The sequence below is a fragment of the Chiloscyllium punctatum genome, chromosome 37 (assembly GCF_047496795.1).
Source record: "Chiloscyllium punctatum isolate Juve2018m chromosome 37, sChiPun1.3, whole genome shotgun sequence".
Lineage (NCBI taxonomy): Eukaryota > Metazoa > Chordata > Chondrichthyes > Orectolobiformes > Hemiscylliidae > Chiloscyllium > Chiloscyllium punctatum.
Window position 1 is genome coordinate 54,598,639 of NC_092775.1, and position 288,358 is coordinate 54,886,996.

At 42.3% G+C, this 288,358-nt stretch overlaps 4 protein-coding genes across 6 annotated transcripts; 2 read left to right on the plus strand and 2 right to left on the minus strand.

The window, feature by feature from the left end:
- Positions 1-28,079: 28,079 nt before the first annotated feature.
- rab22a (RAB22A, member RAS oncogene family) lies at positions 28,080-95,187 on the minus strand. Its single transcript, XM_072556849.1, has 7 exons — positions 94,920-95,187; positions 66,492-66,571; positions 66,318-66,399; positions 48,087-48,158; positions 46,554-46,660; positions 36,936-37,045; positions 28,080-36,213 (listed from the first exon to the last, which is right to left on the minus strand). The coding sequence occupies exons 1-7, from the start codon at positions 94,953-94,955 to the stop codon at positions 36,116-36,118; spliced, it is 585 nt and encodes a 194-aa protein (XP_072412950.1). The 5' UTR covers positions 94,956-95,187; the 3' UTR covers positions 28,080-36,115.
- A 47-nt stretch (positions 95,188-95,234) lies between these two features.
- On the plus strand, positions 95,235-218,697 carry LOC140463118 (serine/threonine-protein phosphatase 4 regulatory subunit 1-like). Of its 3 annotated transcripts, XR_011954613.1 has the most exons (21): positions 95,413-95,597; positions 95,698-95,742; positions 109,902-110,034; positions 128,927-129,033; positions 135,309-135,451; positions 154,836-154,982; positions 156,892-156,999; positions 157,345-157,410; positions 157,911-158,069; positions 158,644-158,777; positions 165,137-165,711; positions 172,987-173,249; positions 183,892-183,984; positions 185,166-185,351; positions 194,097-194,258; positions 196,394-196,494; positions 200,058-200,178; positions 204,128-204,262; positions 204,619-204,760; positions 205,936-206,112; positions 216,743-216,823. XR_011954613.1 is itself a non-coding variant. In XM_072556848.1 (20 exons), exons 3-20 carry the CDS (start codon positions 109,979-109,981, stop codon positions 216,889-216,891), a joined length of 2,847 nt encoding a protein of 948 aa, XP_072412949.1. In that variant the 5' UTR covers positions 95,235-95,347; positions 95,698-95,742; positions 109,902-109,978; the 3' UTR covers positions 216,892-218,697. The 3 variants fall into 3 exon arrangements, 2 of the variants coding, with proteins under 2 accessions (XP_072412949.1, XP_072412948.1); XM_072556848.1 differs by lacking the exons at positions 95,413-95,597; positions 205,936-206,112 and adding an exon at positions 95,235-95,347 and having other exon boundaries at positions 216,743-218,697; XM_072556847.1 differs by lacking the exon at positions 205,936-206,112 and having other exon boundaries at positions 95,415-95,597; positions 216,743-218,697.
- Positions 218,698-221,940: 3,243 nt separating this feature from the next.
- On the plus strand, positions 221,941-240,947 carry LOC140463230 (uncharacterized). Its single transcript, XM_072557015.1, has 4 exons — positions 221,941-222,299; positions 233,303-233,433; positions 236,381-236,546; positions 240,160-240,947. The coding sequence occupies exons 1-4, from the start codon at positions 222,131-222,133 to the stop codon at positions 240,819-240,821; spliced, it is 1,128 nt and encodes a 375-aa protein (XP_072413116.1). The 5' UTR covers positions 221,941-222,130; the 3' UTR covers positions 240,822-240,947.
- A 7,990-nt stretch (positions 240,948-248,937) lies between these two features.
- Positions 248,938-272,400, minus strand: LOC140463120 (ciliary microtubule inner protein 1-like). The gene is made up of 4 exons (XM_072556850.1): positions 272,283-272,400; positions 264,813-264,894; positions 258,653-258,751; positions 248,938-249,630 (listed from the first exon to the last, which is right to left on the minus strand). Exons 1-4 carry the CDS (start codon positions 272,330-272,332, stop codon positions 249,475-249,477), a joined length of 387 nt encoding a protein of 128 aa, XP_072412951.1. The 5' UTR covers positions 272,333-272,400; the 3' UTR covers positions 248,938-249,474.
- Positions 272,401-288,358: the final 15,958 nt, after the last annotated feature.

The window sequence follows — 288,358 nt, forward strand, 5'->3', positions numbered from 1 at the left end:
ACAGTATGGCCGAGATATCTGTGTCGATGTAGTTCAAAAAAGGCTGCCATGTTTTACAGAATAATTCTGTTGTTTGGTGCACCATATTTATGAGGAAGACAAGGGGGATTTATTCCATGACTAACCTATGCCAGTTCAAAAGTCCTGGTGGGCCTTCAGCTACCCAATTCACTAAGATATTTTTCCTTGCACAGAAAGAAAGAATGGTAAATAATTTCCTCCTGTACACATCCAGGGAGGGAAAATCTGAAGAACCCAAAAGCGGGGACATTGGATCCAGACTAATCTCCGTGCCCAAGATCTCTGTCAAGGCATTCGCTACGCTGTTCCAATACCTATGGATCTTTTGGCATGCCCATAGACAATGCGTGAGAGTGCCAGCTTCTATTTTACATTTAGGACACATTGGGGGGTGCTCCTGTCTTGAATTTTGCGAATTGTTCAGAGATCCTTCTGGCATTTTCCCAGATGTCCTCCCACATTTCTAATGAGACTTCCAACTCTAATTCTTGATTCCAGGTTTTAAATAATCATTCCATGTTCTTAGATACTTTATTATATAATGAGTGATAAAGAGTACTGACCGAGGGGGCCCCACCAGCCATAACACTCTCCTTTCCCTATCCAATTTGTAGGGATTAATTATCAGTGTAGTCTTCTTTTGTATATAATCTCGTATTTTGAAATACTGAAAAAAGGTCCCTGTTAGGCAGTCCAAACTTCTGGTGCAACTGCTCAAACAACATCATGATAAAGGGTCATTTATGATTCCAAATAAAGGAGCCGAGCCCGCCTTAAAGCGTACATAATGCCCATCTCAGCAGCATTCTCATAGGATAAAGAAGACAAGGTAGGATATTCATCTTAACTAGGGTTACTCTGCCTCACCAGGATATTGGGAGATCTTCCTCGCGTTGAAGGTCCTCTCTCATTTTCTCTAATAAGTGCACGAAATTAGCTTTATACAGCTGACTAAATACTGGGGTGATAAAAATACCTAAGTACAGAAAACCTTTTAGTGACCACCGAAAGGGGAAGCAAGATCCATCCGGTAAATTGGACACACTAGCAAGACCTCCCAACAGCATGGCCTCAGATTTCACAAAATTAATTTTATAGCCTGAGTCCATACCAAATAAATTGATCACTTGGATTAGGCGGGGCACAGATATCAACGGGTCACTGAAGAAGAGGAGGACATCATCCGCTTATAGAGTGATTGGCCGATCTAACCCTCGGAGCCGTTATGTTCAGGTCAGTTCATATAACTTCCGCATTTGGTTTCCAATTATACACACTTGTTAGAGAAAATAAGACAGAACCTCCAATGCTGGAAAGATCTCCCAATATCCTGGCTAGGGAGAATAGCTTTGGGTAAGACGAATATTCTACTTCGTCTTTTGTACCCTATGAGAATGCATCATGGCCTGGGGATCCTTCCCCAGGACTCTTGAGGTCTCCAGGAGCATTTGTTTTTCTTTGTAGCATTGGAGCCGAATTAGAATCGGATGGGGGTGCTGGTCCGACCCTGGGCCTGCGTATAGCAACCCGGTGGGCCCACTTCACCCGCACCTAGCCCGGTCCTGACTCCAACTTCAATAATTGTGGGAGCCATCGCTCCAGAGAGTCAACAAGCTGGCCTTCCTCTTCCTTTTCGGGAAGGCCCAGCAACCGAATATTTTTCTGAAGGCCCCGATTATAGAGGTCTTCGATGTGCTCCTCCAGGGTCCGGATTCGCTGCTCGAGAGCCCGGACCTGACCCACGGACGACTCGGCAGCTGTCTCCGAGGCCGAGGCCAGTTGCTCCGCCCCTCCGACGCGCTGCTCAAGTTTTTCAATTTCTCGGTCGTGCTGCAGAAGCATGACCGAGATTGACTCCCACCTGGACCTGGACTCCTCAATAAAGGCGTTGATCTTCTCCTGAAGTTTGGTGATCCTGGAGGTCAGGCTCGCCTCTGCAGGTAAGTCCCCCGGGGCGGCCGCGGATGTCTCAGCTGATGTGGGAGGGGGTGGGGGAGGGATCCCTGCCTGTGCAAGCTGCAGGAGTTTTTTGCTGAAAATGTGTTGCTGGAAAAGCACAGCAGGTCAGGCAGCATCCAAGGAGCAGGAGAATCGATGTTTCGGGCATGAGCCCTTCTTCAGGAATGGAGCAGGAGTTTTTTGCCCTTAGTCATTTTAAAAACAACACCAAACTATCCAAGTTTGATGTAAAATGACGAACTACGCTGGGCAAAAGCTATTTTAAATGATTTAAAGGGTGAGGTGAAGGCAGGTGCCCCACTTTGCCCGAGTCTTAGGCAGAGCACTACAGACTCAGACTTGCTGGGTCGCCGCCATCTTGAATCTCCATGTCATTGGCTTTTAAGATTGTCAATATACAAAGGAACCCAATTATCCGAATATCAATTTCCAAATATCGGATTATCCAAAGAAGATCTCGAGCTCCCGATAAAAGCATTACATCAAAGAGGTGTTTCTAACACTGATCGTGTCTTTTGTTTACAGTGATTAAAAGTGAAATCAGCTTACTGAAATGCTGCCAAGAACAGTCCTGGACATCGATGGGAGCCCAGGCACCGTCTCCAAATGTCTGACCTCCCGGTGTGTGTGTGTGTGTGTGTAGGGAGGGCTGTGTGTGTGTGGGGGGTTGTGTGTGTGTGGGGGGTTGTGTGTGTGTGTGGGGCTGTGTGTATGTGTGGGGGGGCTGTGTATGTGTGTGTGGGGCTGTGTGTGTGTGGCTGTGTGTGTGTATGGGGCTGTGTGGGTGTGGGGGGCTTTGTGTGGGTGTGGGTGTGTGTGGCTGTGTGTGGGGGGGGGCTGTGTGTGTGTAGGGGGGGCTGTGTGTGTGTGGAGGGGGGCTGTGTTTGTGTGTGTGGGGAGCTGTGTGTGTGTGGGGCTGTGTGTGTGTGGGGCGGGGCTGTGCGTGTGTGGGGCTGTGTGTGGGGGGGGCTGTGTGTGTGTAGGGGGGGCTGTGTGTGTGTGGAGGGGGCTGTGTGTGGGGGGGGCTGTGTGTGTGTGGGGTTGTGTGTGTGTGTGGGGGGGCTGTGCGTGTGTGGGGCTGTGTGTGTGTGTGGGGCTGTGTGTATGAGGGGGGCTGTGTGTGTGTATGGGGCTGTGGCTGTGTGAGTGTGGGGCTGTGTGTGTGTGTGGGGGCTCTGTGTGTGTGTGGGGGGGCTGTGTGTGGGTGTGGGGGGCTGTGTGTGGGAGGCTTTGGGATTCTCCTTAACCCTATTTGCTAAAGATATTTCACAAACTCTTCAAGCCCTCTTAATTCCTGGTTTCAGATTGGTCCTACTTTCCCGATATTCTTCCAAAGCTTTGTCTGTTTTCAATCGCCTAGACCTTATATATGCTTCCTTTTTCCTCTTAGCTAGTCTCACAATTTCACTTGTCATCCATGGTTCCCTAATCTTGCCATTTCTATCCCTCATTTTCACAGGGACGTGTCTGTCCTGCACTCTAATCAACCTCTCAGTAAAAGCCTCCCACATATCAATTGTGGATTTACCCTCAAACATCTACTCCCAATGCACGTTCCCCAGCTCCTGCCAAATTTTGGTATAGTAGGCTTTCCCCCAGTTTAGCGCTCTTCCTTTGGGACCACTGTCGTCCTTGTCCACGAGTATTATAAAATTTACAGAATTGTGATCACTATTCCCAAAGTAATCCCCTACAGAAACTTCGACCACCTGGCTGGGCTCATTCCCCAACACCAGATCCAGTAAGGCCCTTTTCCGAGTTGGACTATTTACATAATATTCTATAAAACCTTCCTGGATGCTCCTTACAAATTCTGCTCCATCTCAACTTCTAACACAAAGTGAATCCCAGTGTTGGGAAAATTAAAATCTCCCCTCACCATCACCCTGTTGCTCTTACATCTTTCCACAATCTGTTGACATATTCATACCTCTATCTCATGCTCACTGTTGGGAGGCCTGCAGTACAGCCGCAACATTGTTACCGCACCCTTCCTATTCCTGAGCTCTGCCCATAGTGCTCTCCTTCAGCACAGCTGTGGTATCCTCTTTGACCAGAATGCAACTCCTCCACCCCTTTTACCTCTCTCCCTATCCCGCCTGAAGCATCGATATCCTGGGATATTTAATTGAAAAATGTGTTGCTAGAAAAGCGCAGCAGGTGAGACAGCATCCAAGGAGCAGGAGAATTGACGTTTTGGGCATAAGCCCTTCTTCAGGAATGAGGAAGGTGTGCCAAGCGGGCCGAGATAAAAGGTAGGGAGGAGGGACTTGGGGGAGGGGCGTTGGGAATGCGAAAGGTGGAAGGAAGTTAAGGTGAGGGTAATAGGCCGGAGAGGGGGTGGGGGCGGAGAGGTCGGGAAGAAGATTTCAGGTCAAGAAGGCGGTGCTGAATCCGAGGGTTGGGACTGAGATAAGGTGGGGGGAGGGGAAATGAGGAAGCTGGAGAAATCTACATTCATCCCTTGTGGTTGGAGGGTTCCTAGGCAGAAGATGAGGCGCTCTTCCTCTAGGTCACCTGGAGGAAGAGCGCCATGGTCTAGCGATGGAAGAGGTCAAGGACCTGCATGTCCTTGGCGGAGTGGGAGGGGGAGCTAAAGTGTTCAGCCACGGGGCGGTTGGGTTGGTTGGTCCGGGTGTCCCAGAGGTGTTCTCTGAAACGTTCCGCAAGTAGGCAGCCTGTCTCCCCAATGTAGAGGAGGCCACATCGGGTGCAGCGGATGCAGTAAATGATGTGTGTGGAGGTGCAGGTTACCTCCTTACTGTCCACGAACCTCCTCATTTGGTTTTCATCTCTCTGCCACATTAGTTTAAACCCTCCCCAAAAGTGTAAGGAAAAGCACCCCCAAGGATATTGGCTCAAGCCCTACCCAGGCGTAGACTGTCCAATTTGTAATAGCTCGACCTCCCCCAGAACCAGTCCCAATGTCGCAAAGATCTGAACCCATCCATCCTGCACCATCTCTCAAGCCACTCATTCATCCTGCCTACTTTTTCATTTCTGCTCTCCCCCAGCAGTATCCAAAATGGTATACCTGCTTTGGAGGGGAGATGACCGCAGGAGACACCTGCACTGTCTTCCTGCTCTTTCTCTGCTTTTTAGTCACCCATTCCCTTTCTCCCTCAGCAATCCTAATCTGCGGTGTGACTAATTCACTAAACATGCTATCCACGACCCCTTCAGTATCGCAGATGCTCCAAAGTGAATCCATCCACAGCCCCCGAGCTGTCATGCAGTCTAACAAGAGCTGCAGCTGGACATGTTTCCTGCACGTGAAGGAGTCAGGGACACCACCCATATCCCTGAGCTCCCACATTGAGCGAGCAGAGCATAACATTGTGATCTCCTGCCATTTTTACTTTTAAGCTTAACTTAGTCCAACTATAATATCAAATATTAGATAAATGAAATAAAAACATTTTTACCAATCAGACTACTTACCAAGCACACAATGAAAAAGAGAAGGAAAGACCTTACCTTAGCAACACAGAGGATTCTGGGTAATCCAAGATGGAGGAAGGGAACATTTCTGGCTATAACAGCTGCTCCATTTTTGAGGTATTTTAGGTGTTGTGAGGTGATTTCCTCAAATTCCAGGAGCAGCAATTACTGTTTTATATGCTGTTATGTTGTTTTGGAACTTTGGAGAAAAAAAAGTCAAAACAACAGTAAGTTTTAAAAGGAAGAGGAACAGACAAAAACAGCACATGGTGAGGTCTGTGCAGGAGACAGAGTGAGAAAAAAAACTGACAAAACAGTGAACCTGCACAGTTATACTGCCTTTGCTGTTGAATTCATGTATCGCTGGATATCAGAGTGTGTCTGGGAAAAGTAACAAACAGTGAAATTCACAACTAATCTTGGAGGAACCTGTTTGGGAGAGGTCACGGCACAGAAACAGAAGTAAGTATTTAAGTGTGTCCTTACAGTAAGTCTGCAGTAGTTAGTAGGGTGGGTTCTTTCTTGATTATATGTTTTATTGAGATTGGTTTCTTGAATAAATTTAAAATATAAGCCATAACTATTAATTTAACCTGGAGCAGTGCTTTGTAGAGGAATAAGATGGTGCTATTTTCTGGGTCTGTAGGCTGTGAAGGAGCAAAAATGGCCTTTAGTAGAGTGATATGCTCTTCTTGTCGGATGTGGGAGTTTAGGGAGAGTGTACGGGTTACTGAGGATTATATATCTGCAATAATTGCCATTGTAGGGGGTGATGGGTTCTCAGGGGGACATAGCACGAACAGCCAAGTTTCTGGTATTGAGACTGGCTCTAATGCAATGTGGGGTACGTCTGTTCCCAAGAGATCAATTATGTTAGGGGATTCTCTAGTCCGAGGTACAGACAGACGTTTTTGTGGCCAGCAGCGAAAAATCAGAATGGTGTGTTGATTCCCTGGTGCCAGGATCAAGGATGTCTCAGAGAGGGTGCAGAATGTTCTCACGGGGGAGAGGGGCCAGCAGGTGGTCATTGTACACATTGGAACCAACGATATAGGAAGAGAAAAGGATGCAATTCTGAAGGGAGATTACAGAGAGTTAGGCAGAAATTTAAAAAAGAGTTCCTCAAGAGTAGTAATATCTGGATTACTCCCAGTGCTATGAGCTAGTGAGGGCAGGAATATGATGATAGAGCAGATGAATGCATGGCTGAGGAGCTGGTGTATGGGAGAAGGATTCACATTTTTGGATCATTGGAAGCTGTTTTGGGGTAGAAGTGACCTGTACAAGAAGGACGGATTGCACTTAAATTGGAAGGGGACTAATATACTGGCAGGGAGCTCTGCTAGAGCTGCTCGGGAGGATTTAAACTAGTAAGGTAGGGGGATAGGACCCAGGGAGATAGTGAGGAAAGAGATTAATCTGAGACTGGTACAGTTGAGAATAGAAGCAAGTCAAACAGTCAGGGCAGGTAGGGACAAAGCAGACAACAAGGTAGGACTGATAAACTGCATTTATTTCAATGCAAGAGGCCTAAGAGGGAAGGCAGATGAACACAGGGCACGGTTAGGAACATAGGGCTGGGATATCAGCAATTACAGAAATGTGACTCAGGGATGGATAGGACTGGCAGCTTAATGTTCCAGGATACAAATGCTACAGGAAGGATAGAGAGGGAGGCAAGAGAGGAGGGGGAGTGGCATTTTTGATAAGGGATAGCATTACAGCTGTGCTGAGGGAGGATATTCCCGGAAATACATTCAGGGAAGTTATTTCGGTGGAACTGAGAAGTAAGAAAGGAATGATCACCTTATTGGGACTGTATTATAGACCCCCTCTAATAGTCAGAGGGAAATTGAAAAACAAATTTGTAAGGAGATCTTTGCTATCTGTTAGAATAATAGGGTGATTATGGTAGGGGATTTTAACTTTCCAAACATCGACTGAGACTGCCATAGTGTTAAAGGTTTAGATGGAGATGAATTTGTTAAGCGTGTACAAGAAAGGTTTAAGTGTTGGAGGTGATTTCCTTGAATTCCAGAAGCAGCAATCACTGTTTTAACAAGAGAAGGTGCAAACCTTGACCTACTCTTGGGAAATAAGGCAGGGCAGGTGACTGAGGTGTCAGTGGGGGAGCACTTTAGGGCCAGCGACCATAATTCTATTAGTTTTAAAATAGTGATGGAAAAGGATAGACCAGATCTAAAAGTTGAAGTTCTAAATTGGAGAAAGGCCAATTTTGATGGTATTAGGCAAGAACTTTCAAAAGTTGATTGGGTCAAATGTTTGCATGTAAAGGGGCATAGCTGGAAAATGGGAAGCCTTCAGAAATGAGATAACGAGAGTTCAGAGAAAGCATATTCCTGTTAGGGTGAAAGAGAAGGCTGGTAAATATAGGGAATGAATGATGACTAAAGAAATTGAGGGTTTGGTTAAGAAAAAGAAGGAAGCATATTTCAGGTAGAGACAGGATAGACCGAGTGAATCCCTGTAAGAGTATAAAGGCAGTAGGAGTATACTTAAGAGGGAAATCAGGAGGGCAAAAAGGGGACATGAGATAGTTTTGGCAAATAGAGTTAAGGAGAATCCAAAGGGTTTTTTTAAAATACATTAAGGACAAAAGGGTAACTAGAGAGAGAATAGGGCCCCTCAAAGATCAGCAAGGCAGTCTTTGTGTGGAGCTGCAGAAAATGGGGGAGATACTAAATGAATATTTTGCATCAGTATTTACTATGGAAAAGGATATGGAAGATATAGACTGTAGGGAAATAGATGGTGACATCTGCAAAATGTCCAGATTACAGAGGAGGAAGTGTTGGATGTCTTGAAATGGTTAAAAGTGGATAAATCTCCAGGACCTGATCAGGTGTAGCCTAGAACTCTGTGTGAAGCTAGAGAAGTGATTGCTGGGCCTCCTGCCAAGATATTTGTATCATCGATAGTCACAGGTGAGGTGCCGGAAGACTGGAGGTTGGCAAACGTGGTGCCACTGTTTAAGAAAGGTCGTAAGGTCAAGCCAGGGAACTATAGACCAGTGAGCCTGAGGTCGGTGGTGGGCACGTTGTTGGAGGGAATCCTGAGGGACAGAATGTACATGTATTTGGAAAGGCAAGGTCTGATTAGGGATAGTCAGCATGGCTTTGTGCATGGGAAATCATGTCTCACAAACTTGATTGAGATTTTGAAGAAGTAACAAATAGGATTGATGAGGGCAGAGCGGTAGATGTGATCTATATGGACTTCAGTAAGGCATTCAACAAGGTTCCCCATGGGAGACTGGTTAGCAAGGTTAGATCTCATGGCATACAGGGAGAACTAGCCATTTCAATACAGAACTGGCTCAAAGGTAGAAGACAGAGGGTGGTGGTGAAGGGTTGTTTTTCAGACTGGAGGCCTGTGACCAGTGGAGTGCCACAAGGATCAGTGCTGGGTCCTCTATTTTTTGTCATTTACACAAATGATTTGGATGCGAGCATAATAGGTATAGTTAGTAAGTTTGCAGATGACACCAAAATTGGAGGTGTAGTGGACAGCGAAGAGGGTTACCTCAGATTACAGCAGGATCTGGACCTGATGGGCCAATGGGCTGAGAAGTGGCAGATGGAGTTTAATTCAGATAAATGCGAGGTGCTGCATTTTGGGAAAGCAAATCTTAGCAGGACTTTTTCACTTAATGGTGAGGTCCTAGGGAGTGTTGCTGAACAAAGAGACCTTGGAGTGCAGGTTCATAGCTCCTTAAAAGTGGAGACGCAGATAGGTAGAATAGTGAAGAAGGCATTTGGTATGCTTTCCTTTATTGGTCAGAGTATTGAGTACAGGAGTTGGGAGGTCATGTTGTGGCTGTACAGGACATTGGTTAGGCCACTGTTGGAATATTGCGTGCAGTTCTGGTCTCCTTCCTATCGGAAAGATGTTGTGAAACTTGAAAGGGTTCAGAAAATATTTACAAGGATATTGCCAGGGTTGGAGGATTTGAGCTAAAGGGAGAGGCTGAACAGGCTGGGACTTTTTTCCCTGGAGCATCGGAGTCTGAGGGGTGACCTTATAGAAGTTTACAAAATCATGAGGGACATGGATAGGATAAATAGACAAAGTCTTTTCCCTGGTGCGGGGGAGTCCAGAACTAGAGAGCATAGGTTTAGGGTGAGAGGGGAAAGATATAAAAGAGACCTAAGGGGCAATATTTTCACGCAGAGGGTGGTATGTGTGGAATGAGCTGCCAGAGGAAGTGGTGGAGGCTGGTACAATTGCAACATTTAAAAGGAATTTGGATGGGTATATGAATAGGAAGGGTTCGGAAGGATATGGGCAGGGTGCTGGCAGGTGGGACCAGATTGGGTTGGGATATCTGGTCGGCATGGACGGGTTGGACCGAAGGGTCTGTTTCTGTGCTGTACATCTCTATGACTCTATGACACCAGAGTCTTTCTTTTTGCTTAGAGGAGGAGGGTGGGTGGGAGACACTATATGTGTAGTGTTAGGGAAAGCCACTGCCCAAATATATCAATTCAGTCATCTTCCCAGAGTGCAATTTGACCGCTCTCACTCAGCTCCTCGCTCTCACCACTCCCATTAGAGTCCGCTGATTCCATAAGGTAAGTATTCAAATGGGAAATTTACCCTCTGGCAGCCCCTGGTCCTCATTCTCACTGCTCTAGCTGCTGCTGCCACTAACAAAAGTGGGTTCCAAAGTCAAATAATAACCAGGAGGGTCTAGTTAATGGAGGAACGAGAGAAGATCACATCGGGAGCACCTGATGCAGTAAACTGGGTTGGAGGAGGGCCAGGTGAACCTCTGTCTCACCTAGAAGGACTGTTTGGGGTCCTGGAGGTGAGGGAGGTGGTGTACTGGCAGGCTTTACATCCTTCCTGGTTGCAGGGGAAGGTACCTGGGGGTTCAGGGGGGTTGGTGGGGAGAATGGCGCAAACCAAGGACTGTTGATGCATTGGTTGCGGAGTTTAAGGATGATGTCACCCAGACAGCCCTCCACTGCAACACCTCCATTCCCCATTCCACTGCTCAAGCCCCCCACCAAACAATAAAAACAGAGTCCTCCTTGTCCTCACCTACCATCCTATCAGTCTCCACATCCAATGCATCATCCTTAAACACTTTCACCAACTCCAACTAGACCCCACCACCAAGAACATCTTCCCCTCCTCACCTGCTCCTGCCTTCTGCAAGGACCGTTCCCTTCAACACTCCTTGGTTTGCGTCACGCTCCCCACTACCATCCTGAACCCCCAAGTACCTTCCCCTGCAACGAGAAAGAAAATGCAAAACCTGCCGGTACAGCATCCCCTCACCTCCATCCAGGGCCCCAAACAGTCCTTCCAAGTGAAACCTGCCTCTCCCCCAAACTGGTTTACTGTATCAGGTGCTCCCGATGTGGTCTTCTCTACATCAGGGAGACTGAAGGTAAACTTAAGGAATGGTTCACCGAGCATCTCAGCTGGGCCCACAGGGGCTGACCAGACCTCCCAGTCACCGCCCGTTTTAACTCCCCTTCCCACTCCCTTTCTGACATGACCATCCTTGGCCTCCTCCATTACCACAACGAACCAAAGCGCAAATTGGAGGAACAACACCTCAGAGGGAGAGCTAACTAATTGGATTCAAAATTGGTTTGACGGTAGGAAGCAGAGGCTGATGGTTGAAGGTTATTTTCCTGTGATGAGTGGTGTGTCACAGGGGTGCATGCTGGGACCTTTTTTGTTATTCAGATAAATGAGCTGGATGTGAATGCACAAGCCATGATTAATAAGTTTGTGAATGATACAAAATTAGGAGGTATCGTTGATGGCAAGGAAAGTTATCAAAAATTACAGAGGGATCTTGATCAGATGGGGAAGTGGGCTGAGGATTGGCAAATACAATTCAATATGGATAAGTGTGAGGTGTTGCACTTTGGAAAGTCAAACCAAGTTAGGACTTATACAGTAAATAGTAAGGTCCTGAGGAGTGTTGTGGAACAAAGGGACCGAGGAGTACAAGTATGTAGTTCTTTGAAAGTGATGTCTCAGGTTGACAGGGTGGTAAAGAAGGCATTTAGCATGCTGGCCTACATCGATCAAGGCATTGAGTGTAGGAGTTGGGACACTCTATTACAGTTGTATAAGTCGTTGGCGAGGCCACACTTGGAGTATTGTGTAGTTTTGGTCACCCTATTGTAGGAAAGACATAGTTAAACTGGAAAGAATGCAAAGACGATTTTCGAGGATGTTGCCCGGAATAGTAGGCCTGAGTTATAGAGAGAGGTTGGAGTCTAGAGTGTGGTGCTGGAAAAGCACAGCAGGTCAGGCAGCATCTGAAAAGCAGGAGAGTCGATGTTTCGGGCATAAGCCCTTCATCAGGAATAAGGCTTATGAACCAAAGGGGCTGAGAGATAAATGGGAGGGGGTGGACAGAGGGGAAGGTAGCTAAGAGTGTGATAGGTGGATGAAGGTGGGGGTAATGGTGATATGTTGGAGAGGAGGGTGGAGCGGATAGATGGGAAGAAAGATGGACAGATAGGATAGGTCATGAGGGTGGTGCCAAGTTGGAAGTTTGGATCTGGGATTAGGTGGGGGAGGGCAAATGAGGAAACTGTTGACATTGATCCTGTGCAGTTGGAGGGTCCTGAGGTGGAAGATAAGGTGTTCCTCCTCCAGGCATTGGGTGGTTGGGGTTTGGCCTGCATGCCCTTGGCGGAGTGGGAGGGAGAGTTGAAACATTCGGCCACGGGGCAGTGGGGTTGGTTGGTGCAGGGTGTCCCGGTGCTGTTCTCTGAAGCATTCTGCAAGTAGGCATCCTGTCTGGATGTAGGTTTGCTGGCTGAGCTGGAAGGTTCATTTCCAAATGTTTCGTCACCCTACTAGGTAACATCTTCAGTGGGCCTCTGGGCAAAGCACTGTTCATGATTCCTGCTTTCTATTTATATATTTGGGTTTCTTTGGGTTGGTGGTGTCATCCCCTGTTCTTTTTCTCAGGGGGTGGTAGATGGGGTATAACTCGCTGTGTTTGTTGATAGAGTTCAGATTGGAATGCCACGCTGCTAGGAATTCTTGTGCGTCTCTGTTTGGCTTGTCCTAGGATGGATGTTTTGTCCCAGTTGAAGTGGTGCCCTTCCTCATCTGGATGTAAAGATACTAGTGAGAGAGGGTCATGTCGTTTTGTGGTTAGTTGATGTTCATGTATCCTGGTGGCTAGTTTTCTGCCTGTTTGTCCAATGTAGTGTTTGTTACAGTTCTTGCACTGTATTTTGTAAATGACATTAGTTTTGCTTGTTGTCTGTATAGGGTCTTTCAAGTTCATTAGCTGCTGTTTTCGTGTGTTGGTGGGTTTGTGGGCTATCGTGATATAAATAGAAAGCAGGAATCATGAACAGTGCTTTGCCCAGAGGCCCACTGAAGATGTTACTTAGTAGGGTGACGAAACGTCTGGAAATAAACCTTCCAGCTCAGCGAGCAAACCTATTTTCCCCGGGTACAACAGAGTGTTACAAGGGGACATAAATTTAAGGTGAAGGGTGGAAGGTATAGGGGAGATGTCAGGGGTGGGTTCTTTACCCAGAGAGTGGTGGGGGCATGGAATGCGCTGCCCGAGGGAGTGGTAGAGTCAGATTCATTGGCGACCTTTAAGCGGCATTTGGATAGGTACATGGATGGGTGCTTAATCTAGGATAGAAGTGCGGCACAACATCGTGGGCCGAAGGGCCTGTTCTGTGCTGTATTGTTCTATGTTCTATGTTCTATGTTCTATGTTCTATATCAAGAACCTCGACCTGAGCTACAAATTTTCTCAAAACTCACTAAGGCATCCTGTGTCCCCAATGTAGAGGAGACCACATCGGGAGCAACGGATGCAGTAAATGACGTGTGGAAGTGCAGGTGAAATTTTGATGGATGTGGAAGGCTCCTTTGGGGCCTCGGATGGGGGTGAGGGGGAGGTGTGGGCGCAGGTGTTGCAATTCCTGCAGTGGCAGGGGAAGGTGCCAGGAGAGGAGGGTGGATTGTTGGGGTGGGGTGGGGGGGGGGGGGGGAACTGACAAGAGAGTTGCAGAGGGAATGGTCTTTACGGAATGCAGATAAGAGTGTGGAGGGAAATATATCTCTGGTGGCGAGGTCCGTTTGTAGGTGGCGGAAATGACGGACGATGATACAATATATCCAGAGGTTGGTGGGGTGGAAGGTGAAGACCATGGGGTGGTTTTGTCTTTGTTGTGGTTGGAGAGGAGGGGTTCAAGGGCAGAGGTTTGGGAAGTGGATGAGATGTGCTGGAGGGCATCATCGACTACATGGGAGGGAAAATTCCTTTAAAGAAGGAGGCCATCTGGTGTGTTCTGTGGTGGAACCGGTCCTCCTGGGAGCAGATGCGGCAGAGGCAGAGGAATTGGGATTAAGGGTTAGCATTTTTACAGGAGGGAGAGTGGGAGGAGGTGTAATCCAGGTAGCTGTGGGAGTCAGTGTGTTTGTAGAAGATATTCATGTTGTGTCAGTCACCGTTGATGGAGATGGAGAGGTCCAGGAAGGGGAGGGAGGTGTCTGAAATTGTCCAGGTGAACGTGAGGTCAGGGTGGAAGGTGTTGGTGAAATTTATGGGGTGGATCTGTAAGTTAGACAATAGACAATAGACAATAGATGCAGGAGTAGGCCATTCAGCCCTTCTAGACTGCACCGCCATTCAATATGATCATGGCTGATCATTCCTAATCAGTATCCTCTTCCTGCCTTATCTCCATAACCCTTGATTCCACTATCTTTGAGAGGTCTATCCAACTCTTTCTTAAATGAATCCAGAGACTGGGCCTCCACTGTCCTCTGGGGCAGAGCATTCCACACAGCCACCACTCTTTGGGTGAAGAAGTTTCTCCTCATCTCTGTCCTAAATGGTCTACCCCGTATTTCTAAGCTGTGTCCTCTGGTTCGGCACTCACCCATCAGCGGAAACATGTTTCCTGCTGCCAGAGTGTCCAATCCTCTAATAATCTTAGATGCCTCAATCAGATCCCCTCTCAGTCTTCTAAACTCAAGGGTATACAAGCCCAGTCACTTCAGTCTTTCAGTGTCAGGTAATCCCGCCATTCCAGGAATTGACCTCGTGAACCTACGCTGCACTCCCTCAAAAGCCAGAATGTCTTTCCTCAAATTTGGAGACCAGAACTGCACACAGTACTCCAGGTGTGGTCTCACCAGGGCCCTGTACAGCTGCAGAAGCACCTTTTTGCTTCTATACTCAATTCTTCTTGTTCTGAAGGCCAGCATGCTATTAGCCTTCTTCACGACCTGCTGTACCTGCATGCTTACCTTCATTGACTGGTGGACAAGAACACCCAGATCTCTCTGAACAGCCCCTTTACCTAAATTGATTCTATTGAGGTAGTAATCTGCCTTCCTGTTCTTGCCACCAAAGTAGATAACCATACATTTATCCACATTAAACTGCATCTGCCATGCATCTGACCACTCACCTAACTTGTCCAGGTCACCCTGTAATCTTCTAACATCCTCATCACATTTCACCCTGCCACCCAGCTTTGTATCATCAGCAAATTTGCTAATGTTATTACTAATACCATCTTCTATATCATTAACATATATTGTAAAAAGCTGCGGTCCCAGCACGGATCCCTGCGGTACCCCACTGGTCACTGCCTGCCATTCCGAAATGGAGCCATTTATCACTACCCTTTGTTTCCTATCAACCAACCAATTTTCAATCCAATCTAGCACTTTGTCCCCAATACCATGCGCCCTAATTTTACTCACTAACCTCCTGTGTGGGACTTTATCAAAAGCTTTCTGAAAGTCCAGGTACACTACATCTACTGGATCTCCCTCGTCCATCGTCAGAGTTACATCCTCAAAAAATTCAAGAAGATTAGTCAAGCATGATTTCCCCTTCATAAATCCATGCTGATTCTGTCCTATCCTGTTACTACTATCCAGATGTGCCTTAATTTCGTCCTTTATAATAAAGTTGCAGAATTACATTTTATTTTGTTCAAAAACTGCAAAAATTCATGTAGGATTCTGAAAGTCCCACTTTAGAAATAAAACTGACTCAACATTGGGACAGACTTTTAATTCATACCTTTAATACATTGTCTGAGCTAAGGTAACACCTATTGTTAGATAAATAGAAGCCACCTTGAGAATGTAACTTAAAGAAGTTTTCAAATTTACATATTAAAGAACCTAAACCAGCATATCCCATCCTAAAAAATGCAAGACTTAATCTAAGCGTTTAATATATCATTACAGCTCCATGACACTGTAACCCGTTTGCTATAAATTCTGTCTCTTCTGGTCCTGCTCCACAACCAACTGATAAAGAGACAGTGCCTTGAAAGCCAGTGCTTCCAAATAAACCTGTTGGACTATAACCTGGTGTTGTGGGATTTTTAACTCTGATAATAGGCGCCATGGTCATTTACTGAGAGTAGCCTTATGTTGCTGATTCATTCATTTAAATTTAAATCCCTTCAGCTGCTGCCCTGGGATTTAAAAGTGTGACCCTCCCATTTTCCCTCCGGGGCCAACTCAAATTTTCAACTTGATGGACTTTGTGAGGACGGGGATCAAGGGATCCGGATCTAAATAAAACAAAGGACTGTGGATGCTGGAGACCTGAAACAAAGAAATACAGAAATTTCTGGAGAAAGTCGGCAGCATCTGCAAATTAACATTTTCGAATCCGGTTTCTGAAGAAGGGTCAGTGGACATGAAATGTTAACTTTGTTTTCTCTCCACAGATATTGCCAGATTTGGATGAGGAAGGTAAATGGAATTACAGAACGGATCATGCTTGTTCATAAATCTATTGGATTAAGCCCAACTTGCACATTAATTCCAGTTCTCTAGTTATGCTCAGCACAAGCCAGACATATGCAAATTTTTAGTTAATTTAGCCCTTTATGTTCTGACATTGATCACCAAAGATGTTAAGTACAAAGAGAATCAGACTGTAATACTAGCTTATGGTTTGCTATTACTCTTTTTACAAAGATAGTCATATGTTTATTGTTCTCGAAAATTACCCTGAGTACAGTCGTAGAGATGTAATGCATAGAACCAGACCTTTCGTACCAACTCATCCACGCCGACCAGTTATCCCCAACCTAATCGAGTCCTATTTGTCAGAACTTGGCCCATATCTCTCTAAATCCTTCTTATTTAAATACCCATCCAGATGCCTTTTAAATGCTGTAATTGTACCAGCCTCCAACACTTCCTCTGGCAGCTCAACCCATACATCCACCATCTTCTGCATTAAAAGTTGCCCCTTCGGTCCCTTTTACATCTTTTTCCTCTCACCCTGAACTGATGATCTCTCATTCTGGACTCCCCCACTCCAGGGAAAAAGACCTTATCTATTTACCCTATCCATGCCCCTCATGATTTTATAAACCTCTATGAGGTCACCCTTAAGCCTCCGATGCTCCAGGGAAAGCAGCCCCAGCCTATTCAACCTACAAATGCATTGTCTTTACTACTTAAGGTACTCTGCTTCTCCTCCTCTGTGGAAAAATTAAAATACCCCATTCTAACCAAAATGTTTCTGCTGTCTGTTGCCTGGATCACTGCACTTCAACCCCTCTCCACTACTTCACTACTGGCAAGCCTGTGGGCAACTCCTCCCAGGAATTTACATCCTCGGGTCTAGGCAGTCCAAGGGAATCATACAGGTGATCCTCTGAGGTTCTGCTCCCAGGTTCTGTTCCATTTTGGATACAGGTGAATGGTTGATTCTCAGGAGCCTCAGCCTTAAGGTGATTGGTAGAAGGACTAGAGGGATGTATGAGTAAAACCCTTTTCATCCAGATGGTAGTGGGTGCTTGGTTGTCCGCCCAGTTTGGTGGTTCAGGTAAAAACCTTCATCTCATTGAAATTGAACCTGGATCTGCACCCGAAAGGCTGTAGAGCACAGACAGCAAGTTGAGTTTAGAATGAATGGCTAGTATTTTTCTCAGTCGGTGCAGACACGATGGGCTGAATGGTTTATTTCTGTGCCATAACCTTGCTATGCTTCTACCTTCACTATCTACAACTCCATGTGCATGTTGCCATAGAAACTTGGACTCCCTGAGTAAAGTTGAATACTGCACCTCAGAGAGTTGTGGAAGCTCAGTCAGTGACAATACTCAGGGTAGAGATAAATAGATTTTGAGATATGAAAAATATGTGGGTAATGAAAGAAAATGGCATTGAGGTAGATCAGTATGATCTGGTTCAATGATGTGGAGGTGTTGGTGTTGGAGGAGGGGTGGACAAGGTCAAAAGTCACGTGACACCAAGTGACAGTCCAACAGCTTTATTTATTTTTTTTGTGATCTCCTGGTTTTTTAAAAATCTTTTTTTTTCTTTTACCCCCCCACACTACCGCCTAACTGCGGTAGTGCTTATTTTCTCCCCAGCACCCATGGTGTGTGTGTGCAGGTGTGAAACACAGTGAAAGACACAAAGTGCACGAATCTTTATTCAATTTCCACCACCAAGAAGATATGAAAAACACCCGAGTGGCCAGTGACAAGCACTGTCCTTCACATCAAAGGGCAATACTGTGTGATCAAAACAGTGAAGGGGAGGGTAGGGACTAAATCAAAATAGAGTTGGAGGGAGAAATAATGCACTCCACTCCCTGCGGCGCCCACCTCTCCCTGAACGACTCCAGGGTGTTGGTGGACACCACGTGCTCCTTCTCCAAGGACACCCGGGCTCTAACGTAGTCCAACAGCTTAACTTTTTATTTTGTTGGTGGACACCTCGTGCTCCTTCTCCAGAGACACCCGGGCAAACCCCCTGTTTATTTTATTTTTTTTTTACCCCCACACGACCACCTAAGTGCGGTAGTGCTTATTTTTATCCCCAGCACCCATGGTGTGTGTGTGCAGGTGTGAGACACAGTGAAAAGACACAAAGTGCACGAATCTCTATTCAATTTCCACCACCAGGAAGATAGGAAAGACACCCGAGTGGCCAGTGACAAGCACTGCCCTTCAAACCACAGGGCAATGCTGTGTGATCAAAACAGTGAAGGGGAGGGTAGGGACGAAATCAAAATAGAGTTGGAGGGAGAAATGATGCACTCCACTCCCTGCGGCGCCCACCTCTCCCTGAACGACTCCAGGGTGTCGGTGGACACCGCGTGCTCCTTCTCCAAGGACACCCGGGCTCTAACGTAGTCCAACAGCTTTATTTGGAGTGCTGCCCCTTTATCAAATGAAGTGAATAATAAACCTGTTGAACTATAACCTGGTGTCCTGTGACCATTGACCTGGTTCAATGGCAGAGTATGGAAGAGAATATCATTCTCTTCCTTTTCCAATTTCCCTGCCCTTCCATAGATTTGGGGAGCTGGAAATACTGAGCTCCAAGTCATGCTAGCCCATTCTTTATGATGGTAATCCTTAAAGTGAATTTATCCTAACTTATTTCCTTTATTTAATGTGCCAACTGCATTTATACACAGACCCTATATTTGGGTCACACTCTACAGATTGTCTTTGTGGTCTGTTTCTTTCACAATGAGTGTGGGGATTTCCTCTCCCATGCTCGAGCCAGTCAAAATGAACCCACATTGGCAGGTATCAGGTGAAAATGAAAGGGCTGGTGAGATATGAGAAAAAGCTTTTGAATAAAATAGGTTGAGATGCATCAAGTCACAGATAGATGTTGTGTTTACACAGATCTAATCTAGAGATCAGGAGATAATCCTACCCTCACAAAGCAACCAACCTCTCGACAATTTTCTGATTCATCCAGTGAGTAAGGCTTCTAGCAGATATTCATTCAAAAATGAATTATAACCTTACCATGTGGTCAATGTAATCATGTGCACGAGGAAGGTGGGGTATGGTTGGAGGCAAGTTACACATTGATGGACTCCAGTTTATTTTTTTTTCCTTTTTTTAATTCAGTCTCTCTTGGGAGGAGGATTGAACAGAGGCCATACTGTGCTGAAGTTACAATTTAAATTGCGTTTTATTAAGCAACAGGCCTTTTCCTATCCTTCATTTTCAGTAAGTTATGTCATGTCATTGGATCTAGGTTACTCAGTTCCCTACTCCACTGAGAGATATGTGACACATGATATCCGTAATCTGCACTGTCTCATTTCGGTTCTCTCTGCGTACTTTTGAAAGTGCATTTTGACTACAGTTTCGACCTGAGCGAGCTTCCTCCTCCTCTCATTTTACTTTTCTCATTACTTCTTCCAGATCCTTCTCTCCTTTCATTACTGTTTTGTGTATTCTCCTGGAATCCCTGAATTGTTATGGTGCAGGAGACTATTCAGCCCATCATGTCTGTCTCGCAAATCCCTAAGCTCTTGAGCACCTGTACATTCCCCTGCCATTACCCAAGGCCGGACTCACACTTAGATAGTCCAATAGATTCTCTTTGCTGCTTTTTGCATCCTCTAAAAGGTCTATCAAGACACAATTCTCCAATCACCGTCTCTCATTGAGCTTCCTCCCTAACACACTGACTGGGGTATAACTTTTTTGTCTAAAGCCTAACAATCTCATTTCTTTCAATACTGGTCCTGTGAACTACACCAGCCGACCAGCTCTCACTGTCCCTTTACCCGTCTCCCTTCACGTGTGAGCAAGGCCTTGACATCCAAAAACATAAAGAATGACTGCACCTTGGAATCACAGAAACTCCCAGGATAAAAGGAAGCTACATGGCCCAAATGTGGGCCTCTGCAAAGTGTCTGAAAGAACAGGCACGCTTAACCATTTTCTCTTGCTTTCTTTTTTCAGAACCTGCATTTATGGAATCAGCTTCTGCACTTTCAGGTGGAGCAGCCCTGTTCCCCATGACTCACTGAATGAAATCATTTCTCCCTCTTCCCACTCAAAATGTTTTACCAATGTGCACTTTAATTCGTTAACCACTGACCAGAGGAATGATTTCTATTTACTCAACCAAAATCTCCCATCGTCTTATAACTCTCCTGTAAGCCACCTTTTAACCTCCACTCCTTCGAGAAGAATTGTCCTAACTTTTCCAACCTATCCTCATAACTGCAATCCCTCATCCTTGGTGAAATCCTGGTAAATCTCCTCGACTCCATTGGTGCACCAGACTTTAAGAAGGATGTGACATTGTTGGAAAGGGTGCAGAATGGAGGTGCCAGAAACAAAGGACATCAATTTGTGGACAGATTAGCGAGTAGATAAACTGGCAGATGAGGTAAACTGTTCCCATTGACAAATGAATCAAGAATCTGAGAATACTGATTTGAAGTCAATGACCAAAAAAATACAAAAAGTGACACGTGGAAAAGCATTTCTAACACAGTGGTTAGGAATGGGATTGCACTGTCTGAGACAGTGTTGGAAACTGATTCAATTTAAGGAATTGGATAATTACCTCCAGGTAATAACGATGAACAGCTGCAGCGAAAGGGCAGGAGGGTGGGACAAACTAAGTTTGTTGTGACAGAGATCCAGCACAGACCCCCTGGGATACAGCCTCATACTTTCCACTCTATCCAAACCATTCACAATCTTACAAACTACGTTATTGCTCAACCTGCTGTGCTCCAATGAAAACAAACACAATCTATCCAAGCTAAAATCCCCTCTACCAGACAGGTAAACCTTTTCTGTACCCTTTCCAAAGCAACCACACCCTTCTGGTCGTATGGTGACCAGAACTATGGGCAATACTCAAAGTGTGGCCAAAGAAAAGTTCTGTAAAGCTGCAATATAACTGGTCTATTCTACACTCAATGCCCCTTCGAAAGAAGGCACGTATGCTTTAGGTCTTTTTTGCTAGCTTACCTACCTGCACTGCCACCTTCAGTGATCTGTGGACCTGCACACCCAGATCTTTCTGCATATCAATACACCTAAAGGTTTGCCATTCACTTTCCAGGCAGCATCAGAGGAGCAGGAAAATCGACGTTTCGGGCAAAAGCCCTTCATCGGGAATAGAGGCAGGGAGCCTCCAGGGGTTGGAGAGATAAATGGGGGGGGGGGCGGGGCGGAGAAGGTAACAAAGAATACAATAAGTGAATGGGGGTGAGGATGGAGGTGATAGGTCAGGTAGCACCTATTGTACACTTTGCTATCTTCTCCCCAGCCTCACCCCTCCCCACCCCCAAACACTTATCTCTCCACCCTGGAGGCTCCCTGCCTCCATTCCTGATGAAGGGCTTTTGCCCGAAATGTGAATTTTCCTGCTCCTCAAATGCTGCCTGATCTGCTGTGCTTTTCCAGCACCACTCTAATCTAGACTCTGGTTTCCTGCCTCACTTCTGCCTAATGGGACAACATTGGCTATTGCCCAGTGCTCACCTATGGCCAAAGATGGCTATCATTGCTCCCGCAATTTGTTCTCTTCAATATTCTGGGATAAATCCCATCAGGACGCGGGGTCTTATCTATATTAATACTTTTTAGGACACACAACCCCTCTTTCTTTTTAATAGCAATTTGGCTTAGAAACTGGACAGTCCCTTCCCTGATATCATCCTCCACCAAATCCTTCTCTTTGGTGAATAATTACATTGAGAGTGAACAAGTAAGCTGTGCAGCACATTAAGCTTTCAAATAGAATATTTTGGAATTGTTTTGTGGCCTAGGGAAAAGACCCATAGTTTGGAACAAAAGTTTTTTTTTAAAGTTCCAGTTTGAGTAGTTCTGCAGATTCTCAGTTGATAATGGAGTAAAGCAGTTGGGCCTCAGAAAAGGAGAAGATACTCTAGAATTGCTTAGAAAAAAACTTACATCAGTGTAAGGAATTTAGTAAATGAGTATGTCAGAAAGGTTTATATAGCCTAGACTTTGGAAGCACTGGTGTTGGACTGGGGTGTACAAAATTCTTTTAAAAATCGCACAATACCAGTTTATAGTCCAATGGATTTATTTGGAAGCTCTTGCAGAATTACATTTTATTTTGCTCAAAAACTTCATGAATCCATGGAAGGTTCTGTAACTCCAGACTGAACATTGTGAGGCTGTCTGTGCCCCACAGGGCACCTCGCACCTTCAATGCATTATCTGGGCCAACATGGCACCTATTGTTAAAGTTCACTTGAGAATGTAACTTTTGAAGAAAAGTTCTGGGATTTACACGTGAAAGAACTGAAACCAACGTGGTCATGTTAAAAGACGAGAGACTTAAACAATCCAGGTCTTTTTCAATATATAATTTCAGTTGCATCACACTGTAAACTTTTGCTATAAATTGTCTTACAATCTTATACTCCACAATCACCTGAAGGAGCATCGCTCCGAAAGCTAGTGCTTCCAAATAAATCTGTTGGACTCTAACCTGGTGTTGTGTGATTTTTAAACTTCATAGATTCAAAGAACTCCTTCTGGCCTAAGAAAATTTAAACTGAATTTAATGAAGGGTCCAGGAAGAGGTTATCAGACATTCAAGAGTGAGAGGTGAAACCAGTCAAGATAAGCCCTTTGGAGGTGGTAGACAAGGAAATTCCCTCTGGTGTGAATACAATAAGGAGGCCTTTGGGATTATAACTTTACTGTGTGTTTTGAAATCTTTACGGGTGATAGAATAAACCAAATAGTTTATGCCTATTAGAGAATCATAGAGCCCCTACAGCATGGGAAAAGGCCATTCGGTCCAACTGGACCACACCAACTGTCCAAACAGCATCCCACCCAGACCCATCCCTCCCACCCTAACCCTGTAACTATGCATCTCCCATTGCTAACCCACCAAGCCTGCACATCCCTGAAATTCTCTTTGGTGTGAATATAATGGGCGGCACGGTGGCACAGTGGTTAGCACTGCTGCCTCACAGCGCCAGAGACCTGGGTTCAATTCCCGCCTCAGGCGACTGACTGTGTGGAGTTTGCACATTCTCCCCGTGTCTGCGTGGGTTTCCTCCGGGTGCTCCGGTTTCCTCCCACAGTCCAAAGATGTGCAGGTCAGGTGAATTGGCCATGCTAAATTGCCCATAGTGTTAGGTAAGGGGTAGATGTAGGGGTATGGGTGGGTTGCGCTTCGGCGGGGCGGTGTGGACTTGTTGGGCCGAAGGGCCTGTTTCCACACTGTAAGTAATCTAATCTAATCTAATAATGAGGAGACCTTTGGGATTATTTTGGCAATTTAGTATGGCCAATCCACTGAAATTGCACACCTTCGGATTGTAGGAGGAAATTAGAGCATTCAGCGGAAGCAGATATGGGAAGAACATGCAAACGCCACGGTCACCCAAGGATGGAATTAAACCTGGCTCTCTGGTGCTGTGAGGCAGCAGTGCCAACCAATGAGCTACAGTGCCAACCCATTATCTTCATCTATTTTGCATAATAAACTTGTTTTATTGTTAAAACAAAATCTAAAACATTGCATACTTCATCTCAGTGAAAAACCAGCTCATGAAAACCAAACAAATCAAAAGTGGGCGGCACAGTGGTTAGCACTGCTGCCTCACAGCGCCAGAGACCCGGGTTCAATTCCTGCCTCAGGCAACTGACTGTGTAGAGTTTGCGCATCCTCCCAGTGTCTGCGTGGGTTTCCTCCAGGTGCTCTGGTTTCCTCCCACAATCCAAAAAATGTGCAGGTTAGGTGAATTGGCTATGTTAAATTACCCATAGTGTTAGGTGAAGGGGTAAAATGTAGGAGAATAGGTCTGGGTGGGTTACGCTCGGTGGGTCGGTGTTGACTTGTTGGGCCGAAGGGCCTGTTTCCACACTAAGTAATCTAATCTAATCTAAAATATGATCTGTCAAGTTAGGTTTCGGTCTGGGATCTGACTTGTCCAGTAATAACACATGATGTCTTTGCTTTGACATTCCATGCCTGTATCCGTGAACTACACCAAGGGCATGATGCAATCTGTTTAGCAGCTGGGATACCTTTCCTCTGAAAGAAGGCACTTGTTCCACCTCAACCTACCAACGGCCCGACAAGTGGTGTGGATTGTACCATCATTTCACACCTTGGTCTGTCTCTTTACTCCTCTACTGCCTTCTCTTCTTTGGAAAATCTCACCTTGATTGACCCTTCCTGGATCATTATGTCTGGTGTGTATATGGATCTCTCAGTGGCCTTCCCCTAGTTCACACCCACATTTATTACTATGGCGAGGTTATCCAATCAGATTCCCAATTGAGCACTGATGACATCCAGCTCAATGTCAGCACCACTTCTCTTGGTCCCTTCATTGTCTCTTTAGTGACAGATTGTTTCGCCCAACAGTGAAGTCTGGAGGAGCAGAAATTTCCTGAGGTTCTGTTCCTTGGCCACAGAGTCCTTCCCTCTGCCTAGCAACTCCCTGAGCCTGAACTAGACTGCTCATACCCCGATATTGTATTTATTCCCAGGGAGTATCTGACCACACACTGGCACCAACAAGACGAGCATGTCTACCAGCCACACTGCTCACTCGAACTCACCTCATCTGCTGTTACAACCCCTCATCAGGGTCTTTTTTACCTCCTAAACTCAATTTGGTGTATGTAGGGATATTCAATGATTTCAAATGAAATTGAACAGGCACTTAAGGGATACAAACTTTCAGAGCTCATTCCATACACACACACAGGAATGTAACTAATTGGATTACTCCACAATTGGCATGGATTTAATGGGTCAAATAGCCTCCTACTGTGCCATTCATTAACATTCTACGGACGTGCTTCCCATTTTCTATCAATTGGAGTTTATCTAGAATTCTGGTGCTTATCCTCACCTCCACTCCCTCCTATTCACCTATCATCTGGCAATACCTCAATTTTAAAAGCCCTCCCTGTCCCTGTTATTGCTTCCAGCCCCACAAGCCTCCATCATATTTGTGCTCCTCTAGTTCAGATATCCTGTACGTGCCTGTTTTAATTGCTGCATTTTGGTGGCTGTGCCTCCAGTTATCAAGATCAAAAACTCTGGAAAACACCCAGAAATCACACTCTTTCTCCTCCTTAATACCTATCTCTTTCCACTAGGTTCTGTATCACATTTTATTTCACGATAATCTAGTGAAGCACCTTGGGACATTTTCCTCTGTCAAATAAGAGCAAATTGCTGTTGTTGGAAGAATTTCTGTGTTCATGGGTTTGTTTAATGGGGTGGGAGGGAAGGTGGCACATGGGTGCCCATGTTGGTGTACACCCAAGAGCAGTCATATGCATTTATCAGAATAAGGGAGGAGAAATAAGAGTGAGAGATTGGAACATAGATGGCAGAGAAGCAACTGAATGACACTGAACAAAGACTAGGATTGAAGTATGTGAGAAAAAGATAAAAATGGGACAAATATAGGGACATACTGGAACAGGAGGACAGAGTGGGGAATGAAACAGGACAAATCGCACAGAGAGGGGACAGAAATAAGAACGTTTAAGATAAAAACAGTAGAAGCAAGCAGAGATATGATCAGATGTGCAGGTCTGCTAGAGGGGTGTTTGGAACAACACGACTGGGTAATGAAGAGTTGGCAGACAGTTTGCACGATTGAATTTTCAATGCTTCATTTGCACAGTGCAGGTGAAGCCCAGGCTCCCTCTAGTGGTTCATTCTAGTAAATTTAATTCTTCTGCAGTCCAACAGACTTGTTAGAAGTAAATATCTGTAGTCAGTCATAGTCATACAGTACAGAAACAGATACTTTGGTCCAACTCATCCATGGTGACTTGATGTCCCAATCTGACTTTGTCCCGTTTGCCAGGATTTGGCCCATATCCCTCTAAACCCATTTTATTCGTGTATCCACTCAGATGCCTTTTAAATGTTTGAATTGTAGCCATTTCCATCACTTCCTCTGGCAGCTCATTCCATACACACACCAGCCTCTGTGCGAAAAAGCTATCCCTAAGGTCTGACACACAGCACATCTGCATGTCAGACAGATGGCTATCCTTATATCTGGTTGGTTGTGGCCTGTAAGGGTTTGCAGCAATTAGGAGACAGTGAAGGCTGGAGAGTCAGTGTCAGTAATATGTGGCACTGCAGAAAGCACAGCAGGTCAGGCAGCCTCCGAGAAGCAGGAGTGTCAATGTTTCAGACAGGATCCTACATGAGGTCCTGCCTGAAACATAGACTCTCCTGCTCCTCAGGTGCTGCCTGATCTGCTCGCCCGTAATGGTTTCTACTTCACCAAATGATCCTATTATGTTTATGGGTACAATATTGAAAATAGTCCTGGTCTTTACGTACATCCCTCACGACTATTCCACCCTTCAGTGTCTCATGCTTATTGCGGATATCATTTTTATATAACTGACTTACAAAACACTGCTCTATTCTACATCCTTCTTCAGCACTTCATGGCTCTCAACACCAAATCCTCTTTTCTATCAATTCTCATACAGTAGCAGTCTTTCAAAGCCATCATCAGGAGTACTTTCAACCAGTTAGGTTCCAAACTTCAGAATTCTGTCCTCTCCTTCTACTTTTCCTTTGAGATTCAGCTCAGCTCAAACATAGTGCAGTTCCTCCCAACCTTGCCTCGTTTAAAATGGCATGTATTTTGAACTTACATTTTTGTATTATAACATCAAAAAAAAAACTTGTTAGACAGTCCCTCAAGATATTTACTTGCTTCAACTCCAGTCTGTGATGGGTTGAGATAGATGATATATTCAATGTCTGATCTGGAACCTCTGCCACATAAAGTGGTGCTTAAAGGGTAAGTAGACAAGTTGCTTTAAAGTGTGTATGGTTAGAAAACATGTTGCAACTGCGGCTGAAACAATTATTTGAAAAGTTATTTTCATACTACATACTTGTGTTCATAAAACCTGGGATTATAAAAGCTAGGATTCCATATTCTGTGGAGGGTCACACTTCAGCAGCGTGACTTGCAAAACAAAGGAAGGCTGGAAGGTGAAGGTGATGAGCAGAGATAAGACAGGAACACAGGATAAACCACTCACAGAAGAAGGCAGTGTTTTTAGTTGGCAGAAACAAAGACAGAAGTGAAGGCCCAATGCAAGTTAACTACAAGCATCTAAAACTGGAAGATGGACGAATATCTCAACGATACTAAAAGAAAGGTGAGTTTTGCTCTCCGGAAGTGGCCAAACCACAAACCAAGGTCTTATTGTCAAACAGTAACTCTGGAAAGTTACACCATCAGGAGGATTGTGACCCTGGGGAGAAAGAGGGCTCGTATTCTGCAACAGCATAGCTATATAGTGCTACAATTGTATTGGGAGTAGATAAATCTTTGATCTTCACCTTTTCATTTCAAGCAGCATATGCCTTTCATTTCAGCGTAATATAATTCAACGATTCATGTTAAAGTAAAAACAATAAAAAGTTGAATTTACTGGTCATTTTTTGGGGGGGGGGGGAAGCAGAGAGAGAGAGAGAGAGAGAGAGAGAGAGAGAAAGAGAGAGAGAGAGAGAGAGAGAGAAAAAGAGAGAGAGAGAGAGAGAGAGAGAGAGGGAGGGGGAAAGAGAAACACACACACACACACACACACACACACACACACACACAAAGACAATAGAAATGGTCAATTGGTTCACAGTTTCCCCCAATGTAACAGTATGATAGCATATTTGCAAAATCACAAATTCAAATCTTTGTTTAAGAGTTCAAATTCTCAAACTGGCAGTTTAAACCATGTTGTCCATTTAAAAAAATCTTTGTAGCCATTTGATCCAACTGGCCATTTAGAGGGCAGTTTAGAATTTCAGCTGGGATCAACAACACTGGTGGGTTACTGGTGCTTTTCAGAGCAAAACAGGCCATATGTCAATTAACAAAGATGTATTAACTTTATTAATAATCTGCATACATTGTTCTCTTGCATATTAGAAATACATTATGAATGGTGTAGTGATTTCAGCAATTATTAGCTATACAAACAAATACATACTTAGCAAATCTGGGTTTAAATTATTCTGAATTGATGTGTTACTAGTTGCAAACTAAAATACAGGTGATACACTTTACTACAAGAAATCTTACACAGGTTATACACCTGCCTTAGCGTAACATAAGTAAGTACACTGATTAACAAGTCATTTTTGTCTGGGCCCAGCCCAAGTTTTAAATGGTCTAGTTCTACCTTCTTGATAAGTTTAACAAAAAAGTCATCTTCACGACTAGTAATTAGGCAACATTTCAAGCACGAAAGCCAAATGAGTTGCAGACTTCAATTTGTACCAGTGTTGTCGCGAGGATTCAATTCAGAGTCAACAATAGGTTTGTATCAATTATCTACAGTAACCGATTTAATGGAAAAAGCAGTCAGCAGTACAATTTTGGACTCTTGTCAAACAATAGCGGTATAGTCAGAACAATTTTAGCTGTGTAGCAGTAGAGGTGTGGCCATTTCAAGAAATTAACTGCAAATCCATTTGCAGCTTAGCAGCACTGTTGCTGAACCCTTCCTTCTGCTGTATACAACCAGTGGTACAAACAGGCCGATGCTACAAAAAAACTAATGACATGGTAGGTCTAATGAAAATATACGACTGCTATTTGGCCATTGGGATTGCACAAAGAGTCAACTCCATGGTTTAAATGGAAACACACTTCACGAGATCAAATCCACACAACAACTATAACAGCACATCGTCAGTCCTGAAATTAAATGCAGAATCATGTGAACAAAATTCTGGCATATCAGCAGATTATTAATTCTATTGACTCTATTCACTTTTCCCTGTTGATTACAGACTGAAATAGTGATGACACTCTGGGCCAAATCAGGTTGGTGAGCCAGAATATGTCATCTACAGCAAAGCATTCTGATGTCATTATTCGTGCTCTCTGGGTTTAAACTCATATTCCCCCCTGCCCAGCAGGAAGGGTAATCAGGATGGAACAAACTTGTGCTTTTGAATACTTTACAATAAATGGAGGCAGTGAGTACAGTGAGAAAATGGCAGCACGTCTTTGGATGACTTTACTTTGTACAGTTGAAGGCAAATATATGCAAGTAGAGTGCAATAATAATAAGTGAACATTTCTTCAAACTAATTGCTGATTTATAAGGATTTTAAAGGCATCCAAAACCACCAGGTTTGGGCTGATCAAAAGTATGGATGGATATATTTCAAAGCAGATTTTGTTCAGTTTTCAATATTTACACTTTACAGCTTACCAGTAATTTCTTACTTCATGCAGGCAGTTAAAACTATAGGTTTCTGGTGAAAAGGGGCTAGAACAGGCATTATGATTTAAAAATGGGGTTGAATTATTTTTATAGTACCATTATAAACTCTGATCTGCAACAAAGACAGATTATGAAAATTATTTAGTTGTGGCAATATTGTTGCATGAACTCCAGAGGAAAACTGGGAGGTTTAATTTGCTATGGTAAGTTTATTTAGACAACTTTAGTACAGATATGGACACAAATGTAAGAAGAAACAAGGTTACAGGATGTATGTACAGCTATTCAATTTTCAAAACATTACGTAAGGACTTCAGATTGCTTCCCAAATACAAATCTGTATAAGTTCAGCATAATTCATGTATCCTTTTGCTAATATGCTTAGTTCAGCACAATTTTGTAAATGAGTAGAAACAACCAAAACAGTGAACAACTTCAGACAGACAGTCTTTCCAACCATTTGGAAAATATGAGATGAGCACAGTCAAAAATATGCTTTATGCACCATAACTCAACTTTCCAAAATAGTAATCTGAACAGCTGTGTGACTCAAAGGGCACACTTTCATTCCACAAAAAGCTGCATTTTAAAGGTTATGATATGGCCAGTGGGAACTTTGATTGTTTTTCTGTTTTTGGCAAATCCTATGACAACTGAAACTGTTAGATAAAAATGTAGCTGGTGGAGAGAAGAGTGATGTTGGTTTAGACACTGATTAACTCTCTTAGAATTCCTCTTCACTAAAATCAGATCAAGCAACTTTACCATACCATGGAAATCTTCTGCTAGTGGTAGCTAGTATGCTCCTGACCTCTTGTCACAGGAAAAAAAGTTGTTGGACTGAAATGCTGCATTCGTATTTTAAAAGGAGGATCATGAAGTTTTTATAGGAATTTGAGCTTTGCTGTCAACTCTTCAGCATTGCATAATATTGCTCAGAGACATCATTACAGCAGGGCACCATGCTGTAGATGAAGACATGGTTGCATGATTAGTTGATTTGTTTTATCTGGGTCCTCTTCTTGGCCAGTTGAGCTTTCTGCTACAACATTCCTCCATGCAGTCAGCCTCAAGAGGTCCTAGCAATTGGCAATGATTACCCATGAATCTGTCAATGTCTGTCACCTTGCAGCTGTCCTTATAAATTTTGTTTTTTTTATTCAACCAATAATTTTCAGAATAAACCAAACGATGTCACAGAGGCATCCCAGGCCAGGTTACTAACTCCAGTTAGGCCTGATCGTCAATAGATGTGATTTTCTCACTAACACTTTCTATACATGCAGCTACCAGTGTTGTGACTGACCATTACCTAGGACTAAATTTTGGACAGGACCTTGACTCTTTGCTGCCATTATGTCCTGTACTATCTTCTGTTGCTGTCACTAGTACTTTCCTCCAAAGAGATCTCATATTAACACATCCCAAGGGAACCTGAAGGGAGCTCTGAAAGCATGACTGAAATCTCTTGCCCTCAGATATATTTGCTTCTTGCCTTTGGGTGGTCTCCATAATTGCTACTGTGCGTCCATAGCTACACTGCCTAGTTTCCAAGTTAAGAATGATTAAATTGCATCCATCTCAGAATAAACAAGAGACTGGAGAGAAAACAGAAATACAATGTTCTTTTTTTAAAAAAATTCAGAAACAGTCTAAGTATCAAAAGTTAAAAATCACAACAGCAGGTTATAGTCCAACAGGTTTAAATGGGAGCACTAGCTTTCGGAGCGACGCTCCTTCATCAGGTGTCATCAGCAGCGCTCCGAAAGCTAGTGTGGTTCCAAATAAACCTGTTGGACTATAACCTGGTGCTTTGTGATTTTTAACTTTGTACACCCCAGTCCAACACTGGCATCTCCGAATCATAATTATCAAAACAAATTCATAGCATCAAATGTTGTACCTGGTATAAGGTGAAAGCGATAGCCAGGAAATGACAGGTTAGTTAGAAAGTGAAAGGTTCATTTAGGAGAACAGTCAGATCTGTAGAGGGTAAGTCATGCCAGAACTATTTAAGTTTCTTTTAATTCTTTCACAGGAGGTGGATGCCACTGGCTTGGCCAGCATTTGTTGTCTACTTCTATTTGTTTGAGATTCTGATTTAATATGTACTACAGCTGTTTACAAAGGCAAACAATTCAACAATTTATTTATAATGTGCAAGTCAGATAAAGGTACCGCAATAAATGTTTTGCTTATGAATTTTCATGCTTTAGCTACAAAATGCTACACTAGTTTAAAAATTAAGTATTAAAAAGAATATAAAATGAATGGAAAGATGGTCATGATGCAGAAAGCAAGTAGTAGGAATACATGCACTTTTTGGATCAGTGGCGTGTGGGTAATAGTATGTTCCAGAGCTTTCAGATGGGTGCTTATTGTTTTGTCATTTACACTAATATTCTGGACACAGCAGTTTAGATTTCTCTGAAGGTTGAATGTCTTTGGAATTTCTTCCTCAAAAAGCAATGGAAGCAGAATCTTGAAATACCTTTAAGAAAGAGGTAGGTTCTTGATTAGGACTGTAGAGTTAAATGATCTTACTGAATGTTAGAGCAAGATTGAGTACTAGCAAACATACAGTGAACAATTAAGGAGTCACAGCAAACTGTTGGGAAGAATGCAAGTAATTGAAAACATATTTGTGGAAAGAATAGCTAGCTGGTTTAAAGCAGAGAAAAAGCAAAGCACTATATTTTGGGAAAGAACTGGGCCTAATGACCGAAAAAGTGAGGAAATGTTGACTATGTACAGTTGCCACAGAATACATCTCTGGCGCTCATTTACAGAAAGGTTATTAGAGTAATGGAAAAAATAAAGATTCACTTGACTGGCATACATAAGAGGTTATATTTATGGAAGAAACTTAGTGGTTTCAGCAGAAGAGAGACAACTAAAGAGGATCCTAACTTTATAATGAAGTTGTAAGGGTGGAAAAGTAGAAGCTCCCAGTGGTTAGTGAATTGGCAAGAGGGTTGTGGTCACAGAATATTCCAAAAGAACACGTTGGCAGGTGAACTAAGTTTTTTTTTTAAAATTAGCCCAGAGTTGTCAAACAGGAATTCTTTCCTGTAAGTGGTATAGAGACAAAATCTATAGCAGTGAAATAGTTAAATCAAGCTGTCATACAAGTACAATTGAGTGAATAATATTTATCTTTGTGGATTTTTGTTTTAAATTTCTAACCCAAAAAGGAATTTATCCTTACATTGTGTGTCACACATGCATTCTGCATAAACTGCAGGAGTATAACTCAGCATTACTGAGAATTGTGTTCATAAATATATATTTAAATACAATGGGAGATCAACAATGCTGGACTAAGAATCACTTACTTACTTTCTATCAAACCCTCTGATTTGCTGCCAATTAGCAGGGTTAAACCAGAAACGGAGTGTAAAACATCTCCAAAATCTATTTCCCTGTAGGTCTCATGGGTAGGATTTTGTGACTTGAAGCAGTCACACAAAAGACAACCAGAAAAGACAGGCAATCCAACTTATGTTCCTGTCTGCAAAGAGTACACCTGAAGGTTTAGGTAGAAAGCAGTGTACAAACCATTGGATCAATTATCAGGGCTTTTCAGGCATTGCTCCATGTGAGAGTTTCATCAGCAGCTGACGACAGACTGACTGCTCAATATGAATCAACTGATGTACAAAGTACATGCTTAAATGCTTGTCATTCAATTCCTTTGTGATAGCCCCAATCCATCCTATTACAATTAGCAACTGTATGGGAGGCTGTTACAGAGACACAACATTCCACTTTTAACCACAAATGAGGGGTTCTCAACTGAGGTGAGGCAAGAATTACAAAGATAGAGAGAGATGCCAGAAATCACTGGTTGACTTAGTTCAGTTGAGTAAACCACAAAAAGACAGGCGCTAATCTAAATCCAATTTACCTAACATCATACTCCGTAAACATCCTTAATGTTGTTGCCAACAGTCTTTGCGTGCTCCTCAAACGCTTTGGTCAATTCTAATCCCACTTTTACATATGCAGTCCTGGGAGAGACTTGCAACTAATTGAGGAAGCTACTCAAAATTTTTCCTGACTCTTCAAAGCAATTCAAGTGACCCCAAACCATTTAATTATCAAAATGATTTATCGCTCTCAGAATGTTAGCACCTCTTCTCCAGAAGTCCATTAATTGCATTCTTGAAGGACCAATAAGCATTGAGGAGCACATTTTCAAGTCCAGGCTCATAAATTGATCAATATCCAGAAATTATAAACAATCCAAGCATCCAATCTCACTTGCTTTGTTTTTAATATGGCTGACACACCTGTCCTTACCATCATAAGCATACCAGCTACTTTCATAGTGTCTTTGCCTTCAACAGGAAGTATCTTACATTAAATTCTCCTCCAGAATTAATGATGTTGTTATAAAGATTGATTATCAGTCTGTACTTAAGAACATACTAGCAAAGGATTGTTTTTAAAACTAAGAGAATTCAATAATTCATGTCTTGAACTCACTTCTGTAAGTGCTGAGTTTACCGCTTCACAAAATGGAATCTGACATTAACACCATAAACATTCAAAAAAATGCAAAGTTAATTTGCTTATGAAACCCAGCAATACATTACACTTGAAAAAATAATTCTTAACAGAGAGGAAAGGGACAGGGGCACAGAAAGCAATAGGACCTGCCTAATCTAAGAGCATTTGTTCATCCTACTTTTCTGGAAAAAAAAAGTACATTTTGTTTACTGTGGCTAGGTGGTAGCAGTCACACACTGGATTTGGAGGTTATGGGTTTAAGTGCCACCCGAGGATGGGTACAAAAATACAGGCTGACCTTCCAGTGCAGTATTGTCAGATGTGTAGATTTTCAGATGTTAAGCAAATTGCTCATCTGTCCTCTCAATTGGTCATGAAAAATCTCATAACATTATTTCAAACAAGAGCAGACAAGTGTACTCCAATGACTTTGTCAATGTTTATCTCTCAACCAACATTACTAAATCAGATTATCTGGTCTTCAACATTCTGTATTTGAAGGAACAGGGGAAACTGATTGCTGTAACAATAACTAGACTTCACTAATTGAACAATGCTGAGACATCTTGATGTCATGAAAGGTGCAAAACCTAAAAGATAAAGGTACAATTTGATAACCTAAACCAGAGCAGTTAGTTAACTATCATCAATTGAAGATTTTCTGACAATACAGTACTCTTCAAAAGAAAACTGGGTGGTCTTTGATCAAGTCTGGCCACCAAAATGCTCAAAATTGCATTAAGTTAGAATGATCAAGGATGCTAGCGTTAATCTGGGTGTTCCTTTTAAAAAAACTTAAAGCAAAAAACTCTTCTGATTTACATTTCTTAAAACTCTCAGCATTCACTAAATGAGCAAGGTTGTCAGATATGCATTCACAGACAGATAGGATTTCAGAAAACATTGACTTCGTTCCCATAGTTTGGGATCCAATCTAAAGACTTGGAAGTTAGTTTGAAGAATGTGCAAACTTCTGCCCCACATTTAGAAATACAGCCTCATTTCACCAATCAGAATTTAGCGGATTAAACACAACAGTCAAGAATACTTCCCTACATGCAAAACATTATTCTTTACTGTATACATATTTAGGTTGTCTCCCTTTTGAATGCAAAAACTCTTGACTGAGAGTAGATGGCTCACCTCCAGGCAAGAGATTCTGCAGTGAGCTTTGGCCAAGTGCTTCATCTGAAGCAGATCAAAGCAGAGCTCCAGACTGTCCTTACCGGATGTTCACATGTTCAAACTTCCAGCAGTATGGTCATCAGCAGCAGGAGTACTTAACTCTTCTTCTTCTTAGTCAAATGGTAGAACTTCCTAGCCAGCACACATCAGGCCTGGGACCACACAATATGTGGTGTATTTATTCTATTAGCCTCCATGTTAAGTATAACTAAACATTTCTTCAAGACTAGTTCTAATTTTTCTCCAGTCCACAGTACATGAGCCATCATGTGACTTGCTTAAAAGAGACAGTACCTCATCTCACTTGGATATTCTTAATCGCCAAAGGAAACAGCTGAAGTGGATAACAGACAGATTTTGAGGTGTTTTTGATCCTTTCAATCGCACAAGCAAGAGTTCAGTTAGTTGTGTTCTGAAGACTGAACCGTGTCTTCCTTAAACAAGAGGAAAAGGCTCTTGTTGGACAGTTACATGGAGTAGTTATATACTTAGCTCTGCATTTTTGAAAACTGGGTTCAACAGGTTTTAACATAGGAATCACTTCAGATTGTTGCCCCTCAGAGTGCACTTTAAAAAGGGAATCCAATTACAAAACACAAACTAAACAAAGTGCTTCAGTTTTTATAATTTCCCTTTTTTATGCAATAACGAGGTTTACCTACACGCAAAGTAAAAACCTATAAAGTTTTGTTATGCACCTCTGCACTAGACTCCTGCTGAACATCATTTAAACCATCCCCTAGTTCATTGGTTTTTATACTCCTGGACGCAAAGTGTAAAACACAAGCAAAGTGTTGCTCAGAGCACTTTTATCGAAAAAAAAAAGGGAATTGTAATTTTGATACTAGCTATTACTCTTCCCTCAAGGAGAGCACAGCAGAAAAGCTGAATGCAAGAGGGATGGTTTTACAGGGATCCATCCATCTTTTTACACGTTGCTCCGAAAAGATTCATTCATGGAAAAAAGGTCAGCAACAGTTACGTTTCGGGTCAGAAGGTTGTCTCCTGAGCTTGAATCCTTTATTGTTCATTGCTGGATTGACAGCTGTTGAAGGAATCCGACGACCTAAACAGACAGGGGAAAATAAATTAAAATGACTTTGACCTACAACGGAGCAAAGAGTTTTAGAGAGCAGGCAGAAAAGTGAAATGAATGACAGAAACAGATCAGTCATAATCTTGCTGATTGGTGGAGCAGTGTCAAGGGGCAGAATGGTCTACTCCTACTCAGATTTCTCTTCTTTTAAGGCTTGGCCTCAGTCATAGCCTCCTCTGCCAAAATCCAGTACATCACTATTTGGCAAATGCTACAGAGAACACAGTCATTTCCTACAAAAATTACAATCCCAATGTAGTTTAAGCACATACAATTGATAACATATTGAACTTGCTCTTAGAAGATAAATGCCCATGATCACAAACTCCAGACTTGAAGATAAGACACAGAAGGGCAAGAAAGATTATTTGGTTTGACTGTAAGCCTTGAAACTCAGGAGTTATTCAGTAGCTTCTTTATTATTTTACATCAGAAAGGTTTGTCCCACTGTAGCAAAATTTGACAGATGTGGAGTTGAGATGCATAGTTAAGATCCCAAACTGCAGAATGCCATCTGAACAGCTAGGTTCAGTTGGGCATTAATAACCTCTCAATAGTTCAGTGGCAACCAACAACATATTCAAGATTCGCTCTCCATTTTTCCTTGGAAAGAAAGACAATGAAACACTCAAAGTTAATTGTTTGAGATGCTGCATACTTGACGTACGTTGTATAGTTAAGGCCATACTCACTGATTTCTGCAAACAGCTCATTAATGTTAATGGCATTTTTGGCACTAGTTTCCACAAAGATTGCATGAATGGAATCTGCATAATCCTTGGCATCCTTTTCAAGTACTTCCCTGTAATAAAAGGACAAACAGATTATCTTAGGCTTGCTTTGTATAATTCAGGAAAGATTTTCAGTAAAGGATTAATATAATTGTGCAATAGCAAGTTAGGTTACATCTGCTTCAAACCTCTAATTTATTGAAAAAGATTAAATCAGATGTTTGGTCAGCAGTTTTTGGGGCCTGTTTGGAGGGAATAGTTAGGCCTGCAATGGCCATCGTTCCAAATATAATTTAAAGCCTTATGTTAGATTAGCAAACTTTCTATTAGACACAACAAAGAGCATCAGATAAAATTCATATTATAATGAGAAGAGTTTGATGTGTTACAAACGCCTTATTATAATGGACAGAACAATTACAAGGTTGGGAAAAATGTGGTGATGGTGGGTTTACCATAAAGATTCAAGTTTTCATTTGCAGGCAGAATAGCCAGCTATCTAATGACAAGAAAGCTAAGCGATGCCTAACACATCTCGTCTCGAATGGTACATAGGTTCTCAGATAATGCACATCTAACTTCTGGTTTATTGTTGCTGGTGCACACTTTAAGCAGGCAGATGGTGATACTGTCAGACAAATCCAGAAACTCTTAACATGGTGGCTCAGCAGCCTCAACACAGGGACCCAGACTCAATTCCAGCCCTGGGTGATAGGATGGAGTTTGCATATTCTCAGCCTGTTTGCGTGAGTTTCCATGGTGTGCTGGTTTCCTCCCACAGTCCAAAGACACGTAGGTTAGATGGATTGACCATGGTAAATGTGGGGTTACATTGATAGGGTAGGATGCCCCTCAGATGCTCATTTGCCCCAAAGCTGATGGGCCAAATGGCCTCTTTTTGCAATGTAGGGATTCATGTTTTTTAAAAACCTATCAGTTCCTTAAGTCAGTAATACTATTGCTACCTGAAGCTGTCTTCTGCCCAGAAACAAATCCAACTCCATTCCAAATATGGCTAAGGGAATGTTTAGGAAACAAGGCTAAACTGTTTCTCACTATTATAATAAGTGTAGAGAAGAGCATTTTCTCTTAGTTGAAGTAAAATCAGGTCTATGAAGAGTTCAAATAATCTGTTTTAGAAATAAAATTAACACTAAGTTTTGATAGGGCCATCAGATCTCAAGTTGGTTGTTATGAAGGACTGCAGAATGGCATGATGCTTCACTGCTAACCTGGCATCTCTCTCCAAGACCAGTACTTTAAACTGACATCAAGGCAGTTGGAGCTGCTTGTAAATTTCAGCTCCAGACTGATCAATTTTTTTTCTCTCTCCCCAGAACAAAGTTGATGGAAGTACATTATATACTACAGTTAAAAGTCTTAAAACATCAATCCTTTCTGCACTAACAAACATTCTGTTGGAATCTATCTACTGAAACTAGACAAAACTTGTGTACTCTGAAGGAGCTGGATCCATCTATTCAATAGCTAATCATGTTGAAGTCCAAAAGATTGGTACGCAAAGTCATGTGGGGTTTAATATCACATCTCACTGTGCAGAAACCAGCACATGGGAGTGTTGAACAAAGACAAATGGAAATTGATAGATTAAGTGAACGGCCCAAAATTTGGCTTTTGAAGTTTAACATGGATAAGAATGAGGTTATCCATTTTGGTCAGAAGAACAGGAAAGCAAATTATGTAAATGGAGACAAACTTCAGAACGCTTCATAGCAGAGGATTGTACAAAGCAAACATTGCAGGCATTGCTGGTAGTAAGGATGACAAATGAAGTTCTGGCATTTCTTGTTAAAAGGAGAGTATAAAAAGAAGGAAGTGCTGCTACAACTGTGTAAGGCCTTAAAGGGACCACACTGAGTACTGCATACTACTTTGGTCCTCTTGAGGAAGGACTTGGTTGTATTAGAGGTCGTTCAGAGGAGGTTCACTGGATTGATTCCAGAGATGAGGGGTTTCTCTTATGAACAGATATTATAGCCCTAAACTATTCGCTCTCTGGAGCTTAGAAAAATGGAGAGGAGAGGTAATTGAGGTGTTTAAGATGGGGACTGACAAAGTAGACAGGGGACAGTATGTTTCCTGAAGTGAGGCAATCTGGACTGAGGAGTCATAGTTTTAGAATAAGAGGTAGCAAATTTAAACAGAAGAGAAATTACTTATCTCAAAAGGGTCATGAAACTATGGATTTCACTATCCCAGAATGCAGTGGCTGCAGGGACATGGAGTACATTTAAGACTAAGAAATAGGAGCAGGAGCAAGCTGTTCAATCTTTTGACCCTGCTCTGCCATTCAAATGGGATCATGGCTGATCTGACACTCGTGTCCACTTTCCTGCCCATTCCCCATAAAGCTTGATTTCCTTCCTATGGAGATTCTGTCTTAGCCTTAAATATATACAAGGATTCTACCCCTGTAGCTCTGTGTGGAAAAGTGTTCCAAAGACTCTCAATCCTCAAAGAAATCCCTCCTCGTCTCAGTCTTCAATTGGCGCCCCTTTATTAGGAGGATATGTCTCCAGTCCCAGACTCTCCCATCAGGTAAAACATCTCAGTATTTCTCCTTAAGAATCCAAATTGTCTCAATGGGATCACCCCTCATTCTTCCAAACTCCAGTTAGTAGAGCTCCAACCCGTTTAGCCTTTGCTCATAACAATCCCTTCAAACCAGGGATCAGAGCAAACCTTTAATGAACTGTCTCCAATGAAATTACATCTTTTCTTAAATAAGCTTTCTGCAGTCTTTCTCCATTTAAATAATACCCTGTTCTTTTGTTCTCCCTTCCAAAACAAATAGCTTCACATTTTCCCTCCTTATACTCCATTTATCAACTTTTTGCCCCTTTACTTAACCTATCAACAAATCTCTCTAAACTGTTTGCATCCCTCTTACAACCTGCCTTTCCACCTATTTTTGTGTTGCTTGCAAACCTGGCTACAGGACATTCGCTTCCTTCCTCAAAGTCATTAATAATATTGTAAACCGCTGTAGTCTCAGCACAATCCCTGTGGAACCCTATCAGTTACATATCGCCAACCTGAAGAACCCCACCCCCCTCATCAGGAGGAGATTGATTTTTCAAAAAATTAGTCCTGGGTTGAAGGGTTATGGAGACTGGGCAGAAAGTGGAGCCAAGATGTGATCAGTCATCAAATAGCTGAACAGGCTCAAGTGACTGAATTGCCAATTCTTGCTCCTAGTTTTTTTTTTGGTTGTATTACAATTATAAGTTACCACAATAGTGCTGCCATTTTAAATTCACACAATTCAGTTTCCAAAAGACAATAAAATGGAGAAAGCAGCATCTCAGGAGGATGTTTTGCCAACATTTATATCAAAGTAACCAACTGTGTTAAATATTACAAGCAATCTAATCATTTGAGACTGATTGGACTGCAGTGTTATTTTAATACCATAGACACCAAGTTAAAAAAACCCTGCAAATTAAAAGTAGGTGATGCTTCTTTTTTCTTTTACTGTTCTCTCATTATATTTCCTACACATCAGTAGAAAGAAAACCTCTGGTATAAAGATCTGGGAGAGTGCAGCATATAGTCAGGAAAGGATCAATGGCTAGCACAGATGGAGGTAAGTATACATGACTTTAATCCTTTCTCTACAGTGCTTAAAGAGTGACCAAGACTGAGACCTGAATGTCAAAGGGTATTTGATATACAAGAGAAACAGAAAGCCAAAAAAGATTTTGGTGCGGTAATTAATGGTATTTTCTAAGTGCTGAGCAATAACCTTAATTGAAAAGGTACAGTTTGTGTTGAGATAACAAATATGTAAAGCAAGAGGCAACTTGTGAGAGTAGTTTATAGGCCCCCTAACAGTGGTCACTCTGTATAACAGAGCACACTGGAAGAATAGGGCACCCAAAAAGTGCACCACAATAATGAGTAACTTTAATCTACATGCGGATTGGGAAATTCAGAATGGCAAAGATAGCCTGGAAAATGAGTTCCTGAAGTATATACTGGAAACAATTTAACAGTACATTCTACAGCTATCCAGGGAACAGGCTACTGTAGGCCTAGTGATGTGCAATGAGACAGGGCAAATCAATCACCTCAGATAAAGAGTATCTGGATGATGCTGATCATATTGCAATTGAATTTCATGCTCTATTTGAAAAGAAACAGAGTGGGTGATGATTAGTGTTTTAAATGAATATTCAATCAAGAAAGCTAGCCAGGAATATAAAACCAGATAGGAAGAGGATACCTGAACTGAAGAGAAAGTAAAGTCAAGATCTTTCTCCTGCCAGAATGTCTCTCTTTTTCAGGGGAATTGATAATGGGAAACAAATTAATGGCAGGGATTTTGACAAATATCTTGTATCTGTCTACATACTATAAGGCTGAAACTTGCCATAGACAATTAAAAATCAAGGGGAGACAGGGAATAAACTTAAAGCAAACAACCATTAAGGAAAAAGTGCTAAGAAATGCTGGATCTTAAGGTTTTCAAGTTGCCAGGATCAGATGGCCTGTATCCTAGGAAATGCAAACTGGTGGTGGCACAGATGATTGTTACATGGGCTCTAATATTCCAAAATTCCTTAGATTCTGTAGGGTCCCAGGAAACTGGAAAATAGTAAATCTTGCACTCTAAGAAAAGGAAGGTGGCAGCAAAGAGGAAATGACAGGTCAATTAGCCTAATATCCGTCATAAGGAAAGCACTGAAATGTATTATCAAGGTGAAATTCCCCATGGTAGGCTTATGCGGAAAGTCAGGAGGCATGGGATAGAGGGAAATTTGGCCAATTGGATAGAAAACTGGCTAACCGGTCGAAGGCAGAGAGTGGTGGTAGATGGTAAATATTCAGCCTGGAGCCCAGTTACAAGTGGAGTTCCGCAGGGATCAGTTCTGGGTCCTCTGCTGTTTGTAATTTTTAGTAATGACTTGGACGAGGGAGTCGAAGGGTGGGTCAGTAAATTTGCAGATGATACGAAGATAGGTGGAGTTGTGGACAGTGAGGAGGGCTGTTGTCGGCTGCAGAGGGACTTAGATATGATGCAGAGCTGGGCTGAGGAGTGGCAGATGGAGTTCAACCCTGCCAAGTGTGAGGTTGTCCATTTTGGAAGAACAAATAAGAATGCGGAATACAGGGTTAATGGTAGGGTTCTTAGTCAGGTGGAGGAACAGAGGGATCTTGGGGTCGATGTACATAGATCTTTGAAAGTTGCCACTCAGGTGGATAGAGTTTGTAAGAAGGCCTATGGAGTATTATCATTCATTAGCAGAGGGATTGAATTCAAGAGTCGTGAAGTGATGTTGCAGCTGTACAGGACTTTGGTTAGGCCACAGTTGGAGTACTGTGTGCAGTTCTGGTCGCCTCACTTTAGGAAAGATGTGGAAGCTTTGGAGAGGGTGCAGAGGAGATTTACCAGGATGTTGCCTGGAATGGAGAATAGGTCGTACGAGAATAGGTTGAGAGTTCTCGGCCTTTTCTCGTTGGAACGGCAAAGGATGAGGGGTGACTTGATAGAGGTTTATAAAATGATCAGAGGAATAGATAGAGTAGACAGTCAGAAACTTTTTCCCCGGGTACAACAGAGTGTTACAAGGGGACATAAATTTAAGGTGAAGGGTGGAAGGTATAGGGGAGATGTCAGGGGTGGGTTCTTTACCCAGAGAGTGGTGGGGGCATGGAATGCGCTGCCCATGGGAGTGGTAGAGTCAGAATCATTGGCGACCTTTAAGCGGCATTTGGATGGGTACATGGATGGGTGCTTAATCTAGGTTAGAAGTTCGGCACAACATCGTGGGCCGAAGGGCCTGTTCTGTGCTGTATTGTTCTATGTTCTAACTGAAGAAATTACAATGTGATCAGGCAGAATGGACATAGCTAATTTGCTTAACTATCTATTAAACATTTTTTTGACAAAGTAAGCTTCACAGTGAATAGCAAAGAACCAGTAAATGTAGTTGGTAGGGATTTTCCAAAAGTGTTTGATGGTGTCACAAAAGTTGCTGCACATGGTCTAGAGGTAGTACATTAGTATGGATAAAGAATGGGAAAGCTAACAGGAAGCAGAGATGAGCAGGCCTTTTCAAGTTGGCAAGCAGAATGCCGGAGGGATCAGTGCTGGACCTCAAATGCTTAGAACCTATAATCGACAATTTGGATGAGGAGACAATGTATGGTAACTAAATTTGCTGTGGACACTAAAATAGGTAGGAAAGTAAGTTGTCAAAAGGTGGTAAAGAATCAGTAAAGTAACAGACATGAGTGAACTGAAGTTTGATAATGGAGTTCAATGTTGGTAAAATGAGCTTGACTATTTTGGCAGAAAGAATAGACAAATAGTTTATGACTTAAGTGGAGAAAGATTGCAGGACTTGGAGGTACAGTGGGATCTGGGTGTCCTGGTTCGTGAATCACAAGGAAAAGAATAGGAAGACAATTAGAATGTTGTCATTTACTGAAAGGGAAATAGAACATTAGTAGGGAAGTTTTACTAAGAGTACATCTGGAGTGTAGTTTAACCTCCTTATTTGAAAAGGCTCACTTGATTCATTCCTTGGTTGAGGGCTTATATTATGAAGAAAGGTTAAAAAAAAGTTAGTTGATATCCATTAGAAGATTGAAAGGTGATTTTATTTATAAAATAAGATTTAGTGGGGACAATCTAAAATAAACAATGAGAATATTCCCTTACAGGACACTGTAAAACTTACAGGACACTGGTCTTAAACTTCTCGGTCTTATTCTTAAACTGAAAAAAGAGAAAGCTTTTGCTTTCAGAAGACGTTACAGGGTTAAATTCTCTTCCCTGAAGATAGTGGAGGCCGGATCTTTAAAGTTATTCAAGGCTGAGTTCGATTTTTGATAGACAAGAGTCAAAGATTATGGGATGTAGACAGGAGAGTGGAGCGGAGATCACAACTAGGCCACATTGAATGGTGGAGCAGGCCTGAAGGACTAAATAGAATTAAGAGTAGGCTAATGTTCAGAAGCTTATAGGCTAACCTTACTTCAGCAAAAATAAACTAACACAACTGAAAATGAAGGGAAAAGACTACTATCTACCTTATTTACTTAACCCCCCCAACATAGGGATTCAGTCTTATCATTATTAAGGCAACCTAGATTGTAAATATTTCTGGGTCTCATATTAAAATGGTTGCTCACAACGTGTTGCTGGATATGTCATCTGTCTAACATCAGGACTTTTAATTAAGGTGGTCATCCTGAGCAACAGCCTTATTGCAAAGCATCTGTATGAATGCTAACATATTCAATGCTTACTCGGTGACACATCCTCAAAAAGAAGGAAGTATGAATAAATGATCAACTGGAGGATATTACTAACGGAGATTGTTCATTTGTCATCCAGACATGCAGCAAGTTAGTAACAATCGATTAACAAACTGTTTTTCACCATAGTTCAGCAGTTTTGCTATTACTTTATTAATACCTGCCAATAAAAGCTGCAAGATGGATATTCTCAGTACATGAATTACAGCACTTATCCAATCTTAATCCTGCTTATAGGTTGTTTAAAAGACTACTTATTTTTTGATTGGATAAAAAATAAAATGGGAAAGATACAGCTTTAAATTAAGGGACTGTGAAAGATATTGCAACTTAAAAAGAACTCATTTTATGTTGTATCCACGATATTTGCATTATTCAAGCAATGCTGGAGGACACTAGACACCTCAGATCAGCAGCAGTTTTGTCCAGTGTCAGACTGTTGATTATTTTCCCCAACTGGTACCAGTCGTGTGTTCAGAAGTACTCAGCATTGTAACAACCTTTTGATTGGTTCACGGGCAAGTGCCTACAGCCTGTTCTGGGCAGTACAGGAGAATATCCAGCCTTTGAGGGGGAAAATCTCTCTATAATCCCTCAGTTGGTGAATTGAGAGGAGATTCTCAGCAGCTAGCTACTCTCTTGCTACTCTCCAAATTCCATTCTTGAAGGATTTAAAAATGGAAACAAAATCACTTTCAGGGACACCAAAAAGGCAAATCGTTAATGAAAGAAACATTGAGAATTGTTATCAGAGAATCCCTACAGTGTGGAAACAGGCCATTTAGCCCTAAAGGTCCACACCAACCCTCCAAAGAGTGACCCATTCTCCTATCTTATTACTCTATATTTAGTCTGGATGAAACTGGAGCACTTGGAGGAAACCCTCAGACACGGAGAGAATGTACAAACTCCATACAGACAGTCACCCGAGGCTGGAATCGAACCCGGGTCCCTGGCACTGAGAGGCAACAGTGTTAATCATTAAGCCACCGCGCTTGCCTAAAATATGTTTCTAATCTCATGTCCTCAAAGAGTTGGATAGACTTGGACAGAAACTAAAGGTAAACATCTCATTGACTCTTGTAAATTTGGGCTAATGCCAGGGCTGTACTTAAATTTTTTTCATTTCTTCCCCGCCCAGAATGCAAATTTTGTCTCTTTCTCAGTATTTGTATGGATACTTTTTAAAAAAAAAGTAGAATCTAGATTATAGAGAGCATGTTAAGTTTGCAATTCACACTTTCAAATAATGGCAGAAAAGAAACAATCCATTTATCAAAATTGGCCATTTAGAATTCAGGGAAGTGTTTTCTTTTGATGTGGGTTGATCAGTTTTGTAAATTGAAACATTGAAGGGCTTGATTAAATCTTTTCACATTTGTGATAAGTCTAGGAATAACGGGACTTGATTTCTAGTGTTCTACCCGATCAGTCATGACTAATTTATAAGTAATTATGGGTGGCACGGCTGCCTCACAATGCCAGAAACCTGGGTTCAATTCCCGCCTCAGGCGACTAACTGTGTGGAGTTTGCACATTCTCCCCTTGTCTGCGTTGGTTTCCTCCAGGTGCTCCGGTCTCCTCCCACAGTCCAAAGATGTGCAGGTTAGGTGAATTGGCCATGCTAAATTGCCCATAGTGTTAGGTGAAGGGGTAAATGTCGGGGAATGGGTCTGGGTGGGTTACGCTTCGGCGGGTCGGTGTGGACTTGTTGGGCCAAAGGGCCTGTTTCCACACTAAGTAATCTAATCTATTCTAATCTAGACATCTTCAGTTTGCAAACACCCTAAACTGTGGGGAATAGTCCATCTTCCAAGTGGAGGAGGATCCTGCAGCAACTCCCAACACAGTTCACATAATTATTGTACCTTCTGAAAGACCAGGATGCAAGAAAAAAAACTTTTCTAGATTTACACATGAGATGGCACACAGGAACAATTTATTTAAAAATTCAAATCACATTCTAGGCTCAGTAGCAGTTCCACACAAAGACAGACAGAAATAGTTTAACACTTAGTTTTTTCTGCCTATCTGCCAAAAATTATTCAACAAATCATAAATGAATGTCTTGTTCCTGTCAGTGGGTAGGAGAGTACAGGCCTGAAATGAATGCCATTCTTTGTCCTTTACTTCCACGCTCTAGTTCATTTGCTTTTGAGACTGGCGAACTGGAGGCAAATACTTGCCTTGTGAAGAACATTTTATCAAAGCACAATGCTTAACATTCTTAAAAAGCAACAAGTTATTAAATATATCAAAGGTTCACACCAACTCTGGCAGAGTGCGATATACCTGGCATCAGTCAGATCACATTTGTTTCCTGCAATTGCTACAACTATATTTGGAGGTCCATGTTGTCGCAGTTCCTTCACCCAGTTCTTCAACGTTTGTAATGTCTCCTGTGCAACGGTACGAACAGAGTAATTAGTGCAAAAAATCACATTGATACAACATGTCTCATGTGAGTTCCAATAAAAAAAGCAACTGATTTTCAACTTTTTTTTGACATGTCCTATACACCCCTGAGACAACATCTCAAGAAGAATTAACGGCAAATGATCAATTAGCTAATTGTAATCATTTCTACTTTGCCTTCTTTTGGACAGTTAGAATAATCGTCCACAAGAGATTGCTCACCAGCACCTGCTGACAAGATACAAGCAAGCAACATCAGGATCACTTGCTTGCACTTCAAGTAACAAGCACTGATAAACTTGCTTTAGCTTCCATGACTTACCTTTGTTCAGAAGAATGCAATGCCCTGGAAGCCCAAGCTTGCCCATTATCTATACTGAATGAAAGTTAAACTGCATCACTGGAACCAGTCACATGCACTGCAAATATCCTTTCTTCAGTTGTATATCTTTTTCTTTAAAAAAACAACTATTTTGTTCTCGAAATTCCTTTGAACAGGATGGACAAGCTTCATTATACAGATCGAAACTATGTACCTGGTGAAGGAGAAAAGCTTCAGACGGCAAAAGGGGAGTTGAAAAAGTAGGAGTTAAGATATGATCATACCCTCTAACGATACTATCCTGAACGGAGTGGATATTGTAGGAGGCCACAACATTAAACTAAGAGAGCAGCTCTTTCATTTATCGTTTCCCTGGTTTATAAACAATGAATTTATCCAAAGAAAGTGTACTAAAAATAAACTAAATGACCCCTTTGCTGAATTAAAAAAAAATGAATTCCTCAACAAATTGTCATTACGTGCCTCTTCTATCAAACAGCAACAGAGTGATCAATCTGGAGGAACGGCACAGCAAGGAACAAGTTTAAACTTAAGAACAAAAAGTTTGTATTTACAAATATTCACTTGGTGAGAAAGGAGGATGTCAGAATGTAACATTCCAGGTGTTTTGAATGCTTTTGCATTCTCATAGTGGTCATATCACCATTAATCCCAGCCTCATGTCCGAGGAGTATAGGTTTAACTTACATTATGGCAGATAATGATATTTGAATTCAATATAAATTTTGAATTACAAGCTGGCCTAGTTGTGACACTATTGTTCAGAAGAAGACATCCTGATCATCAATGCCTTTTTCGCTAAGAAATGGGTCAGCCTTACCTGCTTATGTCCATATGGTGCCAGACCTACAGCAACGTAGTTGACTCCTAAATGTCCTCTAACCAGTTCGGATTTCTCTTCACAGATGCTGCCAGACCAGCTAAGTTTTTCCAGTAACTTTGATTTTTGTCCTCTAAGCAATCCTCTTGGGGATGGGCAGTAAATACTGGTCTCACCAGAGATGCCTGCATCGCTTGAAAATGAATAGAAAAAAAAAATTCCACCCTGAAAATAACTGTTTTCTTACCTCTTTTGTGATATCATACACAATGATTGCAGCAGCTGATCCACGATAGTACATTGGCGCTAAAGCACGGAACTGTTTGGGGAAGAAATGGAAAAACTGTTAAACCAATAGGAGAATTGAGGAAATGCAACATGGTAATGGAAGAGAAAACTTGCATTTATATTTAATTGCTCAGATCCTTGCTAAGCATAGTCAACTACTTGTGTTTGAATTGTAATCACTGTTGGAATGTAGGAAACACTGCAACTTGCAGTTAGGTTCCATGAACAGCAATGAGATAAATGACGAGATCATAATGTTGTTCACAGACAAGTGTTGAGCAGAGGAGAATACCACTTCTTTTCAAACCATGTACACTACCTGCATGTCCAAAGAGGGCTACATCGAGACACTGTATGAATACAAGTTATTATTGCTGCTAATTATTTCACCAACAAGGTGACTTTAGTTGATTGAATTTGGTCCACCCTCAGTAATGAGAAACAGCAAGTTAATGTCACCATCATGAAGATTGATTCCTCACTAAAATTCATATGATGAGTTTAAATGTAATTAAGTTTGACCACTTTTGCAAAAGATAAGCAGGCTCCAAACTGAACAGCAAAAAAGCTATTTTGAAGCAAACATGACTGCCGCTGTTCAGTGAAGATTCAGCCAAACTCAGGTATGTCACGCAAAGGAGCAAAATTAGCCTTTGGATTCATCTCTTCCTCCTGGACAGAAATCTGTAATTTGTGCAGAGGTTTTGTTAACTTCTGAAGAAAAGAGCCTCTGTGGACACTACAGAAAAGGGATATGCACAGCAAATGAGGCATCACACAAACATACATTCATCGACAATCAGCACTTTCCATTCCTGGTCATGATAGCACTTAACAAGTGACAACTGACTGAGGGAGGTTCCAATAAATCCTTGGAAGAGGCAGTAATGGTGGGAATCAGAAAGGGTATGACAGATACCATGGTCATAGGCAGAGAAGGGAACTCTTGTCGAGAGGTATGTGGCCTCTGCACTGCATGTGTATAAATGTTCCTGATCAGAGATCATTCCCATCTATCTACATTCACAAGCTCCATATTGTCTCACCAAATGCTTTCTCCTATCATGAGCAAATGCCCTGCACTGTAAACCCTCCAGCTTTCCTGTTCAGGCTCCTAGGAGCAGGATCCACCTCATCCATGTGGTAGATCAAGGAGAAAGGTAGGACTCCTGTCACTAGCAACTACCTTGGACACCAGCTCAAAGAGCAGCATCACGTAACAAAAAGATTAGGTTACAACTTGAAACCTAACAGTGACACGGACCGGATGAGGGATAGCAGCAACCATGCCAGGCGCAAGGGGCACCATGTATGCTACATTTACAAGGTGCATTATCACATACTAGTTTTGCTGAGGAGGAATCAGACAAGGAGTTTGAAAAGCCAACATTCAGAAGTCGGCTGATGGCTTTGACAAACCAAACTCTGATTTCAATTAACAATATGCTGAAAATAAACTATTGGTTGTGGCTAGAGGCAGCAGATGATAACTGCTTTTTAGGCCAATTAAGAAACTTGAGTTGCTCTAGATTTCCCTTTGCATTTCCCTATAATTTCAATTTAATCCTAACAAAAATATTACTTCTGAACTATGCTGTACTATAATGATTCTTCTCTGTGCGAGATAAATTAGACTGATCACTATTAGTAATGTCAGCAAAGAAAGAGTTAAGGAGCATAAGTTAATATCTAAGTTGGAATATGATATTGAATATCGACTAACATGTCTTTACAGCAAACCATTCCACAATTTCTACATTACTGGAATTTGTAGACTCTGTCCATCAATCACTGATAAAGGCCTCCTCATTGTGACAGTGTTTCCAGATAACAGAAGTTTGATGAGTGAACCTTTTTGTGCTCTATGGCTGGCTGAGTTGCTGTCACATCAAAGTGATTCTCTTCGTGACTAACCACATGGACTCAAGATATTCACACTCAAAGGCATTAAGTCCAATGTGAAAGATACTAAGATTACAGTATCAATTCTTTGTGCACTTCTGTTTGATAAATATAGCAATAAACTCTTCGTATACAGTAGTAACAGGAATGTTTTTGGTCTATTGCGCCTATCCCTCCAAACAACAGTGCTTTCCTTATCATTCTGAAATTAATAGTGATGAGTCTCATTATCTAATTAAGGTTTATTTTGTCCTTTCTAATAATCTTGCACAGTTTTCTGAACTATCATTGCTGCTAACAATCCGTTTCATGATACTATCACCATCTTCCTAGAATAAGGTTGTCTAAAACTTTTCCTTTTTGACATTCTGAACTTTAAGTTGAGTGTAATAACACTATTGTCAATGCAACATATAATTCCAAATTACCCCACACTTCCTTTTACAGCCAACATCATCAAAAGCAGATTAACATTCTCAATTTGTTCTTGTTATTGTTTATGAAACCCTATCAACTTGGAAAAAAATAAGTACTGCTTTGGCCACATAATAAGATTGACTGCTTTGAGATATCGAGAGACTGGATGTGGTATAAGTGCACATCTTATCATTTTGATTCATATCTCTGGGTGAAAAACAGGTGACAGCAGATCAGCATCTTATTTTACAACTTAAACAATTTGTCTTCTCAACTACCTTTTTGAAACATAAAGTAGGTCAAGGTATAAAATGCACATCCAGTTAACTATCACCTGATTATTATCTGCAGATAGAGATTAAATATATTTGATGATGTTCCTTAAGGTCCGCTGCTAAGCCAGGTAGTCCCACCTGCTCCAGTGCTGTGTAATAACATCCACAAACCAGTTGATGAGAAAATATGTTTTAAAAATCTTACCCTCACATCCTCCCTGAATCTCTTGCCTGAAACCCTAACTATATTCCTTGCACCACCAGCTAATGGGATTAACTTTGTCTTGACTACCTTACGTAAGCTGTTAAAATTGTGTACGCCTCAGGAAAAAAAGAATACGCTTATGGTGCATTGGCAGTGCCATATCTCTCAGCCAGGAAGTCCAGCTTCTAATCTCACCTGCTCCACAGCCAATGATAACATCTCTGAATAGGTTGATTAGAAAATCTCTCAAAATGCTTGATGTGCTGCTGTGTCTAAATTACATTGCTGTATTGCCATTGGGAATAGTTTTAGCCTTGACAAAATAGCAGCAAATAAATGAGGTTTTGCATTGTTTTACACCAAAAAGGGTGATGTATACCTAACTATCTATATACCTACACCAATGGCAGGATAAGTGCTGAACTATTGGAGGTGGAGTAGGCGATGTTTTCCTCCATGGTTAGCTGCGCACTTACATAGTCACTTTGCTCACACTGGTCCATACAGATCCACCCTGTACAATAAGGAAAGTAGGAACTCCAACATGAAAAATACAAAAAAATGCATTTAAAATGAAGACACACATGGAATCTCAGCAGGCACTGTTGCCTAAATATTGATGCAAAGATGTACAAACTGCTGTACAATAAAAAGGGTGCAGATTCTAACACACACATAAACACAGTAACATGACATTATAACTTCATTCCCTGTATCTGCTCTACAGTATAAATGTAACATTAAATACCTGGTTCCATTTCTCAACCTAAAATTAGTCAATTTACTTAAATACTTAGGCAATACTCTGTGCCCATTTTGAACTTAACTGTTTGACCAAACTGCAACCTTGTCAATTAGATTTAAAGAATTCAAATTCTCCAAAATTTCAAGAAACAGCAGTTATAATAGGATTGTCAGGAAATGTATCGAAGGATAATTTTTTATATATAGGTTATAATATCATTGTAATGCCAGGACTATTTTAAGATTGGAAAGAAGGGTACATCATGTGAAAATGTGGTTTCAGCCCAAATTGCTTAAAATTTTGCTAAAGAATGGATTTCGGAGTCTCTTACCTCAGTTGACTAGATGGCATATGATTCAAGATAACAGCAACAGCTAAGGAGAAGCTGGAAACTGCCTCATCATGCTAGTCGGAATTTTAGAACACTAACACTGGCAAATCACCATTGCCAAAAATTGCCAAGAATGCAACTCAGGATACAGCTATAATTCCTCAGCAGAACCTCTTTCCTAGCCCTGCCTTTGGCATTAGTAACTATGTGGACCTGTCCGCCTCACTCCAGATTACTCTCCATCCCAGAAGAGATTACCTTGGCACCAGGTAGACTACACATCTTTAAGGCCTGTCTATTTTTGCAAAGAATAGTAACTATTCTTCTAACTATGCTTTGTCCTATTACTGCAAGATTTCTCTTCCATGGTTTTGTGGTCAGTGCAATCATTTGTCCTTACAGTTTGTACCCTTAACCACACCGGGAGCAAGAACTCACTATCCTCTTTGCACAGTCCATGTGAGTCCAAAATAAGAGATGAGGATTGATTGGACTATAAAATGTCTCAGACTAGTTGGGCCTGTTACAATGTCAATACACATTATCTTAAACTTTCCTGCGTAATGTAAATACAGAAATTTCCAAGCAAATAAATGTAATTCATTGTAAAGATTCGGTTACATTAATTTGAGCAGCACACGTTGGCTGGGCACTATTACATGGAAAAGACGCTGGCAAGAAATTTACGCCTCGGCTCTTCCTTATAGAGGTTTATAAAATCACGAGGGGCATGGATAGGGTAAATAGACAAAGTCTTTTCCCTGGGGTGGGGGAGTCCAGAACTTGAGAGCAAAGGTTTAGGATGAGGGGGGAAAGATACAAAAGAAACCTAAGGGGCAACTTTTGCATGCAGAGGGTGGAATGGAGCTGCCAGAGGAAGTGGCGAAGGCTAGTAAAATTGCAACTTTTAAAAGGCATTTGGATGAGTATATGAATAGGAAGGGTTTGGAGGGATATGGGCCAGGTGATGGCAGATGGGACTAGATTGGGTTGGGATATCTGGTCGGCATGGACGGGTTGGACTGAAGGGTCTGTTTCCATGCTGTTCATCTCTGACTCTATAACAGCTGACAATGCAAAGCACGTCATGTGTGCTCTGACCAAAGGCATGTTAAAGAATAGCCTGCCCAAATGTATCTTGCAAATTTCCTTGAATGCATGCAGTATGAACAAGCCCATCTACATTATGCCAATTGTGTTGAATTTTGGAATTACATTTTTTCACACAACTGTCCTCTGTCTTTTTCTCATCAGTTTGCAGTTTATGATGCACAGTATTCATGGTGCATGATTATTTCTTTTAAATTAAGTCTTGTTGGGTTTCCCTTTTGAAATTGTTAAGAAATCAGCTGTGGGATATTGTATAATTGGCCTCAGTGCATTGTACCTGATATTGACAGAAAGCCATTTAAACAAGCTGGACAGCAGGAGACTGGAAGAACATAGCAAGCCAGGCAGCATCAGGAGATGCAGAAGTCAACGTTTCTGGTATAACCCTTCTTCAGGTCTTGAAGAAGGGTTACACCCAAAATTTTGACTTCTCCAACTCTTGATGTCACCTGGCTTGCTGTGTTAGATTAGATTAGATTAGATTAGATTAGATTACTTACAGTGTGGAAACAGGCCCTTCGGCACAACAAGTCCACACCGACCCTCTGAAGAGCAACCCACCCAGACCCATTCCCCTACATTTACCCCTTCACCTAAAACTACAGGCAATTTAGCATGGCCAATTCACCTATCCTGCACATCTTTAGACTGTGGGAGGAAACCCATGCAGACACAAGGAGAATGTGCAAACTGCACACAGAGGCAGGATTTGAACCCAGGTCTCTGGTGCTATGAGGCAGCAGTGCTAGCCACTGTGCCACCATGCTGCCTGGATCTTCCAGCATCCTGCTTGTCTACCTCAGATTCCAACATCTGCAGTTCTTTTTGTCTCTAACTAACCAAGCTGAGCATAACACCAGTAATAATTTCTTAAAAACAGGAAAATTGTTTAGTTTAACTATATTGACACAAACTGTATGAATAGTTCAGTAAGCACAGATCTTTACATTAGATCATTCTACTACAGGTAATCTATTTTAAAACTGTGGGCCTATGATATCCCTTTGCACATAACTCTTTTCTTCAACTGATTTTAATTTTTATATTGCCCTTTGATACTATTTCATAACTTATGCTTTTTTTGTCTTGTGGGCTGACAGCATTCTGTTTCATTTAACAGAGTTTTCTAATCAATTTGAAAATGATGAGAATTCTTAATTAATGAATGTAACATACAAATTGTTAAAACATTTATGCAAATCCAAATCTTGAAAATTCACCAAATGCCTACCAGAGTAAGCCTCTTTGCATTAACTAACTTAATTGACCCCTTCCCTTTCCTTATCAATTCTAAAGAGAGGTGCAAGGTTTGTGAAGGTTTGTAGCTCAGGTTGAGGTTTAGGGTGTAGGTTTGCTTGCTGAGCTGTGGGTTTGATATCCAGACGTTTCATTACTTGGCTAGGTAACATCATCAGTGGCGACCTCCAAGTGAAGCGAAACTGTTGTCTCCTGCTTTCTATTTATATCTTTCTCCTGGATGGAGTTCCTGGGGTTTGTGCTGATGTAATTTCCTGTTCATTTTCTCTCCCTCGTAGCCCTACACACGGATGAAAAAAACCACCATTTCGACTGGGACAACATATCTATCCTGGGACAGGCTAAGCAAAGACATACCAGAAAATTCCTAGAGGCCTGGCACTCCAACCATAACGTTATAAACAAACAAATAGACCTAGACACCATCTATCAACCCCTCAAAAAACCAACAGGAAATTCCACCTTCTCCACTTCTGATAGTTCGGCTAGGAGTCTTGACCTACACTATTAACCAACCTTATCATTCTTCAAATGTTGCCGAATACTTGGTATTTAGATTACACAATACAATGTAAATGAGAGGCTTCAAAGTATAGGTTAAAAGAAAAAAAAAAGCTAGCTGGCATCAAGAAAGACAAAGAAACAGACAAAATATTAAACAAGTTAGACAAAGAGATACCATACAAGCATATCTTAAGGTCAAATGATATAGGAGAAAAATTAAGACAGTCTGCACTCTGAGTCTGCTCCAAATTTTGATTATTGCGGATATATTTCTCAAACCCATTCTCCTGCCTTCTCCCTGTAACCTTTTATCCACTTACTAATCAAGAACTTATCTATCTCTGTCTTAAATACATTAAATGACTTGGCCTCAACAACCCTCTGCGGTAATGAGTTCCAGAGATTCACTGGCTGAAGAAATTCCCATCTCAGTTCAGAAGTCTCATGCCTTCAGATCCTAGTCTCTCTTAGTAGTGGAAACATCTTCTCCATGTCCACTCTGTCCAGACCGCCCTGTGTCCTGAAGTTTCAATGACATTCTCCCACCATCCTTCTAAACTCCACTGAGTCCTCAACTGCTTCTCATATGACAAGCCCTTCATCTTGAAAGAATGTATAGATGCTGTAAATCATAAAATAGCCCTTTAAAGACTACCATTACCTAAATGATGCTTTCTACTGTATTTGCCCAAATAAACCTCAATTAATTTGCACCTCATGCCTTCAAATTTTTCTTATTTAATTTTAACATTCTTGCTTCAGATTGAACAATCTCCCCTTCAAACAAAAAACACAATTCTAACATTGCGGTCGTTCATCCCTAAAGGCTCTTTTAACAATCTTGTTGTAAACAGTCCTGTCTCATAATTGATTTACCTAATCTATATGCTGATTCAAGTCACCCATGATAACTGCATCGATGCTATAAGTTTCTCTCAGCACCTGATTAATACCACATACCTCACTAACGTCAGTTGGAATCACAGTATTTATAAGCCAACAAGTAGTAATGCCTCTTGCAGGTTCTTAGCTTCACTCTAACAGATTCCATACATTGTTCTTCCAATAAGATCCTCCATTACTAAAGAACTGATCACATCCTTTATTATGTACAATTCCTCTTTTTCTTCATCTGCCCATCTTAAACATTGAATATCTTTAAATATTCAGCTAATTTACACTCACCTCAGCATCACCAGCAGGTCTCCCTGAAAAGTTATCAGCCCCAGTAACATTACAGTGTAACCAGTCCAGCTTGTACAGATCCCACCTGCCCCAGTAGTAGTCCCAGTTCCTCAGAACTGAAAAAAGGCCATCAACCCGAAACACTGTTGTTCCGAAGCTGCTGCCTGACCCAAGTACTTCCAGAACTTCGACAGCGTAACACAGCTGCTTATTTAAAACTGCATGCGCTTCGGCTCATTGAGTCTGGTCTGCCATTCAATAAGATCATGGCTGATCAATCGTGATCTCTACTTTGTCTGTCCTCTTACAACTTTCGACTATCTTTGTCAGTCAGGAATATATCTAACTCAGCACCACTGCTATCTGAAAAAGTGAATTTAAAAGGGGAAAAAAAAAAGGCCCAAGAGAAAATAAATTCTCCATCTTAACTTGTTCTTAAACCGCATCCCTAGTTCTGGTCTCCTCAGACAAGGACTCACTCCACCCTGTCAAATTCCGAATGGATCTTCTGTGCTTTGATAAGATTGTCTCATTCTTCTGAACTCAAGTAGCTACAGTCCCACCTTGTTCAAACTTTTTTCATAAAATAACCTGATCCTGCATCGAATAGTTGACTTGGCCTCAGCGGAGCTCTGTACAAGTACAGCAGAACATCCTTACTTTTACATTCATCCCCTTGCAATAAACAATATTCTATTTCCCTTCCTAATCACTTACACTACCTGCATTCAAAATGGGGGCGGGAGGCGGAAATCAGCATCCATTCTAGTTAGCTAGCCATAGGATATTTTGGTGAAGCAAGCAACTGACTCATGCCAATAATATTATTAGGCATTCTGAAGCACAAGGTATTCGGAAATGCTATATTTGGATACATACAGAAATTTAGCACTAAGCCATTATTATGGTATTATTTTATTCCTGTACATATCCAAGACTGGTACACATCAGCATTAGCAGCTACACAGCAGTACAAAACTTCAAAAAGGTGCTTCCTGCAATTATCAACTTCTGAAGTAAAATTCACAACATATTGAGACATTGATCATGTGTATATAATGAGCCAATTTTTGGCAGCAAAAACCATTCTTTTGCATTTTTTATCATTAATGCACAAGATGTGGGCACGGCCCATTCCTAATTATCCAGAGGCAGTTAAGAGTCAACCACATTGCTGTGGTCTGGAGTCATATGTAGGCCAGAGCAGATTAAGGATAGCAGACTTCCTTCCCTGAAGGATTTTGGTGAACCAGTGAATTTCTCCAACAGACAACCATGATTTCATGATCATCATTAGACCTTTATTTCCAGATTGTTAGTATTTCAAATTCCACCACCTGCCATGGGAGGATGCGAACCCAGAAACATTACCTGGCTCTCCGGATTAACAGCCTAGCAATAATGCCATTGCCTCCCATACACTTGGCTAAATTGACCAGGAGAAAGTGAGGACTGCAGATGCTGGAGATCAGAGTTGAGTGTGTATGCTGGAAAAGCACAGCAGGTAAGGCAGCATCAACGTTTTGGGCATTCCTGATGAAGCGCTTATGCCCAAAACATTGATTCTTTGGCTCCTCAGATGCTGCCTGACCTGCTGTGCTTTTCCAGCAACACACTCTCATTTCTAATAGAAAACATAGAACAATAGAACAATACAGGACAGAACAGGTCCTTCGGCCCACGATGTTGTGCCGAACATTTGTCCTAGCTTAAACACCCATCCATGTACCTATCCAATTGCCGCTTAAAGGTCACCAATGATTCTGACTCTGCCACTCCCACAGGCAGCGTATTCCATGCCCCCACCACTCTCTGGGTAAAGAACCCACCCCTGACATCCCCCCTATACATTCCACCCTTCACCTTAAATTTATGTCCCCTTGTAACACTCTGTTGTACCCAGGGAAAAGTCTCTGACTGTCTACTCTATCTATTCCCCTGATCATCTTATAAACCTCTATCAAGTCACCCCTCATCCTTCGCCGTTCCAATGAGAAAAGGCCTAGTACTCTCAACCTATCCTCGTACGACCTATTCTCCATTCCAGGCAACATCCTGGTAAATCTTCTCTGCACCCTCTCCAAAGCTTCCACATTTTTCGTAAAGTGAGGTGACCAGAACTACACACAGTACTCCATATGTGGCCTAACCAAGGTCCTGTACAGCTGCAACATCACCTCACGACTCTTGAATTCAATCCCTCTGCTAATGAACGCTAATACACCATAGGCCTTCTTACAAGCTCTATCCACCTGAGTGGCAACTTTCAAAGAGCTATGAACATAGACCCCAAGATCCCTCTGTTCCACCACCTTACTAAGAACCCTACCACTAACCCTGTATTCTGCATTCTTATTTATCCTTCCAAAATGGACAACCTCACACTTGACAGGGTTGAACTCCATCTGCCACTCCTCAGCCCAGCTCTGCATCAGATCTAAGTCCCTTTGCAGCCGACAACAGCCCTCCTCCCTATCCACAACTCCACCTATCTTTGTATCATCTGCAAATTTACTGACCCACCCTTTGACTCCCTCATCTAAGTCATTAATAAAAATTACAAACAGCAGAGGACCAGAACTGATCCCTGCGGAACTCCACTTGTAACTGGGCTCCAGGCTAAAGTTTTAGCCAGTTTTCTATCAACTGGCCAAATTTCCCTCTATCCCATGCCTCCTGACTTTCCGCATAAGCCTACCATGGGGAACCTAATCAAATGCCTTACTAAAATCCATGTACACTACATCCACTGCTCTACCCTCATCCACATGCTTGGTCACCTCCTCAAAGAATTCAATAAGACTTGTAAGGCAAGACCTACCCCTCACAAATCCGTGCTGACTGTCCCTAATCAAGCAGTGTCTTTCCAGATACTCATAAATCCTATCCCTCAGTACCCTTTCCATTACTTTGCCTACCACCGAAGAAAGACTAACTGGCCTGTAATTCCCGGGGTTATCCCTATTCCCTTTTTTGAACAGGGGCACAACATTCGCCACTCTCCAGTCCCCTGTTACCACCCCCTTTGACAGTGAAGATGAAAAGATCATTGCCAACGGCTCTGCAATTTCCTCTCTTGCTTCCCACATAATCCTAGGATATATCCCGTCAGGCCCGGGGGACTTGTCTATCCTCAAGTTGTTCAAAATGCTCAACACATCTTCCTTCCTAACAAGTATCTCTTCTAGCTTACCAGTCCGTTTCACACTCTCCTCTTCAACAATACGGTCCCTCTCGTTTGTAAATACTGAAGAAAAGTACTCGTTCAAGACCTCTCCTATCTCTTCCAACTCAATACAGAGTCTCCCACTATCGTCCTTGATCGGACCTACCCTCGTTCTCCTCATTCACATGTTTCTCACATACGCATAAAATGCCTTGGGGTTATCCTTGACCCTACCCGCCAAAGATTTTTCATGCCCTCTCTTAGCTCTCCTAATCCCTTTCTTCAGCTCCCGTCTGGCTATCCTGTATCCCTCCAACGCTCTGTCTGAACCTTGTTTCCTCAATCTTATGTAAGCCTCCTTCTTCCTCTTTACAAGACATTCAACCTCCCTCGTCAACCAAGGTTCCCTCACACAACCATCTCTTTCCTGCCTGACAGGTACATACATATCAAGGACACGTCGTATCGGTTCCTTGAAAAAGTTCCACATTTCCACGACATCCTTCCCTGACAGACTATGCTCCCACTTTATGCTCCTCAGATCCTGTCTCACAGCATCGTATTTACCCTTCCCCCAATTGTAAAACCTACCCTGTTGCACGCACCTCTCTCTCTCCATAACCAAGGTGAAAGTCACAGAATTGTGGTCACCATCACCAAAATGTTCATCCACTAACAAGCCCATCACTTGTCCCGGTTCGTTACAGAGTACCAAATCCAATATGGCCTCCCCTCTGGTCGGACAATCTACATACCGAGTTAGAAAAGCTTCCTGGACACACTGCACAAAACACTGCTCCATCCAATCTACTTGATCTAAAGAGCTTCCAATCAATATTTGGGAAGTTGAAATCGCCCATGACTACTACTCTGTGGCTTCTGCACCTTTCCAAAATCTGTTTCCCAATCTGTTTCTCCACATCTCTGCTGCTATTGGGGGGCCTATAGTAAACACCCAACAAGGTGACTGCTCCTTTCCTATTTCTGACTTCAGCCCATACTACCTCCAAAGGCAGATCCCCCTCGAACTGCCTTTCTGCAGCCGTTATATCATTTCTAACTAACAACGCCACCACCCCCCCCCCCCTCCTTTTTTACCACCCTCCCTAATCTTACTGAAACATCTGTAACCAGGAACCTCCAACAACCATTCCTGTCCTCTTCCATCCACGTTTCCGTGATGGCCACAACATCGTAGTCCCAGGTTCTAAGTTGACCAACCAACAATTCTGCAGAAAAAGGTCGTTTTTCTGCTTGGCAGATAACAATACAGATTAAAAATGTTGAAAACCCCTGGAAAGCTAAGAAAATACTAAAGAACTGGACCTGAAGAGCGGGCATGAGGGAGGCATGTGTTGATGATGAAATTTGTACTGAAGAAACAAAAAGGCAAAAAGCTGTTAAACAAAAGCAAATTGCTGGACAACCTCAGCCAGTCTAGCAGCATCTGTCAAGAGGAGGCAGAGTCAACATTGTATGAAAAAATCCAAATCACACTCAAGTACAAAAGTACAGATCACAGTAAAGGTGTATAAATGTCACCATACAGGTACAGAATCTTAAGAACAAGGCAGAAACAAAAAATGTTAAACATTGCAGTAATTCTAGTGTAGCATAAAACATACAAAACAAGGTTAAAAGTTAGACATTGCAGACGTTCTTAGGTTTAAGTAGAAACAAAATAAAACTGAAAGTTCAAGCATTACAGTCTTCAGTGCTCAGTCATGGTAGGACCATAGGAGACTGGCCTGCACTGAGTTTGGAGGCCGAGAGAAGGAAAAAAAAGGAGAAATAAAAACAAAAGGAAACAGGAGTTCAGTGACCCTTCTTCAAAGGCAAAAGGTGTCGTTAAACTGAAATCCTAACTTACCTTTGGGGATAAAGGACTGCATGCTGTTGATCAGTGTAGCTACATCGTGCCGTATTCGTCCAGGTATCTTTTTGTTGTATTGACCAATAGAAGTGAAATGCATTTAAAAAAAAAATTGAAGCATCTTTCTTGACTATTCATTCATGTATAATTTGCATTGGTTCTGACTTATACTAATTTACAGAAATAAAAAATTCAGTTTACAATGTCCTTGTTTGGAGATCATTCAATAAGTTTGGTTCTTTTGGATTATAGGTTTTCCCTCTGGATACTTACAGAGCAAAGTGCATGTGGCATGGAGAATGATGGACAAACATAGGTTCACCAACAAATCAAAATGAAGCAGAAAGCTGCTATTAAGCTAAAGTTCATGGAAGTGTCAAATAACTGCTTGCAGTCAAGGAAGTTAGTGTTCAGGAAAACCAGGTTCAGGGTGCTTGGGGAATATTTGTACATGACAACGACCTGGGAATTAATGGAAGATGTTGGATTATTTAGAAATTCTCCTGACTGAGAAGTGTTTTACCATGGGATTTCTTAGAAACTGAAGTCAACAGTTTAACAATAAAATGCTCAAGGAGAAAGAAAGGACTGCAGATGCTGGAGATCTCGGTCAAAAAGTGTGGTGCCGGAAAAGCAGAGCCGGTCAGGCAGTATCTGAGGAGCAGGAGAGTCAACGTTTTAGGCATAAGCCCTTTCTCAATGAAGGGCTGATGCCCGAAACGTCTACTCTCCTGCTCCTCAGAAGCTGCCTGGCCTGTTGGACTTGAATAAAATGCTCAAGAGACACAGCAAGTTTGGCAACATGTATGAACAGAAAAAGAGTGTTATGTTCAATCCAAAGACACTGTTGGAACTTATTTTTATTAATTTGTGTTGTCAGCTGCCTCGTTTTTACAGGGAAAAAGAATGACTTGAGAAATTGCAAATCAAAGATTTTAAAAGGACATAAGAGATTGGGTTTACTGTCTTAATTAATGAAAAGTCTGGCTTTGAGAAAATTCAGTGGGGGGGGTTTGCTGATGCTAATGGTGATCCAGCTACCCATGCCATACAGAGTTCAGTTCTAAAGATCCAGAAGTCAGTCTTTAAAGGCACCCAATGAGGTGCATGACTACCTCTCTCCCCCAGTGTTTCTGGGAACTTTACAGAGTTTCCAAATACTAGTATTTCTGTCTTCCTACCAGAACTTGAAGTAGGGAACTGAAATCAATTTTTTAGATTCAAATTTAAGTTGGTTGGGATCAGAACTTATCGAGCTTATTTTTCCTCAGACAGTGTCTTTCTGCAGTTGTTTCTCAATTCAGCAAAATTTATTAGAATTAGGTTTTATCATATGTACTCCAGTACAGAAATACAGGAGTACAGTGAAAAGTTTATAATGTTGCCTGTCATGCCACCATCTTAGGTTAAAAAGTACCTTGGTACACATCTTGGGAGAGAAATGTAATACAAGTTTTTTTCTTCCTTACAGTTAAAGGAAGAAATAAGACATCATTAAAAGGATAAACATTACAGCCAGATAAACAGATTATAGACCATTACATTGCAGTAGATCAACACAGGGGCTTCCAAACGGTCTGACCAGCTTTGCATGCCACTGACAACCTGCACCAGACTCCAGTCCAACAATTGTCCAGGCTCCGCTCCATGCCTCCAGCCCGCTTCACTCTGGCTCTCAGATGCACCATTCCATGCCTCCAGCCATGACTTTTAAAGCAGCTCAAATTCAAGTTCATTAGTATCAGACCTGGACATCTTCCATCAATCTGCAGCTGTTTAGTGTCGTTGACAAGAAATTCAGCAAATTTCAACCATTGTTTCCAGACCCTGGCCCATAGGATCTGTTTTTCTTTTTTCTTTGAAAATGAACACCCTTACAAGAATTTGTCTTTTTTGCGTTGCAAGAGTGCATCCTTTTGTAGGATTAAGTGAATATAATTTTAGCATCTAGCAATGATCTGGAATTAACTGGAGTTTGTTACTTGCTTTAAAAATAAAATTTTATTCACAATAAAGGAATTAATTTTACATCATTAAGAATCCACCTGTTGGAGAAGTCTTTTTTGTTGGTAACTCAATCAACATATTTACATCAGTGGTGTAATTGGCATTAGTAGTAGGGTTGGTCCTTCATTGTATTGCTCCCATCACAGTTGTAACAAGGGGGAGGAGAAATTTGCCTTGAAGATGCCCAATACCAAACAGACCATTTGAATGGGTTCTTCCATATATGTGACATGTGGTATCCGAACTCTCAGAAATAGAATTCAACAATAATTTTCAAACTTTCTTTAAATTTATAATGACAACACACAAGGAAAGCATTAATTTCCTAAACATCAGTGTACACATATGCACCAAGTATTTGCCCCAAATAACTAACAACTCTACACATTACAAAGCTATCACACAAAAGACACTTTCCAACTCAAGGTTGCAACTAATGCATTTCCAAAGCACATGCCCAAAAGGTGGAAGATTTTAACCACAGTTATAGGTAAAGTCAGTGCACCTCAGGTCACAAATCTCAGATTTAAGTTTAGCAATTAACAGCATTCATTACAACAGAATTCACGAAATTTTCTGCACATACAGCAGTTCCTGAATACAGGCAGCTTAAAGGTGCAGATTTCATGTTCATTTACAATGAATTTATTATGGCAGTGATTAACCAGTTTTCTTGGCTATTCCTGCAATGGTCAGGTTAAAACTACTGATCATCTTCTTTGCAACATCCTCTCTCTCTCTTTCCCATCACTCACCTTGCAGTCTCCCTCACTTATCTTACATCAGCAAACCAACAAGGCAACCAATGTCAAGCCAGTCTAAGTCAAGTGCTCTTGTTACTGCCTCTGCCCATACACATTGCATTGTGGTCACACAATAAACTTTGGTCTCTGTGAGGCAGTTCTCAACTAATCATAGTCAGGAAAATAAAATCTTCCAATTAGCAATTACAGGAGCCTTTTCTTATGCATTGTTACTTCTGCACCCAATAAAAATCATCAATTTTTCATCTATTACTGTCCTTCAGCGATATCAGATATTATAGCAACTTTTCTCTACATGCAGACACCCAGATCTGGTCTCCTCACTTTCCCCCAATCTATGTGACATCTAGTAGTGGATTTAAAACAAAACTCTTTCACAGGACATTTGTTTTGGTGGCTGGGCCACCATTTGTTGGACATAGAGATATTAGGAGAAAGTGAGGACTGCAGATGGTAGATATCAGAGTCGAGTGTGGTGCTGGTAAAGCACAGCAAGTCAGGCATAAGCGCTTCATCAGGAATGAGGCTTGTAGGTCGAGGCTGAGAGATAAATGGTAGGGGGGTGGTGGGGCAAGTGTCTGGGAAAACGATAGTTGGATGAAGGTCAGGGAGAAGTTGATAGGTCAGGGAGGGGCAGTGATGGATGGGGTGTGTGTGGTGTGGTGCGTGCGTGTGTAAAAGGAGGAGCTGTGAAATCCACATTTAACCCGTGTGGTTGCAGGGTCCCCAGGCGGATTATGAGGCGTTCCTCCTCCAGGTGTCGGGTGCTAACGATTGGGTGGTGGAGGCGGTCCAGGACCTGCATGTCCTTGACAGAGTGGGAGGGGGAGTTGAAGTGTTCAGCTACGGGACAGTGGGGTTGGTGAGTGTGGGTGTCCCAGAGATGTTCTCAGACGATCCGCAAAAAGGCATATTGTCTCCCCGATATAGAGGAACGCCTCGGGGAGAGAAGACTCCTTATTGCGGATCATTTCAGAGAAGATCTCTGGGACATCTGCACCCACCAACTGCACTGCCCCATGGCTGAACACTTCAACTCCCCCTCCCACTCTGTCAAGGACATACAGGTCCTGAGCCTCCTCCACCGTCAAACCGTTACCACCAGACGCCTGGAGGAGGAATGTCTCATTCCGCCACGGGACCCTACAACCCCACGGGATAAACGTGGATTTCGACAGCTTCCTCATTTCCCCTTCCACCACCCCCCCCCCAACCCCCACCACATTCTCCCAGTCACAAGCCTCCAACTTGGCACCGCCCTCCAGACCCATCCATCACTGCCCCCTCTGACCCATCACCTTCATCCACCTATCACTTTCCCAACTACCTCCCCCCCAACCCCACACCCCTCCCATTTATCTCTCAGCCCTGATCCACAAGCCTCATTCCTGATGAAGGGCTTATGCCCAAAACATGGATTCTCCTGCTCTTCGAATGCTATCTGACCTGCTGTGCTTTTCTAGAACATTCAATTCTAGAACACTCTCAACATTGAAAGATATTAAAGAGTTCAAATTCTCTGTTGCCCTGCAAGAAACTGGATATCCCAAGTCTAGGGTGGGATGTCTAAGTTCTACAGATAGAATGTAAGTGAATTCTCACTGTCATCCCCTGCCATTCAGGGCCATTTGCATTATCACCACCTATTTAGACGTCAGTTGGAACACTGCAGTTGAAATTCTGACTGTACCCTACAGTTACAAAAAAAAAATGAATCACACCAGACCTGGCCATTAAGGGACGATTTGCATTACATTGTTTCTGGAGATGATGTGGTCACTGCATTGCATCTTGAGTGGCATGTGATTGTGTGGGACGTCTGGGGCTTGTCTTGTGGGCATTACTGACTGATGTAAAGATTTTGTATAAAGGAAGGTGTTCCTGTGTTCAGAGAACTTCCCTGGACATGCTTCACAAGCATGGTGAAGAGTGTTCAGGGTTTCTCAAAGATTGCATTGTAATGCGCTTAATAAATTTTGCTTGTTAACAGAAGCTGGTGTTGCAGTTGCATTAAGTGTGTAAGAATCTCAGACAAAAAGAACCTAACAATTGCCAAGCATCGAGTGTGTGGGAGTAGGGAGCATTAAATGCTTACATTTAATTTGTGCTTACTATTTCATATGCTTTCTTGAGTTTAAAATGAAAGATAGCCAGATTTGCAGCTACATCCTACCTTTCATCAACTCATGACATCGCAAAGCTTTTTATAGCCAATTAACTACTTTTGAAGTGCAGTCACTGAAATGTACGAAACTTAAAGCCGTTTTCAAAATCCCTAATCCTGTTGTAAATTACGCAAACAAATCGAGGGATAAATGAATACTCATTCATTGGAATCAAAACTTTGCCCCAATGTTCCCAGTTAAGGAAAATAGTTACAATTGATTCCCTCAAAATGTGTCTCTCGCACACATACTTCCAGGAATCAAGCTGCGTTTTATCCACTTACCCTCTCCTGACCAGCTGTGTCCCAGATCAGAAACTTGTGCAACTCACTTTGATACTGTACTGTCTTTGTCATAAAGGATGCCCTGAATACAGATCAGAAAACAAATTAAACACTCAAGTAGGACAGTAAACATTTTCAAATGTATACCTTAAATAAAATCTTCGTTCTACTCACCCTATTGTAGGATTGATGTTTGGGTCAAAACTGTCTTCCACAAACCTCCAAACAATGCTGGATTTACCGACCCCAGTGTCCTAGATTTTCATGAAAAGGGAAAAAAGGTCAGTTTACATCCTTTCAGTGGTCCTTGTTCAGGTGAGTAAAAAGGGATGCAAAACCAAGAAGATGATGATTTCAAATCAAATCATTACGATTCAGTTCAATCCATCTTTTGGAAATAAGTACAAAATTTAAATTTTACAAGTAATTTTCAGGGCCAGGAGGATGGCAGCAATGGGCTCACATAAAATTTATGGTGCAATAGAGTTGCTTGTTATGCCACTGCAGAAGCCAGTGAATGGTGAACTATATTGGGGTTGCATAGATTTATATCCAACCTAGATCAGACTTGCCTGAAGGAAATTAGCAAACCAGCTGACAATCTGACTTCCTAGACTGCAAGCTAAATTAAAGTATTCAAAAAACTTACATGGTGGGACCTCTACTTGAACGAGACCCTGGGATCAGCCAAGAAGCTTGCACAAAAGCAACTGAATTACAGTGGTTCAAGGAGGCAGCTGATTATTACCTTCTGGGGCAACTGGGAAGCAGAACAAAAACTTCTCCAGCCTGTGATACCAATGAAGCAAAGTTATAAAATACTGGAATCAAACATTTACAAACTATTTAGGCAACAGAACTAGTCACTGGCTCACCAGTAAAATTGCACTGTATTTGGCTGGGTCTCTTTCACACCTACCAGGAAAATTAAATTTAAACTTACTGTGCAATCTACCAATTTTAATCACTCCCAAAGAAGAAACAAATACTGAGGTGATGCTACACAACCAGTGAGTTCGCCAGTAGCTTATCTAAACAATCAATTTGCAATGTTAAGTCATGATTTAATCACAAAGGATGCAACAGCTGAATTTCTCACCTTGTCAGTATCTAATTCTGGGGCTGTCAGTCTGTACCTTTTGTAATATGAACTTCTTCCAACCTTCACCTACTACTGCAATGTACCATGTCCAATATTTTCATAAGCTAAACATGTTTGAATAAAATGAAACAAGCAACTCTTTTAAAGCCTCGTTCTTCTGGATGGTTTACAGCAGTTTCCAAAAGATTTATTTCAATTCCCCAGGACAATTTTGAATAAACAGATTTGCTAAAACTACAATGTTTAAAGCACATTCTGAACTAATAGGATTTTGCTTTCGTTCATCAACAGAAAGCCCTTTGTGCTGCCTGTTAAGATGAGTAATCAGACCATATCTAATGGTGCTTCCATCCACAAATACCCAAGTCATTACACAGTAATCCAACAGTTCACATTCTAACATTGGTAATTTTTAAAAATATGGTCTTAGATTCATACAACTCATGTCTAAAGGAACAATTATCACAGATAAAAAAAGATCAGTTTCTACAAGACACCCACACATGCTGAACAACTACATTTCAATTAATCTGCAGATATCACGTAAAACCCTACTACATCTAGAAAAAAAACATACAGATTTACAACACCGGAAAGGTAGAATGATATCTAAACCATCAGGTTCCAAGAAGTAGCAACATCACATGCTTGAAGGTTGTCAAGAGATTGCACACAAACCTCTGAAGCATATACTTAACCATTAAAGCCAAAAGGAGCCAAAGCACCATGCAAGTAAACAGGATGTATCAGGATGCAGCAGCCAACAAAATGAAACTTATTTATGCGTGTGACAAAGGTACCTTATTGCCCATCCCTTATTACCAGAGGACAGTTAAGAATCACATTGCTGAGACATGCCACAACCACATGCAGGCAAGACCAGATGAGGTTGGCAGTTTCCTTCCCGAAAAGGGCATTAGTGAACCAGATGGGTTTTTCTGATAAATCGACAATGGCTTCATGCTCTTCATTAGACTCTCAAATTCAGATTTTTATAGAATTGAAGCATTTGAACCCAGGTTCCCAGATTAACAGTCCACTGTTAATGCTTTACCTCTTTAGAAAACTATGTTTGTTCACAAAACACAATTCAAGATAACATATTGTACTGCTAATAAGTAAAAACACTGACAATTGTACCAAGAGACATACAGGAAGGTTTCCTAGTCTCTTGCTTTACAATGCAAGATGTTTGCCGTACAAAACATTGCCTTAGTCACTCACCTCAACTCGAGTTCAGTCATTTAATCCATGTTTGAATAGGAGCCAAGTGAGCATCGTTGAGCAGGTTATGGCTCTTAAGCAGCACTTTTACAGCACTGTCAAACTGCTACACCACTGAAATCATGATGGACAGGCTGATGGGACAGTGATCCAAATTTGTTCTGCTTCTCGTGGTCATGCCATTTTGGGTTCATTTCATATTGTTGGGTACATGCCAGTTTTGCAACTGTGCTGCAACAATTTGGGTAGGAGTATGCCTAATTTTAGAGCTGAAATCTTCAATGTTATTGCCAAATTCTTCTCAGGGCCTTTGCAGCATTTAGTACCTCAGTACAGCTGAATACACTATGCTTTAGATAAGACAACGGCAGAAATATCAATCAATCAACTTCAGCGCCTTGGACCTTCAGGAGCAAATTCTGATATTTCTCAGAGTATTGACAATACTACCTCATTTTTAGCAGGGAGGACTACACAACATATCCATCCAGCAACTGGATTTAAATTTGCCCTGAAGAATCAAAGACTTGTCACAGTTCCTGGTCACTAACTTCTAAAATAAATTTACTAAAGCACTACTGGCACAACACCAACCCAGAAGTTTTTTTTTTATATGATTACTTTCTAGCCACTAAAATAGGTACAGTTAACTAATCCATAAACACAGATACTACTGTACTGGGATTTCAATTTACCATGTACCATTTTTTAAAAACATGCAAAGTTTCCTTGCCAAGTATTCAATTTTTCATCTGTACTCTAGTTATCCTCAATCAGCAGATCCTCTTATTTTAGAATATTTAGTCCTCTTGAACTCTAGTACCATAATTAAATTGTGCAGAATATTTTGAATGATAGTCTGACGACTCATCACTATTGCCTAGCTGCTCCCCTCATACCCACTTAGTCATACAGAGGGTGGATGATTTTCTCAACAGTTCTGTCTAACTTGACATTTGTTGATCGTTTCTTTAAAGTGTTGTGTTAGCAAAGATGTTCTTTGATGTTTCATGAGTAAAAAAAATCATACAAAATTGAAATTATTAGGGGTCACAAAAAGCTCGGTTAGAGGTATAATTTAAAAGAAGGCCTTGTTGTGAGAACGTAAGAGATGCCAGGGAAGTAAAGCGTAAAGGCTTCGCCATTGAAGGCATAGCCACTACCATTGGTATGATGAAAAGAACCCAGATTTGGTAGCAAACAATTGTGAGATGATTGTCAGACAAGTACAGGTTACAAGAATATGGAGGGGCATGATCATGAAGGGATCTGCAAACACAGTTTGCAAAATAAGTTGTAAGTGTTGGTGGACTGGAAGTCAAATTCATAGCAAACAAAAAGGATGCTGAGTGAGTGGGATATAAATTAATTTCACACAGGAAGGTGGAAGACCAGCTAAGAACCAGAACCATATAAAATCAGAGTCTCTGCTTCCTCAAATTGTAATTATAAATACCAGTGCTTCTTGCAACATTTGGAAAAATAAATCAAATTCCCTTCTCCATCACGTGCACCAATACCTGGAACTAACTTGTGAATGTTGCTTTCTAAATTTTCTGAACAACCTCCAAAACACTTACACCCTTTCTTAAATACGGTAACCAATACATGTTCAACAGTGCTCTATATAAATGAAGCACAAGCTTGCTATTTTTGTATTTAACTCCAGTTGGGATAAGTGCTAAGATTCCTAATTTTGTGTTCTTACCTTGCCTGTTTTAACTGCATACTAATTTTAAGACTCATGCACTAGGACACAGATTCCTCTGCATCTCAGAGCTTTGGCATGGTCTTCACTTTGTGTAATACACTTTACTGTTCCTCCCGCCAAAACAGATAACCTACTTATATTCCACATTACATGGTTTGCCACATTTGCGTCCACTTAAATTGATCTATATATATTTTCTAGCTCCCTCACGTCCGATAATTTACTTTCCTACCTGTCATGTCCTCAGCAAATTTGGTAATAATACCTTCCATCCTCTCATTCCTGATGATTTTATTCAAATTATGATTTCACAGTTTGTTTAGCTTTTGTGTAAAACACAATTACATGTAACTGTCTTCAATAGTTAAAAATCACACAACACCAGGTTATAGTCCAACAGGTTTATTTGGAAGTACAGTACTAACTTTTGGAGTGCTGCTTCTTGGTCTGGTAGGCTAGTGGAAGTGATGGAGGCTGGAAAAATTACAACATTTAAAAGGTATCTGGATGGGTATATGAATAGGAAGGGTTAAGGGGTATGAGCCACGTGCGAGCAAATGAGGGGAGATTAATTTAGGATATCTGGTTGGCATGGATGTATTGGACTGAAGGGTCTGTTTCTGTACTGTACATCTGACTATAACTTTGTGCGAGATTATGAATTTCAATCTGCAGAATAACGTTTTAGAAACCTTTTAATTATCCAAATAAGAATTTCTTAGAATTGATATATAATACTACTGAACTAAAATAATTGCTTCATGCCCTCAACACAAGTATATAAAGCTGAGTGCATTAAAAATTGTAAGCAAGCAATTTTACTTGCTTTAATCATAGATCGACAGACACAAAGGCATTCTACATAGTCAATCAACTGCTCAGTGTTTTGATGCCAAAGAAAAACCATGCTCAGAAGATAGCAAGATCTTAAAAAACCTCATCTTTTTTGCTATTTTAATGAGTTAGCCCTCAGTTACAAACTTTAATTTCCTGTATTTACTTCTCATTTCATTTCCCCAGTTCAAAAACTAGACACAAGTTTGTGACCTTAAGTGCTTTTTATTAATAAAACAAAATTCAATGAATAGCTCCCCCACATTTTGTTTTTGAAAAAAGTGTCAGAACTATTTGAATCTGGCACACTTGAAACATTCAATTCCTGCAGTTGAGTTACTCAACTTAACACAGATTGCATTATAAATTTTTAAGATTAAAATGGGGTCCCCACATATATATAAAAAAAGATGAAACCCTCTGCTTGGCCAACACAGTATCGTTATGCTTTCCATCACATTGAGAAACTCCATTTCCCTTATCCTGCCTTATAATATATTGTTTGCATCTTCCTGCCTAAGCTGTGAAGTGCACGGTAATGTGCAAAACATAAAATGGACAAAGCAGCAATACACTCCAGGTTCCGGCCTTGGCTGTATTCAGATAAACGAGCATTAACAGTGCATCAGGCAAGAAAAATGAGTGAAGGTTCATGCTCCATCTTTACCCAGTAGCTCTTGCCGCAAGCATGAGGGTGATTGCCAGAGCAGAAGTCTGGCTGGTATTCACCACCTACCTTGGCAATCAAATAGAAAACCTTTGGGTAAGTAACCATTATGGAACAGGGGCAAGACAGCCAAAGGAGGGGAACAGATATGTTTCAAATATAATAAAATGCAGCTTCCAGTAAAATTTATTGCTCCAAAAAAATCTTCAGAATCCAAAATAAAACATGTGGACTCAGGCAAGATAGGACAGCAATGTATTATTACGCTGTTTAAAAAAAGGTTAAAATAAACACTGAGGATTAGAATTCTTCTCCACTGTGGATATTCATAATAATCAATGACTATAAGGAATACATTACCCCAGTCAGTTGTCAAATTAGAATTAAATGAATTTTACATCTATTAATTAAAGAATAAAACAGCACAGGTACAAGCCCTCCAGCTCTCCAAACCTACAAGGATACATTTTACCGTTCCATACTACAACTTATTCACTTGCAGGATCCGTATCCCTGCATTCTCTTCCAAGTCACGTATTTGTCCAGGTGCTCCTTGAATTCTGCTATTCTGTCTGCTTCCACCACCTCCTCTTGCACTCACCACCCTTTGTGTCAAAAACTTCTCACACCTCTTCTAAACTCCCCCACTGCACCTTGAACCCGTGCCTCCTAGTAATTTACCCCTCCACCCTGGGAAAAAGCCTTGTACTTTGCACTCTATGCATACCATTCACAAATCTCAAACTTCGAGGTCATCCCTTAACCTCCTGTGTTTCAGGGAAAAGAACCCCAGTCTGGCCAACCTTTCTTCATAGCTAAAATTCCCCCATACCAGGCAACATCCTGGTAAACCTTTTCTGTACCCTCTCCAAAGCAACATAACGGTACACAAGTTAAGTTTTTGCTTTACACAATGTTGAAGGTTTCCTGAAAGTAAATGGCCATTTCCTCAGAGTAATTTACTTGGTAATCCCTCTTTACCAGGTTTCCTGCCAATATCATGAAAACTGTGTGCACTTAAACAAGCATGAAATAGTCCAAACTAACAAACGGATTAACCAGCTTTTCAAAGTGACTAGTAGCATCAACAGTATTCCCTAGATGTACTCTGCATATACAAGGCCGACTCAGAAAACAACATAGAAAGAGGCCTTTCAGCCCAGCATATTTTCACCAGCAATCTGCAATTGTGCTAGTCCCACTCCCTGCCCTTTCCACTTAATCCCACCAATCATTTTTGGAAGTTACAATTTTCCCCTAACAGTCTCAGGAAGTGCATTCCACATGTCCTGAACATTGCAAAAAAGGAGGTTTGGAGGTCTTGTCATCCCATTCCCTGTCCTCAGCCAAAGCAAAACACTCAGGAACACCGTATAGTTTTACCTCCATCTTTATTCCAGGCTTTGGAGGGAGACAGAATGATCGCCCACGTGCACAGGGACATGAGTTCACGGTCTTCTCTGGAATACCGGTTTCTTAATTAATTATAGTCATTTTACATAGAGGAACATCCAGAGAAGGCAACATACAAATTAATTGGGTGGCTGTTAAAAATCAACGAGTATCAAAAGCAGAGACCAAGCCCTTTACTATTATACAATGAATGTTCTTCACCTTATTAACTGGGTTTATACAATGGATATTTTTCACCTTGTTAACTGATGTTACATACTGACTACTACCTCATCCTGTTAAATGGCTGTACATAATGACTGCCTTTCCACCTTGTTAACCCATTACCCTTACCTCCAGCAACCTATTGTTAACTGCAAGTTCTTAGCTGATCTGAGTCATGCTCAGCTGAACCTCTTGTTTCACAAATCTCAGAACCTAACTCTTTCCGTGCCTGCTTGTACCCTATGTACAGTCTTAAAATGCATCAAAGTAGATAAATCCCCACATCTTGATCAAGAGTATCCCAACACATTGTGGGAAACAAGGGAAAACATTGCCACATCCCTAGCAGAGAGTAGTATCAACAGCCATGGGTGAAATGCTGGAAGACTGGAGGGTGGTCAATGCTGTGACATTATTTAAGAAAGAATACAAAGAAAAGCCAGGAACTACAAATGAGCCTAATGTCAGTGGTGGGCAAGTTGTTGGAGGGAATTCTGAGAGATAGAATATAGATGTATTTGGAAAGGTTAGGACTTAAAGATAGCCTGCATGGCATTGTGCAAGGGAAATCATGTTTCACAAACTTGAGATTTTTGAAGAGGTGACCAAGAAGGTAAATGAGGGCAGTGCAGTACACACTGTCAAAGGCCTTGCTAAAGTCCATGTACACAAGGTACTGCATGGTAGATCGATTAGTACGGTTAGATCACATGGGACCCAGGGAGAGCGAGCCAACTGGATACAAAGTTCGCTTGAAGGGAGGAGACAGAGGGTATTGGTAGAGGGCTTTTGTTCAGTCTGAGGCTGTGACCAGCAGTGTGCCACAGGATCGGTGTTGGGTCCATTGCTGTTTATCATTGATGTAAATGATTTGGATGAGAATATAGGAGGTATGGTTAGAGAATTTGCAGATTATACCAAAACTGGCGGTATAGTATCTAAGAGTACAATGGGATCTTGATCAACTGGCTAGTGGGTCGAGGAATAGCAGATGGAATTTAATGTAGATAAATTTGAGATGTTGCATTGTGTTAAGACAAACCAGGGCAGGATTACACAGATAATGGCAGGGCCCTGGGGAATGTTGTTAAACAGAAGGACCTAGGGAGGAAGGTACATAATTCCTTGAAAGTGATGTCACAGGTAGACAGGGTGGTGAAGGTGGCCTTCGGTATTCTTTCCTTCATTGTTTAGAGCAGGAATTGGGATGCCATGCTACAGCTATACAAGCTGCACAAACTAGAAGAGGTGCAAAAAAGATTTACAAGGATGTTATTGAGACTGGAGGTTTGAGTTGTAAGGAGAGGCTGGATAGGCTGGGATGTTTTCCCTAGAATGTTTCAGGTTGAGGACTGATCTTATTGAAGTTCATAAAATCATGAGGGGCAGAAATAAGTTGAACAGTCAAGGTATTTTCCCCTGGGTAGGGGAGTCCAAAACTAGCGGGCATAGGTTTAAGCTGAGTGGGAAAAGATTTTAAAAAGGGACTGGAGGGGCAACTATTCACACAAAGGGAGATGTGTCTCGGAATGAGCTGACAAAGGAAGTGGTAGACACAGGTACAATTACAACATTTAAAAGACATTTGGACCAGTACATGGATAGGAAAAGGTTCAAAGGGCTATCAGCCTAACACAGTTAAATGGGACTAGTTCAATTTATGAAACCTGGTCAGCATGGGTGAGTTGGACCAAAGGGTTTTGGTTTGGTGCTATAGGTTGTAGATTAGATTGACAAAGCACAGAAAGGCCCTTTGGCCCATTGAGTCTAAACCAACATAACTACCACTAAAAGAGTGCTGATCCTAATTTCCTTCACTTGTCCCAGATCCTTTAATGCTATGATATTTCAAGTACTCATTGAAATATTCCTAAGTATTCCTCCACTACCTGCATTCCAGATTCCTATCACCTGCTGAGCAGAAAAGCTTTTCTCCCCAAATTTAATCCAAATCTCTTGCCCACAATCCCAAAACTCTACCCTCATGATTGACCTGTCGACCAAGGGGAACTACTCTCTACTCACCTTGTCCATACCTCTCAATCCATACGCCTCAAATCATGTCTCCCCAACAATCTTCTCTGCTTTAAAAGAAAACAAACCAAGTCTATCTAGTCTCGCATCCCAGGCAACATCCTGGTTAACCCTCCATGTCGTCCCATTTCCACCCTCAGTCAAAGCGAAACGCTCAGGGACACAGTTATTTGACCTCCTCCATCTTTATTCCGCACCCTAGAGGGAGAGAGAATGATCGCCTATGTGCACAGAGTCATGGGTTCAGAGTCTTCTCTGGAACCTCAGTTTCTCAAATGAACTATATAGTCATTTTACAGGGAGGAGCATCCAGCTAAGGCAACATCCATATTGATTGTAACGGTCACCCAATTAATGAGTATCAACAGCAGAGACCAAGCCCTTTACTGTTGTAAAAGAGAGGTTCTTCATTTTGTTAACTGGGTTCATATAATGGATATTTTTCACTTTGTTAACTGATGTTACATACTGAATACTACCTCATCTTGTTAAATGGCTCTACATTATGATCACTTTGCCACCTTGTTAACCCATTATCTTTGCCTTCAGCATCCCATTGTTAACTAAGTTCCTAGCTGATCTGAGGCATGCTCAGCTGAACTTCGTTTCACAACACTCAGCACTTAACGCTTTCCCTGCCTGCTTGTACCCTATTTATATTCTCATTCTCTCCTTTTATCATTTCACGATCACCGCTGAGATGGCACTACCAGCTTTCCTAAAACTCCGACAGCCAGTATTTAAGCAAGCTATCGACACACAGCATACAATGATTATAACGACAAAAGTTACTGGACCATTACAGGAATTAGAGTTTGAAGAATCTTCCCATGTGGAAAAAAACATGCACCAGTAATGTTTTAAATCCACAGTCCTTAGTGACCACTCTATCCCATTCAAGCGGAGTGGAAACAAGCCAGTTCTCCAAAATCTCCTTTAGTGAAGTCCAACCTGAAAACAAATCCAGTCTGCTCTTGCATCACTCTTCAGAGAAATCTGATTGCTTGGATAAGGGCAGTTGAATGCTTCACAAAACTGACGAAACCTCCATCCTTGCAGAGATGCTTCAGCTGGAGGATACCACTACATCTGAGCGTGCAGTGCTGTAGCTGCAATTGCAGGCTAGGTGAACGCTGCATTCGTAGCCTCTGTATCCCCTCTAGTGCAATCACATCCTTCCTGTAAAGAGGTGACCAGAATTGTACACAGTACTCTGGCTGTGGCCTGACCAACAACCTGTAGAGCTCTAACATCATTTCCTTGTTCTTAAAATCTATTTCACAATCTCTGAAAGCAAGTTTCCCAAATGCCTATTTAACCTTTTCACGTGCTCTGCCAACTTCAAGGATCTATGAATAATTACCCAAAGATCCTCCTTGCTTCTTCTGCGAAGTGCACCATCTCACAATTGACTCACAACTATCTGCCACCAGTATGCCCAATCCATCTTATGATGGTGCTGCTCCTTTAACAAGGTTACGTTGTCCTTGTTTTTGTTTTCAGAGCGGTCGTAAAGACACAGGTTGCGAGAGGTCTGGCTTGGAAGGGTTGTAGCATCAATCGGTTTATAGCTAACAGAGCTGTCTCAGACAAAGACTTTCAAGTTAAAAAAAACTTGTACAATGAAAGGGGAGCGGCCAGTTCTCCCAGCTCAGCTGTTCTCTGGTTTGATTTGATTTGATGATTTTAGCAAGCAGAGTTGTGAAGCTGCTGAACACAAAGAAGCAGGTCCGTGCTGATAGAGGAGAGATGTGAGAGAGAAGGACTAAGAACCAGCGGGGGATTTTACCTTTTTTTACAAAGCAATGTTTACGGGGATTGTTGCAAGTATTTGGAACAGCATCATTAAGTTGGGATAATCTGATGGGTTTTTGGATTGCTTAAGTTATTTGGTATTCTGTTCTCTCTGGTTTTATTCAGTATCAGAAGATCAATAGAGATGTATAGCATGAAAACAGACCTTTCGGTCCAACTCATCCATGCCAACCAGATATATCCTAATATAATCTATTCCCATTTGCCAGCACTTCGCCCATATCCCTATAAACTCTTCCTATTCATATACCCATTCAGATGACTTTTAAATGTTATAATTGTACCAGCCTCCAACACTTCCTCTGGCAATTCATTCCATACATGCACCACCCTCTGCATGAAAACGCTGCTCCTTAGGTCCCTTTTATATCTGTCTCCTCTCACCCTAAATATATGCCCTCTAGTTCTGGACTCCCCCACCTGAGAGAAAAGACCTTGTCAGTTTATCCTATCCACGCCCCTCATGATTGTATAAACTTCTATAAAGTTCATCCCTCAGCATCTGACACGCCAGGGAAAACAGCCCTAGCCTATTCACCCTCTCCCAAAAGCACAAGTCCTCCAACCCTGGCAACATCCTTGTAAATAGTTTCTGAAACCTTTCAAGTTTCACAATATCCTTCCGATAGGAAGGAGACCACAACTGCACATAATATTCCAAAACTGGCCTAATCAATGTCCTGTACAGCTGCAACATGACATCCCAATTCCTATACTCGATGCTCTAACTAATAAAGCAAAGCAGACAAAATGCCTTTTTCATTATTCTATCTATCTGCGATTCTACTTTCACGGAACTATGAACCTGCACTCCAAGGTCTCTTTGGTCAGTAACATTCACCAGGACCTTACCATTAAGCGTGTAAGTCCTGCGCTGGTTTGCTTTTCCAAAGTACAGCACCTCACATTCATCTAAGTTAAACTCCATCTGCCACTTCTCAGCCTATCAGCCCATCTGATCAAGACCCCATTGTAATCAGAGGTAACCTTCTTTGCTGTTCATGACACCTCCAAATTTTGATGTAATCTGCAAACTTACTAACTATACCTCCAATATTCACATTCAAATCATTTACATAAATGATGAAAAGTAGTAATAATTAAAAAGGACAGGAGTGGGAAGTTGTGCTTGGAGTCAGAGGAGATCGGGAAGCGCTAAATGAATATTTTTCACCAGTATTCATATTGGAAAAAGACAATGTTGTTGAGGCTTGAAAAACAGGCTTGAGACTTGACGGGATGGAGGCTCACAAGATGGTGGTGTTGGAAATTCTGCAAAGTGTGAAAATAGATAAATCCCGTGGGTTCGATGAGATCTTTCTGAAGATTCTCTGGGAAGCTAGGAAGGAGACTGCAGAGCCTTTGGCTTTGATCTTTATGTCATCATTGTCTAGATAATGAGTGCCAGAAGGCTTAGGATAGCAAATGTTGCTCCCTTGTTCAAAAAGGGGAGTAGAGACAATCCTGGTAGTTATTGACCAGTGAGCCTTACTTCTGTTGTAGGCTAAGTGTTGAAAAAGGTTATAAGAGATAATTATAAATCATATATCTATAGAAATAAATTGATTAGTGATAGTCAACATGGTTTTGTGAAGAGTAGGTCGTGCCTCAAACATTGAGTTCTTTGAGAAGGTGACCAAACAGGTGGATGAGGGTAAAGCAATTGATGTGGTGTATATGGATTTCAGTAAAGCATTTGATAAGGTTCCCCACAGTAGGCTACTGCACAAAATATAGAGGCATGGGATCGCGGGTGATTTAGCGGTTTGGATCAGAAATTAGCTAGCTAAAAGACAGTGGGTGGTGGCTGATGGGAAATGTCCATCCTGGAGTTCAGTTACTTGTGGTGTACCGCAACGATCTGTTTTGGGTCCACTGCTGCTTGTCATTTTTATAAATGACCTGGATGAGGGTGTAGAAGGATGGGTTAGACAAGCTGCAGAGCTCGGCCGAGGGATGGCAAATGGAGTTTAATGCAGAAAAGTGTGAGATGATTCTTTGTAAGGAGCAACAGGAATATAGAATACTCTGCTAACAGTAAGCTTCTTGGTAATGTAGATGAGCAGAGGGACCTCTGTGTTCATTTACATAGATCCCTGAAAGTTGCCACCCAGGTTGATAGGGCTGCTAAGGTGGCATACTGTGTATTCACTTTTATTAGTAGAGGAACTATGGTTCGGACCCATGAGATCATGCTGCAGCTGTACAAAACTCTGGTGCAGCTGCACTTGGAGTGTTGCATGCAGTTCTGGTCACCACATGAAAGGAAAGATGTGGAAGCTTTGGAAAGGGTTCAAAAGGAGATTTACTGGGATGTTGCCTGGTATAGAGGACAAGTCTTATGAGGAAAGGTTGAGGGACTGGAGGCTGTTTTTGTTAAAGAGAAGAAGGTGGAGAGGTGACTTAATTGAGACATACAAGATAATCAGAGGGTTAGATCAGGTGGACAGCGAGAACCTTTTTCCTAGGACGGTGATGGCTAGTATGAGGGGACATAGCTTCAAACCGGGGGGTGATAGATATAGGACAGATGTCAGAGGTAGTTTCTTTAGTCAGAGTAGTAGGTGCATGGAACACACTGCCTGCAACAGTTTAACTTCGCCAACGTTACAGGCAGTTAAGTGGTCATTGGATAGGCATATGGATGAGAATGGGATAGTGTAGGCTAGATGGGCTTTGGGTTGATTTCACAGGGTGGCGCAACATTGAGGGCCAAAGGGCCTGTACTGCACTGTAATGTTCTATATTCTATTGGACCCAGCATAGATCCTTGTGGCACTCCACTGGTCACAGGCTTCCAGTCTGAAATGCAACCCTCCACCACGATTCAAATGACTAGTTCTCCCGGTATTCCATGAAGTCTAACCTTGCTAATCAGTGTCCCGTGAGACTTGTCGAACACCTTACTGAAGACCACACAGGTCACATCCACCATTCTACCCTCATTCCTCTTTGTTACTTCAAATAAAAAACTCAAATCAAGTTTGTGAGACATGATTTCCCACACACAAAGCCACACTGCCTAACCTAATCAGTCCTTGCCTTTCCAAATACAGTACATCCTGTCCCTCAGGATTCCCTCCAACAACTTGCCCACCACTGATGTCATGCTCACTTGTCTATAGTTCCCTGACTTTTTCTTACAACCTTTCCTAACTGTGGCACCATGTTAACTAAGCTCCAGTCTTCCTGCACCTCACCTGTGACTATCAATGATACAAATATTTCAGCACGGGGCCCAGCAATCACTTCCCTAGCTTCCCACAGAGTTCTAGGCTACACCTGATCAGGTCCTGGAGATTTATCCATTTTTATGCATTTCAAGACATCCAGCACTTCCTCCTCTAACGTGGACATTTTTTCAAGATGTCACCATCTTTTTCCCCACATTCCATATCTTCCATGTCCTTCTCCATAGTAAACACTGATGCAAAATACTCGTTTAGTATCTCAGTCTCCTGCGGCACCAGACATGGGCTGCTGTGCTGATCTTTGAGGAGCCCTATTCTCTCCCTTTTGTCCTTAATTTATTTATAAAAGTCCTTTGGATTCTCCTTAACCCTATTTGCCAAAAGACCTCTCATGTCACCTTTTTGCCCTCCTGATTTCCCTTAAGTGTACTCCTACTGCCTTTATACTCTAAGGATTGATTTGATCTCTCCTATGTATACCTGACATATACTTGGTTATTTTTCTTGACCAAAACCTCAAATTTCTCTAGTCATTCAGCATTCCCTTTCACCCTAACAGGAGTATATTGTCACTGGACTCTCGTTATCTCATTTCTGAATGCTTCCCATTTTCCAGCTGGTACTTTACTTGCGAACATCTGCCCCCAATCTGCATTTGAAAGTTTTGCCTCATAGGTTAATTTTGATGCTATCTTCTTCCATCACTATTTCAAAACTAATAGAATTATGGTCGCTGGCCCCAAAGTACTCCCCCACTGACATCTCGGTCACCTGCCCTGCCTTATTTCACAAGAGTAGGTCAAGTTTTGCACCTTCTCTAGTAGGTACATCCACATAACGAATCAGAAAATCTTCTTGTACACATTTCATCTCTCCATCTAAACCCTTAAGTCTATGGCAGTCCCGGTCTATGTTTGGAAAGTTGAAATCCCCTACCATAACCACATTACTCTTACAGATAACTAAGATCTCCTTAGAAATTTGTTTCTCAATATCCCTCTGACTATTAGGGGGTCTATAATACAATCCCAATAAGGTGATCTTCCCTTTCTTATTTCTCAGTTCCACCCCAGTTGTATTCCTAAGAATATCCGACAACAGCAGTAATGTTATCCCTCATCAAAAATGCCACTCCCCATCCTCTCTTGCCTCCCTTTCTGTCCTTCCTATTGCATTTGTATCCTAGAACATTAAGCTGCCAGTCCTGTCCCCTGAGCCAAGTTTCTGTAATTGCTATGATATCCCAGTCCCAGGTTCCTAACCATACCCAGAGTTCATCTGCCTTCCCTGTTAGACTTCTTGCATTGAAGTAAATGCAGTTTAATTTGCTAGTCCTACCTCGTTCTCTGCTTTGTTCCTGCCTGCCCTGTCTGTTTGACTTGCTCCTTTTCCCAACTGTACCAGTCTCAGATTGATCTCTTTTCTCACTATTTCCCTGGGTCCCACCCCCCACCTTACTCATTTAAATCCACCCAAGCAGCTCTAGCTAATCTCCCTGCCAGTAAATAAACAAGTTTTGTATAAAACCTAAGTGGTTGGGCCAGCTGCATCCCTCCTGGAATATCCACATTACACTTACTTAAAATAACTAGCTAAGTTAGGGTCTGGGCTACTTTCTTGAAATGTTTTGAGGGGGTCTGGCCTGGTCCATAACAATCTATATTTTCCTGTAATCTACAACCATCATCTTCACCATTAATCACTCTTCCAATCTTTGTGTTGTCTGCAAACTTGTTTAACATTCCCCCCATATTTTCAAATACTGTATATAATTTGTGTATATAACAAACAATAAAAATTCCCAATGTTGATCCTTGTGGTACAATGCTGGAAACCAGCCTCCAGTCATTTAAATAGCCTTCTACCACTACCCTGAGCATCCTATTACTCAGCCAATTTCTGATCAATCTCACCAAGTTTAAAGTTTTTCAGCCTTCCATGTGGGATCTTGTCAAAAGCTTTGCTAAAATCCATGTAAACTACATTAACTGAATTGCCCTCATGCACACGAACATTTTCAAAAAATTCTAAGAAATTTGTTAGGCATAACCTCCCTCTGACAAAGTCATGCTGACTATCTCTTATTAGCCCATACCTTTTCAAAAGGTAGGTATTAATCTGTTCCTTCAGAATTTTCTCCAATAGTTTCCTTACTACTGACATGAGAGTCACTGATCTGTAATTTCCTGGTTCATCTCCACAACCCTTCTTGAAAAGTGGAACCATGTTAGCCATTCTCTAGCACTTCCCATGGCCAGAATGGAATTAAACGTTAGTCTCTCAGCCTCTGAAATCTCCTGCCTTGTCTTTAAGCCCCACAGACCCTCCTATACCTCACCATTTCCTATGCCAAGCTGTGCAAGTTCCTCACAGTCACTTTTCCTAAATTCTGTACCTATATTCTCCTTTTCCAGAGTGAAGATTGAAGAGGAGTTTATTCAACACCCAACAGACAGGCAGGTAGTACTGAGGAAGTGGGGAGGCTACAGAAGGATCTAGACAGATTGGGAGAGTGGTCCAGGAAATGGCTGATGGAATTTAACGTGAGCAAGTGCGAGGTCTTGCACTTTGGCAAAAAGAATAAAAGCATGGACTACTTTCTAAATGGTGAGAAACTTTATAAAGCCAAAGCACAAAGGGATCTGGGAGTGCTAGTCGAGGATTCTCTAAAGGTCAACATGCAGGTTGAGTCTGTGATTAAGAAAGCGAATGCAATGTTGTCTCTTATCTCAAGAGGGTTGGAATATAAAAGCAGAGATGTACTACTAAGACTTTATAAAGCTCTGGTTAGGCCCCATTCTGTGTCCAGTTTTGGTCCCCACACCTCAGGAAGGACATACTGGCACTGGAACGTGTCCAGCGGAGATTCACACGGATGATCCCTGGATTGACAGGTCTAGCATATGAGGAACGGCTGAGGATACTGGGATTGTATTCGTTGGAGTTTAGAAGATTAAGGGGAGATCTAATAGAGACGTACAAAATAATACATGGCTTTGAAAAGGTGGATGCTAGAAAATTGTTTCTGTTAGGCGAGGAGACTAGGACCCGTGGACACAGCCTTAGAATTAGAGGGGGTCATTTCAGAACGGAAATGCGGAGACATTTCTTCAGCCAGAGAGTGGTGGGCCTGTGGAATTCATTGCCACGGAGTGCAGTGGAAGCCGGGACGCTAAATGTCTTCAAGGCCGAGATTGATAGGTTCTTGTTGTCTAGAGGAATTAAGGGCTACGGGGAGAACGCTGGCAAGTGGAGCTGAAATGCGCATCAGCCATGATTGAATGGCGGAGTGGACTCGATGGGCCGAATGGCCTTACTTCCACTCCTATGTCTTATGGTCTTATGGTCTTACAGTATCCTGAGGCTTCACATATAGGCTGCACCGTTGGTCCATTAAGTGCCCTATTTCCCTGGTTAACCTCTTCCCTTTACATGTATTTATGGAATACCTAAGGATTCTCCCTAATCCTGTTTGCTTGTCCTTTCTCGTGTTTTGTGTTCCTTCCTGTATTCCTCTCCAGTTGAATTGCTCCCTTTGGGCTTGCTAAAAGCTCTACTCCTCATCTTTACCCAGTCCTGCGTTGTCCTAGACATCCCCAGATTCTTCCTGAATGTCCCCTATCATTTCTCCACTGTCCCCAATCTACTGGGCCAGATGCTGCTTTATTTTAATAAAACCTGCCTTCCTCCAATCCAAAGCAACCTTTTGCAGGCTTTCCCCCCCCCCCACTTTGTCCAGAACAAACCTGAACCACACTGTGTGGTGGCTGCTATCGCCTAAATGTTTCCCTATTGCCACAAACACTGGTCCAGCTTCTTTCCCCAGAACCAGATTCAGCACTCTGCCATCCCTTATTGGACCTTCTACACATGGGAATTTTTTTTTGTATCAATTTGTTCATTTCAAGAAATCTATCCTCTCTAAATCCTTAACACCCTAACTATCTAAACTTACATTGAGAAAGTTGAAATCCCCTCGTTTGATTAACTGATTAACACTCTTACACACCTCTTAACTGTCTACATATTAGCTCCTCCATTTCCCACTGACTCTTGAATTCCTCCACCACCACTCTCAAACCTACCTTAAGCACGTTTGTCTCAACATGGTTCAGGTGCAGACTGTCTCATTTGTACATTTCCCACCTTCCCCAAAAAATAGTCCGTGATCCAGGAAGTTAAAATCCTCCTCCTGCACCAACTCTCGAGCCAGGCATTAATCTGTCCTATTTCTAAACTCGCCACCATATGGCACAACTATTGATGTCTTGCTTTTTAATCTATTGCCTTGATCCCAGAATTGGTGATGCAAGCCTTCATTTTTCACTTTTCCCATGTCATTGTTACCAGCATGTACCATGACTTCTAACTCATTACCTTCCCACCATTCAGTGACATCCCTGACCCTAGCACTAGAGAGGCAACACCATCCTGGAGTCACAGTTAGCCACAGAAATGCTGGTAGACTAGCCTTTATCCGAAGTTCCAAAATTCGAAAAGCTCCAAAATCTGAAGTTTTTTCATGGAGTGTGGAGCATCAGTCATGTCTGCATAACAAAACAAGGTTTCTTTGGCGGATGAAGGCCACACCCACTCGACCCATGTAGCAGCGTGGCCCAGCACTGGCAGGCGTCAATTGTGTATTTTTATTTAAACACTGTTTAATTGTTTAATTTCACTGTGAAAATTCCACAAAGAGCTGCAGTTACACCTATGCCTAATAATAATAAAAAGAAAAGGAAGCATCTGACGTTACCAGTAATGCACAAAGTAGAGATATTGCAGAAGTTTCATCGGGGTGTGTCTGTGCGGCATCTTACTGAAGAATATGGTGTTGGAACTACTACTGTTTATGATTTGAAGAAACAGAAAGACAAGTTTCTGAAGTTTTATGGTAATAGTGATGACCAGAGACTAATGAAAAATAGGAAAACACTGCATAGGGCAAAAAATGAATATCTTAACCATATGTCGATGGAGTGAATTCAACAACGAAGTGAACGTATGCCACTGACTGGTTTGATGGTCATGAAACAAGCCAGAAAATATTATAATGAACTGAACATTAAAGGCCAATGTCGATATTCAGAGGTGGGCGGCACGGTGACACAGTGGCTAGCACTGCTGCCTCACAGCGCCAGAGACCAGAGTTCAATTCCCACCTCAGGCGACTGACTGTGTGGAGTTTGCACATTCTCCTAGTGTCTGCGTGGGTTTCCTCCTGGTGCTCCAGTTTCCTCCCATAGTCCAAAGATGTGCAGGTCAGGTGAATTGGCCATGCTAAATTGCCCGTAGTGTTAGGTAAGGGATAAATGTAGGGGTATGGGTGGGTTGCGCTTCGGCGGGTCGATGTGGACTTGTTGGGCCGAAGGGCCTGTTTCCACACTAAGTAATCTAATCTAAATTTAAGCAGCATAATGGTGTAAAATATCTGAAAATCTGTGCGAAAAGGCTTCTGCTGACCATGAAGCAGCTGAAAATTATATTTCCATGGGCAAAAATAAGAGCCCATGGAATTCAAGGAAATTTGGTAAATTGGATCTACAGTTGGCTAGGTGGCAGAAAGCAGAGGGAAATGGTTGAGAAGTTTTTTTTCTGAATGGACATCTGCATCCAATGGGGTCACAGCTTGTGCTTCATAGAAATTATTTAGACTTTAAAATGTAGGGGAGTTGATCAGCAGATAAGACAAAAATTTGTGGGGTGATAAGTAGTGAAAATGTACAGCTTTAGATTATGGAAGGACAGACTGTTCTATGGAAAATGGAACTCAACCTGGGTAAACATGAGGTGATGATCTCGAGTAGGACAAACACAAGGCAAGGAAACACATGATGAATGGTAGCATCATGAAAAGCACAGAGCATCACAAGGACCTTGGTGTGCAAGTACAGTGGTCCCTTAGGATAAAGTAGTTAAGGCAGCGTATGTGGTGTTTGCCTTCACTGGCCAAGACACAATTTAAGAGCAGGGAGGTTATGATGGAACTGTATGAAACATTGGTTAGGCCATAGTTCCAGCATCATAGATCATAATCCTTGCATTACTCCCTGCACTACACTATGCCAAATATAGAAGAAATAAGAAAGTAGTGATACATTGTGTCTAAGGAGATGGTGCAGGAAGAAAAGCTTCAGTGCAGTTGTGGAATCCACATTATGAGTGAACATAGGCACAAGTAAGGACTGCAAATGCTGGAAATCAGGGTCTAGATTATAGTGGTGCTGGAAAAACACAACAGGTCAGGCAGCAGCCAAGGAGCAGCAAAAAAAAAAAATCAACGTTTCGGGCAAAAGCCCTTCATCATCCTGATTTTTCCTGCTTCTCGGATGCTGCCTGATATACTGTGCTTTTCAAGCACAACTCGAATGGAGACATATGAGTCGATATGACAACACTGGAGAGAGAGTGTGCAGAAAAGATTAAGCAGGATGTTGCTTGGAATGGAGAGTTCTAGTTATGAAAAGAGTTTGGACAGAATGGGGTTGTTTTCCTTGGAGCACAAGTAACTGAGGGTCATGATGGAGATGTATAAGATTACAATGGGCATAGATAGAGAGGAAGAAGCCTTTCCCCTTGGAGGAAGGATTACTGACCACAGGGCATAGATTCAAGATAATAGGCAGAAGATTTAGAGGGAATAAGAGAAAAATCTGGAACTCTCTGCCTATAACAATGAAGAGCAGAAATCCTCACTGTTTGAGGAGAGATTTGTGATGCTAGGGCATACAAAGATATAGGCCAAGTGCTGGAAAATGTGATTATGATAGCTAGATGCAGGCTTTGACCAGTGTCGAATCACTGGATCAAGGGGCCTTATTCTGTGCTGTCCATCTCCATGATTCTATTGATTTATTTTTAAAATCAAAAAAACAGCAGCCATATTTAGCTTTTCTTTCTGCATCATCTCCTCATACACAATTCACCACCATTATCTTATTTCTGTATTCAATAAAATATAGTGCAGGAAGTAATCCAGAGAATGTGGTCTTTGAAGTTCTGCTTTATAATCTCTTTCGTAGCTCCCCAAAATGTACCACCAAAGCTTTACCCCTTTTTCTACTGGCTGTTCACCTCCAAACACATCTCGATCAAAATCAGATTTATACTATGATTTTAAATAAGCAAAGGTGCCTCCTGGCCAGATGAAGGCAGAGGAGGAATAATGGATCACTTAACAGAATGGCTCATCACCATTACCTTCAAGGACAATTAATGTTGGTCTAGTCAGCAACATCTACATTCCACTGAACCAAAGTCCCAAACTGTCAGGTGAAAACATAATTTCTAGCCATCAGGAAAAGGATTAACAGAAAATAATTTATTTGGCAAAAGGCAACCAAAGAAAGACTGAGTAGAGACAAAGTCAAAATGAGTTAGGTTCCTCAGCTACTTCAATGGTCTTCTTCCATCAAAGTTAGAAATGGGGGCATTGCTGACAATTGAAATGTTCTGCATCATTAGTGACTCTTCAGATACTGAAGCAGTCCACATCCAAATGGAGCAAGAACTGCCCAATAAACAGTTTGGGCTAACAAGTAGCAAGTCGCATTCATGTCACACAAATGTCAGACAATAACCACCCCAAACAAACGGCCACCTCTGACATTCACTGGAGTTAGCATTGCTGAATACCCCACGGTCAATACAGGAGGTTACCACCGACCAATAATTGAATTGGACTGACCATATAAATACAGGGCTACAATAGCAGGTCAGAGGCTAAAATGATGCAGCAATAAGTCACCTCCTGACTCCCACGGGCCGACTCACCATCTACAAGGCACAAGTTAGGAATGTGATAGAATACTCCTCACTCAGCTCCAGCAACACTCGAAACTTGACATCATCCAGGACAAAGCAGTCAGCTTGATTGGCATCACATCCACAAACATTCATTCCCTCCATTACCGACATGGCGGCATGTACCGCCTGTAAGTAGCGCTGCAAAAATTCCCCAATGTTCCTTCGACAGCACCTTCTAATTGATGTAGAAAGACATGGCTCCAGGTACAGGGGAACACAACCGCCCATTAATCCCCTTTTAACTATCTACCATCCAGATTTGGAACTATATTGCAATTCCTTCAGTCTTGCTGGGTCAATATCCTGGAACACCTGAACTGCATTTTGGATGTACTAACAGTAAATTGAATGCACCATACCAGTTTCTCAACGGCAACTTCAGAATAAAAAAAAAATTGTAGATGACATGAAATCTTAGTTCTGTCAAAGTCATTGGTCACCAGTGCAACATTTCCACAGGATGATGCTTGGGATAAACCAGAAATCGGAGTTGATAATTCTCTAGATCAGTAAAATTTATGTAATCTTGTCATATGACTGGGCTAGCCACTCAAAACAGATTCAGTGGTAAGAGCATGTGGTCATGGAACAAAAGGCAAGCCACTTTTTTAAAATCATGATCTTCCTGCAAAGGATATACTGATATGAAGTTGAAAGCATGCCCTGTACCTTTAAGAGAGAGGGCAACTGCCATCAAGACAGAAACGCGAGGAAATATAACATCTTGCTCTCTTAGAAATTAGGAAACACTTTCTAACAAATGTACCTTTTCATATGAAACATATTTGCAGTAAAAAGACAGACATCTACAGGGAGATCCTCAGCCAGAAGAAGAAAGACACAGAAGACGACAGCGACTGTGAGAGATTTTGAAATTAAGTTGATGTAATTCTAATAAGTGTCTTATTGGAACTGCATATTGTTAGAGAGCTGGAGGCAGATTATAAGCAGTTAAGAAAAACGGAGGCTTAGAATTGTGAATAGCTGTTTTATGTTCACGGAGTTAAAAAATAAATGGATGTCATTTTCTTTAAATAGTGGAATTTGGGAGTTCTGTCACTCGTTTTAACAGATTATGAGGCAAGGCGAGCTTTTCTGGGTGTTTGGTCTAATTAACAGAGGTGTTCACCACTGTGTTGTAACATAAATAAAGACCATGAATAAGGTTAAACCTGCAAAAAAATTATAAGCACCAAAGGGCAGGTGACGTTAATACAGTCAGTGGAAAACTGCAGCAAAAAACTACAAGTGGACATGACCAAGTCGCAGGATGTTCTAACACAAAAATAGGTCAACGACTCTGAAATACAAGCTGTTCACCAGACTATATTGGAATAATTCAATGTGCAGATTTTTCTCCTGCAAGGGAGGGGGAGGAGGAAAATGGTTGCCTGTCCCAAGACTGATATGCATCAAGGCACCTCCAAAGAACACTGCCATCTCCAATCCAATTGTACCTGGGGTAACGTATGACAGAGTAATGGAGGGCGGTCTTGAGTGAACATGTGACTATGGGGGAGTGGCCAGAGTATTTGTAAGCATGGCAAATGACCTGTATAAAGGGGTATGTTTTCTTTGTTCAGTTCCTCACTTTCACTCAACCTCGCACGCCTGCGAAAAAAAAGGGGTTGATCAAGGGGGTCACCTAGCTTGTACAAGCTTTAGTAAACTTTAGTTTGCAGAAGTTGGTGTGCACAAATTGTATTCGTGTGCAAATTCTCGGGAAAAGAACTTAAGGTACTGCAGGTTAGCCTGTTATCAAATGTCTTCTCAAAATCCAAATATATTACTTCAACTACTACTACTTTATGTATCCTGCTTGTTACTTCCTCAAAAGAATTCTAGTAAATTTGTCAGGCATGATTTTTCCCTCTGTGAAGTTATATTGTGTCTGCTTTATTATTATGTTATGTATTGCTAAATACTGTGTTGAGACAATCACTGATTTTCTTTATTTTTCTCATTTTGTATTGGAATTGTGAGCTTAAGCATCAAACTCTGAAAAGTTTATTTTAAAAGTAAAACAAAAACTGATATTTGCATTTGGAACTGACCTGGCAAGATAACTGCAGATTAATTATTGTTCTAAGCACACTGCAGACATTTCAGCACTAGGACATGTTCTGCTGGAGGACTATCAGCTGGACGTTGCATGGTCCATCAGCTAGATATTGCATCGGTCAATCAAGACGAGGCTGGTGCTGGCTGGTACACCATAGAGAATGTTGAAAAATGAGTTGGTTTCAACTGTTTTTTTATCCGGGAGCAGAAAGCTGTGTACTCGAGAGGCTGCTGGATTGAGAAGCTGTGTTTCAGTTTTTATTCACTAATTGTATATTCAGTTAAAGAATTAATGAATTTGTGAAAAGAATCCCAATTTAGAATAAATAAACTTTGGAGTTGACATTGACCGGTGACTTCGGAATTCAAATAAGATACAATCGCTTTTGCCTGTATTACAATGTATTGCTCGAAGATTCTATAACAAGTTAGTATTGATCTTTGAAATAGTTATCAAATAAACAATAAAAGAATTGTAATTTATCAAACGTTTTAATTTAGCCAGTTTCCCTAGCTCTTTTTCTCGAGTGATAATTATTATATTTATTTCCTCTCCTACTTTCGGCCCTTGATTATATAGTAATTTTGGAAAGCTGTCAATGTCTCCCATGGAGACCGATGCAAAGTATTTATTGAACCTCTGCCATTTCCTGGTTTTCCATTAGTCCCCCAGACTTGCTCTCTAAAGGGCCCATGTTAACTTTGGCCTCTTTCATTTTACACAAAAGTTCTTGCTGTGCATTTTGATATAACTTGCAAGTATTAACTCAAAGCTTATCTTCTCCCACTTAATTTTTTGTGCTATCTTTTGATGGTCTTAAATACCAAAAAGCACTAACCTTTATAGTACTCCACTACCTGCCAGTTTGAAAATGCCACATTCCTCTCTATTCTTTGCTTCCATTCACCCTATAATCCATCTTAATATGTTACCTCCTATTTCATTATGCCTTTTCTTGCAGATTAACCTTTACGTGACTCTATTTCAAATGCCCCTAGTTGCCTTAAACCTACATCATCTAGCTTTGAACTCCCCTAACCTAGGGAAAGATCTTTTCTATTCATCTATCCAGGCCCTTCATGATTTTATAAACCACTATAAAAGGTCACCACTCAACCTCCGAAGCTCTAAGGAAGATAGCCCCAGCCAATTCAGCCTTTCCCATTAGCTCAAATCCTCCAACCATAGCAACATCCATTTAAATCTTCTGTACCCTTTCAAGTTTAACATCTTTCCGATAGGAAGGAGACCAGAATGGAATGCCAAACGTGGCCTAACCAATGTATTGTACAGCCGCAACATTACCTCCCAACTCCTGTACCATTCAAGGCAAGAGTAGAGTATCAAACGTCGTCTTCCCTACCCTGTCTACCTCCGTGAACACTTTAGGTTAGGTACATCATCACTAGATGCAAACATCAGACACACTCCAGTCTGCAAGATCACATGCTTCACCTGCAATCTCACCACATTGACTGCACTGGAATGACACTTATCCTCGTTCTCATACCTCACATCTTGCGACCTGAAAGAAAGCTCCAACTGAAGCTGAATAGGAACTACTTCATATTGCTTACCCACATTGACTAGAAATTGGCACTAGATTGCATAAACTCATTTTGCACTTCAAATCTAACCCACAGTGACAGGATGGCACTGTGCTCCCTAAAGTGACAATTGTATTAAAAGGAAACAAGTACACAATTAGTGAACACAAGATGGATGCATTAGCAAAAACAGGCAGACAGATATATTTAGCAATGGGCAGTTTTTCAAGAAACAAACAGATAATGCTGGAGCTACTAAGGAGGTCTGGCAACGTCTCTGGAGAGACAAACAGAATTAATATTTCAAGTCTGATACAAACTTCTCCAGAACTTTTCTTTTGTGCTTGCTCAAATTTTCAATGCTCACAGGATTTTGCTTTCATGCTTGAGTTTCAACAAAATTGGTTCAAGTACATTTCAACGTGGACAAGAAATGATAATAAGTAGTGACATGGGAAAGGCTTTACTATTCTTACAAAATCAACAGGTAGCTAGGATTTTAAAGATTAACAGGGATTAGTAAACAGCATGGAAGTAGAACAATTTGGATTACCCTTTGAGACAGCCAGTGCCAAATTGATGGGTCAGATGTGTTGTATTCTGCAAGTCTGTATTACTCCTTCACTTAAACCAATAGAGATTAATTTTGTCACCAATTTCTTAAAACCTTACAATGAGAATAAATTACTCAATTATACAGCATCCAGTAAAGAACTTATGCACTAGGTAATTTGTTTTCAAATTGGATCACTCATTTAGAATACAGAGGAATCAGGCTAATCATAGAAATAAATCTGTCTTCCCTGTGTAATGACAAGCATCTACAGCAAAGCACATTCCTTTGCAAATGTCTTCTAATGCCGTCATGATTCAGATTTTTTTTCAATATACAGATGCAGTTATTTTTAAAATGTACTGTACTTAAAATGTGGTTCTAAATATTTAGGAAAACAAGTGTCTACGAATATTTAATTTCAGGAGTGTCTGAGTATAGCCTACAGGTGGCAAATATAATTTTAGCACAAGATGTTGTTAAATTTGTGAGGGTGCACAAAATATTTACAAGGATGCTGCCAGGGTTGAGTTTAAGCTGTAAGGGGCTGAATAGGCTGGGGCTATTTTCCCTGGACCATGAAAGGGTCCTTGTAAGATGACCTTGTAAGATTTATAAAATCATGAGGGGCACGGATAGAGTGAATAGTCAAGATCTTTTTCTCAGGGTAGGGAGTCCAGAATGAGACGACATAGGTTTAAGGCAAAAGAAAAAGATTCAAAAAGGAACCAAGGAGTAACGTGTTCATACAAGTGGTGCGTGCAAGGAATAAACTGCCAGAGGAAGTAGTGGAGACTGGTACATTCACAACATTTATAAAACATCTGCATGGGTCTATGAATAGCAAGGGTTTAGGGAAATATGGCCAAAATGCTGACAAATAGGACTAGATGAATTTAGAATATCCTTGTCAGCATGGGTGAGTTGGGACAAAGAGTCTGTTTCTGTGATTACAACTCTATTACTCTATTCAAATCAATCCACCTGCAAAAGCATTATAGTTTTAAACTCAGAACCGTTCATGACAAATTTGGCTAGAGAGTTGGCTGATGGTTTGACAGTGAGTGGTGACGACAAAATAGTTCAAAGACAAAGACAAAGACAAAATAAATTCAAAAAATTACAAATTCTATCCTTTCAGTTTTGGCTACTCGTACTACTCAATCCTTCCAAAAGATTGGATGAAATTCACCAGTATAATTAGTTGACAACAGGGCCCGATAAACACACTCCACCAATTCTTACACAACATGCCTAGAGACAGTTGACAAAAGCATATTTAAGCACATGATTCAGTTCAAAACATAGAAATTAGCACAGATACCACTGACAACATTGTGATTTTTGTTTAAGATTTGTAACTCAGGTTGTGGTTCAGCCTTTCAGTTTGCTCACTGAGCTGGAAGATTTGTTCTGATGTTTTGTCACCGTGCTAGGTAACATCAGTGAGCCTTCGGTGAAGCACTAGTATTTTACCGTTGTCCTCTAGGAATTCTCTTGCATGCTTTTGTTCTGTCTGTCTCAGGTTGGTCGTATTGTCCCAGATGAACTGGTGTCCCTCATCGTTCCATGGGTGTCCCATTGATTCGTTTTAGGTCTTGTCATTGACAACGTTTTTACAATGTTTGAAAATAACTTGTATTTGTTCAACATTTTTTGAAACTTCAATGTACAGAAGTGCTTCACAGCCAATTAAAGGGATAAAGTCACCATAGTCATACCACACCATTGGGCTGCACTCATAAGAGGGAGACAACTGATCGTGTTTTAACTTCATCATCATCAGCTCAGTCAGTGTCGGAACTGAACTTATGCTGTTTACATTACTTTAAAATTTTAAACTGGCTGCCCAGCCAACTAAGCTGATCAAACCTCTTCACAACTAAGTAAATACAATCATTACTACATTTCAACGTATGTAGAAAAATACAACAGCTGCTCTGTGTACACTTTTAATGAGCAGGTACCCCTTTATTAATGTTTTAAAAGGGTCATTAAGTAGCATGAGCTGACTAAGCATTTGTTCAATAATACCATCAGCAACTATGACACACATAACTGCTGCAATTTAGGGAGAACAGCTTCTTACTATTTAGTCCACAATTATTTCTTTCAATAATCACCAGTTGATATGCAAATCTCATAAAGCAAAAACATGAAACCGATTTTTTTTTACTCTGGCTAAACACTTTACAAACATAACTACTTCCCAAACTATTACTTCGCCTCTGGTGTTCTCTAGGGTGCTAGCAACATTTTGAGTTATTGTTTCAGATTTTCTACACGCGCAGTTTCTTCTTTCCTTTACCTGTTTGTTTATCATTTGAAATCCACTACAGAAATTTATCACAGTAAAAGGCAACAGTACAAAACGTCAAACGCTAAACTGCTGCTGAGCTAACTACTATCAAGTCGGCTGTAACCGGGACAACCACTTACCCCAAGCAGACAAACTTTCAGCTCCCTCAAAGCCATGGTAAAAAAAGCTGGAGGCTTTCAGAAATCCACACACATCTCCAGTAGGACATTTAAAGGAGAGGGGGGGGGGGGAAGACGAAGGGAGGTAAAGTGGAAAAAGGTAACACTGAAATCACCTTTCGAACGTAATTTTTTTTAAAGAAAATGGGGAATGTGTTTGGAAAGCAGGCCGGTAGTCAGCCGCTATGAACCACAACAAAGCTCGGCATCCACAGGGCCACCGCCACCATCTTGCCTCGACACCGTCACGTGACCAACGCGAGCCCTCCACCAAAGAGCCTGCAACGCGATCATATTTTTGAGAAGTCACTCCTCGAGCCATGTTGCTTCCTGTTCAGATCTTAAAAGATAAAATACACACTCTGTGTTTTTTTTAAAAATAATATGAGGTAACGTGAAGCCCGAGGGGAGGGTCCGGAACGTTGAGCACGTGATCGTCGGTCTGGATTTGAAAACAATTCTACTCAGCCTTAATTTTGATTCGAAATAGCTGTTTGACAGATGGCTGCCAGAAAGCGTTTTGCTGCGCTTGGCGCATTCATTTACTTTGTTCTTTAACCACGGAAGTGGGTGTCCTGCCCTCCCCTTCCCCCCCCCTCACCCCCACCCCCCTCCCCCCAGATCCATCCAAGATGGCGGGTATGTCAGTCCTTAGCCCGTTAGCGGCTATTTTGACACTCTTTATCGGCGCCCTTTAACACCCTTTCTGTTTTTCTTCATCTCCTCCTCTCTCTCCCAGGCCTCTCCCTGTATTACGAGGACTCACAGGACGAGCTGGAAGAATGTGAGTATGGCGTCGATGTGTTGTTTGGGGTCATGGGGCTAAGAGACTCTTGGGGCCCCGGCCTCTGTTGCAGAGGTAGTGGCTCGGGGGTGAGGGGTGAAGAGGAAGGGGATCAATGCCCTGTCAGCCCGGCCTTAACCTCTTCTTTCAATCTCCCGTGTTGGTTCTTTGGACGTTCCCTACCAGATGTCGAGTTTATTCTCTTGTTTAACCCGCCCGAGCCCTCAATCTCACGCTGCCCGCTGCAGCTCCCTTGCTTTTCCCTCCGGGTAGAAGAGGTGCCTGTCAGTGACTGATCATATTCGGTCTCGGTGTTGGCCTTCTCCTTTGGGTTCGATGTTACTATCGCCATCGCAATAACTTAAGACCTTGCTTCTCCGGGAGTGGGTTTGGGGAGGTTGCCGTTGTCTCTGAGCTGAACTGTGTACTTGACCGCTGCAGTACGTGACTCAATGACTAGACATCTGTCCAGATGATGTACTAGTTGTTGCTTTTTGTTTTGGAAATCCCTCTTTAGTTTTAAATACTACTCCAATTTCCTGTGGATGCCCTGGTTCGCACAACGAACCTTGTTGAGTTTACTGATAAGTTGGAGGATTTAGGCATTATTTTGCTAAATTTCACGAGGCTACTAGAACAGATGACTGAGGGGAGGCAAAATAAAATACATCACAAAATGTTTGTTTCTTCGTGGATTTAAAAAAAGTCAATAAACGTTTGGAATATTAACAAGTGTTAGCTATATTATCTCCAATGACCAAATCTTAAAAAGCACTGTATTGGCGAACCTATGGGCTACCATTGCGTATACTAGTTGCATACTATATTTAAGTCTTGTGCCACAGAAAAACCATTTATGCATAGATAAACCTAATTGTCATAAATTGATCCATTACTTTAAAGGGCTTGCCTCATATGGAGCTTAATAAGGTAACGAAAATCCTGGATCGAAAAGTGTGGCACTGGAAAAGCTCAGCTGGTCAGGCAGCATCCGAGGAGCAGGAGATTCGACATTTTGGGCATAAGCCCTTCATCAGGAGCTAAAATCCTGGTGAAGAAAAGTATAAAATTAAAGTTACACCTAACAAAAGTAAGCAAACAAAAACAGAAATAGCTGAGGAAACTCAGCAGGTCTGTTTTGAGGAGGGTCACTGGACCAGAGTTGACTCTGCTTTCTCTACAGATGCAGCCAGACCCGCTGAGTTTCTGCAGCTATTTCTATTTTTGTTTAAGGTTACACCTGTTTGCTCCACCAACTGAATTGATTAATTTTGATGTTAGAATTGGCAATATTGGAAATGTACTACGTGAAATTGTACCAGTAGTGCATTGTTTTGTGGTGGAGGCATAGACAAGGATTATTTAAAATTAAACAAAGTAATGATAGACTCAAATTACTTTCCTTGAGGCGTAGTATCATTAGCATTTTGTGTGTTTGCAGATTTAGGGCATTGGAATTATGGGGGTAGCCTATTTGGTAGACTTAGGTATTTAAGGATGAGTGTTTCTGAGATGTGTTTTTGACAGTGTCCACATTTTATCCCTGGCAGTTTTTCCCCTCCTTTTGTCAAAATTTCTACAAGTGTACACGTTTCTGTGTTGGGCTCTAGTGGCCCACCAAAAGATTTGCAAATGTCTTGGACCATTTATCTTCAGGCGATCCTAAGGGAATTCTTGCCAAATGATCACATTTTGACTCTTGCCTCAGGCAAGCAATACAACCATTCCCAAAAATTTTTAACAAGTTGATTGAATTTTGTGGTGTTGTTAGAGTTAGCCAAGATCTCCACATCAAACAGATCATTCTTTTAAACGTATTAAACGCTGCTTTCAAGCCTAGCTTCCTTCCTAAGACATGGTGCCCCCCAGATCTGCTCACAGTACTCCCAAGTGAAGTCTAACCTGGGTTTTCTATAGCTGCAACAAAATTTCTGTGTCCACGTGCTCCATTGCCAATTCAGGACTTGGCTGTAAATGAGTTTCTTCACGGAACAATTAATCAATATTTGGAATTAAGGGAGTTGGGGAAGCTGGATCACTGAGTGTCTTTAAAGAGCAGGTGTTTAGACTTTTGAATGGAGATGTACAAGGTCATGATGAGCTGGCATGAAGGAATTGTTGAAACATGGGACAGATTGATTGAAGCATAGTTACATTTAAATAAATTACTTAGACGAAGGAACTGAAAGTACCATTGCAATATTTGTTAAAGACAAGACAATATGGGATGCAAGTTAGGTGCATTATTCAGGGGAACTGTAGAGTAATAGGGTAGGGGAACGGGTCTGGGTGGGGTACTCTTCGGAGGTTCAATGTGGACTTGTTGGGCCAAAACGGCCTGTTTCCACACTGTAGGGTTCTACTCTATTCTATTCTAATATTACTAGTGGATTAATTTTACTATGACTTGAACAGACAAATGTTGCCTTGGTTTAATTTTTTTTTGCCAAAGCACTACTGTGATAGCAAGTGAATAATGACAGGCTATTTACCAAATGGGGCGTCACAACAAAGCTAGATTATCTTCTTACTCATTGTTCACACATGTATTTCCAACAGGGCTCAGTAAATGGACCAGCATCCATGCCCACATGCAGGAACAATGGGCCAGCTATAGGAACTATGCTGCAATCCCTGCTGAAATCAGCTTGTCACATCTAGGATTGTCATGGTCTGCTGGAGACTGTGCCACAATTGTCACTGATTTACATGTTGAATATTGATCCTGCTATTTGGAACAAAACAACTTGAATGAGGATTGACAAAAAAGGTCTTTTTATGTACTTTACGAAAATCGGATCCAAAGGTTTTTTTATGTTAACTTTAAAAATATCTTAGCAATTACTGGGAGTTTAAATTTCGTGCTTATACAGCTTCCAACCTATATGTAAATAATTGTAAAATTGTACAGACATCTAATGATCTGTGGTTGTTTGAATTTGCACACCACTATTGTTATCTCAACTCAAGATTGCTGTTATAAAAATGTCCTTGGTTAAAAGACTGATAATTGTCACAAGCAGACTGCACAGTTGGAAAATTTAAGCTGTCTGCAACAAACATAGGTTACTTTTATAGCTGCTTTGTCACTGCAGCATTTCTGATTAAACAAAGTAAAGGCTTGATGTCACTGAGTTAATTATCGAACATCTACACTGTTGAACTGCAGCTCTTACTCCCCAGAATCTCTTTACACCCAACTCCTGATTGCGTCTGCAATTAGGTTTCAGCCTCTGCAACAGTACTGAAACAGCCCTTAAATACACAAATGACATTCTGTCTTGTGCTGATTGTGGTAAACAATCTCACTTCATTCTTTTTCACCCATCAACAGCCAATCACACCATTGATCATGCCATCCTCCTCTAATGACCCTCCTTTGTTCCAAAGTTTGTACCTGACTGTACCCCATTGTTCCCTTCTTTTCGATCCAGCTGTAGCCAGAGAATCACCTATAATGACTTTCTTTCCCACTCCTGTATTGTTGTCTCCAGAGCACCTTCCCCTCTCTGCTTCCACAAAAGCTTTGTCCTTTGCCTGTTTTCTCGTGTAAACACCATCCCTTGCAGTGAAATTTATAAGGTACCACATGCCTGCTGACAGCATCTAATTCAACCACACTGCCACCTCATTCAAGTTGTTGACTGTCCATGATATATTCCTCTTTTCTGCTCATCTATGCAGGTTGTCATTAACTACTGGCAAGAACATCACTGCTGCCTTTGCACTGCAAACTGTTCCTGTTTCTGGATACAGTCTGAGGCTGAAATGATTTTTGTAACTTTACTGCTCTATTTGAACAAGAGTAGAATTTTCAATAGCATAATATCACTTGGACATGTTCACTTTCAGCTTTGACATCAGGCATCTCTAGACCTTGCACATTCCATAAACTTGAGCTCATCTGAAAGTCTGGTGTCTCTTTCCAACCCTGTACAAGTTCCATTCACTCATCACCCTCATTCTCTGAGCTGGAAAGCTTCCCTCTCCATTTATTTGTTTTGAAAACTATCTTGCTTTTTTTTGGCAATAAGTGCTGGCCTGGCCAGTGATGTCCTCATCCAACGAATGGATAGAAATAAATCCTCGTTGGCATTCTTGAACATAGAACATAGAACAGTACAGCACAGAACAGGCCCTTCAACCCACGATGTTGCGCTGACCATTGATCCTCATGTACGGTAAACCTAATATACGAACCCTCAAATTACTGTGACCATATGCATGTCCAGCAGTCTCTTAAATATCCCCAATGACCTCGCTTCCACAACTGCTGCTGGCAACGCATTCCATGCTCTCTCAACTCTCTGCATAAAGAACCCGCCTCTGACATCCCCTCTATACTTTCCACCAAACAGCTTAAAACTATGATCCTTTGTGTTAACAATTTCAGCTCTGGGAAAAAGTCTCTGGCTATCAACTCTATCTATGCCTTTCATTATCTTGTACACCTCAATTAGGTTATCTCTCCTCATTTTTTCCAATGAAAAATGTCCGAGCTCAGTCAACCTCTCCTCGTAAGACAAGCCCTCCAGTCCAGGCAGCATCCTGGTAAACCTCCTCTGAACCCTCTCCAAAGCATTCACATCTTTCCTATAATAGGGCGACCAGAACTGGACGCAGTATTCTAAGTGCGTCCTAACCAAAGTTTTATAGAGCTGCAACAAGATCTCACAGTTCTTAAACTCAATCCCCCTGTTAATGAAAGCCAAAACACCATTTGCTTTCTTAACAACCCTGTCCACTTGGGTGGCCATTTTAAGGGATCTATGTACCTGCACACCAAGATCTCACTGTTCCTCCACACTGCCAAGAATCCTGTCTTTAATCCTGTACTCAACTTTCAAGTTCGACTTTCCAAAATGCATCACTTCGCATTTATCCATGTTGAACTCCATCTGCCACCTCTCAGCCCATCTCTGCATCCTGTCAATGTCACGCTGCAGCCTACAAGAGCCCTCTATACTGTCAACGACACCTCTAACTTTTGTGTCATCTGCAAACTTGCTAACCCATCCTTCAATCCCCTCATCCAAGTCATTAATAAAAATTACAAACAGTAGAGGCCTAAGAACAGAGCCTTGTGGAACACCACTCACCACTGACTTCCAGGCAGAGTACTTTCCTTCCACTACCACTCGCTGTCTTCTGTTGACCAGCCAATTCTGTATCCAGACAGCTAGATTTCCCTGTATCCCATTCCTCCTGACCTTCTGAACAAGCCTACCATGGGGAACCTTATCAAATGCCTTGCCGAAGTAAGGCATTTTCTTTTCCCTCTCTTGCTCGTTCTTTCTCTCTGTCTCTGTCTGTCTGTCTCTTTTATAATCTTCAATAACTAATATCCCATCACTAATTACCCTTTATTTGTTAATTCAGGGCATCAATATCCCTGACATTCACTCTTTTTACATTGGCCAGGGCTCAGTGGTTGGAACAGATTGACAACCCTAATCAGGAAGCTTCTATTCTGAGGTTCAACTTGCTGACCTCGTAACAGTCACTACATCTCTCCACCTCTGAGTTCATGGACGCAGGACTGTCTGATTTCTTTGAGTGGAGTGTTTTAACACCACCAACTCAGAATCCGACAGGGAAGGCGTGTAATGAGCAGGAACTTGCCTCTTGAGTCTGGAGTGCCTTGGTAGATTTTTGCTCTCCTCTTCTGGAGACAGAAATGTCAAGGTGGTTAGTTCCATCAGGTTCATCTCCGATTTAGAGGACTCAATGTTTGATGGAGAGGGGCAGTCATCAGAATTTGTGAAGACTCTGAGGGAAGAGCTTTACTCCTGCATAGTCTGCAAATTTTCAGCTTTCAAATGGTCCATATGCTTATTCAGGACTGTCGCACCAAACTTTATAAGTCACTGTTCCTGATCTCATGTTGATAATGGATCTTAACCATGTGACACCATTTCCATGATTCTTGCACCAAACTTTTTCCCCGTATCAAACTGTCTCTTTCCTTTGGTGGAGTCTTGGGTTTGGCATTAGAGTTCCTGATGCCATTTCAATCTCCCTCACAGGTCCGGGAACATCAGACTTAGCCTGGTGGACAGTCTTTTATTCATTAGCAACTCTGCCAGGCTCTCTTAGTGGTCTGAAATCAAAAAAGGACCTTGATAACTTGGTAACTAATGAGGCAATGGACTGTTTGTTTTAGTCAGGCCTGCCTTCAAAGTTTGGACTACTGTTTCTGCCACATTGTTGGATGATGGGTGGAATGGAACTATCTTTGTACATTGAATCCTATTTGAATTTAAGAAATAATTATCATCCCTGATGATAAAAGATGGTCTCTTATCTGTTACCAAAACCTCCAGGACTCTGTGTCGCATAAGATATCTGCAATTTTTCTACTGTCACTCCAGTGTTTGATGAATGTATGTTTGTCCAACCTCTTTGAGTGGGTGTGTACAATGTCTAAAAACATTGAACCAATGAACGGACTTCCATAGTCAACATGCAACTGAGTCCAAGGCTTACCTGGCCATTCCCACAAATGTGGGGAAGCTGCTGGCAGTCATTTTTGTCCTTGTTGACATTCTGGGTACTGTCCCACTAAAGTGCTTCATTTGAGTTCAAGCCTGGCCACCAGACATAACTCTTTATCATCATCTTTTTGTGAACTGGATGGCCCTGGTGGAGTTCAGCCAGTATTTGATGGTGAACTTTGCTTGAGACCATCATTCTTGCTCCCAAAACAACATGCTGTCCTCTACTGTGAGTTGGTCTGTTGAGTCCATAAAGGTGTTAATTGTAGCTGCAGTGGCCCTTTGGTTTTCCCCATTAATGCCAATCCTTTCATTGGGAAAGGACTGAATCTTTCTGTGTCCAAAGTCTGATGATGTCAGCTGTGACTGGGAGCATATCCAGAAAACTCAACACTCTGTTCCATGAGGGGTACCACTGGTAATATATCCACTAATGGAAGGTGGCTCAATGCATCTGCATTGACTACTTGGCCTCCTGGGTGATTGTAATCTGTAATTATAAACACTTAATATTAGAACCCACCACTGAATGCAGCCTGAAGCTATGGACGATGCCACTTTAATCTCTTTAAGTGGACCAAGTAGAGAGTGTGGTCCATGATTATCATGAATTTCACCTTAAAATGTATTAATGAAATTTCCTGACTCCAAATATGATCATGAATCCTTCCTTTTCTATTTGGTTGTATTGGATGCTGTTGGATATTCCTCTTCAATGGGCCAGCTCTGAGCTAATACAACTCCGATATCATACAGGGAGGCATCACTTGTCATTACAAAATTGTTTTCAGGATCACAGAGTAACAATGCAGAGATCAGTCATTTTTTTGCTTCTTTAACAGCTAAGGCCTATCTATGAGACCATTTCCAAGGTTGACCCTTTTATAGGAGTTGATGCAATGGTGCCACGATGGGTGCCACGTTGTGTACGAACTTTGCATAATAATTTACCAGACCCAGAAAGGACTTAAAGTCTTGGACAAACATAAGGGCTGGGACACTTTTGATTGCTCTCACTGTCTTCCAATGCGGTAAAGCCAGGAACGCACATTTTTCCCTTCTGAGGCACTTGGCTCAAAAAATGCCTTGGGATGATGTCCAGGTTCTCTAAGTATTCCTTATTAATTTTTCCTGTTCTTGTTCCCTGTTATTAACATTATTAAGTGAATTGTGAGCTGAGGTAGACTTTGCAAAATGTTTTCCATCATCTGCTGAAAAATTGAAGTCTGATGATATATTGGTATAAGCCCTCCTGAGTATTAGTTATAATACTTTTCCAAGAATTCTGATCTAAATACAATCGCAAGTAAGCGGGGCTCATGTCATGAAGGACAATGCTCCTGCCAGCTTTGCGTACAAATCCTCTATCCAAAGGAATGAGTATTCATCCAATTGCAAAAAAGTTTACTGTTTGGTTTGAATCCCCCTAAAGGCAAACAGACCCATTAGATTTCAAAATTGTTGTGAACAGTGCTGCCCATTCTGCAAATTAGATTGGTTTAATGACAACTCCACTTTCCAGTTTTCTGAATTCTTCTGCTTTTGCGAGTAAGGCAACTGGCACTAAACAGGCTTTCCAGAGTCATGGAATTATTTCCTGGTCAACATACATAGTTACTTTGGCTCCACTGATAATTCCTCGACCTTCCTGGAAAACCTCAGGGTATTTAATTACAACTTCACTCAGACAGCCATTTTCTAATTGAAAAATGTTGAGTCAATCTAGGTGAATCTCTCGCAACTAATTTTGCCCCATCAAGACTGGGCCTGACCCTTTACTGCTTCTCAAAGAGACTGGAGCCAAAGTTGTACCCTTGATCTGTGAAGATTCCCCGGGATAGGGTCTCTGCTTAGCTGAAGCCTTTTACAAATTTAAGGGCTGGAGTGAATTTTATTAGAAACTGGTTCTGTGATCACTTATACAGCTATACTGGTATCATTTGAACCAGATAGCCATTTAACCAGACAATTATTTGATTGGTTCTGATTTAGATGTTGCTAAGTGATATAACTGTTCCAAACCAGATGCAGCTGGACGTTGCAGGGTATGAACTCTCCTGGACAACTTCATGGATGCTGGTCCATGAGTTACCTTCCTCCACTTCAATACTAGTAAGACTCTGCTATCCTGAATCTGTATATCAACATCAATTCCAATATATTAATGGAAAGATCCTGAAGAGATTTGTCACTGTTTGTCCAAGACTTGGTTTGTTTTGGGATTTTACTGTAGGCTGACTTAGAGTTACTCTAATCAGAGTATGTTCTGAATGAGGCTATGCAGTTGCCTGCACTCACGTGGTATTCCTCAAGCTTGGGTGAACTGGTGGGGGTATCCACATCCATCAGAATACATTGCAACTCGTGCTCCACTTGCTGCATTTTCCGATGATAAAGCTAGTTGTTAGCACCTGTGTGATGTCCTCTGACCCTCACCCAGTAGGTGTTTTTGCATAGTCACATTATTAATCTGGCATACTAGACTATCTCTAAGCATCTCATTAAGGGTTAAACCAAATTCACTTGCATCTGCCAATCCTCTTAACCTAGTCAAAAATGCTGATAACAGATTCCCGAGTAAAAGCGATAGCATCTTAGAATTAAAGGAGGCTTGAGGTTGTAATATTCCTAAACTGTGTCAGTCAATTTCCGAAAGTTAAAAATCATACAACACCAGGTTATAGTCTAGTAGGTTTATTCGGAAGCAGTAGCTTTCGGAGCGCCGTTCCTTTATCAGGTGGTTGTGGAAGTGAAGATCATGCTCACAGAATTTATAGCCAAAGGAGTCCAGTGTCATGGAGATGTGATACAGTAAACAATCTAGAGAACAGAAACCAGCATATTCCATTATAAAAGATGGAAGTTTTAATCTAACACTGGCACCTCCAATTCCTGAAAGTGTTTAGTTTCCTGTGCCTCAGCAAAATTTAACATGTTAAAACCAGAAAAAGTTGCAGCTCCAGAGGCTATCAGGAAGTTAATCTTTGTTTCTCATCTGACACAATGTTGTTTGTCTGGACTCCTTGATGGCTGGCTCAAAAGAGTCAAGCTTCCCAAAGGCACAATATAAGAAAAAGCTTACCTCACCAACTTCATCAGGGCTGTTGCGAATGAGTTTCTTCAGGATCATGCTTTACTCTATCATGTTATTTCAATCGCCATTGAAATAACACGATGGAAGATGTCATCCCATCATCAACCACTCTTGGTTTACAAACGCGTAGCTTTTGACAACAGCACTGCCTCTCAGTCAGGCAATCAGGGCATTAGTATCCCTGAAATTCACTCTTTTATGTCAGCCAGGGCACTGTGTTTGGAAGAGATGAAGAGCCCCAATCAGGGACCTCATATTCTATGATGTTTAGTTAATTGACCTCCATACAATCAATCCACTCCACTTTTTCTGTATCTCGCACTCCTCTTCCTCACTTTGTCTTGTCCACGTTCCCATAGCTTTCTCTCTCACGCACTTTGGTACCATTCTCTCTCACCTCTCACACTTTCCCGCATGCACGCTTCCCTCGTGTTTTCTCCCTCTCGCTCGCCCACGTACCCTGGGAGAACACAAGGGTTCTAGCGCGCCCATGTACCCTCACGCTGTCCCTGATGGCAGGCTCCCCTCCTGTTGCTCATCACAGAAGTTCACATGTTCAAGACAGCGCAAGTGAGACAGCACGAGTGTGTGCGCACAAGAGTATGGGCACAGGGGACAGTGTAAGGGTACGTTTGCATGCGGAAGGTTCAGCACAAAGGGATGCACAGCACTCCCCTTGCTCATCTTGCGTGTGTGCGCGTGTGCACTCTTTTGCATTTTCTCTCGCATGCATACTTGCTCACAATTACCTTCATGCAGATGCTCTTCTCATGATTAACTTCACGTGCGCATACTCCTCCCACGATTACCCTTAGGCGCGTGCTCATCTTGCGCTCGTGAGTGCTGTCCCTCATTTGTGCATTGTTTGTCCTCGCTCTCTCCTTCGTGCACCGCTGTCCCTCACGTGCACTCTGTCCTCGCGCTCTCCCTCATGCACGCTCTCTCCTCTCACACTCCAGCATGCATGCTCTCCTCACACTCCCTCAGCGTGCTGTTTTTCCTTGCGTTCTCTCCCATGCAATCTCTCCTCACATACATTCTCCCTCGTGCTCGCACGCACTGTCCTCGGGCAGTCCCTCATGGGCACTTTCCTTGGTCTCTCTCCTTCGGCTCTCCATCATGTGCCCACTCTCTCTCCTTGCACATGCGCCCACTCTTCGGGCTGTCCCTTCTGCGCGCGCATTCTCTCTGGCTCATTCCTCACGCTGTTCCTTGTGCGCGTATGTTCTGTCGGGCAGTTCCTTATGTGCACTCTCCTCGGTCTTTCTCCTGGAGCTGTCCCTCGTGTGCGTGTGCTCTCTCCACATACGCATGAGTACTCCTCATACTGACCCTCGTGTGCGTGTGCTCTCCTTGCGCTCTCCCTTGAGTGCACAGCCTCTCCCTCATGGGCTCGTGTGCACTCCCCTTGTGCTCTCGTGCGCCCTGTCCTCACGCTCTCCCTTGTACGCGCACACTCTCTCCTCACGCTCTCCCTCGTGCATGCGCGCGTTCTCTTCTTGCACTCTCCCTTCATGCTCTCCCACGCCTGCATGTGCTCTCTCTCCATGCTCTACCTCGCATGCACTGCTCTCTCCTCGCGCTCTCCCGCACACGCACACTCGTGCGTCTGCTCTCTCCTGGTGCTCTCCCACACTCCCCGCCCTCTCCTTCGTGGTCTTCTTGTGGTCTCTCCTTCCGCGCACATTCTCCTCGTGCTGTTCCTTGCACGTGCATGCCTCCCCTTGAACTTTCCCTCGCACATCCTGTCAAGCTTCCCCTCCCGTTTCTCCTCTCACTTTGCCTCATGCCTTTCTGTTGTGCGCATGTCTCCCCTTGCACTTTCCCTCGTGTGTTCCCGTGACGCGCTTCCCTCACATGTGCCCTGTCCTTGTCCTTTTCCTCATGCACATACTGCTGTCTCCTTCGCCCGCACGTGCTTTCCATCACACTTCCTATTGCCCTTCCCTTGGCGCTTTCCTTCGCCGTTCCCAATGCCTGCTCCCTTTCTCCTCTCGTTTTCCCACATGCCATCCCATCATGCGCATGCGCCCCTCCACTTGAGCTTTTCTTCTCTTGTTGCACTTCCCGTCGCACTTGGACGATTTGGACAAAGAAGTCTGCATCCTGTATGTCTCTATGACTCTGTATCTGATGGCAAGTTTCAGCAAACTCATTTGATAAATTGGAATATATAGAGGAGTAGATAATATATGCTAACTGTGGAAAAAGTGGGGAAACTTAAAAATCTGAATTTCTGAACAATATAGGTTTAAAATAATCTCAACTCAAGTCCCCAATTAGCTCAAAAGACCTGAGACAAATCGGCTTAAAATTAAAGCCACTGCATTTTAAAATTCAGTACCATGCTCTGCCCTTTCAGTTACTTAGGATGTGCCGAACTTGGTTAATGACTCCAGCTCTCTACGAGGGTGTGAATGAAAGGATGGTACAAAGACTTAAAGGAAAGGTTTTTAAAATAAAAAAACAAAACTACTCCACATATTTGCTTGAATGTGTAAGCAGCTCATAAACTCCATAAAATTATGAGGAATTGGTTGGTTGTTGGAAAAAGAAATGTCCAAGAACAAATTCTGACTGTGGACAGGCTAATTAAATTACTCAGAAAGGAAAATACTGACAGAGAATTGGTGTGTTGAATGAGAGCTTTGCCTCTTCTATGACTAGGTTTTGTTGCAAATGTTTGAAATGAGAATGCAAAGTCCATATCTTATTAGTGTAGCATTTCAATGCAAGGGGATAAAGATGCTAGAAAACTGAGTTTCAGTGCTTAATTTAGTGTACTTGTAGATAGCCATCTGATTGTGACATTAATGTATTGTTCAGTACATAGACCTCCAAAATACAATCGGTTCTGATATAATGCAGTAGTTCTACTCCTGTGAGATAAGATCTTGCAAGAGCTGCACCGTTTAAACTAATGGGGCTGGAATCACATTATAGCCAATTAGGATAAGGAAGTTTGTATTCTACAAGTAACGGTCTAAATTCTTCAATCACATTAAAGCCAATTTGCATTGAAGAAACACTTGTTCTAGCAGAACTGACTGCATCAGTCTTGCAATTTCTAAAGTAATGTCTTCCATCTTCTTATACTGCATACAGATCACACAAAAATGAGTGAGATATTGCATTTGATTTAATGCTGAAAAATTTGTTCTTGATGTTAAACCAAGAAGCTTAGAAAATAGATTCAAGGGTAGGCCATTCAAACTTTCCAGTAGTTCAGGCAGCATCCGAGGAGCAGTAAAATTGACATTTCGGGCAAAAGCCCTTCATCAGGAAGCCTTTATTCCTGATGAAGGGCTTTTGCCCGAAACATCGATTTTGCTGCTTCTCGGATGCTGCCTGAACTGTGCTCTTCCAGCATCACTAATCCAGAATCTGGTTTCCAGCATCTGCAGTCATTGTTTTTGCCCATTCAACCTTTCTAGCCTGCTTCATCATTCAATGTGATCATGGCTGATCATACAGTATCCAGTATCCCACTATTACTTTCTGTCTATCTCCATCTAATGAACCGGCCCCAATAGCTTTCTGTGGTAAGGAAATCCACAGGTTCACAACTCTGAGTGAAAAAAGTTCTCCTCATCTCGGTCCTGAATGGCTTAGCCTTTATTCTTGGACCTTTTGAGGCTGACTGGAGAAGCTTGTGATGATTTAGCACCAAGGCCACTCTGACTTGAGCACATAACCTTTCCATGAGGAAAACCGTATTCTTCTTTTAACTATGATGCTGTTACTGGGAATTGGCTGATTTTTCCAAAGTTCAGACAAAAAGCTAATTATCGCTTGTTGTTTGTAGGTTATTGATCTATGGCAGTTGGCTCGTGCATTTTTAAATGTAACTATACTTCAATCAGTAATGAATCCACTGATGTTTTGGGACATTGTAAGGAAAGCTGCCAAACAAGTGCTTGGATTTTCTTGAGTCTTTTGAAATCTGGTGACTGTAATAGCTAGTTCATGTAATAGGTGTTAACTGATTAAATGTTGCAACTTCAGTTGCTGTGAAACCAATTCAGGCTGCTAGCTCCAGTACTAATGACAATGGGAACTTAGTGTCAGAGATGTACAGATAATCGCTTGGACACTACACATGTACACACATCTTCAGAGTTGTGGCGATTTATTTGACAGGTACTACTAGCCAGGAAGTGCTGTGAAAGGTGGCTTAGCATTTGGGTCAAGCTTTAAAAGCTGTTTGCATCCCATTTCCTAATGTTAGGCAAAGCCTTGCTGTCCAATCCTATCCCAGCCCAGGGCTTTCACAGGCATCCTCCCCTTTTCCAAGCTGCTATTATTTCATGTCTGATAGATAGGCAAAGTACTTCCAATACACTCTAACCAGTTTATTTAGCACTTTTCTGCATGATGTTAGTTACCCTCCATTGCGCAAAGAATCTTTCTGCTTTGTATCTTGCTGCTGTGAAACTGCATTGGTGCATTGCAATACACAAACCTGCATGACATTTTTCTTATAAGGCACTGCAACTGTTTTGCCTAAGCTTTGTTAGGACTGAGTGACCTGTGTCAATGCAGTGACCTGACACTTTGTTCTTGGCTTACAGTTGGGTTTGATGAGTACAGCTCTGACTGTGATGGAGTACGGATAACCTCGTTCTTGGATTTGACAAATCAAGATGAAATGACACCTCTTTCCAGACTGGAGAAGTATGCTGCCAGTGACAATGTATTCAACAGGTAAGACAAGAAGCAATAGAGACTTGTGTATGCAGGGCTGATCAAAATGTGGCAGTCCAGCCATGTAAGTCAATGTGTCTCAATAGGTATCTATTTCTTATTCACTGTTTCGCCTTGTTGGCATATCCTGAGTCTGGAGGTTTGGCTGTTTTTGACACTCTTTCATAGGATCGTAGGAACAGCAGGAAGCCAAGTAGCCCTTCAAGCAATTCCACCATTCAGTGAGATCATGACTGATCTGTGGTCTCATTCCCTTTGGCCAGAATCCTTTAATTCCCTCAGATTTAAAATTAACAATTGAACTTGCATTAACTGTCATTAGTGGAAGAAAGCTCCAAATCACTGTCACCCTTTGTGTGTAGAAGTACTTTGGAACATCTGTCCTGAACCACCTGCCCCTAATTGTCAGACTATGCCCTAATTCTAAAATCTTCAACCGGTGGAAATAGTTTATGTCTATCTACCCTATACTTTTCTATTAATATCTTAAAAAACTTTGATCAGATCACCCCTTAACTTTCTAAATTCTAAAGGAAGCAGGCCTAATTTATGTAATAAATCCTGAAACTTAATCCTTGAAGTCTCCACAGATCATTCTTTTAAACGTATTAAACGCTGCTTTCAAGCCTAGCTTCCTTCCTAAGACATGGTGCCCCCCAGATCTGCTCACAGTACTCCCAAGTGAAGTCTAACCTGGGTTTTCTATAGCTGCAACAAAATTTCTGTGTCCACGTGCTCCATTGCCAATTCAGGACTTGGCTGTAAATGAGTTTCTTCACGGAACAATTAATCAATATTTGGAGTTAAGGGAGTTGGGGAAGCTGGATCACTGAGTGTCTTTAAAGAGCAGGTGTTTAGACTTTTGAATGGAGATGTACAAGGTCATGATGAGCTGGCATAAAGGAATTGTTGAAACATGGGACAGATTGATTGAAGCATAGTTACATTTAAATAAATTACTTAGACGAAGGAACTGAAAGTACCATTGCAATATTTGTTAAAGACAAGACAATATGGGATGCAAGTTAGGTGCATTATTCAGGGGAACTGTAGAGTAATAGGGTAGGGGAACGGGTCTGGGTGGGGTACTCTTCGGAGGTTCAATGTGGACTTGTTGGGCCAAAACGGCCTGTTTCCACACTGTAGGGTTCTACTCTATTCTATTCTAATATGTGGAAAATAAGTTTTGAAAAAAAATCAAAAGGCTATAAAGGGATATGGATATTATGATTGGCCAAAGATCTGGCACATATGTTACAATGTGAGAAAATTTAAAATTGTCCTTTGCAAAGAATTTTAAAAAATATTTAACCTACTTAGATCGCAGAGCTGAGAAATGCAAAGGAATCTGGGTATCCCAATGCACAAATCACAAAACATTAGGATGCCGTATTAAAGTGGGCGGCATAGTGGCTCGGTAGCTCAGTGGGTGGGTAGGGCGATGGCTCAGTGGTTAGCACTGCTGCCTCACAGCGCCAGGGACCGGGATTCAATTCCAGCCTCAGGTGACTGTCCGTGTTGAGTCTGCACATTCTTCCAGTGTCTCCGTGGGTTTCCTCTGGGTGCTCCAGTTTCCTCCCACAATCCAAAGATGTGCAGATCAGGTGAATTGGCCATGTTAAATTGGCCGAAATGTTAGATGTGTTAGTCAGGAGTAAATATAGGGTAGAGGAATAGATCTGGGTGGGTTACTCTTTGGAGGGTCGGTGTGGACTTGTTGGGCTGAAGGGCCTGTTTCCATACTTTTGGGAATCTAATCTAATCTAATCTAATCCAAAGAAACCTGATAAGAAAAAAAACTTAGATAATAGGAGAAGGAGGAGGCCATGCTGCCACTCAATCCCGCCCTCCATTCAACAAGATCATGGCTGATCTGTCCCATGGAGGAGAAAGTGAGGACTGCAGTTGCTGGAGATCAGAGCTGAAAATGTGTTGCTGGAAAAGCGCAGCAGGTCAGGCAGCATCCAAGGAACAGGAGAATCGACATTTCGGGCATCAGCTCTTCTTCAGGAATCATGACTTTCACAAAACCATGTTGACTCTGCCAAATTATCATGTTTTGTTTCCAAATGCCTAAGATAATGTTCTTAATAATAAGTTCTAGCACCTTCCCCACATGTTAAGCAAATTAGCCTGCAATTCGCTGTTTTATATTCTGTCAATCCGAGATGAGTTTAGGTCATCCCTCTTTTTGTGCTGATAACATTTCTAAATAACAGAGCTCCTTCTGCTCATAGCTTCCTGTTTTTCATCAATGGCATGTAGTTTTCAATGTTTTGATCCCACTCTGTCATAGTGCAGCCACATCTTTTGGAATGGATATAAGTTTGTTTTATTTATTTCTGTTCTTGCTATGGGTTCAAATATTACATGCATTCAGATACAGAGTCTTCAGTTTTGTTTTTATAACATTAAAGCCTTTTCAAATTTGATTTTAATTTTAGATTTGTACTCTATCCCTTCCTGTCACAGTCTGTTTGTCATTTCTATATTAACAACTTTCTCTGTTGCTTATCGTTACTTATTGATTTACCATTACTTCCTTAGTTTGATTCCTCACTCCCACTATTTAGTTTAAAACCTATTTCCCTTATTATGCAGCTCACTCAAACACTGGAGCCAACATAGTACAGGTAAAGACTTTCTCACTTGTTTGTCCACAGATCCCTAAAGGCAGCAGGGCAGGCTAATAAGGTGGTTAAGAATAAATACAGGACACTTGCATTGATCAGTCGAGACACAGATCACAAGAGCAGGGAGGTTGTGTTCGAGTTGTACGTGACATTTGTTGAATCCCAGCTGGGGTATTGTATGCAGTTCTGGTCACCAAATTAAAGGAAGGATGTGATTACACTGGTGGGAGTATAGAGGAAATTCACCAGGCTGTTGTCTGGGATTGAACATATCAGCTATGAAGAATGGCTGATTAAACCCAGGTTGTATTCTTTTGGAGCAGTGAAAGTTGAGAGGGAAGCTGATAGAGGCAGATCAGATTATGAGGGGCATGAACATTGTGGATAGACAGCAGCTGTTCCCCTTAGTTGAAGAGCCAATAACAGGATAACCTCACACCCTTGAAAAATTACTTGGATGAGCACTCGAAGTATCAGAACGTTCAAGGCTGTGGGCCTCAGGCTGGTAAGTGGGACAAGTGTAAGTAGTAGTATATTTTTAGTGGTACAAACCTAATTGGCTGAAGGACTTCTTCTGTATGTATGATTCTTCAATCCTGATGCCAATCACCCAAAAACAGGAACAACTTATAATACACAAATTTATTACTGTGATAGTGTACTAACTGTTGTGATTATACAGTGCATTCATGCAAGCCTATGGTGAACAAATTTTGTCACTGAAAACTTTGGACATCCACCTACCCTGAGAGTTCTGACCTTGCAGGGATGATTCTCGGATATTTTATACAAACTTTTTTTCCAAGCTAGATCACATGATACCCAGAATTTGAAATTAAGTGAGTTTCTTATGGTTAAACCTCCAGACTTGACTTAGTGGCTGCTTTGATAGTTTGACACAATTAACGGTAGAGCTCTGAGGTGTGTTGTCGAACAGAGAGACTAGTTCCTTTCTCTGTTTTCAAGGTAAATAATTCCTTGAAAGTAGTGGGGAAGGTGGTGTCTGGCACACTTGCTTTCTTTAGTCAGAGAATTGTGTATAAGAAGTGAGATGTTATATTGTGGATATACAGGACATTAGTGAAGTCATTTTTGGAGTATTGCATATGTTTCTTGTTGCTCTGCTTTTGGAAGGATATTACTAAATTGGAAAGGGTGCAGAAAAGATTTACACAGATGTAATTTTGAGTAGTGGGTTTGAGTTATAAGGACAGGCTGGATATCCTGGGACTTTTTTCCCTGGAGCGTAGGAGGTAGGGGGGTGACCTTACAGAGGTTTATAAAATCGTGAGAGGGTGCACAAGAGGTTCACTGGGATTCTGCCTGGATTAGAGGATATGAACTGTAAGGAGAGGCTAGAAGAACTAGGCTGAAAACAACAAATGCTGGAGATCACCGTGGGTCACACAGCATCCATGGAGAGAGAGCAAGCTCATGTTTTGAATCTAGATGTCTCTTCTTCAGAACTGAAGTGGAGGGGGAAGCATTGATGTTGTAGTTGGAGGGGAGTGGTGTGGCGGTGGAGGATGTAGAATGCTGGTGAAGAAAAGATGTTAATTCAGATTAAGTGATCGGAATGTGAGAATGGCACACCAATGGTATGTCTCACTGCCAGACTTGAAAGAGAAGACAGTCCCACTGGAATAGGGGTGGGGAGAGAGGATATGGTGACAGAGAAAGTAACAAGCAAATCTCAAGGAAAAGGAAGAAATGCTCAGTTATGCCTGTATCTTTATGGGATATGTGGAACAATCCTTGCTTCAGTCCTGCACTGGCCCCATCCCACAACTCTTTCACTGGTACATTAACAATTGCTTCTGTACCGCTTCACGCTTCCACCAGGGCCTTGAAACATTTCTACATTTTGTCTCCAGTTTCCAGCCCTCTATAACTTTCACATCGTCCATTTCCGACACTTGCCTTCCTTTGCTTGACCTCTCTGTCTCCATTTTGGGGAATAAACTCTCCACTGCCATCCAGTACAAAGCCACTGACTCCCTCCACTACAGCTCTTCACATCCCATGTTCTGCAAGGACTACATCACATTCTCCTAGTTCCTTCACCTATATCACATATGTGGAAAGGGAGGGCTAGACACAGGATGAGTTGGGGTTGGGGAGATTTGGAAGCTGGTGAATTCTGTGTTGATGCCATATGGTTTAGGTTAGATTAGATTTTTTGGAGTGTGGAAACAGGCCCTTAGGCCCAACCAATCCACACCCACCCTCCGAAGAGTAACCCTCCCAGACCAATTTCCCTCTGACTATTGGCAATTTAGCATAGCCAGTTCACCTGACCTGAACATCTTTGGACTGTGGAAGGAAACTGGAGCACTTGGAAGAAACCCACGCAGACACTGGGAGAATGTGCAAACTCCACACACACAGTCACCTGATGCTGGAATTTAACCTGGGACCCTGGTGCTGTGAGGCAGTAGTGATAACCACTGAGCCACCGTTGTAAGCTTCCAAGGCAGAAGATGAGGTGTTCTTCCTCCAGTTTGCATGTGGACTTGTGTGGATGGTGGAGGAGGTCCAGGATGAGACATGTCATTGGGGAGCAGGAGGGGGAATTGAAACAGATGGCAACTGGAAGATGGGGTTGATTTGTTTCCTAAACCGGTTCCCGAGTTTGCGCTCAGCCTCATGTAGAGGAGACCGTATCGGTCGCAATGGATGCAATAAATCAGGTTAGAGGAAATGCACATGAAATCTCTTGGACTTGGAAAGATTCTTTGAGACCTTGGATGGAGATGAGGGGGGAGGTGTGGGGTAGGTTTTGCGTCTGCTGCAGCCGCAGGGGAAGGTTTGAGATATGGGAAAGGAGTTGGTGGGGTGTGTGGACTCCAGTCCAACCCCAACTTCACTATCAAACCAACCGACAGGGGATGTGCGGTGGTAGTTTGGCACACCGACCTCTCTCTCGTTAAAGCCACGCAACAACTTGCTGACACCACCTCCTACTGTCCTTTTGATCATGACCCCACCTCTCATCACCAAACCACCATTCCCAAGATGATTCACAATCTCATCACCTCAGGAGATCTCCCATCCACAGCCTCCAACCTCATCGTTTCCCTATGAGAAGATTTTATCTTCTCCCTAAAATTCATAAACCTGACTGTCCAAGTCAGCTGATCATCTCTGCCTGCTCCACTGAACTCCTCTTATCTCAATTCCATCTTGTCCTGTTTGGTCCAGAAACTCCCCACCTACATTCAGGACACCACTCACACCAGCCACGACCTTCAGTTCCTTGGCCCCCAACACCTCATCTTCACCATGGAGATCCTGTCTCTCTACACTTGTATCCCTCATGAGGTGGGCCTCAAGGCCCTTTGTCTCTTCCTCTCCCACAGACCCAACCAATCCCCCTCCACTGACACTCTCATCCGCCTGGCGGAAGTGGTCCTCAGCCTCTACACCTTTTGTTTCAATGCTCCCACTTCCTGCAAACCAGAGACTTGGCCATGGGTACCCTGCATGGATCCAAGTTATGCCTGCCTCTTCGTAGGGTACGTGGAACAGTCTTCTGCAGCTACACTGGCACCACCCCTCACCTTTTCCTCCACTACATCGATGACTCTATCAATGCTGCCTCATGCTCCCACAAGGAACTTGAACAGTTCATCCACTTCACCCACAGCTTCCACCCTGACCTCAAATTCACCTGAGCCATTTCTGACACCTCCCTCCCCTTCCTGGACCTCGCCACCTCCATCTCTAGCAAGCAAACTCGGCACCAACATCTATTACAAACCTACCGACTCCCGCAGCTACTCTGATTACACCTCCTACCAAACCTCTTCCTGCAAAAAAGCAATCCCGTATTCCCAATTCTTCCACCATATTTGCTCGTAGGTTTAGCGATTCCACTTCAGGACATCCCAGATGTTCTCCTACTTCAAGGAATGCAATTTCCACTCACCCATGATCAAAAATGCCCTCGACTGCATCTCTTCCATTTCCCGCACTGCTGCCCTCATACAAAAGCTCCCCAACCGCAACAAGGTTAGAGTCCCCGGGTCCCTCACATTCTACCCCACTAATCTCCAAGTCCAACACCTCATCCACTGACCCTTCTGCCACCTGAAGTCTGACCCTATGACCAAAATTATATTTCCCTCCCCACCCCTATTCACTTTTCACAGGGACTGTTCCCTCTGCAATTTCCTTGTTCGGTCCAAACTCTCCACCAACCCACACCTGGAACCTTCCCCTGCAGTCGCAGCAGGTGTAAAACACCCAACACCCCCACCTCCACCCAAGGCCTCAAAGAATCATTCCAGGTCCGGCGGAGATTCATGTGCATTTCCTCTAACCTGATTTATGACATCTGTTGCTACTGATGTGGTCTCCTCTGCATCGGAGAGACCAAGCGCAAACGCGGGAACCAGTTCAAGGAACATTAATGATCCATGCACTCCAACCAACCCCATCTTCTGGTTGCCATCCATTCCTACTTGCCCGATGATATGTCCATCCTGGGCCTCCTCCACCATCAATTGGCCACACGCAAACTGGAGGAAGAACACCTTATCTTCCACCTCGGGAGCTTACAACCATATGGCCTCAACATAGAATTCACCAGCTTCCAAATCTCCCCAACTCCACCTCAGTCCAGGCCGAACCCTCCCTCTCCGCCCTACCCTCTTAACCTGACCCTATCTGTCCATTTTCCTTCCGACCTATCCGTTCCACCCTTCCCACTGACCAATCACAGTCATCTCCTGGCTGCATACACCTATTGCCGTCCCACTCGTCTTTCCCCCAGCCCCGCGCCCTCCCTCTGTTTATTTTGCAGACACCCCTTCCCCCTCCCCCAGTCCTGATGAAAGGTTCTGACCTGAAATGTCGATTCCCCTTCTCCACTGGTGCTGCTTGACCTGCTGTGCTTTTTCCATCTCCACTCTTTATCCACACCCATTGTAGTTGATAGGGCCCTCAACCACAACTGACATATCACCCTTGCTTCCACCCTTGCCCCTTCCCATCACTCACAAGAACATGATCAGGTCCTCCTTGTTCTCACTTTTCGTCCTCTCAGTCTCTGCATTCAAAGGATCATTCTCTGCCATTTCAGACAATTCCAGCAGAACGTCACCACCAAAGACATCTTCAACTCACTTCCCCATTTGTATTTTGCTGGGATCATTCCATCCACGTCCCTCTGTTCAATGCAATCCCCTCTTCTCCTGGCATCTGCTGTATAAGAACAGAAGGTGCAGCACCTGCCCCATTACCACCTTCTTGCTCACCATCCAAGGTCCTAAACAGGCTTTCCACATGAAGCAGCATTTCATCTGTCTCTCATCCAATCTTATTTGCTGCATCCTACTCTTGTATGGCGTACTCTATACTGGAGAAACCAAAAGCAGACTGGATGACTGCTTTGCAGAACATCTCTGGTTTGTGCGCAGATATGACCCTGAGCTTCCTGTCGTCGGTCAGTCCAACACAGTATCCTTGTATGCTCCCTTACTGGTCCTCAGCATGCTGTCGTGCTCCAGTGAACCACAGCACAAATTGGAGGAACAACATCTCATCTTAAGAATAGCTACTTTACAGCCTTCTGGACTTAATATTAAGTTCAACGCCTTAAGTGAATCAACTTCCATATCTTCCCTTTATTCTGCTTTACATGTTACATTCACTGTCACCATGTCGTCTCTCCCTTCCCCCACCCCTGTGTCTTCTCTATCAAATCTGGTAGTGAGACACAGCATTGTTCTGCCATTCTCACATGCCTATTCCGTAATCTGAACTATCAACGTCTTTTCTTCACCAGCACTGTACATCCTCCACTAGCACCCTCCGCCAACTATAGTATAAATGCTGCCCCCTTCTACACTTCACTTCAGCTCTGATGAAGAGTTGCTGCTTTTTGTTGCAGCTTGTGGTGGAGCCCACAAGGGAACAGGCAATACAGGATTTAGTGTTGTGAAATGTGGCAGATTTGATAAGGGAGCTTAAGGTGAATGAACCCTTCAGAGGCAGTGACAACAATATGATTGTGTTTACTCTGCAATTTGAGAGGAAGAAGATAGAATCACAGGTAATGGTATTACAGCTGACTAAAGGCAACTACAGGGGTATGTGGGAGGAGTTTGACTGGGAGAGGACCCTAACAGGAAAGACATTGGAACAGCAATGAAAGGAATTCCTGGAGTAATTCAAGAGAGACAGCAAAGATCCATCCCGATGAAAAAGCAACATGGTACAGGGAGGGTGAGGTAACCAAGGCTGGCTAGGGAAGTCGGGGATAGCGTAAAAGCAAAAGAGAAAGCATATAATGTGACGAAGGGATGTGGGAAACCAGAGGATTGGAAAGCTTACAAAGATGAACAGAAGGCAAAGAAATAAAGAAGGAGAAGATTAAATTGAGGGTAAGCTAGCCAGTAATGTAAAAGAAGGCTGTAAGTAAAAGCAAATTACTGCAGATTCTGGAATCTGAAACCAAAAGAGAAAATGCTGGAAAATCTCAGCAGGTCTGGCAGCACCTGTAAGGAGAGAAAAGAGCTGACGTTTCGAGTCTAACTGACCCTTTGTCAAAGGCTGTAAGTGTTACTTTAGATATATAAAGGGCAAAAGTGGACATTGGGCCACTGGAAAATGATGCTGGAGAGATAGCAGTGGACAACAAAGAAATGGCTGAGGAACTGAATAATTATTTCGTGTAAGTCTTCACAGTTGAAGACTCAAATAATATCCCAAAAATTCAACAGAGTGAGAGGGCAGAGCTGGGTATGGTGGCCATTACCAAGGAGAAGGTGCTAGAAAAACTAAATTGCCTGCAGGTAGATAAATCACCTAGACCAGATGGGCTATACCACAGAGTTCTAAGGGAGATAGCTGAAGAGATAATTGAGGCGATAGTGGTGATCTTTCAGGGAGGGTCCCAGAGGACTGGAAAATGGCTAACGTGGCACCCTGTTTTAAAAAGGGAGTAAGGCAAAAGATGGAAAATTACAGACCGATTAGCCTGATCTCCGTCGTGGGGAAGATCCTGGAATCCATTGTGAAGGATGAGATTTCTGAATACTTCGAAGTATAAGGTAAAATAGGGCAAAGTCAGCATGGTTTCATCAAGGGGAGGTCATGCCTGACAAATTTTCTTGAATTTGTTGAGGAATTGAAGAGCAGATTAGACCAAGGAGAGCCAATGAATGTAATCTACCTGGACTTTAAGAAGGTCTCTGACAAGGTGCCGCATGGGAGGCTACTGAGTAAGATAAAGGCTCATGGTGTCAGAGGCAAGATTATAGCTTGGATAGAAGATTGGCTGACTGGCAGAAAGCATAGAATAGGCATGAAAGGGTCCTTCTCAGGATGGCAAACTGAGAAGGACCGTGGTCCTGCAAGCTCAGTGTTGGGACTACAACTTTTCATTTTATATATTAATGATCTAGATGAAGGAACTGAGGATGTTCTGGCTAAGTTTGCAGACATTACAAAGAGAGACAGGTAGCATTGAGGAGGCAGGGAGGCTGCAGAAGGATTTGGACAGGTTAGGAGAGTAGGCAAAGAAGTGGCAGCTGGAATACAACGTGAGAAAGTGTGAGATCCTGCACTTTGGTAAGAAGAACAGAGGCATGGGCTATTTTCTAAATGGGGAGAAAATTCAGAAGTCTGAATTGCAAAGAGACTTGCGAGTTCTAGTCCAGGATTCTGTCAAGGTGAACTTGCAGATTGAGTCAGTACTTAAGAAGGCAAATGCTGTGATGAGAGTTATTTTGAGAGGACTTGCATATGAAAGCAGGGATGTACTTTTGAGGCTCGAGAAGGCTCTGGTCAGACCACATTTGGAGTATTGTGCGCAGTTTTAGGCCCCATATCTCTGGAGGGATATACTGACCCTGGAGCGTATTCAAAGGAGATTCATGAGAATGGTCCCAGAATGAAAAGCTTAACAAATGAGGGACATGTGAGAACTATGGGTTTATTATTCAATGGAGTTTAAAATGATGAGGGGGGAATCTAATTGAAACATACAGAATACTGAATGGCCTGGACAGAATATATTTTGGGAAGATGTTTCCATTGATCAGAAGAGACAAGAACCCAAGGGCATAGCCTTAGAGTGAAGGGAAGACATTTTAGAATAGAGATAAAGAGAAACTACTTCAACCAGAGAGTATGACCAAGTACTCAAGTTTTGAGTTTTCTCATTCTCTCACCTGAGATGTAAACTTATGTTTTTAATAAAAGTTCCTTTAACATTTCTCTCAGTTTTCTCACAAGGTATTTTCAACGTACATTGGTCTTGAAGGTTGGCAGTACCTGTCAACATACAAAAATCAACATCCCTCCCTATCCAATTAAATGCTGCCTGACCCAAGTAATTCTAACATTTTCTACATTTTGTTTCATATTTTCAACACCTGCAGCATTTTTAATTTTCAAAACAAAGTACTTCAAGTTCTTTGCCAATACTTGACTTTCATGTTGGAGTTTTTTGATTTTTAATGATTTTTAATGATTCTATTGAAATTATTTTTCGAAAGTCCTCAAAAAAAAGGATTCCACCTCAAACACTGATTCAACATATCTGTCCCCAAATGTGGACAGATGTTTTGTATGTTAACAATATTTTTTGAAGTTTTACTTTTGAAAGTAAATTCTGCTTGGGCAACTGTGCTCTCTGAAGAGTGTGATCGATGGAGAGAGAGTGAATGGTGGACGAGAAAGCAGGAGTATTTCCTTGGATTCAGGTTGTCATGCACTTGTCAAAAGATGGCCTGAAACAGCTGCCATACTTTGTCTTTACATCTTGATTAGGCTGTTTCGGTCAATTTGTCCAATCTGAAGACCAAATCACAATGTACTTGTCGAGTTAGAAATAGGTAGGACACCTTGACTTCTAACAGGAAGCAATTCAGTAATTTGAATAAAACACTTAAGATTGTCAAGCGAGGATATGTTTTCAAAATTGACAAGTAGCATAGGCTACTTTTATACAACCAACAAAGATCTGTACTCACAAGTTTTAAGTCTTGGATTTCTTTCCAGTATTACTTCTTTTGTATCATTGTCTCAGCTATGTATAAATTATAATTTGATAGTCCAGTACTTAGCATTGCCAAAAAAAGACATTTTTGTCGAAGCTTGTATGTTCTTGGATTGTCCTGATGTGTGCAAGACAAAAATATTTAACAAAATGTGGCTAGTCTTCAGCAATATTGGATTAACACGTGCAATTAATGCCATGCCTGATGCCATGCTGACCATATTGCTATTCCAACCAAATTCTGTCTGCCTGAACCTGGTGTACATCCCTCTATTCCGTTCCTGTTCATGTGTCTATCTAAATGCCTCTTTAATGTTGCTATTATATTATTTACACTTTTGTTTCTTAACTTGCTGGTTTATCATCTTTGGCCTTGTTTGGGGGGGTGGGGGCGTGGTCAGAGACTTTCAAGGTCCTATTAGATATTGAATTGAGATTACAAAATCAAATTTTGCAAATTATGAGATTAGATTCCCTACAGTGTGGAAACAGGCCCTTCGGCCCAACCAGTTCACACTGACCCTCTGAAGAGTAACCCACCCAAACCCATTTCCCTCTGACTAATGCACCTAACACTATGGGCAATTTAGCATGGCCAATTCACCTGATCCGCACATTTTTGGACTGTGGGAGGTAACTGGAGCACCCGAGGAAACCCACGCAGACATGGGGAGAATATGCAAACACCACACAGACAGTCGCACGAGGCTGGAATCGAACCTGGGACCCTGGTGCGCTGAGGCAGCAGTGCTAACCACTGAGCCACCATGCGGCTCTTTCCCTGGTTATATGCTTGCACTTGATGTATATATAAAGCATCTTTTCTTTTATCTTTGATTTTACTTAAAGTTTTTCAAGTTTGCTCCTGCATTTCTTTTTGTAGTTGTCTAGGCTTTCTACGTAATTACACTTTTAGTCTTTGGTATGAGATTCTCTTTGTCGCCTTATTCTACTTTGACTTTGAAGAGAAAGTATGTATGGGAGTCCCAGCGTTTTCACTGTGAAATATATGTTTGAATCTTTTGTTTTTGCCTTTTCTGATCTGACACCTTCAAGTTTACCTTCAAGTGGCTGAATCCAGTGCAATTTTGCTAACTCGTCTTGCAACTTTGCAAAATTAGCTTTTCCTAAGTTAAGAATTTTAATTCCTGGTCTTTCTTTATCCTTTTCTATAACTACACTAAATGTAACTGAATAATGATTAGTTGTACACTCTTCCAATGATGTGACTTCCACCTGTCAAGCTTCATTCCATAAATCCAAGTCTAGAATTTTTCTTGGGGTTGCTACATTATTATTTTTTAAAAAATAGTTTCCACCCTGGGGAAAAAGACTTTGACCAACCACCCTATCTGTGCCTCTCATAATTTTATATGCTTCTAACAGATCACCTCTCAGGCATCGATGCTCCAGCAAAAGCAATCCACGTTTTTCCAACCTCACCTTATACCAAATACATTTTAATCCAGGTAAATCTCCTTTGCACCCTCTCGAAAGTCTCCACATCTTTCTTGTAGTGTGGGGACCAGAACTGCACACCATACTCTAAATGTGGCTTAACTAACATTAATACTGCTCACTGTTAGGGAGCTATTAACGTGTGCAATTACAATTATTGCGCCCCAAGATCCCTCTGTATATCAACGCTCCTAAGGTCCTGCTATTTACTGTATACTTTCCACTTGCATTTGGCCTCCCAAAATGCATCACTTCACACTTGTCCAGATTAAACTCTACCTGCCATTTCTCCGCCCAACTTTCTAACTGATCTATATCCTGCCTCATCCTTTGACAACCTTCCTCACTATCCACAACTCCTCCAGTCTTTACATTGTCTGCAAACTTACATTACAAGCAACAGAGGTCCTGGCACTTATTCTTGCAGAGAATGGTTACTGGTTACAGGCCTCCAGTCAGAAAAACACTCCTCCCTAACCATTGTCTGTCTTCTATGACCAAGACAATTTGTATGCAACTTGTCCAACTCAACATGGATCCCGTGTTCTATCTTCCTTTCCAGCCTTGAGGGGCTTTATCAAATGTTGTAGTAAAATCTATGTAGACTACATGCACTTCCCTACCCTCATTAAACCTCTTCGTCATTTCCTCGAAAGACTCAATAAAATTTGTGAGACATAACCTTCCCTGCACAAAGCCAGCATTACTATCCTACTAAGCCCATTATTTTTTAAATGTAAGTAAATCCCCCAAAGAATCTTCTCCAATAATTTCCCCTACCTCTAATGTAAGGTTCAGTGGCCTATAATTTCCTGGATTATCCCTGTTAGCCTCCTTAAAACAATGAGCAATAATGGCTTGTGGGAGCTCACCTGTGGCTAAAGATGGACACAAAGACGTCTGTCAAGGCAACAGCAATCTCTGCCTTTGCGTCCCTCAGTATTCTGGGATAGATCCCATCAAGCCCTGGGGACTTACTGCCTTAATATTTTTCAAGAAACCCAACTCCACTTCCTCTTTAATTATCAACATGCTCCAGAATATCAACATGTCTGCTTCCTAATTTTACCATCATCCATGTCCTTCTCCTTGATGAATACCAGTGCAAAATGCTTATTAAGGACCGTGCCTGCTTCGTCTGGCTCCATGCATAAATTGCCTCCTTTGTCCTTGAGTGGACTTAGTCCATTGTGGCGGCTTGTCCGGGAGAGGCGGTCTGTGTTTGGTGTGGTATTCTCCAGGTTTGGAGGTCTTTTCTGGGCGTGGAGACCTTACTGATGGAGAGATCTTCTTTGGCAGTGGTTTCTGGGTATTCCAGCTTTCATCATCTCAATCAATTTTGTCTGAAGTAAAATTGACTAAGATGAACTCTGTCTTAATTTTTACTTTTTTCTTCTTACCTGTGACTTCTGTCTATTCACTGATCAATGCCCCTCATGATTTTATAAATCTCTACAAGGTCACCCTTCAATCTCCTATGCTCCAGGAAAAGAAGTCCCAGCTTATCCTAACTTCAAGAAGGGAAATATGGATTATCCAGCAAACTATAGACCGTTGAGTCTCACATTGAGTAGAGCAGTAGTTGTTGTTTACATGAATTTTAGAAAGGCTTTCGACAAAGTCCATCCTGGTAGGCTCCTCTAGAAGGTTAAGATGGATGGGATCCGTGGTGACTTGGCTGTATGCATTCAGAATTGGCTTGCCCATTGTGGTGGAAGGGTGTTTTTCAGGCTGGAGGTCCTAGTGACTCAGGGACCTGTACTGGGACCTCTGCTGTTTGTTTTCATCCAAATCATTTATATTTATCACATAGATTGGGTGGGTTAGTAAGTTTGCAGTGGAGGTGTGGATAGTTTAGGAGTTTGTCAAAAGATGCAGCAGGGTATAGGTCAGTTGCAGAAGTGGGTGGAGAAATGGCAGATGGAGTTTAATCTGTCTAAGTTTGAGGTGCTGCACTTTGAGAGATGAAATGTTAATGAAAACGATGTAGTTAGTGGCAAGATCCTGAACAGCATTGATGTACAGAGGGATCTTGGGTTTAAGAGTATAGTTCCCTGAAAGTGACCACACAAGTAGATAGGGTGTTAAAGAAGGTGAATGGCATGCTTGCACTTCTTGGTTGGGGAGTTGAGTACAAGAATCAGGACGTCATGTTGCAACTTTATAAGACTTTGGTTCGGCCACACTTAAGAATATTATGTTTAGTTCTGGTTACCAAGTTACAGGAAAGATGTGGAAGCTTTGGAGAGTGCGCAAAAGACGCTTACCAGGATGCTGCTTGGATTAGAGGGTATGAGCTATAAGGTGAAGATAGAAAAACACTGGTTATTTTCTCTGGAGTGGCGGATGCTGAGGGGAGACTTGATAGAAGTCTGTAAAATTATGAGGTGCATAATGACAGTCAGAATCTTTTTCCAAGAGGTAAAATATCTAATACTAGGGGTCACTCATTTAAGGTGAGAGGGGGAAAGTTCAAAGGAAATGTGAAGGGCAGGATTGTGGATTGCGCTGCTGGGGTGTGGTGGTGGTGGAAGTAGATACGATAGGTGCATTTAAGGGTCTGTTAGATGAGCATGTGAATTTGCTAGGAATGGAGGGAATTGGACCAAGGGCAGGCAGAAGGGAATACTGTAGTTTAATTTTGCGACATGTTCGGCACAACACTGTGGGCCGAAGCACCCATTCCTGTGCTGTATAGTTCAATGTTCTATACAGCCCCTCCTTATAACTCAACATCCAGTCTGGTAATAATCTTGTAAATCTTTTCTGTACCTTTTTCAATTTAATAATGTCCTTTCTATAGTAAGGCGAACAGAACTGTACAGGCCTGTAATACAATCTCTGTATTGTAACATCCACTTCTTGTTCTTATGTTCACCCCATGCTTCTGAAAAAATTGTGGAGGCATTGGTGGTGATCTTTTGGAAATCGCGGGAGTCAGGAAGGTTCTCAGAAAATCTCATGTTTAAGGGAGGGAGGCAGAAGATTGGAAATTGTGGCTGGTTGGCTGACCTTGGTCATTGGTAAGGTGTTAAGAGTCCATTATTAAGGGTGAGATTGCCAAGTATTGCAAGTGTGTGGTAAAATAGTGCTGTGTCAGCATGACTTCGTCAAGGGTAAGTCATGCTGACAAATCTATTAGAATTCTTTTAGAATGTAAAGAACACATTAAAGAAAGGAGACATAGTGGACATGAGCGATTTGGATTTCCAGAAGGCATTTGACAAGGTGCTGCACAGGAGGCTGCTGAATAAAATAGATTAGATTAGATTACTTATAGTGTGGAAACAGGCCCTTCAGACCAACAAGTCTGCACTGAAGAGCAACCCACCCAGACCCATTCCCCTAACATTACGGGCAATTTAGCATGGCCAATTCACCTAATCTGCACATTTTTGGACTGTGGGAGGAAACCAGAGGAAACCCACGCAGAACCCGGGTCTCTGGCGCTGTGAGGCAGCAGCAGCGCTAACCACTGTGCCGCCCAAGGTTATAGCGACAAGGTACAGGCATAGCTAGAGGACTGCCTGATTGGCAGAAGGTAGAGTGTGCAAAATCTTTTTCAAGATGGCAGCAGTGACCAGTAGTGTTCCACAGGGGTCAGTATTGGGACTACACCTACCCACATTATACGTACTGATTTGGCCAAAGGAACTGACAGCATTGTTGCTAAGTTTGTAAATAGGTGGAGGAGTGGTTTGTGTTGAAGTAGCAGGGAAACTGCAGAAGGACTTGGACAGCCTGAGAAAGTGGACAAAGAAGTGACAAATGGAATAGAATGTGACAAAGTGTGAGTTTATGCATTTTGGTAGGAAGAATACAGGTATAGAGTATTTTCTAAATGGGGAAAAACTTCAGAAATTTGAAGCACAAAGGAACTTGGAAGTCCTTGTTCATGATTCTCTTAAGATTAACATGCAGGTTTGGACCCCATATCTATGAAAGAATGTGCTGGCCTTCAAGGGGGTGGAGAATTTACAACAATGATACTGGGGATGAAGGGCTTTTCAGATGAGGAGTGGTTGACAACTCTATATCTGTATACGATAGAGATTAGACGGATGAGGGAGGTTCTGATTCAAACTTGCAGAATGCTGAGAAGTCTGGATGGAATGGGTGTGGAGATGTTTTGACTAGTAGGACAGACGCAGACTTGAGAGCGTAACCTCAGAGTGAAGGGATGAGGAATTTCTTCAGTCTGAGGGTGGTGAATCTGTGGAACTCATTACCACAGAAGGCTGTGGAGGCCAAATTGTTGAGTGTATATCAGCTAAGTTCCTGATCAGTAAGGGAAGCAAAAGTTACAAGGAGAAAGCAGGAGAATGGAATTGAGAAACAAATGAGCCATGATTGAATGGCAGAGCAGACTTGATGGGCTAAATGACCTAATTCCGCTCCAGTATCTTGTTGTCTAAAGGGCCTCCATTTCACAATCCTTCTTGCATACAATCCATCCTTACAGCTATAATTGTTTCTTTAATCAATATCTATCGCCACTCTTTTCATCTCTTTCCTATCATTCCAAGTTAAAGTGCTATGACTAGGAATATTGAACTGTTCTTCCTGCCTTCATTATACCCACATTTTAGTAAAAACTGTGATATTATTCTTTCAAGTGTTGAGTTGTGCCCTCAACACATTTGCCTTATTTATTAAAGTACAGTTAAACTTCTTATTTTCCAACCCCGGTTTCCTTTGTCTTCCACTTCCATTCATTAATGTTTTTCTGTCTTTTCCAGTTTTACTTTTCTCCCTTCTGAAATATATGCTCAACTTCCCATATCCCTGCTGGGCAAGTTTAAATCTGCCATAAAAGAATTAACTTGTTTGAGCCTCAGCAGGGCTGTGGGCCCAATATCCCCCAACTTTCTGGTTTATGTAGGTCCTAACATCAAATAATAACACTATTACACCATGGAAATAGGCTGATTGAAATTACTGCTCCTTATTCATCTTTTATGCCTGTAGCAGAGTTGAGGAAAGATATCTTGTTCAATTGTGATTTCAGTGATACTTTCTTATAAATCCAGTTTCTTTAGTATTACAAGAAAAACTGGCTTTGTTCGGATCAAGCTAATTTTGATAGTCTTATAAGCATCTTCTACTACAGACTGCTCAGCGAAAAATAAACTTTAAAGCATACTTCGTGATTGCTCCATTTATAAATGGTTGATCATTTATAAACTTCTAAAAGAACATAGTGCAAATAAAGACAAAAGAAAATGCATTTCAAACATAAGGTTTTTCCGAAACATTATATCCTTAAAACATGACCAGAGGAAACTTTAGATATCTGGGAAACTGCCAACTAATTTGATTATATTCCTTAAAGAAGGAGCAACATGTATATTTTAAACTAGTTCTGTTTTCTGTCAACTTACTTAATCAAGCAATGGGACAAGTTATGTCCAAATCATAACGAGGAGTTTCTTATGTACTTTCGTTTTTCATAGTCTCGACAACTTTAAATAGGTCAGTTGCTTTTGAAGATTGTGCATGGAAATGGTTTGGAAAAAATAATGTTTAGTGAGTAAATCCACAGCAGCAGCATTCATTGTTCATTACCAAAATCTCTCTAGATAAGGGTAGCCACTTGACATCTGACATGTAGCAGCAGTTAGGGGTCACCTGTGAAAGTAGTGTAAAATATTAGACCAAAATAATCTGTAGATTAGAAGAGATCCAAAAGCTTTAACTATATGCCTTGGCATGAAATTCTATATGCTATACAAATTATTCCTTCCTAAATAGTGTATAATTTTAAACAATGATAAATGCATTTTTATATTGACAGGCAGATTGTTGCTCGGGGGCTGTTGGATGTTCTGCGAGCTTTTAGCGATGATGAGAAAGATTTCTTGGCTGTCATGGAGACGATAGTTAGACTCTCTGAAGATACAGGTATGTTGGTGACCTACTTGTTTTGAGTGACAGAGGTTTGCAGAAGTTGGTGATTATTTAGTTGCTTGCTTTTTCTTCTGTTATTCTCATCTTTGCCCTGCTTTTGTTTTTCTGCCTTGCGGCACTGTTTCATGCATGGATTTCTTTCCAGAGTTGCAGCTAACTTTGCGATACCTCACCAATTCAGCAGTCTTCCTATAAAAGCAGCATCCATTTTTATGATTGGTCTTAAACATTATTTTGGTGGTTGTTTCACAGTTTTTAGTTTTAGAGTCAAAGCAACATGATTGGGTGAACGGCATGGTCGATAGAGATTAAGCAAACTGGATGATATAGGTTAAAATGTTTGTTTTTGAATATAAACCATCTTTGGAGAAAAAGAAGAAAATGGCACAGAAAAATGAGGTGCAGTCAAAGATACAAGATGTTATGCGATTACACTTCAAAATGTTCTGAAAAGTTTGCTTAAACAAGATTTTCTTTTAATTGAGTAGTTATCCACCTACAACAATATTTCTGGGTTTGGTTCGCTGTCCATATGTAAGGTATCTGCTGCCCAAAATATACTTACATTCCGGATGTTGCAATGCCTCACTTCAGTAGATGAATCTGTTTGGATGTTTCAGACAAGCTGATGTCCCATTAGTCAGCACCCTCAAATCCTACTTAATTATCCGAAGAATCTAAAAGAGCAATTGCTCCTTAATCCTGGATCTTGCCCTTATTGCTGCCTCAAAGCAGTCCTGAAAAATTCATGACGTCATCATGGTGCAATCCAGGCACTTAAAGAAGCAAAATCACAACCACCAAATGTCCCAACATGCTTCACAGCCAATGAAGTCCTTTCACTCTCTAGTCACTTCTGTAATATAAGATATATCAGTGCCACATAAATACTGTTTAGCTACAAGGGTGGGTCAGAGGCTAAGAATCCTGCATTGAGTAACACACTTCTTGAGTCCCCAAAGTCTGCTCACCTTCTGCAAGGCACAAGTCAGGAATGTGATGGAATATTCTGATCTGAATATCATCAAAAAAATGGACTCGGGAAACTAATGGGACTAAATTCTGTGGACCTGGTGGGTTGCATCCTAGGATTTTAAAGGAAATTCCCACAGAGGTAGTAGGTGTTTCAGGAATCCTTACAGGTTCTAGAAAAGTGACCAAAGATCGAAAAGCTGTCAATGTTACATAGATGTACAGAAGGATCTTGGTGTCCTTGTACACCAGTCAGTCAATCTAAACAGGAAGGTTCAGCAAGCAATTGGGAAGGCAAATGGTATTTTGGCCTTAACTGCAAGAGGATTTGAGTTGATAACAGGGCTAGACAGACTAGATGCAAGGAGGTTGTTTCCCCTAGTTGGGACGTCCAGAACCAGTGGTCTGATCACAGTCTCAGAATACAGAGTAGGCTATTGAGGGTATTTTGTTACTGAGATGATAGTCAACCTATGGAATTCTCTATCACAGAAGGCTGGGTCACAGAGTATATCCAGAGGCTTGAACAAATAATGTAGAAAATCTGAAATTAAATTATATCATTCCTGATGGAAAATCTTGTATTTAGTTTTTCACTTTGGATTCAAAGGGTAGTGTAGGATTATTTCTAAATGATGATAAAATGCCATATGTAACATTAATACACAAAACAAAATCACAAAGTTAGGGATTAGCTTGGTTAGAGGATTGCGCCCACGCCCACACCTCCCTCCTCACCTCCATCCAAGGCCCCAAAGGAGCCTTTTACATCCATCAAAGTTTCACCTGCACATCCACCAATGTCATTTATTGTATCCGTTGCTCCCGATGCGGTGTCTTTTACATTGGGGAGACTGGATGCCTCTTCACAGAGCGCTTTAGGGAACATCCATGGGCCACCTGCACCACTCAACCCCACCGCCTCGTGGCCCAACATTTCAACTCCCCCCTTCCTGCTCTGCTGAGGACTGCATGTCCTGGGCCGCCTCCACCGCCACTCCCTCACCACCTGATGCCTGGAAGAAGAACACCTCATCTTCCCCCTCTGAGCACGTCAACCACAGGGCATCAATGTGGACTTCACCAGTTTCCTCACTTCCCCTCCACCCACCTTACCCCAGTTCCAGCCTTCCAGCTCAGCACCATCCTCATGACCTGTCCTACCTGCCAATCTCCCTTCCCACCTATCCGCTCCACCCTCCCCTCTGACCTATCACCTTCATTTCCACCTCCATCCACTGATTGTACTCTTGGCTACCTTCTCCCCAGCCCCACCCCCCTCCCATTGGCCACTCCACCCGGAGGCTCCCTGCCTTCATTCCTGATGAAGGGCTTTTGTCCGAAATGTCGATTTTCCTGCTCCTCGGATGCTGCCTGACCTGCTGTGTTTTTCCAGTGCCACTCTAATCTAGACTGTGATCTCCAGCATCTGCAGTCCTCCCTTTTGTCGAGAGGATTGGCCAATCAGAAAACAGAGTCAGGGTGAATGGTTGGTGTGCTACAGGGTTCAATCCTTGGGGCCCCAACTATTCACAATCTATGTTAATAACTTGGATGTAGGGAAAGAAAGTATTATAGTGCAGTTGGCAGATAGCTAAAATGCGTGGGCAAGTAAGTTATAATGAACAAATAAATTTACCAGTTGATATGGCAAGGTTAATTGAATGGGTCAGTATCAAGACATGAAGTTTACTGTGGATAAGTGAGGTTATCCATTTTGATCGAAGGAATAGAAAGGCAACCTTTTATCTAAATGGAGAGAAATTTCAGAGTGCTTCATTGTAGAGAGATCTGAGTGTCCTCTTGCATCAATTGCAGAAAATTAACATGCAGTTACAGCAGGTAATGAGGAAAGCTCATGTTTAGCATTTATCACTAAAGGAATAGAGTATAAAAATAGGGAAGTATTGCTGCAACGGTACATGTGCTGGAAAGTGTGACTAATGTAGGTTAAGTATAGTTTTGGTGACATAGATTCAAGGGCTGAGGGGCCTCCTGTTCTCTATGATTCTGAGGCTTTTGTGAAATCACATCTGGAATTTTACATACAGTTTTAATCTCCCCTTACGTGAGGAGGGATGTAGTTGAATTCGAGTCAGTTCAGAGGAGATTCACTAGATTTATTCCAGACAGGAGGGTCAGAATCACCTTGAAGCATTCTGGGAAGGTGTCCCCACATTCAGCATCGTCTTGAATCGGTCCAGGAAGGGTGCCTTGCTTGCTTGGAAGTATCGAAGAATACCATCATAGGCGTTCCTCAGGATACAGTCGCCTAATATGTGGTCACCTATCTCATCAGCTTGGATCAGGAGAAGGCATTTGACAGGATATTGAACACCACGTGAAGGATATGCTATCCAAAATGGGTTTTGGGGAGGGAATCCGCAATTGGATCTGACTGATCTACAATAATATCATTAGTGCAGTCTCAGTCAGGAGTCAGTTCTATTCCAACCTCGGGTGACTGTGTGGAATTTGTACATTCTCCCAGTGTCTACGTGGATATTCTCTGGGTGCTCCAGTTTCCTCCCACAGTCCAAAGATGTGAAGGTTAAGTGAATCGGCCATGCTGAATGGCCTATAATGTTCAGGATGTGTCAGTTAGGTACATTCGTCATGGGAAATGTACCATAATACAGTAGGGGAGTGGGTCTGGGTGGGACACTCCTTGGAGGGTTAGTGTGGACTTGTTGGGCCAAATAACCTGTTTCCACACCAGGAATTCTATGACCTATGATCAATCAGTCAGTCACATTCTTCTGGGATGGGCATGGCAGAAGGTTCAATATAACGGATGTTCAAAGTTTGTGAGAAGATTTGTAGCTCGGGTACTTGTTGTGGTTCTGTTCGCCGAGCTGGGAATTTGTGTTGCAGATGTTTCGTCCCCTGTCTAGGTGACATCCTCAGTGTTTGGGAGCCTCCTGTGAAGCGCTTCTGTGATCTTCCCTCTGGCATTTATAGTGGTTTGAATCTGTTGCTTCCAGTTGTCAGTTCCAGCTGTCCGCTGCAGTGGCCGGTATATTGGGTCCACATCGATCTGGACAGATTCAAACCACTATAAATGCCGGAGGAAAGATCACAGAAGTGCTTCACGAGAGGCTTCCAAGCACTGAGGATGTCACCTAGACAGGGGACGAAACGTCTGCAACACAAATTCCCAGCTCGGCGAACAGAAACAAGGAGAGTGGGCAGCTTTGCCTGACTCCAGGCGTGAATTAGAAAATTTTCCCAATCAGATCAGTTCATAGGCAGAAACAAATCCCTTTTGTGTATGGGAATAAAGTAATCCGGTTTACATGGTCATAGAAAATCAAAGGCAAGGGATGCATAACTGAACTCTGCAACCTCGCTGATTCGAGATTAGGAGTTAAGTGCTGAATGGTCTCTTGTTGGATTTGGATCATTAGCCATGAATACCCATTGTTAATGGTTTGTTTCGAAAATTTAAGCATTTCCCTTCATATTTGTAAAGATCAAATGTTAGTAGAATACCAAATCCCTATTTGATAGTCGTCATGCGTTCACATGTTACATGACTTAGGCAATTTCTATTACAAACGGAGAAGAAAGATCAAGAATGTCGGGAAATAGATAATGACATCTATGAATTGGAAGGGTTTTGAGGGTTATGGACCAAATCATGGCAAATGGGACTAGATTTATTTTGGATATCTGGTCAGCACAGATGAGTTCAACCGAAGGGTCTGCTTTCATGCTGTATATCTCTATGACTCTGTCATTTTCCCTTGTGGGAGAGTCTCCGACTAGAAGGCACAAGTTTTCAGAGTAAAGGGTGGCCCTTTAAGACATAGGTAAGGAGGAATTTCTTCTGTCAAGGTAGTGAATTTGTGGAATCTGTTCTCACAGAGAGCTGTCAGAGCTCGACGTATTCAGGGCAGGGTTCGTCTGATTTTTAATCATAAGATCACCAAGGGTTATGTGAGAAAGGCTGAAAAATGGAGTTAAGGATTATCAGATCAGTTATAATCTCATTGAGTGGCAGAGTAGACCCAATGTTGAATGGCCACCTTCTGCTCCTATGTCTTATGGTCTTATAGTGTTGAAGAATGTGGTGCTGCATGTCAGGCAGCATCCGAGGAGTAGGAGAATAGATGTTTCGGGCATAAGCCCTTCATCAGGTCTTGTAGTGTTGCTTGTATGTTTATGGTGTGAATTTACAAGGAAGGCCAGGAATCTGTTGCTTGTTTTTCCACTTAAAATCTAGCACATTAGTCAATTTTTTTTCCCCCTCCCCACCACCAAAACTCCTCCCTTTGAGTAGTTGTTCCCAAATTTGTCTCTACCTTTGGCCTGGATGGCACAGGGAAACTTGGAAGGGGATGTAATGTATAAATTCGGTCCAATAATATACTTCTTCCATTCTTAACAGTGCAATTAATTTCTTTTTGTGAGCTTGAACTGAGACATTTTTCAACCTAACAACACTACACTTACAATCAGTAAAACCCTGCTGTGCAGCTCATCAGTGATTTTTTTTTTCCATATTCTCACATAGGATTTTTAATGTGTCCCTTGCAAGCAACTGTAAAAACAAGGATAATGGACTATTCTGAATAGCTTTTTAAAAAATTCATTCATGGGATCAGGGTGTTGCAGGCCATGGTAATTGCTCAGAGGGTAGTTAAGAGTCAACCACATTGCTGTGGGTCTAGGGCACATGTAGGCCAGACCAAGTAAGGATGGCATTTTCCTTCCTTGAAGGCCATTATTGAACTAAATATGTTTTACTGTGAGAATCAGCAATGGGTTCAGCAGTGGATTGTTGGTCATCATTAGGCTCTTAATTCCAGATTTAAAATGAATTCAAATTCCACCATCAGTCATGGCAGGATTCAAACCTGAGTCTCCAGAACATTACCTGGGTATCTGGGTTAATAGTCAATGAGGCCCCCAAATAGAATTTGAACAGTAAATAGTATATTCTGGGCTCACATTGTCACAAATTATGGATTGCTGACTTGTAAGGACTGGGAAAGAATCACATCAATTCATGACTCAAAACTTCTGAAATTTCAATTTTATGAAAGTTTAGAACACAGTGGGAGCACAGCCGTATATTATGCACTGAGGTGGACTGATAGAGGGAGGACATTGGGTGCAAATTCCCATTTCGTCTAACCTCACGATTGCATTTCTTTAATGGATCAGTGTATATACCTTTAAAATTCAACACAGATAAGGAAATCTTGAAGTTTAATCTTCTACACCATAAAACTGAGGTGTTGTAATTTGGCTCTCTGGCTACTGCTTAATCTCATCTATTTCTTCACTAATAGAGCCCACTGTGCGTGCTGAATTGATGGAACAGGTCCCCCACCTTGCCATGTTCCTCCAGGAGAACCGACCTTCTTTCCCAACTGCTTTTTCAAAGTACCTAGTTCCCATTGTTGTAAGATACCTCACTGACCCCAATAACCAGGTAAGAAGACAAGATTGCTTGGTATACAGATTAAATAATTGGTGTCAGGTGGCACTGTGTGCTCTTAAAAGAACTGAAATGCACTGCACACGGTTCCAACACTACTGAATGTTACAAATCTAGGATTACTGTATTTAAATAGAGGACTGCCCAACTCGGTAATGTTCTTGTTTAAAATGTTGCTGAACAGTATTCATCTGCAGTTGAGTAGAAGGGTCTGGTCTTGGAGTTATTCAATTATTTGCTAATGTTGTTATTCAGCACTTTAAAACTGTCGAGCAGCTCATGATGCCTGGTTTTGGCTTGACGTCTCTACATGTTACATAACGCTTGTGTAGTCCAGTACAAATTCACCAGTTTTTCAGGTTTGGGTATACTCTCCTCATAATTAGTTTCACTGCAATTGTATTCACAGGTAAAATCTTTGCTTCTATCAATCCAGACACACGTTATGTGCAAAGTCATCTGGAAGTTAATGCTTCCAATACAGAACGGGAATAAGTCCTTCGGCCTAACATGTCTGTGAAAACCATGATGCTAATCTAAACTAATCCCATCTGCCTGCATGTACTAGCCAATGGCTTCCAACTGAGACTTTAATTTTTCTCATTAGGGGAGTTGATGGCCTAGTGCTATTATTGCTGGACTGTTAATCTAGAGACACAATTTAACAAAATCTGGAATCAAGGGTCTAATGATGTTGTGGAATGTTGGAACAACTGATTTAGTTCACTAATGTCCTTTAGGGAAGGAAACTGCCTTCCTTACTTGGTCTGGCTTACATGTGATTACAGACCCACAGCAATGTAATTGACTCTCAACTGCCCTCTGGGCAATAAATGTTGACCTAACTAGTAACACCCTGATCCATGAATGAATTTTAAAAAAGGACCATGTCCCTCTATTCCCTTCCTATTCACGATGGCCTAAATGCCTTTTAAACTTTGCTAACATGTCTGTTTTTTCCACCTACCCTGGTAGCGCATTCCAGGTACCTGCTACCCATTGTGTAAGATAAAAAAAAACTCTTTTGCATATCCCCCTTAAACTTTTCCTTCTCACCTTAAACTATTCTTGCCATCTTTTACACTTCCACACTGGGGAAAAAGATTGATATGAGTAATTAATTTCACATGTATCTACAAAGGTACAATGAAAAATGTTTTATCACCACAATCCAGCGCCATTTTGAGTTGCAAAAAGAATAAAAAGAAATTACATAAATAGAGTTTACCTTTGTACAAGAGTTTATCAAACACAGCTCCAGGACATCTGCAAGATGTCCAAGGCCTCAAGAGGTTCCTGCGCTTCAGCCTTACTGCAGTCAAGGGCCCCTGTTCTGGGCACCACCACTGCTGCAGCCGATGACCCGCTGAGTTCTACAGCAGAAAACAACCCACCAAATCAATGACCAAGCCAGTTTTGTATCCAATTTGTCAATTTACTATGGGTCCCATGTGACTTAATCATCTGGACTAGCTTACTATGAGGAATCTTGTCAAATGCTTTAAAAAAGATTGGTGCAAGGTGGATTTTGATGGAATTAAACATGTACTTGTAGGGGTTGGTTGGAGTAGTTTATTTGCAGGCAAGGGGACCTCTTACAAGTGGGAGGCCTTTAAAAATGAGATGGTTAGAGTTCAAAGTCTCTATGTTCCAATGAGTGTGAAGGGCAAAGTTGGCTGGAATAGAGAACCCCTGGATGACAAGAGATATTGAAGCTTTGACCAGAAACAAGGTGACATGGCTAAGGTACAGGTAGCTGGAATCAAGGGAATCCCTGGAGATAATAAGACCATAAGACATGGGAGCAGAAATTGGGCCTTTCAGTCTGCTCCACTATTCAAACCTTTATAAGTTTCTCAACTTCATTCTCCCACTTTCTTCCTGTAACCCTTGATCCCCTTGACAATCAAGAACCGACCTATCGGTATCTTAAGTATACTCAATGACTGGGCTTGCGCAGCCTTCTGTGGCAGTGAATTCCGTAGATTTACCACTCTATGGCTGAAGAAGTTTCTCCTTATCTCCATTCTAAAGGGTCTTATCTTTATTCTAAAGCTGTGCTGTCAGATCCTAGTCTCTCCTACCAGTGGAAACATCTTCCCAACTTCACTCTGTCAGGCCATTCGGTATTCTGTAAGTTTCAATTAGATCCCTCCCTCATCCTTCTAAACTCAATCAAGTGCAATCCCAGAGTCATTAAATGTTCCTCATATGTTCAGCTTTTCATTCCTGGGACCATTCTTATGAACGTCCTCTGGACCCAGTCCATGACCAATACATCCTTCCTGAGGTATGGGACCCAAAACTATGCACAATACTCTAAATGTGTTCTGACCAAAGCCTCAGACGTATGTTCCTGCTTTTATGTTCAAGCCCTCTCAAAATAAACACCAACATTGTATTTGCCTTCCGAACTACTGACTCAACCTGCAAGTTTATCTTGAGAGAATCCTGAACTAGAACTCTTAAGTCTAGTAGCGATAAACTGCTCCATTTCGGAATGGCAGGCAGTGACCAATGGGGTAGCGCAGGGATCAGTACTGGGACCGCAGCTTTTTACAATATATGTTAATGATATAGAAGATGGTACTAGTAATAACATTAGCAAATTCGCTGATGATGCTAAGCTGGGTGGCAGGGTAAAACGTGAGGAGAATGTTAGGAGACTACAGGGTGACCTGGACAAGTTAGGTGAGTGGGCAGATGCATGGCAGATGCAGTTTAATGTGGATAAATGTCTGGTTATCCACTTTGGTGGCAAGAACAGGAAGGCAAATTACTACCTCAATAGAATCAATTTAGGTAAAGGGGCAGTATAGAGAGATCTGGGTGTTCTTGTACACCAGTCAATGAAGGCAAGCATGGAGGTACAGCAGGTAGTGAAGAAGGCTAATAGCATGCTGGCCTTCATAGCAAGAGGGATTGAGTATAGAAGCAAAGATGTTCTTCTGCAGCTGTACAGGGCCCTGGTGAGACTACACCTGGAGTACTGTGTGCAGTTCTGGTCTCCAAATTTGAGGAAAGATATTCTGGCTATTGAGGGAGTGCTGCGTAGGTTCACGAGGTCAATTCCTGGAATGGCGGGACTACCTTACGCTGAAAGATTGGAGTGACTGGGCTTGTATACCTTTTGAGTTTAGAAGGCTGAGAGGGGATCTGATTGAGACATATAAGATTATTAAAGGATTGGACACTCTGGAGGCAGGAAACATGTTTCCGCTGATGGGCGAGTCCCGAATCAGAGGACACAGCTTAGAAATACGGGGTAGACCATTTAGGACAGAGATGAGGAGAAACTTCTTCACCCAGAGAGTGGTGGCTGTGTGGAATGCTCTGTCCCAGAGGGCAGTGGAGGCCCAGTCTCTGGATTCATTTAAGAAAGAATCGGATAAAGCTCTCAAGGATAGTGGAATCAAGGGTTATGGAGATAAGGCAGGAACAGGATACTGATTAAGGATGATCAGCCATGATCATATTGAATGGTGGTGCAGGCTCGAAGGGCAGAATGGCCTACTCCTGCATCTATTGTCTATTGTCTCTTCACATATAAGACTTCTGAATTTTCCCCCCATTTAGAAAATAGTCCATGCTTCTATTCTTCTTACCAAAATGCATGACCTCATACTTTCCCACATTGTATTCCATTTGCCTCTCCTTTGCCCAATCTTCTAACCTGTCCAAATCCTTCTGCAGCCTCCCTGCCTGCTCAATATTACGTGTCCTTTTCCTTATCTTTGTATCGTCTGCAAACTTAGCCAGAATGCCCTCAGTTCCTTCATCTAGATCATTAATGTATAAAGTGAAAAGTTGTGGTCCCAACTTGAGCCTTGTGGAATACCATTTGTCACTGGCTGCTATCTTGAGAGAGACTCCTTTATCCCCACTCTCTGCTTTTTGCCAGATAGCCAGTTACTAGAGGTCACTGGTTAAGGGTGAGAATGGAAACATTGAAGGGAGATATGCATATAAAGTTTTTTAAGCAGAGGGTGATGGTACCTGGAACGCATTGCCAGCGAAGATGGTAGAGGTAGGTACAATAGTGTAATTTAAGATGTATCTAGATAGATACATGAATGGGCAGGGAGCAGATTCTGCGAAAATAGGCTACAGGTTTAGATAGAGGATCTGAATCAGCGCAGGCTTGGAGGGCCAAAAGGCCTGTTCCTGTGCAGTAATTTTCTCGTTTTTTTTTGTTCTATCATGGCAGCACCTTGCCTCTAACGGAAAGGCTCTTGTGCGGCACCTTGTCAAAGACCTTCTGGAAGTCCAGGTAGACAACATCCATTGGCTCTCCTTGGTCTAACCTGCTCGTTACCTCCTCAAAGAATTCTAGCAGATTTGTCAGGCATGACCTCCCCTTGATGAAACCATACCGACTTTGCCCTATTTTATCTACTTCCAAATAGTTAGAAATCTCATACTTCACAAGGGACTCCAAAATCTTAGCCATTGTAAGGTTAAGCTAATTGGCTTGTAATTTTCTGTCTTTTGCCTAACTCCCATTTTAAACAGGGTGTCAGGTTTGCAATTTTCCAGTCCTCTGAGACTTTCCCTGACTCTCGTGATTCCTGAAAGATCACCACGAACACCTCAACTATCTCTTCAGCTATCTCCTTTAAAACTCTGGAGTATAGTCCATCTGGTCCAGGTCATTTATCCACTTTTAGACCTTTTGGTTCTTCTAGCACCTTCTCCTTGGTGGTGGCCACTGTACTGAACTCTGCCCCTTCACTCTCTTGAATTTTTGGGATATTCATAGTGTCTTCTGATGCGAAGCAATTATTCAGTTCCTCAGCCATTTGCTTGTTCCCCAATACTATCTCTCCAGTGTCATTTTCCAGCAGCCCAATGTCCACTTTTACCTCTCTTTTGCTCTTTATATATCTAAAGAAACTCTTACAGCCTTCCTTTATATTACTGGCTAGCTTAACCTCCTATTTATTCTTCTCCCTCCTTATTTCTTTTTTTGTTGTCCTCTGTTACTTTGTAAGCTTTTCAATTCTCTAGTTTCCCACTGCCCTTTGCCGCTACATATGCTTAGCGAGTTTTGAGAAGATTTGTAGCTCAGGTTGAGGTTCTGAATGTAGGTTTGCTCGCTGAGCTGGAAGGTTCATTTCCAGACATTTTGTCACCCAACTAGGTAATATCTTCAGTGGGCCTCAGGCTTCATCTGAAGCCCACTGAAGATGTTACCTAGTAGGGTGACGAAACATCTGGAAATGAACCTCCCAGCTCAGCGAGCAAACCTACATCCACATTATATGCTTTGTCTTTTGCTTTTATGCTATCCCTGACTTCCCCAGTCAGCCATGTTTTCCTCATATTCACTGTAACAGGCTTCATTTTCCTCAGGATGGATCTCTGATAATTCAGGTGTCTCCTGAATTATTCCCAGATATTCCTGCCATTGCAATTCCACTTTCTTTTCTGCTAGGCTCCTGTCCCAGTTAATTCTGCCCAGCTTCTCCCTCATGCCTCTGTGGTTGCCTGTAATACTGTTACCTCTGATTCTATCTTCTCCCTCTCAAATTGCAGAGTAAATGCAATCATATTATGATCACTGCCTCCAAAGGGTTCCATGACCTTTGGCTCCATTATCAAGTCTGCCTCATTGCATAACACTAACTCCAGTATTGCCTGTTCCCTAGTGGGGCCCACCACAAACTGCTCCAAAAAGCCATCTTGGAGACGTTCCACAAATTCCTTTTTTTGTAGCAACTACCAACCTGATTTTCCCAGCCCACCGGCACATTGAAATTCCTCTTGATCACTGTAAGCTTGCCTTTCGAACACACCCTTTCTCCTGGTGTATTTTGCACCCCAGCTCCTGACTATTGTTTGGAGGTCTGTGCATAACTCCAATTATGTTTTTTTTACCTTAGCGGTTCCTCGCTTCTACCCACTCAGATCCTACACCATCTGACCCTACTCATTTCTTACTATTGATTTGATTTCATTTCTTACTAATACGGCAACTCCATCCCCTCTGCCCACCTACCTATCCTTTTCAATAGGATGTATATGCTTGAATGTTCAGCTCCCAATCCTGATCCCTTTGCAGCCACATTTCTGTGATGCCCACCACATCATACCTGCCAATTTTGATCTATGCCACAAGATAAATTATCTTATTCCTTATACTGTGTGCATTCAGATGTAAAACCTTCAGTCCTGTAGTAACTGTCACTCTTCTCATTGTCCTTCTTTTGTCCAGTGTGCTTGAAGTTTGATTGCTAACTCTTTCCAAACACTGTGTCCTATTTGTGTCTGTGCTGGAGACTTTAATAACCTCTCCTGAGTTCTCCTTCCTTCTCATTACTTTTATGTTTTCCCACACAGATGAATCCAGCCCGACAGATGTTAACCTGCTGCTTTGCTTCCTATTGGTGGAAGGTTTACCCTTCCCTTGTCCCCCACTTTCCCAGTTTAAAGTCCTGTTGTCCAGCCTATTTATCCTTTTCACTAGAACATTGATCCCAGCTTAGTTCAGGTGGAGACCGTCTCAGCGGTACAAATCCCTCCTGTTCCAATACTGATGCCAGTGCCCCATGAAAAGGAACTCCTTTTTCCCACACCACTCTTTTAGCCATATGTTTACATTCATTATTCTCATGTCCCTATGCTAATTTGCACATGGCTTGGGCAATAATTCTGAAATTCTAACCTTTGAGAACCTGTTCTTTAATTTGGTTTCTAGCTCCTGATAATCTCTCAACAGGTCCTCTTTTCTAGTATTGCCTATATTGTTTGTTCCAGCATGGATCACAACAACTGGATCCTCCTCCTTCCTTTCCAATATCCTTTCAAGCCATTCAAAGATATCCCTTACCCTGACACCAGGCAGGGAATGCACTACGCAGGACTCTCGATCCTGCTTACAAAGGATACTATCACCCTAATTACATACTCCTGTACAACTATCACTTGTCTTTTTGCTCCCACCTCTTGAAGGTCTCCCATATGACGGTGCAGTGGTGTTTTGGCTCATCCTCCCTGCAGCCCTTTACCTCATCCACACAGGGAGCAAATATCTCGTACCTGTTGGACAAGGTCAAGAGCTGAGGCTCATCTGTTCCTGATTGCAGGGGCCCTCTACCTGCCTTGCTTGCAGTCACACCCTGCTGTCCCTGGTCACTGACCATATTTGATGTACTTAATCTACCAGGTGTGACTGCCTCCTGATACAAAGCAGCCGGGTAAAAACCTCCCTCCTGGATGTGTCGTGTTGTTTGAAGCTCAGATTCCAGCTCATCACTTCTGAGCTGGATTTCTTCCAACAACCAACGCTAGCTGCAGATGTGGTCTCTACAGTTCGCAATAGGACCAACCAGCTTCCACATCATACAGTGACAGCACATCACCCGTCCAGCCATTTCTGTTTGGTTAATTACTTGATTAACTTATTTTTTTTTTATAATGAGTTAATTAAATATATTGATATTTCTTTCTTGAATTCAGTGCAGATTCCCTACCAGCCAATCGAGTCACTGCTTCCCTGTGACATCACTCTAGTTTTTTTCCACTGCAGTGCCCCGAGTTTTGGTACTCTTATACTTGAATCTGCTGTGCTGCTCTGCCTTCCAACAACTTCCCGCCACTTCGGTGGATATAGGGGATACCGGGGTTTATGGAAGAAGGAAATCAGGAGAGCAAAAAGGAGGCACGAGATTGACTTGGCTGACAAGATTAGGGTGACTCTACAGAGGTTCTTTAAGTATATTCAAGGAAAAAGAATAGCTTGAGAGAGAGAACAGGACCCGTCAAGGGCCAAGGTGGACATGTATTTCAAAAGTAAATAGGGTGGAAGGTAAAAGAGATGGAGGAGTGGCATTGCTAATCAGGGATAGTATCACAGCTGCAGAAAGGAAGGTCATCGAGGAGGGTTTTGTCAATTTAGTCAGTGTGGGTGGAAGTCAGAAACCTGAAAGGAGACGTCACTTTATTGGGAGATTTCTGTAAACCACTCAATAACAACAGAGACACAGAGGAGCAGATTGGGAGGCAGATTTTGGAAAGATGTAGAACTCACAGGGTTGTTATCATGAGTGACATCAACTTCCCTAGTATTGATTGAAACCTCTTCCTTGCAAATAGTTTGGATGGAGCAGATTTTGTTAGGTATGTCCAGAAAGAATTCCTGACTTATTATGGAGATAGGCCAACTAGAGGTGAGGCCATATTGGATTTGGTGCTTGGCAACAAATCAGGTCAGGTGTCAGTTCTCACAGTGGAAGAACATTTCGGTGATAGTGATCACAACTCCCTGACCTTTACTGTAGTGATGGAAAGGGATAGGAGCAGACGGTATGGGAAAGTATTTAATTGAGGGAGGGGGAAATCACAATGCCATTAGGCAGGAACTATAGAGCATAAATTGGGAACAGATGTTCTCAAGGAAATGCATGACAGGAATGTGGAGGTTGTTTAGGGAGCACTTGCTGCGAGTGCTGGGTAGGTTTGTCCCACGGAGGCAAGGAAGGGATGGTAGGGTGAAGGAACCTTGGACGACGAGATGTGGAACATCTAGTCAAGAGGAAGAAGGAAGCTTACTTGAGGAAGCAAGGATCAGATAGGGCTCTGGAGGATTACAAAGTAGCCAGAAAGGAACTGAAGAATAGAGTTAGAAGAGCTGGAAGGGACCATGAAAAAGCCTTGGTGGGTAGGATGAAGGAAAACTGCAAGCTTTCTACGCTAACGTGACGAACTGAGGATGGCCAGAGTGAGGGTAAGGTAGATCAGGGATAGTGGAAAGAACTTGTGCCTGGAGTTGGAGATGGTAGGGGAGGTCCTTAATGAATACTGTGCTTTAGTATTCACTAGTGAGAGGGATCTTGGCATTTTTGAGAACAGCTTGAAACGAGCTGATATGCTTAAATAGGTTGATGTTGACAAGGAGAATTTGCTGAAAATTTGGAAAAACATGAGGTTTGATAAATCCCTGAGCCAGGTAGGATATATCCAAGGTTATCACGGGAAGTGATGGAAGAGATTGCTGTGCCTTTGGCACTGATCTTTGCGTCCTCACTGTCAACTGTAGTATTACCAGATATTGGAGGGTGGAAGCTGTTCTTCCCTTGTTCAAGAAATGAAATAGGGATAACCCTGCGATTTACAGACCAGGAAATCCTATATCAGGGGTAGGCAAATTATTGGAGGATTCTGAGAGACCGGGTTTATGATTATTTGGAAAAGTACAGTTTGATTCAAGATCATAGAATCATAGAATCCCTACAGTGTGGTAACAGGCCCTTCGGCCCTGCAAGTCCACATCGACCCTCTGAAGTGTATCCCTCTTGACCTATTTCCCTATTACAAATAGAAGATCATTTATCTGAAATGCTCGGGACCGGCTGTTTTTCAGAATTAGAAATTTTTCAGTTTTCAGAATAGTGACAGTTTCATGGTGAACGTTCTAAAAATCTTACTGGAGAAACAGACTTCTAACTAAGAACGTGCTTAGGCACACCCTCCCATCGCATCTGAGTGACACGCATAGAGTGAATGTCAACTTGGGGGTGTTCTCGGAGAAACCCCAGGCCTGTTAGTGCTTGGCCACGTCCCCCCCATGTCGCATCTGAGTGACACACACCAAGTGGGTGTTGACTTGGTTTCACTGTTTGCTCACCAAACAACCTTTGTTAATGAGAAAAAAACTTCACAAAAAAAACCTTCGGATTTCAAAGCTTTTCAATTTTTGGATGTTTGGATAAAGGATCTTCTACATGTACTCTACATTTACCCCTGACTAATGCACCTAACCTAGACGTTCCTGAACACTACGGGCAATTTAGCATGGCCAGTTCGCCTAACCTGCACATCTTTGGGTTGTGAGAGGGAACTAGACCACCCAGAGGAAACCCACATAGACACAGGGATAATGTGCAAATTCCACACAGTCACCTGAGGCTGGAATCAAACCCAAATCCCTAGCAGTATGAGGCAGCGGTGTTAACCACTGAGCCACCATGACGCCACTAGATAGTCAGTATGGCTTTGTGAGGGGCAGGTCATGCCTCACAAGCCTCATTGAATTTTTTAAGGATGTGACAAAACACATTGTCAATAAAGCCCTGGTTAGACCACACTTGGAATATTGTGTTGAGATCTGGTTGCTTCATTATACAAAGGATGTGGAAGCTTTAGAGAGGATGTAGAGGAAATTTACCAAGTTGTTGCCTGGACTGGAGGGCATGTCTTATGAAGAAAGGTTGAGAGAGCTAAGGCTTTTTTCATTGGAGCGAAGAAGGATGAGAGGTGACTTGATAGCGATGTACAAGATGGTGAGAGTCAGAGGTGGAGTGAATAGCCAGAGACTTTTGCCCAGGGCGGAAATGGCTATCTCACGATGGGAGTGGCACAGTGGCTCAGTGGTTATCACTGCTGCCTCACAGCGCCAGGGACCCAAGTTCAATTCCAGCCTCAGGTAACTGTCTGTATGGAGTTTGCACATTCTACCTGTGTCTGTGTGGATTTCCTCCGGGTGCTCAGGTTTCCTCCCACAATCCAAAGATGGCCATGCTAAATTGCCTATGGTGTTCAGGGATGTGTAGGTTAGGTGTAGTCAGAGATGACTGTCGAGTAATAGGGTAGGGGTATAGGTCTGGGTGGATTACTCTTCAGCGGGACAGTGTGGACCTGTTGGGCCAAATGGCCTATTTCCACACTGTAAGGATTCTATCATTCTAGGAGGGGGTCTAATTTTAAGATGTTTGGACGAAGGTTTAGGGGAGATGTCAGAGGTAGGTTCTTTATACAGAGTGTGGTGGGTACTTGGAATGCGCTGCCAGCAGTGGTAGTTTAATCAGATATATTAGGGACATTTAAACAGTTCTTGGATAGGCATGTAGATGATAGTAAAATGAAGGGTTTGTCATCGAGTAGGATACAAGGTCGGCACTAATATCAAGGGCCAAAGACCCTGTACTGTGCTGTACTGTTCTACATACTATGTGTGTGCAGAACCACAGGAGATGGGCGAGATCCTCAATGAATATTTCTCCTCTGTGTTCACTGTGGAGAAAGGCATGAAAACTTGGGAACTTGGGCAAGTTAGTGGTGATATCTTGGGGACCGTCCACATCACAGTAGAGGTGTTGGACGTATTAGAATGTATGAACATAGATAAATCTCCTGGTCCTGACCAGATATATCCAAGAACAGTGCAAGAGGCAAGAGAAGAAATTGTGCCGGCCCTGACTGATGTTTTTGCGTCGTCGTTAGCCACAGGTGAGGTCCCAGAAGACTAGAGGGTAGCAAATGTTGTGCACTTATTCATGAAGGGCTGCAAAGAAAAGCCTGGGAACTATAGACCTGTAAGCTTAACATCTGTGGTAGGTTCCTTGAGAAGATTTTGCAAGATAAGGTCCACACTCATTTGGAAAGACAGGGTTTGATCAGGAGTAGTCAGCATGGCTTTGTGTGGGAGAGATCATGCCTCACAAATTTGGTAGAGTTCTTTGATGAAGTGACTAGGGCCGTAGACATAATCTATATGGATTTCAGTAAGGCATTTGATAAGGTTGCACATGATAGGCTGCTTTGGAAGATTAGATCACATGGAATCCAGGGGCAACTTGCCAGTTGGTACACAATTGGTTTGGTGGTAGGAAGCAGAGTGGTGGGAAGGATGCAGGATCCTGGAACCAGTAATGACCAGAAGCAATGAGAATGAACTGTGGGGGCACTGATCGACACCATTAGGCCCAATCACTCAGAGATGTACCAATATTCCTGCATCGCAGGCTGACTGCTCAGAATGCTTGCCGGACTGGAGGTCTGTGACTAATGGAGTGCCTCATGGGCTGGTGCAGGGCCCAAATGAATGATTTGGATGAGAATGTACAAGACCTGATTATTAAGTTTGCCGATGACACTAAACTAGGTGGTAGCGTGGACAGTGAGGAAGGTTATCAGAAACTGTTTGATGAGGAGTAATCAGCATGGCTTTGTGAGTGGGAAATCATGCCTCACAAATTTATTAGAGCTCTTTGATGAAGTGACCAGGAAAGTTGTTGATGTTGGGGCACTAGATGTCTCTATGGATTTCAATAAGGCCTTTGATAAGGTCCACATGGTAGGCTGCGCTGGAAGATTAGATTGCAAGGAATCCAGGGCAAGCTGGCAAATTGGATGTACAATTGGCTTGTTGGCAGGAAGCAGAGTGTACTAGTGGAAGGATGTTTGTCAGACTGCAGGCCTATAACTAGTGGTGAGCCTCAGGAGTTGGTGCTGGGCCCCTTACTGTTTATTATCTATATCAATGATTTGGATGGGAATGTACAAGGCATGATTAGTAAGTTTGCTGTTGACACTAAAATAGGAGGTATCGTGGACAGTGAGGAAGGTTATCGGAAATTGCAGTGGGGTCTTGATCAGCTGGAGAAGTGGGCCGAGAAATGACAAATGGAATTTAACATAGATACATGTGAGGTCTTACATGTTAGAAAGTCAAACCAAGGCAGGAGTTGATGGTGAAAGGAAGGGTCTTAAGGAGTGTAGTGGAACGGAGGAACCTTGGAGTTTAGGTGCACCGTTATCTGAAAGTGGAGTTACAGATAGACAGGGCAGGGAAAAAAGTTTTTGGTACACTGGCCTTCATCAGTCACAGCATTGGGTTTGGAAGTTTGGAAGTTATGTTGCAGTTTACAGGATGTTGCTAAGGCTGGAGTATTGTGTTCAGTTTTGCTGTAGGAAGTGTCTCCCTCCCTCCCTCCCTCCCTTCCTTCCTTCCCTCTCTCGCTCTCGCGCTCTCTTGCACCCTCTCATAGAACATAGAAGAATACAGCGCAGTACAGGCCCTTTGGCCCTCGATGTTGCGCCAATCCAAGCCCACCTAACCTACACTAGCCCACTATCCTCCATATGCCTATCCAATGCCCGTTTAAATGCCCATAAAGAGGGAGTGTCCACCACTGCCACTGGCAGGGCATTCCATGAACTCACGACTCGCTGAGTAAAGAATCTACCCCTAATATCTGTCCTATACCTACCACCCCTTAATTTAAAGCTATGCCCCCTCGTAATAGCTCACTCCATACATGGAAAAAGGTTCTCATGGTCAACCCTATCTTAAACCCCTAATCTTGTACACCTCTATCAAGCCACCCCTAAACCTTCTTTTCTCCATTGAAAACAGCCCCAAGTGCCTCAGTCTTTCCTCATACGATCTTCCTACCATACCAGGCAACATCCTGGTAAACCTCCTCTGCACCCGTTCCAGTGCCTCCACATCCTTCCTATTGTATGGCGACCAAAACTGCACACAATACTCCAGATGCGGCCACACCAGAGTCTTAAACAACTGTAACATGACCTCAGGACTCCGGAACTCAATTCCTCTACCATATGCCTTCTTCACAGCACTATTTACCTGGGTGGCAACTTTCAGAGATCTGTGTACATGGACACCAAGATCCCTCTGCTCATCCACACTACCAAGTATCTGACCATTAGCCCAGTACTCCATCTTTTTGTTACTCTTACCAGAGTGAATCACCTCACACTTAGCCACATTGAACTCCATTTTCCACCTTTCTGCCCAGCTCTGCAGCTTATCTATATCCCGCTGTAACCTTCCACATCCTTCCTCACTGTCAACAACTCCACCGACTTTTGTATCATCCGCAAACTTGCTCACACAACCTTCTAGCCCCTCCTCCAGGTCATTTATAAAAATGACAAACAGCAATGGTCCCAAAACAGATTCTTGCGGAACACCGCTAGTAACTGCACTCCAAGATGACGTTTACCATCAACTACTACCCTCTGTCTTCTTCCAGCCAGCCAATTCCTAATCCAAACCTCCAACTCACCCTCAATGCCATACCTCCGTATTTTCTGCAGTAGCCTACCATGGGGAACCTTATCAAACGCCTTAATAAAATCCATATACACCGCATCTACCGCTTTACCCTTGTCCACCTCCTTAGTCACCTTCTCGAAGAATTCACTAAGGTTTATGAGGCACGACCTGCCCTTCACAAAACCATGCTGACTATCCCTGATCACATTATTCCTATCCAAATGTTCATAAATCCTATCCCTTACAATTCTACCTAAGACTTTGCCCGCAACAGAAGTGAGACTCACCGGTCTATAGTTACTAGGGTTATCCCTACTCCCCTTCTTGAACAAGGGAATCACATTTGCTATCCTCCAGTCCTCTGGCACTATTGTTGTAGACAACGAGGACATAAAAATCAAGGCCAATGGTTCTGCAATCTCCTCCCTTGCTTCCCAGAGAATCCTGGGATAAATGCAATCAGGCCCAGGGGACTTGTCCAATTTCACCCTTTCCAGAATTTCCAACACCTCTTCCCTACATACCTCAAAGCCATCCATTCTATTTAATTGTGACTCAATATTCACATTGGCAACAATGTCCTGTTCCTGAGTGAATACTGACGAAAAGTATTCATTCAGTGTCTCCCCAATCTCTTCAGCCTCCACACACAACTTCCCACGACTATCCTTGACTGGACCTATTCCTACCCTAGTCATTCTTTTATTCCTGACATACCTATAGAAAGCCTTAGGGTTTACCCTAATCCTACCAACTAAGAACTTTTCATGTCCCCTCCTTGCTGCTCTTAACTCTCTCTTCAGAACCTTCCTGGCTACCTTATAACACTCAATTGCCCCAGTTGAACCTTCACGCCTCATCTTTACATAGGCTGCCCTCTTCCATTTAACAAGGGATTCCAATTCCTTATTAAACCACGGCTCCCTCACACGACCCTTTCCTCCCTGCCTGACAGGTACATACTTATCAAGGACACTCGATAGTTGCTCCTTGAACAAGCTCCACATATCAATTGCGCCCTTGCCTTGAAGCCTACTTTTCCAAGCCACGCATCCTAAGTCATGCCTCACCGCATCATAATTTCCCTGCCTCCAGCTATAACTCTTGCCCTGCAGTTCACACTTATCCCTCTCCATCACTAGAGTAAAAGTCACCGAATTGTGGTCACTGTCCCCAAAGTGCTCACCTACCTCCAATTCTAACACCTGGCCTGATTCGTTACCCAGAACCAAATCCAGTATGGCCTCACCTCTTGTTGGCCTGTCTACATATTGTGTCAGGAAACCCTCCTGCACACATTGGACAAACACTGACCCATCTAACGAACTCGAGCTACAGCTTTCCCAATCAATATCAGGAAAGTTCAAGTCCCCCATAACAACCACCCTATTACTTTCACTCTTCTCCTGAATCATCCTCGCAATCCTTTCTTCTACGTTTCTAGGACTATTAGGAGGCCTGTAAGAAACTCCTAACATGGTGACTTCACCTTTCCTATTCCTAACCTCAGCCCAAACTACCTCAGATGGCGAGTCTTCATTCATTGTCCTTTCTACTGCTGTAATACTAGTCCACTCGTGTCCTCCCGGGCTCTGTCTGTCTCTCCCTGTCTGTCTGTCTCTCGCTCTGTCACACTCTCTCTCTCGGACACATTCTCTCTCTCTCTCTCTCTCTCTCTCTCTCCCCCTCTCTGCCTCTCTTCCCCCTCTCTGCCTCTCTTCCCCCTCTCTGCCCCCCTTCCTTCACTCTCCCCCTTCCTTCCTTCACTCTCCCCCTTCCTTCCTTCACTCTCCCCCTTCCTTCCTTCACTCTCCCCCTTCCTTCCTTCACTCTCCCCCTTCCTTCCTTCACTCTCCCCCTTCCTTCCTTCACTCTCCCCCTTCCTTCCTTCACTCTCCCCCTTCCTTCCTTCACTCTCCCCCTTCCTTCCTTCACTCTCCCCCTTCCTTCCTTCACTCTCCCCCTTCCTTCCTTCACTCTCCCCCTTCCTTCCTTCACTCTCCCCCTTCCTTCCTTCACTCTCCCCCTTCCTTCCTTCACTCTCCCCCTTCCTTCCTTCACTCTCCCCCTTCCTTCCTTCACTCTCCCCCTTCCTTCCTTCACTCTCCCCCTTCCTTCCTTCACTCTCCCCCTTCCTTCCTTCACTCTCCCCCTTCCTTCCTTCACTCTCCCCCTTCCTTCCTTCACTCTCCCCCTTCCTTCCTTCACTCTCTGTCTCTCTCTCCCCCGTCCCGTCTTTCTATTTCTCTCTGTTACTCCTACTTTTAGAATAGAATCGGTTTACTCTGGGATGCGGACAGACTCTAACCTCTTACCTTTAATGCATTGCCTTATTATCTCGTGACTGTGACTTGAAAGAACTTCTGGGATTTACATATTTATCACTCGAAACCTGCTTCCCCATTCTAAATGATTAAAGACTTTACAGTGATCTAGGTTTGTTCACTCAGTCGTATGACACTTTGATCGTTTATTGTAGATTCTGTGTCCTATGATCCTGCCCCATTGCCTACCTGGTGAAGGAGCTGCGCTGTCAAAGCTTGTACTTCCAAATAAACCTATTGGACTATAACCTGCTGTGTGATTTTTAACTTTGTCCACCCCAGTCCAACACTGACACTTCCACATTCCGTGTAGATGTAAAGAATGCTGTTACAAGAAGTGAAATCATTATTTCGTCCTCCAGTATTGTGATGTTTCTGATGATGATAGGGAATTATTGGGAGTCGTGAATGGAGTGGTTGGAGTACTCTACTCAGTGTTTTAGTCTTTTCTTTGGCTAACTTGTAGGTGGGTGTTTGTGGGAGCGATATATTAGATATGGGGGGTACTCCTGTTTTGTGAACCTTGGGTAGTCTGTACAATTGGGGTGTTTTGGATCCATTGAGTTTCATTTTTGAAGGTTTGTCTTGCTGGCACCTCTTCTTTAGTGTTGTGGTAATCTTGTTCTCAAATTGTGGGGTCAGGTCTATTGCCACCTGTGGGTAAGTCGCAGTATCGTGGAGTAGTTTGTTTGCTTTCTGTGTGTAGTGTTTAGTATTACTGTCATCTTTTCTTTTTCTGCTGGTGATGTGACTATGTTCTTGTTCGTTTTTGAGTTTCTCCAGTCCTTTCTTTTCTTCTGGGTGAGTATGTTTCAGTCTCCTTTTCTGCTTAGAGTTGGGGTTATCATCTGTCTGATAGTCTGTTGTGTTTCTTCATCCAGTCTGTGGCTTCTAGTACGTGCAGTTATAGTTTAGTCTGCATGCCAAGACAGATTTTGGAGTCTGAGGGTGAACTCCATACCAGTGTATACAAGAAGAACACACCCATAAAGACCAGATACTGAACTATTAACAGCAACCACCCCACCACCCTCAAATGAAGCTGCATTAGGACACTATTTAAGGGCAAGGACACACAGCAGCAATCAAAAACTCCAAAAGGCAGAACAGGAACACTTATTCAAAGGATTTAAAAGGAATGCGTACCCAACAGCACTGCCTATCCTTTGTACCTATACAGCCAATCTAAAGAAGAAAACACTACACGACCAGATACAATAGTGACCATACTGTACATCAAGGACATATCAGAAATGACTACCCAACTATTCAGACTCCTTGGAATCATAGTGGCCCACAAACCAGTAAACATTTTTCACCAGCTCCTCTCAAAAGTTAAAGACCCAACAACCACATCCAACAGGACGAACGTAATCTACAAGGTACCCTGCAAGGACTGTGGAAAAATACTACATAGGACAAACAGAAAGAAAACTGATGATATGAGTACACAAACATTAGCTTACCACTGCCAGACACGACCAGTACTCTCTCATTTCCACCCACGAATTCAGCTGGGACAATATTGATCCTACGATAGGCAAAACCGAGATATGCGAGAGATTTCCTTGAAACCTGGCACTCCAACCAGAACTCAAACAATAAACATATTGAACTGGATCCCATATACATACCACTCAGATACAGATGTACCAGAAAACAGATACATAAATACTTGGCTAGACAGACCGCCAATGCTTCAATGGAGGCGCACTGATGATGTCACGTAGCAAGGCCATGAAACGTCTGCAGAAATCACTTCAGCTTGGCGAATTAATCTCCGACCATACCCACAACCTGAGTTACAAATCTAAGTAATGAATATTAGCAGACAAGGTGTATTAGGAAACCTTGAGTGATGAGAAACAACAAATGCTCAGAACCTGATGGCCTATGCCAGAGAGAGTGGATGTGCTGGTTTTGAATTTACAAAATTTCCTAGATACTGTAACAGTTGTGACTGCTCAGAAATTGTTCATAATCAATTCTTTCAATGAAGGAAGGAGAGAGAAAAGAGAAACTAGTGGACATTTAGTCTAGCATTAATCATTGGAAATTGCTGGAATCCATTTTTAAGGAAGCTTCAATATTAGATTTCAAAATCCTAATTAATATGGTTTTGAGAAAGGGAAATTATGCTTGACAATCTTATGGAGACTGTGGGAAGGTGAAGGCCGAGTGGTATTCTCATTAGACTGTTAATGCAGCGACTGAAGTATTCTGGGGACCTGGGCTCAAACCTGCCATGGCAGATGGTGGAATTTGAATTCAGTAAAAATCTGGAATTAAGAGTCTAATGATGATTATGAACCATTGTTGATTGTTGAAAAAACCCACCTGGTTTGCTAATGTCTGTTAGGGAAGGGAACTGCCACCTGCTTAATTGGTCTGGCCCACATATGACTCCAGACCCATAGCAATATGGTTGATTGTTAACTGTCCTCTGTGCAATTAGGGGTGTAATAAATACTGGCATAGCCAGCAACACCCACATCCTGCAAAAGAATAAAAATTAAGTTCAGTGGACATGGTGAAGAAAATGGAAGCCCAGTATATTTTAAATTAGTTGAAGGGTTTTGGAGACTGGGCAGGAAAGTGGAGTTGCAGCTGAGGTGAAATCAGCCATGATCCTACCAAATAGTGGAGCAGGCTCAATAGGCTGCATTGTGTACTCCTGCTCCTAGTTCTTGTATTCTTATGTGCATTTTCCAAAGACATTGAATAGTGCCACATAAAAGATTCACACAAAATGAGGGTTCATGTGGTTGGGATTAATATGTTTACGTGTGGTGAATTGGTTAATGTTCAGGAGGAAGACGGTAGAGATAAGTTGCAATTGTCCATTCCAGAATATTATGGATGTTTGAGTATATTTTAAGACTGGATAAACAGTTTTTTGATCTCCAGGAAATTTAAAGGATATGATGAGTGTGCAGAAAATTGGAATGTAGACAATGTCAGCCTTGATTGTATTGAATGAAGGGGAAGGCTTCGAGGATCAAGGATCATGTGTCATAACATCCCTGAACAGATTAGAAAATATCTGCAATTATATAGCTCCTAATCTAACCATATCATAGCATCAGTAAGCGATCCTTTTATAATTATTTTTTAATCTGCCTTTTCGGACATGTTAAGACACAACTCAGGGGCAGGTGGAACTTGAACCTAAACCATCTAGACCAAAGGTAGGCATATTACTACTGGCCCATAAGATCCGCCTTTTAATGTTTTATTCCTTTTTCATTCTTAGGTTAGAAAAACAAGTCAGGCTGCGCTGTTGGTATTGCTGGAACAGGAGCTCATTGACAGGACTGACGTAGAGGTAAAGGTTTGCCCAGTTCTTCTGGATCTCACAGCTCCTGACAGTGATGATGACTACAAGATTGAAGCTGTGGCAGTAAGTATTCTTATTGACATTCACAAGGTTCGAACTGGGATGGCAGTCAATCATTGCCTTCCTTTTGAGCAAAGGTCGAATTTAAAGTCATGATGGAATTCTTGGGAAGCTCATTTTTACCTTTCCTATCTGGGTAACAGTGTGGCAGCGGATTGTCTACCTGATTTTCTTCCTGCCGTTTCAATTGAGTGAATTCTGTAATGGGCACACTATTTTCTGCAGAGGTGACAATGTACCCTTAACTTAATCTGAGGGGCAATTTTTTATACAGATGATGGTACGTATATGGAATGAGCCGCCAGAGGAAGTGGTTGAGGCGGGTACATTAACAACATTTAAAAGGCATTTGGACACATACAAGGATAGAAAAGGTTTAGAAGTATATGGGCCAAGTGCAGGAAAATGGGGTTAGCATGGATGGAAACTTTGATTGGCATGGACCAGTTTGGACCAAAGGGTGTGTCTCTGAGCTGTGGGATACTGTGACTTTAGGAGTGCTAGGACCTGGACAATGCTTAAGCTTGGGTTGATGAGTGATAAGTAACATTAACATCACACAAGTAAGAGAAACTCTCTTAACAAGGGAAAAGTTATAGCCAGCTCCCCTTCATGTTTAATGATACCACCATCCCTGAAGCCCCCACCATCAGCATCCTGGAGTCAACATTTATACAAAACTTAATTCCAGTAGCCATATGAATACAGTGTTACAGTCGTAGATCTGAAGTAGTGAATGATTTTGCCTCCAAACTCTATTGGCCGTATAACTGCTTTCTTAAACATTCAGTCCTCCATCACTGCCATAGTATGTATGTTAGCTGAGTTGGCTGGATGGCTGGTTTGCAATGCAGAGCTGTGGCAACAGTGTGGGTTCAGTTCCTACACCGGCAGAGGTTACCAAGAAGACTCTCCTTCCTAACCTCTTCTCTTGCCTAAGGGGTGGTGACTATTGAGTTAGACAGCTGCTGTTATCTTTCACAAATGAGAAACCAACCGCTGGTCTGGTAAGAATGTGGTGACTTTATCCTTTAATGTATACAAAGTGCACTACAGCAATTTCTTCATAAAGTAAATAAACACTTGATAATATATTGGCCTGAGTAGTATTGATGGTAAATATAAATTACTGTGGTTTTGTTTCATGGACACCAATTTGTGGAAAATACAATTTGATACATTGAATGTATCAATAAATACTTGATTAGGAATGGTACATATGCAGGAAATGTGAAATAAAAATGGAAAATTTGGGAAATATGTAGAACATTGGGCAGTATCTGTTGCAGGTGGAAAACTGGTAAAATTTCAGTTCTTTTGAACGATCATTGATCTGAAATGTTAGCTGTTTTTTCTCCATAGAGGTTGCATGATCTGAGTCTTTCCAGTGTGTTCTTTTATCATTTTATGAACATACATTCATTATGGAATATGGATGTCAGTCCAACTAATGCCCTGCAAAACAGATCACTGTGCTTCTGATGGGTAGGCCAGCATTTATTGGCCACAGGGTAGCTAAGAGTTCACCACATCTTTGTTGATCTGGAGTCCTATGTAACCTAGACCAGGTAAGAACCGCAGATTTCCTTTCCTAAAGGACATTAGTGAACTAATTGGGTTTTTATGATAAACCATATAGTTGCTATTCAACTAGCATTTTTATTCCAGACTTTTCTTTCATGGAATTCAAACTTCACCATCTGCCATCTTTATTATTGTTACCTGGGGTTTGAGCAGTGGCTGGGTATTGGCAGAGCAGCAACTGCATTTAGAAGTATAAATTTAAGGGAACCTTATTTATGCAACCAAAATTATTCAATACCTGTTTCTTTCCATTGCATTCACTACTGACTATTTTCTCTGGGTCTTTATATTGACAATTTATTTGACGACCCTCTCTCTTGTCATGTAGATAATTTGTAAAATGGCCTCCATATTGACTGGTGAAATAACTGAGCGTCTGCTGCTTTTTCGATTCTGTGAGCTGTGTAGTGATGGAAAGCTGTTCCATGTCCGTAAGGTAAATGGAATTGTAATATCTCTATTTTCGTTCCTATATGTTACCCCTGAATCAGTGGTCCAATTTAACTGGCACCTCCGCTTAACATATCATTGTGCTTCTGAAGTATAAACTAAAAGTGTACTAAAGGCTTGACAGTATTTGGGGGGGGAAAAAAACAAAGTCAATACACTTTTAGAGAGAAGGCTTTGATTTAGATCAGTCCAGTGACTGCCTCTGATGATACTTTGGAAAGCAAACTGTGTCATTGAATCTGTGACATATCTGTATTTGTGCACAATATCTAATTGAATAGAATCCTTTGCTTGATGTGACAGTTTAAACTCCTTTTTTCTACTCCCTAAGGTGTGTGCAACTAATTTTGGAGATATCTCTAATACAGTTGGCCAAGAAGCAACTGAGAAGTATCTGGTATGTGAATGCCTCCTTCCTTTTTTATCACTATGACACAGTATTTGAGAATTGTGCATTACAAAATTGAAGTATTTAAGCTTATACTTTAGTGACACTAAGGACATATTGTAAGGAATGCCATCCCTGAGCTCAGCACAGTCCAACAGTTAGATTGATGCTCAGCACGAGTCACCGAGTAATTGAAACTTAGAAAAACCCACTGTATCTGAAGCACTTTGGAACTATTCTGACAAGGTGTAAAATGTGTGACCTTTGAACTCTTAAGACTCCAGTGACAATTGAACAGATGCTTACTAATATATTGAAAGTAAGTAATTTATTATTTTGAAGTTTTGAATTTTTCAGTTGTTTCTTAGATGTATTTTTCTGCTTTGAGACTTTTTTAACCGACAAAAGAGCTCAGCACCCCTGGCCTGTTGTGTGTATTGGCTAGCATTTTTTAAACTGCTTTTGTTCCCTAACCTTTGTTTCTCTCTCAAAATTGTACTTGATTTCAGATCCCCAGGTTCTTCCAACTGTGCTCAGACAATGTTTGGGGCATTCGGAAAGCATGTGCAGAATGCTTCATGGCGGTTTCCTGCTCTGTTACTCCTGAGGTTCGCAGGACCAAACTCTCCCCACTTTTCATTAATCTCATCAGTGACCCTTCTAGATGGGTAAGAACCACCTTGGGAAATCACTTTGGATAATTTCAGAGAGCAGTGGTAGAAAAGAAGTTTTAACAGGTAGCCTGCTGCACTTCTTGAAAGCTAGTGAGCCTTTATGTTCTGACCTATTGTAAACTGCATGTTTGCTTTATAAGCTGCATATAACCTGCTATTGCCATATCATGCATCCAGTTTCAAGGAGATCAATGGGCGACTTCGGCTCTAGTATAAACAGTTAAAATGCTACTGATTGGGTCAAGTCCATGTACTTTGTAGTGGTGACAACTTGGAAAAAGATTCTTGTCCTGTATGTATTTATCCCTTCACTGAACCTGAAGAACTCTGGAGGTGCCTCACATGGGCATGGTGATCTTGGTTGTAGATTGGTTAAGTAAACCTGAAAAAGTTTTAGTATGTCATTTCGGCCCTGCCAACAAACCTGATTTAGCTGTTTTGCGGTTCTGAGATGTGTGTACCACTTGATGTGTAACAAACGCATGTAATTGTAAACTTCAGCTTCTAAATCTGAAGAGTGCTCTAACAAAATGATATCCGTTTACTGAAACTTTGTTGACCCTGCCAGGTCCGCCAAGCTGCGTTCCAGTCTCTAGGTCCATTTATCTCCACTTTTGCCAACCCATCTAGTGCTGGCCTGTATATCAAGGAGGATGGTACACTGAGCATTAGACAGCTGGACAATAGCGGTGCAGATGTCAGGTATGCATGCAGATCAGACAGTACTTAAATTATGGCTTTAGGGGGTAGATTGCTCATGCTTGCTTGCTGCTTCTGCAGAAAGTTGTGTTCTGAATAACCATTTCCAATGCAGGGGAGGACTAAGGACAAACCAATTTCTCTCCAACAAAACATTTCTGACTAAGCTTTTATTTTCTTCCGCTAATTGTAATCACTCTTTTTATCTAATGTACAAAATCCTCCTATAATCCACAAGATATTTTCTTCCTTCAAGACAGGTATACAACCTTTGAACGCTATTGTTATTCAAATAGGGAATTATTTTCCTTTCAAAGATATTTGTTATAGTTTGTATTAATTATTTCTCCCCTCATTTATCACGTGATCATTTATATAAATGATTTGGATCAGAATGTAGGAGGCATAGTTAATAGGTTTGTGGATGATACCAAAATTGGTTGATAGTGAAAAAGTTATCTAACACAACAAAGGGATCTTGATCAACTGAGCCAGTGGGCTAAGGAATGGTAGATAGTGTTTAATTCAGATAAGTGCGAGGTATTGCATTTTGGTAAGATTAACTGTTTAATTCCTATCCTGGTTTATGGTAGGGCACTGGGTAATGTTGTTGAACAGAGACACCTAGGGAATCAAGTATATAGTTCCTTTAAAATGGCGTCGAAGATAGACATGGTGGTGAAGTAGGTGCTTGGCATACTTGCCTTCATTGGTCGAAGCATTGAGTACAGGAGTTAAGATTTCATATTACAGCTGTACAAGACAATGGTTTGGCTACATTTTGAGTACTGCACATAATTTTGGTTTCCCTGCTATGGGATGGATGTTATTAAACTGGAAAGCGTGCAGGAAAGATTTAGATTAGATTAGATTAGATTCCCTACAGTGTAGAAACAGGTCATTGGCCCAACAAGTCTACACCGAACCACCAAAAAGTAACCCGCCCAGACCCATTCCACTACCTTAGTACCCTACATTTACCCCTGATTAATGGACCTAACAATATGGTCGATTAAGCATGGCCAATTCACCCAATCTGCATATTTTTTGTACTGTGGGAGGAAACCCAGCAGACACTGGGAGAATGTGCAAACTCCACACAGATAGTGGCTAGAGGCAGGAATCAAACCCAGGTCCCCTGGTGCTGTGAGGCAGCAATGCCAATCACTGAGCCACCATGCCACCCTTTACAAAGGTGTTACCAAGACTGGAAGATTTGAGTTAAAAGAAGAGGCTGGATAGGTTGAGCCTTTTTTTCCCTGGAACTTGGGAAGCTGAGGGGTGACCTCTTAGAGGGTTATACAGTAATGAAGGGCATAGGTAAGGTGAATAGCCAAGGTCTTTGCCCCAGGTTAAGGGAGTCCAAAACTAGAGGGCAAGGTGAAAGGGAAAAGATTTAAAAGGAATCAGAGACGTAACCTTTTCACACAGAGGGTGGAGCATATATGGAACAAGGTGCTAGAGGAAGTGGTAGAGGTGGGTACAACTGCAACATTTAAAAGACTTTCTGAAAGATACATGGATATGAAAGACTTGGAGAGATATGGTTCAAATGCAGGCAAATTGGATTAGCTTAGGTTGTGATACTTAATCTGTATTGATGAGTTGAGCACCTGTTTCTGTGCTCCCTGACTCTGACTCTCTCCCAATGTGAGGAACTGGCCCCCAATGTGTGAGAGAAAGCATTTTCATGGTGCTGTCCCCTCGAATTAATGAGGTAGATCATGTTTATAAATTGGCAAGTAGCAGAAAGGACTTTGGGCTTTATTCTTCTGTCTGACAACACACTTCATTCCTAATTTTATTGTTCTAACTGTAGTACCTTTTTTGTTGAACATGTGTGCTTTTCAAAGTTATGTACATTCTGCAAGAATACTCTTGATATGTCAACAACACAGATTTGTAGACTGCGTTCAAGAGGAGGAAGTGCATGGTTCTGCCATAACGAAAGTCCGTGTCAGACTCCGATGAAGGTGGCAAATTGTTTTGCTGCCAATTGCTGACCTGAACGATAATTATACACTAAATTCTGGTCTGAAATTTGGACCATCATTTTTGACAGCAGTTCCAGCATCTTCTAAGCTATTTCTGCTTTGCTCTGATATGAAATATGTGAATAAAAGAAATGTGACCAGTCTAAATAAAATGGAACTTTCTTGTCTGACACAGCTATGCCAAAATATTCAATCACAAGGTAAATTAGTTGATTTTGGGGTGAGCACACCCAGACTATACAGCAGGAAATAGCTACACATGCTTGACTCTTAAGTAACAAGGCAGACTGGCACCTCTCAAAGGAGCAAAACAGGACTGAAGCTATTGTTACCATAGCAGAAAGTGAGGACTGCTGGAGGTTATCATAACTAGTTTACAAAGTTAAAAATCATACAACACCAGATTATAGTCCAATAGGTTTATTTGGAAGCATGAGCTTTCGAAGCACTGCTTCTTCATCAGATGGTTGTAGAGTACAAGATCGTGAGACACAGAATTTATAGCAAACATTTACAGTGTGATGCAGCTGAAATTATATATTGAAAAAGACCCGAATTGTTTAAGTCTTTCATCTTTTAGAATGACCTTGTTGCTTTCAGTTCTTTCATATGTAAACCTCAGAACTACTTTTATAAAAGTTACATTCTCAAGACAACTTTAACAATAGGTGTCATGTTGGCCCAGATCATTGAAGGTGTGAGGTGCCCTGTATGAGGTTGTCTGTGTCCCAATGTTCAGACTGATTCTATTTCTAAAAAAGAGTATTATAAAGTCTCACATGTATTCATGCAGATTTTGAGCAAAATAAAATGTAATTCTGCAACTTCCTCCCTCCTTCATGTTCTTTCTCTCTCTGTCTCTCCACTGCTCTGCCCCTCCCACCACATTGTATTGAAAAGTAGTACATGTATCAACCCATTAACTCTGCACAAGCTCTCTTGTAAATAAATTTAGTTGCTTCCACCCCCTTGGCTTTTCCCATTTTCATACGACTTTGCCTTTAGATGTTTATCCTAATTACCTTATGAAACACAGAAGAAAACTTCTTCTTCCTTTCAGACAATGCATTCAATGTCATATCCTGTTACTTGAAATCTATGTTCCCTAGTCCGTGATCCTTTTGCCAATGATAGCGTGTTACTTTTTTGTCTGGACCACTACCATGATTTTGAACATTTCTGTCAGATTTCTTGTCAGGAGCTCAAACAAAACTCCACTGTAACCACATAGCTGATGTCCATCATTTCTGGAATCATTGTCCTTTCTGTACTCTTGTTCAAAATATTTATATCCTCCCCAAAATTGGACACCATTCTCCAGGTGAAGCTGCACCAATATTTTATAAGTGTTCATTTTAACTTTCATGCTTCTATACACTCTGCCCCAGAATCCTGCATGCTTTTTCAAACATTTCTCAGCCAGTCCTACAAGCTCCAAAGATCACTTTTCTTCATATGTCACTTTTGGAATCGACCCTTGTCTTAATTCTTGTATTATTTTCAACACTTGACTCTGTCTGAATAAGCTACACAAAATTTGCCTTTTTAAAAAACTGTGTCAGTTTCCTTAATTAATATACAGATGTCTAATTGACTGTTTATTTTGTCCAGGGATTTCAATTCTGTAACCTTTCCACTGCCAAAGTTAAAGTAATTGACACAGAGTCTTAGAATCACAAAGACCCTACTGACCATAATCCTAAAATAAACTTGTCCCACCTGTCTGCACTTGGCCCATATCCCTCCAAACACTTCTTATTCATGAGCTTATCTAAATGTCGTTTAAACATTGTAACTATACCTGCATCCATCATTTTCTTTGGGATTTTATTCCACATATGAACTACTCTGTGTAAAAAAAAAGAATTGCCCCTCATGACTCTTTAAAACCCTTTTCCTTTCACTTTAAAAAAATGTCCCCTTGGCCTTGAAATCCCCCCACCTTAGGCAAATGACATTCACCTTATCTATTCCCTTCATGATTTTATAAACCTCTATAAGGTCACCTCACAACCTCCTATATGTTTTATCCTTGAAACCTTTTGTTAAATAAATTAATAACCATGCCTTCTGCACACCTGTATATCAACTCTTAAGTTTGTAATCAGCCACATACGACATCGTTCTACTTATTTTCCTTCTTGCTTTCTTTCCTCCCAAGTTTTGCTAAATTCTTTTCTCATTTTCTAACCTGCTACGTTCCCATGTAAAACTGGTATGTTTCAGCTCCTACTGAAAAGCTCTGAAAATGCTTTCTGGATAGTTCTATAGCTTACAAACTGAATCCCTACTTTATTGATTTATTGATTTGAAGGGCAAATCCAATAGACAAATTAACCTGGACAAACACAGTCACCTCCTGCTGAAAGCTTGTATAGAGGTAATTAAATGAGGGCTAAACTAGAGAAGAATATTTAAATTACCCTAAACCTGTGTTGTGAGTTTGGCATTTCTACATTAAAAAAAATTGAGAAAATACAGAAAAATGGAAAGAGTCAGGAATCTGCAAGGGGCTCCTGGCCAGTCTTGACAACATTTGTACTGTGTGTATTTAGCCATTAGTAGAAAGTTAAGTTCCCGTCAACATCAAAATTAAATCTCACAAAGATCATAAAGCCTTCAGCTTTGTGTGTTTTCAGGTTTCTGTGCCTCTCTGGGCACAGGTTTGAGATGTTTTTAGATACAAAGACCATAAATATGTAGGAGTGGAATTGGACCACTTGGCCCATCAAGTCTACTCTGCCATGGCTGATGTGTTTCTCAATCTCATTCTTCAGCCTTTTCCTTGTAACCCCTGATCACCTTAGCAATCAGGAATCTAACTGTCTCTGAATGAGTTCCACAGGTTAACCGTGCTCAGTCTGGAGAACTTCCTCCTCTAAAAGCTCATGGTTTCACTGAGATTGTGTCGTCAGTCGGATGCCCCCTCCCCACCTCCATCCTTCTAAACTCCATTGAGAACAGATCCAGAGCCCTCAACCACTGATGCTGCTGAAATCCAACATTGAACCAGGAACCTTTAGGTCTTCAGTCTAATGGTTTCCCAACTGAACTAGTTCAGCTGTAATGTATCAGTGCACGAATAAATGACTATGTTTGTCACAAAGGGAGAATACCATTGATAATGCAGTGACTGGCGCACAGCTCGGGATGAAACATTATTTTTGCTTTCACATTGCACAATATAAATCTGTTCTTTTCCAACGAGCTTTGACTTTTCAGGGATCCTGCACTTGTTAGTGAAAAGCATTCCTTAATTTTTGGTGTTTGTAAGTGAGATGAGAACGGCATAATCAAAGATCTACAAATTTTTATGCATCTGTACTCATTAATCTAATAATATGGTTTTTGTTTGCCACTGTATTCTGATTTTGAAGAATGGTTTCTATTGTCATAGCAGCATTTTCCTTTGGCCAGTTGACATTCTATTTCTAAAATTAGGACGTAAGTGTTTTTGATGCTTTTTTTTTGTTGAGTTGACAGAATCATGTCACCCTAACAAGTTTTATAAAACACAAAAACAAAAATTCCTCGAGAAACTCAACAGGTCTGGTAACACCTGTGAAATGAGAAGACCGTTTTAGAGCCTTCAAATGTTTCTGAAGATGGGTCAGTGGACTCGAAACATTACCTCAGTTTGTTTCCACACGTGGTGCCTGTGTTTCTCCAACAATTTCTGTTTTTGTGTTTGAGATCTCTAGCATTCGCAGTTCTTTGTTATATGTTTAAGTCTGAAAAACAAATGGATTAGGTTGTTTGCGGGGAGGTAATGAATGTTGGGAGAATAGAAACTGTTTTCTTGCTGGCTTTTTCTCTGCTGTGTAGTATAGAATGATGAAGCACTTAAAGGAGGACTACTTTCCATTTAAAAAACCTGAATCAAACTAAGATGAAAAACAACTTTTTTTAACCTCTGAATCTCTCAAATTCTCTGCACTGCAACTGTTTTTGTTAAAATTCATTATTTCCAGATCACTCACTGAAAACAACAGATTTGATATCTTTTAATTTAGGGAAACACTTCTTGCTTTAGATCCAGCTCCATGGTTTTTTTCATGCACTGAATTTGCTGCACATTAACACTGTGGGTGAAACATGATCCATCTATGTCAGCAATTATATCTGAAAACAGTGGCTCTGAGCATGAGGAGCAATGCATGCCATGCTAATTATACCATGTCTGTTCCTTTCCTGTGTACTACCTTAAGATTTGCTTTTAACATTTTACTTATCCTGTAAAAAAGGCATTGTATCTTGGGACCTGTATAAACTGCAGCCACTTATAGTTTAAGACAGATTACAGGTATGTGTTATTTCCTGTTAAGTGGTTTCATTCAACTTTTTATACCATATGTCTTTTCGTTTCAGTGCTATGTCCAGAGAGTTGTCTCAAATTCGAAGCCAAGGCACTTTACAGAATCCCACTTCATTGACGAAAGTAGAGTCAAGTTGCAGGGATAGCTTGCCTCAGCAGGATGAGATATCAGAAACTAATAGGAGCTGTCAGCCAAGCACAAGCAATGGCAGCCATGAGGATCAGATGAAAATGTCACTGTCCAAGCCTTCAAACAGTACTGACCCTGCTTCTGCAACAGGTAACCAGGCAGCTATGGACTGTGCAGAAGTTAAAGGCAAATGTGTGTTGACAGATGATTGTTCAGATGTAGCAATTACTGAAGAAACTGAGAGGATTTGTACAACTTCCCCTTCATTAAGTTTGGAGCATTCTGGAGACTTGTTTAATTCATTTGTTTATTGGCGAGAGCCTCTGCCTGACATCAATTTTGACTTAGAGCTGCTACAATCAGTGGTTGAGGATGACCAGCGGGATCAAAGGGTCACCTCCGTTTCAGGGTCACTAACCGAAGGCTTCACAAGGAACAATGAATTGGAGAAGGTTCTGGAAACTTTGCAGGCCCACTTGGATGATCCTGATGTCCAAGGTATGGTTGTCATAAAGTCTCCTGTAATTTCTTTGTGAAACAATTTGTCACAGACCAGTTAGCAGTTTTAGTTAAACCTTTGAGAACACCAGTTCACTTATGTACAGCAGTATTTTTAAGATGAACAAAACAAATTTTCAGTTTCAAACCATATTTTCACAAACTGCTCGTCATATCCACGTAAAGTTTATCATAGTTACAAGCTCTATGAAGGTTGAGGCAATGGAATAAGCTGCTGGGGTGTCAGCGAGGTGGTCAAAGTTTTTAAAGGAGATGTACAGGGAATGTTTTTGTTTAAAGTGAGTGGTAGTTGCCTAGAAGGTGCTGCCAGGGGAAGTGGTAGATATGATAGCAAAGTTTTAAGAGGCATTTAGACAGGCGAATGAACAAGCAGGGAATAGAGGAAGACAGCCCATTTGCAGGCAAATGAAATTAGTTTTGGAACTTTGGATAGAAAAAAAGTCAAAACAACAGCACTTTTAAAAGGGAGAAGAACAGACAAAGGAAGCACATGGTGAGGTCAGTGCAGGAGAGAGAGAAAGAAACCCACACTGCTAACTGACAGAGTTAGCAGTTACTGCCTTTGCTGTTGAATTCATACATCGCTGGACATCGGAGTGTGTCTGGGGAAATTAAAAAACAATGACATTCACAACTGATCTTGGCGGAACCTGTCTGGGAGAGGTCACAGCACACAAGCAGATAAGTAGATTTTAAGCGTGACCTTAAAATAAGTCTGCAGTAGTGAGGTAGAGTGGGTTCGTTCTTGAATCAATGTTTTATTGAGCGATGTCTCTTGATTAAACTTAAAATATAAGCATGAGTATTGATTTAACCTGGAGCAGTGTTTTGTAGTGGAATAAGACAGTGCTATTTTCTGGGTCTGTAGATTGAAAGAAGCAAAAATGGCTTTGAGTAGAGTGATATGCTCTTCTTGTTGGATGTGGGAGTTTAGGGAGAGTTTACAAGTACTGAGGATTTTATCTGCAATAAATGCCGTTGGTTATGAATCCTATCAGATCAAATGGATCGGTTGGAGAGGCAGTGAGAGGAATCTACAAGAGCAAGGGGATGTGATGGATGGCAGTTATAGGAAGGAGGTGAAAGTCTCAGATACAGTCACGTAGATGGGTTAACTCCAGGAAAGTTAAGAGAGGTAGGCAGGTGGTGCAGGAGTCTTCTGTGGCTATCCCCATTTCAAACAAGTATGCTGTTGTGGAAAATGTAGGTGATGATGGATTCTCAGGGGAACGTAACATGAACAGCCAAGTTTCCAGTATTGAGACTGGCTCTAATGCAATGAGGAGTACGTCTGGTTCCAATAGATTGATTGTGTTAGGGGACTCTCTCGTCCAAGGTACAGACAGACATTCCTGTGGCCAGCAGCAAAAAAGCAGAATGGTGTGTTGCTTCCCTGGTGCCAGGATCAAGGATGTCTCGGAGAGGGTGAAGAATGTTCTCAAAGGCCAGCAGAAGGTAATTGTACACATTGGTTCCAATAACACAGGAAGGAGAAAAGGTTGAGATTCTGAAGGAAGATTGCGGAGAGTTAGACAGGAATTTAAAAAGGAGGTCCTCGAGAATCTGGATTACTGCCAGTTCGATGAGCTAGTGAGGGCAAGAATAGGACAGTAGAGCAGATGAATGCATGGCTGAGGAGCTGGTGTATGGGAGAAGGATTCACATTTTTAGATCATTGGAAGCTGTTTTGGGGTAGAAGTAACCTGTACAAGAAGGACGGATTGCAGCTAAATTGGAAGGGGACTAAGATACTGGCAGGGAGATTTGCTAGAGCTGCTCGGGAGGCTTTAAGCTAGTAAGGTGAGGGGGGTGGGGCCCAGGGAGGCAGTGAGGAAAGATTTCAGTCTAAGACTGGTATATTCGAGAACAAAGGAGTGAGTCAAACAGTCAGGGCAGACAGGGACAAAGCAGAGAACAAGATAGGACTGATAAATTAAACTGCATTGTAAGAGGTCTAACAAGAAGGCAAATGAACTCAGGGCATGGTTAGAAACATGGGACTGGAATATCATAGCAATTACAGAAACATGGCTCAGGAATAGACAGGATTGGCAACCTAATGTTCCAGGATACAAATCCTACAGGAAGGACAGAAAGGGAGGCAAGAGAGAAGGGGGAGTAGCGTTTTTGATCAGGGATTGCATTACAGCTGTACTGAGGGAGGATATTCCCAGAAATACATGCAGGGAAGTTATTTGGGTGGAACTGAGAAATAAGAATGAGATGATCACCTTATTGGGATTGTATTATAGATCTCGTAATAGTCAGAGGAAAATTGAGAAACAAATTAATAAGGAGATCTCAGCTATCTGTGAGAATAATAGGTTGATTATGGTCGGGAATTTTAACTTTCCAAACATAGACTGGGACTGCCATAGTGTTAAGGGTTTAGATGGAGAGGAATTTGCTAAGTGTGTACAGGAAAATTTTCTGATTCAGTATGTGGATGTACCTACTAGACAAGGTGCAAAATTTGACCTACTCTTGGGAAATAAGGGCAGGTGACTGAGGTGTCAGTGGGGGAGCACTTTGGGGCCAGCGACCATAATTCTATTAGTTTTAAAATAGTGATGGAAAAGGATAGACCAGTTCTAAAAGTTGATGTTCTAAATTGGAGAAAGGCCAATTTTGATGGTATGAGGCAAGAACTTTCAAAAGTTTATTGGGGGCAGATGTTCACAAGTAAAAGGGCGGCTAGAAAATGGGAATTAGAGAGCATAAGTTTAGGGTGAGGTGGGGGGAGATATAAAAGAGACCTAAGGGGTAACCTTTTCATGCAGAGGATGGTACGTGTGTGGAATGAGCTGTCAGAGGAAGTGGTGAAGTCCAGTACAATTGCAACATCTAAAAGGCATCTGGGTGGGTATATGAATAGGAGAGGTTTAGAGGGATATGGGCCGGGTGCTGGCAGGTGGGACTAGATTGGGTTGGGATATCTGGTCGGCATGGATGAGTTGCACCGAAGGATTTGTTTCTGTGCTGTACATTTCTATGACTGTAGTTTAGAATGGCATCGTGGTTGGAACAGTCATGGTGGGCTGAAGGGTCTGTACCTGTACTGTGCTGTTTTAGATTCTATTTTCTACGTTCTCTTTTATTTGGCATTACTTTTGGATGCAATTTGAGCTGGTTTTGGAATGAACCACAAATTACAAACTTTTAGTAAAGGTAACTTATCCCTGTACCATATGTCAATCTGCCGTTAATGGTAATTCTTTCTCACCATGTTTTCATAATGGTTTCACTTAGACAATATGATATAGGAGTAGAATTGGGTCATTTTAGCCCGTTGAGTCTGTTGTGCTAGTCAAACATGGCTTGCTGTTTTTCTTCGCTCAAATAGCATTTACAAAAATGTGTAAAGACACAATCTATGCTCGTATGACGGTAGGGTTTCCAAAATAATTCTCAAATTATAACCTCACTTTAATAGAAGACTCTTGTGGGGAAGTAATGGCCTAGTGGTATTATTGCTGTTAATCCAGAAACTCAGCTGATGTTCTGGGGGCTGGTTCAGATCCTGCTCTAGCAGATGATGGAATTTGAATTCAATAAAGAATCTGGAATTAAGGGTCTGATTACCATGAAACCAATGCTGATTGTCATAAAAACTCATCTGGTTTACCAATGTCCTTTAGGGAAGAAAATCTGTCATCCTTACCTGATCTGCCCTATATGTGACTCCAGACCTTCAGCTATGTGTTTGGCTCATCTTTGGGCAATCAGGAATGAACAACAAGTGCTGGCCTAGCCAGAGACACCCTTGTCCCATGAGTGAATTTTATAAAGACTTACCATAGCATGTTTACCAGTGTTCTCCAAACAAAGGACATGTTATCAAAACTCCACAAAATCTGTCTCAACTTGTCTGAATGTCTCATCTAATTTCTTTCTCTCTTTCCCAGCTTTAATTGTTCCATCCATTTGTTGGTTTTTCCTTTTCAAATTGTGGTGCGCACCTGTTACTAGTAATCTGGTCATTTTCCTGCAACCTGTACTTAAAGCAGTCTGTGCTTATTTTGGTACTTCTACTTACTGCATTGTTGCTGATAACGCTTTGTCTTTCTGCTCCCATTGCTGTGCCTGACTCCAATTTATCCACACATTTTTCTACCACTTGCCTTTTTTAAAACCCGTAGCTGACTTCCTGACCTTGTCCAAGTGTCCAGTCTAACAAAGTGCAGGCTATGAGGGCTGTCTGTCTCACAGGTGATCCTGCTCCTTGCCTAGTATGTACATTTCTGCCCTTTCCAGTGGAAATCAGAATCATTAAACTTCTACCGGGCAGAAGTTACTGTGTTTTTTAATCTCGCTCTTAAACAAAAGGACACTGAAACTAACTGCAGTGCTCTACTTGAGACCAGTTAAGAATACGCATACGCCATCACACTGAATTCTAATGGCTGCGCAAATGCTTAATGCTCAAGTGTGTTTCCTGAAAGTTCTGCTGGAGCCCATCATGTGTTAACAGCTATCACTTACTTTTCTTTCCTTCACGTGGCGATTCGGGTACAGTCGAGTGCTTTATCACCTCCAGTACAACTGTTATAGTGGAGAAAAGAATTTTAGGTTCTGCTTGCTTTCATCAGTCTGTTTTTACTCACGCACTGAAATTTTCAAGCAGATTTTCTACTCGTTCGCTCCATACAGGTTTATTCGTACAAATGAAACTTTGACCTGTCAACATGTCTAACTGAAGTTTAATCAAGCAAATCTTCTCCACCAATATAGGGTGAAGATAAATTGAGTGTCGATGAGAATTTTGTCAATGTTCTTGTTTGCTGGTAGTTCTTTTAAATTTCAAGAGGGTGCATGCATCAGAAGCACGTGTGGGTATGCTATGTTAGTGCACTAATACTCATTTTTATTCTGCTAAATACTGACTTGAGGAACTGAAGCAAGCCTCATGATATTGTACAGAAAGGCCAATGCTTGTTCTAATTTTTTTGCTATGTTGTAATCACATTCATAGGACTTCTGATACTATCTCTTTTTCAACAGCCTTTTTCAGGGTAACCTTACTTTGTGACTTGTATTTTCTGGCTGCCAGTTATCTTTTCTGGTCGGGTTCCTACCTTAGATATTTAGCTGCAAAAGGAAGGATGAAACATGTAACTGGCTAAAATCATTTCTAATTCAGTCTATGTCTCAAAGTTCCTTACAAGGCCCTTTTGCTGATCTCAAAAGGCAAGCAAATTGTGGCCATATGTGCTATGATTAATCCTGTTTTACACAACTGTGTGCAGCATCTCACTTTGAAGTTTTCAATTCCGGCCATCTGACTTGAGAGAATAGCTGATGCAATGACATTTAGTGTGATTGGACGTTACTTTCTATACTTTCTGTAAGAAGGCCAACTCTGGAGGTTTTAGACTTGGCCTCCAGCCATCAGCAGGCATTTGTGTCACAATTCCCAGGATATATAACCGTTCTCTACATTCAAGAGTCAAAAAGAGTATCATAAGATTTGCATTGTCCTCTTTTTAATGGGATCCAGGGGTTTGTCTCTCTGTATGTATCCTAACTGCATTTAAAAATCAATGGGTATTCTTTTGTCATGTTCTTCTACAGCTTGGAGGAAGGGAAAAGTAGCCTGCTCAGTCCCTTAATAACGTTTAATTAGCTATAGCTTAATATTTTCGTCGAGACCACTGTACATTTATCCTTTACAAAACATTTTCAGTCTTGAACTTAAAATATATTCAAATGACCTAGGCCAATCAGATTTTTGGGAAACGTACAAACTTCCACTACCATTTATGTGAATTGTTTCCTGACAACATTCCTGCATAGCCTTACCCTCGTATAAAATATTTCCTGTTGAACAGTAAGTATTCTTGTTTTTTATCCATGTCAGCTGAGCTCAGTTTGTGGTATTCCTGTTCCTTAGGTTTGAATCCAATGCCCAATCTCTAGGGTTTTAGTACTTAATCCAGTTTGACATTCTATCAGTACTAAGGAGACACTGCAGTGTTAGAACAAAGAAAATTACAGCACAGGAACGGCCCTTCAGCCCTCCAAGCCTGCGCCAATCCAGATCCTCTATCTAAACTTGTCTCCTATTTTCTAAGGATCTGGGTCGCTCTGCTCCCTGCCCTTTCATATATCTATCTAGATATATCTTAAATGACGCTATCATGCCCACCTCTACAAAGAGGCAATGCATTCCTGGCACCCAACGCCCTCTGTGTCAAGAACTTTCAGCACAATTCTCCCTTAAACTTTTCCCCTCTAACCTAGAACTCGTGACCCCTGGTAATTGAGTCCCCCATTCTTGGAAAAAGCTTCTTGCTGTCCACTCTGTCTGTACCTCTCCTGATTTTGTAGACCTCAATCAGGTCCCCCTTCAACCTTCACCTTTCTAATGAAAATAATCCTAGCCTACTCAACCTCTCTTCATAGCTAGCACCCTCCATACCAGGCAACAACCTGGTGAACCTCCTATGCACCTTCTTCAAAGCACCTAGATCCTTTTGGTAATGCGGTGACCAGAACTGTATGCAGTATTCCAAATGTGGCTGAACCAAAGTCCTATACAACTGTAACATGACTTGCCAACTCTTGTACTCAGTACCCCGTCTGATGAAGGAAAGCATGCTGTATGCCTTCTTGACCACTCTAGCAACCTGCATGGCCACCCTCTGGGTACAATGGACCTGAACAGCAAAATTTCTTTGTTCGTCAATTTTCCCCACTGCTTTTCCATTTACTGTATACTGTGTTGGAGATGCAGTCCTTCAGATGAGATATTAAACCTCTCTATTAGATTTGTGTTATTTACACATAGCAACAGGTCACATTATTTATTCTCATGGAAGCCTTCTTTGATTCTAATTCCTTCATCTCACCTTCATACTACTTTATCCAAAAAAAAACAAATTGTGACTGTGACCACTCAAGTCTGATCATTATGCACATTATGAATTCCTGCCCTGGGATATCTATTCCTGTTAGCATCATAACCATTCAAACTATACTAGCTGAACTTGAATAGATTGTTAATCTTTAGTTCAGGTTTGCCAGAATTAAAATTATTTTTCTTTTCTCCCTTAAGTGCATAACTGGCTTTCCAATAAATGGTCTTCCTCAATCTGTTACTGTCTACTCTCCATTGTAATGCAGTAAACTGATTGGAAGACAAAACTATTCCACACAGCACAGACTGCAAAACCACTAGTGAGGAAACTTTGAGAGAAATTTAACGAAGTCTGTATCTGCTTATCTGTAATAGATATGTTTGGTTTCCTCATGTAGCTCAAGTACAAGTGATTACTGCTGCACTTCGAGCTGCACGATTGGATTCAGCAGTAGAAGAAGAACCATCAACTGGTACTGAAAATGCTGAAGAAATCCAGGCAGAACTTTCACAATCCAGCCAAGGGCTTTCTGTATCCACACTGACTAGTTCCATTAACACTGACATGTCACAAAGCTTGGAGTCAGCAGTTGAGTTTGCAGCAATGACACCTGAGCACTCAATTCAATGTTTGGAGTCTGATGAACGTGAACAGAATATGGTAAGTTAACACTTTTCGATGCTTCATATGTAGCCACATATTATTCAGGGGTCTGATTTGTTAAAGGTAGGTAGAATTTAACTAACTTTATTCAGTTTTTTTGAAATAGCAGGAGATTGATGAAGGTCATACAGTGTATGTGACTGCTCCTACTAACAGTACTATGGGTGTGCATTTACCAAGTGGATTAAAGTGATTTGAGAAAGCAGCTCACCACCACCTTTGAGGGTAACTACAGAGAGCTGAATATTATTTCAATGGGGAAAGGCAGCAGAAAGCTGGAGTGCAAAGTGATTTGAGTACCCTTGCCCATGAATCACAAAAAGCTATCATCCAACAGGAAAGGCAAGTAGAATGTTGACCTTTATTTCAAAGGAAATGGGTCTAAAAATAGTGAGATCTTGTTAAAACAATACATGGCACTGGTCAGACCACAGATAGAATGATGTGAACAGTTCTGGTCGTCTTATCTAAGGAAAGGTATACTGACATCAGATGCTGACCAAAAGCTGGTTCACTAGCCTGATACTGTATGTGAATCTGGACCTGAAGTGTTAACTCTGCTTTCTATGCACACATGCTGCTAGATCTGCTGAATTTTTCCAGCAATTTCTGTTTTTATACCAGGTATGAAGGGGCCATCTTATGATGAGAGGTTGAGTAGATTGAGCTTATACTCATTGGAGTTTAGGAAAATGAGAGGAGACCTTATTGAAGCATTTAAGATTCTTCAGGGCCTTGACAGGTGCAAAGAAGTTCTTTCCCCTTGTGGGAAAGTCTCAACTGGAGGCTGAAATCTTGGAGTAAGGGGTCGCCTATTCAATACCCTTTGATAGAAGAAATACCTCCTCATCTCTGTCTTAAATGGGCAACCTAAGACTGAGACGAGGAGGAATTTCTTCTGTTAGACGGTACCGAATCTGTGGAATTCTTTGACTGCAGAGTGGAATAACTTCACAGAAGCCCGTATCCCGCCACCAAGTCACACTTTATTTACACGTGGAGAGTCCTTGACACTGATTCAGTTCCTTCAAAGCCAGCTCTGAGTGAATAGGGTGTCTGACACTCCTGTTCTTCAAGAGGCAGAGGGGGTTATTGAGAGGAGTTACAGGGAGGTCGTCACACCTCTGGTACAAGAAAAAGGTGGATGGCTTATCATCGGATGGAAAGCGAACCAGCAGGCAGTGCTTGGATTCCCTATGGCTGTTCCCTTCAACAACAAGTATACTGTTTTGGATACTGTTGGGGGAACAACTTACCAGAGATAAGCAATGGAGCGTAAGTCTCTGTCACAGAGTCTGCCCTTGTTGCAAAGAAGGGAAAGGGGAAGAGGAACAGAGCATTAGTCATTGGGGACTCCATAGTTAATGGGGACAGATAGGAGGTTCTGTGGGAACGAGAGACGCTCATGGTTGGTGTGTTGCCTCCCAGGTGCCAGGGTTAGTGATGTCTGTGATCGTGTTTTCGGGATCCTTGCAGGGGAGGGGGAGCAGCCCCAAGTCGTCGTCCACATAGGCACCAACGACATAGGTAGGAAGAGAGATGGGGATCTAAGGCGGAATTTCAGGGAGCTATGGTGGAAGGTTAGAGCTAGAACAAACAAAGTTGTTATCTCTGGTTTGTTGCCTGTGCCGCGTGCTAGGAGTAGGAGAGAGGAGTTGAATGCATGGCTTACTGGGATGGTGCAGGAAGGAGGGTTTTGGATTCCTGGATAATTGGGGTTCTTTCTTGGGTAAGTGGGCCCTCTACAAACAGGATGGTCTTCACCTGAACCAGAAGTGTACCAATATCTTTTGGGGGGAGAAGATTTGCTAATGCTCTAAATTGTAGTTTGACAATCAAGGAGGTTGAGAGTAGGGAGGTCCAAAATAAGGTTTCAGGGTTGCAAGAAGGCACCAGTAAGCAAGCAAGAACGCCAGGAGCATCCAGCCTAAGGTGGGTGAACTTGCAGCATGGGTCAGCGCCTGGAATTTCGATGTTGTGGCCATTTTAGAGACATGGGTAGAGCAGGGACAGGAATGGTTATTGCAGATTCCGGGATTTGGATGTTTCAGTAAGAACAGAGAAGATGGTAAAACAGGTGGGGGTGTGGCATTGTTAGTCGAGCATAGTATTACAGCTGCAGAAAGGACATTTGAGGACTCCTCTACTGAGGTAGTATGGACTGAGATTAGAAACAGGAAAGGAGAGGTCACCCTGTTGGGAGTTTTCTTTAGGCCTCCGAATAGTTCCAGAGATGTAGAGGAAAGGATAGCAACGATGATTTTCGATAGGAGAGAGAGTGACTGGATAGTTGTTACGGGGTACTTTAACTTTCCAAATATTGACTGGGAATACTATAGTTCAAGTATTTTAGATGGGTCAGTTTTTGTCCAATGTGTGCAGGAGGGTTTTCTGACACAGTATGTAGACAGGCCAACAAGGGGCAAGCCCACATTAGATTTGGTACTGGGTAATGAACCCGGCCAGATGTTAGATTTGAAGGTAAGTGAGCACTTTGGTAATAGTGACCACAATTCGGTTATGTTTACTTTAGTGATGAAATGGGATGGGTATATACTGCAGGGCACGAGTTATAGGTGGGGGAAGACAGTTACGATGCGATTAGGCAAGATTAAGGATGCATAGGATGGGGAAGGAAACTGCAGGGGATGGGCACAATAGAAATGTGGAGCTTATTCAAGGAACAGCTACTGTATGTCCTTGATAAGTATGTACCTGTCAGACAGGGAGGAAGTTGTCGAACGCAGGAGCCATGGTTTACTAAGGAAGTTGAATCTCTTGTCAAGCGGAAGAAGAAAGCTTATGTTAGGATGAGATGTGAAAGCTCAGTTAGGGCAATTGCGAGTTGCAGGATAGCCTGGGAATATCTAAAGAGAGCTAAGACAAGCGAGGAGGGGACATGAGAAGTTGTTGGCGGATAGGATCAGGGAAAACTCTAAAGCTTTCTACAAGTATATAAGGGATAAAAGAATGACTAGAGTAAGATTAGGGCCAATCAAGGACAGTAGTGGAAAGTTGTGCGTGGAGTCAGAGGAGATAGGGGAAGAGCTAAATGAATGTTTTTCGTCAGTATTCACACCGGAAAAAGATAACGTTGTCGAGGACAATACTGAGAAACCGGCTACTAGACTAGATAGGATTAAGGTTCACAAGGAGGAGGTGTTAGAAATTCTGGAAAATGTGAAAATAGATAAATCTCCTGGGTTAGATGGGATTTATCCTAGGATTCTCTGGGAAGCCAGGGAGGAGGTTGCTGAGCCTTTGGTTTTGATCTTTATGTCATCATTGTCTACAGGAATAGTGCCAGAAGACTGGAGGATAGCAAATGTTGTTCCCTTGTTCAAGAAGGGGAGTAGAGACAACCCTGATAATTAAAGACCAGTGAGCCTTATTTCAGTTGTGAGTAAAGTGTTGGAAAAGGTTATAAGAGAAATGATTTATAATCATCTCAATAGGAATAAGTTGATTAGGGATAGTCAATGGGTTTTGTGAAGGGTAGGTCATGCCTCACAAACCTTATTGAGTTCTTTGAGAAGGTGATCAAACAGGTGGATGAGGGTAAAGCGATTGATATGGTGTAGTATATGGATTTTAGTAAGGCATTTGATAAGGTTCCCCACAGTCAGCTACTGCACAAAATGCAGAGGCATGGGATTGAGGGCGATTTAGCGGTTTGGATCAGAAATTGGCTAGATGAAAGAAGACCGAGGGTGGTGGTTGATGGGAAATATTCATCCTAGAGTTCAGTTACTCATGATGTAAAGCAAGGATCTGTTTTGGTACCACTGCTGTTTGTCATTTTTATAAATGACCTGAATGAGGGTGCAGAAGGATTGGTTAGTAAGTTTGCAAGTGACATTAAGATCAGTAGAGTTGTGGATAGTGCCGAAGGATGTTGTTGGTTACAGAGGGACAAAGATTAGCTGCAGAGCTGGACTGAGAGGTGGCGAATGGAGTTTAATGCGTAAAAGTGTGAGGTGATTTTCTTTGGAAGGAGTAACAGGAATGCAGAATACTGGGCGAAAGGTAAGAATTTTGGTAGTGTAGATGAGCAGAGAGATCTTAGTGTCCATGTACATAGATCACTCAAAGTTGCCACCTAGGTTGATAGGGCTGTTGAGAAGTTATGCTGTGTCTTAGCTTTTATTAGTAGAGGCATCGAGTTTCAGAACCATGAGGTCATGCTGCAGCTGTACAAAACTCTGGTGCGGCCGCACTTGGAGTACTGCATGCAGTTCTGCAGTTCTTTATGGGAAGGATGTAGAAGCTTTGGAAAGAGTTCAGAGGAAATTTACTAGGATGTTGCCTGGAATGGAGGGAGCATCTTATGAGGAAAGGCTGAGGGACTTGAGGCTGTTTTCATTAGAGAGAAGAAGGTTGAGAGGTGACTTGATTGAGATGTATGTATAGATAATCAGAGAGTTAGGTAGGGTGGACAGTGACAGCCTTTTTCCTCAGATGGTGATGGTTAGCACAAAGGCACATAGCTTCAAATTGAGGGGTGATAAATATAGGATGGATGTCAGAGGTAGTTTCTTTACTCAGAAAGAAGTAGGGGCGTGGAACACTGCCTGCAACAGTAGTAGACTCACCAACTTTAAGGGTATTTAAATGGTCATTGGATAGGCATATGGACAAGAATGGAATAGTCTATGTTAGATGGGCTTCAGATTGGTTCCACAGGTTGGCGCAGCATGGAGCATCAAAGGGCCTGTACTACGCTGTAATGTTCTGTGTTTTATTATCTGTCAGCCAGGGCACCCAAATTGGAGCTCTTAACCTGGTCCATTCGGGGAACTCATACTCTCTGTGATCCGCCTGACTGACCCTGTTACAATCACTACATCCCTCCCTCTGAGTCTGAGGACATAGGCCAATTCTTTTTCTTTGGTGTCTCCTCCTATGTGTTTTAGCACCAAGTCAGGTTCCTCCAACATGGCCTCTGATAAGAGTAGCATGTAACACACAATAGCTCACCTCTTGCACCTAGAGCGTCTTGGAAGAAATTCATTCTCTTATTCAGGTGGCAAAGGCGACACCCACTATACCCATCTCTGATTCTGAGATATCTTCAATGCTTGACAGAGAGGAAGAAACCACAGGTTCCGAAACAGCCAGAAAGACTGTCGAGGAGCCAGGCACATTTTGCTCCCACGCTGTTTACAAATATATAGCTTTTATATGGTCGACATGCTTGTTCAAGACTGTTGCAACTGCTCAAACTTTATACTTCACTGGACCTGACCTTGCGTTGACACGTCTTACCAATGTCGGGCCGTTCTCATAGTTCCTATACCAAACTTTGTCCCCTGAAGTAAGCTGTCTCCCTGGCTTCGCGGAGTCTTGTGTCCGGCATTGGCATTCCTATTGATCCCCACCACCCCCACCCCCAAACACTAGGTTCGGAGAGATCAGATTTAACCTGGCGCTAAGTCTTCTCCCTATTAGCAACTCGACTGGAGCGATACCTGTAGTTGTATGACTATTGTAGTCCTATAATCAAATAGGAAAAACAACCGTTTGGTACCTAACGATCCCTGTCGTTGCACCTCTGTGTTGTTAATGTGTAGGGGGTACATGAGTAACATCCAGCCAAACGTCAATAATGAGTTCCTTGCTTTTGCCGGCATTGAGAGCTCGGTTGTTCTCCGTGCACCATTTTTACATGTCTTCCACCCCCTGTCTGTAGTCTGTTTTGTTGTCATCTGAGATTTTATTGACTATGGTGGTGTCATCAGTGAACTTGTAAATGGCATTAGTCTGGCGAAGGATTGTGAAGGATGTCGGTTTTACATAAAAATCTTCTGTGCGAGGGATTGGGTATTTATCCAGCTGCGAAAATTATTATTTGTTTATATAAAATTCCCAAACAAGCAAACTGACCCATCGGGCTTCATAGTCAGTGTGACCGTTGCTGCCCATTCCGCAAACTGGACTGGTTTGATATTCCTTTGCTTTCCAGCCTTCTGATTTCTGCCTCTATTTTTGCCCATAAGGCAAGTGGCATTGGAGGGCCTTACAGAGTCATGGAATTGCTTCCTGGTCAACATGCAAGATGGCCTTAGCACCTTTGATAGTCCCTAGACCTTCCTGAAAAACTTCTGGGATTTAATTCGAGCTCCACTCAGGCAGCCATTTTCTAATTGAAAAATGTTGAGCCAATCTAGGTGAGTCTTTCTCAACCAATTTTGCCACATCAAGCTTGGGCCAAGTCTTGGTGGTAACTGAACCAGTTGCTCCTCATAAGAAACAAGAATCAAAGTTGTGCATTTAATCTTTAAAGGTTCCCTTGTATAGATTAGAGTAAAAAAAACTGCAGATGCGAGAATCCAAAGTAGACAAACAGGAGGCTGGAAGAACACAGCAAGCCAGGCAGCATCAGGAGGTGGAGAAGTCAATGTTTCGGGTATTAACCTGCCTTCAGGACTAGATGTTGGGGTAGGGGGAGAGAGTAGCAGAATGGCGAGGTGATGATAGGTGGACACAGGTGGTGGGTACAACCTGGTTGATGAATCCAGTAAGTGGAAGGAAAAGGAAGTGGTGGGGCTGGAAAGAGAGCCGGGAAATGGGTGGGAAGGTTATTTGATATTCGAGAACTCAATGTCAAGTCCTCTGGGCTGTCGGCTGCCATGGTGGAAGATAAGATTTTGTTTCTCTAATTTGCGGTCTGATTCACTGCCTTAATGGAGGAGTCAGAGAATGGACTTGGAGTCATAGAGAAGTACAGCATGGAAACAGACCCTTCGGTCCAACTCATCCATGCCGACCAATTATCCTCACCTAACCCAGTCCCATTTTCCAGCACTTGGCCCATATCCCTCTAAAGTCTTCCTATTCATATACCCATCTAGATGCCTTTTAAATGCTGCAGTTATACCACCCTCCACCATTTTCTTTGGCGGCTATGCATGCACCACCCTCTGCATAAAAATGTTGCCTCTTCGGTCCCTTTTGTATCCTTCCCCATTCGCCCTGAACCTATGTCCTCTAGTTCTGGACTCCCCCACCCCAGGGAAATGACTTTGTCTACTTATCCTATCAATGCCCCTCAAGATTTTATAAACCTCTGTAATGTCACCCCTCAGCCTCTGATACTCCAGGGAGAGCAGCCCCAGCCTATTCATCCTCTCCCAATAGCTCAAATCCTCCAACCCTGGCAACATCCTTGTAAATCTTTTCTGAACCCTTTCAGTTTCACAACATCCTTCTGATCGAAAGGAGACCAGAATTGCACACAATATTCCAAAAATGGCCTAACCAATATCCTGTACAGCCGCAACATGACCTCCCAACTCCTGTACTTAATGCTCTGACCAATAAAGGAAAGCATACCAAGCACCGCCTTCAATATCCTATCTCTTTGCGAATCTACTTTCAAAGAACTATGAATTTGCACTGCAAGGACTCTTTTTTTTCAGCAATGCTCCCCAGGACCTTACCATTAAGTGTATAAGTTCTGCTCTGATTTGCTTTTACGAAATGGAGCACCTCACATTTATCTAAATTATACTCCATTTGCCACTCCTCAGTTTATTGGCATTCTGGATAATCCAAGATGGAGGACTGGAAAAATTTGTGGCTGTAAGAGCTGCTCCTTTTTTCTTTGAGGTGTTTTAGGTGTTGGAGGTGAATTCCTTGAATTCCACGAGCAGCAATTATTGTTTTTTTTATGCTGTTGCATTGTTTTGGAATTTTGGAGAAGAAAAAAATCAAAATAATGGCACTTTTAAAAGAGAGAAGAACTGACAAAAGGCAGCATAAGGGTCAGTGAAGGAGAGAGAGAAAGGAACCTACACTGCTAACTGACACAACAGTGAATCTATGCAGTTACTGCCTTTGCTGTTTGAATTCATTTATCTCTGGGCATCAGAGTGCGTTTAGGAAAACTTAGCAAGCAACAAAATTCACAACTGATCTTTTAAGGAATATGTGTGGGAGAGCTCATAGCACAGGAACAGAGAAGTGCATAGTTTTAACGTGTAACCTTGCTGTAAGTCTACCGTAGTGAGTAGAGTGGGTTCTTTCTTGATGATATATTTTGAAATCTGTCTCTTAACTAACCTACGAACCCTTCATTGTACTATCTTCCATGTACCTCTCCAAGAGTTGCTTAAATGTCCCTAATGTATGTAACTCTACCACCACTGCCAGCAGTGTATCCCACACACCCACCACTCTCTGTGTAAAAAACCTAGCTCTGACATCTCCGCTAAACCTACCTTCATGTGGCTGGCATTCGTGTTCCTGTTGCCGTTTCACCCTCTTCCCACCAGGTCTGGGAATATCAGGTTTAACCTGGTATGGATTTTTCTCCCCATCAGAAACTCTGCTGGAGCTGTCTGGGTAGTTGCATGAGGGGTAGTCTTATAATCAAACAGGAACTAGGACAGTTTGGTATCGAGTGAAGCTGTAGGCTGTTTCTTTAAGCCTGCCTTCAAAGTTTGCACTATTCTTTCCGTCAGACTATTGGACAACGAAGGGTATAGAGCTATCTGAAAATGTTGAATGCAATTCGACTTTAGAAAATACTCAAAATCTCTGCTCATAAATGGCATCCCATTGTCAGTGACCAATACTTCCACGAGTATCACGAACAATGCTCACAGCTTTTCAATTATCATCCCTGAGTTAGCCGAATGAACTCTGTGCACATCCAATCACTGTGAATGGGTGTCCACAATGGCTAAGAGCATGGAGTCCGTGAAAGGACCAGCATAGTCGATGTGTAACCGTGTCCAGGGTTTACTCTGTCATTCCCATGAATGTGGGGGGTGTTGCTGGTGGTAATATTTGTCCTCGTTGACACTCTAGATACTGCCATACCAAATCAGCTATGTCAGTATCCAACGCTGGCCACCAGACATAACTTCTTGCTAACATTTTCATTTTGGAAACCCCTGAATGACACTGTTGGAGTTCAGCAGTAATTTTACTCAGGACGACCACTCTAGCTCTCCAAAGTTATATGCTGTCCTCTACGGTGATCAGGTCCAGAAAGGTTTTAATCCTGCTTGTGATGGCCCTTTTGTTTCCCCCATCACTAGCAGGTGTTTTAGATTTGCCAGAACTGGATCCTTTTGTATCCGCAGTCTGATATTGTCAGCAGTGACTGGAAGGGTGTCCAGAAAGTTTAAAAACAGATTCTTCCACAGAGGCACATCGATGGTTTATCTGCCAGTGGGGAGGAGGCTGAAGGCGTCCTCATTTTCTAGTTTGCCTCCTGCTCAGTGTTCCAACTTGTAATTGTATGCACTGAGAGTAAAGGCCCACGACTGAATTTGACCAGAAAGTATGCGTGGTATGGCCTTGTCTTCTTTAAGTAGCCCTAGCCAGGTTTTGTGTTTTGTTACAGTTATGAATTTATGTTCATTGAAGTATTGGTGGACTTTTCTCACACCAAAGATGACCGTCAAACCTTCCTTCTCTATCTGGTGCATTTGTGTTCAGCATCAGCCAAAATCCTGGAAATATATACTATTTATACAGGGGCCATCAGTGAGCCAACACTACTCAGATACCATATGGGAAAGCATCATATGTCAGCAACATATTTTGCTTGGGATCGTTGTGGCCAACAATTTAGATGATGATTGCTGCTTTTTAACTTCCCTTAAGGCTGCTACTTGGCTCCCCAACTATTTCCAAGACTGACCCATGTTTCAGGTGTAGAGGGGTCAGCATGGGGCCTGATTACATATTAATTTTCCATAATAATTCGCCAACCTAAGGAAGGACTGGTATAGATGTGGGAGCCGGGGCACCTTTGATCACCCTCTCTATCTTCCATCGGGTGTAACCTGGTCCTGTTGACGAGGTAGCCCAAGTAAGTCACTTGGAGTGCCTGGAACACCCATTTTTACCTTATTGCATCTCATTTTCCACTTGAAGATCCCGCAGCCTTCAGAATTCAATATTCAGTTCAATAATTTTCAAACCTTTAACACCTTCCTCTATGTCCTTGACACAAGTCCACACCGCAGGCCCTGTCATGGCACAGCCAATCTATATCATCTAATTACAGTCCCCATTATCAACTTTTCTTTCTCCCTAGCAATTATCTATCCCTTTATCTGCCTAACTGTCAATCTCACTCTTGTTCTCTCTCTCTCTCCCTCTCTCTCTCTCTATCTCTCTCGACTCCATCTCCACTAATATCTTCAACATATATACCACCTTTTCCTAGCTACCATCAGTTCTGCGGAAGGATCGCTGGATTCAGAATGTTAACTGTTTTCTCTCCTCCGATGCTGACAAACCTGCTGAGTTTTTCCAGCAATTTCTGTTTTTGTTTCAGATTTTCAGCATCTGTGGTACTTTCATACAATAAATAAACTACTTTGAGTGGAAAATGTATCACTGGATCATGGGGCTTAATTGAAACCAAGTCTCTGGGAAGTTCAAGATGGACAAGATGGCAATTAAGACATTAAACAGAAATGGGATTTGCGTCATTTCAGGAAGTGCTGTCAATGGCAGAGTGGTCTTCGCTCGCTCTTTACTCCTTTTTCTTATTTTCACTGAAACTATCACAGAGGTTTTCCATCTGTTAATTTAGTGGGAAGTTCCAACACCAGATGATTTCACATGGTTTGAGCTTGTAATAGTCTCTCACATATATTGTGTGTTCTTCAACTTTCAGAGTCTGAGTAATCAACCATGTTGTGATGTCGGTTCGTTAGAGATGGAACATAACGATAGTTTGCTTTTTGGTGAAGACCAGTCAAAAGTGCAGGTTGGTATTAGAGAGAGGCTTTTTTTTTTCAGCCCCAGTGCTAGGTGAGACCAATAGTGGTGGTTGTACATTGACGATGATTCCAATGTGTTTAATAAATGTGAAATGTTACCACCTACCCCAACCCTGATGGGGACACAACAGAACAACACTTGTCTAATAACACAAAGGGGTCACAGTGAAGCAGAAAATTTTAATTGACCTATTTCTTTCTCCTGCTCCTCAACACTGTAAGTAATCTAATCTAATCTAATCTAAACACAATTAAAGGAAAGAAATGTCAGAGACTTGGACTGTTGTAGGCTTGTGATCTCCAACATATATGTGTAAAAGTCACTTTAACAGTTGATCACACCATCTGTCTATGTTCCTTTGCTGCATGATTTCTCCTGTGCAAGAGAAAAGTGCAAGCTCTTAACAGGCTTTGCCAGTTTGCTGCATTCTGTTTCATTTTGGTCCAGATGGACAATCATTTCAGGGTAAGGTAAATTTTGTGGTGGAAATGCAAAAAAAATGAATACGGTTTGAGAAAGAAGTCAGGAACTGATGTGGGAAGCTAGAATACTATAGTATGAAAAACAGAGGAGACTATTCAACCCATCATGCCCATGCAAACTCTAGTCCCTTTACAGCTGCACTTTATTTTCTGCAGCTGCTTTTAGGCAGGACAAATAATTAATTCACCATTCTGTAGCTGGGGGAGTCCAAAACTAGTGGGTATGGGTTTAAGGTGAGAGGGGAAAGGTTTAAAAGGGCAACTTTATCACACAGGGGTTGGTGCGTATATGGAACAATCTGCTAGAGGAAGAGGTGGAGGCCGGTACAATAATAACATTTAAAAGGCATCGGGATGGTTTTATGAATAAGAAGGGTTTAGAGGGACAGGGGCCAAATGCAGGCAATTGGAATTACATTATTTTAGGATATTTAGTTGGCATGGACGGGTTAGACCGAAGGATCTGTTTCTGTGCTGTATAATTCCTCCCTGTACCAATGTCACTAGAAGCAACCCCGAAATTGATCTATGCTCAGTACCTACCTCTAGTTACAGGATTGGATCAATATATTTCCATGAATTAAAGTGGTGGTGTCTACAGCTTAACTTTACTTTTTGTATCTCTTTTGCTTTTATAAGTCCAATTATGGGCAGTTTACAGGGATGTTTTCTTTCCCCTTTTCAGGATATTATTCCACAACCGTTGCTGGACCAGTACCTGTCAATGACAGATCCTTCCCGAGCTCAAACTGTTGACACTGAAATTACCAAGCACTGTGCATACAGTCTCCCAGGTGTGGCTCTTACCCTTGGCAGACAGAACTGGCACTGTTTAAAGAATACCTATGAAACACTGGCTTCTGATGTACAAGTGAGTGACTATATGAACCAGTTGGTTTAAACTGATGCTAATAATGCATGATTTGAAAAATGTGGAATTGTCTTTTTTTCTCAATTATTGAAAATAATGTGATGCTGTCATATTCTACCTTTTTATTTTTATTAAATCATGGGCTCAGTGTGTCGCTGGCTAGGCCAATATTTATTGCTTATCCCTAATTGTCCAGAAGGCAGTTAAGTGTCAACCACGTTGCTGTGGGTCTGGAATCACATGTAGACCAGACCCAGTAAGGGTGGCAGTTTCCTTCCCTAAAGAACCAAATGCATTTTTACAACAATTGGCATTGGATTCAAGGTGATCATTAGACTTGTAATTTCAGATTTTTTTTTAATTTCAAAATCCATCATCTACTGTGGCAGGTTTTGAAACTGGGTTTATCACAGAACATTATCCTGGGTCTCTGAATTAACACACCAGCAAAAATACAATGAGGCCATTGCCGCCTCTTTTTCAGTCTTAGCTGATTATATCAAGTAGTGCTTGGATGTGTGACGATGCTGTGACTTTAAGAATTTATTTTCTCCTGGTTTTATTTGAAGCGAGATTGTAAGGCAAAGGCGTCTAGCAGACTACCAGAATTACTCAAGACAGCAGCGTGGGAGACTTCAGGTTTTTGTTTTAAACAGCCAGCTCTCTCAGATCCAAACTTCTGGGTTTTGATTTTTTTCAGTAGCATCGGAAGCTATTAAGGTCTCAACAGAGCTGGAAGCTTAAGTGAATGTTATCTGGCTGGTAGTCCATCTGAATTTTCTCTTAATGTTTTTTCCCCCGGATGGGAGAACTACATGTGAGAATCTGTGTCTGACTTTTCCTTTTTGCCAAGAGGTGTGTTCATGGTCGTCACTATATTGGAACAGTTAATTAGTAATAGTTACTGTATTTATTATTCTGTGAAGTTTTCCAATAGAGTTAAGTTATTCTAAATTCCTCTTTCTTTGGTTGTAATTTAACTACTGTTGTAGGTCATACAGCCCGGATCAGACCCTTTCGGTCCAACCAGTCCATGCCGAACGTAATCCCAAGTGAGACTAGTCCCACCTGCCTGTTCCTGGCCCACATCCCTGGCCTTTCCTAATCATGCACTTATCCAAACATCTTTTTAAACGTTGTAATTGTACCTATATCCACCACTTCCTCAGGAGGTCCATTCCACACGCGAACCGCCCTCTGTGCAAAAACTTTGCCCCGTGTGTCTTTTTTTTAAAAAATCTCTTTCCTCTAACCTTAAAAATGTGCCTCTTAGTCTTGAAACTCCTCCATGCTAGGGAAAGGAAAACTACCATTAACTATATCCATATCCCTAGTTATTTTATAAACTTCCACAAGGTCGCCTCTCAATGTTTAAATATAGTAAATTGCTTTTTGCTTAACGTCGAGTAGCTGCATCTGGAACAGATACTTCACATTTGCCTTTAAAAATAAGAAAAGGTTAGCGTACAGGCTACCTTCTTAAAATATTTTGAAGGGGGCTGGCCTGATCCATAACAGGCACTGCCTTTTTTGTTTGGCTTAAAATATAGCTGATCTCTAAAGAAGGAAACCACATTCGCCAGCATTTGTTTCTTCACAATTGTTGCTGTGCTTGATGGAATATTTATTGAGCTTCCAAAGATCCTTGTGTGATGGTTGTTGAATGCTGTACACAGATGATAACTGATCTTTCTTTCACTTCATTTGTAGATTTCCCGTAGCCAGTGTGAGATTGCAAGTCCCTCATTGACCATGTTAAAAATCACACAACATTAGGTTGTAGTCCAACAGGTTTATTTGAAAGTACAAATTTTCAGAGCACTACTCCTTCATCAGGCACTGGATTTCTTTCTTTCTTTGCCCATGTCAGCAAATTAAGTAAGATTACATAAGACCATAAGAAACAGGAACAGGAGTATTCTGTTTGACCCCTCGGGTCTGCACCACCCTTCAGTAGGATCATGGCTTTTCCAGCATTTGTCGTGTCCACTTTTCTAGCATTTTCCCCTTAGAATCTTGAACAGTTGGGGAATCCAGAATTGTCTATCTCGGCCTTAAAATTACATGAGGACTATGCCTCCACAGTGTTCTGTGGCAAAGAGTTCTAAGGGTTTTAACCCTCAAAGAATCCTTATCACATTCTTAAATTGATACCCCTTTATTCTGAGACTATGCCCACAAATCCTACACTCCCCAATGAGAGGAAAAGTTCTCTCAGCACTTATCTCACAAAACCCCTTAAGAATGCTATATGTTTCAATGAGATTCCCTCTCATTCTTTTAAACTTCAGTGAGTTTAAATCTATTTAGACTTTGATCATAAGACATACTAGGGATCATCGAGGAGAAAGTGAGGACTGCAGATGCTGGAGATCAGAGCTGAAAATGTGTTGCTGGAAAAGCGCAGCAGGTCAGGCAGCATCCAAGGAACAGGAGAATCGACGATTCCTGAAGAAGGAATCTCGATTCTCCTGTTCCTTGGATGCTGCCTGACCTCCTGCGCTTTTCCAGCCACACATTTTCAGCTCATACTAGGGATCATCCTTGTGAACCTTCTCTAAACTGCATCACATGAAATGAAATCTTTCCTTAAATGAAGGGATCAAACCTCCTGGGAAACGCACTTTTATAAGGAATCATTCCATATGATTCCCAGCAAAACTATGTTGCACTGTTCCATGATATCAGCTTCTCTGCAGCAGTAGTGTGCCCGAAATGTTCTGGTTTTACGGGTAGAGTCTATAGTTTTTTGTGTTCCATTTTTCTATTATTCTAGAGTGCATCTTTCAGTTCCTGAAGTAGCTTGTTTACCTGACTTCTTTGTAAAATTTATTCATGGGATGTGGGTGTCACTGTGATTGGGCAGCATTTGTTGCCCATTCCTATTTACCTTTTGAAGGGGATGGTGAGCTGCATTTAATTTGCTGTAGGTAGACCCACAATGCCATTAGAGAGGGAATTCTAGGATTTTGACCAGTAATCCTGGAGGAAAAGTTATTGTATTTCTCAGTCAGAATAGTAAGTGACTTGAAGGGGAGCTTGCAGCTGGTGGTGATCCCATGTATCTCCTGACCTTGTCCTCCCCAATAGTAGTAGTCATGGTCTTGGAAGGTCTGTCTTAGCCACTTTATTGAGTCATTGCAGTGCATTTTGTAGATGATGTGCACTGCTGATGCTGAGCATTGGAGGTATAATGTTTGAGGATGTAGTGCCACTCAAGTGGGCTGCTTTGTTCTGGATGCCATCAAGGTTTTTGAGTGTTGGAGCTGTATTCATGCTTTGTTGATGGTGGTCAGGCTTTGGGAATCAGGAGGGAAGATACTTGCTGCAGGATTCCTAGCCTTATAGTCACCTGGTCTTATAGTCACAGCATTTATGTGCCTTGACCAGTTTCTGGTCAATGGTGATGTCCAGGATGTTGATAGTAAGGGGTTCAGTGACAATAATGTCATTGAATGTCAAGGAGTTGTTGCGTCATGGGGATAAACCCTCCTTCTTAATTCAAACCTGCGACACAAAGGATTTATCCCGTTTGGTAATCTGTAAAAGTTCGAGAGGCCAAGACCTAGTTAAAGTAAAAGTAACAACTTTATTCTCTGTTATATCTTAAGAAATAATTTACTTTCAACTATTTACAACCTCTTTCTTTAACCTATCTTTTACTTTCCCTTCTATAACATTAGTCCGATAAAATCCCAATTAAGATTTACCAAACTTCAAATTTTGAAACCAGCAGCTGTCGAATTTTCTCTTTGTGTCTTCTTTTCTTCTTAGAGATTTCTGTTCCACAGGTCACTGACTGATAAAGATACCTTTTAAGAGACCTATTTTTCAGGTAGTCTATACATGCTGATAACTTGGCAATTCTCCCTCAACAGTTTAATTTTTCCTGGTCTTATACCCCAAAGTATCAGATTGTTTCATTGGGTTTTAATATTGTCATTATACTAAATTTAAACTTGATTGGAGGTTGGTATTTTGGGATATAATTTCAAGTGGTCGAATCCAAATTTGTTTTGTCATCTCCAGGCAACCTAGCTAATCTAGCTGTTTGACCAAATATTACATTGTTACTTTGTTCAGAACACTTCGTGTTGTATCAGGTAGTTCTGCTAGCTTTTAATCCCTTATACCTTCATAACAGAGTGATGATTAAATTCTTTCTTGTTGTAGATGGTCATTGTCCATCTACTTGTGTAATATGAATGTTACTAGCAACGTATCAATCCAGAGCTGGATATTGTCCAGGTCTTGCTGCATTTGGGCATGAACTAATTCTGTATTTGAGAAGTCACAAATAGTGCTGAATATTGTGCAATCATCAGCAAATGTGCCCACCTCTGACCATATGACGAAAAGAAGGTCATTGGTGATGCAGCTGAAGATGGTTGGGCCAAGGACACAACCCTAAGGTCCTGGCGTACTGAACTTTTCCTCATCCCAAGATTCAGCTTCACGAGCCTTCTCTGAACTGTTTCAAATATCCCTTCTCCAATAATTAGGCTGTTTCAAAACTAGTGAGCGTAGGGTAAAGGTAAGAGGAGAAAGATTTAAGAGGGTCCTGGGGGACAGTGTTTTCACAGAGGGTGGTGTATGTATAGAATAAGCTGCCAGAGGAGGTAGTAGAAGCTGGTACAATTGCAACATTTAAAAAGATGGGTACATGAATACGAAAGGTTTAGAGGGATATCAGCCAAAGGCTGGCAAATGGGACTAGATTAATTTTGGATATCTGATCGGCATGAATGAGTTGGCCCAGAGGGTCTGTTTCCTTACTGTACTCTATGGTTGCTGAAACAGTGCGCAGTATTCTAGCTATGATCTTATTAATGCCCTGTGCAATTGCAGCACGACTTTGCCTACTTTTTATATTCCATTCCCTTTGCAATAGGACTTAGGAGCAGAATTAGACAGTATTAAAATACACTTTTCAAGGATTCTTTGAGAATTTGGAAATAATTTGAATTATCTGTGCAAAAGAGACAACCTGAATTTATACAGCACCTTTTAGAACTGGGTGACATTCAAAAGCACTTTTCAATAATCACAATATGTTGTCATAAGTAATTTCTGTTGAAAATATAGAGAATATGACAAGTACACAAAGGATAACTAGAGAAAGAATAGGATGCATTAAGGAGAACAGTGGTAATTTGTCCTTGGAGCCAGAGGACAAAGGTTGGGTACTAAATGATTATTTTGTGTTGGTGTTCACCAATGAGAGGGATTGGTTATAGAAGTCAGGGAGAAGGGCTGTGATATACTTAAGGAAATTCACGTTGGCAGAGAGGCGGTTCTTGAACAGTATGGCAGGTTTTAAAGTAGATAAATCTCCAGGGCCAGATGAAATGCATCCCAGGCTTTTGAGTGGGATAAAAAAGGAAATAGCAGGGCTTCTGGCAATTTTTCAGTTTCTCTCTGGCCACAGGAGAGGTGCTGAAGGACAGCCAATGTAGTACCATTCAAGAAACAAGGAAAAGATAAACCAGGAAACTACAGGCCAGTCAGTCTAACCTCAGTGCTAGGAAAACTATTGGAAGCAATACTGAGAGACAGAATGAATCTACATTTGGAGAGAGACCAGGATTAATCAAGAAGTGTCAGCATGGTTTTGTATGGGGAGGTCATGGCTAACCAATTTGCTTTGAATTTCTCAAAGTGGGGAGCAGGTGTGTCAATGAGGACATTGCATTTCACGTAGTCTACTTGGACTTCAGCAAGGCTAATAGGATCCAGAATTGACTGAGAAACAGGAAGTAGGTTGATGGTCTGGGGTTGTTTTTGTGATTGGAAGCTATGTCCAGTGGCATTTCAAGAGATCACTGGCGGGCCCCTTGCTGTTTGTGGTTTACATAAATGATTTATTTAAACATGAATATAGAAGAGCTGATCAGTACATTTGCTGATGATATGAAAATTGTAAATAGTGAAGAGGCTATCCTTAGATTACAGGGGAATAAAGATGGGCTAATTGGTGGCAAATGGAATTCAATCTGGATAAGTGTGAGGTTGTGCATTTGGGCAAGACATACTCGGAAGGGAATGCACGATGAACGGTAGGACCTTCTGAAGCACCGAGGATTAAAGGGACCTTGGTTTGTATATCTGCCAGTCCCTTAAGATAGCAAGGCAGGTAGATAAAGTGAAGAAGACATCTGGAATACTTGCCTTTATTGGCCGAGGCATAGAGTTTAAGAATAGGGAGGTAATGCTGAAACTGTATAAAATGTTGGTTAAGGCACAGCTAGAGTATTGTGGATTCCAGAACTGGACACATTGCTCCTATCATGTGAAGCACTGGAGAGAGTGTAGAGGAGATTTACCAGGATTTTGCCTGGGCTGGAGAATTAGAATTATGAAGGGGGACTGGATAGACAGGATTGTTTTCCTTAGACTGAGGGGTGGCATGGTTGTGAACAAACATTAAGGGGCATAGACAGGATAGATGGAAAGAATCGTTTTCCCTTGGTGGAGGGGAATGATCAAGGGACATTGATTTAAGATAAGGGATCAGTGCTGGGTCCACTTCTGTTTGTCATTTACACAAATGATTTAGATGAGAAGATAGAAAACATGGTTAGTAGGTGTGCAGATGGCACCAAAATTGGTGATGTAGTGGACATTGACAAAGGTTATCTTTAAGATTGTGATGTGGAGATGCCAGTTCAGGGTGGACAAAATCACACAACACCAGGTTATCGTCCAACAGATTTATTTGAAATCACAAGCTTTCAGAGCACCAGTCCTTCAATGAAGTGACTGTTGGAGTATAACCAGATGTTGTGTGACTTTAACTATGATTTTAACTGATTACAACAAGATCTTGATCAATTGGGTTAATGGGTTGAAGAGTGGCAAATGAAATTTGATTTGGATAATTGCAAGGTATTATAATTTGGTAAAACAAACAAAGACAAGACTTTTACAATTAAAAGGAGGGTCTTGGGTCGTGGTGTAGAACAGAGAGACCTAGGGGTTCAGGTACATAATTCTTTGAAGTTTGCTTTACATATAGTTGAGGTGATTAAATTAGATTAGATTACTTAGTGTGCAAACAGGCCCATCGGCACAACAAGTCCACACTGACCCTCTGAAGAGCAACCCACCCAGACCCATTCCCCTACATTTACCCCTTTACCTAACACTATGGGCAATTTAGCAAGGCCAATTCACCTAACCTGCACATTTTTGGACTGTGGGAGGAAACCGGAGCACCCAGAGGAAACCCACGCAGACACAGGGAGAATGCGCAAACTCCACACAGACAGTTGCCTGAGGCGGGAATTGAACCCGGGTCTCTGGCACTGTGAGGCAGCAGTGAGGCATTTAGCATGTTTGCCTTCATTGCTCAGACCTTTAAATATAGGAGTTGGGATGTTATGTTGAGGTTGTACAGGACATTGGTGAGGGCTCTTCTAGAGTGCTATGTCCAGTTATGGTCTCCCTCTTATAGGAGGGATATTATTAAGCTGGAGAGGGTTCAGAAGAAATTTACCAGGATGTTGCTGGAAATGGAGGGGAATTGAGTTATAAGGAGAGGCTAGATAGGCTGGGACCTTTTACACTGGAGCATAGGAAGTTGAGAGGTGACCGTAGAGGTTTGTAATATCGTAAGAGGGATAGATAAGGTGAATTTCAGGTGTCTTTTCCTGAGGCTGGGGGATTTCAAGACTATGAGGCATAACATTGTGAGAGGAGAAAGATTGTAAAAAGACATGAGATGCAATTTTTTTTTACACAGAGTGTTTTGTGTGTGGATTGATCTCATTGAATAATGAAACAGACTCAGTGGGTTTAATAACCTACATCTAATCCTACATTCTGTGGTCTGTCTTATGCAAACATCAGGTGGAGTGGTGAATGATGAACAGTTACAACGTTTAAAAGACGTTTAGATAAGTACATGAATAGGAAATGTTTGGAGGGATATGGGAAAACGCAGGCCGGTGGGACGAGTTTAGTTTGGGATTACAGTCAGCATAGGTTGGTTGGACCGAAGGGTCTGTTTCTGTGCTGTATGACCATGACTGTATGGCAGGAGGTTAGTGGTGATGTGAGGAAAGATTTTATTTTCACCCAGAGGATAGAAATCTGGAACTGCCGTAGAGACAGAAACCCTCATAACATTAAAGAAGTATTTAGATGTGCACTTGCGATGCCAAAGTATACAATGCTTTGGGCCAGGTGTGAAAAAAAGGGGGTTAGAATGGTACGGTAGTTTTGGCCAGCACACTCATATTGGGTTAAATTTTCTGTGCTCTAGAACTAGACCTGTGTGATTCTTGAGTCTCTGACTAAACAATTGCTTCCAGCAAGCTTCCACAGACAATGAGATAAAAACAGTGATTGTAATGCTATTCTTGTGCATAAGGCTATGAGCAGTTCAGGGCCTTCGATGTGGGTGTTACCAGACAACTTGACACATTGATTTGAGCTCTTAGGAAGTCAGATTTACAATCATTTAGTTTATGCATGGACATCCAATCCCATCACGATTAAGAGTAAAACTAACTCTGGTGCGTTATTTACACCTCCAAGCCTTTTGCAAAATATTATAACATACACACTACATTAACCCACAGTCTTTGGTCATTGCCTGTTTTTCGCCCAAGGCTGGTTCTGTCTTGCTGTGTAGCTCCTGTCTTTGCTGATCTGTACAATATGACTGAAATGTAACCCTTAATGAACTGAAACTGATTCAGCCCCTTCAGTAGGTGCATTTCTGATCATTTTCTATTTTGTCAGTGGAAGGTACGACGGACCCTGGCCTTCTCTATACATGAGCTAGCTGTGATCCTCGGTGATCAACTAACTGCGGCTGATCTGGTTCCAATCTTCAACGGGTTCCTGAAGGATCTGGATGAAGTGCGAATTGGAGTCTTAAAGCATCTGTACGACTTTCTGAAGGTAAACCTCATTTGTGACCTATTGACCAACATGCAGCTTTTGATATTGGATTGTTGCCACAACTCCATCCATTTTAGATATAGATGGGATAAATACTGGTAAATAATACTGGAAATACTAATTTATTTTCCCCTTGTGACAAAGTCTAGAATCAGAGATCATGATCCCTGGGTGTTGCCCAGATAGGATAGGGATGAGGAGGAATTTTTGCTTGAGGGTAGTAAATCAGTGGAATTCCTTAACTTCAGAGTGCTCTTAAGGCAATGTTTTTAAGTATATTCAAAGCTGCGATAGATTTTTAATCAGTAAATGAATCTGAGGTTGTGGGCATAAGGCAGATAAGTGGAGTTGAGGATTAGCAGATTAGTTAGCATCTCATTGAATAAGGAAGCAGACTCAATGGGCCGAATGACCTACTTCTACTCCTACATCCTGTAGTCTGTCTTATGCAAAAATCAAAGGTGGGTTCATTACAACAACGTGATTGTACATGAGGACAAGTGGTTTCTAAGTGTCTCAATCAACGTGTTGAATAATGGATGTTTGTTAGTTGTTGATCAAGAATTATTAAAGACTAAATCCAGTCAGCTAATTATTTCTCTGTGGTCTTTCCAACTTGCCCTGCCCCCTCCTCCTAAAAGGGGCTTGGCCTCTTTCTGTGATAGGGCTACACATTTGCTTCCATGCCAATTTATGTGACAGTCAAAGTGGTAACTTGTACTGTGAGCAAGTCCATTCCACTCTTGAATTCCAGGCTCATTCATTTTCATCCGAGATTGCAGATAGGTAGCTGGGTGATGAATTTCATCCACGTTTTTTCTCAAGACTCACTTTTTCACAGGTGTCAGTAAGTTACTTGACCTTAAAGATTGTGAATCTTTGATGTGATGTTTATGTACAAGCCCAATATGTTCAGAGCCTCTGCACGTTTGCATCTCTGCCCATAAAGCTGGATCTGATCCATGTGTAGATCCTCATATATAGGAATTTCTTGAAATTATGCTTGCTCTCCTCAAAGTTCAATTAGATTTTTCTGGTCATGGTCATAAATCATAGCGATCAACAGCACAGAAAAAAACCTCTTCGCCCTATCATGTTCGCACTGTCAAAAACAATCACCTAACTATCCTAATCCCATTTTCCAGCAGTTGGTCCATTCAGTTTAAAAGTAAATTTTACCATTGGTAGAATGAACATATTTTAGGTCTAATTTAGCAAGTACAGATATGGGAGTATTTTCAGCTCAGCATTCCTGGCAGGGTGTTTGCATCGTTATGACAGGACTGCCAGTCACTCTGGAAAGTAAACTTTAAACCTAAGTTCCTATAGGAATTGCTATCCATGGGCTGAACTTTGTTGGCACAGGAATCATGACATCATGGGCCTCACAGTTGGGTTGGGGTAGGGGAGTACTGTGAGTATGGGGAGAGTTTCACTCTGTGGTCAGGGTCCCATTGCTAACATACCAAAAAGGATGATACATGCTGAGTATGACCAAGACATGGACAAAGAACTCCCCTTCACTCCAGCCCTGATTGCCCTAACAAAAAAGCCCAGGTTAATTTTCCATCTTGAACTTGTGGAAGTTTGAAAAGGACAATTCTTGACTCTTTACTTTTGAGTGTGTAAGTCCCAATGCATAGTGCTAAGTTCTGTTGGTCTGAGAAAGTTGTAAATAAATTGAATTTCAACTTTGCATATTCCCTGCTTGAGGCTCCTTGATGCATGCTAAGCAGCCAACCAAGGGAAAGACTGTGTCTGTGTTACATACTTGCATCCTTCCTACAGGACTGCCACTCACTCTGGCAGGTCATCTTTAAACCTAAGTTCCTATGAATAACACTGTGAGCGTTTTTGATGCAAAACTATTAATTTAAACTTCTCCTTAGAACTTAAAGGAATTTTGTTTGTAACTCCTTCACTCTGAGTGAATCTTTAAGTGAGCCTGACAAAAGAATCTCTTCTGTCCTATTTGCTGTCCTGAGAGACTTCCTGTATTGGATTTAGAGATTGCTTAAGCAATGTGATGAGCTTCAGTTTATGAGAAACACCAAGCTGCTCAGGAATGAATGGTTGTTTTTATTTAACTTATTGTGCTCACCTACTCAGGAACTCCGTATTTTCTTTGTTCACAGCTACTTCATGTGGAGAAGCGCCGTGAGTACTTGTACCAACTTCAGGAATTTATGGTCACCGATAATAGCCGGAATTGGCGTTTTCGATATGAGCTGGCAGAGTATGTGGTCTATACATTGAATACTGTTCAGAAAGATCTGTTTTACTAGAAAGTTTTAAACTATTTTCTTCCAACAGTGTTTGTTTATTTGACAGCAGTTCTTCAAAATGAACAATAGAATCCCTACAGTGTGGAAACAGGCCCTTCGGCCCAAGAAGTCCACACCGACCCTCCAAAGAGCAGCCCACCCAGACCCACTCCCCCACCCTATTATACTATACCTACCCCTGACGAATGCACTCGGTCTACACATCCCCGAACACTATGGGCAATTTAGCATGGCCAATCCACCTAGCCTGCACATCTTTGAATTGTGGGAGGAAACCAGGGCACCTGGAGACACTGGGAGCAAGTGCAAACTCCACACAGACAATTGCCCACGGCTTGAATCGAACCCGGGTTCCTGGCGCTTTGAGACAGTAGTGCTAACCACTGAGACAACGTACCACGGTGAGTGCCGTGAGTCACCGTATTGGGTCATTTGTTTGAGTTTAACATATTAGTTAGAAAATAGGAGAAGTGCAAGTCTGTATTATTATTTGCAATTTAACTTCTGCAGTACTCCAAACATAAAAAAGGTTACAGAATTGCCTTTGAGGTAAATTACTTCATGGTGATTGATAAACATTGTATTAAGCTGGTAGAGTGAAGTATGAGCCAACTTGACATATTGTATTCCACCTTCACCAGTTCCAATGTTTATTTTCTTTTGCTTCCTTGCTTTCATGATCAATTGCCGGGTGTTCTATTGTCTTATAGGCCTCTGTGCGTCTATGTGCATTACTTTGTGTCACTTTGATGTCCAGAAGAAAAAAATGTTTAGATCTTATTGAGGAGAAAGATCAAATAGGAAGATCCACTGGAGATTACTTAAGATAATGTCTGGTGAGAGGAAATTGAAGCAGTGTTTTTCTTAACCAAGATAGGTTAAAGTGGAAAGAAGCAGGGTATAGGTTTGCTCGCTGAGCTGTAGGTTTGATATCCAGACGTTTCATTACCTGGCTAGGTAATATCATCAGTGGCGACCTCCAAGTGAAGCGAAGCTGTTGTTTCCTGCTTTCTATTTATATCTTTCTTCTGGATGGGGTTCCTGGGGTTTGTGGTGATGTCATTTCCTGTTCGTTTTCTGAGGGGTTGATAGATGGCATCTAGATCTGTGTGCTTGTTTATGGCATTGTGGTTGGAGTGCCAGGCCTCTAGGAATTCTCTGGCATGTCTTTGTTTAGCCTGTCCCAGGATAGATGTGTTGTCCCAGTCAAAATGGTGGGTTTTTTTCATCCGTGTGTAGGGCTATGAGGGAGAGGGGGGTCGTGTCTTTTTGTGGCTAGCTGGTGTTCATGTATCTTGGTGGCTAACTTTCTTCCTTTTTGTCCTACATAGTGTTTGTGGCAGTCCTTGCATGGAATTTTATAGATGATGTTGGTTTTGTCCATGGGTTGTACTGTGTCTTTTAAGTTTGTTAGTTTTTGTTTGAGAGTGTTGGTGGGTTTGTGTGCTTGTGGAAAGAAGCAGCTCATACCTGTGTAGGTATGGCACAAAGCTGGGTAGGAAGGTGAATTGTTAGGAAGATGCAGAGGTGATTCAGTGTAAGGTGGACAAGTGTAATTTGAGTGAGTGGGCAAGTGCATAGCCAATGATGTATAACATGGATAAATGTTAGGTTATTCACTTTGGTAGCAAAAATAGGAAGGCAATTTATTATTTGCATAGTGGTAGATTGGGAAAGAGGAATGTACAATAAGACCTGAGGGTCCTCGTACACCAATCACTGAAAACAAGCATGCAGGCTCAGTAGGCTATGGAAGGCAAATCCCCTTCATTGGGAGGGGATTCTTGTACAGGAGCAGGGATGTCTTGTTGCAATTTTAGTCACACCACACCACAAATACTGTGTGCAGTTTTGGTCTCTTTTATATGAGGAAGGATATTCTAGCTATGGAGGAATTGCAACAAAGATTTACCAGACTGAATCCTGGGATGGTAGGACTGACGTATGAAGAGAGACTGGATTGGTTAGGACTATATTCACTGGAGTTTAAAAGAATGAGGTGGGGGGCAGGGGGGGTAGGCTTCTCGTACAAATGTATAAAATTATAACAGCATTTGATATAGGGTAAATGCAAGATGGATGGTCCCAACAATTGACCGGGCAGTCCACAATCATGGTCACAGTGTAAGTATACATGGTAGGCCATTTTGGATTGAGATGAGGAGAAATCTTTTCACCCAGAGAGTGGTGAGCTTGTTAAATTGTCTGCCACAGATTTCTGATGAAGAGTTCTGGCCCGAAATGTTGACTCTCCTGCTCCTCGGATGCTGCCTAACCTGCTGTGCTTTTTCAGCACACTCTCGACTCTGATCTTCAGCATCTGCAGACCTCACTTTCTCCCTGCCACAGAAAGTGGTTGAGACCAAAACATTGAATGTTTTCAGGGAGCTAAATATAGTTCTTTGGGCTAAAGTGATCAAAGGGCATGGTTGAAAGTGGGAACAGGGTACTGAGCAGCACGATCAGTGATGATCATATTGTTTGGCAGAGCAGGGTCAAATGGCTACTCATGTTCCTATTTTCTGTTTCTCTGCATTCACTAGTTGAAATCATGTAGCTGCAATGATAAATGCAATAGATTCCAGACACGTGGAAGAAAATCTTTGTCACAAATAGCTGTGAGGGTACTGGACTTGTGTTCTGTGGGCTACTATTGTACTAGTGGTTTTATTAGAAACAAAGTCACATCAATGTTTAAGAATATGTTAGAAAGGCAATTGGAAAAAAAGAATAAATGGATATATGAACCCACAAGTGGAATTGGAACCGGTGTTTTTACAGATGTTGAACTTAATGTTGTTTGTGGTTTTTAATTTCATCTCTGTTGTGTAACGTTTGAGTGGCTGTTTGCTGTGAAGATGTTCTTATAGCCAGGGGGTAGATCATCCTATGTGACGTGACCCATGCAAGAAGTGAAGTTTGGATATATGCACTTATTTTGTAATTCATTATCAGATTTATCTATTTTATGTGAATAATTTCGCATTGCAAGTAGAAGCGCAAATGCTGCCTTCAGATTGCTAAAGTAATGAATAATGAATGTTTTGGTGATATAGCACTACAGTTTGATTCTAATTTACTACTGAGATGAAGTCCACTGTGGCTGTAAATATGACCTGCAAAACATATAATACTGAAGCAAAAATAAAATTGTTTTTCTTTCCCTTCAACCCGCTTCCCCACTGTGTTCTGCAAAATTATCCAAGAGTAAGTGAATTGTAAAGAGCAGCAGTGTCCCACATCTATACTGGCATTGATTAACTATGTCTTGCAAGGGTGCTGATTGGCTTCATGGCCTTCTCTGGTTCAGGGAAGACAAGATAATTTATGATTTATGTACTTGATTCTGCAAAATGGCTATGATATCTTCTGCAAACAGATGATTTCCCAAAGATTTTCCATGTGGTGAAGGGGTCTGTGATATAGTTGGTTTTATCAGAACTGGAGGTATGGGTTGATTTGGAAAAAGAAAAAGTGTTTTTGTATGTTAAATATTTCTTTTAACCTATTTCAGACAAGTAATCTTGTTGCTGGAGCTCTATAATTCCAATGATATACACGATTACCTGCGGCACATTGCACTCTCTCTGTGTTCTGACAAGGTTGCTGAGGTTCGATGGATTTCTTTCAAGCTGGTATGTGGGACACAAGTGCTGTCAGGTTTTTGCTGAATCATTTTCCATTTTTGTCTGGTTCTCATTGATTTGTTTTCACTTCGATTTTGGGCCTGTCTTCATCTACTGGGGCCCTCTACCTTTGAATTCACAATCTCCAACTCTGGCTAGACTGATATTTCTGATTCTGTAGCAGAGTTTCCTTCAATTAGTGCCTCAGAGGAAGCAGTCACTCCTCAAAGTCAGAGAGTCGCAGATTCAAGGTGAACTTTGGGTGACATTTCAGTTGGAAATGTGGAAGTCCAAAGTGCTCCTTTAAGTGAGATGTTAAACCAAGGTATATTCAGGGGGATATAAATAATAATTTGCATTTATATAACATTTTTAACTTGAAAAAATATCCTTGAAATCTAATTCATAAGATATAAAAGGACCTTTCAATTCAAAAACCCCTTTACAAATCTTTTCATTGAGTGTTCACAAGTATGATTGCAGGGGCCATTTTGTGCTTAGGTCAAAATGGCATTGAGTTAAGTGAAGATAAGTTTAAATACTCTTGCGTTGTATTTTATAATATTTATGTAGTGTAAATTGTTTCTGAATGATTGATTATTTACCCAGGTACTTTTTCTAATAATTTCCCTACCATTAACTTCAGACTAATTGGTAATTGTGTGGCCTATCTCTGCTGTCCTCTTGAACAAAGGAACAACAATAGCTCTCTTCCAGTCATCTGATACTTTACCTGTGCCCAGCCAAAAATATCTCAATCAGGATCCCAGCAATTTCCTCCCTTGCCTTTCATAGCAGCCTGGGATATATCTCGTTGGGCCCTGTGAATGTATGCACCTTTATTCCAGCTAATACCTCCTCCTTATTAATCTTTACATGCTGTGGAACTTATCATCCCTACTTAAGTTAGAATGCCTTTCTACTTTGTGAATACGGATGAGAAATATTTAGTTAAGACCGTACCAATGTCCTCTGGCTCAATGTAAAGGTTGCTTCTTTGGTCCTGCTCTTTCCCTGAGAATCCTCTGGCTTGTAATATACTTAAAATACCTTGGGGTTTTCCATATCTTATCTGCAAACGATATTTTGTGGCCCCTCTGTGCTCCCCTAATTTATTTTGTAAGCATCCTCTATGTTCTTTATATTCCTGAATCTTTAACAAAGTGTAACTGCAGTTGGAACTGTTGGAAATGTCAGCATTTGTGAAGAGAGCAGACAAGTTAAAGTATATGTTTAATTGAAATATGCCTCTTGGTTAAATTTTTAAAAATATAAACCATGGGTGGTTATGGTAGGGGATTTTAACTTTCCAAACATAAACTGGAATTGTCATAGTGTTAAGGGTTCAGATGGAGAGGAATTTGTCAAGTATGTACAATAAAATTTTCTGATTCAGTATGTGGATGTACCTACTAGAAAAGGTGCAAAACTTGACCTACTCTTGGGAAATAAGGCAGGGCAGGTGACTGAGGTGTTAAGGGGGGGAGCACTTTCGGGCAAGCGACCATAATTCTATTTGTTTTAAAATAGTGCTAGAAAAGGATAAACAGGATCTAAAAGTTGACGTTCCAAATTGGAGGAAGGCTTATTTTGACGGTATGAGGCAAGAACTTTCAAAAGCTGATTGGGGGCAGATGTTCGCAGGTAAAAGGATGGCTGGAAAATGGGAAGCCTTCAGAAATGAGATAACGAGAGTCCAGAGAAAGTATATTCCTGTCAGGGTGGTAGGTATAGGGAATGCTGGATGACTAAAGAAATTGAGATTTTGGTTAAGAAAAAAGAAGGAAGCATATGACAAGTATAGACAGAACAGATCGAGTGAGAGTATGAAAGCAGTAGGAATATACTTGAGTGGAAACTCAGGAGGGCAAAAAGGGGACATGAGATAGCTTTGGTAAATAGGGTTAAGGAGAACCCAAAAGTTTTTACAAATACATTCAGGACAAAAGGGTAACTAGGGAGACAATAGAGCCCCTCAAAGATCAGCAAGGCAGCCTACGTGCAGAGCTACAGGAGATGGGGGAGATACTAATTGAGTATTTTGCATCAGTGTTTACTGTGGAGAAGGACATAGGAGGTATAGAATGTGGGGAAGTAGATGGTGACATCTTGAAAAATGTCCATATTACAGAAGAGGAGGTGCTGGATGTTTTGAAACACATACGTAAAAGTGGATAAATCCCCAGGACCTGACCAGGTGTACCCTAGAACTCTGTGGGAAGCTAGGGAAGTGATTGCTAGGTGCCTTACTAAGATATTTGTATCATCGATAGTCACAAGTGAGGTACCAGAAGACTGGAGGTTGGCTAACGTCGTGCCACAGTTTTAAAAAGGTGGTAAGGAAAAGCCAGGGATCGATAGACTGGTGAGCCTGACATTGGTCATGGGCAAGTTGTTGGAGGAATTCCTGAGGGACAGGATTTACATATATTTTGGAAAGGCAAAGACTGATTATGGATAGTCAGCCTGGATTCGTGAATGGGAGGTCATGTCTCACGAACTTAATTGAGTTTTTTTGAAGAAGTAACTAAGATTGATGAGGGCAGAGCAGTAGACTTCAGTATTTGGACTTCAGTAAGGCGTTCGACAAGGTTCCTCATGGGATACTGGTTCACAAGGTTCAATCTCATGGAATACAGGGAGAACTAGCCATTTGGATACAGAACTGGCACAAAGATGGAAGACAGAGATTGGTGGTAGACGGTTGCTTTTCAGACTGGAGGCCTGTGACCAGTGGTGTACCACAAGGATTGGTGCTGAGTCCACTGCTTTTCATCATTTATATAAATGATTTGGATGTGAATATAGGAAATATAGTTAATAAGTTTGCAGATTACACCAAATTTTGAGGTGTAGTGGACAGCGAAGAAGGTTACCTCAGTACAATGGGATCTTGATCAGATGGGCCAATGGGCTGAGTAGGTGGAGTTTAATTTAGATAAATGTGAGGTGCTGCATTTTGGGAAAGCAAATCTTAGCAGGATTTATACACTTAATGGTAAGGTCCTAGGGCGTGTTGCTGAACAGAGACCTTGGAGTGCAGGTTCATAGCTCCTTAAGTCGCAGGTAGATGGAATAGTGAAGAAGGCATTTGGTATGCTTTCCTTTATTTGTCAGAGTGTTGAGTATAGGAGTTGGAATGTCATGTTGCAGCTGAACAGAACATTAGTTAGGCCGCTTTTGGAATATCAGAAGGATGCTGCAAAACTTGAAAGGGTTCAGAAAAGATTTACAAGAATGTTACCAGGTTTGGAGGATTTGAGCTATTAGGAGAGGCTGAATAGGGTGGGGTTTTTCCCTGGAGTGTCTGAAGCTGAGAGGTGACATTACAGAGGTTTATAAAATCATGAGGGACATAGATAAGGTGAACAGACAAGGTCGTTTCCCTGCAGTGAGGGAGTCCAGAACTAGAGGGCATAGGTCAAGGTGAGAGATGAAAGATATAAAATGGACCCATGGGCAACTTTTTACGTAGAGAGTGGTGCATGTATGGCATGAGCTACCAGAGAAAGTAGTGGAGACTGATACAATTGCAGCATTTAAAAGTCATGTGGATGGCTCTATGAATAGGAAGGGTTTAGAGGGATATGGGCCCAGTGCTGACAAATGGGACTAGGTTAGGTTAGAATATCTGAGCGGCATGGATTAGTTGGACCAAAGGGTCTGTTTCCGTGCTGTACTTCTCTATGATTCTAACTGGGGAAAGAAAGTGAGTGAAGAAACATTTTAGCCAGATCAGTTTACTGGCAATGGGGAAAAAGAGCAGAAAAACACTGGTGTCACTGTCACCTGCAACATACTTTCTCTTTGGAAGCATTGGGTTAAGGGGACAGTCGGAAGAGGTTAACGAAGTGACACTGGACAAAGCTACCTATTGAATAAATGTAGATTTTTAAGAAATATTGCTTCCTGCATTTACATTTGTTTTCACTAATAGGCCTTGCTTATTACTCAACAGGTAGTGGAGATTCTAAAGAAGTTTTATGCAACTGCCAGTGAACCATTAGCTGTGAACTTTATGAATGAGCTGACACTTCGATTTTGCCATTGCTCCAAGTGGATTGGACGTCAGGCATTTGCCTTCATCTGTCAGGTGAGTGAATGAATGAGGGAAATAATTTCTCCTTTTATTAAAGTGAAACCACTTTTCCTCACTATTGACTGTGGGAACATTTAATGTCAAGCCAGAGGAAATCAGACCGATATCCGGTTATTTGCAGTTTCCACTACCATTGGTGCCCTCTGCCCCACCCCATCCCACTGAATATCTTACTGATGCTTACTTTCTAAATTAACACGTGTAGCTGCTGGTGCAGATTAAGCATTGTAATCCCTCCAGAATAAAAGGCAGGAAAAATGTTTTAAATACAAAAGATATGGTAAGCTTAGAAGGATATTAATTAAAGATGCTTTTGAAAATAATGGAAGAAAACTCTCCTTTGTACACAGGCAGTTGTGGAAGAGGAATGCATGCCAGTGAGCCAATTTGTTGAACACCTACTTCCAAGTCTGCTTGGTTTGGCTACTGATCCTGTTCCGAATGTTCGAGTATTGCTTGCCAAGGCACTGAGGCACACACTACTGGAAAAAAGTAAATATGAAAGTACATGGTATTCTTAAGTGAGGGTTTTGGTGATTTAAAGCAATGGACATTTTCTATGGGATTCAAGGAGTTATTATTCCCATAATGAGCCACAGCTAGATTATATCAACTGGCATTGGGCCTCCAGATAACTCAAAATTGTACACCAATTACAGTTTATAGAATAATGCATTTAGATTCTTTTGTGTAATATTGTTATGTTTTTACTAACATCAGGTTGGGCTTTTTAGTCCCTTGAGCCTGTTGTCCATTTATTTACACAATGACTCACTCATATGTTAAGTCTATTTTCCTACATTTGCTTCATATTCTTTGAATAACCTGAGCTAATAAAAATCAGTGTTCAGTTTCTACAGTCCAGCATCCCCATCCTTTTTGGGGAAGAGAATTCAAGATTTTAACTACTGTGTCAAAAATGATTTCTGATTCCAATCCAAATCCAAATGATTTAATCTAGTTGAAATTATGCCCTGTCTTCAGGATCCTCCAACAGAGGACACAACTTCTCAGTGTCTGCTTTTCCAAATCCTTTTAATTATTTTAAGTTCCTCAATATAATCATATTCTAAATGCAAGTGAATACAGCATGAGTTTATGCAATCTGTCATAACTGTCCCTTTAAAACTTGACATAATTCTCACTGTACATCCCCTAAGGCTATTTTATCCTTTTTGAGTTGCAACACCAAAAAAGTTCATTGTCCTGCTCCCCTGTTTACTTGCTGCACATGTACACTAACCTTTAGTGATTGGTGCAGATGGACACCCAAATTCCTTCCTTTCTCCATAGATCCTAGTCTTCTATCAAAAAGAAATCTTCCAGTCTGTCTTTCTAAATTCTAAAGTGGACCTAACAATTCCCTGCATTAACCTCAATTATCTAAAACTCAATTTTCTACTCAATTTGCCTCTCTATCCCTCATTTAATTTCTTAGAACCAGGAGTCAACAAGTCATCCTGCAATGCAAGGGAGAATTTGAGTATTTGGGAAAGCTGCCTTGCTCTGTAAAACAGATAGTAAGAATTCCTCCAGGTAATTATAAAGGAAAAAAATAGCTGAAGTGAAATTGGTCCTCTGGTCAAGTGATCCTGAGGAATGAATGATGTGAAATAAGGAAATGATAGAAGCATTGAACAGATATTCTGTACTTGTCTTCACTGTAGAGGCCACCAAATCCCAGAAATAATGGTAAATAAAGAGATGAAAGAAGGAAAGAACTTAAAACAATTGAAATCACCAAGGAAAGGATACTGAGAAAACTGTTATAACTCAAAGCTAACAAGAGCCCAGGTCCTGATGGATTTCATCCCAGTGTCTTAAAAGAAATGGCTGCTGAGATGGTAAATGCATCAACTTTAATTTTCCAAAATTCCTTGCTTCTGGAAAGGTCCCTTCAGATTGGGAAATAGTGAATGTAATTCTCTTCTATTCAAGAAGGGGCAAAAAAACAGCAAGCAAGAAACTATAGGCCAGTTAGACTAACACCTGTCACAGGGAAAATGCCAGAATCTATTATTGAGGAGGTTATAGCCAGACACTTAGAACACCTTCATGCAACAAGAAAGAGTTACCATGGTCTTGTGAACAGGAAATCATGTTTTACTGCTTTACTAGAATACTTTGAGGAAGTTAACAAGCAACATGGATAAAGGGGAATTTATAGATGTGGAGTGTTTGTTTTCTAGAAGGCATTTGAAAAGGATTAAAGGATACTGTACTAAATAAAATCTCATAATATCGAGTGTAGCATATTCACGTGGATAGAGGGTTGTTAGCTAACAGGTAACAGTAGAGGTAAATGGGTAATGGTGCGGTGTAACCACTGAAGTATCACAGAGACCAGTGTTAAGGCCTCGAGTATTTATAATTTATATCAATGACTTTGATAATGGAATTGAATGTTTGCTAAATTTACTGATGACACAAAGATAGGTCGGAGAATAAATTGTGAATCGGAGATAAGGAGTTTGCAAGTGCACGTTAACTTAAGTGAGTGGGCAAAAATCACAAATAACGTATAACGTGGGAAAATGTAAGATTGCCCACTCTGGTGGGAAGATTATAAAAGCAAATTATTATTCAAATAAAGAGATATTGTAGACCTTTGCAGTATAGAGAGATTTGGGTGTGTAAATGTTTTAAAAATTAATATGCAAGTATAGCAAGTGATTAAGAAAGCAAATGGAATGTTGTTCATTGCAAGGGGAATGGAATATAAAAGTAGGGATGTTTAATACTGTGATACAGCTTTGGACTGCTTATTTTGAGAGGATGTAATTGCTTTCGAAGCAGCTCAGGAATTCATTTGATCAATTCCTGTGATGAAGAGGTTGTCTTATGAAGAAATGTTAGACAGTTGGTCCTATATTGATTGCAGTTTAGAAAAGCGAGGAGTGATCTTATTAGAAGGTAACAAATCTTGAGGGGACTTGACAGAGTGGATTCTGAAGGTTGTACCTCCTCGTGGCAGAGATGAGAACTAATGGCACAGAGTAAAAGTAAGACGTTCTCATTTAAAATGGCGATGAGGAGAAATTCTTCTGTGGGTTTAAAGTCTGTGGAATCCTGTCCCACAGACAGCTGTAAAGGCATTGCTATTGAATATTTTTAAGACTGAGTTAAGTTCTTGACTGACAAGGGAGTTGAAGAATTAAGGAGGTGTGAAGTAATGGCAACAATCTGATCAACTGTGAACTTTGAATTGGCAGAGCAGACTCAAGGGGCCAAACAACTAACTACTGCTTATTCCTGTGCAAACAACTGGTCACACAATGATGTTCCAAAGGATTGTTTGAATTTGAGTAAATTTCAAGTATAATGCATTGATATCTAAACTGAGCTTAGAAAATGCTTGTCAAGTATTTGAACACGACTAAATTTTTCAGTGGGTTTTTTCAAATACTGATCCAGTATGTCGCTGTGGCTGGATAGTTTTTTTCTCCTTTTTAACTGTTAGCTTTTTCTTTACGAACACTATCAAGTTGTTTCATTTATTTAAAAGTATGTCCTTCAGATTTGCCAATGTGTGTAGTGAGTGAACTGTAGTACTGTCCATACAAAAGGCCAAAGTACAAAAAACGTGAGTATGATTAAAAATGGCAAAAAGTTTGAATGCACTCAGAATAAGATACAGAATTGACGGCACAAATCAAGGTAAATGGTCTCGTGGCCATTAGGAAGACATAGTTACAAGGTGATCAGAATATGGAACTTAACATTCAGGGAATTTTGACTTTTTTGGAAAGACAGAAAGGGTAGAAAAGATGGTGAGATAGCACTGTTAATTAGTGATGAAATGAGGACAGCTGTGAGAAAGTGTTTAAATTTGCAAATAATAGGAGTTTGTAAAAAGAAAAGAGCAATAATTATGGATGACTTTAATCTTCATGTTGATTCGGTCAATCAAGTTGGAAAGGGTAGCTACGACAATGAATTCATAAAGTGCATTTGGGATAGCTTCCTAGAGCAATGTGTCATGGAGCCAACTAGGGAACAGGCTGCCTTGAATCTCTAATTGGTAGTAATGCAAGTTTAAGGGTGAAAACCTGGATTGGAAACAACTGTGTTTAACTTAAAGGTAATTACAATGAATAAGGATGGAGTTAGTTAAAGTGGACTGGACAGATACATCAGCAAAAAAAAGTAAACAAGAAATGGGAGACATTTTAGGCGGTATTTCATGACTCTGGTGAGGAGGAAATATTTTTAGAGTGGGATTAACCAACCATGGCTAGCTAAGGAAATTTGAGGAGAATATAATGTTGAAAGAAAAAGCGTGTAAGGAGTTAAAAGTCAGTGACAGCCCTGAAGACTGGGATAAACAGAATCCAGTAAAGAAGGAATGAAAAGAAAATAAAGACAGAGGTTAAACTGGCGAGGGATATAAAAACTGACGATAAGAGCTTCTTCAAATGTATGAAAAGGAATAAAATGTATGAAAAGTGCTGCCTGTGTCAAGCATATGTTCGGTATAGACAGGACAGATCAAGTGAATCCTTAAGATAGAATATAAAGCAGCATACTTAAGAGGGAAATCAGGAGGGCAAAAAGGGGACATGAGAAGTTTTGGCAAACAGAGTTGAGGAGAATCCAAAGGGTTTTTACAAATATATTAAGGACAAAAGGATAATTAGGGAGAGAATAGGACCCTTCAAAGATCAGCAAGGTGGCCTTTGTGTGGAGCAGCAGGAGATGGGAGAGATGCTAAACGAGTATTTTGCGTCACTGTTTACTGTGGAAAAGGACATGGAAGATCGAGAATGTAGGGAAATAGGGGTTTGGTTAAGAAAAAGAAGGAAGCATATGTCAGGTATAGACAGGGTAGATCGAGTGAATACTTAAAAGAGTATAAAGGCAGTAGGAGTATACTTAAGAGAGAAATCAGGAGGGCAAAAAGGGGACATGAGATAGCTTTGGCAAATAGAATTAAGGAGATTCCAAAGGGTTTTTAGAAATACATTAAGGACAAAAGGGTAACTACGGAGAGAATAGGGCCCCTCAAAAATCAGCAAGGCAGTCTTTGTATAGAGCCGCAGGAGATGGGGCAGATACTAAACGAGTATTTTACATCAGGATTTACTGTGGAAAAGGATATGGAAGATTTAGAATGTAGGGAAATAGATGGTGACATCTTGAAAAATGTGCATATTACAGAGGAGGAAATGCTGGATCTCTTGAAATGCATAAGTGGATAAATCCCCAGGACCTGACCAGGTGTCGCCTAGAACTCTGTGGGAAACTAAGGAAGTGATTGATGGGCCTCTTGCTGAGTTATTTGCATCATCGATGGTTACAGGTGAGGTGCTAGAAGACTGGAGGTTGGCTAACGTGCTGCCACTGTTTAAGAAAGGTGGTAAGGTCAAGCCAGGGAACTATAGTGAGCCTGACGTCAGTTTTCGGCAAGTTGTTGAAGGGAATCTTAAGGGACTGGATGTACATATATTTGGAAAGGCAAGGACTGATTAGGGATAGTTAGCATGGCTTTGTGCCTGGGATTGATTTTTGTGAAGAAGTGACAAAGAGGATTGATGAGGGCAGAGCGGTAGATGTGATCTATGTGGACTTCAGTAAGGACTTCGACAAGGTTCCCCATGGGAGACTGATTAGCAAGGTTAGATCTCATGGAATACAGGGAGAACTAGCCATTTGGATACAGAACTGGCTCCAAGGTAGAAGACAGAGGGTGGTGGTGGAGGGTTGCTTTTCAGACTGGAGGCCTGTGACCAGTGGAGTGCCACAAGGATCAGCGCTGGGTCCACTACTTTTCATTTGTATAAATGATTTGGGTTTGAGCATAAGAGGTTTGGTTAGTAAGTTTGCAGATGACACCAAAATTGGAGGTGTTGTGGACAGTGCAGAAGGTTACCTCAGATTACAACTGGATCTTGACCAGATGGGCCAATGGGCTGAGAAGTGGCAGGCAAGTTTAATTTAGATAAATGTGCAATGCTGCATTTTGGGAAAGCAAATCTGATACGCTTAATGGTAAGGTCCTGGGGAGTGTTGTTGAACAAAGAGACCTTGGAGTGCAGGTTCATAGCTCTTTGAAAGTGGAGTTGCAGGTAGATAGGGTAGTGAAGAAGACAGTTGGTATGCTTTCCTTTATTGGTCAGAGTATTGAGTGCAGGAGTTGGGAGGTCATGTTGCAGCTGTACAGGACATTGGTTAGGCCATTGTTGGAATATTGCGTGCAATTCTCATCTTTTTCCGATCAGAAGGATGTTGTGAAACATGAAAGGGTTCAAAAAAGATTGACGAGGATGTTGCCAGAGTTGGGGGGTTTGAGCTATAGGGAGAGGTTGAATAGGCAGGGACTGTGTTCCCTGGAGCGTCGGAGGCTGAGGAGTGACCTTATGGAGGTTTATAAAATCATAAGGGGCATGGATACGGTAAATAGACAAGGTCTTTTCCCTGGGGTTGGGGAGTCCAGAACTAGAGGGCATAGGTTTAGGGTGACAGAGGAAAGATATAAAAGAGACCTAAGGGGCAGCATTTTCACGCAGAGGGTGGTGTGCGTGTGGAATGGGCTGCCAAAGGAAGTGGTGAAGGCTGGTACAATTACAACATTTAAAAGGCATCTGGATGGTTTTATGAATAGGGAGGGTTTGGAGGAATATGAGCTGGGTGCTGGCAGGTGGGACTAAATTGGGTTGGGATATCTGGTTGGAATGAAGGGGTTTGTTTCCATGCTGTACATCGCTATGACCCTATAGGGATAGATAAGTCCGCCAGGCGAGATGTACCCTAGGTTTCTACAGCATGTGAGGGAAGAGATTGCTGTGCCTTTGGTGATATTTGCATACTTACTGTCCACTGGAGTAGTACCAGCTGATTGGAGGGTGGCCAATGTTATTCCCTTGTTCAAGAAAGAGAATAGGGATAATCCTCAGAATTACAGACCAGTCAGTCCTACGTCAGTGGTAGGCAAGGTTTTGGAGAGGATTCTGAGAGACAGAATTTATGATTACTTGAAAAACCATAGTTGGATTAGAGACTGTCAGTATCGCTTTGTGAGGGGCAGGTCATGCCTCACAAACCTTATTGACAAAACACATTGATGAAGGTAGAGCAGTGGATGTGGTGTATATGGAGCTTAGCAAGGTATTTGATAAGGTTCCCCATGGTAGGCACATTCAGATGGTAAGGAGGCATGGGATACATGGAAACCTGTCTGTCTGGATACAGAATTGATTGGCCCATAGAAGACAGAGGATGGTGGTAGATGGAAAGTATTCAGCCTGGAGCTCGGTGACCTATGGTGTTCTGCAGGGATCTGTTCTGGGACCTCTGCTCTTTGTGAGTTCTATAAATGACTTGGATGAGGATGTGGAAGAGTTGGTTAGTAAGTATACTGGAAAAGGACAGCAGGTCAGGCAGCATGTGAGGAGCAGGAGGATCAACATTTTGGGCATAAGCCCTTCATCAGGAATGAGGCTTGTGGGCTGGCAGCTGACAGATAAATGGGAGGGGGGGTGGGGCTTGGGGGAAGTTAGCTGAGAATGCAATAGGTAGATGAAGATTAGAGAGGAGGGTGGAATGGATTAATGGGAAAGACAATGGACAGATCAAGAGGGTGGTGCTGAGTTGGAGGCTTGTGACTGGGATAAGGTGGAGGGAGGGGAAATGAGAAAACTGGTAAAATCCACATTAAACCCATGTGATGGCAGGGTTCCAAGGCAGAAGAATGAGGCATTTGTCCTCCAGGTGTCAGGTGGTTAATGTTTGGCGATGGAGGAGGCCCAGGACCTAAATGTCCTTGGTGGAGTCGGGAGAGTTGAAGTGTTCAGCCATGGGGTGGTTGATTGGTTGCTGTGGGTGTCCCAGAGATGTTCTTTAAAATGATTTGCAAGTTAGCGTCCTGTCTCCCCGATGTAAAGGAGATCACATCGGGTGCACCCGATACCGTCGATGCCACTTGTGGAGGTACAGGTAAATTTCTGTTGGATGTGGAAGGATCCTTGGGGGTCTTGGATGGAGGTGAGGGGGGTGGAGGTGTGGGTGCAGGTTTTACACTTCCTGCGATGGCAGGGGAAGGTGCCTGGAGTGGGGTGAGGGCTGGTGGGAGATGTGGATATGACAGAGGAGTTGTGGAGGGAATAGTTTCTCCAAAAGGCTGATAGGGGTGGGGAGGGAAATATATCCCTGTAGGAGGGTCTGTTTGTAGGTGGCAGAAATGGCAGAGGATGCAATGTATACGGAGGTTGATGGGGTGGAAGGTGAGGACCGGGTGGGGGTGGTGGGTTGGGGGGGGGGTGGTGGGTGGGGGGCGGGGGTGTGCGGGGGTGGGGGTGTGTTCTGTCCTTGTTGCATTGGGAGGAATGGATTCAAGGGAGGGTTGCGGGAAGATATGTTAGGGACGTTTAAATAACTCTTGGATAGGTACATAGAAGTTAATACAATGAAGGAGATCTAGGTTAATCTGATCTTAGAGTAGTATAAAAGATCAGCACAACATTGAGGGCTGAAGTACTGTGCTGTACTGTTCTATGTTCTAAGTAGCTGCCGAGATAATAGATGCATTGGTTATAATTTTCCAAAAATACATGGAGTAGTACTGGAGGGTTGGAAAACTGCCAATATGACACCCCCCTCAAAGGGAGTGAGATAAAACGCTAGTACCTATGGACTGATTGATCCAACGTTTATTGATGGGAAATCGTTCAATTCAATTTTAATGAAGTAGTAGCATATTTGGAAAAACCATAATTTAATCAAGCGTAGCTTCAGGAAAGGGAAATTGTGTCTAACTAATTTATTGGAGCTTTTTGAGGAATTCTCAACTAGAGTAGGGGAATCAGTAGATGTCTTGAATTTGGACTTGTGGCTGGCATTCAGCAAGATCCTCATGGAAGATTAAGTCAAAAGATAAGAGCCCATGCTGTTAGAGGTAGTATGTTGCCATGGAGAGAGAATTGGCTAATGAGCAGGAAACAACGAGTGGGGTTAAGGGGTTCTGTTCAGGTTGGCAAACTGTAGCCAGTGGGCTTCAACAGGGATTAGTGCTGGGTCAGCAGCTGTTTACAGAATATATAAATGACTTGGAGGAAGGAAGCAAATGTGCTACAGCCACATTTGCACATGTCACATAAACAGGTGGAAAAACAAGTTGCAAAAAGGAAACAAGCGGTTTACAGAGAGATTGATAGGTTAAATAAGTGGCAAAAAGTTGGCAAATTGAATATAATGTGGGAAAATGTGAAGTTCGTTTTGGAAGGATGTACAAAAGAAAAGTAACAAAAAACAAACAAAAAAACATATTTAATTGGAGAAACATTGGAGAGAGCTCCAATACAAACAGTCATATACATGGATTTTAGTAAGGCAATTGGAATCATAGAGATGTACAGCATGGAAACAGACCCTTCGGTCCAACCCGTCCAGACCGACCAGATATCCCAACCCAATCTAGTCCCAACCTCTGATGTTCCAGGAAAAGTAGTTCAGTCTGTTCAGCCTCTCCCTGTAGTTCAAACCCTCCAACCCTGGAAACATCCTTATAAATGTTTTCTGAATCCTTCCAAGTTTCACAACATCTTTCCTAGGAATATTGGATCAGCTATGATCCTATTGAATGGCAGATTAAGAATCCAAATGGCATACTCCTGTTGCTTATGATCTTATGTTCATTAGTTGGATCTGAGGTGGGACTACAGTGTGAATTGCAGGAAAGGTATACAGAAGACCCCTGTGGCCTTGAACTTGGGAGACTGGAAAAACAGTTACCTAAATGTTATTTGGTACTGTGAGCTAGGCCCAAGTGTTCTGACTTTCCCACCAACATAAGTTCAGTGTAGGGAATTTACATTGATGATTACAAGATGTTCAGCACCAGTATTGGCATCTCCTCTGATACAGAAGCAGTCCAGATGCATCAAGACCTGTAAGACATTCAGGCTTGCTCTGATAATTTGGGCAAGCAACATTTACACCAGGGATAAAGAGGCTCAGCATTCAATAACATACAATATCAAGACGCTACTGTCAACATCCTGGGCTCAGAAATTGAACTAGAATAATCATATAAACGTTGACTACAAGAGCAGCTCAAAGGTTGGTTATAGCTAATCTTCTGAACACCCAAAGCCTCAGCACCATCTACATGCACAGGTATTGGACTACTGTCCACTTATTTGGATAAGTGCAGCACTAGCAACACTCAAAAAGCTCAAAACTACCTAGGACAAAGCAGTGTGCTTGGTTGGCACTCCATTTACCACCTGAAGCATTCACTTCCTCTACTGCAGTCCCACTGGAAGCAATTTTTACAATATACAAAAAACAGTTCAATAACTCAGGTTCTTTCAATACACCTCCCAAATCTGCAGTCGTTACTGCTAAGACTGGCAAAGGGAGTAGGCACATGGGAACACTGCCACCTGTAAATCAAAGTCACTATGCCATCCTGAATTATACCACGTTCCTTCATAATCTCTGGGACAAAATGTTTAAATTCTCTACTGTCTTCACTCCAAGTGTACCTAAACCATAATAGATCACCATCTACTTGAGAGCATTTCTGTTTTTAATTATCTAGTAATTCATGTCTGAAGTCTACATGTCTGGGCATCTAGTGAGTAAGGGGTCAAGCTGATCTGTGGTGAATGTGGTAGAACAGCCCGCACTCGGCTCAAGTAATAAAGAATGATCCAGTGAGTGAGCTGTTGAAGGAATCTGGTAGAGCTGGTAAGGAGTTGGTACCTTCAAGAGAAAAAGGACGTAGGAAGTTGGAGTGGGAGTAGGCCATTTAGCCCCTCAAGTTTGCCTCATCATCCAAATCTAGGTCATGGCTGATTTGCCCCAGGTTTTAATTCCGCTTTCATGCCAGCAACTCATAGTCTTCAATCCTTCAGTTATTTCAAAAATCTGTTTATGTCCTCTTTAAGTATGTTCAGTGATCTGGCCTCCACAACTCTGAGGTAGAGAATTCCAAACATTCAATTCCCTTGCATCGTAGTTTTAAATGAGTGTCACATGTTCTCTATCTCATCCACTAGTGGAAACATCTCAATATTTACCTTGTCAAAACCCCTCAGAATGTTTCATTAAGATCACGCCTTGTTCTTCTAAACTTGAATGACTGACTGCTGAAACTGTGTAGCCATTTGTGACAAGTCAACCCCTTCATCCCAGGAAACTGCCTAGTGAATTTCTTGCTGAAGAAAGACACCTTTGAGTGTAGGTTCATAGCTCCTTGAAAGTAGAGGCGCGGGTAGCTAAGATAGTGAAGAAGGCGTTTGGAATGCTTTCCTTTATTGGTCAGACCATTGACTATATGAGTTGGGAAATTACGTAACAGCTGTATAGGACATTGGTTAGTTCACTTTTGAAATATTGCGTGCAATTCTGGTCTCCTTATCGAAGGATGCTGTGAAACTTGTAAGGGTTCATAAAAGACTGACAGGGATGCTGCCAGGGTTGGAGGGTTTGAGCTATAGGGAGAGGCTAAATAGGCTGGGGCTGTTATCTCTAGAGCCTTGGAGGCTGAAGGGTGACCTTGTAGAGGTTTATAAAATCATGAGGGGCACGGATAAGGTAAATAGACAAAGTCTTTTCCCTGGGGTGGGGGAGTCCAGAACAAGAGGTCATAGCTTTAGGGTGAGAAGGGAAAGATATGAAAGGGACCTAAGGGGAAACGCTTTCATGCAGAGGGTGGTGCGTGTATGGAATGAGCTGCCAGAGGAAGTGGTAGAGGCTGGTACAATTGCAGCATTTAAAAAACATCTGGATGGCTATATGAATAGGCAGGGTTTAGAGGGATATGGGCCAAGTGCTAGCAAATGGGACTAGATTAGGTTAAGATATCTGGTCAGCATGGACTGACGATTTGGACCGAAGGGTCTTTTTCCGTGCTGTGCATCTCTACGACTTGTGTGAGCAAAAGTTTGTTTGCACAGCAAGTTGTTAGGCTATGCAGTGCACTGCCTGGAAATGTGGTGGAGGCAGATTCATTTGAAGTATTCAAGAGGGAAATGGATGATTATTTAGTTAGAAATGGGGTGCAGGGGGGGGAAAAGGCAGGAGATTGACAGTAGAGAATAGAACCACTACAGGCATGATGGGCTGAATAGCCTCCTAGTGCACTGTAATCATTTTGTAATCCTAGGAGATCAGAAATTTGTTTACTCAGAGGTTTATCATCTGAAAAGCACTGCTCTGAAGGATTTTTAATAATTTCAAAAGTGCATTAGATATACATAATTAAAGGGAAAAAGTTGCAGGACTGTTGATAAACAAAGCGTGACATTAGTAACAAAAACAGAAATTGCTGGAGAAAGTTAGGTCTGCTAGCATCTGTGGACGGAAAGCAGATTTAATGTTTCAGATCCAGTGACCCTTCTTCAGAACCGACTTGCACTAACTGGTGGTTATTTCAAAGAGCTGAAGACAGTAAGATGGGCTGAATGGCCTCCTGTGCTGTATGTTTGTGACTGGGCTGTGTTTAATGCTATGCTGATTCTTTGTTATTCCCAGCATATTTCACAGAGGCGGAGAATCCTCACGTAGAAGCCGTTGAAGAGATTGTTCTTATTCTTCAGTCAGACCGAGACCGTGATGTGAGGTTTTTTGCCACTGCTGAACTCCGAAACAACCCCGTGAACACCACCTCATTTATACACTGAAAACCTCTCTAACCAACTTGTCCAATTCTATAACTGCATGCAGTTCCTGAACTGGTGATGCGTCTGGTAAGCCCCCCCCGAGTCCCACACAAGGTGGAGGTGATACCTGGGGGTCAAGTGGGCATTATCTTGGTCTACAGGCTGGATCTGGACTGGAGGATGCAGAGCACCTTCCTCTTTGTTAAATATGTGTATAGATCTGCAAAGAGCTTTTATAAATGAGGGAAGGGAAAGGGTGGGTGGGAATTGAATCCACTAACAAACCTGGAGACCACGAGCCTTACGTGCCCATATTTCTTCAACTATCTACAGCTATTTTTGAATCAAAACTATTTAGAAAATTTCTTTTTAAAACTCCCTCTGATTCTTGACACAGTTTGTATTTTATTTCCTAACTGTCTTATTTCTAAAAGTGAACTTTGCAATTTGGAAACAGTTACAATTTGGTATTCTTTATTTTTTGAGTATGTGCTCCTCACTTTTCTAATTTTGTACAGTTTTTTTTTGTATTGATATACCCCCAACTGATGTACATTTGAATATTTCAGAAAGTATGCAATACAGAGATTTCAGGCACGTTTCAACTGATTTCAGCTGCATTTTAACTTTTTTGAAACTTGTGGAGCTGTCTCCTAAATTTCCCCTCCCCACAGGGCAGCTACCTTTCCTTTTGCACTTTGGAAGCCACATTGAACTGTTCCCTTAGCGGATTAAGAGTTGACTTCTCAGTGGCATGAAACACAATGACTACCCAACATACTGACAGGGGAAATGAGCTGAGTATGTACTATCCCACCAAAACCCACCATCTTTTTTTTAATGAGTAACTGAGCCATGTTGGTTATGGGAAACCTAACCAGGAAGGTGCAATCGCACTTGAAACCAGCAGATTGGACTCTGTATGCAGATGTTTTAACTGTCTCCTTTTCACTTTAAATTCACATTGCTGTAGAGTTCGGCAGCACTAAGAATGCAGTTCATACCACTAATGAAAAATGCTAGAGAATTGATATTCAGAAGTGCACATAATAAATATGAGGTAGAATGAGCTTTATTATTTTAAAAATTTAGTTTAAATGTTTTTATCCTCAAACCAGCTGCTACGGGTCCCATATTTGTTGATCAGTATGTGGTAAGGACTTGGAGATAAAACTGCAGGTTGCTTTTAAGATAATGCAGGGGTACATTATATCTCTAAATCTAACTATTTTTGGTGTTGAATTCATCTTGAATAGTGCTCTGGAGGTGTGTTGGTGCCACAGCAGTACTGTTTTCATTGTTTGTTGACTCATTCAGTGAATAAAACACCCACTACTGTTCCACTGAGTTTCTCTCTCTTGAAATTGATGCACTGTCAAGTCTTGTGGCTCAGCAGAGTGAAATAGGGACTGGCGCAAATGGTGTTGCAGTTTGACTGAACAAACTAAATGAGCTGTACCTGACTGGGCACGGTGGCTGAAGTTTTCCTGCATTGGATTTGCCTTTGAGAGTGAGCTGGATCAACATGCGAAGCTTTGTGATGCGAATGGGCTTGCAACATGCAAGTTCATTGCTCTCAAGGAGGCTTTGGATATTCCCTGGATGTGTAACATCTTTTCCCATGTTTTGCCATGGTTTTGCTGACAGAAATGCCTTGCATCAGGAATTATTGCCTTTGCACTTCCCTTGTTTTGATGCCGACTCGTATTACCAAGCATTTTTTATGATATGGTGTATAAGAATGAGGTTTTTGTATAGTGTAAAGGCTGATTGTATTGTAACTATAGTTACAAGTTTGAGTTTTTACAATTAACATTAAATACTGTGTTGCTGTAATATATTGGTGTGTTGTCATTACTTTCAACCTTTGGTGACATTAAGCATACATTTAATCAATAATAATGTGACATTTTCTCCAATACTATCCCAATCCTAATTAAATTTTCATCAAGTTAGCAGGTAGCTTACTACCAAGGTCAGTTTGTAACCCTGGAAGGCATTGACTGATTCACTGTCCAGTAATCCAGAGGTCCAGGTTAATGCCCTGCAGGCAAGAGTTTAAATCCCACCACTGCTGGTGGAACTTCAATTCATTAACTAAAACAATCATCTGGAATGGTAATAGTAGTCTTAGGAATGGTGCCATGAACCTACCATCGATTGTAGCAAAAACCCATCTGGTTTACTTTAGTCCGTCAGCAAAGAAAATCTGTCCATCTTACCTGGCCTGGCCAAATGTGCCTCCAGGCCCACAGCCATAGTCGTTGACTTAGTAACTGCTGTCCGAAGTGGTGCAACAGGCCACTCAGTTTGAAGTCAATTAGGGATGAGCAGCAAATTCTGGCTTTGCGAGTGAAGCCTACACTCTGCGGAAGGGTTCTTAAAATAAAACACCTTAGGCTCCTCTCTGCAACAGAATGCAGAGTATTATTTGAAAAGCGATAGATTGGGAAAAGGTATACAAAGGGGCTTGGGTGTCCTTATATACCAGTCACTGAATGCAAGCATGAAAGTACAGAAAGCAGTTTGGGAAGCAAATGACACACTAGCCTTCATTGCAAGAGGGTTTGAGTAGAGGAGCAGGATACCTTACTGCAGTTATTTAAAGGGAAAAGTGGCTATAGTCTTACTTGAGCATCGGGCTTCCCATTCTCTAACCAGGGGTTGAGAGAGAACTGGTGGTTTAACCTGAGGGTCACCACACCTCTGGTGAGAGGAAAAGTTGGAGAAAGAGAGCACTGCAGATGCTGGAGATCAGAATCCTAAAGTATGGTGCTGGAAAAGCACAGCAGGTCAGGCAGCATCAAAGGAGCAGGAGAATCGATGTTACCAACATAAATCCTTCATCAGGAATGTGATGGGGGGAAAGGGGCTGAGATATTCATAGGATTGTGGGGGTGGGGGTGAGGTAGCTGGAAAGGTGATAGGTTGATGTAAGTGGGGGTGATGGTGATAGGTTGGAGTGAAGGGAGATGAACAGGTAGGACAGTTCAAGAGGGAGGTGCTGAGTGGAGGGTTGGATCTGGAATGATGTGGGAGGAGGGGAGATGAGAAGGAGAGCCCTTGGTAACTTCAGCTGATGCAAGAATTGAAACCACACTATTGCAGTCTCCTAGGTAACCAACAGTTAACTTGTGCTTCAAAACATTCCACAAAAAGACAAGTTCCAAATTGAATGGAGTGATTCTATGCTGTGATTCAGGTCAACTTAGTTGAACTGCCGTTCAGTTCCACTTGGGTAAGTCGGCTTCTGTCTTCTGGGTTCTAAATGGGTATTTGAGTTTGGCTAGTGCCTAAGGACTGAACTATTCAAGTTGTTTTGATGTAATATACTTTTGGCAGTCTTAGCAATAACCAAGAGTGAAATTGACTAAGCAAGGGGCAAATGTGTTTCTGATTGACTGTGACATTGGTCAGATGTCTTGAGCTGTGTATTTAGTGATTACTGACAGACTTGTTGAATGTCTGGACACCAAATGCATTGCAGTTATAATCTGAACCAGCTATAATCTAATCTGACATCATTTGGTTAATAACCATCAACAGTTTGTTCTGATTTTGAGTTTGAGTGGTTTTTTTTTTGTTGCTGGTGGTCAGCAATGGCATTTTCTTACTGTCAGAGCTGAGTCTCTTCCTTTTCTGGTGGTGCGGCATTCTTGTTAGATCCTTGTAGCCCTTTCTCAGGGGAGCAGAAGGTGGATATTCAACTCTTTAAGTCTGCTGTGCTATTCAGTAAGAGCATGGTTGATTTTAAAATCCTCAGCACCACTTTCTTGTCTTTAAAACAATAACCCTCAATTCCCTTACTGATTAAAAATCTGTCTATCTCAGCCTTCAGTGTACTTAGTGATCTTCACAGTTCTGTGGTAAAGATTCACAGGTTCACTACCCTCTGAGAGAAGACTTCTTCTCATCTATTTCTTAAATCCTGTACTCTGAGGTGATGTCTGTTTGACCTGGAGTCTTCCACAAAGGGAAACAACCTCTCTCCCTTTCAACCTTCAGGGGGTTTTGATTGTGCTACCAAGCTGGGCCAGTGTGGAGCAGGCTGTATGGACTGAATGCCATCTGCCTGTTCCAAGTCCACTTACGGTAACCTGCATAGTTGATCACATCTCTGATCATTCCAGATCACAGACACTTGGCCAATGGTGAGGACAGAGAGAACCACATCTTGTCATTCAGGATTGGAAACAATGTAATGGAAACACAATAGGGAACCAGAGATGGATAAGAATTGCCTTACTGTGGTGTTGAGCTTTAAAGGGGAGCAGATTGTCATTCCATGTCCCCAGTAGATGCTTTCTGTAGTAATTGTAATTAGATAAGCCAGCTTGACCTCTTAGAATATGATTTCCCTGTTTGGGGCTGTTAATCTGGTCCAATCAGCGAGCCCTGGCTGACAGATGAAAAAAGCTTGTGTTCTGTTCACTTTGAAAGCTGGTTCTGAGGAAGTTGGATCAGTGTCAAGGACTCCCCACACATAAAGAAAGGGTGACTTGGTTATGGGATACAGGCCTCTGTGGTGATATTTTTCAAAGATTGGGTTTACCTGCTTTAAAGTTAATGGATGCTATATTGTAGGAACTTTGACTAGTGGATGGAGCTAGACATTGTCCAGCCCCCCACAATGAGGGATCCTCAGACAAGACATATAAAAATGGCACTTTCACGTACAAGAATACACAATGTACATGCAATGGCATGCACACATACATGCAGAGGGTGGAATCTCAGTAACACTGAGATTGTGCATCAAAATGTAGAGTGACACACACTGATTTACAGATGGAGGCACATGTTGTACATGGTCACCTCTTTCTGAGGTTACATAAAAACTTCAACCAGACATCTCTGTTCTCCTGTCCCCGCTGAGAGTATTTCTTATCAGCTGTCAGATGAGGAAATCTGAACCTGGTGAAACAGGTTCTTAAAATGAAAGAAAGAAACAGCTGACAGTGGCTGGTAGGCCCCATGCGACAGACAGTTCTGGAAACAAAGTCCGTCTCCAGGGAGATGTCAAACACAAGCTGAGCATGTACCTCCCCGCACGTAGTTAGGAAACAGAAACTCTGATCCTGATTCAGCTCAGGTCCTGATGATTTTTTCATATCAAATTGAATATTTAGAAATGAATGATTTCAACTAAACAGCTCATATTTTGTTACGATATATTTCTTTATATTTTTCTGAAGGCCAGTGGTGGGTGTGGGCCTTTCATTGGGACAGTCAATGTGAGACAGAGCCTGTCAATGTCCTCATGGCTCAAGAAAGGAACTGTAGCCTGAGAATACATCTGGAGGACACAGGGGAGACCTTCAAACTGAAGAAGTGTCACAGCAAAATGACCATTGGGGAGCTGAAGACTAACCTGGAGCTGGTAACTGGAATCCCTGCCAATATGCAAAGGCTCTACTACATGGATGAGGGTAAGGCCTTTGGTGGCATGACTGCACCCCACCTCAATTCAATTGTATGCCGGGTCAGCTGGTAGAGGGTTGCCATCTCTAGTTACATGTACCAACTGGTTTCATCACATGACCTCCTTCAAACAATCTCCCATTGGTCGCCTGACCTGTCAGCCTAGCCAGTCAATTAGAAAACAGTGTGTCACACTCTAAAGCGGTTGTTTGATTTCTGATTGTTCACAAAGCAGCCTTCAATGCTGTGACCTGTATTTTTACAACCAGTAAACAAAAGTACTGAAGGATTATATCAAACCGGTTTGCTCGTGCTGAAGGGAGGAATTTAAACTAGACTGATGGGGGAGGGGACACAGAATATCAATGGAACAGAGACACATCATGCTACAGCAAAGGACGCAGCTCCCAGCTATGTTGAGTGTCAAGAGAGTAAGGCAAGGCTGGATGGTCTTTAATGCTAGGAACGTAATAGGTGAGACTGTTGAGTTAATGCCATGGATTGACACTTGGAAGAATAATATTGTTACCATCACAGAAATGTGGTTGAGAGAAGGACTGGACTGGCAACTCCACCTTTCAGGGTACAGGATCTTCAGGCAAGAAAAAAGATGGTGTAAAAAGGGTGGTGTCGCACTGTTAATTAGGGAGTCAATTACTGCAATAAGGAGAGATGATATCTTGGAAGGGTCTTCAAAAGAGGCTTTATGGGTAGAACTTAGGAACTTTAAGGGGCAGCTACTTTACTGGGAGTGTGTCATAGACACCCAAAGTGTCAGTGGGAAATAGGGGAGCAAATATGTAGACAGTTCAGAGTTGTGTAACGGTAATAAGGTAATTATTCCAAGGGATTTTAACTTTGCCACCATAAATTGGGATAGTCATAGTGTTAAGGGCTTAGAGGGGGTGGATTTCTTAAAATGTATCCAGGGATTTCTTTTGTATCAATATGTTGGGATGGTGCAGTGCTGGATCTGGTTCTGGGGAAAGAAGGCAGACAAGTGCTCAATGTGGCAGTGGGGGAACATTTAGACAAGAACAACATGGTATGGTTCAAATTCTTTTCTGAACAAGGACAAAGATTGACTGCAAAAGACTGGGGGAGGGAAATTTCATTAAAATAAAGCACAATCTGACCACAATAGACTGGAAGCAGCTCCTTGTGAGTAAGTCTACAGCAGAACAATGGAGGGCATTCAAAACAGGAGCTGGGGAGAGTACAGGTCCACCATGTAACCTTTCAGAGGGAAATGTAGGAGCAGTAAGTTGAGAAAACCCTAGATGTCTAAGAGTATACAAGCCTGGGTGAGGAAGAAAAGGAAGGTTTTTAGCAAGTTCAAAGAGTACCATTTTCATGAACTTTCTCTGAACACGCTCCTGGGTCAGTATATCCCTCCAGAGATATGGGGCTCAAAATCGCACACAATATCCAAATGTGGTCTGACCAGAGCCTTATAGAGCCTCAGAAGTACATCCCTGCCCTTATATTCAAGACCTCTCAAAATAAATGCCATCATTGCATTTGCCTTCCAACTACTGACTCAACCTGCAAGTTTAACCTAAGAGAATCCTGGACTAGAACTTGCAAGTCTCTTTGCACTTCAGACTTCTGAATTTTCTCCCCATTTAGAAAATAGTCCATGCCTCTATTCTTCCTACCAAAGTACAGACCTCACACTTTCCCACGTTGTATTCCATCTGCCATTTGTCTGCCCACTCTCCCAACCTGTCCAAATCCTTCTGCAGCCTCCCTGCCTCCTCAATGCTACCTGTCCGTCCACCTATCTTTGTATCATCTGCAAACTTAGCCAAAATGCCCTCAGTTCCTCCTTGTAGATCACTAATGTATAAAGTGAAAAACTGTGGTCCCAACACTGAGCCTTGTAGAATACCACTTGTCACTGGCTGCCATCCCGAAAAGGACCCTTTTATCCCCAATCTCTGCTTTCTGGCAATCAGCCAAGCTTCTATCCATGCTAGTACCTTGCCTCTAACACCATGAACCCTTATCTTACTCAGCAGCTTCCTGTACAGTACCATGTCAAAGGCCTTTTTGAAGTCCAGGTAGACAACATCCATTGGTTCTCCTTGGTCTAATCTGCTTGTTACCTCCTCAAAGAATTCTAACAGATTTGTCAACATGACCCCCCCCCCCTTGATGAAACCATATGACTTTGCCCTATTTTATCATGCACTTCCAAGTATTCAGAAATCTCATTCTTCACAATGGATTCTAAGATCTTACCCATGTCTGAGATTAGGCTAATCTGTCTATAATTTTTCATCTTTTGCCTTACTCCCTTTTTAAACAGGAGTGTCATGTTACTGATTTCTCAGTCCCCTGGGACCTCCCTGATTCTATTGATTCCTGAACAATCACCATTATCTCTTTAGCTGTCTCCGTTAGAACTCTGGGGTATTGTCTATCTGGTCCAGGTGATTTATCTACCTTCAGGCCATTCAGTTTTTCCAGTACCTTCTCCTTGGTGATGGCCACCATGCTCAGCTCTGCACCCTTGCTCTCTTGAATGTTTGGGATAGTCATAGTGTCTTCCACCATAAAGACTGACACTAAGAAATAGCTCAGTTCCTCAGCCATTTCCTTATTCCTCACTATTATCTCTCCAGTGTCATTTTCCAGTGGTCCAATGTCTACATTTGCCTCTCTTTTGCTTTTTATATATCTAAAGAAACTCTTACAGCCTTCCTTTACATTACTGGCTAGCTTATCCTCAATTTAATCCTCTCCCTCCTTTTTTTTTGTTGCCTTTGTTCATCTTTAGCTTTCCAATCCTCTGGTTTCTCACTGCCCTTCGCCACATTGTATGCTTTGTCTTTTGCTTTTATGCTATCCCTGACTTCCCCAGTCAGCCATGTTTTCCTCATATTCACTGTAACAGGCTTCATTTTCCTCAGGATGGATCTCTGATAATTCAGGTGTCTCCTGAATTATTCCCAGATATTCCTGCCATTGCAATTCCATTGTCTTTTCTGCTAAGCTCCTGTCCCAGTTAATTCTGCCCAGCTTCTCCCTCATGCCTCTGTGGTTGCCTGTTATACTGTTACCTCTGATTCTATCTTCTCCCTCTCAAATTGCAGAGTAAATGCAATCATATTATAATCACTGCCTCCGAAGGGTTCCTTCACCTTGTCTGCCTCATTACACAATACTAAGTACAGTGTTGCCTGTTCCCTAATGGAATTCACCACAAGCTGCTCCAAAAAGCCATCTTGCAGACATTCCACAAACTCCTTTTCTTGCAATCCACTACCAATCTGATATTCCCAGTCCACCTGCATATTGAAATCCTCCATGATCACTGAAACTTTGCCTTTCCTACACATCTTTTCTATCTCCTCGTGTATTTTGTGCCCCAACTCCTGTCCCCTATTTGGAGGTCTGTATGTAACTCCAGCTGTTTTTTTTTAAACCTTTTGTGGTTCCTCAATTCTACCCACTCAGATTCTACACCATCTGACCCTACTTTGTTTCTTACTATTCCCTTGTCTAGAGAAGGGATTTCCAAAAACCCTTCAAGTGAAGAAAAAAACCTCTACATCTCCGTTTTAAACTGGAGACATCTTATTTGATGGGAGGCGTGCCTATATGCTCAGAGGACTTTCTTTAATTGTCATCAAGACATTTTATGGCAACATCCTGGAAAATGGGCTTTAATTCCTGGAGACAACAAAACAACATCTTGTATTTATGTAGTGCCTTTCACTTAATGACACTTTCCAAGATGCCTGAGGCACAGAAAAGAGGTTTGGTCAGACAAAGTTAGGTTTTAAGGAGAAAAGCAAGAGAATGGTGAAGAGATTTAGGGAGGGAACTTCAGAACTTGGAACTGAACACAGCACTATAGGCCAGAATTAGATCAATGCATTGATCTCAGAGGGTTGTGGAACTGGAGGAGATTTCAGAGAGAGGGAAGGGGTGAAGTCACTGAGGGATTAAAATCAGAATTAGGATTTTAAAATCCAAGATGTTGTCTGACCAGGAATGAAGTCTGGGAGCATGTGGTGATGGGAGAACAGGGCACACTTAATGGGAGTTAAGGTTTGGGTGATGTTGAGTGTATGGAGGGTAGTATGTGGGATGTCAGCCAAGAGTGCAGTGGACTCAGTCTAAAAATATCAAAAACATCAATGAGTTTCAGCAACAAATGAGCTAAGAAAAGATAAAGTTGAATGATGTTACAGAGATGGAAAGAAGAAGATTCCTTTGATGGTGAGAACATGAGGGTTAACTCAGGATTGAAAGTTGTGAACAGACTTATTTAATCTCAGTAAGGCGGAGAAATGGCAGAGTAAATCTTGGATGGTTAGTAACCCTGTTTTTTGTCAGTCCCCCATCTGACATTGAGTTTATCAACTATCTCAGGGTGTACTTTGTGTCTGTGGGATGCGATTTCTCTGGACAGAGGCTTGTCCTTCGCTTGCCATGGCCGATTATTCAACCGTGAAGTTCTGTCCCTGAATCTGCCACGTACAAACCCAGCTAAAAGCTGATCTGCCAGAGTCCCTGTCGCCTGTTCCACTTTGAATACAGGGAATGCTGAGGCCACTGTGAAAATCAGACTACTGCTACACTTGAAACTCTGCGAACACAATCAAGACTCTGACCTGGTATCTTCATCCTCCAGGACTCAGTCTAAGCTCTGCATTAACTCGAGGCTGATGGAGATTGAAGACATCCATTGTTTGGAGTTCCACGACACGTTCACTCACGTTATCGTACTCCTCTTGCTTAAACCTAACAAAGGGAAGGATGGTCAGGAAACATGCCTCATTGTTGAACTTCATACTGACATTAAAGTGGCAGATAGATGTCACCATGTTTTTCTTATGCAAACTGGGAGGGCAAACAACTTTATACAGACCTGTATGTTTACCTCCAGTCCATGAGTGGGAAACAGGCTGGAGTAGTGTTGCCAATGATTCCTGTTAGATACTGTTGTAGAATAAAAAGAAATTTGCACTCATTCTTTTAAAGACCATTGAATGTCAAAAGGGCTTCACACCTAGTGGAATACTTTTGAACTTGTAATGTAGCAGCCACTTTGCACAAAGAACACACCAAAACAGCAGATGATAGTAACCAAAGAATCTGTTTTGTGACATTGATTGAGGGATAAACTTTGAACAGGACATTAGGAATTATTTCTTCTCTCTTCTCTGCAAGTATTTTTATTAATTCATGAATATTTGGCCCCACTGGCTGGGCCCAGCAATTATTGCCTGCCCTAGTTGCTCTGGAGAAGGTGGTGGTGAAATGCCTTCTTAAACCACTGCAGCTCCTGGGGTTAGGGTACTGCAGGTGCTCTGGTTTCCTCCCACAGTCCAAAGATGTGCAGGTCAGGTGAATTGGCCATGCTCAATTGCCCATGGTGTTAGATGCATTAGTCAGAGGGAGATGGATCTGGGTGGGTTAATATTCAGAGGGTCGCTGTGGACTTGGGCTGAAGGGCCTGTTTCCACACTGTAAGAAATCTAATCTAATCGATGCCGTTAGCAAGGCATTTGCCAGATTTTGACCCAGCGACGGTGAAGGAAATGGTGATACCTTTCACTTGGAAATATATGTGACTTGTAGACGAACATGCAGATAGTGGTGTTCCCTTTATCCCCGACCTTGATTTTCTAGGTAGTGAACTGGGAGGTGGAAGGTGCCATTGGAAGGAAGCTCGGGGAGTTAATGTAATGCATCTTGTAAGTGGTGTATACTAGACCACTCAAGTAGTGCCGAGAGCTGTTTCTATTCTTGTCAAAGAGCAGATGGCCTTATTTCACATCTCATACAGAAGACAGCACCTTTATCAGTGCAGGATTCCTCCAGTGTTGCATTGGAGGGTCAGCCTTGAATTTTCTGCTTAGATCCTGAAGTGAGCTTTAAGCCAAAACCACCTGACCCAGAGGTAAGAGTTCTACACTGAACATTTGAACCACATTTGCCAACATGCATTGTTGGATGGGGACTGGTAGCTGGAATGCTGATTGATTCTCACTGTCTTCTATTCCCTAATGCTTCCCTAACAATCCACCGATACCAAGACTAACCCTATCATCACTCTGGGTCCTTTGTTATCTGTAATTGGGCAATTTATCAAGTACGTCTTTACAACCTGTGGCTCCTAATATTTGCATCATCCTTCACAATGTAAAAAAAAAGCTATGGATAACATGATATTGAAAAACACACACTGTTTACAGCTCAGTAATATGCACAAACATTACATCAATAAGCACATTAGTGTCAGGCCTCATTTTCAGCAATTCAGTTTACAAAGAGCATAGAACAGAACTGCACAGGAACAGGCCCTTCAGCCCACCATGTCTGTGCTGACCATGATGCCATTCTAAACTAATCCAATCTGCCTGCACATGGTCTGCATCCCTCTATTCCCTGCCTCTAATATGTCTGTGTAACTGCCTCTCAGATTTTTCTATTGTATTTTTCTACTACCTCCCCAGCAGCACATTCCAGGTACCTATCCCCATCTATATAAAAGGATTTGCCTCACCCCCTCTCACCTTAAACCTATACCCCTTAATATTTGACATTTCCACCCTGAGGAAAAAAACGACTCTGACTATCTATGCCTCTCATAATTTTATACACTTCTATCAGGTCCCTCAACCTTCAATGCTCTTGCAAGAACAATCCAAGTTTGTCCAACCTGTGCTTGTAGCTAAGGCAAACATCCTGTTAAACCTCTTGTACCCTGTCCAAAACCTCCACATCCTTCCTATAGTGTGGCGACCAGAGCTGTACAAAATATTCCAAATGTGGCCTAACTAAAGTTTTAAACAGCTGCAACATGACTGGCCAATTGTAATATTTGGTGCCTTGACCAATGAAGACAAGCATGCTATACACCTTCTTTACCACTTTATCCACTTGTGTTGCCACTTGCAGGGAGCTATGGACTTGCAACCCAAGTTCTTTCTGTATTATCAATCCTCCTAAGGGTCCCGCCATTTACTATATACTATCCACTTGCATTTGACCTCCCAAAATATATTACCTCCCACTTGTCCAGATTAAACTCTATCTGCCATTTCTCCATCCAACTTTCCAGCTTATTTATATCCTGTTGCATCCTTTGATAACCTTCCTCATTATCTGCGACTCCACCAACTTTCATGTAATCTGTAAATTTACTAATCAGTTCACCAACATTTTCATCCAAATTATTTCTATAAATTACAAACAACAGCGATTCCAATACTGATCCTTGCAGAGCATCACTGGTCACAGATCTCCAGTCAGAAAAGCACCCATCCACAACTAGCCTCTGACTTCTATGACCAAGCCAATTTTGTATCCAACCTGCCAACTCACCATTGATTCCAGGCGATTTGATATTCAGGACCAATCGACCATGAAGGACCTTGTCAAAAGCTTTAATAAATTCCATGAAGTCAACATCCATTGCCTTCCCTTCATTAATCATCTTCGTCACTTCCTCAAAAAATTCAATCAAGTTTGTGAGACAAGATTTTCCATGCATAAAGCCATGCTGGCTAATCTTAATAAGCTCATTCTTCTCCAAATATGTGTAAATCTTGTCCAAACAATTTTCACCAATAATTTCTCCAACAATGGCTATTCTCCAGTTTTCTGCTACCTTACCTCTGGCTAAACAGGATACAAAGATCTGTCAAGGCCACAGCAATCTTACTAATTGGGTTGACTGATATTTTCATCTAAATCATTTATAATAAATTACAAACAACAGGAGTCCCAGCAGTGATTCTTGCAGAACACCACTGGTCACAGATCTCCAAATAGAAGAACACTCCTCCAAAAGGTTGGATACACTGGAGCGTGGGAGGTTGAGAAGTGGCCTTATAGAAGTTTGTAAAATAATAAGGGATCTAGATAGAATTAATGGTAGTTGTATTTTCCTTATGATGTGGGGACTTCAAGACACCTGGCACATTTTTAAGGTGAGAGATGAAAGATAAAAAAAAGATGGGGGTAGATGGTGGTTCGCAGGTGGAATTAACTTCCTGAGAAATTGATGGATGTGGGTACAATTACAATGTTTAAAAGACATTTGGATAAGTACATGAATAGGAAAGGTTGGAGGGATACGGGCAAAGATCAGATAGGTGGGATTAACTTACTTTGGGATTGTGATTGGCATGGACTGGTTGGACCATAAGGTCTGCTTCTGTGTTGTATGATTGTATGGGAGAGGGTTCTGAGTAGTCCAAAGTGGAGGACTGAAAGATATTGTAGTTGTAAGAGTTGCTTCTTTTTTGAGGTAATTTCAGTGATGGAGCTGATTTCCTTGAATTCTAGGAATACTTACTATTCTATAAGTTGCTGCAGCCCTGGCAAAATCCTCATACATATTTTCTGAACTCTTTCAAATATAGTATTCCAAAAGTAGTCTAACCAATGTCCTGTACAGCTGCAACATAACCTTGCAACTCCCATACTCAATGCACTAACCAATAAATACATAAGATACTTCTTCACTATCCTATCTACCTGGTAATCCACCTTCAAGGAACTATTCCTTGAGACCTGCATTCCAAGGTCTCTTTGTTCAGCAACACTCCACAGATCCTTCCCATTAAGTGTAGATGTCCTTGCCTGATTTGCCTTTCCAAAACGCAGCACCTCTCATTTATCTAAATTAAACTCCACCTGCCACTCCTTGTCCCACCGGCCCATTTGATAAGATCAAGCTCCCCCTAGAACTCTGTGGGAAGCTAGGGAAGTGATTGCTGGGCCCCTTGCTGAGATCCAGGGTTTGAGCTGGAGGGAGAGGCTGAATAGGCTGGGGCTATTTTCCCTGGAGCATTGGAGGCTGAGGGGTGATGTTATAGAAATTTATAAAATCATGAGGGGCATGGATAGGGTAAATAGACAAAGTCTTTTCCCTGGGATTCGGAGTCCAAAATTAGAGGGCATAGGTTTAAGGTGAGAGGAGTAAGATTTAAAAGGGACCTAAGGAGTAAAGTTTTCACTTTGATAGCCACAGGTGAGGTGCTAAAGAGAGGGGATTGGCTAACATGGTGCCACTATTTAAGAAAGGTGGTAAAGAAAAGCCAGGAACTGTAAACCAGTGAGCCTGACGTTGGTGTTGAGTAAGTTGATGGAGGGAACCCATACACAGGATGTGCATGTATTTGAAAAGGCAAGGACTGATTAGGGATAGTCAACATGACTTTGAGCATGGGAGGTCATGTCTCACTAACTTAGTTGAGCTTTTTGAAGAAGTAACAAAGAGGATTGATGAAGACAGAGTGGTGGACATAGTCTATATGGTCTTCAGTAAGGCATTCAAGAAGATTACTCATGATAGACTAGTTAGCAAGGTTAGGTCACATAGAATACATGGAAAACTGGCCACTTTGATACAGAACTGGATCGAAGGTAGAAGACCCAGAGGGTTGTAGTGGAGGGTTTCGTTTTAGACTGGAGTGCCACAACAAATGGTGCTGGGTCCACTACTTTTCATCATTTATATAAATGATTTGGATGTGTACATGGGAGGTATGGTTAGTAAGTTTACAGACAACACCAAAATTGGCGGTTTAGTGGACTGTGAAGAAGATTACCTCAAAGTCCAAGGGGATCTGTCATTGGGACGTGGAGGCTGGAATGGCAACATCTGTTACAACTGAGAGCAGCTGGAGCTGATTGAGGCCTAGAGCCTGGAGCTTCTGATGCTGCAGCCTGCCTGTCTGGAGCCACTGAAACCTGGAATTCCCTATTGCTGCTACTGCCGCCTTTGGAAGCCTGGGAGCCAGATTTCTCCTCGTTAAGTTGAAGAATGCTGTAAAAACACCTGCTGCTGCGTGTGGCCTGGGGTCTCTGGTGCTGTAACCAGCCTGCCCTGGAGGGACCTGCAACTGGGACCGGCTGCTGTTGCTGCCTTGAGAAATCTGGTTGCCTCCATTTCTTCCCTGCCAGTGTCTTGAAGCATCAGTTCCTGAAGCCTGGGCTTTTCGATTTTGTCTGCTGCTGCAGAGGTGTGTTCCTGGCGCTTTCGGTCAGGGATTCAGGCCTGGACACTTATTTGTGAGCGACTGTATTCTGGGATCTGGGACCTGGAACTGTTAGGAGCCTGGGACCTCTGCCTGTTACTGCTCCCAGTCTGTGGCCTATACCATTTGTCAGTGACTTGCCTTTGGGCTTTTAGGGAATTATTCAATAGGATGTAGCAGCCTAAGGGATTGTGCTGCTGCTAAGACTTTGTCAGTTTTTTTTCTGTGACTTGTGCGAGGGATGGTGGTGGTCCGAGTTTGAGAGATGGGGGGAGGTCGATAATGACTGCAGGGTGCCCTGAAACAACATCTGGGATGGGGCCAATTGTTCCATGCTGTTTCCATGCTGTACTGCTGTACATCTCTATGGCAATATAATTAGCCTCTGTCTCCCGTGACCAATTTTGTATCCAACCTGTCGCTATGACTCTATCTTCTCCCTTTCCTCCCTCAATTATCCTTGTGTACTTGGCCTTAAGATGGTCTTTGAGACCTTTATGGCCTCTGAGACCTTTATGGCCTCCAGTTATATGCTATGATGCAGAGATGCAATCGTGAGCATTTCCCTTTAAGGTACAATGACTGGGCCATAACATAGTACCCATGATCTTTGTGAGTACACAAAAGTAATGATATGTTCTTGAGCACTTTCTCGTGAATGAATGATGCATTTTTCTGTTTCAAAGGCAAGACTTGAAACCTAACTACATCCTAGCAATTGAGATAGGTCAGTAATTACCCCCTGAGCTTGTTTCAGGGATATTTGACCAAGGACAGAGAATGAACTAACTTCCCCATTTCATATGGTGCCATTGGCTCCTAGTGAACTGTGTAGATGAATGGGGTCTCAGCTCAACATCTCACTTGAAAGGAGGCAGCTCCAAGTAATCTGATAGGATAGATCTGAAGTGATAGTCTAGGCCAAGTGCACAGTGAGGTTTCTTTTTGATGTGTAAGTGATTGGTGTTTTGGTAATGCTAACATAGTTTGTCTGTTTTCTGCAGGAGAAATGCCTGACAATGTTACCTTAAAATACAACGGTGTCATCAAAAATTCAACAATAAAAATGAAAACCTGGTTTCAAGATGGCTGGCAGCAGCTGCTACATGCTGCTGCACACAATGATATTGAGAAGGTACCACTGCCTGGTATGGGATATGGGATAATGCAATAAAAGCATCCAATTTAGCCATTGTAAACACATCACAGAGCTGGGTGCAGAGTAAAGTTCACTCGACACTGTCCCCATTAAATAGTGCCAGGACAGCTATAGCCTGGGGGAAGTTAGATACAGAGAGTAAAACTCATTCTAGTCTTTTAAATGGAAGGTAATGTTTCTTCTACACTGTTCCCATTAAACACTCTGAGAACAAGCAAGCATGGGGTTAGGTACAGAGTAAAGCCCCCTTTTCACCATCTCCATCAAACACTCTGAGGACAGGTATATCATGGGTGAGATACAGATTAAAGTTACTCTCCACTGTCTCCATCAAACACTCTCAGCACAGGTTGGTATGGGGTTAGCTACACTCCATGGTCTCTTTGTTCAGCAACACTTGCCAGCACCTTAAGTGTATAAGTCCTGCTCTAATTTGCTTTTCCAAAATGCAGCACCACACATTTTTCTGAATTAAACTCCATCTACCACTCCTCAGCCCATTGGCCCATCTGATCAAGATCCTGTCGTACTCTGGGTAACCTTCTTTGTTATCCACTGCACCTCCAGTTTTGCGAACTTACTAACCTCCTATTTTTACATCCGAATCATTTATATTGGACCTAGCACCAATCCTTGTGGCACACCACTGGTCACAGCCCTCCAGTCTGAAAAGCAATCCTCCACCACCACCCTTTGAGCCAGTTCTGTATCCAAATGGCTAGTTGTCCCTGTATTCCATGTGATCTAACCTTGCTAACCAGTCTCCCATGAGGAACCTTGTCAAACATCTTACTGAAGATCGTATAGATCACATCCACCACTTTGCCCTCAACAATCCTCTTTGTTACTTCTTCAAAAAACTCAATTAAGGTAGTGAGACATAATTTCTCACACATGTTGACTATCCCTAATTAATCCTTGCCTGTATAAGTACATGTAAATCCGGTCCCTCAGGATTCCCTCCAACAACTCGCCCACCACTGATGTCAGGCTCACCGGTCTATAATTTATTGGCTTTTCCATACCACCTTTCTTAAATAGTGGCACCATGTTAGCCAGCCTCCAGTCTTCCGGCACCCCTGTGACTATCGACTGATACAAATATCTCAGCAAGGTGCCCTTGAGTAACCAGCTGCTGGTATCTGCCCTCTGGGTGCCTGACCCTTGGTATCTGTCCTCTTGATATCTGTGCCTTCAGCTTCTGACATAAGACCATAAGATATAGGAGCAGAATTAGACCATTCTGTCCACCAAGTACACTCCACCATTTGACCATGGCTGGTGTGTTTCTTCTGCCTTTTCCCTATAACCCTTGATCCCCTTACTAATAAAGAACTTATCTACCTGTCTCTAAATACACTCAGTGATTTGGCCTCTCCAGCCCTCTGAGGCAATACATTCCACAGACTCACTTCATCTCAGTTCTGAGGGTTATCTCTTCACTCTGAGGCAGTGCTGTCAAGTCCTAATCTCTCCTACTAGTGAAAATGTCTTCTCCTCATCCACTCCATCTAGGCCTCTCAATATTCTGTACTTTTGAATCAGATCTCCCCATATCCTTCTAGTGTCCTGTACTGTTCAGAGTCTTCAATTACTCCTTGTGTGACAAGTCCTTCATCCCAGGGATCATTTCTGTAAGCCTCCTTGGACCCCCTCCAACACCAGTGTATCCTTCCTTAGATACGGGGCCTAAAACTGCTCACAATATTCTAATTGCAGTCTGATCAGACTTTATATATCCTCAGCAGTACATCCCTGTTTTTGTATTTTAGCCCACTTGAAATGAATGCTAACATTTGCCATCCTGATTGCCATCTGTAACTGCATGTTAACCTTAAGAGAATCTGGAAGTAGATACTCCCAAGTCCCTTTGTGTTGCAGGTTTCTGAAATCTTGCCATATTTAGAAAAAAGCCTCCATCTTTTTTTTTAAGATTACATTACAGTGTGGAAACAGGCCCTTCGGCCCAACAAGTCCACACCGACTCGCCGAAGCGCAACCCACCCATACCCCTACATTTATCCCTTACCTAACACTACGGGCAATTTAGCGTGGCCAATTCACCTGACCTGCACATCTTTGGACTATGGGAGGAAACCTGAGCACCCGGAGGAAACCCACGCAGACACGGGGAGAACGTGCAAACTCCACACAGTCAGTCGCCTGAGGCGGGAATTGAACCCGGGTCTCTGGTGCTGTGAGGCAGCAGTGCTAACCACTGAGCCACCGTGCCGCCCACAAGAAATTCTCCGGACTCAAACCTTGAGCATCAACAAACTTTATTGTATGATGTCATGGGGAAAAGATTGGCCTTGCCAGTGAAATCCACACCCCACAAAAGAATAAATAATTAAAAAACTCTCATTGGGCTTTCAAAGCTGCTGACTGTATGATGTGATTGAGAAGAGGGGACTCCTGAGATTAAAGCCTGTGACATTTGGAGGGAAGACCTTGCCTTTATAGTGTGCCTGTCATAAAGTCAAGACATCCCAAAGCTCTTCACAATCAATTAAATAGTCGTAGCACAGAAAACCCAGCATTGATTTCTCACACAGCTTGATCCTACAAATAGCTAAGTGATAATAAGCAAAACCAACTGGGTAAGGAATGAATATTGACCAAGGTATTAGGGGGAATCTCCCTGACTCCTCTTTCACATAGTGCCATGGGATCTTTTATGTGTAGATGGAGCTCTGGATTAATATCTCATCTGAAACACGGACATCCAGCAGCACAGCACTCCCTCTGGTGTCAGTCTAGACATTGTAAAATGTAGAGAAGATAGTTTTCACCCAGAGGGTGGGAGGAATGTAGAATGTGTCTATGGTCCAAGTACTGAAAGTGGGATTTGTGTCTCAAAAGTGATTACAAAGAAACAAGTGAATGAGCCCTGATTTTGTTAATGGTTTTCATTGATGTGCAGTTAATATCGCTCGGAGTGACCAAAGACACTGAGTACTCCACTCCAAATTTCAGGCAACTGGACACCAAACAAAAGGCAGCCTGGATTGCAGAACGTGCTTTCGTTGCACTCTTTATTGCTGCTCACAGGGGCCACGTTAGCACTGTCAATTTTCTTCTGATGAATGGTAAGGATGCAGTAGCTATCATAGATCTCCTGCAGTGCAGAAAGAGGCCATTCAGCCCATTGAGTCTGCAATACTCTCTGAAGAGCATGCCACTAAGGTCCACCTCATCCCTCTAACTCCACATTGGCTTTTTTTCCCATGGCTAACTCATCCAGCCTGCACATCCACAGACTCTATGGTGAATCCATCTACTCTATCACTGAACTGCCCTCTGAAATGGTCCCAGTAAGCAACTCAGATCAAGAGCAACAGATTCAGGCCTTGCCAGTGACACCCACCTGTCATGAGAAAATATTTTTCTAAAAGTCCACAACCCAAAGCTGAACAGTTTGAGATTCTCACACAAATAACTTTAAATATATCTTTGAAATTATTAAATAGCTACCAAAGTAACTACACTGAACCTGCGCTCTCTCCCGTGGTGAATGACTGGTGATTTTCAAATCATCTCAGCATCATCTCCAATCCCTTTGAGTGCAATGTCCCTTGTTTCGATCTTGTGTCTGGGTTTCTCTGCTTTTTCCTCCTACTGAGATCAATAGGTTTTGGTTGCACGAAGTTAGTAAGGCATAAAAAAAATGGACTAACCACAATCTCAACGAACTGACAGAAAAAGCTCAAAGGGGCTAAATGACGTGTTGCTGGTTCAAATGCTACTCATTTCACATGCCCCATGATTACATTCCTCTGGGTTCACATGCTGCTCTGATCACATTTTCTTACGTACACATGGCTCCCATGTTCACATGCTGTTCTGTTCATGTGCTTCTTTCTTCGTGTGCACCTAATATATATGCCCATCTATACACACGTGTTTCTATGTTTGTGTGATGCGTTGTTCACATGCTTCAATCTCATGTGCTGCTCAGACCATGTGCTCATATGTTCAAGTGCTCTTATGTTCACATGCTACTTATCCACGTGCCCCTCTGAACATGTGCCCTTAGATTCACACACCACTCTGTTCACATGCTATGTTCACATTTCTATGTACACATGTTCCTAATGTTCACATTATCTTATACAGCATGCTCCTAATGCACATGTCCTCCTATGTGCATAAACTCCTATGTTCAGATGCTATTTCATTCGGATGCCCTGATTTACATGTGCCTCTACACTCACCGGTTCCCTGTGTTCACTTACCCCTATGTTCACGAACTCCTATGGTTCATATGCCACTCTTTTCACGTACTCTTATATAGGACCATAAAAAATAGGAACACTTAAAAAAAACCAATGGTATTAAAAGTCTTTATGAAAGGCAAGTGATGGTCGGTAAACCGACCAGAGTTTTTGAGGACATAACTAGTAGAACAGATGGGGGTGAACCAGTGGACAGATTTTCAGAAATCTTTTGATAAAGATATCTTACATAAGAGATTACTCTTTATAATCAAAGCATGTAAATTTGGTGGTAGACATTGAAAAAGGTTATCTAAGAGTACAAAGGGATATTGATCAGCTGGACCAACAGGCTGAGGAGTGGCAGATGGAGTTTAATTTAGATAAACACTTACACAGTTAATGGCTGGGAAATGGGAAGTGTTATCAAACAGAGAGACATAGGGATTCAGGAACATTGTTCCTTAAAGCAGTGTCACAGGTAGGCAAGGTGGTGTGCTTGCCTGCATTAGTCAGGATAGTGAGTACAGTTGGGATGTCATGTTGTGGCTGTACAGGATGTAGGTGAGGCCACCTTTAGAGTGCTGTGTATAATTCTGGTCACCCTATTGTGGGAAGGTTACTATTAAATTGGCAAGGGTACAGAAAAAAAAATTTACAAGGTCGTTACTGGGACCTGGAGGGTTTGAATTATAAGGAGAGGCTGGGACTTTTTCTCTGGAGTGTAGGAGCAGTACAAATCATGAGGGGTACAGTAAGATGAATAGCCAAGATCTTTTCCTTAGGGCAGGGGAATTCAAATCTAGAGGACATTGCTTTAGGATGAGAGGGGAAAGATTTAAAATGAATGAGGGGCAACCATTTCACACAGAAGGTGGTTTGTGTGTGGAATGAACTGCCAGAGGAAGTGGTAGATGCAGGTACAGTTACAACATTTCAAAGACATTTGGACAGGTACATGAATAGGAGAGATTTAGAGGCAACTGGGCCAAATGCAGGCAAATAAGACTAGTTTAATTTTGGGAAACCTGGTCAGTATGGATGATTTGGACCAAAGGGTCTGATTCCATGCTGTGTGACTGTATGAAGACCTTAAGGAATAGGAACAAGAGTAGGCCACTTGGCTCTCATCTGTTCCTCCATTCAATAGGATCATGGCTGAGAAACAGCTCTCATGTTCGTTTTCCTGCTCTTACCCATAACCCTTCATTTCCTTCCTAATCAAAAAACTATCCATCTCAGCCTTAAATGTACCCAAGGATTCTGCCCACATGGCTCTGTTGGACTTTACAACCTTTTGCGAAGAAATTCTTCCTAACTTAGTCTTCAATTAGCACCCCTTTATTCTGAGATTATACTCCCTGGTCCTAGACTCTCTCATGAGGGGAAACATCCTCCCAGCATTTACTCAGGGTCTGATATGCTTGTCCTTTTGTGTTGCTGATTTATGTAGTTTTTTTTTTCATTTTGATAGTAGTGTTCATTTGTTCACCCTTCCAAAATAAACAGCATCATATTTTTCAACATTACATTCTATTTGCCAACTCCTTGCTCATTTACTTTTTTGTAGGTTAGATTAGATTCCCTACACTATGGAAACAGGCCCTTCGGCCCAACAAGTCCACACTGACGCTCCGAAGAGTTACCCACCCAGACCCATTCCCCAACCCAATATTTACCCCTGACTAATGCATCTAACACTATGGGCAATCTAGAATGGCCAATTCACCTGACCTGTACATCTTTGGACTGTGGGAGAAGCCCACACAGAAACAGGGAGAATGTGCAAACTCCACACACAGTCACCCAAGGTGGGGATCGAACCCAGCTGCTCCCTGGTGTTGTGCGGCAACAGTGCTAACCACTGAGTTGCCATTCCGCCAGTACTTAACCTAACTCTGTGAACTGCTTGTTTCCCTGTCACAACCTGCCTTTCCACTTAAATTTGCAGATGACAGAAAAATGAGTACAGTACATTCACTTCCTTCCTTCATGTCATATTTATAAACCATTCCACTCCCAGCACCGATCCCTGTAGAACCCTATTGGTCACAGGTCACCAACCTGAAAAAGAACCCATTATCCCACTCACTGTTTCCTGCCCATTAACCAATTCTCTATCCATGCCAATATGCTGCCTCAACACTGTGGGCACTTCTCTTTCAACTTAATCTTTTGTGAGATACCTTGTCAAATGCTCTCTGGAAGTCCAAATAGAACAATCTATTAATTTCCCTCTATCTACTCTGGTAGAGTGTTCCTTCACAAACTTTAATAAATTCATCAGACATGATTTCCATTTCCATGAAGCTATGAATAGATCAGGATTTCCCAAATATTCCGTGTTTTTTTAAAATAATTGATTCTATGTTTTTATACTTGCATGCTTTTATGTATATGTTTCTAAAACATGTTCATGTGCTGATATGTTCAAGTGACTGTACACTCAATTGTTTCTCTGTTCACCTACTGCTCTGTCTGTTTCCAGGTGCTAATCCAAAAACCAAAACTGCAAGTGGACGCACTGCTCTCCACATGGCAGTTGTCATGGCTAGGTCTGAGTGCATTGACCAGCTACTGCTTCACGGAGCTGAGGCTGATGACCCTGACGGTGATGGTGAGACGTTGATGAGTCTGGCTCAAATGACAGGACACCTGGACAACATCAGCAAGCTCTTCCAAGTCCAATGGAAAAAGCGGACAGCTGGCATTAAGACCAGTTCCCTCATGGACAAGTCGGCTCTCTTTGCTCACCAGAAGTTTGACTCCACATTGGAGACTTGGCGCAAGGGCCCTTATGGCACGCTCTACCTTGCCAACCTGCTGAAACCGGGTGAGCCACGAGCTGGTACTATTAGAGTGCAAAGGAACCCAGTCCGGAAAAACCGACCGACCCGCACTGCCAGGCCGGCTGGGCACAGGAAAAGCAGTAAACAAGCCCAAAACCCTAATCCAATTGCCGTTATAGATAAAGCACAGGATGACATATCACTCACAAAGCCCAGTGATAGCTGGAAGAAAGAAGCTACTAGCACCGAGGTTAAAGTAAACAACAAGTCCCTCAGGCAAGATGCCTCCTTGTCAGCCAATGTAAAGTCTAAAGGCAGCATAACAAAACCTCAAAAAGGTGGGCAGGTCAACCCATCTTAGCTGAGGTAGAGCGGGAGCAGTGACAGGATACAGGCAAGGGAGGGAGGAGGGACATACTTGGGCAGTGGGTTGGATGGGGAGGTGATGAAGGAAGGTGGGAGAGAAGGTGATGACACTGCAAGGAGATAAGGGGGAGGATTGGGATTGAGGAGAAGTGGGACACTGATAGGAGGATGGGGAAAGAATAATGGGAGAGCTTGGGAACAGTAGGATGGGGTGGAGTGTCAGGGAGTGTCATAGGAGGATAGCAGAATGGAGGGAGGGAAGACCAGGAAGGAAAAGTGAAAAATAAGGGAGAGGGTAGATTGGGAAGGATGAGGAGAGGGAGGGGGTAGAGGTAGGGGCTGAAGGGTTGAGTGGGTGCAGTGAATGTTCTTTTTACCTGCCATGTGTTGATTAGTAAATGGCTCAGTGCAGAGTAATCCCCCACCCCCAAACTCCAATAGTCATGGAACCACATCCCCCTCAACAGGGCCATTACACTGCCCAGGTCCATCATTACCTGTTCAATTCCAAATAGAGAGGAAAGGGTAAGATATCAAAATGCTCCCAGTGCAAACACAGCCTTTGACATTGACTTCAGCAACAAAATAAAACACAAAACAAAAACCTCAGTCAGCTGGTTTGATCTTTGTGGATTTACACTTCAAGAAGGATGAGAATGTGTAACACTCTGACACTCCACCCCCTCATACTGCTGCCAAGCTTCCTTCCCATCATTCTTTCTCCACCCTCCCATCAGAAAAGTCTGACTACAACTGAACAAGGTGCTACTGTGACCACATAGAGTCTCAGAGATGCATAGCAAGGAAACAGACCCTTCGGTCCATCTCATCCATGCTGACCAGATATTCCAACCCAATCCAGTCCCACTGCCAGCACTCGGCCCATATCCCTCCAAACCTTCCCTATTCATGTACTCATTCAGATGCCTTTTAAATGTTGCAATTGTACCAGCCTCCACCACTTCCTCTGGCAGCTCATTCCATACACTTACCACCGTCTTTTATATCTTTCCCCTCTCATCCTAAACCTATGCCCTCTAGTTCTGGACTCCCCTACTCCAGGTAAGATACTTTGTCTATTTACCCTATCCAAGCCCCTCATTATTTTATAAACCTCTATTAAGTCACCTCTCAGCCTCCAACACTTCAGGGAAAACAGCCCCAGCCTGTTCAGCCTCTCCCTTTAGCTCAAATCCTCCAACCCTGGCAACATACTTGTAAATCTTTTCTGAACCCTTTCAAGTTTCACAACATCTTTCCGATAGGAAGTAGACCAGAATTGCATGCAATATTCCAACAGTGGCCTAACCAATATCTTGTACAGCTGCAACATGACCTCCCAACTCCTGTACTCAATACTCTGACCAGTAAAGGAAAGCATAACAAACACCGCCTTCACTATCCTATCTACCTGCGACTTCACTTTCAAGGAGCTATGAACCTGTAATCCAAGGTCTCTTTGTCCAGCAACATTCCCTAGGACCTTACCATTAAGTGTATAAATCCTGCTCAGATTTGCATTCCCAAAATGCAGCACCTCGCATTTATCTGAATTAAACTCCATCTGCCACTTCTCAGCCCATTGGCTCATCTGATCGAAACCCTGTTGTAATCTGAGGTAACCCTCTTTGCTGTCCACTCCACCTCCAATTTTGGTGTCATCTACAAACTTACTAACTATACCTCTTAAGCTCATATCCAAATCATTTATATAAATGACGAAAAGTAGAGGGCACTCCTCTGTTCACAGACCTCCAGTCTGGAAAACAACCAACCACCACCACCACCCTTTGACGTCTACCTTTAATCTTCTATCTTTGAGCCAGTTCTGTATCCAAATGGCTACTTCTCCCTGTATTCCATGAGGTCTAAACTTGCTAACCAGTCTCCCATGGGAAACCTTGTTGAACACCTTACTGAAGTCCAGATAGATCACATCCATATCTCTGCCCTCATCAATCTTCTTTGTTACTTCTTCCAAAATCTAAAGACATGATTTTCCAAGTACAGTCACATTGACTATCCCTATTCAGTCTTTGCCTTTCCAACACATGTATATCCTGCCCCTCAGGATTCCTTCCAGTGACTTGTCCACCACCGTCAGGCTCATTGGTCTATAGTGCCCTGGCTTGTCCTTACCACCCTTCTTAAACCGTGGAATCATGTTAGCCAACATCCAGTCTTCCAACACCTCATCTGTGACTATCGATGATACAAATATCTCAGCAAGGCGCCCAGCAAACACTTACCTAGCTTCTCACAGAGTACTAGGGTATACCTGATCAGGTCCTGGGGATGTATCATAACACTGATGCAAGTATCTCCCCCATCTCCTGCACACAAAGGCCGCCTTGCTGAGGGGCCTTATTCTCTCCCTTATTACCCTTTTGTCCTTAATGTATTTATAAAAACCCTTTGGATTCTCCTTAACTCTTGGCAAAGCTATCTCATGTCCCCTTTTTGCCCTCCTGATTTCCCTCTTAAGTATACCCCTACTGCCTTTATACTCTAAAGATTCATTCGATCAATCTGGTCTATACCTGACCTATGCTTCCTTCTTTTTCTTAACCAAAACCTCAATTTCTTTAGTCATCCAGCATTCCCTATACCTATCAGCCTTTCCTTCCACCCTGACAGGAATATACTTTCTCTGGACTCTCGCTATCTCATTTCAGAAGGCTTCCCATTTTCCAACCAACCATCCCTTTACCTGTGAACATCTGCCACCACCACTCCCCCACCCCCCAATCAAATGGGAAGCCTTCAGAAATGAGATAATGAGAGTCCAGAGAAAGTATATTCCTGTTAGGGTGATTAGATTAGATTACATTACATTACAGTGTGGAAACAGGCCCTTCGGCCCAACAAGTCCACACCGCCCCGCTGCAGTGACTTCATGGTTCCAAAACTCGATGGCTCTATTAATAAAAGCTTCTTAACACCGTATACCTTCTTAACAACCCTATCAACCTGGGTGGCAACTTTCAGGGATCTACGTACATGGACACTGATCTCTCTGCTCATCTACACTACCAAGAGTCTTAAGATTAACCCAGTACTCTGCATTCCTAGTGCTCCTTCCAAAGTGAATCACCTCACACTTTTATACATTAAACTCCATTTGCCACCTCTCAGCCCAGCTCTGCAGCATATCTTTGTCCCTCTGTAACCCACAATAACCTTCCTCACCGTCCACAACTCCACCGACCTTAGTGTCATACGCAAATTTACAAACCCATCCTTCTATGCTCTTATCCAGGTCATTTATAAAAATGAAAAACAGCAGTAGTCCCAAAACAATTTCTGATAACCTTCCTCACTGTCCATGATACCTCAACTTAGTGTCAGCTGCAAACTTACTCATCATGCCTTTTACATTCTCATCCAAATAATTGATATAGATAACAAACAGCAATGGGCCCAGCACCAACCCGAGACACTCCACTAGTCAGAAGCCTCCAGTTTGACAAGCATCCTTCCCCTATTACCCTCTGCTTCCTACCAGCACGCCAATTGTGTATCCAATTTGCCAGCTCGTCCTGGATTCTATGCGATCTAACCTTTCAGAGCAGGCTACCATGTGGAACCTTACTGAAATCCATATAGACTATGTCTGCCACTCTGCCCTCATCAACTTTCCTGGTCACTTCATCAAGGAACACTTAATAAATTTGAGGCATGATCTCCCACACAAAGCCATGCTGACTATTCCTGATCAAACCCTGTCTTTCTAAATGCACATATATCTCATCTCTCAGAATCTTCTCAAGTAACCTACCTACCACAGATTTTAGGCTTCCTGGTCAACAGTTCCCAGGTTCTTCTTTGTAGCCCTTCATGAATAAGGGCACAATATTCCCTACCCTCCAATCTTCCAGGGCTTCACCTGTGCATAATGATGATGCAAAAATATCAGCCAGGGCCCACGGAATTTCTTCTCTAGCCTCTTGCAGTGTTCATGGATACATCTGGTCAGGACCAAGAGATTTATCCACCTTCGTACATTCTAATACATCCAACATCTCCTCTACTATGATCCGAACTGTACCCAAGTATTCATGTCAATTTAAATATTCATTCAATACCCTCTTGAATGCCTCATTTGAACTTGTCTCCACTATATTACCAAGCAGTGCATTCCAGACCTTAACTATTCACTTTGAAAGAACATTTTCTCTCACCTCATATTTGCTTCTTTTGAAAATTATTTTAAAACTCTGCTCTCTGGTTCTTGATGTTTTTACAAGTTTGATCCATTTACAATTGGATGCAGTTTCTTCCTATTCACTGTCCCCGAACGCCCTCATGATTTTGAAAACTTCTACCGAATCTTTCCTCAGCCTTCTCCTTTCTAACTTAGTGTCTCATTTCTGGAACCGTTGTTGTAAATTAATAAACACTGTGTGGTTAATCCTGCTTAATCTGACACGGTAAGTTATCCATTGCCTTGAATAAGTCAGTGATGAACCTAACTTGTCTTCTACTCCCTCTCCAATACGTATACAATCCTCCACTGAGGCACCTAATCCAGCCAGCAGAGGGCACCATATTATAAGGACTTGCCTTCACATTGCTTTCAATCCCCAACATCCTGCTCAATTCAGGATTGTTTGTCTAAAATTCTGTCAGTGTTATCTGCTTTTTTGTATAGCTGCAGTGACCTCATGGTTCCAAAACTCGATCGCTCTACTAATAAAAGCTAACACACCACACACCTTCTTAACAACCCTATCAACTTGGTAGAAAGTCAAATGTATTTTCTTGGTAATTCCTACACAATAATTTTGCCCTATCTCCCTGACAGGGTCAATCACCCATTGCCTTGAATAAGCGAGTAATCATTTCCTATAGCAGATCAAGCTAAATTACAATTGTTTGCCAAAACAGTTGAGGGTAAGGAGCACAAACTATCTTTTGCTGACTCACTGACATTTTCCTTAACTGTGTTTTTCCTCTATCATACTGAATGTTTTGACATTTCTCCCCTTTCACATTTCTGTCATGCATTTCCCTGAGAACATCTGTTCCCAATTTATGCTCCACAGTTCCTGCCTAATAGCATTGTAATGACCCTTCCCCCAATTAAATACTTTCTCATACTGTCTGCTCTCATCCCTCTCCATGATCATAGTAAAGGTCAGGGAGTTGTTATCATTATCACCAAAATGCTCTCCCACCGAGTGAGCTGACACCTGGCCTGGTTCGTTGCCAAGCACCAAATAAAATATGGTCTCCCCTCTAGTGGGCATAACTACATATTGATTCAGAAAACCTTTCTGGATCCATCTGACAAAAAATGGCTCCATCCAAACTATTTGCAGTAAAGAGGTTCCAATCAATATTAGGGAAGTTGAAATCACCCATGATAACAACCCTGTCACTTCTGGACCTTTCTAAAGTCTACATCCCAATCTGGTCGTCCGTGTCTCTGTTGCTATTGGGGGCTCTATAGAAATAGTGACTGCTCCTTTCCTGTTTCTGACTTCCACCCATAATAACTCAGTGAACAAACCCTCCTCAATGACCTCCCTGATTAGCAATGCCACTCTCCCATCTCTTTTACCTCCCTTCGCATTCCTTTTGAAACTCTAAATCCCAGAACATCCAAAAACAATTCCTGCCCCTGTCCAAGTCTCCGTACTGGCCACAACATTGTAATTCCAAGTACTAAGCCATGCACCAAGTTCATCCCACTTATTCCTAACACTTCGTGCATTAAAATAGACACACTTCAGCCCATCACAGTGACTGCAACTTTGACTGTTTTGACAAACAGTCTATCCTTCCTCAGAGACTCTCTGCACAAGTCCTGACTTAACTAATCCTTCACACTCCTGGCTTGTCCCTCATATTTTGTGAATGTGAAGTCATTCCAAATTCTGTTGCTGACATCTTTTCTTCCATCAAATCCTGTTCAGTCATGGCTCCTGTATTCAAACACAGAGCTGGGGAAACTCGGCAGTTCTGGCTTCATCTGAAGAGACAGAGTTAACATTTTGACTATTCCGGCACTTTCTAAGACTTCCCAATGTCCTGTATTTCATCCTTATTGCTCCTGTATTCACTTCTCTTTGATGGCTCTCAGTCAAGCAACTCAAATTCTCAACTTCCTTTTCAAATCCTTCCAAGGTCTGACTTCTCCTGTCCCCATTTCTCCAAACCCCTGAGAGGCCTCTGTGCTCCTCCAATGAAGGAATCAGAGCAGAATGCTAGTATTTTTGAGGGTCGAAGGACCTGTACTGCGCTGTAATGTTCTAATTTTTTTTACTTCCATCAGCCTAAAACTGGTTACCTACAACTGGCTCAAAATATCTTTCTACTGACCCTGTAATTTGGAACAAAGGTCCAAAAACAAATCTAAACCTCCCCTACTAACCATTGTCACCTGGGACAAATACCTAGGTATACAGCTTTTTTGGTGTCCTGTGGGCAATTCTTTCTAATCAGCACCCATTCATTTACAAGTTTCCAGCTAAAACTAGACAAAATACGCTTGGGGATAGAGTTCAGAGATTCACTGAGTAGGTGCTCAAATAAAAGCTGAAAGATCACCATGTCAGCATGCAGATGCAGCAGGCAGTGAAGGCAGCAAATGGTATACTGGTCTTCACAATGAGAGGATTCAACTACAACAGCAACAACTCACTTTAATTCTGCAGGACCTCGGTGTATTGCATGCAGTTTTGGTCTCCTTATCTGAGGAAGGATGATCTGGCTACAGAGGAAGACAAAGGCGGCTTACTACACTGAGTACTGGAATGGCAGGTCTGATATATGGGGAAAAGACTGAATTGAGTGGGCTATATTCATGAGAGTTTAAAAAAGTAAGGGAGGAATCTTATAGAAACTGATAAAATTCTAACAGAATTAAGCAGGGTAGATGCAGGAAGAATGCTCTCAATGATTGATTGGGGAGGGGGACATCATCATAGTCTAAGGGGTTGGCCATAGGAATGTCTTTACCCAGAGGGTGGTTAACCAGTGAAACTCTCTGCCCCAGGAAACAGGCCAAAATACTCTGACTTTTAGACAAAACCAATAAAAGGATATGGGGAGGAAATGAGAACAGGGTACTGAGTTGGATGATTAGCCATGACTGTACTGAATGGTGGAGAAAGGTTGAAGGGCTAAATGGCCCATTCCTGCTCCAGTTTCCTATGTAACTCCACTCTCTGGGGGTGCAGGGTGGCACAGATATCTGAAAAAAAAAAGACTGTTTTAAATGCACTGCTAATCGTAATTTATATCTATTGAACCTAGTGTCTGGATTCTACATTACAATTTGATTGAAAAATCTTGGAAACAGCTATTTTCTAGCAGTTTTTATACAAATACGATCAAACCAACAGCATTGATGGTCATCAACCTGAAACATTAAAATCAAAGCAAAATACTGCAGGTGCTGGATATCTGAAATACGAACAGAAAATGCTGAACAGTTAGTTATATTTCAAGTGATAGAGTCAACAGCAGGGAAACAGACCCTTTGGTTCAACTGCCAAACTAAACTAGTCCTACTTGCCTGTGTTTAGGGCGGATCCCTCTAAACTTTCCTATTATGTACCTTTCCAAATATATTTTAAATGTTGTTACTCTAACTGCATCTACCATTTCCTCTGACATTTCATTTCACATACGAACCACCCTCTGTATGAAAAAGTTGCCCCTTAGTTCCTTTTAAATCTTTCTCCTCACTATAAAAACATGCCCCATAAGTCATATTGAACATCACTGTTAGCTTGTTTTCTCTCTCCACAGATGCTGTCTGACTGGAGTCTCTCCAAACTTTATTTATTCTCATTTCTAAAACCTTTAGTTTAATTATTAATATTCATTCTGGATTTGCATAAGGAGGGAAGGATTAATGGATTAATGTTCAGATTTTCTGAACTGGAACTTTTACTAATGAAGGTTTGAAGGTTGCTGGCCACATGCACAGTGATATGTGGCTTAGAGATATAGACAGCTGCCCTGGAAGAGAGCATTACTGACTATCTTCTCCACATCTTGATTAGTATGTATAACAAATATCAAAGATTACGGCAAAAAGTCAAGAAGAAAGATAGCCAAATCCATAAGAATGCATCACAATACTGCAACATTATGCAGAATAATTTCAATCACAGAAAACAATTTATTGTAATCATGAAGTACAGAATCAAATAAGAAAAGGTGGAAGAAATGTAGTTTTTTTTCTTTCTGGAGGATAGTCAACTGGGTTGAATAATTAAGAACAACTTTCACTGGTTTTATGAAAGGTCTCTGTAGCCCACGTCCTCTTTTGACGTTTGGTATTAATTCAGATCAATAGAACAAACCCCCTCAAACAAGGATTACTGTGTTCACGAGTGGCACTAACCTTGAATGGAGAGCCATTTCTTTAGTTTCAAACACTTTGATTAACTGAAAAAGGAAAGTGGTTGAAGCAGAGAAGTATTTGACATAAGGAAAAAAGGATCAAAATATAACATTTAGTGTAAAAATGGTTTGCTATTGTGTTTTTATACTTAAAAAAAAAATGTCCTGTGGAAGTCTCTTAAAACCTAATAGAACAAATCTATTGGGACTGACTGTGCTGCAGCTAAAACCATTGGCATCAATGAGCAGATAATGCACGGATGAAAAGAAATGCTTTGACTATCACAAAATCAATCAATACAGTCCTCTGGCCATTTCATCTGACTTAGAAAGCTCCACTTCCCTCGTCTGGGAGCTTTGTATTGCTCCAGATTCAATCCTGGTACAGCAGATCGCCAGCCAATAAGTCCTTGGGTTGTCTGTGGAACAGGAGGTGATGTTCCCACCTGCAAAAAGACAGATCTGAAATACATCTGGAGTCTTGTGACAATATTAGACTTCATGCACAATAGAAATCAAGAACATGAGAGCTAACCCTGGGTAGGTTGCAACAAACATGGTGCTCAGGTTCTAAATATCACACTTCAGGAAGGATATGGATGCATTTAGTGACTGCATTATGTGCAGTTTAATTATGAGGAGAGAATATGCAAACTAGATGCGTTTTCTCCAGAATTTGGAAGGTTAGGGGGTGATTTATTTTTTTAATTCATTCACAGGATGTGGGAGTGGTGCTGGATAGGCCAGCATTTATTGTCCATCCCTAATTTCCCAGAGGGCAGTTAAGAGTCAAAAATCATTGTGGGTCTGGAGTCACATGTAGGCCAGACCAGGTAAGGATGGCAGTTTTCTTCCTAAAGGACATAAGTGAACCAGATCGGTTGTTCCAGTATTTGACAATGGATTCCTGGTCATTATTAGGCTCTTAATTCCAGATTTTTATTGAATTCAAATTTCACCATCTACCATGGTGGGATTCTAGCTAAGGTTCCCCAGAATGTTATCTGGGTCCCTCAATTAACAGTCAAGCAATAATACCACTAAATCATCGCTTTTGATCAAAGTCTTCAAAGACATTAACAGTAAAAGATAGGGGAGATAAAAGAAACTATTTCGATTGGTTAGGGAGTCTAGAACTAGGGTACATAGAGTATATAGAGAATTAGGGTCAGACCATTCAGAAGAGATGTTAGGAAGCACTTCCACATACAAACGGTGGTAGACGTTTGGAAATCTCTTCCACAAATGACAATAGGTGCAGGATCAGTTGTTAATTTTAAATCTGACATTAATATTGTTGTTTAGCAAAAATGTATCTATGGACATTGACCAAAGGCAAGTATATGGAGTACAGATCAGCCTTGATCTCACTGAATGGTGGAGCAGGCTCAAGGGAATGAATGGCCTACTCATGTTCTTATGTTCCTAAGAGTTGTAGACTCAATGGTCGGAATGGCCTTCTTCTGCACCATAACATTTCTGCATTGTTCTCACTACTGTCACAAAGTTGGTGTGTAAAAATGATAAAATTGTAAAATGGGCGAAAGCATTGCATCATCCTTGAAAAGATGGTGTTCTTCTCTGTGCTTAAAGTTAAAATGGATGTCTGAACAGCAGTTGAAGTGCAGGTGCACGAATTGAAGTATTGTGTCAAAATGCTGATCAGTTAGCAGGCCCAAGCAGCAGTTTTACCCAGACAACAGTTTAAATTCAGCCAATTAATTTAAAAAGGCACTTGGAGACTAAAGACCAATTAAATTTAAATCTGATGGTGTTGACAATGTTGGACCAATCAGGTTGTAAAGAAGCTAATATATCTGCATGGGTGTATAACAAAAGGGAAGTTAGACAGGGTGGTGAGAGCCGACTGCCATTTGAAGAGATAGGAAATCTCCACGTTCTCAGAAATAAAAAAAAATCTGTTCATAACGATAGGCATATTCATCAAACATTCCTGACACCAGAATTTGATAGAGAGGGGCATTCAGAACAAAAGAATTACAGAGAAAACATCCCTAACAGCAGAATCAGTGGAGCAGACAAAGAACATTCTGGAAGACATATTTTTGCTGCAATTTGGAGAGATTAAGTTTTAGCTTATTGTAAGTGGGATCTATTATCGAAACAGTACACCAATATAATTTAATTCAGTTAGGGAACAGGTTGTAGTTAGGGAGGAATTGTCTGGTTTGTTAGTAATTCTGTTAACTTGTTCACTGTTAGGGTTAAATAAATTGTTACCAGTTAATTATATAGTGAGTGAAAGGATTTCATTTCATTTCATTTAGCCACTCTCTTGTAACAGATTGAGGGGTGAGAGGTACCCCATGTCATACTTTTATCAGATTACAAAGCAATGTGCTCCTCTCTGGGTGTTTCAGTGTTAATTATCAGAGGCATGTCGACATCCCCTTCATAACATTACCTAAAGAAAATTAGACTTGCCATAGGTTCACTCGAATGATACTGGGGATGGCAGGACTTTCCTAGAAGAGATTGAACACAGACCCAGTCGAACCAGAATCAAAAAGTGCGGTGCTGGAAAAGCATAGCTGGTCAGGCAGCATCCGAGGTGCAGGAGAGTGATGTTCATCAGGATGAAGAACCTATGCTCAAAACATCGATTTTCCTGCTCCTCAGATGCCGCCTGACCAGCCGTGCTTTTCCAGCACCACACTGTTTGACTCTGATCTCTAGCATCTCAGTCCTCACTTTCTCTCTGGGTCTGTATTCACTAGAGTTCAGTGAAATCTGATTGAAGCATATAAACTTCTGACAGAACGGGACAGACTAGATGCAAGAAGGTTTCCCCAGGTTGATAAGTCTAGAACTGGGCACACAGTATCAAGATACAGGATTCATCATTTAGGACTGAGTTGAGGAAACACTTCTTCACGTAAAGGATAGTGAACCCACTGAACCTGTTTTGCGACTACAGAAGGCTGAGGAGGCCGTGCCACTGAATATATTTGAGAGAGAGAGAAATTTTTAGACCTTAAAGGTAAAGAGAGAAAGCCAGAGTTTGGGATTCAGCCAAAGGATCAGCCATTATTTTACTGAATGGTATATCACTCAAAAGGCTCCTAATTTCTATGTTTCTATGTGAAGATCCTGGAGAAGATGCGGAGGAGATTTACTAGCCTAATTCTAAGAATGCAGGACTTTAGCAATAAGGCCAGTGTTATTTTCCGTGGCAGATCTGATGGAGCTATTACAAGGTTATGAAAGGTTTAGATAAAGTGAACAGAAAAAAAACTTTTCCCATGAATTGATGGCACAAGGACTAAGAGTTATAGATTTAAAGTTGGACCAAGAGAATTAGCAGGTGTCCTTGTGCTTGCTGACTATGGTGTGGAGGAAACGATGATGTTCAATGATTCAAAAGAAAGTTGGATGGAACAAACTGAATAAATTTGCAGGACTCTGGCGGAATGGGACTGACTGGATTGCTGTACCGGACTGGACTGGCTGGGTCAAATGGCCTTCTTCTATGCTGTAATTACCTTCTATGTCTGTAACGTTGATTAGATTGAGAGATGTAGATGGATAGAAATAACAAATAATGTCAGAGAAATGCACAGATGATGTAAACAAATGAAATGGATAAAAATAGAGAAGTATCTGTACATATGGTATAACTATATGTACTTGGATCCACTTTGTGGGCGGCACGGTGGCGCAGTGGTTAGCACTGCTGCCTCACAGCGCCTGAGACCCGGGTTCAATTCCCGGCTCAGGCGACAGTCTGTGTGGAGTTTGCACATTCTCCCCGTGTCTGCGTGGGTTTCCTCCGGGTGCTCCGGTTTCCTCCCACAGTCCAAAAGATGTGCAGGTCAGGTGAATTGGCCATGCTAAATTGCCCGTAGTGTTAGGTGAAGGGGTAAATGTAGGGGAATGGGTGGGTTACGCTTCGGCGGGTCGGTGTGGACTTGTTGGGCCGAAGGGCCTGTTTCCACACTGTAAGTAATCTAATCTAATCTATAGAGAAAGAGTTACAAACGTACAATATGAGGCTTCAGAGCGATAAAAGGATGACAGCATGGAGTAATAAGGAGCAGGGAGTTGTTGTACTGTCAGGTTAGTAAGACGAGCTGGGTTTGGTGTATGGGGCTTGAAGCAAGATATGGCGTAGGTGGTAGGAATTTGGCTCGTTTGCTATTGGGTGCACTATGGATCGAGAATGACGATCCAAGTTCTTGAAGTAAAGCCACAGCATTAAATGTACATATGTAACTATTCACACACCCCTTTTTGTATTTCATAGCCAGATATTGTTTCGTGTTAAAGGAAATGCTCTTTTTATTTGTGACCTCAGAGTGGAGCTGGTATTCATTGGATGTAATCCATACCCCAGAGTTGGGAATATATCCTTACAGCGAAGCAGTGATGGGAAGGGTGCACTCTGCCAGCTCTGATCAATTCATGGGATTGAGGATGATTTAGCGGTTTGAGTCAGAAATTGGCTAGTTGTAAGTAAGAAGGTGCAAGGTGGTGGTTGATGGGAAATGTTCATCCTGGAGTTCAGTTACTAGGGGTGTACTGCAAGTATCTGCTTTGGGACCACTGTTGTTTGTCATTTTTATAAATGACCTGGATGAGGGCGTAGAAGGATGTGTTAGTAAATTTGCGGATGACACTAAGGTCAGTAGAGTTGTGGACAGTGAGGAAGGATATTGCGGGTTACAGTGGGACATAGCTAAGCTGCAGAGCTGGGCTGAGAGGTGACAAATGGAGTTTAATATGGAAACGTGTGAGGTGATTCACTTTGGAAGGAGTAACAGGAATGCAGAATACTGGGCTAATGGTAAGATTCTTGGTAATGTGAATGACCAGAGTTAAAAATGTGGTGCTGTAAAAACACAGCAGGCCAGGCAGCATCCGATGAGTAGGAGAATCAACATCTCGGGCATAAGCCCTTCTTCAGGAATGAGGCTAGTGTGCCAAGCGGGCTGAGATAAAAGGTAGGGGGGAGGGAATTTGGGGGAGGGGTGCTGGGAATATGATAGGTGGAAGGAGGTGAGGGTGTGGGTGATAGGCCAGAGTGGTGGGGGCGGAGAGGTCGGTGCTGAATCTGAGGGTTGGGACTGAGATAAGGGGAAATGAGGAAGCTGGAGAAATCTCCATTCAGCCTGTGTGGTTGGAGGGTTCCTAGAAGGAAGATGAGGCGCTCTTCCTCCAGGTGTCGTGTTGCCATGGTCTGGCGATGAAGGAGGCCAAGGACCTGCATGTCCTTGGCAGAGTGGGAGGGGGAGTTAAAGTGTTCAGCCACGGGACGGTTGGGTTAGTTGGTGTGGGTGTCCCAGGGGTGTTCTCTGAAACGTTCCGCAAGTAGGCAGGCGGCTTGTCTCCCCAATGTAGAGGAGACCACATCGGGTGCAGCGGATATAGTAAATATGTGTGGAGGTGCAGGTGAATTTGCGACGGATATAGAAGGAGAGGGAAATATATCCCTGGTGGTGGGGTCTGTCTGGAGGTGGCAGAAATGACGGAAGATGGGGAGACAGGCCGCCTACTTGCGGAACGTTTCAGAGAACACCCACACCAACCAACCCAACCGCCCCGTGGCTGAACATTAACTCCCCCTCCCACTCTGCCAATGACATGCAGGTCCTTGGCCTCCTCCATTGCCAGACCCTGGCCACATGACGCCTGGAGGAAGAGCGCCTCATCTTCTGCCTAGGAACCCTCCAACCACAAGGGATGAACTTATATTTCTCCAGCTTCCTCATTTCCACCACCCCCCCCCCCACCCACCTTATCTCAGTCCCAACCCTCAGATTCAGCACCGACCTCTTCACTTGAAATCTTCTTCCTGACCTCTCCAGCCTATCACTTCACCCTCACCTCCTTCCACCTATCGTATTCCCTCCCCCCTATCTTTTATCTCGGCCCGCTTGGCACACCAGCCTCTTCCTGAAGAAGGGCTTATACCCGAAACGTCGATTCTCCAGCTCCTTGGATGCTGCCTGGCCTGCTGTGTTTTTCCAGCACAACATTTTACAACTCTGGTACTCCAGCATCTGCAGTCCTCACTTTCTCCAATGCGAATAACCAGACAGATCTTGGTGTCCATGTGCATAGATCCCTGAACGTTGCCACCCAGATTAATAGGATTGTTAGGAAGGCATCCAGTGTGTTCGTTTTTATTGGTTGAGGGATTGGGTTTCGGAGCCATGAGGTCATGTTGCAGCTGGACAAAACACTGGTGTGATCACATTTGGAGTATTGTGTGCAGTTCTGGTCACCGCATTATAGGAAGGATGTGGAAGCATTGGAAAGAGTTTAAAGGAGATTTACCAAGATGTTGCCTAGTATGGAGGGAAGCTTTCATAGAGGAAAGGCTAAGGGACTTGAGGCTGTTTTCATTACAGAGGAGGTTGAGAGGTGACTTAATTGAGATATACAAGATGATCAGAGCATTAGATAGGGTGGACAGCGAGAGCTTTTTTCCTCAGATGGTGATGGCTAGCATAAGGGGGCATAGCTTTAAATAGAGGGGTGATAGATATATGGACAGATGTCAGAGTTATGTTCATTACTCAGAGTAGGAAGGGCATGAAATGCCCAGCATGCAACAGTCAGAAACTTGCCAACTTTAAGGGAAGTTAAATGGTCACTGGATAAATAAAAGGATGTTAATGGAATAGTGTCAGTTCGATGGGCTTCAGATTGGTTTCACAAGTCCATGCAATAGATGGTGACATCTTGCAAAATATCCAGATTACAGAAGAGGAAGTTCAAAGTTTGTGAGAAGATTTGTAGCTCGGGTGCTCACTGTTGTGGTTCTGTTCGCCGAGCTGGGAATTTGTGTTGCAGACATTTTGTCCCCTGTCTAGGTGACATCCTCAGTGCTTGGGAGCCTCCTGTCAAGCGCTTCTGTGATGTTCTGTGAAGAGGAAGTGCTGGATGTCTTGAAACAGTTAAAGGTGGATAAATCCCCACGACCTGATCAGGTGTACCCGAGAACTCTGTGGGAAGCTAGAGAAGTGATTGTTGGGCCTCTTGCTGAGATATTTGTATCAATAGTCACAGGTGAGGTGCTGGAAGACTGGAGGTTGGCAAATGCTGTTTAAGAAGGGTGGTAAAGACAAGCCAGGGAACTATAGGACGGTGAGCCTGACCTCAGTGGTGGGCAAGTTGTTGGAGGGAATCCTGAGTGACAGGATGTATGTGTTTTTGGAAAGGCAAGGACTGATTAGGGATAGTCAACATGGCTTTGTGCTTGGGAAATCATGTCTCACAAACTTGATTGATTTTTTGAAGAAGTAACAAAGAAGATTGATGAGGGCAGAGCAGTAGATGCAATCTATATGGACTTCAGTAAGGCGTTCGACAAGGTTCCCCATGGGAGACTGATTAGCAAAGTTAGATCTCATGAAATACAGGGAGAACTAGTCATTTGGATACAGAACTGGCTCAAAGGTAGAAGACAGAGGGTAGTGGTGGAGGGTTGTTTTTCAGACTGAAGACCTGTGACCAGTGGAGTGCCACAAGGATCGGTGCTGGGTCCTTTACTTTGTGTCATTTACATAAATGATTTAGATATGAGCATAAGAGGTACAGTTAGTAAGTTTGCAGATGACACCAAAATTGGAGGTGTAGTGGACAGCGAAGAGGGTTACCTCAGATTACAACAGGATCTGGACCAGATGGGCCAATGGGCTGAGAAGTGGCAGATGGTGTTTAATTCAGATAAATGCGAGGTGCTGCATTTTGGGAAAGCAAATCTTAGCAGGACTTATACACTTAATGGTAAGGTCCTAGGGAGTGTTGCTCAACAAAGAGACCTTGCAGTGCGGGTTCATAGCTCCTTGAAAGTGGAGTCACAGGTAGATAGGATAGTGAAGAAGGCGTTTGGTAGGCTTTCCTTTATTGGTCAGAGTATTGAGTACAGGAGTTGGGAGGTCATGTTGCGGCTGTACAGGACATTGGTTAGGCCACTGTTGGAATTGCATGCAATTCTGGTCTCCTTCCTATCGGAAAGATGTTGTGAAACTTGAAAGTGTTCAGAAAAGATTTACAAGGACGTTGCCAGGGTTGGAGGATTTGAGCTATAGGGAGAGGCTGAACAGGCTGGGGCTGTTTTCCCTGGAGCGTCGGAGGCTGAGAGGTGACCTTATAGAGGTTTACCAAATTATGAGGGGCATAGATAGGATAAATAGACAAAGTCTTTTCCCTGGGGCCGGGGAGTCCAGAACTAGAGGGCATAGGTTTAGGGTGAGAGGGGAAAGATATAAAAGAGACCTAAGAGGGTGATATGTGTATGGAATGAGCTGCCAGAGGATGTGGTGGAGCCTGGTACAATTGCAGCTTTTAAGAGGCGTTTGGATGGATGTATGAATAGGAAGGGTTTGGAGGAATATGAGCCGTGCGCTAGCAAGTGGGACTAGATTGGGTTGGGATATCTGGTTGGCATGGACAGGTTGGACCGAAGGGTCATTTCCATGCTGTGAATCTCTATGACTCTATAACAGAGGGCCGAAGGGCCTGTACTGCGCAGTGATGTTCTATGTACAGGATTGCCACCTGTACAACCCCATCGTCCTTAGTCCAGTTTTTATGATACTGATGTCTGCAAAGGGTGAGGAATCACAGATGATACAAACATTGCTGGAGTGGTAAATAATGGAGGAGGATAGCCTTAGATTACAAGGGGCCATAGACAGTTGGCCAGATGTACTGAACAGTGAAAATTGGATTTCAATCTGGAAAATAGAAAGTGATGCACTTGAACAGAACAAATAGACAAGGGAATACATGATGAACAGTATGATCTGGGAAGCCCAGGATTAGAGGGGCCTCAGTATGCATGTAGACCAGTCTTTTAAGTTATCAGGATATGTCAATAAAGTGATGAAGAAGGCATATGGGATACTTCTCTTTATCAGCTGAGGCACAGGGAGGTTATGCTGGAACTGTCTAATAGTTGATTAAGCCACAGCCAGAGTACTGTGTGCAGTTCTCAGAGAATGGGTGGGAATTTGGAACTCACTGCTTGTAAGGGTGGTAGAGACAGAAACACTCAACATTGAAGTGAAACACTTCTGACACCAAGCACGAAGGGCTATGGGCCAAGTGCTGAAAAGTGGGATTAGAATAGTTAGATGGTTGGTTTTGGATGATGAGGTGGTGATGGGCCAAAGTGTCTTTTTCTGTGCTATGACTCTGTAAGAGGGCAACATTGTACGAAACAGGCCCACACTGTACATAACAGATACACACTGGAGTGGAATCGGCAATTGCCTCTTTGCCCAGCTCCTGGAAACTGTAGCACTGTGGGTTAGACCTGCCTTCAGGTGGCCTTTTGGATCTACTGCAAAGTGCATGAATTTTTAGAATTTTAATGAGAAATGACTCTTAACAGAAGTGGGGTGAAGAAGCTGTAATCTGAATGACAAAGATACTGTCCATTGACATGACAGATCCCACCTGAACAAAAACTCATGATTGAACAAAAGGCATTTCAACCTGGATGTACTTGCTGATGGGAGATGCAGGTCGAACCTTCAGGTGATCTGGGGTATGCAGTCGACACTTATTTCTCAATTTCTCCTGTTCAGCCTCAATCTGAAAAGAAAGAAGTGTTCATTGGTGGTTAGGGACTTAAACTTTTAATTTGGAATTTAAAAAAAAATTGTGTCCTTAAAGTTAGGTCGTACGTATGAGGCTAGTTTCACCAGTTTTTTCTACATCGTTCTGGTTCCTTGGTGGATTTCAGTTCCTTCGCTATCCTGATCTAATGGGGCCTTCTCCAAGTCTGAACTCTGACATCATGTGACAGATTATTCATTCACAGAGGCATAATACAGCACAATGCAACACTAATGGCCATTCTTTTACACATTTCCAAACAGGACAATTACAGATCACTTTCCTGTTCCTGTGGAAACAGGGAGACTAACAGAGACATCCCTGCAAATCCCTGTCTCTGACAGAGCTGAACATCCTATGAATTCAGGAATCACATGACACCAAGTTATAGTCCAACAGATTTGTATGAAATCACAAGTTTTCGGAGCGCTGCTCCTTCATCGGGTGGGCAGCACTCTGAAAGCTTGTGATTTCAATTAAACCTATTGGACTATAACCTGATGTTGTGAGAGTTCTGACTTTGTCCATCCCAGCCCAACACCAGCACCTCCACATCATCCCATCAAAGCCCTTTCTAAGAGGAACAAAGAACAGAAAGAAAGTTGATGCCATTTCCAAGTGACAGAAAGCAGCTTTCTAAAGATGTGCCTATAAAGAGTATAACAAAGTTGCCTCACAACAGAGAAAGTGAGCTTATTTTCTTCAAGCACCCTCTCTCTTTCTATCATTCCCCCTGCAGCCTCCCAACCTCCCTCCTCAACCTTCCGTCACTCCCAGACAGAGAAGACAAGCTCCTGGCGCATGCCTCACACCCACTCCCAGTGCAACAGACGTTGTGCCTTCCCCACCCCTCCCAATGCAGGCTGCTCTCTGCCATAACAGACCACCTTCACCCACTCCTTCCAAGGTCTCGCGCCACATTCCCACTCCCAACTCTCCCAACCCAACAGCATAGACATCCACCCACCTCCTCCCTTTCTGGCCTTTAATCCTGCTCCAGATTGGGTCCCAGTCTTCTCCCTCTGAACGTTTCTCAGCAGCATTTCTCCTGATGATAATGTTATGATGCACAGGACACAGTGACATTATTGGAGTAAGCATTTCTTGCCAACGGTCATAGGTTCAAAGATCAAAACAAAAAGTCCATTGAGTCTACACCAGTCGAAAACAACTGCTTAACTATTCTAATCCCATTTTCCAGCACCTAGCCCACAGCCTTGAATGCCCTGGTATCACAAGTACACATCTAAATATTTTTTCAAATGTGAGAATTTCTGCCTCTACCACCCTTACAGGCTGAGTCCATATTCCCACCATCCTCTGGGTGAAAAAGTTTTTCCTCACATCGCAAAATTTTCCTTACCCTTAACTAAAATCAATGCCTCCAGTTATTGACCCCTCCAACAAGAGGAAAATTCCATAAACAATAAAATTCCCCAATACCTTTCCCTGTGGAACTGGACACAGGCTTTAGCCATCAAAACCCCCATTGACCATCACCCTACTTCCTGCCACTCAACCAACTGTGGATCCAATTTGCCAAATTCACTTGGATCCATCAGCTCTTACTTTCAAAATCAGTCTCCCATGCAGGTCCTTATCTAAATCTTTATAGGAAAGATGTGGATGCTTTGGAGAGGGTTCAGAGGAGGTTTACCAGGATGCTGCCTGGACTGGAGGGCTTATCTTATGAAGAGAGGTTGACTGAGCTCGGACTTTTTTTCATTGGGGAAAAGGAGGAGGAAAGGGGACCTAATTGAGGTATACAAAATAATGAGAGGCATAGATAGAGTCAATAGCCAGGGATTATTTCCCAGGGCAGAAATGACTAACAGGGGTCATAGTTTTAAGCTGGTTGGAGGAAAGTATAGAGGGGATGTCAGAGGTGGGTTCTTTACACAGAGAGTTGAGAGAGCATAGAATGTGTTGCCAGCAGCAGTTGTGGAAGCAAGGTCATTGGGGACATTTAAGAGACTGCTGGACATGCATATGGTCACAGAAATTTGAGGGTGCATACATGAGGATCAGTGGTCAGCACAACATCGTGGGCTGAAGGGCCTGTTCGGTTGCTGTACTGTTCTATGTTCTAAATCCTTGCTGAAGTAGACGACGTCAAATGCATTGCCCTCATCTACACACCTGGCCACCTCTGAAAGACTGAATCAAGTTGGTCAGATATGACCTTAACAAAGCCATGCTGCCTATTCTCGAATAATCCCAGCCTCTCCAAATGCAGATTAATTCTGTCTCTCAGAATTGTTTCCAACAGTTTCCCCAACACTGACTATAGAACAAAGAAATTTTACAGCCCAGGAAACATGCCCTTCGGCCCTCCAAGCCTGAGCTGATCCAAATCCATTGTCTAAACCTAATTCCTAAGCATCTGTATCCCTCTGCTCCCCACCTATTCATGCATCTGTCCAGATGCATCTACTATGCCTGCCTCTACTACCACTGCTGGCAAAGCATTCCAGGCACCTACCACCCTCTGTGTAGAGTACTTGCTGCGTATATCCCTCTTAAACTTTTCAACTCTCATGTGACCTCTCGTTATTGAATCCCTCACCCTGGGAAAAAAGCTTTTCTCTATCTAGCCTGTCTATACTCTTCATGATCTTGTAGACCCTCCATCAGGTCCCCCCTCAATTTCCTTTTTTCTGATGAAGACAATCCTAACCTACTTAACCTCTCTTCATAGTTTCCTGGTTTATCCATTCCCCCAGGCCCCCACCCCCCAACTTTTTGAAAAATTGTGACAGTCCACCAGTCCTGTGGCCAGATAGGAATTGAAAATTATTGCCAGCTATTTCCTCCATTGTCTCACTCAACAACCTAGGATACATTTCTTCTGGCCCTGAATATTTATCCACTTCTAAGCCTACCAGACCACTCAGAACCTTCTCTCTCTCTCTCTCTCTCTATGCTAATTTCTTTAACTATAACACAATCCTTCTCCCTGAGTTCTATACCCATATTATTCCTCTCACTGATGAACACCAACACAAAGTATTCATTTAAAACCCTGCCTACATCCTCTGGTTCCATGCACAAATTACCACTGAGGTCCTTCATGGGCCCTACTCTTTCCCTAGTTATCTTTTAACCTGCCATTATCCTTTCATGTCACTTTTTTGCTTTTCGAATTTTCTTTTCAAATTCCTTCTTGCACATGGTGTACTTTTCTAAGACTTCTGCTGTTTTGAACCCTCAGTATCTGCCATAAACCTCCCTTTTTCTCTTTAACCAATCCTGTATGTCACTTGTAATCCAGGCTTTACAGACTTTGTTAGACGCTTTTTCTTTATTGGAAGATGTGTCCTGTACTCTTGCTATTTCTTAAATGTGTCTCACTGCCCTGTCACAGATTTACCTAACAGTAAAACAAGGAAATGCGGATGCTAGTAATCTGAAACAAATGTTGGAAAAACTCAGCAGGTCTGGCAGCATCTGTAGAGAAAAAAAAAGTTAATATTTCGGGCCCAGTGAACGGTGATCCATTCTGATGAATGCTGAGGTTTGTGTTTTCATTTACCTAAAAGTGTCAGCTTCTAGACCACTTTGGCCAACTTATATCTGATCTTATTAAAATTAGCTTTCCCCCAGTTTAGATTAGGTTAGGTTTCCTACAGTATGGAAACAGTTCACATCTACCCTCCGAAGAGTAAAACACCCAGACCCATTCCCCTACCCTCTATTTGTCCCTGACTAATGCACCTAACACTATGGGCAATTTACCTGACCTGCACATCTTTGGGTTGTGGGAAGAAACTGGAGGAAACCCTATGCAGACATGGGGAGAACATGCAAACTCCACACAGATAGTCACCTGAGGCATGAATAGAATCTCAGGCCCACGATCACTGTTTGTAAAATGGGCCTCACACTTATAATTTAACCACTTGCTTGGTTTCATTACTTATAGTCAAGAAAGGATCAAGACAAAACTTGGAAAATTATAGGCCAATTAGCCTAACCTCGGTTGTTGGTAAAATTCTAGAATCCATCATTAGGGATGAGGTTTCTAAATTCTTAGAAGAGCAGAGTCTGATTAGAACAAGTCAACATGGATTTAGTAAGGGGAGGTCATGCCTGACAAACCTGTTGGAATTCTTTGAAGAGGTGACAAGTAGGTTAGACCAGGGAAACCCAGTGGGTATGGTCTATCTAGACTTCCAAAAGGCCTTTGATAAGGTGCCATACGGGAGGCTGCTGAGCAAGGTGAGGGCCCATGGTGTTCGAGGTTAGCTACTGGGATGGATTGAGGATTGGCTGTCTGACAGAAGGCAGAGAGTTGGGATAAAAGGTTCTTTTTTGGAATGGCAGCCAGTGACAAGCAGTATCCCACAGGGTTCAGTGTTAGGGCCACAGCTGTTCGCATTATATATTAATGATCTGGATGAATGGACTGGGGGCATTCTAGTGAAGTTTGCAGATGATACGAAGTTAGGTGGACAGGCAGGTAGTACTGAGGAAGTGGGGAGGCTACAGAAGGATCTAGACAGTTTGAGAGAGTGGTCCAGGAAATGGCTGATGGAATTCAACGTGAACAAATGCGAGGTCTTGCACTTTGGCAAAAAGAATAAAAGCATAGACTACTTTCTAAACGGTGAGAAAATTCGTAAAGCCAAAGTACAAAGGGATCTGGGAGTGCTAGTCGAGGATTCTCTAAAGGTCAACATGCAGGTTGAGTCCGTGATTAAGAAAGCGAATGCAAAATTGTCACTTATCTCAAGAGGGTTGGAATATAAAAGCACCGTTGTGCTACTGAGACTTTATAAAGCTCTGGTTAGGCTCCATTTGGAGTACTGTGTCCAGTTTTGGTCCCCACACCTCTGGAAGGACATGCTGGCACTGGAACGTGTCCAGCGGAGATTCACACAGATGATCCCTGGAATGGTTGGTCTAACATATGAGGAACGGCTGAGGATCCTGGGATTGTATTCATTGGAGTTTAGAAGATTAAGGGGAGACTTAATACAGACGTACAAGATAATACATGGCTTGGAAAGGGTGGACGCTAGGAAATTGTTTCCGTTAGGCGAGGAGACGAGGACCCGTGGACACAGCCTTAAAATTAGAGGGGGTCAATTCAGAACAGAAATGCGGAGACATTTTTTCAGCCAGAGAGTGGTGGGCCTGTGGAATTCATTGCCGCAGAGTGCAGTGGAGGCTGGGACGCTAAATGTCTTCAAGGCAGAGATTGATAAATTCTTGTTGTCTCGAGGAATTAAGGGCTACGGGGAGAATGCGGGTAAGTGGAGTTGAAATGCCCATCAGCCATGATTGAATGGCTCAATGGGCCGAATGGCCTTACTTCCACTCCTATGTCTAATGGTCTTATAGATTAGGGAATCTAATCTTAACAACAGATAATGAAACTGTGTGTATAGTGTACAAAGAGGTACAAGTCTGAGAGGGTGCACACACACACACACCCTCACTCAGACTTATACCGCAGCAACCCCCCCCCACCACCTCCCCAGCCCCCTTACACACACACACACACAAAGTTTGTAGGGTGAATTTGTACTTGCAGAATTAAATTTTATTTTGCTCAAAAACTGCATAAATCCATGCAAGATTCTGCAAATCCCGTTTTTTTTAGAAATAGAATCAGTCTGAACATTGGGATACAAACAGGTAGACTTTAACCTCACCTTCAATGCATTACCTGAGCTGACATGAGCTATTGTTAAAGTTCAATTCAGAATATAACTTTTTTAAAAGTTCTGGGATTTACATATGGAAGAACTGAAACCAATGTGGTCATTCTAAAAGATGAGAGACTTAAACAATCCAGGTCTTTTTCAGTATGTAATTCCTGTTGCATCGCACAGTAAACTTTTGCTATAAATTCTGTGTCTTGTGATCTTATACTCCACAACCACCTGATGAAGGAGTAGCGCTCTGAAAGCTAGTGCTTGCAAATATACCTGTTGGACTATAACCTGGTGTTGTGTGATTTTAACTTTCTGCATGTTCTCAACATCTTGACATCTTATTCATCTTAGATTCCAGAGACTGGGAACTACATTACCTGATCACGTTCAGTTATCAGAAATCCCCATCTGTTTACCCATTTTTTGGCTGAATCAGCCTCCAATAAGATTGCATTTGTCCTGAAACAAAATGGATTGAGATTTTCAGTCACTTCATTGCAAAATATAAAAAATCTTTAACTCTGTTTGGAAACGTATTTATTTCTTCCCTGTGTAACTCCCACTCTGCAATTATTTCATAGCTATGCTATATATTCCTACACTATTCTGCATACTTGTATCTTACACATCACTCTAGATTGTCATTCACACTCTGCAGTCATTCCCAATTTATGCTTGATTTCACACTTGGTTCCATATAGCCTACTTCGCACATTCATTCACCCAACGTACATCGTGGTCAAATCTATTACATCAGCAGTCCTAGCAGGATGAAATCAATGGGAATCAGGGATAAATGGTAAATAAGTTGGAGTCATGTCTGGCACAATGGAAAGTAATCGGAAGTCAATTACCTCAATCCCAGGACATCTCTGTAGTCATCCTCAACAGATATTTTCCAATGAATCTGTTCAGAGATGTTATTGCACACCTCTGAAGCAAGTAGGACTTGAATCCAGACCTCCTGGCCTGGAGGTAGGTACAGTAGGGTGGCTCAGTGGCTAGCACTGCTCCTCACAGCGCCAGGAGCCTGGGTTTGATTCCAGCCTCGGGCAGCTGTCTTTGTGGATTTTGCACATTCTCCCTGCGTCTGCGTGGGTTTCCTCCAAGTGCTCCTGCTTCCTTCCACAATCCAAAAGGTGTGCAGATTAGGTGGATTGGACATGCTAAATTGCCCATAATGTTCAGAGATGTGTAAGTTAAATGCATTAGTCAGAAGTAAATTTAGATTAATAGGGTAGGGGAATGGTTCTGGGTAGGTTACTCTTCAGAGGTCTGTGCAGACCTGTTGGGCCAAATGGCTGTTTCCGCACTGTAGGGATTCTATTTTTAAAAAGTACCACCGTACCACAAGAGCCCAGGTTCTCCAGGTAGTGGTCCTAGATCCAATTATCTTCAGCTGCTTCATTAATGATCTTCCTTCCACCATAAGTGGAGAGGTGGGGATGTTCATTGCACAATGTTCACAACAAATGGATACTGCTTAAGTGTCTGAGCAGAGTCAGAGTCATACAGCCCCTAAGTCACTTTAGTCCATCAAGTCATATAGAGTTGTACAGCATGGAAACAGACCCTTCGGTCCAACCTGTCCATGCCGGCCAGATATCCCAACCCAATCTAGTCCCACCTGCCAGCACCTGGCCCATATCCCTCCAAACCCTTCTTATTCATATACTCATCCAAATGCCTTTTAAATGTTGCACATGTACCAGCCTCCACCACTTCCTCTGGCAGCTCATTCCATACATGTACCACCCTCTGCGTGAAAAAGTTGCCCCTTAGATCTCCTTTATATCTTTCCCCTCTCGCCCTAAACCTATGTCCTCTAGTTCTAGACTCCCTGACCCCAGGGAAAAGACTTTGCCTATTTATTCTATCCATGCCCCTCATAATTTTGTAAACCTCTATAAGGTCACCCCTCAGCTTCCGACACTCCAAGGAAAACAGCCCCAGCCTGTTCAGCCTCTCCCCATAGCTCAAATCCTCCAATCCTGGCAACAACCTTGTAAATCTTTTCTGAACCCTTTTAAGTTTCACAACATCTTTCCGATAGGAAGGAGACCAGAATTGCACGCAATATTCCAACAGTGGCCTAATCAATGTCTTGTACAGCTGCAACATGACCTCCCAACTCCTGTACTCAATACTCTGACCCATAAAGGAAAGCATACTAAATGCTTTCTTCACTATCCTATCTACCTGCGATTCCATTTTCAAGGAGCTATGAACCTACACTCCAAGGTCTCTGTTCAGCAACACTCCCTAGGACCTTACCATTAAGTGTATAAGCCCTGCTAAGATTTGCTTTCCCAAAATGCAGCACCTCACATTTATCTGAATTAAACTCCATCTGCCACTTCTCAGCCCATTGGCCCATCTGGTCCAGATCCTGTTGTAATCGGAGGTAACCCTCTTCGCTGTCCACGACACCTCCAATTTTGGTGTCATCTGCAAACTCGCATCCAAATCATTTATGTAAATGACAAGTCCGAATAGAAAATGCCTTTGACACAGGAGGCTTCTAAATAAGAATCCACTGTGTTAAGGCAAGGCACTGGCATGGATAGAGGATTGGCTGACTGGCAGAAGGCATGGAGTGGGGGACAAAGGGGTCTTTTATAGGATGGCAGCCAGAAGACTAAGTTCTGCAAGGATTATTTGTCACAGAGGCATGGACATGGAAATGGAAATGATGTTTCCACTAGGAGATACTAGGTCCAGAGGGCACAGCCTCAGAGTGGTAGATTAATCGTTTAGAACAAAGCTGAGGAGGAATTACTTCAGACAGAGGGTGGTTAATCTGGAGAACGCGAAAGGGATCAAGGGTCACAGGGACAATGGAGGTTGAGAAACATGTCAGCCATGATCGAATGGTGGACCAGACCTGATAAACCAAATAGCCTAATTCTGCTCCTATTTTATGGTCTATGGACTTATCTAGAGAAATCCCACTTTCCAATACTTGGTTCATAGCCTTGAATGTTAAGAAGTTTCAAATCTTATCCACATACTTTTTAAATATGTTATCCACAAATGCAGCACTGCGCATGCACAGTGAATTGCATATGCTTTCGAAATGGGGCTCAGCAAATCGACTGAGTCAAACTCTACTGCCTGTGTGGGGAGTGGGTATGTTGTGGAACTCTGGTCAGGAGGATATGCTCTGAGTACGGACAGTGAAAAGTTAAACACTGTCTATAAATTGCAAAGAACCAGCATGCAATGGTCATGGGTTCCCAAGCTCCAATCTTTGGTGCCATTGATTAGTCCAAGGTAGGCTTCTACTCCATCTTGGATACCATACACACCAATATCGCTAAGGAAGATAAAATTATCCTCCTTGGAGATGTCAACGCCAGAGTTGAAAAGGAATCCCAACTCTAGAAAGAAACTATTAGAAAGGAAGGAGTCAGGGAACTGCAACATCAATGGGATTCTTCTGCTCATCAAATGTCTGGAACACCAGTTGGTCATCAGCAGCACACACTGTTCCACCAAAAAGATAATTTCACGACTTCATGGAAGCATTCATGATCAAAACACATGATCAGCTATATAATTCTTTGATCGCAAAGCCAAAAGGTTGTTCACTCGTTAGCAAAGTGATGACCAGTCCACCACCTTATCTACTCAACGTCTATCAAATTCCACCAGAAGCAGCTGAAGACAAAGAAACAGTTCAGAAAAAGGTTCAATGTTGGGCAGCTTCACAAGCAGAGAAGGCTAGTGAACTTCCAAAAACATCTTCACCAAAATTTCCAAAACGTTCATTTTAATGCTGCAGAGGAAATCTGGCAAGAGCTGAAAACAGCCACGATATCATGCTGTTATCGTGGAAACTCAAGACTGATTTGTTGAGAATGACAACATGCAAGATCTAAAATCGACAAGAAGAGGAAAACTATCTGTGCCTGTCAAAGCATCATCACCAGTAAGACAGAGGTAAACTCATCAAGCAGCAACAGTGGACTTACAAAGAAAGCCTCGGGAGATCAAGAACTGATCTGAGAAAGCAAAGGAGTTGCAACTCCTTGCTGACAAGCACAACCTTTCTTCAGTGTCACCAAGGCAAGATAAGGACATGCAAAGTAAGGAATGGCACCCTTTTGAGAGGCAGAGGAAACATGCCAAAGAACTCTTAAACCACAATAAAATCTTAGAAATCCTCAAACTCCCCAAAGATGATCTCACACTGCCATTTAGTATGGCAGAGGTTGAAGACAAGATTAGACACACGAATAATGGAGAAGCTGCAGGACTAGACAAGACTGGAGATTTTCAACTGTTTCAGAAAATTTGGAACGAAGAATAAATTCCTGACAATCTCAGGAATGCTGCCATCACCACCGTCTTCCAGAAAGGATATAAAGTGGACTGCGGGAACGACTGAGGAATGTCCCTACTCTCCATCACTAGGAAGACCATTGCCCGAATCCGCTTTGGCACCTTCTTGTTCCAGAAGAAATTCGTCCATGAAACTACAGATATGATTATCACTGCTGAATAGCTCCAAGAGAAATGCCAGGAACACCACTATCCATTCTACATAGTGCGGTCAGGTGACCCATGACTGCCAGTATTGTGACAGAAATATTGACATGCTCTCATAAGCATGGATAAAAACTGGAAATATGGAAGCCAAGTTTAAATCTAGCTGGATTCTCCAATTTGCAAACTGTACAGCTACAACAGACAATATTCATACAGCCTTGATTGAACAATCAACTTCCTGTCAAAATCAAACAGGCCTGGAACTGCCTAGCCAGGTGTTAATGGGTACATTGGAGGTAGAAATAATGAACCTACTTTGTTAGAAGAATGCTATGCGGACTTGGTGGCACCTCTTTCAGTAGAAGGCCAGAGGCACAGGGAAATAACAACATGCATTGACAGTTAAAAGGCTGAAGCCATGATTTGTGATCTTGAAATACTAAAGTATTCACCTCATTGGTGATTCTTGCCCCTGCACAATGCTAGTACTGCAAATAGGCCACAGAATCTTTGATAAGGACATGAACAGAGGGATAAAACAGGCAATCTGGGTGCCCAAACTGTCTGCCCTTTGCACATTCTTCAATGTTTCTCCAAAGAGCACTTTTAACAATCGGCTGAGCTACACGGCATCTTGAGCTCCTTGTACCCCACGACAAGTATCATCAGACTGAACAGATTCGGAAGACCGCTGTAGCGAGATTACCCATAGACCAGAACAAGCCATGATCAAGAGGGGAAGCCCAGATTGACAACTGCAGATCCTGAAACATCAGCCAACCTTCAAAGACAGAGGAACAGCATAGCCCAGCCATACTGAACTGGTATTACCAAGCTGTTTAACGAAGACTCCGGTGAAGAGATTGATAGAGTTTAATGAAAGATTGCTTTTTCTTGATAAAAGTGTTCAATAAAGTTGTATTAGACTTACTCCTTTGTCTATCTCACCGCATAGCATGCCTAAGCTAACCATAGCATGCCTAAAAGATAACTGCAAATCAGTCAAGACAGATAGACAGACAGACAGAATCAAGACTAGATTCTTCCACAACCCGCACCGACTGCGAAGTCCACTCCCAAAATGCAAATGAGCAATGTTTCAGCACTCCCTAGTTGGATATTCCCTGAACTTGGGTCATTTTGCTGTTATTGCTACTCTGTACATTCCCACTCTGCAAGGTTAATGCACAGTCACTCCTCCTAACAATGATACCAGCATGACAGAACTGTCAGAGCAACAATTCAGCAGCAGTACACTGCTCTGGTGACAGCTATCTGATAGTGGAATAGTCCCATTGTTTGACTTTACAGGAAATTTATGCCATTTTGCTCAATATACAGTGGATACAGACAGAGGCATTGAGACATTGGTTGAGCTGGGGGTTACCACTTGTTTTTTATCCTCATTGATGAAACCAGGATTACCCATCTGACACCAGGCTACTCATTCTACCCAGATTTATTGCTGTTAAACTAGGTTTATCCCTACTTATTCCAGAATTATCCCTGTCTACCTAGGTTTATTTCTGTCTCCCCAGGGTTACTCCAGTGGGCTCTTCTGTCTGAGGAATGTTTACACCTCCCTAACCCAGAGTCTAGATTAGAGTCCTTGTTTTTACCTCCCTAACCCAGTTTTACCCCTGTGGTTTACCACTCTGCAACGCTGGTTTATCTATATAGTTTACCCCTCACCAACCTGGACTTATCTCCTGTGGTTTACCCATCTCTAATCCAAATTTACAAACACTAACATGAGTTTGCTCCAGTGGTTTGCCCTTCTTTAATTCAAATTTACCACTCCAGTTTTCTCTTTATACAGTTTAACTCTGAGTTTCTCCTCTCTAACCCAAGTTCACTTGTGTGTTACCCCTGTAGATTTACCCCTCTCTAATCCAATTTACCTTCTGAGAGTTTATCCCTGTCTGATGCAGGTTTGCCTATGTGGGTTACCCCTGTTGGATTACCCTCCTTGAATCCATATTCAGCCCATGGGCTACAGCTCTCTCACCTGGGTTTCCACATCTATACTACAGGTTCACTCCTTGTGGGTTACTGCTATGGGTTTACTTTCATCTTCAATCTGAGACTACTTCCTCTTAACTTGGGTTGACCCCATTACAACTCAGGTTGTCTGCCTCTAACCACGGTTTGCCACTCTCTGATTTGCAACTGTGGGTTTATCTTCCTCTAATCAGGTATAATCCTCTCTAAACAAGGTTGGTGCCTGCGGGATACTTCTCTCTAAACCAGGTTTGCCCCCATGGATTATCCCTATGGGTCTACCTCTTGCTGAACTGCATTTGCCCCATGGATTATCCCTGTAGGTTTACACTTCTCTAACCCAGATTTGCCTCAATGGGTTACACCTTTTTAACCAGGGCTTGATCCTCTCTAACCCAGATTGCTCCTGTGGGTCACACTTCTCTAACCTGGGCTTGATGCTCTCTAACCCAGGTTTGTTACTGTGTACTACCCCCTCTAACCCCAATTTCTTCTCCCTAGCCCAGGTTACACATATGGGTTACTTCTGCAGGCTTATACCTGGGTTTGCCTCTATTGGTTAGCCCTGTGGGTTTACAAATTTTCAACTTGTGTTAACCCTTTCACAGGAGAAAGTGAGGACTGCTGTGCTTTTCCAACAGCCACACTCTTTTACCCCTCTCAAACTCAGGTCTGCCCCTCTGGCTTACCCCTCTCTAACACAGGTTTGTCCATTTCTAACCTGTTTGCCTCTCTCAAACCAGGTTTTCCCTTGTGGATTTGCCACTCTCCCTCCATGGTTACCCTCAAGATTCCCCTCCCCTACTTGCCTGGTTTCCCTCTATTTACCCTATTTGCTCCCTTGGGGTTACTCCTTATTTACCACATTGCATTTACTCCTGGCATTACACAATTTGTTTAACCTCTTTGTATTAACCCCTTGGGTTTACCATCACTGTATTTGCCTCACCTAGTTACCTCTGCATTTACTACATTGTTTTTACCCCAGTATGAATAACAACCCACCAGTATTTGCCCCACTGTAGTTACCCCCTATTTTTATCTCCTCTGTAACACACCATGTGCAGTTACCATCTATATGTACTTCCTCTATAATCATCTCTTAGTGTGATTATCCTATGTAATTAACCACTTGTGTATTTATCCAACATACCCTGTAAAATCTCCCTATGTAATTACCCCCGTTACTGTATTAACCTGCCGCATTTACCCCCGCTATCTTTACATGCCTTTATTCCCTGTATGTTTACGCCGTATCAATCCTTTGTTACTGTTGCATTAGCCCGCTATAAATTTGCCCGCTGTGCATTCACACCCTGTTTTAAATGCCCTAGATTTACCCCAATTTCTTTTACCACTGTCTGTCGGCCGCCACAAAATTGACATCACTCCCACGGCGGGCCATGTCCGCGCCTGCGGCTCGCGCTAAAGACGTTAAAAACCGCCCGTTGTCCGCGGCACGTGACCCCGCGCGCTTCTCCTAGCAACAGGACATGCCCCCTGCACCGCAGTTCAGCCCCACCCCACTCCACCCCATAATACACACTGCACTCCACTGACACTTACATCAACATAGAACTCCCATACTCACAGCACCAAACCCCAGCCCCTACATACACTGCACTTCACAGACACATGCATCAACATGTAACTCCCATACCCAGAACACCAAGCCCCCACCCCCTACACTCCATCAATTCTCATACCCACTGCACCAAACCGCAGCCCCAACCCCCTACACACACTGCACTCCACCAGTTCTCATACCCACAGTACCAAACCCCAGCCCCAACCCCCTACACACACTGCACTCCACCAACTCTCATACCCACTGCACCAAACCCCAGCCCCACCCCCTACACACACTGCACTCCACCAACTCACATACCCACTGCACCAAACCCCAGCCCCAACCCCCTACACACACTGCACCCCACCAACTCACATACCCACTGCACCAAACCCCAGCCCCAACCCCCTACACACATTGCTCTCCACTGACACATCAACATGTAACTCCCATACCCACAGCACCAAATCCCAGCCCCCAGCCCCAACTCACACCAGAATTCCCCGACACATATATCAACCTATAACTCTCACATCCACAACACCAAACCCCAGTCCCCACACCCTACACTCCACCGACACACATCAACATATAACTCCCATACCCACAGCACCAAACCCCAGCCCCCACCCCCCACACACATTGCACTCCACTGACACATACATCAACATATAACTCCCATACCCACAGGACCAAACTCCAGTCCCCTCCCCCACCCCAACCTCCTTCCCTATATGGACACATGTTCCCATACGCACACATACAACATATCCACTCACAACCCCCCCCCCCCCCCACCAAAGCCACCCACATTCCATACATACCCCTCCTCAAGCTCCTCACCACCACACACCCTAGCCCACTCCCTCACATACCAACTACACACCTGTCACCCCCATTCCACTTCTTAAAAATTTATTCGCAGGACAATGGTGTCCACGGCCAATCCAGTTAAGAGTCAGCCACATTGCTGTGGGACTGGTCTGACCAGGTAAGAATGGCAGTTTCCTTCCATAAAGGGCATGATTGTACCAGATTGGCTTTCCCAACAATTGACAATGGATTAACAGTCATCATTAGACTCATAATTCCAGATTTTTTTAATTTCAAATTCCACCATCTGCTGTTAACATTACATGTGTCTCTAGATTAACAGTCCAGCACTAATACTACTAGACCATTCCCTCCCTCGCAAACCCTTACCACCCACAAACACACCACTCTAAACACTCACACACCCCCCACCTCACACACACAGCCAACTCAAACCTAAAGCCCCACAAACATCCAACACACACACACACCTACAGTTAAGACAGTCCACGCCCAAACACACACACAGCCATCTCCACCTGCTCCACCTCCCTTCATACACTCACAGAGCTGTCTTCACACTCCCACCCACTCAGGGCAGTCTGCACACTCCCTTTTGACAATCTATGGCTGGACGTTCTGTAGCCTTAGCAGTGCCAGAATCACGTATTGCCACAGCTGGGATTAGAAACAGGCCTGAAGGAAGTTGAAGCCTGTACTTCAAGTGAATCCTTGACCAGATGGGCCAATGGGCTTCTGCGTGAAACATCGATTCTCCTGTTCCTTTGATGCTGCCTGACCTGCTGCGCTTTTCCAGCAACACATTTTTAAGGTCTGATCTCCAGCATCTCATGTCTTCACTTTCTCCTTATATATTTAATGGTAAGGTCCTAGGGAGTGTTGCTGAACAAAGAGACCTTGGAGTGCAGGTTCATAGCTCCTTGAAAGTGGAGTCGCAGGTAGATAGGATAATGAAGAAGGCGTTTGGTATGCTTTCCTTTATTGGTCAGAGTATTGAGTACAGGATTCTGGAGGTAAAAACAATGACTGCAGATGCTGGAAAGCAAATACTGGATTAGTGGTGCTGGAAGAGCACAGCAGTTCAGGCAGCATCCAACGAGCAGCGAAATCGACGTTTCGGGCAAAAGCCCTTCATCAGGAATAAAGGCAGTGAGCCTGAAGCATGGAGAGATAGTCAACCCCAGGGCATCAATGTGGACTTCAATAGCTTCCTCATTTCCCCTTCCCCCACCTCATCCTAGTTTCAAACTTCCAGCTCAGCACTGTCTCCTTGACTTGTCCGGACTTGTCGAACCTGCCTATCTCCTTTTCCACCTATCCACTCCACCCTCTCCTCCTTGACCTATCACCTTCATCTCCTCCCCCACTCACCCATTGTACTCTATGCTACTCTCTCCCCACCCCCACCCTCCTCTAGCTTATCTCTCCATGCTTCAGGCTCACTGCCTTTATTCCTGATGAAGGGCTTTTGCCCGAAACGTCGATTTCGCTGCTCATTGGATGCTGCCTGAACTGCTGTGCTCTTCCAGCACCACTAATCCAGTACAGGATTCTGGAGCAGAGTGGTGCTGGAAAAGCACAGCGGTTCAGGCAGCATCCGAGGAGCAGTAATCTGGTTTCCAGCATCTGCAGTCATTGTTTTTACCTAGTTGATTTGAACCCTACTGCGAATGCTCTTGCAAGGATGCCTGCCTTGAAGAAGATTTCCTCCTCTCTCTACAAGAATCTCAGGGAGTCCCTATCCCACTGCAACTCCCAGGTCATTTCCTCTGCCCTGAAGCTCTTCAACTCTATGCTACTTTCTCCCCACCCCCACCCTCCTCTAGCTTATCTCTCCATGCTTCAGGCTCACTGCCTTTATTCCTGATGAAGGGCTTTTGCCCGAAACGTCGATTTCGCTGCTCATTGGATGCTGCCTGAACTGCTGTGCTCTTCCAGCACCACTAATCCAGTACAGGATTCTGGAGCAGAGTGGTGCTGGAAAAGCACAGCGGTTCAGGCAGCATCCGAGGAGCAGTAATCTGGTTTCCAGCATCTGCAGTCATTGTTTTTACCTAGTTGATTTGAACCCTACTGCGAATGCTCTTGCAAGGATGCCTGCCTTGAAGAAGATTTCCTCCTCTCTCTACAAGAATCTCAGGGAGTCCCTATCCCACTGCAACTCCCAGGTCATTTCCTCTGCCCTGAAGCTCTTCAACTCTATGCTACTTTCTCCCCACCCCCACCCTCCTCTCATTTATCTCTCCACCCTTCAGGCACTCTGCCTGTATTCCTGATGAAGGGCTTTTGCCTGAAACGTTGATTTTACTGCTCTTCGGATGCTGCCTGAACTGCTGTGCTTTTCCAGCACCATTCTACTCCAGAATATGGTTTCCAGCATCTGCAGTCATTGAGTACAGGAGTTGGAAGGTCATGTTGCGGCTGTACAGGACATTGGTTAGGCCATTTTTGGAATATTGCATGCAATTCTGGTCTCCTTCCTATCGGAAAGATGTTGTGAAACTTGAGAGGGTTCAAAAAAGATCTACAAGGATGTTGCCAGGTTTGGAGGATTTGAGCGATAGGGAGAGGCTGAACAGGCTGGGGCTGTTTTCCCTGGAGCGTTGGAGGCTGAAGGGTGACCTTATAGAGGTTTACAAAATTATGAGGGGCATGGAAAGGGTAAATAGGCCAAGTCTTTTACCTGGGGTCGGTTAGTCCAGAACTAGAGTGCATAGATTTAGGGTGAGAGGGGAAAGATATAAAAGAGACCTAAGGGGCAACTTTTTCAAACAGAGGGTGGTAGGTGTATGGAATGAGCTGCCAGAGGAAGTGGTGGAGTCTGGTACAATTGCAGCTTTTAAGAGGCATTTGTATGGGTATATGAATAGGAAGGGTTTGAAGGAGTATGGGCCGGGTGCTGGCAGGTGGGACTCGATTGGGTTGGGATATCTGATCAGCATGGACAGTTTGGAACAAAGGGTCTGCTTCCATGCTGTACATCTCTATGACTATCACTCTATGAACCTGGGATTTTATATGGGTCTCCACAAACAGGGGCATCTTCAATCACTCTGCTCACCCCCCACCCAGGTACTTGAGCATAGGGGTGAGACTCTAGAACACCCCCTCCACACACACACACACACACACACACATACACATATAAACACACACGCACAGAGCAGAGTTTCCATCCCCTTCTCACCAGGTCCCCATCTCCGCCAACTCAGGAGAGTCTCCACACCCCCGCCCCCACCCCCACATTCCCCGCACAGTATTCTGGAGAATCTTCTCCCACTCCTGATCCCACCCCAGACCTTTCCACGACCATTGTGGCACGTTGGTCTATATAACCATCTGTGGAGTTACCCTGAGAGTTAAAGTTCTGAGACCTAATTCCAAAGAATAGTCACTGAACCTGAAATGTTAACTTTGGTTTCTTTCCACAGATGATGCCAGACCTGCTGTGTTTTTCCAGTAACTTCGGTTATTGTTTCAGGCTGAGGGGTGTCCTGGTTGAAGTGTATAAGATTACGAGGGGCATGGACAGGGAGGAAAGGAAGTAACTGTTTCCCTTACTTGAAAAATCAATAACAAGGGGGCATAATTGTAAGATGAAAGGCAGGAGGTTATCTCAATTTATCTCACTTGTGCAGACCGGTCAACACAGACCCAATGGGCCAAAGGGTCTCGTCTATGTTGTGTGACTCTAAGTGATTAGCCCCTTTAGACCGAGTCGCTGTGTTTTAGATTCACCAACCTGCAGGAGCAATCTTTCCCTGTGTTGATTGCTTTTGAGCAGGAAGGAGGAGTTACCTCCTTTGGGATGACCCTCCTACCCATTGGTGGCACTTAATCTTAAATCAGATCATCCACCTTGAACACTCTCCTACCTTCTAAATCTCAACCCTACACCTTTCTCTTCTACAGTGCTTGGTCTGCCAGGCTGGCCCATACAAAATCCCAGATTCACTTGAAGTACAGGCTCCAACTTCCTTCAGGACAGTTCTAATCCAAGCTGTGGCATTACGTGACTCTGGCCCTGCTAAGGCTACAGAACCTCCAGCCAGAGATTATCAACCAAATATTTGCTTATTTCTTTTGCCATTTTCTTATGTTATAGAGCAGGCTAGCCCCCCGCAAAACATTTCAAGACGTTAGCCCAGACCCTACTTTTTCTAGTTGTTTTAAGCAGGTGTAAGGTGTATGTACCAGGAGTAATGCAGCTGGTCTAACCACTCAGTTTTAAACAAAACAGAATTTATTGACAGAGTAACAAATGTAGCACAAACAAAAGCAAACAGAATACTGAACAACTTAATCCATCTGAAAACCCAACAACTATCCCAACTTAATGATGCTGTTCCAAATGCTTGCAAAATCCTTATAAACACAACCTTGGCAAAAAGGAAAAGTCAAGCATAGTTTCTTAGAGGAGAGATATCAGAGAGAGAGAGAGAGAGAGGATCAGCATGGAACTGTTTGATTGACCAGCAGCCTCAAAAAACTGACCAGCAGCCCTGAACAGCCAGACTGCTAAAACCAAACTAGAGAAAATCTGAGCTGGGAGAACTGCCACTCCCCTTTCATTGTATAAGTTGTTAACATAAAAGCCTTTTAACCGAGGCAGTATCTGTTAGTTATAATCAAATTGCCCCTAAGATCCAGTTAAACCAGGCACATTGGAATCTGTGTGTTTACAATTCCTCTGACAAAGAAACCACGTGCAACCTAACCACAGTTATTATCGACTTTGAACTCCCAATTCACTTTCTATAAACACCAAAACACTATAAAGACACCCTACTTACTCATTCCCGTTTTTGAATACCTGTAGAAATGTATGTCAGATAAAGGAAATGTGAATGATTTTGGCTGAAAGCTATATATGGTCATTACAGTACAGAAGAGACCATTATGCCCATCATGCCTGCACTGGTTCTGTTACATTATGCCAAACTCTTGCCTATTCCCCGTATCCCTGTGCACCTTTTTTATCCAAATAATCATCCAATTTCCTCTTGACTGCCTCAGTTGAACCTGCCTTCACCTGCCTTTCTAGGTAACGCAATCCATCCCCTTACTACTCAGTGTGTGTAAAAAAACTTTTCTCTAACATCAACCTTGCTTCATTTATACATCTTTTCAATCTATGCCCTCTTCTGTTCATTTTTCTTTTATGAGTGGGAACAGTTTCTTCCTATCCATTCTGTCCAGCTTGCTCATGATTTTGCAAACCTCTATCAAGTATCCTCCTCTTCTTTCCATCGTGAACAATCCCAATTTCTTCAATGTGTGTCCAAGAATAAGAATGATTCCAAAGAGTTGTCATTCTTGAATGCAGTGATAAGCTACAAAGACACCACCTAGGTTTTTGTTCCAACCTAACTTCACAGTACTTCACAGAAATATTAATGTGAGCAAAAATAGGTGCAACCTGACTTTTAAGAGCAGTCAGTCTGATGGTGGGATGAAATCTGTTGATACCACTGTGTAATTGTTTCAGTGATTCCTTGCCATGAGTCCAAAGGACAAAAATGTCATCAATGTACCTGGTGTACAGCATTGGCCGGAGGTCTTGAGTAGCAAAGAAATCTTGTTTGAGCTTGTGCATGAAAATGTTGGCATATTGGTGTGTATGTTTGGTCCCCATGGCTGTTCCTTATGGCTGGATGAAGAACTGGTTGTCAGAGGTGAAGATATTGTGGTCAAGGATGAAGCAGATGAGTTGTAGGATGATGCCTGGAGATTGGCAGTTGGCGGTGTTGAGTACTGTGGCTGTTGCAGTGATGCCATTGTCCTGGGGATACTGGTGTAGATTGCTGAAACATCTATTGTGACGATGCATGTTCCTGGTCGGTGGTTTTTGAGCTTCTGTAAGAAATCCATAGTGTCGTGACAGAAGCTGGGGGTCCCCTCTATAATGGGTTTCAAAATTCCCTCAACATAGCCAGAGAGGTTCTCACACAGGGTCCAATTGCTTGATATGATGTGTTGGCTTTGTGTATCTTCAGAAGGCAGTAGAAGTCCCCTACACAAGAAATACATGGGATGAGAGTGCGTAGGGTACTCTGAAGGACTGGATCAAGAGTCTCGATCATTCTGTTGAGTTCACGGGCATGTTCTTTGCTCAGATCAGCCAGTAGTTGCTTGTAGTGTTCCTGTTTGTTCAGTTGTTGGTCACTTCCTTGCAGTAGTCCACTCTATTCTGAATGACAATGGCTCCTCCTTTATCTGTTGGTTTGATGACAATGTTGGTCTTGAGAGTATGGATGGCATTGCATTGTGCCTGGATGAGGCTTGGGGGCAGTTTAGAGTTCGAATACCAGAGTAAATTTGCAGGAATACAAGAACTGACTGTAAAGAGGAAAAGCTTGGTGAAACAAACACAGGGCCTTACAGTTAGAAATAGGGGAGTTTATAACAGGAAACAAAACAAAATCGCTGATCAACTCAATACACCATACTTTGGTTCTGTGTTTACAAAAGAAGACACAAATAACATATCAGCAATTTTGGGAACACAGGGTTTTGAATGAGGAAGGAACTGAAGGAAATCAGTATTGGCAGAGAAATGGTGTTGGGGAAATTAATGAGATTGAAATGCGATAAATCCCCAGGCCCTTATAATTTACATGCCAGCGTACTTAAGGAAATGGCCCTGGAAATAGTGGTCATCTTCCAAGATTCTATAGACTCTGGAGCTGTTTCTACAGATTGGACAGGTGCTAACCCCTATTTTTAAGAAGGGTAGCAGAGAGAAAATGTGGAATTCTTGAGCAGTCAGCGTGAGTCAGTAGTGGGGAAAATACTGGAGTCCATTAAAAATAATTAATAGCTGAGCATTTGGTAAACAGTGATAGGATCAGACAGTCAGCATGGATTTATGAAAGAGAAATAATGCAAATTGACTGGAATTCTTCAAGGATGTAACTGGTAGAATTGATAAGAGGGATTTGGTTTAATTAGACTTGCAGAAACCTTTCAGCAAAGTCCCACATAAGAAATTAGTGTGTAAAATTAAAATGCATGGACTGGATTAAAATGCATGTAGGTATTGAGATGCAGAGAAAACTGTTGGCAGGTGGGAAACAAAGATTAGGAATAAACGAGTCTTTTTCCAAGAGGCAGTGAGTAACTAGGTGGGTACCGCAGGGACCAGTACTAGGACCCAGCTATTCACAAGATATATTAATGATTTAGATGAAGAACTACATATAATATCCCCAAATTTGTGGATGTCACAAAGGTGGGTGGGAGGCTGAGCTGTGAGTACAACAGATATGAGTACAACCCTGCCAAGTGTGAGGTTGTCCATTTTGGAAGAACAAATAAGAATGCGGAATACAGGGTTAATGGTAGGGTTCTTAGTCAGGTGGAGGAACAGAGGGATCTTGGGGTCGATGTACATAGATCTTTGAAAGTTGCCACTCAGGTGGATAGAGTTTGTAAGAAGGCCTATGGAGTATTATCATTCATTAGCAGAGGGATTGAATTCAAGAGTCGTGAAGTGATGTTGCAGCTGTACAGGACTTTGGTTAGGCCACAGTTGGAGTACTGTGTGCAGTTCTGGTCGCCTCACTTTAGGAAAGATGTGGAAGCTTTGGAGAGGGTGCAGAGGAGATTTACCAGGATGTTGCCTGGAATGGAGAATAGGTCGTACGAGAATAGGTTGAGAGTTCTCGGCCTTTTCTCGTTGGAACGGCAAAGGATGAGGGGTGACTTGATAGAGGTTTATAAAATGATCAGAGGAATAGATAGAGTAGACAGTCAGAAACTTTTTCCCCGGGTACAACAGAGTGTTACAAGGGGACATAAATTTAAGGTGAAGGGTGGAAGGTATAGGGGAGATGTCAGGGGTGGGTTCTTTACCCAGAGAGTGGTGGGGGCATGGAATGCGCTGCCCATGGGAGTGGTAGAGTCAGAATCATTGGCGACCTTTAAGCGGCATTTGGATGGGTACATGGATGGGTGCTTAATCTAGGTTAGAAGTTCGGCACAACATCGTGGGCCGAAGGGCCTGTTCTGTGCTGTATTGTTCTATGTTCTATGTTCTGTATGCTTCAATTTGATTTCAATAAGTGAATGGGCAAATGCATGGCAGATGCAGTATAATGTGGATAAATTTGAGTTTTCCCACTTTGTTAGTAAAAACAAGAAATCAAATTATTATTTGAATGGGGATAAATTGAGAGAGGGGAATGTGCAACAAGAGTTGGGTGTTCTTGTACACCATTTACTGAAGGTAAGTTTATAGGTGCTACAGGCAGTGAACAAGGCAAATGGTATGTTGGCCTTCACAGTGAGATGATGTGAGTACATGAACAGGGATGTTCAGCTGAAATTGTATAGGGCTTTGGTGAGACCACACCAGGAATATTGTGTGTAGTTTTAATCTCCTTATCTGAGGAAAGATGCTCTGGTTATAGAGGGTGCACAGTGAAGGTTTAACAGACCTGGGATCGTAGGACCGGCATTTGAGAAGAGGTTGAATTGATGAGGATTATATCCTCTCCAGTTCAGAAGAATGAGGGGGGCCCTCACAGAAATGTTTATAATCCTAACAGGACTAGATTGGGTAGATGAAGGAAAGAAGTTCTCAATGGTGAAGGAGTCTAACACCAAGGGTCACAGTCCAAGGACACAGGGTAAACCTTTTAGTAGAAGATGAGGAGAAATTTCTTCACCCAGACAGTGGTGAGTCTGTGAGATATTCTGCTACAGAAAATACTCCAGGCCAAAACTTTGTATGATTTTAAGAAGGAGTTGGCTGTCACACTTGGAGCTAAAGGATCAAATGATATGGGATGAAAGCATGAACAGGGTACTGAGTTGGATGATCAGAATGAGTGGTACAGCAGACTCAAAGGACGAATGTCCTAATCTTGGGCCTATTTTGTCTGTTTCCATGTCATGGGACTGCAAATCGGATTTGGTATGATTTATTTATTGTCATGTGTACCTAAGTACAGTGAAAAGCTTTGTTTGTGAGCAGTACAGGCAGATCAGAGTAAGCAAGGACATACAGATCATAGGATGGGAAAACTTTGGACAGAGTGAGGAAACCAGGTTACACCACAGGGGATGTGTGCAAGCAAGATCAACATTAATGATCAATGTTACAGGTTACACCACAGGGGATGTGTGCAAGCAAGATCAAAATGAACAAGCTCAACATTATTTGAAGTTAGAGAGTCCATTCATCAGTCCAATAATGGCAGGGAAGAAGCTGTGCTTGAATCTGCTTGTGCTTCTGTATCTTCTGCCTGAATGAAGAGGTTGTAGGAGAGCATTACCAGGGTGAGATGGGTTTTTTAATGATGTTGGCAGCCTTTCTGTGGCAACAAGAGGTCTAAATGGAGACCATGAATGGGAGTTTGGCTTCTAAGATAGCATGGGCCATGCACACAACTTTCTGCAGTTTCTTACGGTCCTGGGCAGAGCAGTTGCCGTACCAGGCCATTATGTACCTGGACAGTATGCTTTCTATGGTGCATCTGTAAAAGTTGGTGAGGGTCTAGACAGAAGCTATATAGGATGCTTCCTCCCTTTCACTAGTTGGTGGTGTTTAGAGATGTGCCCTCATTCCTGATGAAGGGCTTATGCCTGAAACATCGATTTTTCTGCTCCTCGGATGCTGCCTGACCTGCTGTGCTTTTCCAGCACCACACTTTCGACTCTGAACTAGAGCATCTGCAGTCCTCACTTTCTCCTAGATGTGCCCTCATGCCAGTGAGGTTGTGTAGCATTCACCAGATGACCATGAATCCTGACACACATCGTGCTGAGGATTGCAGTGCTCCTCCATACCCTTCGGAATTATGTGTCAGTGCCACCAATGATTTGCTCTGTCATATCATCTCTGGCATGCTGACTCACTGTACACATGCTTTCAATGTGTTGACCCCAATCCAACATCGGCACCTCCACATTCTGTCAATGTATCTCATATAGAAGTCATCAGCCTTCATATCAAAAGATACCACTCTCATCCCAAGACTTGCCAGGCTCAAATTCATTTGAACAGTAAACTGCCACAGAATGAGTGCATCATAATTCCTGCTGGGATACTGAACACTGAACTGTCTGACTTCTGAAATGGCTACCCTCCTGCATCTCCCCACCTCAGCTCACTTTGAGAGAGAATGTTACATTCTGAGTGCAAAGTTTGCAGAAAGCTGCAGCACGGAGGGATTTGGGAGTCCTTGTGCATGAATTATGAAAAGCTAGCAGTCAATTCAATGAATTGAGGATTGTCAGATCAGCCATGATCTATGAATGGCTCTATGAATGGCAGAGCAGATTCAGTGGGCTGAATGGCCTACATCTGCTCCTATATCTTACACTCTTAAAAACAGAAAGTGCTCAGCAGATCTGGCAACATCAGAAGAAGACGTGAATTTACACATTTTGGCAGGAAGAATAGATGAGCTGAACACAATTTCAAAGCAGAAAACTACACAACTGAGGGATCTGGGAACCTTGTCCCTGAATTACAAAAAGCTAGCATCCACATTTATTGGCTAATAGTGGAATTTATTTCAAATGGAATGGAGTATAAAAGCAGAGGGGTTTTGTTAAAACTGAACAAGGCAATAGTCAGACCACAGCTGGAATACTGTAAACAGTTTTGGTCGCCTTATCTAAAGGTACACTGGCATTGAAGGCAGACCAGAGAAGGTTCATTCGACTGATACCAGCTATGGAGGGGCTGAGTATGTTCAGCCTGTATCCATTGGAATTTAGAAGAATAAAGGAGGAGCTTATGAAACAAACAAGATTCTAAGGGACCTGACAGGTTAGATGTGGAAAAGTTGTTTCGTGTTGTAGGAAAGTCTAGGACCAGAGGGCATGATTTCAGAATAAAAGGGTCATACATTTATAGAGTCCATGCTGATCAGATATCTTAAATAAATCTAGTCCCATTTGCTAGCATTTGACCCATATCCCTCTAAACCCTTTCTATTCACATACCCATCCAGATGCCTTTTAAATGTAATTATACCATGCTCCACCACTTCCTCTGGCAGCTTATTCCATACGTGCACCACCCTCTGCATGAAAAAGTTGTCCTTTAGATCTATTTTAAATTTTGCCTCTCTCACCTTAAACCTATGCCCTCTGGTTTTGGACTCCTTCCTTGTCTATTTACCCTATTCATACCCTTATAAACCTCTCCTTTTATAACCTCTACAAGGTCACCCCTCAGCCTCGATGGAAAATAGCCCCGGTTTATTCAACCTCTTCCTATAGCTCAAACCCTCCAACCTTGGCAACATCCTTGTAAATCTTTTCTGAACTCTTTTATGGTCTGCCCAAAACTTGCTATGTGTCCAATGCAAAGTGTTGTCCTGAACTGCAAACTGGCACATCCTAAATAAAGGATGGACCAGAGTTTGGGACAGCTACCATGAAGGAGCAGTGGAGAAAGGCCACTGTCTAAGGTCTTTCAGCCATAATATACTGAAGGTCTGTACTCCTGTAACGGAAAGTGTATAGTTCTTGTCATATTTAGTTAATACGACAATTTTGCAATTGGTTGCGGCATTGAAGAGAATTGAGAAAAGTGGGTATTTTATCATATTTTCTCTAATATCTTGTATCATATCTTCTCTAATATGAATAAAGTATAGTTTTGCAAAAGAAAAATGTGTTAGTCTGCATATTTCCACATCTAATTTCTTTCATTTGAGATGAATCTATGAATGTCTAACATAGAGTGTGAAAATACTACTTTTAAATTCTTGCCACACACTGTGGGCAGAAGGAATTGTGTGGTGAATTTGGTGGCATAAGGGCAATTCAGTTGGACAAGATGACGTCTTGCCTACCACTTCCATTCAATTAAGTCCACAGTTGAAATATTTCTGGATGGCCGTCTGCCCTGCTTCCAAATGAGTGGTTAATTAATGCCCACTTAAGGGCCTCATCCAGTATGGGTCAGAGTTGCACGTGGGCATCATGACAAGTAAACCTAGATGTAATACTTTGCAGGTTTCTCGGGGTCCCTTATTTAAAAGCATTTAGTGCCGGTTCAAGGGAACTGGAATCAGGAACGAAAAGTGCGGGGGAGGTGTGGTGAGCGCAGTCACAAACCACCACCCTGCCCTTTATGTGGATCTTCCCTTCCCCGGGACCCCAACCCCTTCCAAACATCACTCATCTGTGCCTGAGGGATTCCTCAATCTGAGGCCTTAGCGGGGGTTGGGTGGTGGAGTGGAGTGGGGGAAAGAAGTTGGCTGTAGTCCTAGCAGCAGTCAGCACCTCCCCAGTGCTGCTGTGGATTACAGGAGAATTGTCGATCTGTAACTGACCAGCTGCGCATGGCAGGGTCCTTGATTCTGTAAGAAGCTAGTGTCTGACCTGCTAAATGGTGCCCGAGTGGTGTCGAATGTGGTGGGGGGTGCTTCCTGAAGGTAGCAAAACTGTATAGCCACTAGCTGAGAGCCCCTGCTGTCTCCACATAATTCTGTCCTATATTTTATTACCAAAATTGGAGTGAACCATGTACAATTTTCCTGAACAAGTTCAAGTGAGAACTAACATGAAGCTCAGTGTTATTGAAGCAAACTTTCATTTAAAGCAATGGTAAAAAGGAGGAATTTCTCTCAGGGGATGGTGAATCTGTGAAATTCTCTACCACAGAGGGCTGTTGAAGATGGGTCATTAAGTAGAATCCAAGGCTGAGAGAGACACACTTTTAAGCAGTAAGGGAATCATGCAGAAAAGGCAGGAAAGTAGAGTTGAGGATGTTCAAATCAGCCATGATCTCATTAAATAGTATAGCAGAGACAATGGGCTGAATGACCTACTCTGCTCCTATGCCTTACTGTCTTAAAGGATACAAGGTGACCTGATGCACAGTGAGATTAGAATAGACTTGTAACATTGACCATGAACTTACCTCCATAGCATTGAATATTCCAGTGCTACTTTTGCTCAGTTGGTATTTACTGCAGTAGCATTCCTGAAAGTGGGTGACACAGAGATATCCTTGACGCTCATCTAAATTAAACAGTGGCTTACATTTTTAGACAATGCCCACCCAGACTTGAAGTCAAGTGAGTACCGGGGATAATCTTTTTTCTGGTTACTTTCTCTCTTTTTAATCTCAATTCTGAAATCATAGGAATCTGGAGCTAAGCTGTGGGTAAAGGAAAGAATGAAGTGATATGGTCTGACTAGCTGTGTGTGGCCACAGTGCGACAAGCCTGTTTCTCAGACTTCAAATCTCACATGAAACTGAACTATCTACACAAAGCAGTTAGGCTTAGATTATTTGTTCTAGCAAATGCTTCAGACATTTTCCCTCTCAGATTTATTGCTTTATTTAATGTCACTAAACATATGTCTGGTTAGTTGTTCGAGATACTTCAGTGAATGTAAATTTATACAGTCTATCACAATAAGGATAATGGGATGTCCTCCAATTTGGCAGGATTTGACTCACAATATTCCTCAGGGATCAGTACTGGAGCTTGAGCATCTCACTGTATTTATTGATGCTTTAGATGAAGGAATCCTGAATGATATATATACTTTTGTTCATACTCAGAGTTAGAATTTCGCGACCAAGTAAGGTAGCTCAAGTTGGGAAATTACCTGACTTGACATATCCAGCTTGGTTTAAAGTCCCCGTTACACCCATTTTTCAGGGTTTAAATAGAGTCAGGCCCATCAACCCTGGAAGCAGACTGCAGGCAATCTAAGAGTGGTTGCTTGGAAGGCCTGGCACAGTTCTCTTTGTCACAGTTGTATTGTAAAATAGAATATGGACTAATTTTGTCAAAGCGTTTCATCTTGCACTCATCAGGACAATTCACAAGAATACTTTTTATTTTTTAAAATTTATTTGTGGGGTTTGCCCTTGAGAAGGTGGTGGTGAGCTGCCTTCTTGAGGGAATTCCAGGATTTTGACCCAACAACTGTGAAGGAATGGTAGTATATTTCCAAGTCAGGGTGGTGAGTGGCTTGGAGGGGAATCTGCAGGTGGTGGTGTTCCCATGTTCCTGTTGCCCTTTTCTTTCTGGATGGAAGTGGTCATGGGTTTGGAAGGTGCTGACTAAAGATCTTTGGTGAATTTCTGCAGTGCATCTCAGTGCTGCTACTGCTACTCCACAGTTGGTGGAGGGATTGAATGTTTGTAGCTGTGGTGCCAATCAAGGGGGTTGCTTTGTCCTGGATGGTGTCAAGCTTCTTGAGTGTTGTTGGAGCAGCACCATTCCAGGCAAGTAGGGAGTATTCCATGACACTCCAGACTTATATGTGGTAGATGGTGGATGCAGCTTGGGGTGTCAGGAGGTGAGTTACCCGCCGCAGTATCCCTAGTCTCTGACCTGCTCTTGTGTTTATGTGGTGAGTCCAATTGAGTTTCTGGTCAATGGTAACCCCAAGGATGTTGACAGTGGTGGAATTCAGTGTTGCTAATAACATTGACTGTCAAGGGGCAGTGGTTAGTGTGTATCTCATTGGTGATAGTCATTGTCTGGCATTTGTGTGGCGCGAATGTTACTTGCAACTTGTCAGCCCAAGCCTGGATATTGTCCAGATCTTGTTGCATTGAGCAAGAACTGCTCCAGTATCTGGGGAGTTGTGACTGGTGCTGAATACTGTGCAGTCATCGGTGAACATCCCCACTTCCGACCTTATAGAGTCATAGAGATGTACAGCATGCAAACAGACCCTCTGGTCCAACCCATCCATGCCGACCAGATATCCCAACCCAATCTAGGCCCACCTGCCAGCACCCGGCCCATACCCCTCCAAACCCTTCCTATTCATATTATGACAGAGGGAAGGTCATTGGTGAAGCAGCTGAAAATTGTTGGGCCTAACTCACTCCCCTGAGGGACTCCTGCGGAAATGTCTTGGAGCTGAGATGACTGACCCTTGATAATGACAACTACATTCCTTTGTGCCAGGTATGACTCGAACCAGTGGAGTGTTTGTCCCCTGATACCTATTGATTCCAGTTTTGCCAGGGGTCCTTGATGCCATTCTGTCACTCTCACCTCACCTCTGGCACTCAGTTCTTTTCAGCATGTT

Excerpts from the sequence above, each read along its gene's own strand:
- rab22a (XM_072556849.1), bottom strand. The coding sequence starts at position 94,955 with ATGGCTTTGAGGGAGCTGAAAGTTTGTCTGCTTGGG. Across the intron at positions 48,159-66,317 it reads ACACAGCTGGTCAGGAGAGG|TTCCGTGCTTTAGCGCCAAT; the intron begins GTAAGTGGATAA and ends TTCCCCAAACAG. Across the intron at positions 46,661-48,086 it reads TGTATGATATCACAAAAGAG|GAGACATTACAAACGTTGAA; the intron begins GTAAGAAAACAG and ends ACCGTTGCACAG.
- LOC140463118 (XM_072556847.1), top strand. Across the intron at positions 135,452-154,835 it reads TCACTGACCCCAATAACCAG|GTTAGAAAAACAAGTCAGGC; the intron begins GTAAGAAGACAA and ends TTTCATTCTTAG. Across the intron at positions 154,983-156,891 it reads ACAAGATTGAAGCTGTGGCA|ATAATTTGTAAAATGGCCTC; the intron begins GTAAGTATTCTT and ends CTTGTCATGTAG.
- LOC140463230 (XM_072557015.1), top strand. The coding sequence starts at position 222,131 with ATGGCTCAAGAAAGGAACTGTAGCCTGAGAATACATCTGGAGGACACA. Across the intron at positions 233,434-236,380 it reads CACACAATGATATTGAGAAG|TTAATATCGCTCGGAGTGAC; the intron begins GTACCACTGCCT and ends ATTGATGTGCAG. Across the intron at positions 236,547-240,159 it reads CAATTTTCTTCTGATGAATG|GTGCTAATCCAAAAACCAAA; the intron begins GTAAGGATGCAG and ends GTCTGTTTCCAG.
- LOC140463120 (XM_072556850.1), bottom strand. The coding sequence starts at position 272,332 with ATGGCCCGCCGTGGGAGTGATGTCAATTTTGTGGCGGCCGACAGACAG. Across the intron at positions 264,895-272,282 it reads GTGGCGGCCGACAGACAGTG|GACAAATGCAATCTTATTGG; the intron begins GTAAAAGAAATT and ends ATTTTGTTTCAG. Across the intron at positions 249,631-258,652 it reads CCATCAGCAAGTACATCCAG|GTGGGAACATCACCTCCTGT; the intron begins GTTGAAATGCCT and ends GTCTTTTTGCAG.